Raw genomic sequence first — 263,203 nt, forward strand, 5'->3', positions numbered from 1 at the left:
TGTCCGGAGTATAATACAAAAATATATATATATATGTGGTATCAATATAAAACTTCATAGGTAGATAGATCTCAGCAAGGAGGAGTGCAGTGCACCATAACCATTACTTTCTTTTGTATAATTGAGGAGTTATTGCCCTTTCTAAATTTGCATACTTCAATTTTGTTTATAACCCATCTCTGACGGCCCTTGTCATATCAAATGTAATTCATGCTTCCCTGTGACATGTTGATAACTTTAACCTTCAGTGTTCTCTAGTTTTACCACACAATTTATACTTCCCTGTGATATGGTTATTATAATACTTCGGTATTCTCTATTTTTAACATATAACTAATTCTTCCCTGTGACGTGGTTTTACGTTAACACTTCGATTTTCACTATATGTGTTAACATATAATTCATATTTCCCTACGACATGGGGGAAACATTGAACGGTAACACTTCGGTATTCTCTAGTGTAAACATATAACTAATACATTCTTACGACATGGCGGATATATTGTACGGTAACATTTCGGTATTCTCTAGTGTTAACATATAACTCATACTTTCTTACGACATGGCGGATACATTGTACGGTAACATTTCGGTATTCTCTAGTGTTAACATATAACTAATACTTTCTTACGACATGGTGGATATATTGAACGGTAACACTTCGGTATTCTCTAATGTTAACATATAACTCATACTTTCTTACGACATGGCGGATACATTGTACGGTAACATTTCGGTATTCTCTAGTGTTAACATATAACTACTACTTTTTTACGACATGGCGGATATATTGAACGGTAACACTTCGGTATTCTCTAGTGTTAACGTATAACTTATTGTACGGTAACACTTCGATATTCTCTAGTTTCATCATGTGTTTTTATACTTGTCAATGTTCCGTTTAAACTTTGTTTAAGTTATAGGATTAATTCATCTTCATATTTAAAATGTAGATTTGCATTCTTTTTTTTTAATCATTTTGGGTTTTCTCGGGTTGCCTGCTGGGCTTCAAAGTTTAGGATCTTAGCATCACTGACGAGACCTAGAAACAGCTGTGTTAATTCATTGTTTAGCTCTGCTGATCTACCTTTAAATCTGTATTAAAAATGCTATTCACTTGCCAGCCTTTTGTAAAATCTTGGATATTCTCCTGTCTTATTATGTGTTTGGTACTTTGGTATTCTCTAGTTTTATCAAACAATTTAAACTTCCCTGTTGCTATGGCAGTTGTATATACAAGTGTATTAACCCTTCGGTATTTTGTAGATTTATCATATCATACATCTCTCTCCAGGATGATGGAAGTTACATCAGAAGTATTTTTATAGAGATTATGGGGATAAAAAACAACATTAACACAGGGAACATAACACATGGAGCTAATTGTGCAATTTGAACAAAAGGGATACATGAAAAAAAAGTATCTCAACCTCCCATATGTAGTCACAACCACCGCGAAATAATTTGAATCACATAGAAAGGAATTTATTGACGGTGTTGCTCCTTTCGTTTAGTTATTGATTCAGTGTATTGGAAGTACTGTGGTGGTATAAATCTCCTGTCTAACGGGCTAGAATGCACTGTGCTGTTACTCCGCATTGTGAATCAATGAACGCATTCTTCAATTCCTCCAAAAATAGCCGTAACAATTATCTATCGGCTTCAATGCAGCATACTAAATATAATGCCAAACAACAAATCCTGATACCATATAGTATGGCTATATCTGAGACTGTTTACAGGAGAAGGGCACTTCTAAGCTTCGGTTTTGTGTGATTCGCTATCTTTGACTACATTAAGGGTGAAAACGTTTATAATGGTTTACAATGCTGTAGTAATGCTATAGAAAACCTCCATTAGAAGGAGGTCTGTGTATCACAGGGCTACCAGCCTTTCCTCCTCTGGTAGTGTGGACTTATCATATGAATCAATGATAATGTTGGTCTGTAACGGACTTCTGTAGATATATACGTATACTGTAACACACCTATGCCATTGTAGTATGATAGCGGAAAATCTAAGTGAAGGCTATCCGCGGTCCATTTTGTCATTTTTCATCAACAATGTCTGCTGTAAATTAAAGACTACTTTTGAGCGCAACATTTTTTTTAATTGTTTGCACCAAAATACCTTCATCAGTAGGCAAATTTTCAACCAGTTGTCATTTCAACAATATCTCTGGAGAAGGCAAATTGGGACGGAGTTAATATTCACTGTGAAATGAAAGAAGATTTAAACCATGGGTATCAGTAGAACAATGTCTTTTGGTAAAATAAACGCCTTTCGCTCCTCTTGCTTAATTCAAGTTGTGTCGCAGTTAATAGTAAAATTACCCAATGGGATCATGGTGGCTGCCACCTAACAACCCCAAAGTTAACATGTATCCCTCGAGTTGTACGTTATTCTGACAGCTGTCGACATTTTTCATGGAAATGATGATATTGGGACCAAGCCCTAGAATGACCAATCTAACGCAACATGTAAAGGCTGTGAGTTAAACCAGCTTGTTACTGTTTAGGAATAACAGATTATCGTAAGGTTTATCAAAATTATACCATATATTAAACATTCGGTGGAAAACTGTTGGTGGCGTAGAATTATTCTGATGAACTAATATATAGAATTTCATTTAATATAACAATATATATTTCAAATTAAATTCTAATTGATTTTTTCGCTTAGTTCGTGGATCACTGTAAATTTCCAGTATTCCAGTATTTTATTGATATAAACAATCATTAGGATTAGACTGCAGGCTAGAGCCTATATCAGTCTTCTCCCAAAGACAACTTTTCCAATATCTATATAGATTCATGATTTATTTGTTTGCAAAATGTTGTGATTGTAGTTTGTTTTGGGAGAAAGCGTAAATAATGTTGTAATTACTGGCGCCCAATCCTGTTGATGATAAATATGGCAATAAAATATATTTGAACACAGAGAATAGTGGCGTTGGCGGTAAAGATCGAGGTAAGCAGCTATGAGGGATATGTCTTGTCTTTGATTCTGGTAGGTTTACATTAATATGTCTGAAAACGAAACTAAAAGACTGTGTAAGGACTTTTTCATCATGTAAACGCAATATATGCAAGAAGGTTACTATGCATAAATGGAAAATTCACAATAAGGAAACTGGAACCATCACGTTTATCAAATATATAGCATAATGGAAACCTGTTCAGATTAGTTACATTGTAGTTAAAGTCGAGGTAAGCGGATGGTGTAGAAGAGTTTGTCGTATCCTAAATTTCCAATTCTTGTGGTATATACGATGGACCAGGATAATAAATTTCTTGTTATTTAAAGACAAGATGTCATCAATATATCTGAGGGTGAAACTAAACGGGTTTGTAAGGTTTTTTTCCCTTGTTATATTAATTCTTCGATAAATTCAGCCTGGTATGTAAACAAAAACAAGTCAGCTAACAGAGGGGCGTAGTTAGTTCCCATATGTATGCCAATAATATGTTGTATGATCTTACCATCAAACTTGATGAAGATAATGTCAACTAGAAAATCTATCATTTTATGCTTTCGTCCTCCGTATGTTGGTTCTTTGATTTTGACGTACTGTTCCACGAAATAACCTCAGAATTGTTCTTAATCATATATTTGTACGGCTGTTTACCTTTCTTGGAAAAGAAAGCTCCCGTAAAAAGTGCAAAAGATACAAGTGAATAGCGCCTTTTAATACAAATCTAGATAAGATACAGTAGAGCCAAAGAAAGAATTTAACTACATCATACAGCTGTTTAGTCCCTCTGGGACTCGTCATTGAGGAGGAAGGCATTCTTTCTGATCAGAATGGGATTTGTTGGCGCACTGAATGGAAAACTCAAATGCTCTTACAGAATTTGTCTTAGAATAGGGCGTTTAAGACTGGTCAAAAATTCCTTAAGAGTTCTTTAAAATCCACCTAGTATTAATTCCACTTGAGTTAACAGTGTCACAACAAGACTGTGACCCAGACTTAATAGTACTTAGAATAGTAGTAAGTAGTTTTGACAAAGGTTGGGTTGAACAGATTGACGAAACAGCAATAAAACGTTGTTTACATGGATTTTTGTGGAGTTTAGAAGTGTCCGTATCCTTATCATTCATAGGCAAAAAGGCATTCTAAATAATTGTGATACTGAAACATAATTAGCCAGTTTTTCTTCTTTGGAGACATTGCGTAATGTATAGGTAGGGTTTCCATTGTTATCAAGCAAGCTCAGTTCTGTTTGTTTACAGGTAATGTAATAATGTCTCCAGACAAGGATCAAGTTATTGGACGCCTTATCTGCAGGCAAAATGACAACCTGTTATGTAAATTTGAAAGTGTGTGTTAAACATCAGGATCGAGGAACGCTAGCTTGTGTTTTGTTTTAGATTTTAAGCTGCTAAATCTTGTTAAGAATAATGAAATGAATGGATATAACCCACTCTGAAAGAGACTCAAAGGTAAGATGTTCTCGTTTCACTCTCTTGCATAGTTTTCAACGGAAATCATACATATTTTGAGACTTATATTCCAATCAACGAATGGGGTTTCACGATATGTAAGCTCTCGAATCTTAACATTTCGGATAATGCTTAAATCACCAGTTACTGTTTACCATTTAACCATCTGACAAGCTGACGGAAGATTAGTTCTAAGGTCATCTACATACTATTGATGTAGTATTTGAAAGTATGATTGAATATTAACTTGAAGATACTTCTGCCGTTCAATATTGCTGATATTAATAAGCATCCACTCCCTTATTTGCAAACTTAATTTTCATCAATTATCGAGTTGTTCGAGGACCGCGGCCATCAAAATGTCAATAGAGGAAGAACTCTTGTTTCTTCAATTCATCTGCACACGAAAAATGAATCAGCCGCTTATGTGGACGATTGTACATAAGAAATCAAAGTGAATTACACCATTTAATACAAGTTCATAGTTAGATACAGTAGAACAAATCGATAAAATTAAGCGTATATTTATGATTTGAAGCGGTTATTTTTTAAGAGGCTTGCAATATAAGCGTTAGTTTAAACAATATTTTATTTAATAATCAGCAATTTGACAGGTACAGATAATTTTAAGGGACGGGAAAACAAGCTTAGAGCTTATATTAATTTCTTTACCAAAAGTTTGAACGTTTTCTTTGCTATATATAGTTGACAAGTGTAAGGTGTAGATATAACAAGGTCATTCATGACCAGGATGCGTCGGACATTTCATATAATCAGGTGAAACAGAACGTCGACGTTTGCTCACACATATTGAGGTTGATATACTTGTTTTCGTTAACTTTGTCACTAATAGATACAATACATACACCTGAGGATCAGGAATATGGCAGATGGCATTCTGATACCAAAGATCAAGCATTTGTAAAGTATTAATCGTGTATAAAGGTGAAGAGATGTGAGTGACGTTGTAAAGGAATGGGTGAAGTCAACTCCAGAAAAAAATGCAGAAAAAAATGTATTTCATCAAGTGTACTATAAAAACTTTATACCAAGTACAAGGAGGTACTTTTCTTGTCGTATTTCACTCGCGCCTTTATTTTGGGGAGCAAATAACATTTGCTGGTCTTAAGACTGTTTGATATAATGTAGAAAGTGAACTACTTGACCCATAAGTAAACAGAAACATGGTTGTTGAAATTTAGGAGTTTGTTGGCTTTCATGTTTACCTGGTTTTACTTTGTCTAGAATGGAGTGTGAGTAACAGAATAACAGCACGTGACAACGAGTGATTGCCATTGGCTTTATAAGAGCTGTTACTGGAGATATAGTAAATGCCTGCTTCCTCTTTTGTGTAATGTGTTATCTAATCTGTACTACGCCATCGATTTTAAATCACAGAGTTACGTCATCTGTCAGCAAACAGGTAAAACCTCTATCAACCCTAAAATATATCGTTTTTTTAACTTTAAGGTTTTGTCCATTGAAGTTGCAAACCCGAGACACAATGGCGCATGTTGCGAGTATGAGTATCATTGTTACGTATACAGTCGTTAACTTCTGGCTATGGAGTTATGGATATTGTTCGGTTCCACTTGATGATTTTTATGATGCCGGAAACTTAAATTGTCTCAAAGATGATGGTTACTATTATTCAGAACTTGTAAACCTGGCTAGTGACTTTGACTTTTTTGGAGACAAATATAGAAGTATATGGGTAAGTTTACTATGAGAAATAATTAAATATATTCAACACTTCATGCATACATTCTGATGTATTAAAGATTAATTCAGGACTTGGACTAGTATGTGAATATCTAAAATGTTGATTTAATTCAAGGCAAGGACTAGTTCGTGAATCTTCAAAATATAAGTCAACTCAGGCGTAGGACTAGTTCGTGAATCTTCAAAATATAAGAGCTAGGTAGTGTTAGTGAGTCTGTAAAATGATATTTTAATTCAGGACTAGGACGAGCTCGTAAATCTGTGAAACGTACGTCAACTCAGGACTAGGATGAATTCGTGAACCTTCTAGTTTGAGAATCAGTAAAATGTTAAGTTAATTAGAGCTAGGACGAGTTTATGAATCTTTAAAATGATAAATTAATTTAGGGCGTGTTTGTGAATCTGTAAAATGATAAGTGATGATGGTGGCGCTGTATGATATTTGCTACCAGTTACGTATATAGGCAATGAACATCAATTAAGCTTATTCTGTAGATATTGTTATTACTTATTTATACAAATTATAATATTTTGTTATCTTTATTATAGATAACTGCTAATGGTGCCATGTTTTTTGTCGACAATGTTACCTTCCCAGTTGCACTCTTGACTCCATTTTACGTTCTTAATTATTGGAAAAGTACAAAAAGAGTTTGTTGGAAGGAAACTACCTCAGAAAAAGAACTCGAGCGGGCTGGAGAGGAGATAAGATCTTACTTCCCAGAACTTGTGAACTTCAATGTGTCCTGGGTACTCATAGTGTCGTGGATTGATGTAACCCCATGGTCTTGTGACTTCAGTGGCAAAAAATGTGTAGGTTACATTGTCTGTTGGGATATCAGTATTAAGTATTGAGCTTTCTCTATTGCAGGTACAGCTTCCCACTGCTACGTGTTAGGCCTCCCGCTCTAATCATGTCAGTAGATTTTATAAAATCCAAATTTTAAAAAAGAAACGTATCGAATTATTTGATTTAATGAGAACTTTATATTTAGATTGATAAATAGGCAGCAAAATATGACCTGCTTTTCACATATTAATGTTAATTGGAATGCAAAGGAATATTTTGTGTCTATGTCAAGACTTTGAGATTTGATTCTTGAAATAGTTTGATTTTAAAAAGTATTTTATCTTTTTCATGCCTTGTTGTTATTCTTACACAGATGTATTAACTGAAATATTCATTGAACATATGTTAGAAAGATAAAACTGCATATTTGGAAGCATTTCTTTTTCGGCTTATCTTGAACTTACATATTAACTTGTATTACTTACTTACCACAAATGTAGGTAAGTGGTAGGACAATCAACCCTAGCGGCAGAGGACGCTTTCTCTTCCGGAACACCCGGTCTTTTTGCTTCTTGTATTTTTTTTTTATATTTTGCTGTAGGTTTATTGAATTTGTGTTCAGATTGTGGTTATGCGCACATGTTGGTCAACATATTTTCTTGATTTTAATTTTTTCTTTTTAAGAGTTACAGATTAGTAGATACATATAGTATATTATCTTATATCTTAGTGTCAGAAGTAATTAACTGTTTATGCTCTCTTAATGCAGTTATTTACATAGCAACCTATATTCACTTGTTTGACTTCAGAAGTTCACTATTGTTCAATTTTATCACTTAAAAACGGGAAAACCTGTTTTTTTTGTTTTTGTTTTTGTTTTTGTTTTTTTTTTTTTTTTTGTTGTTGTTTTCCTGTTATGCATGCCTCCTGCAATAATGAAGAAAATACCCATATATTCAACTTTCCCTTAAAAATTGAAGAGAAAAATTAATCTACATATACAGATATAAAATTAATTGATGCGGAAAATACTGAAGATGATTTGATTTATTGGTTTCCATGCTTCCATTTGGTTAACACACATGTATGTAGTTATGTTGGCTCAAATCACGGCTAGCCATTGTGGGTTCCATTTTGATGTATGAAGTAGTTCAAGGCATGTCTGCTCACGGTACAGTTTTAGAAAAAGCTATCTCTGCTCCTTTCGTTGTAGGGAAAAGTCGAAGTAATCAGGTAATTTCAATGTCACTTCAAATTATTTTATTTCATTTCTAGGCTATCGGTATTCCGAGCAATACCTTTCAGGCAGTGCTGATGACTGACGACATTCTGTCTTTCGTCGTTTACAACTACAACAAGATAGGATACAGCAGGCATTGCTGTGGAATCTACCCATTCTACGCACAGGTAAATTATCTTTGATATGTTTATATATGTACATTGCGCGCGTTTCATTGTATCGCTTTGCATACTGAATAACTAGTTCTATACCGAGAAGACGACATTTAAACAGCTCAACAAGTATTTATATCAATCATCTTAGTTATTGTGAGGAAGCTACATCAATAAATAAAAAGTATATAATTCGACAGGTTGGTTTCAATAAGGGGGATGGTACCCACTACCACTTTTTGGAGGGATCAGGCACAGCCTACATTAATACGGTGGTATCACGTAGCAACGTGAACCGGTCAGGCACGTTCGTCTTCAGACTAAACGGGTACATGGCACGCCCCGTAAAGGTCGCCGACATAGTGTTTCTGATAGATTCTTCCTACAGCGAGAAGGATCATTTTGACAGTGTCCTTCAGTACATAGTCAACGTTACGGACAATCTCAACATAGCTGCTAATGAGACACAGGTAGCTGTTGTAAGTTTCTCCGCGACAGCCCAGGAGGAGCTCGATTTCCTATCCTGCACGAACAAGGACTGTGTTCACGACCGTGTTTTGAACATATCCCATCTCAATAGCACCTCACACATGGAAACCGGGCTAGATATGGCAAGGTTTGATCCTCTATCCATCTACGTATGATTCCTACTTCGTGGAAATAGTATTTGTATTCATGTGTTATTTTTGAAGTGCAAGCAGATATTTTTATACTGTTAACGATAAAATGTTTGAGGATTTTAGTTTCAAGCTATTATCGAAGATGAACCAAAATCACTAAATGAATCTGACAAAATATAATTTAGGAAGAAAACCATAGTCTTTACAATATTATCTGCTTAAATATGGTGTCCTACTATTCTTCCAGCGACATGTTCCAGTGGACGAAGGGAGGAAGACAAGCTGCGGTGAAGTACGTTGTTGTACTAAGTGATGGACTGGTCAGTGAGAGGATGAAGGTCAAACGTAAAGCGAGATTAATGTCCGATAGACACGGTGGTATCACAGTAGTAAGTGTTGGACTTGGGCGATCTGTGTATCACACCATACTGGAGAGTGTAGCCTTCAATAGTTCATACTTACTGGCACCAGATCCTGGCAAATTGCTGGACCTTCTGCAGTTAGAGCTGCAAGATCAAAACACTACAGGTAACTCACATGTCGATACCCCATGAAATATTGTTACTCATCGTAGTTACTCTGTATACGATATTTCCCTGGAACACTAACTCGTTATTGTCCATATTTACATTGTATTTGTTTGTATGTTTCTGAATAGATTGTGTGAAAGAATACAATGCTGACATACTGGTCATGGTGGAAACATCAACAACGAGCGGCAAAATCTATAAGACGGTGATGGAATTTCTACAGACATTCCTCAGTAAAATCAACCCGAACAACTACGATAACAATATCACCTTTAGTTTAGCCCAGTATGATAATAAGACTAACTATATCATACGGGAATGTCGACTGTCAAACTTACAATACATCCAGGACGCCATCAAGGAGCTGAGGCAGTCACCTGGAGAGGAACCGGATTGGAACAGTTTGCTGAGGTTTGTCGATGTCCATACGTCCTACACTAGTGTGAAAATTCGTAAATATGTCATGTTTGTAACAGCAGGTCACATCCAAAAAGAATCTGTGGCACATATAAAAAGACAGCTCGTGAATCTGCGTGACAACAACGATGTGATCGTAGTGATGTTTGGGGTTGCTGACCACACAGACTGGACGGTACTAGAAAAGGTATATGATCGTGGGTTTTACACGTTCTCTACAGAGGATGTCGATGTTGCGTCACGTGTTCTTTGGAATGACATTAAAATGACTAACTGTACAATAATTTAAGCAAATCAACAAAGATGTATTGTAAGTTGGTCACAATCGACATCGCTGTTTAAAGAGTCTAACAGGGACAAAATCATGTTTTTTTATCAACGTCAATAGTGATTGTACAGTGAAACTATTCTAGCAACTAATCACAGTATTTTATCGACTTTATTGCACTGAATTTATTTTAATGAATAGTACTCAAACACATTGACTAATATGGCACAATATCCAGATGGTACAATTATTTGGAGCACAAATAAAATGATAGAAAATTACCGTTATACTATCCAGACACTTTAAACGTAATGCAAGATTAGGCTAACGGATGACGTTTTAAAATATAGCTTTGAAGACTTAAAGAAACAGATCTACAGGTATTACCTGAGACGGTAAGCATATTGAATATGTTAATCAAGTCAAATATCCAGGACTCATTTTAAGTCTTTAACTCTCTCCTAGAACCCACATACTCAATGTGTTGATGAAAGATGCAGAACTTCACTTAATACTTTCACTTTTGTTTCCGGCTTCGATCTTGGATCGAACAACATTAGTATATTAATATAAAACGATAGAGTATCTAAATGTCAACATTCACGTTATATATTTGTCAACATTCACGTAACGTTTGTCAACGTTGACGTTATGTTTGTTAACATTAACGTTATGTTTGTCAAGATTCACGTAACGTTTGTCAACGTTGACGTTATGTTTGTTAACATTCACGTTATGTTTGCCAACGTTGACGTTATGTTTCTTTGTCAACATTCACGTTACGTTTGTTTGTCAACATTCACGTTACGTTTGTCAACAATGGCGTTATGTTTGTTTGTCAACATTCACGTTGTTTGTTTGTCAACATTCACGTTATGTTTGTCAATTTTCGCGTTACGTTTGTCAACATTCACGTTACGTTTGTCAACAATGACGTTATGTTTGTTTGTCAACATTGACGTTATGTTTGTCTGTCAACATTAATGTTACGTTTGTTTGTCAACATTGACGTTATGTTTGTCAACTTTCGCGTTACGTTTGTCAACATTTACGTTATCTTTGTCAACATTCACGTTACGTTTGTCAACATTTACGTTATGTTTGTTTGTCAACATTCACGTTATGTTTGTCGACATTTTCGTCATGTTATTTACATGCCAGTTTAATTCCGTATTTTTTAATGCCTTTCGGTATTTTACGAGGTGTCTTTTGTAATAATAATTTTAACGTGACCAGAAAAATGAACATGTGATTTTAGCATGACTAATCGATTACCCAGTAACATTTGCTGCAATACTTCAACTTTAACTGCTTGTGGAGCATCAGCATATCGACCAAAGTAATGTCAAAATATACAAGACATATATTGCATAGCGATGGTGGTTTTGTGATGTGTTTATCAGTCGTTTCCTGAGAGGGTGTGCATACCAGCAGTTTTGTGATATCAACACAAATAGTTATCTCACTATAAGCACACAAGCAGTGTTTCTACTGATGGGCTGTCATATGGAGATGCAGGTCATTTATCAATTTTCTGATTTTCTCTTCTATTTGTTGATGTCTTTCACATTATTTGGTTTTCTCCTGTATTATTTGTGAGCTGGAGACCATCATAGATTGAAAATAGGAGATAGTCGCGTCGAGAGAGTCGCCTCACCTGTGTTTGCTAGTCTGCAGTGTTCATAAACACTGTGCCCAACTCCTAGTGTTTTACATGTAGTTCCCGACAGTGTAAGATGAAGTGATTGCGAGTCTGCTTGTGTATTGCAGATTGCAAATTAAGGGGGAAATATAGCGCTGAATTATTTTTGTTCTGTTTGGTCGTCCTTGATTTTCGGCTACTTCTCTTGGGTGCCCCTATGCAGGATGTAGGTTCATCAGCGGGCGTGGAGCGATTTCTTCATGTACTTTTCCTGCTGGCAAGAGATTACCTGTGGTGTCACGCAGCTTTCTTTGGTGGCTCGTTGAAAAGATCCATATGAAGGAAAAAGAGAGTATTTGTCAAGGACGTGTCGAATAGTGGTAATTTCCGTGTCATTCAATGTCAGTCCTACATCATACTCCAATGTCAACGGTTTCCTGATTACAGACCTAAATGTAGTTAGTTAGGCCTCTCGTCTCTAGGACCATGTCGACATGAGAGACTCTATCCAGGGTGTAGTTAGCAACATCTTTCGGTCGGACTGTAATTGTATTCGACTGTTTTGATCGTAGATCGATCGATAGGAGCGATCTAGTAACTTCTAGTTTATGTTTCATTATGGAAACAATTTGACGGATACCTTTTTTCACAGGGCTTGCACGCCCCTTCTGAATTTCTGCTTCGAAATGATTTGTCTCACCGTACTAGGCAAGGATAAGTGGCAGTGGGTGTTTCTGTAAGAATATCGGTCCCAATCCTGCTAAGTCTGACCTCTCTCTTGGTTCTTTGTAAATGAGGATCTCACTTTTCTTTGTGGTGATATAGAATTTATCCATCCTGGAAGTCTGGTGTGTTTCGTTCAGACATGTTCGGGGTTCTTCTGGATTGTTGCCTGTGGGAGAGAGAGATTTAGAGATTTTATTTTCGCTCAAAGTCCCACTGAAATGTGAAACAAGAGGTCACAATTCGTTACATTGATATGTTACATGGCAGGAGTACAACGGTGCAGCTAATTATAAGCTTACAGACGGGATACTACAGTCTCAGCTGACAGGCCTATATCTTTAACTTCTCTATGAACGTGGTACGTTTTCCCGCCTGTTTCTCGCAGTTTTCATTAGTTCGTTATCGTATGGTTTCAGAGAGACTATCATATCTTTGGTCCTTCTTTCATGTCCTATTGATTAAGAAAATTGCCCGGAGGATTTTTATTTATACTTGTGGATCCATATGTCTGGAGATCCTTCAGTAACAACAATAGGCTGCCGGTTATTCTAATTTAGTGTCATTTCTTCATCGACTGTCGTGTCATACTACAGATCAGCCATTGGTCTTCTCGCTTGGACCGATTGGGTTCTCATCATCAACTGACCTTACTAGACAATGGTGGTCTGGGAATACCTGGCAGAATACATACTTCTCAAAGTTACAGATACAGTTTGACTACTATCCGTTATTTCTTATATTTTGGCTGTCCTTTTGGATATTACTTTTTCATTCTCTTGTTTGCTAATGTTCATACGGCATGTTGGAAGTTAATGTTTATATGGCTTGTTGGAAGTTAACGTTTATACGGCTTGTTGGAAGGGCTTGTTGGAAGTTAATGTTTATATGGCTTGTTGGAAGTTAATGTTTATATGGCTTGTTGGAACGGCTTGTTGGAAGGGCTTGTTGGAAGTTAATGTTTATATGGCTTGTTGGAACGGCTTGTTGGAAGGGCTTGTTGGAAGTTAATGTTTATACGGCTTGTTGGAACGGCTTGTTGGAAGTTAATGTTTATACGGCTTGTTGGAACGGCTTGTTGGAAGTTAATGTTTATATGGCTTGTTGGAGGGGCTTGTTGGAAGTTAATGTTTATACGGCTTGTTGGAAGTTAATGTTTATACGGCTTGTTGGAGGGCTTGTTGGAAGTTAATGTTTATATGGCTTGTTGGAAGTTAATGTTTATACGGCTTGTTGGAAGTTCGGGCCAAGAGGTGTTGTTCAACCTTGTTTTATGAGCATCGATAACTGTTAATAGTGATGTTTCACTGGTTGGTTTAACCGCTAGATGTGCTTCTCAAGTTAAATAGACAAAAACGTCCTTGATAAATATCTAGTAACTGCCGTTTTTGGGGTTTTTTTTCACAACAGCCTTAACCATGTAAGTATTTAAATCTCCGACACAAACACGCTTGAACAACATCTTTTCTAATATATATGTCAACCTATGAGATGATACTATTCCCAACCGACTTTGACCATGTTGGCTGGACATCTCACTCTATATATTTGTATGGGGAAAACATACTATAACAGTTCTTCCTGTAAAATATACCACTACATATTCTTTAATTCTCTGTTGTTACAAGAATACTTTCTGGTACTTAATAAAAATTTAACGCTGGAATTCAGATCCAAACCGATCGGTATTCTCTCGTTGCATTTGGAAGGCCAAGGTGGATTGGTGAATTTGAAAGGCTGTTTGCTAGTTACATCTCATGACCAATAGATATTAATTTATTATTCTACAGGTAGATACAACTTCTCCATTTTAAGATGTCTCTAGGATTGAAGTTCTAACACAACTAGCAGAAGATTTGAGTGTGATGTTTCTATAAAACACGGATCCCCTGACTAGTGTGAAACATATACCAGCACTGACGTGCATAGTGTATACTACCAGATGGTAAGAAATCGATCTACATTTCGGCTGTACTGTAATTAAAAGTACACTTCGGTCGAGCTTAATTTGACAAGATGGAAACAAGTACACACGTTGGGAACAATGTGCTGTAATCAGTTCGTTTTTGTTTACGCTCTAATCATCTACTGGTTGTGTTATAAGAAATTCTATTCCGATGTCATTACCAACCAAGGCAAATCTTCCGGAATTAGAATGTCTTCATTTTAGATATTTGTCCTACTCAATGTTGGTTACATCTGCAGGAGGTAATATGTATTTCTTTACCTCTAGTTTACTATGTCTCTTGTGAATAATGATCCAATTTAATAATCAAAGTCTAGCGTGGTTCAGAGACTTGTGTGTTGTAGTTACAAAGCATACATTTATGTCGATATCATCTTTGTTTTAATGAACAAATAAACAACAAAATAAATAAAAACACATTTGTACAAGTTTAATATGCGTAATACCAGTTTTAAAAACAGGTTTAAATACCTACGTGGATGTATAAGTATGTTTTTAAACATTTTTTTATTAAATCCACTCTACCTTCTAATCTATGAAACATATCCATTATACAGTAGTGTCCATAATAACAGCTGTAGTTAAAAGGCCTCGTTATTACAATTAATATCATTCAGTTTATACATGAGTATAACAAACAAAGCTGTCTGTAGTTCAAGACATCCTGCACTTAAACTAAAAGCTGCATGGTTATGATGAGCCACGTTAACATGGCCTGGATAAGATTTACCTCCCTTTACTCATCATTCCTGGGAGTAGAATTTTAGCAACTTTATCACATACACACATACTACAAGACAAATCCTTGTAATGTATGTTGTTCACTTGTGAGAAACATCACTCCATTACCCTTTTTTAACACAAATTTCGTTTTCAATCATACAATTAAATTTATGTTATATAATCTTTTCCATTGATTGACTGCTTAATTATATTTAGTTGTATTGATACAGTAGACAGATATTATAAACATCAGAATATTAATCTTTGTCATCCATGGCTGAAAACAGTCTGCATCATGTAATATAAAGCCTATGTAAAACTTATGTGTCTATATTCTATTATTATTACATATGATAATACACTTCAAGCAACAATTAATGTTTGGACAAACCAGGTTATACAAAGGGAGGTAACTCCTTGGGGGTTGGGGATGGGACACAGAGAAGTGCACAACAATGCATCAGTATTTCTTTGGAATGACAAACCAGTAATCTATTGTTTATAAAAAAAACTTGTCTTATCATTAACTACTAATTTTGTACTATACAGAGTAGCAACTATTAGTCAACTACCTTCTCCTCCACTAAACTTCTTCCACTAAACTCCTTACACTACCTTCTCCTCCACTAAACTCCTTCCACTAAACTTCTTCCACTACCATCTCCTCCACTAAACTTCTTCCACCAAACTCCTTCCACTACCCTCTCCTCCACTAACTCCTTCCACTACCCTCTCCTCCACTAAACTCCTTCCACTACCCTCTCCTCCACTAAACTCCTTCCACTACCCTCTCCTCCACTAAACTCCTTCCACTACCCTCTCCTCCACTAATCTCCTTCCATTACCCTGCCCTCCACTAAACTCCTTCCACTTTGGTCGTTTCTACTAAACTTTTCCCACCAGGTTTCCCTCTGCTAAATTTCTCCAGCTAGGCTCCTCCATTAAACCTCAAATAAACATGACTAAACAGACTTCACATAACATCTTGTTTCATCACAATATCATACAGTTGCTATTATCACCAGGACAGCCCATATCATCATAAAAATCTTTAAATATTTCATTGATTTGCTGTCATTTATTTCAAAACATCAATATCAAAGATGACACCAAGCAAAACAATTTTGTATTCGTAACAATATCAAGCTTCATGGGTTAAATTAAGGAACAGGTTACAAAAAAATCATACATTTCTGGGATGCTGAAATTTCATGTTTTTCCAAAAATATGCATTTCATTGGCAATTGATTTTGTGAGTAAATCTTCCTAACATTATCCCATGTTACTTCAATGTCAGCATTTATCTGCATATCTTTATCACGGATATATACATTCCTGGATTTAGAGTGCCCAGACAAACAAGAATAAATTCCCCATGAAAATTTACAGTTGATCTACAAAGAATAATTGAGAACAGAATTTGATCTTTCCCATGGACTTTAATAATCGTTGGTCTAGATTATACTTCAGTGAATTGTCTATTTATCATCACAGCATCTAAACCATTATATAGATTAAATATGAGATTAAAGATGAAGCAGCAAAGATCACCAACCAAAAGACATCCTACAGTATATAGACAGCAAAGCAGTCACATCATGTGTTAGCATCATGTTTCAATCCACAGTCAGTAACATAGAGAAGTGGAACCGATGAAATATGATATTTCTGTCTATCCACAAACGCTGGTCACAAAAGTGTATCTAGCACTGGTCTGGTGCTGAGTTAAGTCCAGTCATGTTTAGTATGTGGAGAACACATTTATTTATGTATGTATATCAACTTCACTGGTCAGAATAAAGCACACTTGAAGGACACAGAAAGAACATGGTCGTCTTCAACTGAGAGAAGTGGCTTCCAAAGTTCCAGCAAAGTATCGGCTGACAAAGTCTGTTGCAACTTCCTTTGTGATCACCGTCTCAGGACTAAGATAAACTTTTTGGTCAGGAAGATCAAAGATGACCAGAAGTGGACACCGGTCCTCTAGGTTGGCAAAATCACGCACATTATCACAACATTCATTCTGAAACAAACAAAAAATTAATAAATCTGAAATTAAAGGCCATGCAGAAAGGTAGGTATTCTAAATAATAATCTAATGTTGGGTCCACAATATTGGAAATCCTTGATAAAGAGTATTGCTAATGAAGGGAATTCCAAATGTAGGGAACGCCCAAAATAAAATCTCCCGAATATTGTTTATCCACAATTTACCACATCTGCAAATTAGGGTATTCCCAAATCAAGATATATCAAATATATGTTTCCTAATGTTGCAAGAAATTCAAATTGTAAGGAATCCCCAATGTTGAAAATGCAGGGTACCCCATATCTCCAACAAAGGGTATCCCCAAAGCAAGTTATAAATCAACCCATGCACGGCACCCTAAGTTCTCTAAGCAGAGTATCCACAATGAACAGTATCCTAAATTTCCAAGCAGGGCATCATTAATGCATAGTATGCTAAATGTAGGGTACTCCCAATGTAGAGAATTCCTGATGTAGGTTATTCACACTAACATAGTGTATCCAGATTGCAAAGTATTAAAATATATACCAGGTACAGAGCACTTTCCCCAAGGGTACCACAAATGCAAAATATCTACAACAAAGGTTGTTTCCGAAGTAGTGTATATAGGGTATCTCTGTATCCCCACTGTAGGAAAAGTGTATTCCCCATATAAGAAGTGCCCTATGAATCACACTGACCTCTGAACCTTTCATATTGACCTATTTTACTCTCAATTTGGCCTGCTTACCTCTGTTCCATAAAAGAAGTAGAGTTCTTGATCTTCGCCTTTCTGGTGTTCCTCACGAGCGAGACTCTCCAGAACTTCCTTGCTCATCTCTATATCTGCATCCTCCCCTTCTGTAAATATAAAATAAAATGTCATAAACAATATAATACAAACCTGGGGCTCAAAGGACAGCATCAATGGTTTGGTTTCTAAATCAGTATATAGAAACAAAAGATTGCAAGACCCAATTCATCACAGACATCAAATACGCCCACTAAGTCTAGATCTATGTACTACACCCACTAAGTCTAGATCTATGTACTATGTCAGTTATGTCTAGAGTCACGTACTATGCCCACTAAGTCTAGATCTATGTACTATGTCAGTTATGTCTAGATCTATGTACTATGCCTGTTAAGTCCAGATCTATGTACTATGCCAGTTATGTCTAGAGTCACGTACTATGCCCACTAAGTCTAGATCTATGTACTATGCCCACTAAGTCTAGATCTATGTACTATGCCAACTATGTCTAGAGTCACGTACTATGCCCACTAAGTCTAGATCTATGTACTATGCCCACTAAGTCTAGATCTATGTACTACACCCACTAAGTCTAGATCTATGTACTATGTCAGTTATGTCTAGAGTCACGTACTACGCCCACTAAGTCTAGATCTATGTACTATGTCAGTTATGTCTAGATCTATGTACTATGCCAGCTATGTCTAGAGTCACGTACTATGCCCACTAAGTCTAGATCTATGTACTATGCCCACTAAGTCTAGATCTATGTACTATGCCAGCTATGTCTAGATCTATGTACTATGCCAGCTATGTCTAGAGTCACGTACTATGCCCACTAAGTCTAGATCTATGTACTATGCCCACTAAGTCTAGATCTATGTACTATGTCAGTTATGTCTAGATCTATGTACTATGCCTGTTATCCAGATCTATGTACTATGCCAGTTATGTCTAGAGTCACGTACTATGCCCACTAAGTCTAGATCTATGTACTATGCCCACTAAGTCTAGATCTATGTACTATGCCAGCTATGTCTAGAGTCACGTACTATGCCCACTAAGTATAGATCTATGTACTATGCCCACTAATTCTTGATCTATGTACTACGCCCACTAAGTCTAGATCTATGTACTATGTCAGTTATGTCTAGAGTCACGTACTATGCCCACCCACTATGTCAGTTATGTCTAGATCTATGTACTATGCCAGCTATGTCTAGAGTCACGTACTATGCCCACTAAGTCTAGATCTATGTACTATGCCAGCTATGTCTAGATCTATGTACTATGCCAGCTATGTCTAGAGTCACGTACTATGCCAATTAAGTCTAGATCTATGTACTATGCCAGTTATGTCTAAAGTCACGTACTATGCCCATTAAGTCTAGATCTATGTACTATGCCAGCTATGTCTAGAGTCACGTACTATGCCTGTTATGTCTAGATCCATGTACTATGCCTGTTATGTCTAGATCTACGTACTATGCCTGATATGTCTAGATCTATGTACTATGCCTGTTATGTCTAGAGCCACGTACTATGCCTGTTATGTCTAGATCTATGTACTATGCATGCCTGTTATGTCTAGATCCATGTACTATGCCCATTTATTCTAGATCCATGTACTATGTCTGTTATGTCTAGATTAGGTCTAGATCCTTAGTCTGTCCATACATATATATTCTATATAGAATGAGTGTATATTGACAGATAAGGCTTAAGAACTTGTGGCATTGACATGACACATCTTACACTTTCTTGTCACAAGAGTTAAATTAATTGATGAAGGAAAATGTGAAGCTTCAAGAGCATCCTTAAATATGTTGTAAAAACAGAAAGATTTGATTTCAAAAAGTAAAAGTTGTATAAGGATTGTCTCCCTTTGTTCAAGTTTCATTTATTTGGCATAAGCACACTTCCAATCACTTAGGATTTTCTTCCGAGTTGCCTCAAAGGCTTCAAATTTATGCTATTAGCATCTCTGATGAGTCCTGGAAGGACAAAACATCTGTACGATGTAGTTTAATCCTTTGTTTGGCTCTACTGTAACTAACTCTAAATTTCTGATCTCGTTTTGTATATTAGCATCTTTTGGTTACCTCCCTTCGCCCATGCTGACTTTTTAAAGTATCATCATAAATGGGCAGACAAAAAATCCTGGTAACCAATGAAGTTTGTTTAAAAACAAAGGTATCTTTAAGGAAACAGAACTCAAAACTAACAACGTTTTGTTTCTTTAATTCATTACACTGAACATTTTTTTCAAATTTGCGATTTCACTTATAAAAAAATGTTTAAAAATAAAGTGAAAATACTTGACATTACCTTAGTAGCAAGGTCATAGTTATTGTCAATTTCATTACAAGGACTGGTATCGTCCTACCCATTAACAAAGTATGAACCATGAGTAGAATATTAAACAAACATTAAGAGTCCATGAAGGAATTACACAAAACATATTAAAAAGTTATACAAAGGTTAGTGGTAGTATGGTATGTTGTCACTTCATTAGGTTTTTACGGTCTAAATTGCTTGTGTTAGGTTTGTTAATGCCTCAATTCACAGAACAAGCAAAAGGTTCTTTAGTAAATAATGTTTAAGTAATAGTTTTCTATAAGGTAACTATTTAAACGTTATTCACTTTATTGTAATTGGGTTTGGAAACTGAAACAACAACCAATTTAAAGTAATTAACAGACCAAACAGGAATAGGCACTTCATTGCCACCATGTCTTTTATTAAGAGCCTGAAGTATGTCAAAAATTGTAAACTCTACAGAACAAATATAGCTACTAGACTAATGGAAAATTGTCTAGTACATGAATAACTGATTAAGACTAAACAGAGTTTGGTGTGATAAACAATATATAGTTAAGATTGCCCCTCGCACATAATATTTTACTAAATTCTATCTGTCTACATCTCTGTCCCTTGGCCCACATGTTAGACTATGTCTACACTTATTTCTATCTGTCTTTGATATGTAGAATGACTCATTCATTCCACATCTGTCTGTTTGTTTGTGTGCTTGTCCGTATGTACGTCCATCTGTCTGTCCATCCGTCCCTAAATCTTTTTGCCATCTTTCTGTTAATTTGAGAATTTTGATCCTTACCTGTGAAGAGAACCAGGGAAGGCCTCTCATTTAGAGCAACAGCTTCTAATTCTTTTAAAGGGTTCAGAGGCTTGGAATACCAGGGAAATTCCTGTGTTAAGAAAGGATCATATCTTAACTGTTACAGAACAGACAGAATAATTTACAATACATTGAAGGAACACGTAGGTGAACAAATGTGGTAACTGAGTAAGAGGCCATTAGGCATGCACCAATAAGAATGCATAATCTAAAAATTAATATAGCATAATATATTTATATGTCTGCCAAACGAAGTGACTGACTTGTTTTTAGTGTGTTTCATACTTGATAGTATTCATTATTCAAGTCCCATAGCGCTGGTACATATTGACGAATTTTTAGCAACATCAAACTCATCTGAGATCTCACTGATACAAATTTGACAATTTCATAAAACTTGGTTAAAGTGTAAAATTTTTGATGGAAGCAAAATTTGTTCTACCTGGAGGATGTTGAAGTCTTGTAAAACATAGCTTTATGAACTTAGAACTAATATACTTCAATGTACTTTAATATACCTTAACATATCACAACATACTTACAGTCTTAGCTTGCTGTAGCTTTACTTCAGAATAACAAACTTGAGAAAGAGTGATGCTTTATCTTTTGGACATGTTCAAATGATAACTACCGCAATCATGAAAATAACTGAACATACTTCAGCGTATTTTAATGTACTTTACTGCACATACTTTAGCATATTTCAACATACTTCCCGACTTACTTTCATGTAGTTTACTTTATAATTCATCATTCAATTTGCCATACTTACACATAATGTATTGTTCTTTACTGTACTTATCATACTTCAATGGACTTGAACAAATAGATACATTCATCATTTCCCCTAGTTTAACCTTATCATACTTTAGCTTAAAAATTCTGTAATTATTTCTCTGAAGGTTAAGCTACATAACACATGTGTGACAGAGACTTAATTTGTGGACCAGAATTTATTCCTATGAGATCTTATTGATATAAGAAGATATACCAAATTTATTTTACAGAAAAAATTAAAACTTAACCTTTTCAAGTCCTATAACACTGTCAAATTGTTGGTGGAGTTTGACTTACATCAAATAAGTTGTATTTCTTTTTCATATTAAGCAATACAAAAAACTTTATCATAAGTCTGACATTTATTTGACAGAAAACCAAAATAATATTTATTGTAATGATTTTTAAAGTCTAGTATCTCCTGGAAATATTGACAGATTTCAACCAATATTAACACATCCAAAATCTTATGAATAAATCTGACGGAAAAAACATAAGTTCTTTGACAGAAACCCTAAATACCAGATAAGCTTCCATCTTTGGGGCATAAAAAAGAATCACCATGTAGCTCCATTAAGTTCATACATAAACTGAACATCATGAAAGTTTTATCACAGACTTTCCTTTATAATATAATACACATAAATTTCCACTCGTGAGTAAACAACACACCCGTCCTTCTCGATCAAGGTTGACTGCTGTTCGGCCATTCAAAGTCACTACATCTCCAGCACCATCAAGAATTACAAATGTAGGAATACCTGCAATAAAAAGATTTTTTTACAAAAAAACTTAGAGTAAGCTGTCCCAGGAAAGTCACAATAAACTGTCATAGAGACTCACTGTAAACTGTTATAACAGCTCACTGTTAACTGTTATAAAAATTCACTGTAAACTGTTATAACAGCTCACTGTAAACTGTTTTTATAACTCACTGTAAACTGTCATAGAAGCTCACTGTAAACTGTTATAACAGCTCACTGTAAACTGTTTTTATAACTCACTGTAAACTGTCATAGAAGCTCACTGTAAACTGTTATAACAGCTCACTGTAAACTGTTATAACAGCTCACTGTAAACTGTAATAACAGCTCACTGTAAACAGTTATAAAACTCACTGTAAACAGTTATAAAACTCACTGTAAACTGTTATAAAACTCACTGTAAACAGTTATAAAACTCACTGTATACTGTTATAAAACTCACTGTAAACTGTTATAAAACTCACTTTATACTGTTATAAAAACTCACTGTATACTGTTATAAAACCTCACTGTATAATGTTATAAAAACTCACTGTAAACTGTCATAGAAAACTCACAGTAAACTGTTATAAAAACTTGAAGCAGACTTTTTAATGCAAATTTCCTCCCTTATCCCACCCCACCCCCAAAAAGAGTTATACAAGAATTATCAACTTGAATTCCCATTAACAACTTAGTTTGAAGGATGTCCTTGAGTTATTAGGTGAGACTGGTTAATTTTACAAAATTCAAGTTTAGACAGAACACATTTCATACACTGGAAGGTATACAACACACAAAGACCAATAGCTAGACTTCACATCATTATTGAACTTCTAGTTTCTTGATACTTAAAGACATAATCAATGTAGACTGAATCAGCATTTAACAGTAGATAAAGCACAGTTTGTTATTGATTAAGTCACATACAAGATGATCCATATTTCAATGCTTCATTCACTCCTCAGTCACTCTCAAAACACTTTATCCAAATAAATAATGCAGATGCCACTCAAAGGAATTTCAACAACATTGTCAATTCTTTTGATAATGGACAAATAAGAACAAAAGCACAATAAAAAAAAAGTTCTCAGGATTAACAATCACGTCCTCAGGATGAACAGCCATGTCGTCTGAATTAGTGGCCAAGTCCTCAGGATTAACAGCCATGTCATCTGAATTAGTGGCCAAGTCCTCAGGATGAACAGCCATTTCCTCAGGATTAACAATCACGTCCTCAGGATGAACAGCCATTTCCTCAGGATTAACAATCACGTCCTCAGGATTAACAACCGCATCCTCAGGGTTAACAACCACATTCTCAGGATTAACAGCCGAGTTCTCAGGATTAACAGCCATGTCCTCAGGATTGTCAGTAAAGTCCTCAGGATTAACAGCCATGTCCTCAGGATTAACAGCCATGTCATCAGGATTTACAGCCATGTCCTCAGGATTAACAGCCATGTCCTCAGGATTAACAGCCATGTCCTCAGGATTTACAGCCGTCTCCTCAGGAAGTACAAAGGAGAGTAGACTATCTAATAATTAATATTAATATGTTACAGGAGTCCTTCATTACAGGCTAGCAGCCTTTCAGTACCTGTCTGATATGTGCTGAACCCCTAATTACACACAGTGTTATAGGGACCCTTTTGTATATAGGCTAGCAGCCTTTCAGTACCTGTCTGATGTGTGCTGAACCCCTAATTACACACAGTGTTATAGGGACCCTTTTGTATATAGGCTAGCAGCCTTTCAGTACCTGTCTAATGAGTGCTGAACTCCTAATTACACACAGTGTTATAGGGACCCTTTTGTGTATAGGCTAGCAGCCTTTCAGTACCTGTCTGATGTGTTGAACCCCTAATTACACACAGTGTTATAGGGACCCTTTTGTATATAGGCTAGCAGCCTTTCAGTACCTGTCTGATGTGTTGAACCCCTAATTACACACAGTGTTATAGGGACCCTTTTGTATATAGGCTAGCAGCCTTTCAGTTTCAGTACCTGTCTGATGTGTGCTGAACCCCTAATTACACACAGTGTTATAGGGACCCTTTTGTATATAGGCTAGCAGCCTTTCAGTACCTGTCTGATGTGTGCTGAACCCCTAATTACACACAGTGTTATAGGGACCCTTTTGTATATAGGCTAGCAGCCTTTCAGTACCTGTCTGATGTGTGCTGAACCCCTAATTACACACAGTGTTATAGGGACCCTTTTGTATATAGGTTAGCAGCCTTTCAGTACCTGTCTGATGTGTTGAACCCCTAATTACACACAGTGTTATAGGGACCCTTTTGTATATAGGCTAGCAGCCTTTCAGTACCTGTCTGATGTGTGCTGAACCCCTAATTACACACAGTGTTATAGGGACCCTTTTGTATATAGGCTAGCAGCCTTTCAGTACCTGTCTGATGTGTTGAAACCCCTAATTACACACAGTGTTATAGGGACCCTTTTGTATATAGGCTAGCAGCCTTTCAGTACCTGTCTGATGTGTGCTGCCACAAACAAAAGCAAAGAAAAATAGCATCATGCTGAGGATGCAGAATCAATGATTCTCCTAATTGAATTAAAAAGGAGCTTTCTTTACCACCAGGAAACAGCTGATGTACAGTTGCCTAGAGGCTTGCTTCTTGTTTTATATCCCTCAAACTCAATAGCTAATTTGATTATATTTCTTTTGTTTTCCCAGCAGCTGTTGTACATATCAATTTGCCTTGAGGAATTACTTTTTTATGATTTGTGTTCCTATAACATCACAGTCTATGTACTGTTTGATTGTATTGGAGCCTTTCTACACTTGTGAACTCGTACTGTAAAGAGCTAGATCAAACTTAGCCGGCCACACTTATACAGTGTTTATCACCGATATCTATGACTTCCTTCTCATCAATACTACATGATAGTCTGAACACTAATTCTATCAAGGCCCAACAGCCACATCCAAGTTTCAGAACCAAAATTATTCATCCCATTGATTATTTTTTTCAGACTCTCCTGCTTCCTATTTTGTTTGTATTTAAATTACTCTGCTAGTGGAAGAGATGCATTCCCAGGGGTTTATCTGCTCTAAAGAAATCGTGTAGAATTTGGAACATCTTTTTATGTTTTATATCAATCTTTTATTACTAAAACACTTTTAGCACTGAACTAGATGACAACCAGGCCTGCACTACTGTTGTTTTATCTAAACTACACAAAAATCTTAACTTCAGATGATGGACGACTCAAAAACAAACACAAAGAATGGTAATAATACTGATAAGGGTTAAAACACTAACATTTGTGTCATATTTTGTTAAAATTGATGCAGTGTTTTATGAAGTGGCTGTGAATGATGCTGTAAATGAACACAAAGCATCAAAAATAAAAATCGTTTAAATCAAACAACAAGAACCAATCAGATAACCATTTACAATGTGCCATTCTTATACTTTCCTTTGTTTCTCCCGTGACATGGTGTCTGTCTATTCTGACCTAAAAGGTAAGCTTCAGCCTTTATCTATATGACCCTGAACCTTGACCTACAGATCAAGAGATGCTCTGTTGTCCTTGAAAGTGTTGTCTTTAGAAGATAACTACTGTTTTCTCATCAGCACTAAAGATCTCTTCCCCCAAAGGGGCAGGCCAGGCTCTCTCCATTTATTACCACTCTTAAGCTTATAGATGTTCCTTTATAAAATGAAGTTAAAATGTGTGATAGTTCTGAGAGAGTGGTCTTTGAAAGATTAACTCAAACGATCTCTATTGGGTGTTGATTCTTTGCCTTAAAAGGAGGGGTGCACTGTTCATTACATTAGATAGTCTTTACTTGGCATACTGTTCAGACAGTTCAAATGTACAAGTATCTCTTACTTTGTGAGAAAAAGTCCAGAACTCTCTTATGTTTGTTTTTTTTTTTTCCTTAATTGACTCATGATCATACAGCCCCAACATACACATGAAAAGGAAAGGCCCCGTCCCATCCACCTCCTCAAAAAAGAAGGCCCTGTCTCATCCACCACCTCAAGAGGGAAGGCCCTGTTTCATCCACCTCCTCAAAAAAGAAGGCCCTGTCTCATCCACCTCCTAAAAAAGGAGCCCTGTCTCATCCACCTCCTAAAAAGGAAAGGCCCTGTCTCATCCACCTCCTCAAAAAAGAAGGCCCTGTCTCATCCACCTCCTCAAAAAAGAAGGCCCTGTCTCATCCATCTCCTAAAAAAGGAAAGGCCCTGTCTCATCCATCTCCTAAAACAGGAAAGGCCCTGTCTCATCCATCTCCTAAAAAAGGAAAGGCCCTGTCTCATCCACCTCCTCAAAAAAGAAGGCCCTGTCTCATCCACCTCCTCAAGAGGGAAGGCCCTGTTTCATCCACCTCCTCAAAAAAGAAGGCCCTGTCTCATCCACCTCCTCAAAAAAGAAGGCCCTGTCTCATCCACCTCCTCAAAAAAGAAGGCCCTGTCTCATCCATCTCCTAAAAAAGGAAAGGCCCTGTCTCATCCACCTCCTCAAAAAAGAAGGCCCTGTCTCATCCACCTCCTCAAAAAAGAAGGCCCTGTCTCATCCACCTCCTAAAAAAGGAAAGGCCCTGTCTCATCCACCTCCTAAAAAATGAAAGGCCCTGTCTCATCCACCACCTCAAGAGGGAAGACCCTGTCTCATCCACCTCCTCTAAAAAAGAAGGCCCTGTCTCATCCACCTCCTCAAAAAAGAAGGCCCTGTCTCATCCACCTCCTCAAGAGGGAAGGCCCTGTCTCATCCACCTCCTCTAAAAAAAGAAGGCCCTGTCTCACCCACCTCCTAAAAAAGGAAAGGCCCTCTCTCATCCACCACCTCAAGAGGGAAGGCCCTGTCTCATCCACCTCCTCTAAAAAGAAGGCCCTGTCTCATCCACCTCCTCAAAAAAGAAGGCCCTGTCTCATCCACCACCTCTAAAAAAAGAAGGCCCTGTCTCATCCACCTCCTAAAAAAGGAAAGGCCCTGTCTCATCCACCTCCTCTAAAAAAGGAAAGGCCCTGTCTCATCCATCTCCTAAAAAAGGAAAGGCCCTGTCTCATCCACCTCCTCAAAAAAGAAGGCCCTGTCTCATCCATCTCCTCAAAAAAGAAGGCCCTATCTCATCCACCACCTCAAGAGGGAAGGCCCTGTCTCATCCACCTCCAAAAAAGGAAAGGCCCTGTCTCATCCACCTCCTATAAAAAAGAAGGCCCTGTCTCATCCACCTCCTAAAAAAGGAAAGGCCCTGTCTCATCCACCTCCTAAAAAAGGAAAGGCCCTGTCTCATCCACCTCCTAAAAAAGGAAAGGCCCTGTCTCATCCACCTCCTAAAAAAGGAAAGGCCCTGTCTCATCCACCTCCTCTAAAAAGAAGGCCCTGTCTCATCCACCTCCTCTAAAAAAGAAGGCCCTGTCTCATCCATCTCCTCAAAAAAGAAGGCCCTGTCTCATCCATCTCCTAAAAAAGGAAAGGCCCTGACTCATCCATCTCCTCAAAAAAGAAGGCCCTGTCTCATCCACCTCCTAAAAAAGGAAAGGCCCTGTCTCATCCATCTCCTCAAAAAAGAAGGCCCTGTCTCATCCACCTCCTAAAAAAGGAAAGGCCCTGTCTCATCCACCTCCTCAAAAAAGAAGGCCCTGTCTCATCCATCTCCTCAAAAAAGAAGGCCCTGTCTCATCCACCTCCTCAAAAAAGAAGACCCTGTCTCATCCACCTCCTAAAAAAGGAAAGGCCCTGTCTCATCCACCTCCTCTAAAAAGAAGGCCCTGTCTCATCTACCTCCTCTAAAAAGAAGGCCCTGTCTCATCCACCTCCTCAAAAAAGAAGGCCCCGTCTCATCCACCTCCTAAAAAAGGAAAGGCCCTGTCTCATCCATCTCCTAAAAAAGGAAAGGCCCTGACTCATCCACCTCCTCAAAAAAGAAGGCCCTGTCTCATCTACCTCCTCAAAAAAGAAGGTCATCCACCTCCTCAAAAAAGAAGGCCCTGTCTCATCTACCTCCTCAAAAAAGAAGGCCCTGTCTCATCCACCTCCTAAAAAAGAAGGCCCTGTCTCATCCACCTCCTAAAAAAGGAAAGGCCCTGTCTCATCCATCTCCTAAAAAAGGAAAGGCCCTGTCTCATCCACCTCCTCTAAAAAGAAGGCCCTGTCTCATCCACCTCCTCTAAGAAGAAGAAGAAGGCCCTGCTTCATCCATCACCTCAAGAGGGAAGGCCCTATCTCATCCACCTCCTCAAAAAGGAAGGCCCTGACTCATCCACCTCCTCAGAAAAGAAGGCCCTGTCTCATCCACCTCCTAAAAAGGAAAGGCCCTGTCTCATTCACCTCCTCAAAAAAGAAGGCTCTGTCTCATCCATCACCTCAAGAGGGAAGGCCCTGTTTCATCCACCTCCTCAAAAAAGAAGGCCCTGTCTCATCCACCTCCTCAAAAAGGAAGGCCCTGACTCATGATCATACATCCCCAACATACAATTCAAAAGGTGTATCATTAAATTACAAACATATTGCAGTCCTTACCGTCAACTCCAAATATGTCCTTGAGTTGCTCTGTGCGACTATCTCCAAAGGGAATGGCCCACCAAGGCATTGTTTCTAGGTAACTACTGAAGGACTCTTCACTGCGGTCTGATGACACAAACACCACTTCAATGTGCTTTCCATCAGACTCCAACTGATCGTAACGCTTGATCAACTCTGGGGTGAACGCTCTACAGGGAGGACACTAGTAAATGAGAAAACATTTCACACATATAAATGAGGAATGTGTAAGTGTTTTGTAAACATAATTTGATCACTATGTTAAAAAGTTACAAGGAATATTTGTAATATAAAATGTTAATAGTGAAAGACACACATTGAAACATTTTGTCCCCTCATGCTAATCAAATTCCTATAATTTTGTACATTCACAACAATTGATCACTATGTGACTAAAACAGAGCTGTAAGACATGAATGCCTCCAATCCTATGCATTGTGTGATGAATTTTCAAAACTTTTCAGAGGTAATAGTGAATGCTTTCACCTTCACCAAGGACCACCTTATTCAACAAGGCGTAGAACTTGATAATTTGTGGTAAATACAAACTAAATCTGTTGAAAGATTCTCAAGTTATGATACTGATTCTGAATGTGACATGACACAACAGGTGAGGGAAGTGGTGTGAGGGCCATACAAGGATAACACTATATGCCCCTCCCCCTAATGGTTAGGCCATAACAAAATATTCCAATATATAGTACATAGCATCATTCACTGTCACAAAACATATACAGACATGTGTCGGACATGAAAACCTCCACAGGAAACCAAATGTCTCTCCACAGTCAGTGAAGAAACTGTCCACCATTTAAAGTTCCTACAGGTTTTGGTTTGACTTGAGTCTTTGAGCATAACTGTCAAATGACTGATGATCTGAATCTGGTCCTTACCACTGTTACAGCAAACCTAGCAGCACATAATCACCATGTACGAAGTTGGGAGATTACTTAGACACCACATCTATTCTCCATTTTCACCAACAGCTAAACAAACAGTGATATATTCTGATATTGCTGGAAGTGTTTTTTTTTCAAAGTCTACATATTATTGGTTTTTTTACTGTACTCTTGTCAATAGAAAACTCTGAAAAAAAACTGTCAAACAATTGGCATCCCATTGAGAAAACGTGCTATATATGTCAGGAAAAAACATGTCTGTTAGACAAGTTTGTGTGACGCCAGGAAAGACATGACAAATATATGTATCTGTATGATATGTGGAAAACAGGTCTGATATCTGTTAGAAAAGCATGACATCTCCACAGAAAACATGTATGATATTGAGGGAACAATGTGTGATATCTACTGGTAAATTGTACAATGTTGGAGGGTGAGCACAGGACAGGAAAGGTCTGACATGTATAGCTGCACCTCTGATCTTGTCTCAGTTAAGCTGACAGAACAGGACAGAGCTGATATGTTTAACAGGAACTGTAGGGTTGTGTTAATTCTGTGGTTAGTAAAGGATGGGACAGGACTGACATGTATTGCTGCACCTCCGATATTGAATTGTCTGAAGTTGGTAAAGGAAAGGACAGGAATGACATGTGTGTAGTGGGAAATGTTGGGTTGTGTTAGTGCCCCTAGAGACATCAAAGGGAAACTGACACCTCCAACACTCAGACAAACACATTGTACATCAGTAGTATTCCCAGTTACATGTACAAACCAGAGAAAGGCCAGGTGTATCAGCAACAACTGTTAAAGCCAATAGCTGTGGCACCAACCATTTATCTCCAAGCAGAATTGTTGTAGACTTCCTCATCAAATGATTTCTTTAAGTAATTCAAGATCAAATGATTTTATTATGACGTTCAATATTTCATGTTCAATGTTTTCTCCCTGTGTTTGCATATCTGTGGGCGAGCAGTTGTCATGCTTATAATTATCACTGTTATACCGAAGCTGTTATTGCGTATATGAATATAATATAGAAAGATGAATGAGGAAGAAAAAAATATATCCAGACAACAAGTAGGTTGAACTTTGACCTATATCACCTTGACCTTAATAATAATCACATATCATACTATGCAGGAGCCTGACCTTGACCTTTCAATGCTGAAACTCCAACTCATCTATGATATTATGTTATTCTAAAGCAATAAAGCCACACATTATGACTATATATACATGTATACTAATTGAAAAAAAAACCTATTAATTTCAACTGTTTAATTCTTAATAACGGAGTGAATCAAACAATTTGTTGTGCACAGTTCTGGAACTAATCTAAGTCCTGAAATGCTTCAAACTGTCAACCAAAAGGACTGAATCGGTTACACAAATACATTTCTATATGTATCTTGCCTACACATATTTCTGAGATAGCCTAGCAAGTCATCAACATGTAAATGTTCATTTCCCACCCACCCCCCATACATGGCATGTTACTGGCAAAGTTCTCTGCGGTAAAGCAATATTTCATTTATAGAGTCCATCAAACACTACCCATAATTGAATTATGACTGTTCTCTTTGTACGAGTTGTCTCAGTTCAAAACTTGATGACCACTGAAGCATAACAAAAGGGAAGGTTAATTGTTTTACAAATTGAACAAGCTTTTGATATTTCAAAATACACATTTTACAATTATTGATGAGAAAAATGTTCTGATTTTTTTTTTCTGAAATGACACTTTTTTTTGTTGTTATGTCATCTGTTTTCGATCATTTTGTGCTACACCGGAAATACTTTGAATGCGCGCACAGATGGAGCGTATTTTGCATATCCATGTAAACACAAAATGCTGGCTGAAGGTTCTTGAATAACTAATGCTGAAAAAATGCATCAGAGGCAAAAGTGGAAAATTTAAAGATTTAATCAGAATTCTTAATGAACCATTTTTCTACTAATCCTGCCCTTTTAGGTCAATTTAAAGCACATAGGGAAAAAAATACACATGATTCCTTATTTGTACCGTCATCTGCTGGTGAATATGATCCCTGACGTAATATTATGATCGTGTGATAATCAAAAGTTCAAAGGTCAGCTAAAAAGAAACGAGGGTCTACATGAGCGGGTTGTTGTGCATTTTTTTGTTTAAGATTTTATCATTATTGTATGTATGCTGTGACAGAAAAATACATAATGTTACTTTACAGCAACATAAACAATGTATAAATAGTGTTATGGGAATGGTCAAAATAAAAAAGAAAAAATAACAATTAACCATATTTACAAATTAAAAAACATTTCATTTCAAAAATAACAGAAATCTGTATATGATGCATTTATCAAGTAGGTTTTAAAAAGCAGTATAGATTTGTCATAAACTCAGTAGGTGGTACTACCCATCCAGAGCCGCGATGACGTAGTCATTGGGGACCTCTTAGACTTTGTCACAGGTGATTAAAACACAAGACGGCCATGTTTGAAAACTGTGAGATATCTTTCTTATTACTTGATCAATATAACAAAATTGATAAAATTATACAATGTATGATTGAATTCACAAAAATCATGAAAAACGCTTAGGTGATAGAAAACCCATGACACTAGGATCTATATTTACAATATGCTCTTGAACTTGGACAATATACCATCATCAGACAGGTTGTGATCAATTTTTTTGTTGTTTTATTCTAACAACTGATGAACAAGTACCCTGTGATAGTTCAATAGTCTAAGCAGTGTCTACAATGATCACACAAACAGCATTATAATCCAGAAACCTAGAGTCTATCACAATCTAATCATATGATTCTTCATCAAATCAGATGGTTCACCTGATCTCTCAGTTTCCAAAATAAACACCAATGACGGCAGAGAATGGAAAGAAAACATATACCAGCATCTCATCATCAGCATCTCATCATCAGCATCCCAACTAAAGCTAAACATCATCAGAAGATAATTCTCTGTCACAATATTTAGGTTGGCTGTACGGACATCCCACAAATTCAATTGGCTGAACAAGCAAAGATATTTTACAACAAGAATATCCATAGTAACAGCTGTTAGGAAAGTGTACCAGCTCACAGAAAATGTACTAACTCCTAGGGTGAGATCTGTAACCATGGTAATACCTCTGAGGGACAAAAAGTGTAACCAACATCACAGAAAGTGTTAAATGTAGGGTGGGAACTCTGTAACCATAGTAACAGCTATTAGTGCAGTGTAACCAACAGCAAAGAAAGTGTATAAAATGTAGGGTGAGAACTCTGTAACCATAGTAACAGCTATAAGTGCAGTGTAACCAACAGCAAAGAAAGTATATTAAATGTAGGGTGAGAACTCTGTAACCATAGTAACAGCAGTGTGACCAACAGCAAAGATAGTATATTAAATGTAGGGTGATAACTGTAACCATAGTAACAGTTATAAGTGCAGTGTAACCAACATCACAGAAAGTGTGTTAACCTGTAGGGTGGGAACTCTGTAACTATAGTTACAGCTATAAGTGCAGTGTAACCAACAGCAAAGAAAGTACTTAAAATGTAGGGTGAGAACTCTGTAACCATAGTAACAGCAATGTAACCAACAGCATAAGAAATGTGTTAACCTGTAGGGTGGGAACTCTGTAACCATAGTAACAGCTATAAGTGCAGTGTAACCAACAGCAAAGGAACTGTGTTAACCTGTAGGATTAGAGCTCAGTAACCTTAGAAACCATTGATAGGGAAGTGTAACCAACAGCACAGAAAAAGTGTTAACCTGCAGTGTGAGATGTAACCATAGTAACAGTTATAATGCAGTATAACCAACAGCACTGAAAGAGTGTTAACCTGTAGGGTGTGAGCTCTGTCAGAACACATTTATCTGTAGCATGAGATAACACCGTGACACACTAGATACTATATGCATCCTCTCAAATCACAAGGATTGTATTTTATCACTTACAAATAAAATTAAGTGTGAGATTATTAACAGAAGTGTGAGGGTTTTTTCCTCGTCTCTGTAACACATCAATCCTCCTGATGATAACAGAAATGGTGTGACGCCTCTTTTACACAACAACTTAATCCTTCAAGGAAAAAGCAACAAACAGATCCTGTGGCAAAAATAATGTAAACTTTCAAAATGCAAAGTCGTAATATGTTTAAATTTTCTTTTACGTTTCTAGTTTTTCTTGCTTCATATGAGTAAGGAATAAGATATGAAATATTTCTAGAAATTTTTCAAATATTCTCAGTTTACACCTAGTCAGAAAGCATCCACCTAGGAATGATAAGACCTGTAGTGTATGTAGAGATTTCTAGTTTAGTCATGCACATTGAGAAAATCAGACATTTTTTAGGATAGATTTTATTATCATTCTCATCATTTGAGGAGATTACCACTGTTTGTGGCTACATTACTGCAGTATAAGAACACATGCATTACATTCCAGTCAAGCTTATTGTAGGCCTCAAACAGTACCTATCTACATCAAAGTCCATCTGTTCCTGTCAATTCTTCACTAACATTTGTGACCTGGATGTTCCGTTACAGACAACATAACCTTCATTAATCTAGAGGAGGTAAAACTTAACTAGATTAATTGTCAATAATGAAGTTCTGGAGTGTGAAGCATCACAAACAACCAGAGAACGAGGCACTAAAATCTTGTTGTATATCTATGAGTTACTATGACGATAACAAATTTCCAGTTCTTTACAAAACATTTACCAGTAAAGTAATAAAACTAGTAATTGTACACAATGTGACTGATTTAACTCATCATTGATTCATTTAAGCATAGATAATAATTTTCAAGTTAAAAGATAAAGAATTTGATCTAGACCTTGAACTCTGATCTTTGACCTTGCCTTTCACACCATGACCTTGACTATTAATCAGCTGTTTTGACTTTGTCTAGTAGTCAAGTGATATGTCAGCTGTTTGTTATCAATTTCGCTCATCAAAATATGAGTAAATATATATCAGTAACAAACTCAAAATTTGACCATGACCTTGACCTCTGACTTGACAATCTTTCAAGTTTTACTAATATATATCTCGAATGGTTCACTGACCTAACTTTAGTGCACTCTTCATTTCGAAGGAGAGAAAATGTCCTCGATACTCCAGGGGTTATGATTATTTTCACTCTCTGACTCCTGGAAAATGTCATGGCAAAGTTGAAGGCAAAGCGAAGTAATTTCATTGGCTCTGTGAGAAAAAAACTGACCAATCACAGGCTGATATGTTCCTTTTGAAGATTATACAGGAGAGACACCCAACTTCCAAGCCATTACAATTCACCGTTATGTGACCTCAAGATTCTTTTGAAAGGATCAATCTATGGTCTTTTCGACTTGTCCACAAGGTGTTGCACATAGAACCTTCAATTTTGTCAGGACATGTTCCAAGGGTGCAGAATAAAAGTGACTGTAATCTGTGGAGTGTCGAGGATTGGGAGAAATGTATAATTTCAATTCAATTCATCCAGCATTTAGAAAGGAGCAGTAAACTCACCAACACTGCAGTTCCTTTTAATTTTCAATGTCATAGCTCCTTTAATTACATTTATGATTGATGTAATAGGTGTTTTAAATTGTAAACTTTCTCATGCTTCTTCAGCAATCATAAAAGTACTTTCTACAGTTCAAAAGATTTCAAGGCATCTCATCTTTGTACAGATTAATTTTTGTTAACATTTACAAAATGTTTACTGGTAACATCCAATAAAAAATTGGTGTTAATTTTCAGGGAGTTACATCATAAAAAGTAACTGATATTACGAATCAGCAGCAGAATAGATTGTGAGGATGAGAAATGTTCAAGCTGTGGCAGACACCATAAGATAAAAGCAATACATCACTATATGATGCTGCTACTCACTAATATATAGGTATCAGTACAATCACACCAAACCCTGATGTATGGAGCTGATCACTAGCTCCAATACCTGGCTCCTATATAGATTTAACTAATCCATATAATTCAGATTAGCCCCCTCCCAACCAAAACACCAGGAGGAAAATTTCTTTTTAACTAGAATCATTTTTTGACTTACAACATTCTTGTCTACTTATCCCTTCCGCAACTGAAAACAGTTCATTTAACATGTACATGTTGTATACCCATGCCTCAACTGTGAACAGTTCTCCAGTTTTATATCTAATTCTATATAGATATATGTATGCTTGAACTGATGTACCACTCTCATTGTCTTGAAAAAATTAAAGTCTCTTTTATATTATGTTGAAATGCATGCATTCTCTAAAACAAAAAATATCCAATATTTTTTTTTGTTTGTTTTGCTCATGTACATAAATTTGTAACTAGTTCAAATTTTAATTCTGTCTAACACTCTGTCAAGTGATAGAAATAAGATAATACTGGTAATGAAAAGCTGAGAAGCTTGTTTCGAAATAGCTGTCTGTACAGGAAATTTAAATAATGCAACTTTTATCACCACTCCTGGGATGACTTACACATGCATTAAAAGAATGAATAGTTACTTTATCCAAACAATTATTTACAGGAAGGCAGTGAATGCCAATATGCTATATGACGATACCACAGATTTGGTTTAGATAGGGATCAGTAAGATACAGGAATCCCCCTCCATCTTGAGCCTAGTGAGAGTTACAAATCACACATTTCTGGGGGTGGTAACATTACCTCCTTATATCATCCTCCCCTTACTCTACCTCTGATTTATCTGACATTTTACTACCGACACCAAGCATGCTGATGTTGAGGCCCTGCCACAGACATCACACCAATTGCTGTTAAAGCATTTCTTTGTGTACAGTTTTAAAAAAAATTCAAATTTAGTTTTTGGAAAATTTTTGTAAGTGGTAATGGTAATGTAACTTTGAATTCTATACATTATACCCTAATTGGCCAGTTGTTAAACTACTCTTTCATTCATTGACCAATAAAAAAGGGGACATGGCTGTACATTCCATCTTGTTTTACAGAACATAGGAACTAGTCTAGAATTTTACATTGATAGTATACTTGTAATATTTACTTAAACTGAACTTGCATGTATGCCTCATTATATTTAATCAATGATAAAAACTTTCAGGAGCAAATTTGATTCTGAGTTTCTGATTAGGTCCAAATATATATCTTTTTCTTATCAGCCTCAGAGGCCAGATCTTACAAGGTTTTCTATTCATACAGACGCCTCTCAAAATCTTTTTTCAATTTATCTGCCTCTGGCAAAGGAAAATGGAAAACGGTTTTTATAAATCTCAGATGAAATGGAAAAAATACATAGATTCTGTTTATCGCACAACTTTGATACTTTAAAAAAAAAAAAATATTCCGCTCTCATTAGAAATAATATGGCATCAGAAAATGCATTATTAATCTTGTAAGTTTTTTATAATTGACTAGAAATAAGTCCATATATTTATATAACTCTACTAAACAACAACTTATCTAAATACATTGTGACTATTTTAGGCGATCTGACCACACAGGGATAATGTACAAGTTTTACATGCTGTAACATGTTATTGAATGCTCAATATTCAAGTGTCGACTGATTTCTATCGTTCCCATATAAGTATGGTTGCCTGTGACCTTATAACGCAAGGCTTCTCAATGATCATGATCAAAAGATGATTCACTAATCTAATATGTTGATTGTATACTACTCATTTTTGGTCTTATCACTTTATCTAATCAATACAAAAAACAAATTGATTATTTTAACAATCCAATAATGTTTTAATCCTGGAATCATATTCAAACGTTGTCTGCTTCCTGGCTTCAGTAAAAAGATGGCAGCATTGAGAGGCTCATGTTGATGTAGAATACTGAATCAGCAACAAAGGTGTATTGATCAGAGGTATTTTCAGCTATAGAATTAAATCATGTGTTATATAACTATAAGGAATGATTTGCATGGAACGTGCATCAATGACAAGGTTAACTAATCGCAAAATGAAGGCATAATTTAGATAGGAATTGCAAACTGTGACCAGTTGACAGGTTACGACTCAAGAGTTTGAAGCTCAGCTACGATATTGTTATATACACAGATATTATAAATACATATTTTTGTTCTTCTTTGCTCTTTCTTAATATTTTTTTCATGTAACACTGATGTTTTATAAAATTTAATAATAATGATATTTATAAATACTATTCCAAAAATCATTTCCTAACAGAGTTTTATATATGTTTATTTTCTAAAAAATGTTTCACCCCTACCACTGTATCATGTGTCACAACACCCCAATAATATACAGTTATACATCAATACCAATTTCGGAAAGTGCATTTGGAAGAAAAAATATTCAAAAATCTAAGATTATTGATTTCCAAATCTATTGCATGTGAATCCTGACCATCTCCGGTGGTTTTGACATAAGCACATTTACAGATTCTCGCTTGCTTCCAAGGACTGTATTTCAGATTGTCCAATTCTCTATTTTTTTCCACGGTACTTGGCATGCATCCACAAGAATTGATAATACATATTTGAAATATAGTTATCATACTACTAAATTAGCAGGAATCATACTTGTTATTTCAGTAGCGTAATATTATTTCACATGATAAATGCCCAATTCATGTGATGCACCAAACAGCCGATATTGCCAAGAAAATTTATCTCAAGCTAAGCTATCATCTACCTGCCATATTTTGCTTGATATTTCAGCGCTATCAATTATGGACTCAGGCTGGCACAGGTTTATCATTTCAGTTACATTAGGTCACTATGAGGCCAACACAGATCTTTCACCAAAACATTGTAACTCCCAACAACCTGAATCATTCACTATCATTATGTGCTCTCATTTAGCATTTGAGAGAAGAATTATCAAATCTGCAAAACAGCTTCCGGAAAGAAATATCTAGAACAGCTGATATTTTATATTTCAACTTTTATATTACTTATTACTAAAAATAATTTTCATTTCATATTGCAGTAAAAACTTCCGAGTCGGTATGAATTTTCTGGGTCGGGCGGTATGCCAAAGCAGCTTTTGCTTAGACCTGAAATAAAGACCTTTTCCAGTGAGCTTAAAAGCACCCAACAAGTTGAAAACTTATCCACTTCAAGAGAGCTTAAGGCACCAATAAGTAGAGAAATATACCTCCTAAATTTCCATTTCTAGCCGTTTTTTATCTTTACATTCTACCTGTACTGAGCTGAAATCTTACCCAGTGAGCAGAGAAGTAGATCCCCACAAATTTCCCTTTCAGTTGTTCTAAAGCATCACATTCCTCCTTTCGATTGTTTATAAGTTTGCCACTGATAACTTCTGTGAATTTCTTCTTTCGCCATGGAAACTCAAGACCTTTAGGATCATCAGTAAGGCGCGTGTATCCATCTGTAGTTATTGTTTTCCCTGTTTCTCCGTCTAATAAGACAAGCTTGGGAATTCCCGGTACCCGGACTTTCTTTAACAGTTTACTCTGTAAACAAAGAAAAAAAGAGGTTAAGTCATATCTCTTTGAGACTGGTATATAAATTTATTTGCCAAGACAATAATTCCTTCAGACTGGTATATTAATTGATTTGCCAAGACAATAATTCCTTCAGACTGGTATATTAATTGATTTGCCAAGACAATAATTCCTTCAGACTGGTATATTAATTGATTTGCCAAGACAATAATTCCTTCAGACTGGTATATAAGTATTTGCCAAGACAATAATTCCTTCAGACTGGTATATAAGTATTTGCCAAGACAATAATTCCTTCAGACTGGTATATAATTATTTGCCAAGGGACTGATATATAAGTATTTCCTTCAGACTGGTATATACAGACTGGTATATAAGACAATAATTTGCCAAGACTGGTAATAATTCCTTCAGACTGGTATATTAATTTATTTGCCAAGACAATAATTCCTTCAGACTGATATATAAGTATTTGCCAAGACAATAATTCCTTCAGACTGGTATATAATTATTTGCCAAGACAATAATTCCTTCAGACTGGTATATAAGTATTTGCCAAGGTAATATTTCCTTCAGACTGGTATATAAGTATTTGCCAAGACAATAATTCCTTCAGACTGGTATATTAATTTATTTGCCAAGACAATAATTCCTTCAGACTGGTATATAAGTATTTGCCAAGACAATAATTCCTTCAGACTGATATATAAGTATTTGCCAAGACAATATTTCCTTCAGACTGGTATATAAGTATTTGCCAAGACAATAATTCCTTCAGACTGGTATATAAGTATTTGCCAAGACAATAATTCCTTCAGGCTGGTATATTAGTTTATATGCCAAGACAATATTTCTTTAGGGATTGTATATTAGTTTATTTGCCAATGTGTATCTCTGTAGATAGATTTTGATTCAGCAAGACAAATGACAGGCATTAATCATATATTTCTCTCACTAAATCCAGTCACCTTCAATAAACAACAAATAAACTTAAGGGACTCAGCCCTATATTATTATATATATAAAAACCATTTTGTAAATGTTTTGTATTGACTTTTCCATGAATAACAGATTTGTACAGTAAATATTGATTTCTTTTTTCTGTTTATTGTTTGTTTATAATTTTCAAAAACCTTACAAGAAAAAAAATTACGATAAAGTTAAATTTTGAAAAATATAAGTTTTTTGGCATTTTGCACCAAAAATTTAACAATGCAATGGAATAGTTAGATTGTCAGTAATTATATTTACAAAGTTTAAAGACAATCTAGAAATAAATTGTGAAAGGGTAAAACCTTTTTGTTAAAGTGACAAGTGTACACAATAATTCAAACGTAAAAATGTTAGAATAGAATTTATTAACGTAACATGTAGAAGACTTCAGAGTGACGTTTTGATGAAAACACATCCACCTTCATAAAATGTGACCAGGGTGACCACATACATAACTATGCTACTGCATCTTGGAAAAATTCTCCAGGTAGGTTATGTCAATAGAATAGAGGTGCTTAAAAGACAACTGTAGGAAGATTTAAGTATGACATTTCGGTAACTTCACGGTCAGCTTCATCGGATGGACATCAGTGCTAGTACATTTCACACTGGTCGTTTGTCTAAAGAAGATGAAAATGTAGCCATCAAAATGTCACGTCTATTCCATAAATCTTCCACTGGTTGTTTACAAGCATTCCAATTTTAGCACATTATCATGTTATTGTCAATTAAAGCATTGATGAATTTATACATCCATAATAATTGCTACTCAAATAACATACAGAAACTACAATTAGTACAATCATGTTTTAGCGTAACATTTAAGAGTAAAAAAAAACTATAAAGTATGTTATTCCATAGTAAAACAGACAAGTGCCTTTATAATCACTTAACATTGGCTTCATGAGGCAAATCTAAGTCCATCATTTATTTTCCAATAAAACTACATGACTGTGCACAACACCACACATAATTCTGTATGTGAAGTAATCAGATGGAAAAATCATTATCCTAAATTTATGTAATATTAGCGGGATTTGGAATATGATCAGGTGACAGAGCTTGAATTACAGGCTTGGGACATAAAACTGTACAATGGATATGTTATAAGACTGGGCTCTTGTATTGTCGGAGAACTTTGTGACTAGCTTGCATATTGAATCCATGTACTGGTGATTTAATATCAATTTTTTAATGACATTAATAATTAATGATACTGAAATTATTAAAAATATCAATAATGTGATATAACAGTGCAATTTTCATTTCGTAATTAAGAATTTTATAGATTGGATCTTGGGGCAGGACAAAAGGCCTTCAAGTTCCCAGACAATCTCGGCTCTAATCGATACAGTACCCAAATCCAGTTGAATGTATAATGAAACAATATCAGGTTAATGTTTGTCACATGCCTGCAACACAACACCAGAATCCTAGATTTATTCCTGTACCATTTATGGGGATTCATAGCTGTGAAATTCAAGAGATTTATTCGTAATAAAAGTCTATATGGTTAAAACTACATGTACTAGTTTATCTAACACAGTAAAAAAAAAAATTAAAATGAAAAAAAAATATGAAACAGATTATCTTAAGAAAACAAACTGAAGCCAACTAACTGAAAATTCCCATACTTTATATACCTCACGACAACCAACAGCTAGCAAACTGCTCTCATGTTGTTCATTTATATAAACTACGACAACAACGCAGCCTTACTGTCCTACACTTTGCATGAACTATGACAGCAATGTCGCCTGACTGTCCCACACTTTGTATGAACTATGACAACAATGTCGTCTGACTGTCCCACACTTTGTATGAACTATGACAACAATGTCGCCTGACTGTCCCACACTTTGTATGAACTATGACAACAATGTCGCCTGACTGTCCCACACTTTGTATGAACTATGACAGCAATGTCACCAGACTGTCCCACACTTTGTATGAACTATGACAGCAATGTCGCCTGACTGTCCCACACTTTGTATGAACTATGACAGCAATGTCCCCTGACTGTCCCACACTTTGTATGAACTATGATAGCAATGTCGCCTGACTGTCCCACACTTTGTATGAACTATGACAGCAATGTCACCAGACTGTCCCACACTTTGTATGAACTATGATAGCAATGTCACCAGACTGTCCCACACTGTGTGTGAACTATGACAGCAATGTCGCCTGACTGTCCTACACTTTGTATGAACTATGACAGCAATGTCGCCTGACTGTCCCACACTGTGTGTGAACTATGACAGCAATGTCGCCTGACTGTCCTACACTTTGTATGAACTATGACAGCAATGTCACCAGACTGTCCCACACTTTGTATGAACTATGATAGCAATGTCGCCTGACTGTCCCACACTTTGTATGAACTATGACAGCAATGTCACCAGACTGTCCCACACTTTGTATGAACTATGATAGCAATGTCACCAGACTGTCCCACACTGTGTGTGAACTATGACAGCAATGTTGCCTGACTGTCCTACACTTTGTATGAACTATGATAGCAATATCACCAGACTGTCCCACACTGTGTATGAATTATGACAGCAATGTAGACTGACTGTACCACACTTTGTATGAACTATGATAGCAATGTCACCAGACTGTCCCACACTGTGTGTGAACTATGACAGCAATGTCGCCTGACTGTCCTACACTTTGTATGAACTACGACAGCAATGTCCCCTGACTGTCCCACACTTTGTATGAATTATGACAGCAATGTCACCAGACTGTCCCACACTTTGTATGAACTATGACAGCAATGTCCCCTGACTGTCCCACACTTTGTATGAATTATGACAGCAATGTCACCAGACTGTCCCACACTTTGTATGAACTATGACAGCAATGTCCCCTGACTGTCCCACACTTTGTATGAACTACGACAGCAATGTAGCCTGACTGTCCCACACTTTGTATGAATTATGACAGCAATGTAGCCTGACTGTCTTACACTTTGTATGAACTATGACAACAATGCAGTCTTACTGTCCTACACTTTGTATGAACTATGACAGCAATGTAGCCTGACTGTCCCACACTTTGTATGAATTATGACAGCAATGTAGCCTGACTGTCTTACACTTTGTATGAACTATGACAACAATGCAGTCTTACTGTCCTACACTTTGTATGAACTACGACAGCAATGCAGTCTTACTGTCCACACTTTGTATGAACTATGACAGCAATGTAGCCTGACTGTCCCACACTTTGTATGAACTACGACAGCAATGTCGCCTGACTGTCCCACACTTTGTATGAACTGCGACAGCAATGTAGCCTGACTGTCCCACACTTTGTATGAACTACGACAGCAATGTCACCAGACTGTCCCACACTTTGTATGAACTATGACAACAATGCAGTCTTACTGTCCACACTTTGTATGAACTATGACAGCAATGTAGCCTGACTGTCCTACACTTTGTATGAATTATGACAACAATGTAGCCTGACTGTCTTACACTTTGTATGAACTATGACAACAATGCAGTCTCACTGTCCTACACTTTGTATGAACTACGACAGCAATGCAGTCTTACTGTCCACACTTTGTATGAACTATGACAGCAATGTCGCCTGACTGTCCTACACTTTGTATGAACTACGACAACAATGTCACCAGACTGTCCCACACTTTGTATGAACTACGACAGCAAGGCAGTCTTACTGTCCCACATCTAAGAAATGTGAAAACAAAACATCAATATTTTGTATTAAGCTTTTAAATCAGTGTTCAATTCAAAGAAAATATTGTTGCATGATGAATAAAATCCTGACTAGCTTCATTGTCTCTCAAAAAACCATTTTTATATTAGTAACTATTGATGTCTTTTAAAACACCAAGAGGAAAACTTAAGTGTTACAGTACTCAATACCCAGCCATTTACACGAGGCCTCAGTAAAGATTACACCTACTTCAGTGTCACAATGGATATTTACCAAAGCTGTAAAGTTTATGTAATAACCTTGTAGAAGTTTCCGGTCTTGTAGACAGCAGTAACAGTGAGAGATATAGCAAACCATTCATCACATAACAACTGAGAGACATCAAACACACAACTCAAACTTCTATTAAATATCTTTTATCTGCCTTTCATTGCGTTCATCTTGATCTTTTTTTTCAACAATCAGTTCAAAAATTGAAATACCTTTTCAAAACTGATCCCATGATACAAATGTTTATGGTTTGTATTTAAAGCTGACACTGCATCTATGTTAAAAGGATTTAATTCTGGGGTAAAAAAAGGGAGGGAGCAAGGGGCCTGTTTCTCAAATGCTTTTTGAGATGCTCCCTATGACAATGATATTTTCCGGTCAGATTTTCTAAGGAAGTGACAAACATTTTAGTCCAAGCCTTGCTTTTTATACCGTGGAATTCCCATACATATTTTCAAGTTAGGCTTGGATTGAAATATCTGCCATTCTTAGATAACTTAGATATGATGATGGGAAGATATCATAAGCTTAAGATGGAGGTCTCAAAACCATTCTAAAAACATCTTTCTTTTTTATACATACCAACATGGAAGTGTTTTTAATTTGCATTGTCAGCTTAAAGACACAACGATAAACTACCATGCTGACTGCTCCTGTATAACATGTACCCTGCAGAAAGGTGTAAAATTTAGAACACCTGTATGACATGTACCCTGCTGACTGGTATAGAATTTAGAACACCTGTATGACATGTACCCTGCTGACTGGTATAGAATTTAGAACACCTGTATGACATGTACCCTGCAGAATGGTGTAGAATTTAGAACACCTGTACGACATGTACCCTGCTGATTGGTGTAGAATTTAGAACACCTGTACGACATGTACCCTGCTGACTGGTGTAGAATTTAGAACACCTGTACGACATGTACCCTGCTGATTGGTGTAGAATTTAGAACACCTGTACGACATGTACCCTGCAGACTGCTGTAGAATTAAGAAAACCTGTATGACATGTACCTTGCTTACTGGTGTAGAATTTAGAACGACATGCTGACAGTACAGTACATATAACATGCTGACAGTAACACTACATATGACATGCTGACAGTGACAGTACATATGACATACTGACAGTGACAGTACATATGACATACTGACAGTAACACTACATATGACATGCTGACAGTGACAGTACATATGACATGCTGATAGTACAGTACATATGACATACTGACAGTGACAGTACATATGACATACTGACAGTAACACTACATATGACATACTGACAGTAACACTACATATGACATGCTGACAGTACAGTACATATAACATGCTGACAGTAACACTACATATGACATGCTGACAGTGACAGTACATATGACATGCTGACAGTAACACTACATATGACATGCTGACAGTGACAGTACATATGACATGCTGACAGTACAGTTCATATTACATGCTGACAGTGACAGTACATATGACATACTGACAGTGACAGTACATATGACATACTGACAGTGACAGTACATATGACATGCTGACAGTAACACTACATATGACATGCTGACAGTACAGTACATATAACATGCTGACAGTAACACTACATATGACATGCTGACAGTGACAGTACATATGACATACTGACAGTGACGATATATATGACATACTGACAGTGACAGTATATATGACATACTGACAGTGACAGTACATATGACATGCTGACAGTGACAGTACATATGACATGCTGACAGTGACAGTACATATGACATGCTGACAGTGACAGTACATATGACATGCTGACAGTGACACTACATATGACATGCTGACAGTGACAGTACATATGACATGCTGACAGTGACAGTACATATGACATGCTGACAGTGACAATACATATGACATGCTGACAGTGACAGTACATATGACATGCTGACAGTGACAGTACATATGACATGCTGATAGTACAGTACATATGACATGCTGACAGTGACACTACATAATACATGCTGACAGTACAGTACATATGACATACTGACAGTGACAGTATATATGACATACTGACAGTGACAATACATATTACATGCTGACAGTGACAGTACATATGACATGCTGATAGTACAGTACATATGACATGCTGACAGTGACAGTACATATGACATGCTGACAGTGACAGTACATATGACATACTGACAGTGACGGTATATATGACATGCTGACAGTGACAGTACATATGACATGCTGACAGTGACAGTACATATGACATGCTGACAGTAACAGTACATATGACATGCTGACAGTGACAGTACATATGACATGCTGACAGTGACGGTATATATGACATGCTGATAGTGACAGTACATATGACATGCTGACAGTGACAGTACATATGACATGCTGACAGTGACAATACATATGACATACTGACAGTGACAGTACATATGACATGCTGACAGTGACAGTACATATGACATGCTGACAGTGACAATACATATTACATGCTGACAGTGACAGTACATATGACATACTGACAGTGACAGTACATATGACATGCTGACAGTGACAGTACATATGACATGCTGACAGTGACAATACATATTACATGCTGACAGTGACAGTACATATGACATACTGACAGTGACAGTACATATGACATACTGACAGTGACAGTACATATGACATGCTGACAGTGACAATACATATTACATGCTGACAGTGACAGTATATATGACATACTGACAGTGACAGTACATATGACAGTGACAGTACATATGACATGCTGACAGTGACAGTACATATGACATGCTGACAGTATATATGACATCCCATCAATGTTTATTTCAAACATGAAAATTATCATTATACTTGATGATTTTAAGAATAGGTTAAACATATCCGTGTTGTGAAAAATGGCTTTGTGTATCCTCCTCAGATGCTAAGCTGCTGACTGGAACAGTATATATACACAGCCTGAGATATTGGGTAAATCTCTCAACCGTCTGCCAACTTGTAAACGTTGGTTCATGTTGTCCTGTCAGCAATCACTGCATAGTGCTAAATTTTTTTCCTTTGCAGCTAAAAATGTAAGTACAGAAAGCAGCTGCCCATCACAACCTCATCTACTGAAATCCAGACAAGCCGACTTCTGGCAAGTTATAGATCAGCAAATTATGTTGTTCAAGTATCTCAAAAAGAAAATACCAAGAGCAAATCCCTGACAGAAGTGATCCTTATACCTCTCAACTAAAACTGGAATTGTTGTGTGTTTAAGTTTAAGTACCCAGATGCACACATTTATATATAGATGTCAAGATGTCCATGGGGCATGTATCACTCATCTGTGGCATCTAATTAACATATTTAAGCACATGTATTATAAACCTATAATAAAGAATGGTCACAGAGCAAGGAAATGACAAAAAAACAAAGCAAAACACCAAGTCCAGAACAAAAGCTCTGTTAGATACGTAAGTCACCAAAGAACATTAAATATCTTCCTTAGTAAATATAGACGGTATATAACGAGTCAAATTGTAATGCATTTCATAGTATCAACAGTGTGCTGGCTATTATGTACAACCTGCAGTGTCAAAGATGTACCTATCTCTAGATGAACAGAGAGACACATGGACAGAAAGATACATGGACAGACAGATATATGGACAGTGAGATACATGGACACAAAAATACATGGACAGACAGATATATGGACAGTGAGATACATGGACACAAAAATACATGGACAGACAGATATATGGACAGACAGATACATGGACAGATAGATGCATGGACAGAGACACATGGACAGAAAGATACATGGACAGACAGATACATGGACAGAAATACATGGACACAGAAATACATGGACAGACAAGATGCATGGACAGAGAAACCCATGGACAGACAGATACATGGACAGACAGATGTATGGACAGAGAAACCCATGGACAGACAGATACATGGACAGACAGATGTATGGACAGAGAAACCCATGGACAGACAGATATATGGACAGAGAAACCCATGGACAGACAGATACATGGACAGACAGATGTATGGACAGAGAAACCCATGGACAGACAGATATATGGACAGAGAAACCCATGGACAGACAGATACATGGACAGTCATGCTACCCAGGAACATCAGAAATGATAAACATTAAATGCACCCTCCACTAAAACCATACCTATACATCTAAGTTGATAACAAGGTGTCGGTAAATTGTGATTTTCATGTCAGAGAATTAAACTGAAATTTAGATTTACTTTTTATGATTGTAACATCTGAGACGACAGCAGTTTTCTAATGAAAGTCATTGAAAATCTTGCATTGACTCGAAAAAAATTAAATCTAACACATAATTAAGTACAAATAGGAAAATTCTACACTTTGAAATATAACTATTTAATTCATAAATCTAAGTTTATTTCAGGATATTAATTCAGACACTAAATTAATGCAATAAATTGTAGGCTATTTCAATTTCAGGAAGAACTTGTGGAAAAGAAAATTTAAATTCCAGAAGTATGTCACATTACTTCAATAAGATACCTTGTGGCTTCTCCCTACTCAGTAACCCCCTACAAATGTCTATTTCAGGTAGTATCAACATATTTACTTTATCATACCAATTGAGAGGACAGGACTTTAATAAACATTAGTGTTTACTTCATCCACTTGATCAAGTAATTTATTTCCCCAGTCAATTTTTTAATTAAATCTAATTTCTTTACATGTCTGGAATTTCACAGAAGATGAAACGTAAGTAGTCGATGATATCAGGCATTACAGCTGACTTATATTATGAGTCACTAGAAATAAACTTAGAGTGAAATAAATGTTCTCTACCAACGAAATTTTAAACCACAAAATAAATATTTTGACAGTTTATGTCTGAAGCCTATCAGAACATCAGTTTAATTCAGAAAATATTCCTGGCTTGCTGGAACTCCCTGAAGCAAATTAAATGTAAAACCAAATAGTGTTGTCTTATCATGACTGGACATGGTTTCTTAAACAAAATCAAAATTCTTTAGATAGGTAAACAACACTACTGCAGTTCTTAATTGTTCGGTGTCATGGAAATAAAGCTTAAAATAAATTAAAAATTACAATGACTACTAAACATGTTTACAATAACAGCTAACATGTTTACACTAACAGCTAAACATATTTCAGGGCTCTCACACCTCCTTTAGGGACTGGGGCCCGGAGCCCTTAGAATTGGAAAAAATAGCTGTGTTTTCCTTAGAATTGGGAAAACTTGGGGTCTAAATTGGGAAAAAAAGGTACTATTTTGTATTGGGAATTGGCCCCAAGTCTGGCAGATCGAGAGCCCTGTATTTACACTAACACCTAAACATGTTTACTAACATCTTAACATATTTACACTAATTCCTAAACATGTTTATAATAACTCCTAAACATGTTTGCATTAACTCCTGAACATGATTTCACTAACTCCTAAACATGTTTATAGTAACTCCTACACATGTTTACACTACCTCCTAAACATGTTTATAGTAACTCCTACACATGTTTACACTAACTCCTAAACATGTTTACACTAACTCCTAAACATGTTTACACTACCTCCTAAACACGTTTACACTAACTCCGAAACATGTTTACACTAACTCCTAAACATGTTTACACTACCTCCTAAACACGTTTACACTAACTCCTAAACATGTTTATAGTAACTCCTACACATGTTTATAGTAACTCCTACACATGTTTATAGTAACTCCTACACATGTTTACACTAACTCCTAAACATGTTTACACAAACTCCTACACATGTTTATAGTAACTCCTAAACATGTTTATAGTAACTCCTACACATGTTTACACTAACACCTAAACACGTTTACACTAACTACAAAACATGTTTACACTAACTCCTACACATGTTTACACTAACTCCTACACATGTTTACACTAACTCCTACACATGTTTACACTAACTCCTACACATGTTTATAGTAACTCCTACACATGTTTACACTAACTCCTACACATGTTTACACTAACTCCTACACATGTTTACACTAACTCCTACACATGTTTACACAAACTCCTACACATGTTTACACTAACTCCTAAACATGTTTATAGTAACTCCTACACATGTTTACACTAACTCCTACACATGTTTACACTAACTCCTACACATGTTTACACTAACTCCTACACATGTTTATAGTAACTCCTACACATGTTTACACTAACTCCTACACATGTTTGTAGTAACTCCTACACATGTTTACACTAACTCCTACACATGTTTGTAGTAACTCCTACACATGTTTACACTAACTCCTACACATGTTTACACTAACTCCTACACATGTTTATAGTAACTCCTACACATGTTTATAGTAACTCCTACACATGTTTATAGTAACTCCTACACATGTTTATAGTAACTCCTACACATGTTTACACTAACTCCTACACATGTTTACACTAACTCCTACACATGTTTACACTAACTCCTACACATGTTTACACTACCTCCTACACATGTTTGTAGTAACTCCTACACATGTTTATAGTAACTCCTACACATGTTTATAGTAACTCCTACACATGTTTGTAGTAACTCCTACACATGTTTACACTAACTCCTACACATGTTTATAGTAACTCCTACACATGTTTACACTAACTCCTACACATGTTTATAGTAACTCCTACACACGTTTACACTAACTACAAAACATGTTTACACTAACTCCGAAACACGTTTACACTAACTCCTAAACATGTTTACACTACCTCCTAAACACGTTTACACTACACATGTTTACACTAACTCCTACACATGTTTATAGTAACTCCTACACATGTTTATAGTAACTCCTACACATGTTTACACTAACTCCTACACATGTTTACACTAACTCCTACACATGTTTACACTAACTCCTACACATGTTTACACTAACTCCTACACATGTTTACACTAACTCCTACACATGTTTACACTAACTCCTAAACATGTTTGTAGTAACTCCTACACATGTTTATAGTAACTCCTACACATGTTTACACTAACTCCTACACATGTTTACACTAACTCCTACACATGTTTATAGTAACTCCTACACATGTTTACAGTAACTCCTACACATGTTTATAGTAACTCCTACACATGTTTATAGTAACTCCTACACATGTTTACACTAACTCCTACACATGTTTATAGTAACTCCTACACATGTTTATAGTAACTCCTAAACACGTTTACACTACCTCCTAAACATGTTTATAGTAACTCCTACACATGTTTACACTAACTCCTACACATGTTTATAGTAACTCCTACACATGTTTACACTACCTCCTAAACATGTTTACACTAATTCCTTTACATTTTTACACATACTCCTAAACTTGATGGAATTGCTTTCACTGGTGTACTTTACTCCTTAGCCTGTCCAGTACAGAGGTATTATTTTCTCCTTTAACTGTTGAGTGTAGAGAAATCACAGTAAGTTCTGACAGATCTATGTATAATGAATACGCCCTTATATTACAGCACCTATATAGATATGATGTATGGTCTTTCCATTTATTTCAGGAAATGTTGCTGATCTGTAGATCAAAAATTAAGAAATTATCTACATAATGTTCTTTTTGAAACCATCATTTGTACTTCTACACAATTTTACTTTCAAAAACAATGAAAAACTCATTTACAATTTCCTAATTCTTTGTTTTTAAGGGGAAAGGAGTTCATATCTTTTATTAAATTTCTTAAAACACTATTCATTATATTTTTGAAATGAATAATTTTAAAACATTCTGTTTAACAGTGAAAAAGTAAGCATTGTAACATTTTCCTGATGAAAACGTAGACAGGTTAGCCTAAGTGGTGATCAGTCAGTGTAAACAGACAGGGATTGTGTACCGAGTAGCAAGACTCCCATTATACACCAACAGAATACAGTTAATGCCTAACAGATATTTCTCTCATATGCCATCGTTGATATTATGTTCAGAGTTGTTAGCATGTCTGTCAGTATTTTTTTTTTCATCAGATTTTCATTGATTTCATAAAAATGGTACATTGTTCTGTAAAAATGCCATATTTAATAGCAACAATGATAAATCACTACTATAAAACGATCGATTCTGATGGAAACACCGTAGACATTTTTAAAAACGAGATTTTATACAATATTGACATAACTTGCTCTGGTGCCTGACAGTTATGGTTTAAATATTATCATGTGCAGTTTTCCTACCCATTAATAAAGTAGACAAATGGGTATCTAGTTTCTCAAATAAAATGAATTGTTATGTTTCACATAAAACTGGTGAAACATGTTGAAATATCCTTAAGTCAGCCTATAATGTGTTACCATTTAAAAGCAAACTTGTGTATCAACTTTTGGCATTACTGCTTCACACACAGAGGTTTACTCGGGTCTAATTGTCATTCCATTCGATTTTAAGACAGTGTTCTATCTGATCTGGCCCAGGAACATCCTGTCATGAATTTGAAGACAAAATATTCTGACAACATATCTCAACTAACCTAAACTCAAAACCCAAACTAGCCGGATATCTGGTGTGTTTTTTTTTTTTTCAAATAAAAAAAAAAAAATTAGTCAAAATTTTGTTTTCAAATAAAAAAAGAAAAAGAACTCATCAGATTTTATGAAACTTTTTCTTAAGGGGAAGCAATCTTGTCAGTAGCATGGTTCGTAATGTAAGTTGAATTAACTAGACTCAATACACCAAACACAACAAGACTACAATACTTATTTCATCAATAGTACTTAGAAGAGTCATTATAAACCAGCTAGATTAAGGTACAAGTAGAAAGTAGTTTGATAATGTCAACACATGTAAATCCTATTTATTTAGGAGGAAGAATACTTTATCTCACCATGATTAAAACACAAATGATAAAACCTTTATTTATCCTGTACTGGTGAAACCATGAAGACAGGAGGAAAAGGAGGAAGGCATGATAGTTTTCTGCATCCCTCTTCCTATCTGTCCGTCTATCATCTCTGACAAACTTTGTATGGACTCTTATCAGCTCTATTCCTTAAGGGATTATCATTAAACTTCATCTATTCATAAAGTATCAAAATATCTTATACAAGTTTGAGTTTCAGAGTTGCTGGGCTAAGGTCACTGTTACTATCTTTGTCAGAGATTTTTGCACTTCAAAGTAGTTCATATAGCCATTCAATTTTTTTTTAAAGAAAACTCCCTCATAACGAGAGAACAAAGGCATTCCTTCAGTTTAGAAAAGGGTATGGTGGTGTACAAAGTTGAAAAAAAGTGTTGAAGATTGGTCAAGGGTCTTTGGAGCTCTTTAAAATCCATATACCATTAATTTCACTTCTTGAGTAAACAGTGTCACAATACATTATTTATAACATAATTGTAGCCATCTGATCCCTCTGACAGCAACAGCAACCTCAGCTCACCACTTAACTCCTGTGGCAAAAGCAGGCTTCCTCAATCCTGTGACAGACACAGGCCTATCCCTGTGACAGGTTTGACCTCCTAACCTCAGTGACTGAAGTAGGCCTCCTTAATCCTGTGACAGAAGTGACCTCCTTTTAAGCCTGTGACAGAAGTAGGTCTCCTTACTCCTGTGACAGAAGTAGGCCTCCTTACCCCTGTGACAGACACAGGCCTCCTAACTCCTGTGACAGAAGTTGGCCTCCTCAATCCTGTGACAGAAGTAGGCCTCCTTACCCTTGTGACAGAAGTAGGCCTCCTCAATCCTGTGACAGAAGTAAACCTCCTCAATCCTGTGACAGAAGTAGGCCTAATTACCCTTGTGACAGATGTAGGCCTCCTTACGCCTGTGACAGAAGTAGGCCTCCGCAATCCTGTGACAGAAGTAAACCTCCTAACCCCTGTGACAGAAGTAGGCCCCCTTAATCCTATGACAGAAGCAGGCCTCATAACCCCTGTGACAGAAGTAGGCCTCCTTACTCCTGTGATAGAAGTAGGCCTCTGCAATCCTGTGACAGAAGTAGGCCTCCTAACCACTGTGACAGACACAGGCCACCTAACTCCTGTGACAGAAGTAGGTCTCCCAACCCCTGTGACAAACACAGAAGTAGGCCCCCTTACTCCTGTGATAGAAGTAGGCCACCTAACCCCTGTGACAGAAGTAGGCCTTCCCAATCCATGTGACAGAAGTAGGCCTCCTAACCCCTGTGACAGACACAGGCCTCCTAACTCCTGAGACAGAAGTAGGCCTCCTCAATCCTGTGACAGACATAGGCCTCCTAACTCCTGTGACAGAAGTAGGCCTCCTCAATCCTGTGACAGACACAGGCATCCTAACCCCTGTGACAGACACAGGCCTCCTTACCCCTGTGACAGAACCTGGCCTCCTTTCCTGCTTGACACACTATCACTACCAACTCTGGACAAGGTAGACTACGGCTCACTTGAGTTCTGGGGTCACTTATTCTCACACGTCTTATCTTAGCCGTGGTAATTGGTCATAGAGAGGGACAATTATCCATCTATCATCAACAGTAACCTGATCTACAGCGGGGATAGCAAGTCTAATAGGCCATAACCATCTAAAGGCTATCCTTCTCTATGTTACAGGTGCTATCGTAACAGAGATAGTGCATATTGGTACTGTAAAAAGAATAACACATTTGTTACAGTGTAGTTTTACACACAGAATTAACTGACATCAGAATTAACTGACATCAGAATGAGGTTTAGAAAGATTGAAAAGAAGAAATGTAAATTAGAGGAGTGTACATGTTCCAGACTCCTCAGCATGACTTGGCCTACTGTATACAAACTTATATCAGCTGTAATCTCTCTCATTGCACTGAAAGTACTGTGCTAAGATATGATTGCACTAACTGCTTTATCTGTAAGTTCTTTATATAACAATTTTTGTTGATGCATAAATCCATTGCTCAAAAAAGTACGTTTACAGTAACATTCAACGTTTAAGGAATCTCATCAATATTTCCACAGTTTGTTTCTCTCACTTATCAAAATTAACAATACAGAACTATCATCAAACATTTGAAAATCTAGAAATATCTCCTTTGTTTGAAATATTGTGTTCAACTTTTGGTTTAAACATGAAAGGATTTCTCCGTCCTTGAAATATGATCTTTCTGACAACTGTGTAAATGTGATGGTTTATCAGTAACTGAGCTAGACTTCCACAAAACACTATTACATTATGTTTTTTTCTCTATGAGTCCAACTGATGCAGTCTCTCTGTACACAGAAGAAAAAACATCTGTCGACTAGCCATACAGCCCAATAACGAGATAATTGTGGAGTGTTATTTACTCCTGTCTATAATTAAAATAGCCAAGTTATTTCAGCTCTGATATACTTAGCTTGTCATTATCAGAACATCAGTCATCTGGTATGGTAGCACTGCATACACTAAGCACCACTCCAAGACACCAACTACAGCACCACTCTGAGAAACAAATCTCAGTACCACTCCAAGACACCAACTACAGCACCACTCTGAGAAACAAATCTCAGCACCACTCCAAGACACCAACTACAGCACCACTCTGAGAAACAAATCTCAGCACCAGTCCAAGACACCAACTACAGCACCACTCTGAGAAACAAATCTCAGCACCAACTCAAAGACACCAACTACAGCACCACTCTGAGAAACAAATCTCAGCACCAGTCCAAGACACCAACTACAGCACCACTCTGAGAAACAAATCTCAGTACCACTCCAAGACACCAACTACAGCACCACTCTGAGAAACAAATCTCAGCGCCACTCCAAGACACCAACTACAGCACCACTCTGAGAAACAAATCTCAGTACCACTCTGAGAAACAAATCTCAGCACCACACCAACTACAGCACCACTCTGAGAAACAAATCTCAGCACCACTCCAAGACACCAACTACAGCACCACTCTGAGAAACAAATCTCTCCAAGACACCAACTACAGCACCAAGACACCAACTACAGCACCACTCTGAGAAACAAATCTCAGCACCACTCCAAGACACCAACTACAGCACCACTCTGAGAAACCAATCTCAGCACCACTCCAAGACACCAACTACAGCACCACTCTGAGAAACAAATCTCAGCACCACTCCAAGACACCAACTACAGCACCACTCTGAGAAACAAATCTCAGTACCAACTCAAAGCTTCACTCCAAACAACATGCTGAGCATCAACTCTGAAGAATTTTCCAAACAACAACTCAAAGTACCGACTCTCAGCACCAGTCAAACACTTATTTAGAGAACCATCTCTCAGCACCGATCCAACACCAATTTCGAGAACCAACTTAGATCATTAACTCTGAGCACCACTCTAACACCAACTCTGAGGACCAGCTCTGAGCACCAATTCTGAGCACTGCTCCAACTCCAAACACCAACCCTGCACACCAATGCAAGCATCATTCTAACCATGATTCCTGAGCATGGAATGCTTTGAGTTTAAACTGTTATATAATATTACAGTAGAATGCATACACAGTGACCATTCTGTTAGTTGCTATACATGTATGGTAGCACTGCTTTTACATGCACCACGTACCACCTACCTCAATATCAATACATTATGGTTAATTTTTTTTTACTCAAAGTTGTCTGTACTATAATATCTCATCAGAAAACAATTCTAGTCAATCTTCATAAAGAGAAGTCTATCATCATTGAACCTATTCAACCTCAGCTTTTCAAACCAAAATCTCAAAGCTGTAAAGAAATTCTTGTGGGAGTTTAAAAAAGGTTGTTAGAAGGGCGACTTATTTTTCACAAAAAATTTGAGATTTCATAAGTTTTGTTGAACTGGAGAATAACACATTGTTTTTCAGCAATTTAAATACAAAATGTATATTGTAGAAACTATAGGGTGAATTCAACACTAACCACTCTGAAAAATTTGAAAGTTTGAAAAATTTAATTCATTCCAAAATTCCAATCACATATTTATGGAATTTATAAAAAATTGTAATACAGAATGCACTTGCAAATGAAATTATAATATGATATAAAAAGAGTGGGAAACGTATGGCCAGACCAGGGTTAAATCCTCCGAACTATATAAGGCCACTCTACCAATTATGCTAATCCTTAATCTTAGCACAATAAAACACAACTATTTACAGCCCTTGTTCTCGTATCTTCTTGTCAAGTAAAAGAATTTGCCTACTTGAAACAAGGGTTGGCCATATAGACACCATATACAATAGGGTTGGCAAAATGCACAGGCAGACTAGGGTTCGAAATCCAGAAACCTTTGAACTCTTAGCAAACGTTCTACAAATTAGGCCTCCTGGTCACCGACAATCACCTAGTCCAGTTCCGCTACAATTGTATCGTTAACAACACTGTATAAACTCATGAATTCTTTATATACATACAAATATAAAACATCTACAAGAAAGATATTTTGGGTACCATTGAAGGTGACAAAAATGATCTGGCACAGATGTTCCATATGTGAAAACAGAGTCTCAAGAGCTCTTCACAATGAAGGAAGTAAAAATGACTAAATTGCATGTGATTTTTCACAGAGGGTAATAATTGCATGTGTTCAGAGAACTGAGACTTAAGTATACATGTCTTTAGACCTGATGTTCTAGGGTTAACCAACTACATAGCGATCCTATTCACCATGACTAAACTATTGATGGTTCTACCGTAATTAGTTTCTACACAATACAACAAATAAGATCTGTAATTCTGTTGGACATCTTTTCTCCTCTTAGTAAATATGTGACCCTTGCTCAAGTGTTGGAGCAGATGTGACACTGAGATGATTTTTACCAGAAACATGGAACATTATCATTGCTACTATACAGTAATAACTGTCAAAAGGCCAGGTACTCCATCTGCAGCTAAGGATCCATTCTAAATACACTGACTCCCTCATCTACTAATTGTCACTAGCCACATGGCTTACAGTACATTACACAATATATACAACTCCAGGAAGAAAGACCTGCATAATACTCCAAAACAGAGCCCAGGATTAACAATTTACATTTCCACACCATATGTCAATCTACTTTCTCTGCAGGAGATTGTATTTGTGTTTAACAAGCGTTTTTCCTGGTGCTTCTTCAACTTAAAGACCTGGCACTTCCAAATTTTTAGAACCAAGGACTGTAAAGTTTAAACACACCATATGGGCATTTTCACTGTATAACAAGGCAATCATGTAATAAATATATATCTTATATTAAAACATCAAATATTTATGTAATATTGAAAAGATCTAACTTCAGCCAAATTTCAGGATTCGTAAACGGAACATTTATTGTCTTGCTCACATAAACATTATATGTGAATCAGCTCAGTTTCAGCACAGTGTGATCACTTCCTCTCTCAACTACTGGTAATGCCACTTTCTTATAACATTCACATAACATATGGCATGTAATTCTCCTGAGAGAGAATTTGAGGAGCAAGGTATTGCGTGTGTATTACCCATCCCATACTCCTAGCATTGACTGACTGCTCCGGATCCAAACATTACGAAAACTGAGGCCACAATTAATTATTGTAAATTAGTGAATTAAAAAACCCCAGGTAGAACACTGCTGCTTATTACCTGTAAAAATAAGCCAGTGGGGACAATGGCCTTACACATAATGTTATATATAGTGTTTTTTAATCATCCCCCATTAATCACAACAGTGTTGTTTAGGAGCTGATGGATTTAAGTTATTATTATGCTGAGGAAACACACAGCTGTTCCACTAAATTTAACATTCACAATTTTTTTTTTAAGTACTTCTCACACTGAGTTTATTACTTCCTGAAAAACTGTTTTCATTTTTGTGTGCCGTAAAAGAAAATTTTTATAAAACACTCAAAAGTTTTCATTGAAGATCTAAAGAGCCGGCCTAACCTAATTAAACAATAGAAAATTTGTTATCTGATGTGAATACCTTAAACATATATGAATGAAGTAATCTTCTCAGGAAGCCTTCAAGTCTTTAAAATAGTAACATTAATATTTCCTAGTGAAAAAACTTATGAAAAAATTTGAATTAAACAGCCATAATTTTTATAATTCCAGCACCATTTCCATGTAAAAGAGAGTGACATCTATCAAAATATATGTCTGTATAATGAAGATAAACTGTCATGTTTTGTATGGAACACACGATGGTTAATAATTCTGGTTAATAATTCGGTGTCAAGCCATATTCTCCATCACTGGACAAGCCCGACATGTAGACAGAATCTAGCAGAAATCTTGTAAGCAGTCGGAAGTCCTTCACAGACAGAAAAAATGCAGACATGTATGAAAGTAATTAAATAATACTGTAGTAAACAAATTAAAAACACATTCACTTCAATTTTAGAAGAGATGCCCTGCTTTCTTCTGTGTTATGTATTAAGGTAACTGGAGAGTTTTAAGGAAGGGGCTAAGGGGGAAGCAAAAAACTAGACTCTTAACCAGGGGCAGTAAATTTTCTTCTAAGGCTGGTAATCACTGTTGGCTGTCTACACAGGGTATGGTTTTATACACATCAACTGTGGACACTCATAACCAAGTTCTGTAGATATTTACCACAGATTTATCATTACCACAGAGACATCAACTGTAGACACTACAGCCAGGTCCTGTAGATATATACCACAAATTTATCACTACCACAGTGACATCAACTGTAGACACTACAGCCAGGTCCTGTAGACATTTACCACAGATTTATCACTACCACAGTGACATCAACTGTAGACAATACAGCCAGGTCCTGTAGATATATACCACAAATTTATCACTACCACAGTGACATCAACTGTAGACACTACAGCCAGGTCCTGTAGATATTTACCACAGATTTATCACTACCACAAGGCCATCAACTGTAGACACTACAGCCAGGTCCTGTAGATATATACCACAAATTTATCACTACCACAGTGACATCAACTGTAGACACTACAGCCAGGTCCTGTAGATATTTACCACAGATTTATCACTACCACAGTGACATCAACTGTAGACACTACAGCCAGGCTCTGAAGATATAGTATCATTATCAGGGACATCAACTGTGGATGCCGTAGTCAGATTCTGTAGATATCACATCGTGACACTGACGGACAATAAACATAACACTATGATAGACAATAGACATGACATCATGACAGACAGACAATTAACATGGCACCATGATAGACAATATACATGACATCATGACAGACAGACAATTAATATGGCACCATGATAGACAATATACATGACGTCATGACAGACAGACGATTAATATAACACCATGATAGACAACAGACATGACAGACAGACAATGAACATGACACCATGAGACAATATACATCACATCATGACAGACAGACAATGAACATGACACCATTATAGACAATAGACATGACATCATGACAGACAGACAATTAATATGGCACCATGATAGACAACAGACATCACATCATGACAGACAGACAAAGAACATGACACCATTATAGACAATAGACATGACATCATGACAGACAGACAATTAATATGGCACCATGATAGACAATATACACGACGTCATGACAGACAGACGATTAATATAACACCATGATAGACAACAGACATGACAGACAGACAATGAACATGACACCATGAGACAATATACATCACATCATGACAGACAGACAATGAACATGACACCATTATAGACAATAGACATGACATCATGACAGACAGACAATTAATATGGCACCATGATAGACAACAGACATCACATCATGACAGACAGACAAAGAACATGACACCATTATAGACAATAGACATGACATCATGACAGACAGACAATTAATATGGCACCATGATAGACAACAGACATCACATCATGACAGACAGACAAAGAACATGACACCATTATAGACAATAGACATGACATCATGACAGACAGACAATTAATATGGCACCATGATAGACAATATACACGACGTCATGACAGACAGACGATTAATATAACACCATGATAGACAACAGACATGACAGACAGACAATGAACATGACACCATGAGACAATATACATCACATCATGACAGACAGACAACGAACATGACACCATGATAGACAATAGACATGACATCATGACAGACAGACAATTACAGTAACATGACATAGTGAAATACAATATACATGACATCATGGCATTGAAAGACAACTAACATGACACTCTAATTGACAAATGACATGACATCATGACAGGCAGAAAATAATGGTAACATGACATAGTGAAATACAATATACATGACATCATGGCATTGAAAGACAACTAACATGACACTCTAATTGACAAATGACATGATATCATGACATTGACAAACAATTAACAAGACATAGTGACAGACAATAGACATGACATCATGACCCTAATAATTTTCAAGAATTCATGACACTAAGGAAATAGCCAGGCATAACAATGTGACAGACATGTCAGCCTGATATTGTGATAAATATATAAATATAACAGATATGATATCATGATCAACAAAAGACATACACCGTATCATGACACTTTCTCAACTCGAAAATCTAAATAAACAGGACTGGGTTTCAGATGTTGTTTAATTGTGCAGAAAATGTCTCCTTATTGGACAAAAAATGAACAGACCCAAATTACTACAGGCCTGCATCTTTCCTTTATTAATTTATACTATATGTGATGACTACATTCCGAGACCGTATCAGGAATGTGTCGACATGTCAGCCGAGACTGATGCATGTATCGGAGCGAGCAACCGAAATACATGTTCACGCCACACATCATATATATACTAAACGTAACGTTATCTATATAACAGGTATGGCACATACACACCTGGCTACAGGTAAATTGTGTGTACACATGGCTAACTTATAGTTGCTTACCTTTTTATTTAGATTGTCTGGGTCAAAGGGAAGTGCCAGCCAAGGCATTGATGAAAAAAAATCCGTGTATCTGACCTCATCTTTGTCCCAACTCACGAACACAATTTCAAATTTAACATCCTCGTTTTTCAATTTCCAACTTTCATAAAAATCAAGAAGTATTGGTGTGAAGCTCTTACATGGGGAACACCACTGTGCAGAAAAATACAGGCCAACCACGGAATTCCTTTCAGAAAGCGAGCTCACACTCACTTTCTCCGCTTTGTCCCCATGTCCACGAATAACGTGAGTACCCAAAAGTCCTTCCAACACTTTCGCCATGTTGATGGAGTTTGAGACCACAGTCGATTTCTAAGGATTTAAATGAACACATAGGTACCGCACTGCTAACAGAGCGCGGGCCTAGAATACACAACACCGTCTAGCATCGCATACGGCTTCCCCCGATCGCTACCATGTGCGCTAGTCCAGTGAGATAATAGTGCGTTACTAAAAATAGACGTGTCTTCTTATTTTCTCCTTCTTGACGTCATTTCCTAAGGTATGCTGGGCATGCATTGATTTTGAACGCATTTATTTGCAAAGCTTAACCTGCCCCTTCCTGCTGCAAAATTTCAAGAGGGCTGTTTGCGATGAGGGTGGAAGTAAAATCGGTAGATCACAAAAAGCATTGTTTTATAAAGAAATGAAATTTGGATAGATCTTGAATGTATCTTTAACATTATTGAATATTTGATCACATGGAGTTCGTTGATTGTGACTAAAGATATATACATTCTATAACTTTACCCTTGCCTGATTGATTGATTTAAACATATTTTATTATCAGTAGCAGATAAATGGATCAGAGACAAGTTCTAGCAACTTATGAACTCTCCTCCATCTTTCCCTAAAAGCAGAGAATGTAGTGTGTAGGTATAGGTTGATACATAAACCCCAGTTTACTCTGAACCGTTTTATTTACGTTTTCAAAAGATAAAATACTACCTTATCATTTATCTTGAACGTTTTCCTTGTTTCTAATTTATTGCTAAACTTCAGAAGAGTCTATATAAACAACCATATAAGTCACGAGTGTCCTGTTATTCGGTAAATACATCCATGTCATATTTTTGCGTATTTAACGTGTAATATATAGCTCACTTTATATAACGGAATGACGTCAACATATATATACTACTTGATATTTAACAAAGAAATGTCTGTTTTTGCAACATTTGCTTGAAAATCAGTCATTATATGTAAAAGATCTTAAGTTCGTTTCCATTTGAAATGTGATTTATGAAACTTGAGGCGTTTTTTTCCATTTAAGCACAATAAAAAGCCGTTAAAATAAAACATTCTTCGACTCTTCATAGCTTTACACATCAAATGGAAACACTTCGTTATGTCTTAATCTGCGATAGTTGTTATGTTTCCCAATATTTTACGCTGGAGTTTCAGGTATTGTAAGGAGGGGGCTAAACAAAAATGCATTTAACCATGAAATAAAGAACCTTAGGAGGCCATTGCATAACATTTAACAAAAAAGGAAGCCTAACGCGACTGTATGACCTCCGTTAACAGGGAAACCTTACGCGACTGTATAACCTCCGTTAAAGAGGAAACCTAACGCGACTATATGAGCTCCGTTAACAAGGAAACCTAACGCGACTATATGACCTTAGTTAAAAAGGAAACATAACGTGACTGTATGACCTCCGTTAACAAGGAAACCTAACGCGAGTGTATGACCTCCGTTAAAGAGGAAACCTAACGCGACTATATGACCTCCGTTAACAAGGAAACCTAACGCGAGTGTATGACCTCCGTTAACAAGGAAACCTAACGCGAGTGTATGACCTCCGTTAACAAGGAAACCTAACGCGACTGTATGACCTCCGTTAAAAAGGAAACCTAACGCGACTGTATGACCTCCGTTAACAAGGAAACATAACGCGACTGTATGACCTCCGTTAACAAGGAAACCTAACGCGACTGTATGACCTCCGTTAAAAAGGAAACCTAACGCGACTATATGACCTCCGTTAAAGAAGAAACCTAACGCGAGTGTATGACCTCCGTTAACAAGGAAACCTAACGCGACTGTATGACATCCGTTAAAAAGGAAACCTAACGCGACTATATGACCTCCGTTAAAGAGGAAACCTAACGCGAGTGTATGACCTCCGTTAACAAGAAAACATTACGCGAGTGTATGACCTCCGTTAAAGAGGAAAACTAACGCGAATGTATGACCTCAGTTAAAAAGGAAACCTAACGCGACTCTATGACCTCCGTTAAAAAGGAAACCTAACGCGAGTGTATGACCTCCGTTAACAAGAAAGCATAACGCGACTGTATGACCTCCGTTAAAAAGGAAACCTAACGCGAGTGTATGACCTCCGTTAACAAGAAAGCATAACGCGACTGAATGACCTCCGTTAAAAAGGAAACCTAACGCGACTATATGACCTCCGTTAAAAATGAAACCTAACGCGACAGTATGACCTCCGTTAAAAAGGAGACCTAACGCGACTATATGACCTCCGTTAAAGAGGAAACCTAACGCGAGTGTTTGACCTCCGTTAACAAGAAAACATAACGCGAATGTATGACCTCCGTTAAAGAGGAAACCTAACGCGACAGTATGACCTCCGTTAAAAAGGAAACCTAACGCGACTATATGACCTCCGTTAAAAATGAAACCTAACGCGACAGTATGACCTCCGTTAAAAAGGAAACCTAACGCGACTATATGACCTCCGTTAAAAAGGAAACCTAACGCGACAGTATGACCTCCGTTAAAAAGGAAACCTAACGCGACTGTATGACCTCCGTTAAAAAGGAAACCTAACGCGACAGTATGACCTCCGTTAAAAAGGAAACCTAACGCGACTGTATGACCTCCGTTAACAAGGAAACCTAACGCGACTGTATGACCTCCGTTAACAAGGAAACCTAACGTGACTGTATGACCTCCGTTAAAAAGGAAGCCTAACTCTGCTGTATGTCCTCCGTTAAAAATGAAACCTAAGGCCATAATATAACAGCCTCATTTTATGACGTATGAAAAATAGAAATAGGGATCTAAATATGAGATCTTAAAGGGGATTTTTGATAGTTAATGGAATGTATATTTTTAAGAACTCTTAAGGTCATTTAATAATTTTTTAGGATCCGTTCATGAAAAATTTCAGTTATATTTGCCTTTCCACATGATTCCATATACCGATGGTCGCTTACATTCTCTTATATGACAGCTTCACACAAAGCCAATCGGCAACAGATTATATTTTATTCGATAAACTATATTCTAAAACTGATACATGGAAATAGGTGAATTCTGGTTGCAAATACCTGTATAGATAAATATTGAGCTGATGAGATCCATTATTCCTTTGTTACCATCACACACGGACAAACAATCACCATTTCATCATTGATCATAACTATTGTTAACGTCTAGTATCTAATACAGACGAATAGTTACAGAAGAAATTTGTTTCCTATCAGAATTTGTTGTATTTACTAAACTTCCTTTATTATGAGTGACATATACTACCGCATACTATATCCTTACATAACACAAGCTCATTCGACAGTAAAAACGTAAATAGTTCCTAAGAAGTAACCCTAATGACAACTAACCATAGTGTCAACAGATCGTAGCCCAAAGCCCCACGTCCAACGTCCCATGTCCTACTTATAAACAAGCCCAAAGCCCCACGTCCAACGTCCCATGTCCTACTTATCAACAAGCCCACAGCCCCACGTCCAACGTCCCATGTCCTACTTATAAACAAGCCCACAGCCCCACGTCCAACGTCCCATGTCCTACTTATAAACAAGCCCAAAGCCCCACGTCCAACGTCCCATGTCCTACTTATCAACAAGCCCAAAGCTCCACGTCCAACTTCCTATGTCCTACTTCCATGCTGGGATCCTCTCATGTGGAACAACTTAATGTGCATAAATCATTTTCCCTGGGATGGAGCATCCCTAATGTCTATTAACTATATTTCCGGCAGTGGTGCACCATATAGTCCAAAAACCATGAATCCTGCAGTGGAACAGCCTATAGTCCAAAATATATCCCCTACAGCGAAGTACCTTATATTCTACTAACCATATGCCCTGGGGTGATCATCTCTAATGTCCACAAACCATATCCCCTGGGGGTGATCATCTCTAACAGCCACAAACCATGCCCCCTGGGGGTGATCATCTCTAACAGCCACAAACATATCCCCTGGGGGTGGTCATCTCTATCATCCACAAACCATATCCCCTGGGGGTGATCATCTCTAACAGCCACAAACCATATCCCCTGGGGGTGATCATCTCTAACAGCCACAAACCATATCCCCTGGGGGTGATCATCTCTAACAAACCATATCCCCTGGGGGTGATCATCTCTAATATCCACAAACCATATCCCCTGGGGGTGATCATCTCTAATATCCACAAACCATATCCCCTGGGGGTGATCATCTCTAACAGCCACAAACCATATCCCCTGGGGGTGATCATCTCTAATATCCACAAACCATATCCCCTGGGGGTGGTCATCTCTATCATCCACAAACCATATCCCCTGGGGGTGATCATCTCTAACAGCCACAAACCATATCCCCTGGGGGTGATCATCTCTAACAGCCACAAACCATATCCCCTGGGGGTGATCATCTCTAATATCCACAAACCATATCCCCTGGGGGTGATCATCTCTAACAGCCACAAACATATCCCCTGGGGGTGATCATCTCTAACAGCCACAAACATATCCCCTGGGGGTGATCATCTCTAACAGCCACAAACCATATCCCCTGGGGGTGATCATCTCTAATATCCACAAACCATATCCCCTGGGGGTGATCATCTCTAACAGCCACAAACCATATCCCCTGGGGGTGATCATCTCTAATATCCACAAACCATATCCCCTGGGGGTGATCATCTCTAATATCCACAAACCATATCCCCTGGGGGTGATCATCTCTAACAGCCACAAACCATATCCCCTGGGGGTGATCATCTCTATCATCCACAAACCATATCCCCTGGGGGTGATCATCTCTAATATCCACAAACCATATCCCCTGGGGGTGATCATCTCTAACAGCCACAAACCATATCCCCGTGGGGTGATCATCTCTAATATCCACAAACCATATCCCCTGGGGGTGATCATCTCTAACAGCCACAAACCATATCCCCTGGGGGTGATCATCTCTAATATCCACAAACCATATCCCCTGGGGGTGATCATCTCTAACATCCACAAACCATATCCCCTGGGGGTGGTCATCTCTATCATCCACAAACCATATCCCCTGGGGGTGATCATCTCTAATATCCACAAACCATATCCCCTGGGGGTGATCATCCACAAATGTTCACAAACCACATCCTCTGCAGTGGCACATCCATAATATACACAAAGAAAAACCCCTCGGTGGAAACATTCTAAATGTTGACTTATTATACCCCCTCCCCTTTATGTCTTTCATTATAGAAGAAATATCCTGTCCTACACACTGAATTTGATTTTGGAAAAATGCCTGAACCATTGATTTTGACGTTACACCGACAAATCTGATTGTTCACCGCAATACAGACAAATCTTAATACTATACTATGATGTTTCCGGTTCTATATATGTTTCTGTACAGGAAAATCCTGCACTACATAAATACACCGAGCTAAGTGGATCACGCGCTCTGACGGACATACTGACAATCATGAGACTTTAAGTATGTGTACGGTGACATGTACTTGTCATATATTATATCGACAATATTTTTATCCAATAAATTAACAATAAAACACAAACATGAATGACATTTGCGGTAGGAAAAACAGCTAAAAGCATACATTTATTTATAAAACGGAGAGTTTGGTTTCAAATATCCTCATATTTTCAGTTTATTAACAGATATAGTTGTATTTTAATTATGCAATATAAGGGATGCCCCGCACGAGCGTTTGTGATTTGTAGTCGCATGGAATGTAACACAGAAATGTTTTTTCCCAGTAGAAATACTCTGTTGGATGAGCTGTTTGGATATTATCAATGCTCCACCTAGAGGGAAGGTGAGGACAGCACTGTAAACAAGGGATCGCATGCATTGTTAGGATACTCTCACAACAAGTTCTTTTTGATCCCCTGGTTTGATAACAATCCACTTTTACTGTAGCTCTAATATCATGTGCAATCTCTGGCTGTCTGGATGTCTCAGGATCCTTGTTTAGAACATATGCCAGTTTAGTTCGGACGTCCCGGATTATTTGTTGTTAGAACGCCTATAACCTAGTTCGGGCGTCTCGGGTTTCTTCGGATAGAACGCCTATAACCTAGTTCGGACGTCTCGGGTTTCTTTGGATAGAACGCCTATAACCTAGTTCGGGCGTCTCGGGTTTCTTCGGATAGAACGCCTATAACCTAGTTCGGACGTCTCGGGTTTCTTTGGATAGAACGCCTATAACCTAGTTCGGGCGTCTCGGGTTTCTTCGAATAGAACGCCTATAACCTAGTTCGGACGTCTCGGGTTTCTTTGGATAGAACGCCTATAACCTAGTTCGGGCGTCTCAGGTTTCTTCGGCTAGAACGCCTATAACCTAGTTCGGGCGTCTCGGGTTTCTTGGGACAGAACGCCTATAACCTAGTTCGGGCGTCTCCGGTTTCTTCGGCTAGAACGCCTATAACCTAGTTCGGGCGTCTCGGGTTTCTTGGGACAGAACGCCTATAACCTAGTTCGGGCGTCTCGGGTTTCTTTGGATAGAACGCCTATAACCTAGTTCGGGCGTCTCGGGTTTCTTGGGACAGAACGCCTATAACCTAGTTCGGGCGTCTCGGGTTTCTTTGGATAGAACGCCTATAACCTAGTTCGGGTGTCTCGGGTTTCTTGGGACAGAACGCCTATAACCTAGTTCGGGTGTCTCGGTTTTCTTGGGATAGAACGCCTATAACCTAGTTCGGGCGTCTCGGGTTTCTTTGGATAGAACACCTATAACCTAGTTCGGGCGTCTCGGGTTTCTTCGGATAGAACGCCTATAACCTAGTTCGGGCGTCTCGGGTTTCTTGGGACAGAACGCCTATAACCTAGTTCGGGTGTCTCGGGTTTCTTGGGACAGAACGCCTATAACCTAGTTCGGGTGTCTCGGTTTTCTTGGGATAGAACGCCTATAACCTAGTTCGGGCGTCTCGGGTTTCTTTGGATAGAACACCTATAACCTAGTTCGGGCGTCTCGGGTTTCTTCGGATAGAACGCCTATAACCTAGTTCGGGCGTCTCGGGTTTCTTTGGATAGAACACCTATAACCTAGTTCGGGTGTCTCGGGTTTCTTGGGATAGAACGCCTATAACCTAGTTCGGGCGTCTCGGGTTTCTTGGGATAGAACGCCTATAACTTAGTTCGGGCTTCCCGGGTTTCTTGGGTTAAAACGTCTTTCGTCTGGTTCGGACGTCCCGGGTACCTTAGGTTTCAGCTCATATAGTTTAGTTTGGACTCGGCTATCGATTTGTTCGGAAGGTTCAAATTACTGTCTAGAACCGACTCTTTTTCTCTCTGATGACTATGATAAACTATAAGGTCTCAATGACGATAACAATGTGGTCACTGGGTTAGTGTGAGCTCGCTGATGATACGTATGCGGTCAATGTCTCCATAAACAATTCGGGAAACCGGCACCTACAATTGTGTTATAACATATATAATTAACACACAGATAGCATGTTGTGTGGCTTAGTTTTGGCTTAGTTTTGATTCTGACTCATTTGAAAACAAGATATATGTTTACAAATAGATAAAATAACAGAAAATTTCATAGTATGAAGTAGATAACATGACAATGTTAATTACCCAGATAAGCGGTGATACAGGTAAGGTACATTTTATCTTCCGAGGACATACAAATATACAATATGATACTGTTTCTTTATCGTGACCGAGTTTTCTCTCCTCCTTGTCCTAGGTTTAACGATAGATGTTAGAAAGTCACAATTTATTCGTAGTAAGATAAATTTACGGACGCGGATATATATACGAATAAGGTTTATTACAAGGTTGATAAAAACATACAACAATTGTTATAGGTCAGGACAGAACACGTGTCCCGCGAGGGCCTCCATACATGATCATACGATACACGCGATGTCCGTGATGGAGAGTAAGATCCTTCTCATCGTTTCCTTATGTGGTGTTTTTTTGACGCTAGTTGGAGCTCCATGGCTCTATAATTGGTACAAACATGGTGTGGAGACTGGGCATGTTATCGAAGTTCCCACAGACAAGCCACACTCGGTTTCGGAGAACATGTATCTCCCCACAAAGGTGCCCAAATACAAACGGATGATGTCGAAGTGTGGTACGGTGGACTTCGGTGCCATAGGCTGCAGCATCTGTAAAGTAGTGGTTTCAGGGTTGCAGAACCTCGTCAGAAAGGAAAGCACACAGGAGGACGTGGTCGTCTTCGCCACAGAGATCTGTAAACTATTTGAGATAGAGGATAGCCGTGTCTGTAACAGCATCACGGTACAGTTTAAGGTGAGATATCAACTCGGGGTAAAAGGAGAGGACAACAAGGGAATGGGAGAGGGAAACTCGAAGGAGTTGGGAAACTCGAAGGAGTTGGGAAACTCGGGGGAATGGAAAGGGATAACTAGGGAAATGGGAGAGGGAAACTCTAAGGAGTTGAGCAACTCGGTGGAATGGTAGAGGATAACTAGAGAAATGGGAGAGGGAAACCCGAAGGATTTGGGCAACTCGGGGAATGGAAAAGGATGAGTAGGGAAATGGGAGAGGGAAACTCGAAGCATTTGGAAAACTCGGAGGAATGGAAGAGGATAACTAGGAAATGGGAGAGGGAAATTCAAAGGAGTTGGGCAACTCGGGGAATTGAAGAGGATAACAGGGAAATGGGAGAGGAAAAGTGAGTCGACAGTACGGGAAAAGTAAAGAGGACATTTCGTGGAAAGTGAGAGGTCATCTGGGGGAAGAGCTAAGAACAACCCGGATAAATGGAAGAAGGCAGCCAGATAAATGGAAGAGAGGACTAGACTTGAGGAATGGGAAAGGAAAACTCAAGGGAAGGGACTTGACAACTCGAATGAAATGGGAGAAAACAATTCGAAGGAAAGAAGGAGGGCATCTCGGGGAATGGGAGAGATCGGCGCTGGGGAAAGCCAGTGGGTATATCAGGAAATGCGGGAGGGCTGGGGAAGAGCTGAACACGACCCAAGGAAAATGAAGAGGACATCTCAGGAAATGCGGGAGGGCTGGGGAAGAGCTGAACACGACCCGGGGAAATGGAAGAGGACATCTCGGGAAATGCGGGACGGTGGGGGAAGAGCTGAAAACGACCCGAGGAAAATGGAAGAGGACATCTCGGGAATTGCGGGAGGGCAGGAGAAGAGCTGAACACGACCCGCGGAAATGGAAGAGGACATCTCGTCAAATGCGGGACGGCGGGGGAAGAGCTGAACAGGACCCGGGGAAATGGAAGAGGACATCTCGTCAAATGCGGGACGGCGGGGGAAGAGCTGAACAGGACCCGGGGAAATGGAAGAGGACATCTCGTCAAATGCGGGACGGCGGGGGAAGAGCTGAACAGGACCCGGGGAAATGGAAGAGGACATCTCGTCAAATGCGGGACGGCGGGGGAAGAGCTGAACACGACCCGAGGAAATGGAAGAGGACATCTCGTCAAATGCGGGACGGCGGGGGAAGAGCTGAACAGGACCCGGGGAAATGGAAGTGGACGCCTCGGGAAATGCGGGAGGGCAGGAGAAGAGCTGAACACGACCCGGGGAAATGGAAGAGGATATTTTGGGGAAATGCAGGACGGCGGGGGAAGAGCTGAACACGACCCGAGGAAAATAAAGAGGACATCTCCTAGGAATGAAAAAAGAAAGTTCGAGGAATGAAAGGGGACAGTTCTGGGTTGAGGAGGGTGCTGTCACAGGATACTGGGGGAATCTGACCGAGAGAGGGAAACGCAGGGTACGGAAGAGTCATTCGTGTAATTTTAGATAAAATCTCATGTAAATAATAATGGCAACTCGAGGGGTCGAAGATGGGATCTGATGAAGTGGGAGGGTAAAACGTGTAAAAGTAATATATATCGTAAGTGAGTGAGAGGCGAAAGTACCTTGTCTGAAATATCAAAGTGGTAAGGTCAAAGGTTAAAGTCAAATTTTAGATCTTTTATCCAACAGTGTGAAACGAGTGGATCAGAATCGTATGTGAAATTACAAAATCAGTATTGATGTCACCGAGTCATAAGTCGGGTTTATTGCTCCGACACACTTTTCATAACATAACGAAGTGTACTTATCAGAAACAAACAACAAATAGTATGATCACCAGTCACAATGACAAGAGTATTTATATCTTCTAACTGGTTAAAGTTCGGACTGTAGTACAAAGCAAAGTTGATCGGAGATAGCGTTATAACCAAGCATCAAGGTCAACAATCTTAAAATCTGTTAATGTTTTATTGTGATACTGAGAATCAAAGGTGATACGATTTAGATAAAATGAAGCAAATGTTTAAAGATTAGTTTAGAATACATGATATCCTGTTATGTTTTTTGTTTTGTTTTGATGACTTGTGATATTTGGCAATCATTTTTTTTATCATAAAATGAATATTTAAAGAACATGATTTAATAGAGTTGTTGACCCTAAAAATTCTGACTCGATCGATAACGGTAAGTTACAGAAAAGTAAACGACCGTTTATATTTTTTATTGAAAGTAGCGAATCCTTCTTTAGAATGTGACTGGGTCAGTAAGACCTGTCATAATTTAGGTTATTGAAGGTCGTACGATGATAGGGTTTCACGTGCCAGATGTTTTACATCCTGGACACAGTAGTATAAAACCCGGTCATATTACACTGGTTAAGGCAGACATCACCGTCATCGATACTGAAATAAAAAATAAACAAAAAGCGTTCTTTTTTCGCTACCCTAAAATCGTTACGGATTGGTGTCAAAATTAGGAAATCTGACACTCTTCAGGATAAATACTCATTTTACCTGTATATGACACAACAAGACGTGTAAGCGATATCAATATGCCGTAAAGCATAATGCTTGCCTTATCTATATCTTCGGTATGCAAATCTGCATCATTCATATGTCTATAAATGCCATTTGATTACATGAAGACATTTTTAATTTCAAGACTCTGTCGATAGCCCCATCGCTATTATAGTGTTGTGAACATGATCGTAAGATGAGCGCTATTTTACTGGCAGGTTTTTCTGAGTTGTATTGTAAATGTCTCATTAAAATAGATATAAAAACAAGAATACCAATTCTAATCCATTGTGGATTCTACACATACTATCGGATAACTGCAGTCACGATGCAGGTAACTTTTTTTATATATGTATTGGATCAAAACCATCTTAAACAATTGCCTTGAGTTGGCCGGAGAATCTAGACCGGAGATATTAATAATTCAGCTGCACTATAAATTCGCGCCATATTGCGGTAAAATCAATCAGAATCACAACTGACAGTAGAATACTGTACTACAAGACTGTTAATCATTCTTTTTGTGAGAAATACCGAGAGGTTGAACTGCGCGTGTAGTGTCACGTGATGGTTATATGGCGTCACCATCTTATCAGTGGTCCTCTGGTAGTTTTTACTTAAATAACATAGTTATACCTCGATCGGGGGTTAAGGATGTAGAACACTTAAATATTTTATCATTTTACTACAAGACTGTTAATCATTCTTTTTGTGAGAAATACCGAGAGGTTGAACTGCGCGTGTAGTGTCACGTGATGGTTATATGGCGTCACCATCTTATCAGTGGTCCTCTGGTAGTTTTTACTTAAATAACATAGTTATACCTCGATCGGGGGTTAAGGACGTAGAACACTTAAATATTTTATCATTTTACTACAAGACTGCTAATCATTCTTTTTGTGAGAAATACCGAGAGGTTGAACTGCGCGTGTAGTGTCACGTGATGGTTATATGGCGTCACCATCTTATCAGTGGTCCTCTGGTAGTTTTTACTTAAATAACATAGTTATACCTCGATCGGGGGTTAAGAATGTAGAACACTTAAATATTATATCATTTTAACGACGCGTAGTTATAAAAAAAACGGCAACAAAACGAATATGAAGGAAAATATGACTGAAACAATGACATCACTATTGTTGTATATAGTAAGGTTTGTGACCTCTGTGATAGGAAGGTGGGGAGAGGTCAAAGGTAGATCCCAAATGCTCACTGTATACTTAAAGTTTACAAGAGCTGTTTAAAAACAGCATAGATCGCCATAAATATGAAAACATATTGTTGCTTCAACGTTTTAATGATCTACCATATGTATGACTTGTTTCTTACTAGGATGAATTGTTTGGGGTGGCAGAGAGGCTGTCCCTCAGTCCACCACAAGCTTGTGGAATTCTCCTCGGTACTAATTGTGGAACACCTGAGGATCCAAACGTTATGTGGAATGTGACTTTACCTAACACTCCGAAACCGCCTGTGACCCCACCAAAACCACCGAAGGTAAAGTTAACCACATTTTAAACATGTCACCCTTAATCCTCTGTTGTATTGCCAAAAGGACAATGTTCCAGACTTACTGTCCCTCTCACCAATACCCATCTCCAGAGTACAATATGTGCTACCTTCTCCTGTATTGGATCCACAAGTTAATTAAAGACTTCTGTTAGGAAACTAAAAAGTGGTCATTTACTGGTCTTCATGGCTTGTGGACATTTTCTGATGACTTTGACTATTTGCGAGGACACACATCCGGACGTACCTATAAGCCTCCATTTGGCAAATATAGCATTTGTGTCTCTGCAATAGTTTGTGGATTGTTTTCAACTGAAAAGAATTTTGTCTCTGCCATCAATCAATCGATTTTTTTTCCTCGTAATATTTTCCAATGAAGTCGAATTATTCAGTGATTCATGGGTATTATTGTCACAAAAGTCATAATCGACATGCAATGAGCTGTTATACCTGGAGTAGCTGTGACGACTTTCTGTACACCGTGCAGTAGTCAGACAGCTTCTCCGTCACCCTGTTTCCTGTGGAGACTACCTGTCTGAAATATCCTATCTGATGGGCATATGCAAATATTTTGGGATAGACAAGCTCATTTGACCCTTATTGCACTTATAAATTGAATCGATAGTCAAAGATTGACACTTGAACTGGAGATTATTTTGACATAATGAAAGTTTATTTAAACTTTGCCTTCATTATTATATTTATCGGTACCACTTTCTCTAACTAGCCCGGATCCCAAACACTCCGCATGCTCCATCTAACGGATATTCATCTGGACCCAGCGTACATGACAGGGTCAAACACAAACTGCGGAGAACCGTTGTGCTGCCGAAAAGAGGACGGGAAAGCACGTAAGGAACAGTTTCTAAGTATATTTAATCATAGAACAAAAGTCAGTGCAAAAGTCAAACTAGAAAAATCTCATTCTCGATACTCCAGAAGTTACGATTACTTTTGCTCTTTTCACGCCTGGAACATGTCATAGAAAAAAACTGAATGCACAAGCGAAGTTATTTGATTGGTTCCATCAGAAAAAAGCTGACCAATCACAGGCTAATACGCTGATATCGGTATTGATTTCTTCGTTCATTTTTGTATAGGTATGTCTGTCTGTTTTACGTCCGACAAGGTTTTTTTCACAATCTTTACTAGAATATCTGTCTGTTGTAACGTCCAAAAACGTATCCCACTATTTGTTACCTAGATTCTCACTAGCATGTCTGTCTATTTAACGTCCGCCAAGGTTTCTCACTGGTATGTCTGTCTTTTGTAGCGTCTGCAAAGGATAAAGCTGGTCAGTGGGGATCGCATGCCATGTGTGATACTCCATTTATCACGCTGGACAGTTTGTTCTCTCACCTCAGCTCCATACAGGACCAGGTCAGTCTGTACACATAGCAATGGCACCTATCATGGTTCCGAGTAATTAATGTACATTTCCAAACATTACGTCTCCGTTCATAGTATTTATTTACAGCGTTTCAAAATGTACAACGGACAAAAAGTTAATATTTCATTTAAAAATAGATAGATATATTGTCAAATGATCAATTGAAATACACCATACTACTAGCTAGGATTGTCAGTGGCAGGTGACAGAGGAAAACCAAAATTGATGGGGAAAAGTTCGAGATCTACCCCCACATAACATCTGTATGTTTGGTTACAGTTTGACTATGTCATATTCACGGGAGATCTACCTCCACACAACATATGGAACCAGTCCCGGACGGATCAGCTTACCTCCCTACAGACCTACACAAAGTTGTTTAAAAAGTACCTTCCCGACAAAGTTGTCTTTAACGCTCTTGGCAACCACGAAAGCGCCCCGGTAAACAGGTATGTTATAACGGGACAAGTTTTTTTCAGATTACTTACATAAAGCAACTAGGAAAGAGGAAAAACCAACTTAACTTTTAATTGTGAATAAGAGTTTTGTCTTTGTACCAAGAGATGCTGAAATCTCATTTGTCAGCATTTATTGTCTTATCTATATGAAAATAAAATCAAGAAAATACCAACATGTCAACATACCATAATCCAAACTCAAGTTCAATAAAACTAGCGCAAAATATGAAAAAAAGATAAAATTACTCAGAGCCTCCTGAAAGAGTACAAGAAGAATAAGACCAGGTTTCCCGGAAGAGTAAGCGCTTTCTGACTCATCGATTGCAAAATTTGGTCAATCCGTGTAAGTAATGACACGTTCTCAAAATGAAACAAGGTATACAGCAGCAATGTTACCGAAAACTAACGAATATCAAACGCGTGTAATTTCATATTGCACAATAAAACGGAATGTTTTTCAATTAGATTATTATGACGACCGTGAAATTTCCCCATACTTAATCAATCTGAATCTATGAAACATTCTACCACGAGTTTTTTTTCGTTAGTTGGCGACTCCTGCACGAAAATTGTGATAATGGGAGCAGCCCGTTTATATCGAATCAACTGCAACATGAAAACACCATAGGTTCGGGACGTAGGGATGTTGCTATACAGAAATGGAAAATTCACAATAGGGATATTGAAATGATTACGATTACCATACGTAGGAAAAGATCGAGAATAGTTGTTAAGTCTGTTGTGTCCTTGATTTCCAATTCTGGTGGGTGTATACAATGGACGTGGTCAATAATATCCTTGATGTTTTAAAGACAAGACGTCACCAATATATGAAAGTAAAATTAAACGACTTTGGAAGGTCTTTGTATCCCGTGATTAAAAGCCATATGCCGATAGTCTGTTAGAATATCTTACCACCAAACTCGACGAAGCCAGAAGCTTGATCATTCTTATGGTTTTGCTTTCCGTATATAATGTTCGCGAAGTTTCGTAAGAACTTGACAGATTCTTACAGTTAACGCTTAATGCTACAAATGCTGAAATGCGAGTCATGGAATGAAATAGGTCATCATGTTGTTTAGCTGCTCATAAAATGGTCAATAAATCAAGTAGACTTAGAATTTTTTATTCAAAATTGTTATTTTAAATGTGAGACTATAAAGCATTAGTAACCAAAACGATGGAATATCTTGTTGCGTCGCATTGTATGGTATCAGAAAAATACTACCAGCATGCCATTTTTCTTCACTTGCACAGTGGCGTAGTTATAAGCATGTAGTTGACGTTCTTCAGAAATTTCAGAAAAATTGGAAATATATTGAAAATATATTGAGTCTTCTGCACCTCCCAATTTGGGTTTTTTAATTTCCTTTTTATCAATTTTGATTTTCCCAAGTCGCCTCCTATATTTTAAAAGTTATACCCTAGACAACACTGATGAGTCCTAGAAGACGTAACAGTCGGATGCTGCAGTTCAATTCATTATTTGGCTCCAGTGTTTATGTCTACATTTGCATGGAAAGGTGTTGTTCACGTGTGTGTCTTTTGTACAATTTTTGACAAATTCAGTGTGTTTGAAACCCAAATTGATGTAGACAGTACAAAAGTCACAGCAGAACGAAAACATTACTGGCGATGGCACCAATACATGTACATTTTCGACTGGCTCTAACTGATAGAACACAATTTCGGGCTTTCTAACACAAAATATGGAATCAGTAAATAGCGTGCTTTTGATGGTGAAGTTATTGAATTTGTGACGTTATAATTGTAGCGTTGGAGACACCGATCTGATTCACTAAGAAAGTCTGTCCTTTCCTATCATTTTGTTGACGATAGTGCAATTCAAAAAAAAGGTATTCGCTTAGAAAGCGTTTTATGAGGCTGAGAAAGCGTTTTATGGGGCATAACATGATTAATTCTAACGTGAATACATAAATGGAATATGTATTTGGTAACGGCTACGTACATTGCTGGGTATTATTTGTCTTTTTGAGTTTTTCATTCCGGCGACAGCCAACGTTACAAGATAATGGATGTTAGGGACATCATGAAGGAAAAGTATTCACAGGCAAATTGTACATGGATTACTTAATTTGTACGAGACTTCATTCCAAACATCATGGAAACAATCTTATTCGCCTGCAATCATAGCCTAGGTAATCTAGTTGTATTATTCCCCGTATCGCCCAAACGTCCCAAGTTGTAGCTTTGAGGAGTCACGGAAATGTCTAGGACCGCCCTATCCTATAGGTTTACTCTATAATTAGTGATTTCTCATTTGTTTTGATTATGCAATATCAGCAAAAATCGGAGAATGCGTTATATGCCGAGTACAATGTACAAATACCATCTATATTCGCACTGGTGATATTATTGCGTGCTACCAATTCTTAGGAGATGTGACTTCTTAGAAAATTCATTTCGAAGGTATTAAGCTCCGGCTTGCTGTTTAATAACTCGTCCCTGGATTTGCGTCATCCGGTATTATGTTATATATTATTGCAGTACAAGTAATCTTGTGTCGAAAATTCCAGCGTCAGTAACTGAATTGAATCGAAATGAACTCACAACTTGTCGTTATCTCCAGACTGAAGTTTGAAGATGGGCATCATTCAATTGTCTATCAACTTTTCTGGAAATCTAGTTTGCATGTCTGAATTGGAAAGAACTGTCTAGTTCTAGCACGTTTATTTGTGTTCATTGTCGTTGACATCCAAGACGTGGTATAGACTGTAGCATGCACACGATTTGCCGTGTTTGTTCCAAGGACAAATCTCTTAACTGTGATATCATATGTCTGTTTGTTATTAACAGAAACCAGATTTGGCATAAAATTGGTCCAAAATTGTGTTAGCAATACACAATTCGTCAATGTGAACACAGTTAATTGTCATCGTTTCCACTATATCATCATTTCCGCTGTGAAAATAAACTTAAATCGGACGATAATGATTAATTTCTCGTGAAATATGAACGTTTGGATTTGTCAATTTATGACTAATTTGTTACACAGCGGGTTATCCGATATTCTGTTTCAGATTTTTCATAAGATAAACTTTCTAAACTTTCCGATGCGTATAATAAATTATTGAATTACAAGGTGTATACAAGTGTTATTAAATAAAGATTCACTTTCAAATGTTTGTTTTGATGCTGATATCTGATATTATGTGTAAGAAAAAACATCGCTCGACCAGAAATAGTACCGGGCACGCATATACCGTTACTTAAAGTTGACGTCAAATAGATTTGACAATCCAGACAATACTGATCAGACGAGCGGAGCGGTAACTGATTAATGTAGGCGAATAGATATATAGATATGGATACATTCCTCTTTCCAACTATCTGTAGAAAAATGCTTTGTGCTTATCTTTTCGCGTTTGAAATCTTATTCCATGTACTCGTGTGTGTAATTGAAACATTTGTTTTTGGTCCTGAACTGAACGCGGTTATAACGTTTTTAGAACGGAATAACCTACACAACATCAAAATACCGGTAAGACATCAATACTTACACTTGGCTAGAAGTTAGGGATCATAATTTGCACTATGACAATTTCAATAAAAACAAATTTAGCCCTTTGTAAAAATAGACCTTGTCGTACTCCATGAAATGTCTGCTTTTGTGCTCGGTGCAGTATGCCACCAAGCGATACACCCAATTTACCAACTTAATGGCATTCCGGATTAAACTGGGATACCCCGTACTCTAACAAAACACAAGTTTGATTTATCACTTAAGTAGCGGATGCACGTGTATTGCTGGTTACTCCTTCACGTGCTCATATTGTACTTTAAAACGACAAGTCGAAAATTGACAAATGCTGAAAGATGTCAAGCTTCTGGAACAGTTCAAGATAGTATGATATACAGGCGGCAAGTAACTGCACGTTTTGATGTCAGACTGGGCATGTTGACGAGCGTCTGGTATATATCGAATGACTACAAACAGAGACGATAGACATCTTTTTAGATAGACGAAGATAGCCCGATTCACTTGCGCCAACAGGCTTAGAGGACACTGGAGCGTCAATATTTGCGTCAGCCGGCGTACCGTCAACACACCGCCAACAGACCTTTGAACAAAAGGTAACTACGATGTCGCCGACCAGAAAAATGTCCTTTTTGTTGACTGGAACGCAAAACTTCAACGAGCACGTGATTACTAAAACTGAAAATTTAGGTCTTGGCGAAGAGACCACTGTTGTCTTTACTTTTACTGTAAGGTTCGTGTTTGGAGACCAGGAATACACTTTTATATCCAAACTCCGACCATTAGTTGTTCCGTATTGTGATGCCCATGCATTGGCAGATCATTCTGTCCTAATGGATGACAATGGCAAGCCACACAGAGCCCTCTTAGTGCTAGTCTTTCTTCAACAAGAGGTGATAAAACGATCCCATGGCCTTCATTATCAAACGACATTAATCCAATCGAACATGTGTGGGAATATCTCGGATAAAAAGTCATTACATTTGTTCGACAGAACTCGTTGAATAGTTAATATACTTGATTCTTGATCAAGTAACATATTTGAGTGATTTCATGAGAACCAGAATTCCAAACAATTGGAAAAGCACGAACTGCTCATTGATCCAGGAGTGGCAGAGGTTTCCTTAGTACAGGCTTCGGCGATTGGTCTATAGTATGAGAGGACGGACACACAAAAAATGTACTACAAGCGTGATGACTATTCCGAATTTTTACATCAAATAGAACTCGTTGATTAGCTAATATTCTTGATTCTTGATCAAGGAACATGTTTTGGTGATTTGATGACGTTTTTGTTAATAAGACAGCTAATGTGAAATTTTTTGCGAGACTAAGGATGCATTTTTGAGCACGTCTTTTAGAATTGATACAGTACCTCCAGTTCTGTGAATTTCTTTTCCTATCTATTGTGTATAGTTTCGTTTGCTTTAAACCTTCTATATATCCTGTTGAATTACCAATGAATATTTTTCTTAAACAGGAACAATAAAAGTAAGCGCAATCTAAGATATGGAAGGTCTTCAACTTGAACGATACAATGACATTTAACAATGCAGTAAATTTCAACAATCAATGATATTAAACCATTAAATTAGATTGTACTTTAACAATACAATGAGATTTAACAATATAACAATATTGTGGAATTTAACAATACAATTGGATTAAACATTATTTAACAATACAATGATACTTATCATTACAATGAAATTTCACAATACAATGAGTTTTAACAATCAATGAGATTTAACAATATAATGATATTGAAAAATACAATGATATTAAACAATATCAAACGATACATTGAGATTAAACATTACAATGGAATTAACAAAACAATGAGATTAACAATCCAATTTAATTTAACAAAACAGTGAGATTAGACAATATGATGGGATTTGACATTACAATGAAATTAAGCAATATTAAACAATTCAGTAAGATTTAAGATTACAATGAAATTTTACAATACAATGAGATTAAACAAGAAAATGAGTTTTACCTCTGCAATGAGGTTTAACAATACAATGAGGTTTGATAATTCAATGAGGTTTGATAATTCAATGAGTTGTTTGTAATCCTGTACATTTTTGCGTACGTTTATGTAATGTTTGTTGACTATCTATACTACCAATAACAATCCCTGTGTTTACGGCAGTGTTATCCGAGAATGTCGACCTCGACTGCTGATGTAAGATTGACAATGATATTGATGTGTGGCCTACATCCCCGTGTGTCACCTCGGCCACAGACCAGGGACAAACACGGGCATTTCATTAATTTGGTGTAATTGGATGGTTTTGTGAGTTGTGAAATCGAACACTGAAATTGCCTTAAATCGATTTGTAGAATCACTTTGATGAATCACATGTGTTAATTTCGACCAACTGTTCTTTTGATTAGCAAATTAAACATGCCAGCCAACATGTAGTAGCATCTTAGGGCCTACATCTAATACAATTATACAAATATTTCCTTTGTTTCGAATTTCCGGACACGAATACAGCTGAAACACAAACATGCAATCTGATAGGGATGTCTTCCTGCATTAAACACTATTTGAACATAACTGAACCAGATAAATTGTTTTATAGCAAACACAAAAAGAATATTTCATTAGAATGGTTACACATCAGTATTAATGTTCTAGGCATCCATTGTTTTTGTCAGTGTTGTTAATAAATGTATTTTGATGTTGTTTGTTTTGTTCGGTACACAAACGAAGCACTGCTATATCATTTTCCGCACATCCTGCTTAGTATTGTGTGACACATCTATTCACACGATTGCTTTTAGCCATAATATAGAACATATATCTACTTAAAAGTGTATGGAGGCACATATACTGTCAGTGTTATTTTTTTTCATACTGGGTTACAGAAACTGTAATATTATCATGGGACTAGAAGATTGTGCTCAGCACAAAAAGGATTTTTTAAATTCCATCAGTTTTATAACACAAACATGTGGTAAGAAGGATATCGTCGATGAAACAAAAGATGCTGATTCCCTGTAACACCTGGTCTTATTTTCCTTGTGCTTTTGCAGGGGTATTTATTTGTTTATTTTTTTTATTTTTTTTATTTTTTTTTGCCCTAGTTTAATTGAATTTGAATTGTCTTTATTGTTATTAAAGTATTCAAGTATGAATGTATGAAGTGTCCCTGTTAATCAACGTGGTTTTTAGTTTTCCGGTTTTATGTCTTTCTCTTTCTAAAGTTACAAAATGGGCAACTACATGGTTCTGTTCATATGTACAAAACGAAGTTGAAATTAATAGAGAAAGCCATCGTCCGTTTGATGACCGTTTTGCTTTTAGTTTTTTTGTATAACCGCGAAAACATCAGCCATCAATATCAAACATGTTTTGCAGTATGTATTTGTTGTTGTATGTATTGACGTTTATAACAGATATCGAAGTGTTGTAACCAACGTCAGGGTGTGATTACGATATCTAATCGATAGTTAATCGATATCGTAACCATTACAAGAAAATATGATATACCTATATTAGTATCTTTTAAGTTAATGTCCAAAGGAAATATTTATTTTTTAGTATTTACTGGGCCAGTGTTTAAACAAATGAATTGATTCTAGTGATCAATGTATTAATGATTGGTTTTAATGATAACGGAGTTATAAGTTGTATGAAATGTTAATGATACAACCAGTGAGAGGACTTGTGCAATTAATTTGTTAATAGTTGTGTGACTAATGGTGGTATATGTTTATAGGTGTGATGTATTCTTTCACCAATATTGTATCTTGTAATTAGTTATTCTAAAGGACTGTTTACACAGATTGTTGATGTGGTTATTACATTACATCACAGTGCTGTTACCTTTCAGAACATTGGTTAGTTGTTTACACTGCACTTCCCACTAGCATATAACCATTAGCCTTATTTAAATATCTTCCACCATCCTCCGGAATTTATAAAACACGTTTACCCTCATCGAACTTTATGTAATCATTTTCTGCTTAGTCGCTATTTGTTATAACAACTTTACAAAAGTCCATGTTATTTGTGTATAATCCACGACTCTACAGATACTTTACCACAGTTATTTTTCACTTTATTTTTATCAGTTAACAGTTGTATGATGCAGTATTCTTCATTGCTTGGGTTTACTGTATCTTGCTTTAGATTTGTATTAAATGGCGTTATTCATTTGTGTGTCTTTTGTACAATCTTCGATTCACAAGGTCAAAGGTTAAGACTATTTATCAGAATCTTTTAATTTGTAGTTTCCCACCAGACTTTATTACGGGTAACCAGTCCATCAACTGGCTATATGAGGCACTGGCAGATAGCTGGGGAACTTGGTTACCAAAGACTGCGCGGCAGGATATATTAAGGTAACTAACAAAACATTAGTATCAAAGACTGCTCGGCAGGATATATTAAGGTAACTAAGGGTCAATCTCAACATAGGTACCGGAGACTGCTCGCCAAGATATATTAAGGTAACTAACAAAACATTAGTATCAAAGACTGCTCGGCAGGATATATTAAGGTAAATAAGGGGCAATCTCAACATGGGTACCGGAGACTGCTCGTCAAGATATATTACGGTAACTAAGGGTCAATTTCACCATGAGTACCGGATACTGCTCACCAAGATATATTACGGTAACTAAGGGTCAATTTCAACATGAGTACCGGATACTGCTCACCAAGATATATTATGGTAACTAAGGGTCAATCTCAACATGGTTACCAAAGACTGCTCGCCAAGATATATTTAGGTAACTAACAAAACATTAGTACCAAAGACGGCTCGGCAGGATATTTAAGGTAACTAAGGGTCAAACAAAACATAAGTACCGGAAACTGTTCGCCAAGATACATTACGGTAACTAAGGGTCAATTTCAACATGAGTACCGGATACTGCTCACCAAGATACATAATGGTAACTTAGGGTCAATTTCAACATGAGTACCGGTGACTGCTCGCCAAGGCATTAAGGTAACTAAAGTTTAAAATCATCACAGTTACCGAAGAAATCTCGCCAGATCATACATGCTTGAAACTAGCTCTAAACATCACCTCATTAACCTCAAAGATATCCAAGCTGTGAAACTGATGTTCAGACACTATTGTCATCAATAAACGAATTTTTGCCTTATTTCAGATTTCTCACTGAGAAGTAAAGATTGAAAAATGGGTTTGTCAATTTTGAGCAGGCGGAAAGGAAAATAATAAATTGGTTTTCCATGCAATAGTTTGGGCCATATTATCCGTTTCTGTAATGGAATTACTCTCCTATAACATGTACTGATGTTAATTTGCTGCAAGATATTTTTTGATGTAAAAATTAATACTTTTTAAGATGACTTCACTTTTCAGATATTGTTTGAATATTCTGACAATTGATTTGTTTCCGAGACGTAATTTTACAGTTTTATTATGTAAGATATACCTGTGTATGACCCTATATGTAGTTTATTATTCAATTTATTTTTACAGAGGTGCTTTTTATTCAGTTTCCCCTAGTCCTGGTTTCAGAATCATATCGCTGAATATGAACTTCTGTAACAATGGCAATTGGTAAGTAAAACATTCAATTTGATGGTATTAATCATTAGAAAGTTGCTTGAATCTTTGTATATTAAACAAAGAAAATATAGATGTGTTTACAGAATCTTACATCCTAGGTAACAAGGGCAAAATAAAGCAAAGATTTACAAGGAGAGTCCTGAAATAAGTTGGAGGAAGATAAGACCATGTGTCCGTTCCCTAAGGATGTGACTTCTTTCAATCAATTAACTTTTATTGAATTTTACACCGACTATGTATAAATGTGAAGCAATTTTCGTTGTGGCGACACAATTTCGAATATTCTAATCGATAGCAAACACGAGTTTTTTTGAAACCCAGATAAATTTGATTTTGAATTGAAAACGTCATCAAAGGAGCAAAATAATTCCTCAGCTCAGTTTGAATACTTAGTATACGGCCTTTAGTTTGATAAATTAGATTATGTTGTGTTTTTTATGTATTAAAAGGTTTTGTAAACCACGAAACGTGTTTAATGTATATCAATATCTTACACAAACTGATGTTCGTTGCGTTATCGGGTTAATAATGAATGTGTTGAAGAAGAACACGAAAGCCATTTTAGCCTTTTGAAAAATGTAACGAGTTACCATTTCAAGTCTATAGAAGATATACGTGTAGAATAAGAATGTTCCGCAGCTAAATTTATTGTTTGACATACTGATTATGGATGGAGCTGCATCCGAAACAGGAATCACGGTGACTAATTGGAAATGTATACGGTTGAGCAGTGGACAGCGATTATTGTAGAACGATAAACAGTACCTTCGAGATATAGATAATTGGTCAATGACAGCTATTTCGTGACAAATGCAGAGAAAGTGAAGCGTTGTATTTTGTGTGTAATTGATAATATGTCAGAGACGCTGACATTTGAAAACGACTTTCCTTCATTTGGGATCCATGAAAAACGTGGCCTAAACGAGTATAGTATTATCAAGGCAGAAACGTGCTGATAAAATCACTAACGACCCGGCGTAGTGAAGCTTCATCCTGTGTTCCAAGGCTGTCCTGACAGATAATGAACACAATGTATATCACAGACCTTGTATTTATGACATATCATCGTAATCACTTTACATGAGAGTGGAACCTTAAAATAAATTTAGCAATTTAAAAGTTCTCAATGAACCATGCGTTCATGTTAAATCAATCTTGTTGAACTATTCACTTTTTTATTTATAGAAAACCTAATTCATTAATATTTAATGTCGTTATCTTTTCTGTGTCGAGTCGTGATGTTGTCTGTGCCGTATGACAAATTTTATTTGTTTAGAATCATGATGTCGTCATAAAACCATTGCCGGACAAAAACAGCGTCATATCACAATTTGTTTCGGACAAAGACAGCGTCATATCACAATTTGTTTCGGACAAAGACAGCGTCATATCACAATTTGTTCCAGACAAAAACAGCGCCACATTGCACATTTTTTCTAGACAAAGACAATGGTTAACGACGGACGGGTAGTGTAGGGATGCAATTATGGTTAAACTATGTCAAAGTTATCATTTCAATCTGTTTCATTATTCGATCTTTACCTGACAAAGATAATTCCATATTGCCATAAAGACAATGTCATGTTGCAATTATTTCCGGACAAAGACAAATTCCTAATGCCAACTCGGCAAAAGACAGTGTCGTAATGTAATATGTGCTGTACAGTGAGGTAATTTTGTAAGTATCGAAAAGCAAAAAATCGTTGGAACAACTTTATAAAAGTCAATACACAGAAATATCTTACTACACCAATCCTGAAGAAATGGCAAATAACAACAAAAACACTGAAACATACTGGTATTGACACTTTTCATTGATACTATTAATTGATATGATGTAACCATACACACATACAACATACTGACTGTACATCATCGATATGCTGTTAAGTTATTTAATATGCTGTAATCCAATATTATCAAATTGATATGACGTAAAAGTATGAGTAGATATACTGTTAACACATCTTCTTTCCTGACGTTGCAGGTGGTTACTTATCAATACCACGGACCCAAATGGACAGCTTCAGTGGCTTATAAGTGAACTACAGAAAGCAGAAGACAACAACGAAAAGGTATGGTAGATAACATAAACAAAAAGGTATGATCGGATCGTAGATATATCATATTTACCAATAACCCACCTGCTCGGGTCAGAGATATAATCAAATTACAGATATCTCGTACATATTTGCAAATAACTCACCTGCTCGTGCCAAATGTTTGATCACATTACTGATGTCTAGTACATATTTACCAATATCCCACTTGCCGGGATCAGAGGTCTGATTAAATAACAGATAGCTTATACATATTTACAAAAAGCCCCACCTGCTCGTGCCAGAGATATGATGAAATTACAGGTAGCTCGTACTTATCTAAAAATAACCCACCTGTTTGCTCGGGACAGAGGTCTGATTGAATAACAGAAAGCTCGTACATATTTACAAATAACCCACCTGCTCGTGCCAGACGTATGATCAAATTACAGATTTCTCGTACATATTTGCAAATAACCCAGGTGCTTGGGTCAGAGGCATGATTGAGTTACCCGTACATATTTGCAAATAACCCACCTGCTCGGGTCAGAGGTCTGATTGAATTACAGATATCTCGTTCATATTTACAAATAACCCACCTGCCTGGGTCAGAGGTCTGATATCTCGTATATATACGTAGCCCCCCTTTTTCGGCCTGATGTAGAGATGAAGACTTGACTATGTCACCTTCCTTAATACAAACCATACAAGCCAGGGATACGAATACAAAGAGTATTACTTTGTAACATCATTTTCGATCATGATTTGCCTTAGTAACACACATTCAAATTTATCTACTAGGATGCAGCTAAAATTTGTCGATCCTAAGACATTGTTTTTCCAAGTTATCAAACAATCAAAGAATACAACAAGGATATTCCTCTCCAGTTTCATTCTTTGCTATGAAATTCTAAAATAAGAAATCCAGAATTTATTTAATTTTTATAGTTAATCTCAGTACCATTGCTGCTGATACAATATGTAGTCTTTATAGTACAATCAACCCACGAGCCTGTTGTTATAAGATGTTACCATGGTTTCTAAGTCACTATTTAAACCATTATGTGCTCTCGTATGTTGTGTACTAGTGTTAGTCATATTACTTTATACACTGTTGACTTTTCTGCTATCTCGTGATAATGCTTTTTTTTTAAACAATGTTGAGAGACTTGAGTCCCCGAAGTTTGTCGTATTTCTGCATGCTAAATCTTATTTCTCGGGAATGGTGGCACGGTTCACAATATCTTATACACTCGTACTTGCTAATGACCCTTTTCAATTGATGGATCACTTCCGAAAACAAAATTTATCTTTGGCTTCGAGCAACTCCCTTTCAATAGTTTACAATTTGTTTCTATTATCATTCATCAGCTCACAAAGTTTTAACAATTTCGTCCTATGGTATCACTGACGAGTCCTAGAACGATTAAACAGCTGTATAATGTAGTTAAATTTTATACAAGGTTGTAATGAAATGTGTTACCATTCCTATATATCTTTAGCACAATCTCAAATCCTTGTTGTATTTTCAAGTCCCCAATGTTTGTCATCTGTATGTACACGATGTAAGTTCCCTACATCTTGGCCTACCTTTGTGTCCTGTATTAAGATTGGTAGCTGAAATAATTGTGAGATATCGGATACTTTTGCCTGGTATACCAGCCAACAGCTGGGACTGGCAGGAAAGGGTGATCATTACTCTCATGCAATTAGGCAGTGTAATAGGGTTTGATAGCTTTATAAGTGGTCGGTATTGGAGCAGAATGTTCCCTCTGGTGTCGGCACGTATACCAGATACAAACACATGTTCGATAGCTAACCTTGGGTGTAATATCATTTTGGAAGCGTGCAATAAAAATCATCATGATTGATAGATACAAAGTGTTAAATTTTCACAATGTACTAACATACGGTAGAAAATTTACCAAAGACAAACGAATGGATAGCACATCACAACACAAGATCAGAATTAAACCGTGTCTTTCAACTGTTTTTTCCTTCTAGAATTCGTCAGCGATACAATAGGGCCTTGTGAAACCTAGAAGGCAAGTTAGGAAAATCATATTTGATCCAAAGGCATTCAAAGTAAACTCGGGCTTCATTTATCATATTTAGTTCGTTTTAATATAAGCAGGTAGAAAAGGAAATGAGGTCAAGTTGTTCAGATGAGGCGTTGGGCTTAATTAGGTCAGTAATGAGTATTGAGATCAGAAAGGTGAAATGTTGATAAGACCACGCTTCTTCCGTATCTGTTCAGGATCACAAGATAACAGACAAACCAAATATAATTGTTAACATTTGCAAATGATATTGGAATTTCAAATTAGGTCAAATAGCAGTTTGATGCTTGTGATTTTCAATGCTTGATTTTTACGATAATGACATGAGACATTTTGTATTAATCATAACTGGTCTATTTGTCCACGCAAAATTTGCCATTTATTTAAAGTCAAAACCATAATGTCAGGTTTTAGTCATATCATAATCAAAGCGCGTAAACTAAAAGTTAAAAGGCATCTCTCTCAAAATTAGATACTGATAAAAAAAAGTGGGCGTTTGGGAAGGGGAGGTTGGAGGAGCGCCGTTCGGCGTATATGTATGAAATATGTATTCGCATACGATAAATGCATTAACACTAGTGTTATAGAATAACCTACAAGAACGACTGTGATGGGATGACATACTAACCTGTTGTACACTTGATGCATCATGTTTAATGTTTCACAAAGGCGATGTTGTTATTGATTTCTCAATGCTTTACAATCGTTTTATTTTCACATGGTAGGCGTCGTTTCAAACTTTTACTTTTAGAATAAGTCTTCTTTCATATCTACCTGTTGATTTGGTATTTGTACTTTATGATTGTTAAGTAAAAATTTATTCGAAATTTGAACTGCATTTCTTTATTAAGTAAGTATTAAGCTTTTGATAACTTCTCATTGTTATATCATAAGAAGTGTAATGTTGATTCGTTAAATTCATTCTCACGTGTATCATGGTTTTGTGAGGAATATGTTCAGCGTTAGGCTGGAGAGAAAACAGTCTGTTAAGTGTGTGGGTTGAGAGGAAACAGTCTGTTAAGTTTGTGGCTTGAGAGGAAACAGTCTGTTAAGTGTGTGGGTTGAGAGGAAACAGTCTGTTAAGTTTGTGGGTTGAGAGGAAACAGTCTGTTAAGTTTGTGGGTTGAGAGGAAACAGTCTGTTCAGTGTGTGGGTTGAGAGGAAACAGTCTGTTAAGTGTGTGGGTTGAGAGGAAACAGCCTGTTAAGTTTGTGGCTTGAGAGAAAACAGTCTGTTAAGTTTGTGGTTGAGAGGAAACAGTCTGTTAAGTTTGTGGGTTGAGAGGAAACAGTCTGTTAAGTATGTGGGTTGAGAGGAAACAGCCTGTTCAGTGTGTGGGTTGAGAGGAAACAGCCTGTTCAGTGTGTGGGTTAAGAGTAAACAGCCTGTTCAGTATGTGGGTTTAGAGGAAACAGCCTTTTCAGTGTGTGGGTTGAGAGGAAACAGCCTGTTCAGTATGTGGGTTGAGAGGAAACAGCCTGTTCAGTATGTGGGTTGAGAGTAAACAGCCTTTTCAGTGTGTGGGTTAAGAGGAAACAGCCTGTTCAGTGTGTGGGTTGAGAGTAAACAGCCTGTTAAGTATGTGGGTTGAGAGTAAACAGCCTGTTCAGTATGTGGGTTGAGAGTAAACAGCCTGTTCAGTGTGTGGGTTGAGAGTAAACAGCCTGTTCAGTATGTGGGTTGAGAGGAAACAGCCTGTTCAGTATGTGGGTTGAGAGTAAACAGCCTGTTCAGTGTGTGGGTTAAGAGGAAACAGCCTGTTCAGTGCGTGGGTTGAGAGGAAACAGCCTGTTCAGTGTGTGGGTTGAGAGGAAACAGTCTGTTAAGTGTTTGGGTTGAGAGTAAACAGTCTGTTAAGTTTGTGGGTTGAGAGGAAACAGCCTGTTAAGTTTGTGGGTCGAGAGGAAACAGCCTGTTCAGTGTGTGGGTTGAGAGGAAACAGTCTGTTAAGTGTGTGGGTTGAGAGGAAACAGTCTGTTAAGTGTGTGGGTTGAGAGTAAACAGTCTGTTAAGTGTGTGGGTTGAGAGGAAACAGCCTGTTAAGTTTGTGGGTCGAGAGGAAACATCCTGTTCAGTGTGTGGGTTGAGAGGAAACAGTCTGTTAAGTTTGTGGGTTGAGAGGAAACAGTCTGTTAAGTTTGTTGGTTGAGAGGAAACAGTCTGTTCAGTGTGTGGGTTGAGAGGAAACAGCCTGTTAAGTTTGTGGGTCGAGAGGAAACAGCCTGTTCAGTGTGTGGGTTGAGAGGAAACAGCCTGTTAAGTTTGTGGGTTGAGAGGAAACAGTCTGTTGACTTTGTGGGTTGAGAGGAAACAGCCTGTTCAGTGTGTGGGTTGAGAGGAAACAGTCTGTTAAGTTTGTGGGTTGAGAGGAAACAGCCTGTTCAGTGTGTGGGTTGAGAGGAAACAGTCTGTTAAGTGTGTGGATTGAGAGTAAACAGTCTGCTAAGTGTGTGGGTTGAGAGGAAACAGCCTGTTAAGTTTGTGGGTCGAGAGGAAACAGCCTGTTCAGTGTGTGGGTTGAGAGGAAACAGTCTGTTAAGTTTGTGGGTTGAGAGGAAACAGTCTGTTAAGTGTGTGGGTTAAGTTCAGTGTGTGGCTTGAGAGGAAACAGTCTGTTAAGTGTGTGGGTTGAGAGGAAACAGTCTGTTAAGTTTGTGGGTTGAGAGGAAACATCCTGTTCAGTGTGTGGGTTGAGAGGAAACAGTCTGTTAAGTGTGTGGGTTGAGAGGAAACAGCCTGTTCAGTATGTGGGTTGAGAGTAAACAGCCTGTTCAGTATGTGGGTTGAGAGGAAACAGCCTTTTCAGTGTGTTGGTTAAGAGGAAACAGTCTGTTAAGTGTGTGGGTTGAGAGTAAACAGCCTGTTCAGTGTGTGGGTTGAGAGGAAACAGTCTGTTAAGTGTGTGGGTTGAGAGGAAACAGCCTGTTAAGTATGTGGGTTGAGAGTAAACAGCCTTTTCAGTATGTGGGTTGAGAGGAAACAGCCTTTTCAGTGTGTGGGTTAAGAGGAAACAGCCTGTTCAGTGTGTGGGTTGAGAGGAAACAGCCTGTTAAGTGTGTGGGTTGAGAGGAAACAGCCTGTTAAGTGTGTGGAGTGAGAGGAAACAGTCTGTAATATGTGTGGGATGGGGAGAATAAGACCAGGTGTCAAGCGTCTTCTGCTTCATCGACGACACCCTCCATGTAAACCTTAATCAATCGAAGTAAGTGATGTCACGTTTTTAAATGAAAGCAAGGTATATAAAGAGCGTATACAACCAAGATATGAAGTTATGGACACGATGTTTTTGCCTCAGCACGAAAGCAATTAAGAACCTGTAATGAGTGTTATGTTTTAAGTACGGTTTGTCCCATTATATTTGATGGCATAGCGATAGCAAGATTATCTTACCGCGTGATAATACGTTTATAGCCAGTTCACATGTCGATATTTTTGTTCTCTTTGTTGTTTTGTTTTGTTTTTTTGGGTATTTTTTTAAACTCAAGTTCATTGCATGATGATTGAAATATTGAATTGATAAGGATACTTTTTTCTGCAGTCCTCTCCTTTTTGATATGACATCTAAGCATTGAATGTCCTTCAAAACCCAATTGCTAACAAGATATCATGCGAATGGATGGAGGTAATCGAAACTCGTTTGAACATCAAGTGTAGTGGCTTGGCTATTTAATCGTTAACAGGCAATCTGTTGCAGCCATCGAGCGTGTAATATATATCTCGTGCAATTCTCGTGCACTCAATCTCGAGTGTATAAACCCTGGCATACTGCATGTGCATCTGTATGGTTTTATGACTCAGTGTTGGCCGTTCTAGTGTTGCAGAGAAACTGGGTTATGAAATGGCATATCCTGGCTGCAGTGATGCATTTTACAGCAAGATTCTGCTACTAGAGGTTTGAAAGGAGTCGCAATAAGATTTCGCCACACGTTTTGGAAGGAAGAGTCCACTGTGCACTTGGCCAATCTCCAATAAATAGTAAAAACAAATCTTTGAATTCTCCTTTGCCAACATCCAACATGGATGTCAGACAGTTGGGCTGCTACAGGAGAAGGTCGGGAATGCTGTGGAACAACCTTGTTGCTTGATTTCCTCTAATATATAGAAACGTTTTTGTGAAAGACTCAAACTTTATTATGTAAAAAACACTGTAGTTAAGTATGGGATGGGCAAATTGTACTTTGATGGGAAAGAATGTGGAGAATTTTACCAGAATGGATCTGAATTACGTAATCAATAGACACGTTAGTGTTGCTCGATGTTCAGATGGGCATTTTGTGTTTTAATAATGCTGAATACAGTTGTAGTTATTTTTATAACTGTTGTTGCCTTTTATATGTTAGATACTGTTGTTAGGTCTCCCATGTCAAAGGCTAGTGGCGATTTATCACTATCGCCGTTTGTCGGTTGTCGTCCGTTGTCACATTTTCAGCGTCTACTCAAGAACCGCTGGGCCGATTTAAACCAAATATAGTCATTACCACCAATACCTGAATGAGCATCAAAACCATGGTTCTCATCCGCTGAGGTCCAGTGGACGAGGATAAACAGTGTAAAAACGTGTGTTTTTTTTCGAAATTCATTGTCTCTGACCGTAGCATGTAGCCTCAAGGTGCGAATTTTTCAAAAATGCCAATTAGTTTGAAAACTGTCAACGTTTTGTAAAGGCATCTGCAAAGTTGACGAAATTATTTTGTTCGACAAGTTACTAGGTCAAAGGTCATCAACACTTAGAAGAAGGGAAACTACCAATTTTGTAAAAAAATGTTCAACTTTTTTTGTGTAGGCATTATTATGCATTTAAAAGTTGAATGAAATGATGCAGAAAATAGTTCAGGATCAGTGGGTTAAAGGTCATTAAGACTTACAAGTAGTAAAGTTTCCAATCCCTCGCTTTTACACCTTATGGTTTGTTTATACCTATGTACAATAGTTTACGTTTATTATCACCATTAACTCTCATATTTGTGTTTAATCATATAATATCGTTACCGTTAATTGTTACGAGAGTTTTCAACTTGTATCTAATTCCTTTTTTCGAAGATTATACCAAAGACACACTATTGAATGGCACCTTTTAAAGATATCTTTAGATTTAGAGTCAGATACAGTAGAGTAAATCAATGAATGAATATTTGCAAATAGATAAAATTTTATCTTGAGATTTCTTTCAATCGCTCCTAGGCTCCAAAATTTAGGTCCTTAACGTCACTGACGAGCTCTAGAAGGACGAAACGGCTGAATGATGTAGGACGAAACAGCTGTATGATGTAGTATCACTGACCAGTCCTAGAAGGACAAAACAGCTGTGTGATGTAGTATCACTGACCAGTCCTAGAAGGACAAAACAGCTGTGTGATGTAGTATCACTGACCAGTCCTAGAAGGACAAAACAGCTGTGTGATGTAGTATCACTGACCAGTCCTAGAACGACAAAACAGCTGTGTGATGTAGTATCACTGACCAGTCCTAGAAGGACAAAACAGCTGTGTGATGTAGTATCACTGACCAGTCCTAGAAGGACAAAACAGCTGTGTGATGTAGTATCACTGACCAGTCCTAGAAGGACAAAACAGCTGTGTGATGTAGTATCACTGACCAGTCCTAGAAGGACAAAACAGCTGTGTGATGTAGTATCACTGACCAGTCCTAGAAGGACAAAACAGCTGTGTGATGTAGTATCACTGACCAGTCCTAGAAGGACAAAACAGCTGTGTGATGATTTATTGTTGTGCTCTACTCTATCTTAATCTAAGTTTGTATCACAGTCTGATTTTCAGTTGTTTATCTTTGGTACAATTTTCGGAAGTAGAATTTTAGTCATTCTAATTTAAGTGTAGGAGGGATAGATACCAGTTCAACCCACCTTTCGTGTCACCTTCACTTTGTCAATATATACGTGAATAAGTTTCTCCGTGTCATATTGAGACATCTACTTACAACCATTAACGAGCTATATTACTGATAGTTAACATCTACTTATAACCATTAACGAGTTATATTACTGATAGTTAACATCTACTTACAACCATTAACGAGTTATATTACTGATAGTTAACATCTACTTATAACCATTAACGAGTTATATTACTGATAGTTAATATCTACTTACAACCATTAACGAGTTATATTACTGAAGGTTAACATCTACTTACAACCATTAACGAGTTATATTACTGATAGTTAACTTCTACTTACAACCATTAACGGTTTATATTACTGATAGTCAACTTCTACTTACAACCATTAACGAGTTATATTACTGATAGTTAACATCTACTTACAACCATTAACGAGTTATATTACTGATAGTTCACACCTACCTACAACCATTAACGAGTTATATTACTGATAGTTAACATCTACTTACAACCATTAACGAGTTATATTACTGATAGTTAACATCTACTTACAACCATTAACGAGTTATATTACTGATAGTTAACATCTACTTACAACCATTAACGAGTTATATTACAAGCATTAACGAGTTATATTACTGATAGTTAGCATCTACTTACAACCATTAACGAGTTATATTACAAGCATTAACGAGTTATATTACTGATAGTTAACAACTACTTACAACCATTAACGAGTTATATTACTGAAAGTTAACATCTACCTACAACCACTAACGAGTTATATTACTGATAGTTAACATCTACTTACAACCATTAACGGTTTATATTACTGATAGTCAACTTCTACTTACAACCATTAACGAGTTATATTACTGATAGTCAACTTCGAGTTATATTACTGATAGTCAACTTCTACTTATAACCATTAACGAGTTATATTACTGATAGTTAACATCTACCTACAACAATTAACGAGTTATATTACTGATAGTTAACATCTACCTACAACCATTAACGAGTTATATTACTGATAGTTAACAACTACTTACAACCATTAACGAGTTATATTACTGATAGTTCACACCTACCTACAACCATTAACGAGTTATATTACTGATAGTTCACACCTACCTACAACAATTAACGAGTTATATTACTGATAGTTCACACCTACCTACAACCATTAACGAGTTATATTACTGATAGTTAACACCTACTTACAACCAGTAAAGGAAACAACTTTGTCCTTTACATTACATATTGGGAAATTGTGATTGTATGTCTGTAGGTTGACTTTTGCATTGTAGGTTCATATGATTGGTCACATCTTCCCTGGGTCCAGTGACTGTTTAAAGGCTTGGAGCTGGAACTACTTTAAAATTGTCAACAGGTACGGAGGAATGTTCAACTCGTTGGTAACATATTTTGTTCTTTTTAACTCTTTATCAGTTTTTGATTTATAATTGATTGATTATATTTTTAGATACAAACGTATTTTACGAGGAGCGAAATAAGGGTATTTACGGTAATATCAATATTATTGACATGACATTGCTGTTTGTTTCGTTACCATAGATACGAGAGTACAATAGCTGGACAGTTCTTTGGACACAGTCATTCCGACTTTTACGAGGTGATGTATGACAACGTCAATTTCACTCGACCAATCAGCGTCGTGTATATTCCAGGCAGCGTGACGACATACTCCAATCTCAATCCAGGGTTCAGAATTTATGAACTGGACGGATTTTACCAAGGCAGTTCTTGGGTAAGACTACATGTTTTACAACGAATGGAAACCTTAAAACTGTTAAAATCGTTTGAACTGTGTACTGAGTTTAGTCCTGAATAACCTTTTCAGTTTTAAGATAGCATTCCTTGAATATCACATGCTACAAGTCCATGTACCCATTCCTACTACACATGGATAACAATCATATGACCTTAATTTTTTTGCTGTTCAAAGTTTACAATAATCTCATAAATTTCATTTTGCTGTCTCTCCATGTCCAGGACATCCATTGTAATCCATTTGTGATGACACGATAACATTGTTCTTTTTAACAGGCCACGCTGAACTTTCAGAACTATTTTCTAAACCTTACTGATGTAAACGTGAGCAACAAGCCCAACTGGAAACTGGAATATGACGCCAAGGTAGAGTAGACTAACAAGAGTAATGATATATGATGATATATTGATGTAAAATTAATCAAAGCTATAAATATACATAGTAACTTGTTTTATGCTCACCTGTAAACTTCATCATGATTTAAACCGAACATGTGATAAAGAGACCTACAGACTGATAAGTCATTACAGTGTGGATGTTCCTCTCTCTGTGATTGGCAGCCACTCGCGTTAGTTGCTGCTGTGCCCTATTATACTTCCAAATCATTTGCCTTTTTAATCGATGTTTAATAAATCTGAGAGCCTATATGACTGATCAAAACAGATGTGTGGACCATTCGATTGACGTAACACATGGTAGACATGGATTGTCGGAGTTAAATTTGTAAAAACGGATGCGGCCAATTTCACATACACCTTGCAAATAACATGAAATATTCCTAGGAGGTTTTGAAACTCAGATAGTTTACTTTGTTATTTTATTAACATTCTGCATTCTGAAAACGTTAATAAAACATATCTCCGTCCGGTCGTCCGAGGAAATGATTTTTTGCTAGCATGCCTCATAACGAAGCTTGCCAGGATTTCTGAATAAAGCATACCGGACAACTTACACAAAATACAGCATACCAGACAAATACCGCGTTTCATATAGAGATGAACAAATACCACGTTTCAGATAAAGATGAACGAATACCGCGTTTCAGATAAAGATGAACAAACAGTGTACCAGATAAAGATGAACAAATAAAGTGTATCAGATAAAGATGAACAAATACAGTGTATCAGATAAAGATGAACAAATAAAGTGTATCAGATAAAGATGAACAAATACAGTGTATCAGATAAAGATGAACAAATACAGTGATGAACAAATACAGTGTATCAGATAAAGATGAACAAATAAAGTGTATCAGATAAAGATGAACAAATAAAGTGTATCAGATAAAGATGAACAAATAAAGTGTATCAGATAAAGATGAACAAATACAGTGTATCAGATAAACATGAACAAATACAGTGTATCAGATAAACATGAACAAATACAGTGCACCAGACAAAGATGAACAAATACAGTGCACCAGATAAAGATGAACAAATACAGTGTATCAGATAAAGATGAACAAATAAAGTGTATCAGATAAAGATGAACAAATACAGTGTATCAGATAAACATGAACAAATACAGTGTATCAGATAAAGATGAACAAATACAATGTATCAGATAAAGATGAACAAATAAAGAGTATCAGATAACGATGAACAAATACAGTGTATCAGATAAAGATGAACAAATAAAGTGTATCAGATAAAGGAAACCAAATACAGCATTCCACCAAATACAGCATTCAACCAAATACAGCGTGCCGGAGAGAAATAGCAATTACAGCGTAATGGATAGAAAACAACAAATGCAGCGTACCAAAGAATATTTGCTATCTGTATTTGGCTCCCTGTATCTTTTTCTGCTTGTTGGGTGCCATATGTTTCTCTGTGCTTTCTGTGCTATATATCATTGCGGTGCATTTAGTATTTTTCGTCTAGCAATATTCAATATGCTTTATCATGTGATACACTCTGCATGTTATATCGTGCCTAGAACGTCATATCTGAAGCGTTTTATCTGACATTTCTACGTAGCACTAGACAAAACCCGTTCTTGTGTTATTCATCTTGGGCGAGATGCATTATCACACAGCCTGGAAAGAAGATTACCCCTTATTGAAATTTGAATATCCTCACAGCTGGAGACAAGTCCTGTTGTGTAACATAAACATGCTTCATATGATTGTTGCTAGATATCAGCTCTGTTTAGGAATACTTTTCATGTGTTGTTTTTTAATACATATTTTACAATCTTTTAGAGTTTGTTTTAAAACTGGTATTTATATCTCATCAAGCTGTACAAGTATTGTTTACTGGTGATTTTCCGTTACAGCAGTGTAACTTAGGCCTCTGTTATATAACAGAGGTATGTGTAATCCTAGCTTTGTTTTAAAGTTAATAAGACATGTTCTGTGTGTCGAGTTAAGATCGCCAGTCAGGTCTTGTTGTCCACTACAGGAGGATGTCGATCATCTTAACTATACAATATATAAAACTAATCTGTTATCATAATACAGAGATTAGTTAAACACCTTTGTGTGATCATCAATTTTGAAAAATCACTTGTTAAATGTGACATTTGACATGTAGATGTAAAACTTAAGACGATAGATAAATAGATATGATATGATCAAACCGCGCGAGGTTAAAGATATTCATCATTATTCCGTCAGTAAACAATGGGAAGCTGGAAACCAATATACAGGCATTTTTCTCTCGTTATCACTTGATAAATGACGTTATCAAACTGTTATCGGCCGGCTGTCGGGGCTAACCTTATGGCTTAATCGAATTTACGGTCTGGTTGTGAATTTCGGTGAGCAAATGAATTGAACATATGTGACTGAAATTTCATTTAAAGCTACACTACAAATTGAGAGATTAAAATGGGTCCTGTTAAGTCAAGATGATGAGTACTGAACGTTTTAATTTAACGTTACGTTACGATAAAGTGGTCACTCCACCCAGGATTGTTATCGTTAGAGGAATCATTGCAAACGAGAGGTTCAGTAGTCTTCATCCTACTTAACCATCCGCCACAGATCCGTGTTCTGTAGGCGATGGTTTCCGTCATGCCTTTAACGCACAGTTCGTCAGTATCTTTAAACAATTTGTTATCACTTAATACCCAAGTATGATATAAGAGTCCTTCCTGTGTTACTTCAATCTCAACCCAACCCTGTTTGCATAATTATGTTACAACATGGTATCGCTTACGTTTGGACTTTATCAGTGATTCGGATTTTTAATAGGGATGTGGTAGAAAACTTGAAACGATTGAAGTTATTTCTACACGCTTCCTTTACGTATTTGAAATATTTTCTAACTCTCCAACAAAGTGAACTTATCCAAAAGAAATCTTGGTTATTGTAAATCAATCAGCACCTGTACACATATTGATTATTTTAACGCGCATGCGCAATTTTTCATAGATTAGGAGAAGGAAACGACATTTACATACAGCATATCAAGCTTTAGTTCAATTATCTCCATAACTACGAAAATACGTTGAGCAGTTTGTTTAAATCGTCCCTTTTGTTTAAATCACCCCTTTTGTTTAAAACGTCCCCTTTTTTAAAAACATCCCTTTTGTTTAATATATCCCCCTTGTTTAAAACGTCCCCTTTTCAGTCATAGAATGTATGCTACTCAATAGACAAATAAGACTTCTTTTTCTCCCCTCGTGTAGTAGGACATGCAGATGTTTGTGATTTGATGTCCTCGCAACAACTTCCGTCACCTACATTTTCCCGCTGTTGTCGCAGTACATCAGCACTAAACTGTTACTGGCCACGTCACAATGTTCTTGGCGATCGTTCAATGCTTCGACGGTTCTATTTTACTGGATTTACTCCACCGTGTAAAATTAGTGTTCTCCTCAGTATCACCAGATACCTAATCAATATTTCCAAAAACCTTGGTAGGAATGCAAATACAATTAATATAGACATTTCTGAATATAAGAATAGGCATTATAACCTTAGGATGCCCCTTTGGCTTTTCCATGGAAACCTAGCTGGATCCGCTGAATTTGTCAAAATGTTACCTGCAATTACATCGGCTATTACATCCATAAAAACTTTGATATGTGGGCGGTGTCACTAAAGATATAATCATTCAATAATATTTTTCTTGTTATTTCCGTAACCTGGACATGTTTGCATAGCACCCCACCCGGTCACAGTACATCGTGTTAACCTTAGTCACTGAGAGTAAAACAGTCGAAATCAGTACATATAGATCCCTGGTACAGCGTAGATGTACTAGTTTTATATACGGGGAAAACCCCATATTCTTCCCTTGGGCGGACACTCAACGGAGGCTAAAAGTGAGGTGTTGCCAGGGCGAAAAATGTCGATTATGAGACCTCATATCAAGTCGCCTCTTACGGTCATGGACTGGGGTAGTCTCTGCCATTCCAAAGTCCTAACTGCAAAGCCATGTACCTTCCAGTGTATGATGGCATATCAGTCTACATCATTGAGAAATGCTTTGTATATTTTATTTTTTCTTGTTTTTAGGCTGACTTCAATCTAACCAACCTTTACCCTCAGGAGTGGGACAATTTGATATATCGCATGAAAAATGATGACAACTTATTTCAGAAATTTTATAGGTAAGTATTGAGTGATTGGGTCATTCTAATTTCTGTGCACGTGCTGTACGATCCTAAAAAGAGAATGTCACATTTAATTATTATATAAAAAAACAAAATATGCATAGATATGACACTGATAACACACCATAGTTGCTGGATATCTGATACAAACACCAGTCTGTACACTGACACAAACACCTTCCAGTCTGTACACTGATACAAACACCTTCCACTCTGTACACTGATACAAACACCTTCCACTCTGTACACTGATACAAACACCTTCCACTCTGTACACTGATACAAACACCTTCCAGTCTGTACACTGATACAAACACCTTCCAGTCTGTACACTGATACAAACACCTCCACTCTGTACATTGATACAAACAGCTTCCAGTCTGTACACAAACACCTTCCAGTCTGTAAATGATACAAACACCTTCCACTCTGTACACTGATACCAACACCTTCCACTCTGTACACTGATACAAACACCTTCCACTCTGTACACTGATACAAAACACCTTCCACTCTGTACACTGATACAAACACCTTCCACTCTGTACACTGATACAAACACCTTCCACTCTGTACACTGATACAAACACCTTCCAGTCTGTACACTGATACAAACACCTTCCACTCTGTACACTGATACAAACACCTTCCACTCTGTACACTGATACAAACACCTTCCAGTCTGTACACTGATACAAACACCTTCCACTCTGTACACTGATACAAACACCTTCCACTGATCTGTACACTGATACAAACACCTTCCACTCTGTACACTGATACAAACACTGATACAAACACCTTCCACTCTGTACACTGATACAAACACCTTCCTCTCTGTACACTGATACAAACACCTTCCACTCTGTACACTGATACAAACACCTTCCAGTCTGTACACTGATACAAACACCTTCCACTCTGTACACTGATACAAACACCTTCCAGTCTGTACACTGATACAAACACCTCCACTCTGTACACTGATACAAACACCTCCACTCTGTACACTGATACAAACACCTTCCACTCTGTACACTGATACAAACACCTTCCACTCTGTACACTGATACAAACACCTTCCACTCTGTACACTGATACAAACACCTTCCACTCTGTACACTGATACAAACACCTTCCACTCTGTACACTGATACAAACACCTTCCACTCTGTACACTGATACAAACACCTTCCAGTCTGTACACTGATACAAACACCTTCCAGTCTGTACACTGATACAAACACCTTCCACTCTGTACACTGATACAAACACCTTCCAGTCTGTACACTGATACAAACACCTTCCAGTCTGTACACTGATACAAACACCTTCCAGTCTGTACACTGATACAAACACCTTCCAGTCTGTACACTGATACAAACACCTTCCAGTCTGTACACTGATACAAACACCTTCCACTCTGTACACTGATACAAACACCTTCCACTCTGTACACTGATACAAACCAACCCGTCTTAAAAACACAACCACTCTGTACACTGATACAAACACCTTCCACTCTGTACACTGATACAAACACCTTCCACTCTGTACACTGATACAAACACCTTCCACTCTGTACACTGATACAAACACCTTCCAGTCTGTACACTGATACAAACACCTTCCACTCTGTACACTGATACAAACACCTTCCACTCTGTACACTGATACAAACACCTTCCAGTCTGTACACTGATACAAACACCTTCCACTCTGTACACTGATACAAACACCTTCCACTCTGTACACTGATACAAACACCTTCCACTCTGTACACTGATACAAACACCTTCCACTCTGTAATCTAAGAAGGATGAAACTACTTGATGACATGATTAAATTCCTAATTTGGCATTAATGTGTCTAAATGACAATGTATCTTGTATTCTGTGTCACGGACTTTATTGTCAGGTAATGCATGTTTGTGTCGGCTATCATCTGGTTTAGCATAGTCAGTACATGTACCCACTTTTTGTAGGGTAAACATGACCTGTTATAGAATTTAAGATAGGTATTAAGCAAATTTCACAAATAATTAATAATCACATCCAAAATTATTACAGATACTACGTGAAGTCTGCTCCAGTTGCCAAGTGTATCGGAGACTGTAAGACAAAGCTACTGTGTGATCTACGGACAGGGCGATCACATGACCCCAGTCTCTGCGTTAATATATGAGTATCAAAATTGAAGGATTTTATCAAAACGTTTGAGTTTTATGGGGAGTAAAGTAGTTTTACCAAATCATATCAGTGATTAATGAACAGTGTGGTAGTTTACTCAAGTACAATCCATGACATTTTATCAAATAAAATATATTGACAAATACAACATGAATTTTCAATGTGATAAATATTCGTGGAGATGAAATGGCAGTCTGATTGGCATCTGGTGTCATCCACTTAATCCTTAACACAATTGATATTTCTCTTTATTCATATCGAGTCATTTCATATGTGAGAAAATGTGTCTACATACCTGGTAACTCATTTCCCTTTACTGAAAATGTTTATAGAAATGTTGATAAGACACCATCTGTCTCTGTTAAGGTAAATAAAGTGGCAATTTATGATAATTGTGATATTTTAATCAGTTTTACAAATTACAAATTATATTTACAATATCGTTATTTCACACAGTCCTTTATTTTGTTTTATTATTGTGAAAGTAGTAATCAACATTCCGTGTTAAACCCAAAAGCCTTCTACACTGTATGGCATGTAATTTGAATTATGTGACCCATAGCTAGCATGGTCTTATTTAGTATGTGATTAGCACTCTAACCACAGTGCCGACCATAAATATGTTTTTCCATAAATCAATCGGTCATCAAATTATTAATGAATGTAGTTTTTTTCCATGCATTGCCAAAATGTATATTTAAATTATACAAATAATCCTCCATGTTTAAGTCGCCATACTTTTTATTGTGTATTTGTGCATGATCGCTTAAAAACATTGTAAAAATTATACAACCCCTACCATGGGCAAAACATACCTATTTCTAGAAATTTGATGCTTTATTTAACACCTCACCATCGAAGAATGGATAGTCACAAACTATAATATTGCGTGTATGTAACCACTTGACTTGTGAACAATGCAAGAAAAAATAAACTGTTTTGGCCAGCTGTGACTATAGACAAATGTTTTTGTTAAAGTACCTCCTGATGTGTAGATAGTTTGTACAACAGCAAAACAGACTTTATATTTTACTCATGTTTCTGAATTTTTGTACAGTTTGTATTACAATTTGTATTAATTCTTTTCATTTAAAATATATATAGCATGTACATACAGCAAAACAGTCATTTTATTTTACTTTAAGCTCAACTTATATTCATATTGTGAGGCTATCATTTGAATGCAAGATGCAGCTTTTCAAAGGAAAACAATACAAATCAAATGGACTCAATTATATATAATATTATACCTATCATCACTTCTAGCTCATGTCTTTGTATCATGTCACTCTATCGCATGGAGCCAGACACATTTGTGAGTTTATCTGGTAGTAAATTTAGCAGAGTAACTCTAAGGAATATAAAAATCCATTGGTGTCTAATTTCTGATGGGTTGTTTTAAATACAACACAAAGTTTAGTCATAAATGCCATCAAATTTATTGTTAACATTAACAAAATATACCAACTTTTCCCACTACTATACTTAGTACGCTACACAAAATATATCTACTTTGATATGAACAGTTTTAACAATACACAATTATAACTATGTCAACTGACATGTTTAACACACATTTTCCATCTCTGACCATAACACTTTACCCGACAACAAATAATTATATTCCCTAATCTTGAAATGGCAAGCATGAGGAAATTTTCTTTGTAAATATATAAGAGTATATACAGGGCCAACATGGCACTTTTCTCTGTGTTAAACACAGGAAATTGCTTTCCTGTGATACGAAAAGTACATCAGAAAGTTATGGTTCAGAGATGGAAATGTTGACAATATACAAATAGCACCCACAAATTCACGAAAGCAATCATTACGGTACAGACTACACATCAGGCCCCAGTTATTTAAAGGCTGGTTAGAGAAAACCAGTAGTTAGTGAAAACTTTCAAATGTGAATAAAACAAAATTGCAAACACTCTTTATAATTTCACCGTTAAAGATTTGTTGAGACAGGTCAGATTGATTTTTTTAGTGTCAGTTTTGATTTTTCAATCCTTGTTTTTGCAGTAGAAACAATTTTAATTTTTTCACTAACCGCTTTTTAACTCTAACTAACCTTTGACCAACCAGGATCAGGACGTCACCAGAGGGACTTTCATCAACAACACAGTTTGTCTGCAGGGACTACAATTATATTACAATGTATTACAATTATAATACAATAACTCTGATAATACAGTACATATCAAATATTAGGATAATCTCAATATGTTTATAAATATATCCTTATAATTATTGTTTCTAAAACATCAAAATGTTTGGTTGTTACAAGCACAATGATTATTATTCTTGGTCTTTTCTTGTTTGTGCCATCTACATAATACAGAGTCGTATGAATTGTCTCCCTTAGTTTCTCGTGACTTTACTATATTGCTCTAAAGATGCAAACAGAAACATTTTACCTCCGCTAATTCAACATTAATGTTCACTGATGAAACTTCAAATTATCAAAATGTCTGAAACATGCTCTCAGATCTTAATTATACATGATGTTGATGTATTTATCAGATACTACTTTAAATCTTCACCATCTCATTAAAAATTATAGAGAATATCCCATCTATGTGATAAGTGATATGAGACTTTATAGCGCCATATGGTTATGTATCTGTGATGTACAAATACTGGTATTTGGATGTTAAAATAACTGCGTTTAGTAAAAAGTATATTTTATTGTGAAATACTTAAAAGTACAATAAATGCTGCTATTGTCTGATACTGTGTATAACTATTGCTGACATACTGTGATAACTTTAGCAGCTTGTGTTATAATATACATTGCTGTGAACATCATTCTTTTTAAAAAAAAATAATAATGATTTCACACTACTGATTTCTTAATAGAGCTTTGTCTATCAAATTTCACCATAACAGGTTTCTGCTGATATCAAAATTAGTATTTAACTTCTGGCAGTTCCACAAAAAATATACTTAAAGACCACGTAAAGTACATGTACACTTACATAAAATACATATCTAATTCAAAAGGAAAAGCACACCTTTCCACATAAGACAAGTAGACTTGACTTTAAACTACACATGAATTACAAACAAAAAAATCCTCAATATATGTTTTAAATCATACATACTAAATGCATCTTATCAAACAAAGCCCCACATACAACTACCAAGAAAAACTGTGACAAAGGTTTACCATAACACACATTACCCGATTATTTGCGAGACAGTTATGTTGAGTAAATTTGTGTGATAGATTGCTAGAGTATCATATTAACAAGTCTACTTACACACACTGAGCAAAAAAAAACTTATAGTTGTGTTTTCCTCATAATTGAGTGAGAACATGACAGTTTGCAAAAACATTTACCTGTGATGAAGATGATGTTTAGGATAGTTAAATAGTCACATTGACACATGTTTGGGGTGTTTTAATGAAATATTTCTATACGAAAGCCTATAAGCACATTTTCATAGAATAAAAATTGGTTTTCAAGCTCACACAAAAGCAGTGAGTAAATTATGTAATATAGTCTATTCTATGTGTTATTACAAGAAATCAACGGGTAATACTATTACAAAATTTGGTGAAAATTTTCTGTTGTCACAATACTATAATAAAAGGCAGTGTAAGAAAACAATCACTAGAATCAAGGATGAATAGAAGATTATTGGTAGTTTGTGGGGAGAGTGTTTGATTGGAGGATGTGATAGAGGAGTAAGTGTAAGGAAAAGAGTAAGGGTTGCCTTTTCTGTTATTGTTTGGTCATGGTTAATGTTCTAATCATAGATTCAGTCCCTAACACAGGTTAAATCTATTAAGTGATTTCATATCCCTAACACAGGTAAGATTTATTAAGTGATTTCATATCCCTAACACAGTTAAGATTTATTAAGTGATCTCATATCCCTAACACAGATTTATTAAGTGATCTCATATCCCTAACAAAGGTTAGATCTATTAAGTGATTTCATATCCCTCAAACAGGTAAGATTTATCAAGTGATTTCGTATCCCTAACAAAGGTAAGATTTATTAAGTGATTTCATATCCCTAACACAGATTTATTAAGTGATCTCATATCCCTAACACAGGTTAGATTTATTAAGTGATTTCATATCCCTAACACAGATTTATTAAGTGATCTCATATCCCTAACACAGGTTAGATTTATTAAGTGATTTCATATCCCTAACACAGATTTATTAAGTGATCTCATATCCCTAACAAAGGTTAGATCTATTAAGTGATTTCATATCCCTCAAACAGGTAAGATTTATTAAGTGATTTCATATCCCTAACACAGGTTTATTAAGTGATTTCATATCCCTAACACAGATTTATTAAGTGATCTCAAATCCCTAACACAGGTTAGATTTATTAAGTGATCTCATATCCCTAACACAGATTTATTAAGTGATCTCATATCCCTAACAAAGGTTAGATCTATTAAGTGATTTCATATCCCTCAAACAGGTAAGATTTATTAAGTGATTTCATATCCCTAACACAGGTTTATTAAGTGATTTCATATCCCTAACACAGATTTATTAAGTGATCTCAAATCCCTAACACAGGTTAGATTTATTAAGTGATCTCATATCCCTCAAACAGGTAAGATTTATCAAGTGATTTCGTATCCCTAACAAAGGTAAGATTTATTAAGTGATTTCATATCCCTCAAACAGGTAAGATTTATTAAGTGATTTCATATCCCTAACACAGGTTTATTAAGTGATTTCATATCCCTAACACAGGTTAGGTTTATTAAGTGATCTCATATCCCTCAAACAGGTAAGATTTATCAAGTGATTTCGTATCCCTAACAAAGGTAAGATTTATTAAGTGATTTCATATCCCTAACACAGGTTAGATTTATTAAGTGATTTCATATCCCTAACACAGTGATCTCATATCCCTAACAAAGGTTAGATCTATTAAGTGATTTCATATTCAAACAGGTAAGATTTATTAAGTGATTTCATATCCCTAACACAGGTTTATTAAGTGATTTCATATCCCTAACACAGATTTATTAAGTGATCTCAAATCCCTAACACAGGATAGATTACTTAAGTGATTTTATATCCCTAACACAGGTTAGATTTATTAAGTGATTTCATATCCCTAACAAAGGTTAGATCTATTAAGTGATTTCATATCCCTCAAACAGGTAAGATTTATTAAGTGATTTCATATCCCTAACACAGGTTTATTAAGTGATTTCATATCTCTAACACAGATTTATTAAGTGATTTTATATCCCTAACACAGGTTTATTAAGTGATCTCGAATCCCTAACACAGGTTAGATTTATTAAGTGATTTCGAATCCCTAACACAGATTTATTAAGTGATCTCATATCCCTAAAACAGGTTAGATTTATTAAGTGATCTCATATCCCTCAAACAGGTAAGATTTATTAAGTGATTTCATATCCCTAACACAGGTTTATTAAGTGATTTCATATCCCTAACACAGGTTAGATCTATTAAGTGATTTCATATCCCTAACACAGATTTATTAAGTGATTTCATATCCCTAACACAGATTTATTAAGTGATTTCATATCACTAACACAGATTTATTAAGTGATTTCATATCCCTAACACAGGTTAGATTTATCAAGTGATTTCGTATCCCTAACACAGATTTATTAAGTGATTTCATATCACTAACACAGATTTATTAAGTGATTTCATATCCTTAACACAGGTTAGATTTATTAAGTGATTTCGTATCCCTAACACAGATTTATTAAGTGATCTCATATCCCTAACACAGGTTAGATTTATCAAGTGATTTCGTATCCCTAACACAGATTTATTAAGTGATTTCATATCCTTAACACAGGTTAGATTTATTAAGTGATTTCGTATCCCTGACACAGGTTATATTTATAAATGTGATTACATATCCGTAATACAGCTCAGATTTATTCAAGTGATTATATATCCCTTAAGTTAGATTTATTACAATGATTTCAAAATGTGATAAGTACGAGATTACAGAGATAACTATGCATTTTTACTTCTTCAGGTAAATCAGTTTAAAAGATATCTGTCATGGATTAAAAATAATCATAGCACTTTTTTCTGTAAGAAGGAATCAAGCGAAGTTATTATTTTGCGAAAGTCTTACACAGAGTAGCACATAACGTGAAGTCCAAAGTGTTATTACATAAATGCATTTAGCTGCGTTTTCTTGTTTTTCAGTGTATATTGTAATGTGCTGATTCAGTGATGTGCTCATCCAGTAATATCTTACAATGCACTAGAAACGTGTGAGGTGTAATCACAACCGCTACTGGCAATGTCCTGGAAAACTAATCAATTACAGCCTAAACACTTGCCCAATAAATGATTTTGCCATTCAATGGCTATGTTTCCAGATTGACTTTATCATTTATCAACTCCTTCCATTCTTATTTTTTCAATGTAAATTTGGAATCGTAAGATTTCAATAAAAGCCCTTATTCCTTATGACTTTCATAAGATAATGAAACATTGATGATTTCTTGTAAAATCTAACAACTTTACTCTCTGCTTCCATGACCAATAGGAGGACAATAGCTCATTGTCAAATTGATGCTTGATGCCGAATTAAGAACCAGAATGAGTATTGTTTTCACTGATACGGAAGTACCTGAAGTTTTCTCAATATCTTTATAGACTATTCTATGACTGAGATCTTCAGAAAATTCTAAAAAACTGTTAATTACTCTTCTAAGCCTAACCTCTAATCCCCCAACCTGTTCTAAAGGCATGAAATAAAAATATCATCAACATTTATCTAATCATGCATTACACCAAAGTTGTCTGAAATTCATTCTGTGGTTTTAGAAACGAAAACTTTGCTTAAACTGACAGACAACAGAAAACCACAGACACAAATTACTTCCTTCATCCTTAGGCTCAGATGAGTTAACAATTTTCAACAAAACAAAACGTTGCTTGCAAAAGAGGTTTCAGACTTAAGATAACCAAGCCTTAATGTAAGTCATTTGCGTAAGATCCTCCTAAAGCTGGTATATGACCTCCAGGTTTTTGTCCTGGAGCTGTGGTCAAGATAATTCAAAGGTTTTTTGTGCGTGCATTAAACCTGTATTTGTTGGGGAGGCGAGATTTATACAAGCCAGCTACCTGCTCCTTGATTTTCTGTTGAACAACAAAAAGTGTTGTTGCAATGTTTCCCATTCCAAGGAAGCCATGAAGAAAGCTCAGGGCAAAGACCTGAAAATAGCAAATAAATATAAAATAAAAATAACAAAGGTCATTAAAGAAAATAATTAGCAAACACATGCATCAGAGTGAATCAAGTTTTATGTTTAACTGGTGTTGTTATCACAATATTGTCTGAACATTTTAAAACAAATTTCCTACAAATATTTGTCAATTTATAGCGTTCTGGTTCTCAACATTATGAGTAGAACATAAATCTACATTGGTTACTTCAATATGGAAACTGGAAAACAGATGGACTTACATGCATACCAGTTGGGATTATAATTATATAAATGGACAGGAAGAATAAACAGCCGGGAAGAATATATAGATAGCCATGTATAATAAACAGGTGGAATATATAGACAGCCAGGCATAAAATATGGACAGCTAGGTAAAATATAAAGAGAGAGAGGAAGAATATAGAGATAGCAAGGTAGAAAATATTGACAAACAGGTAGAATATATAGATAGCCAGGTAGAATAAACAGGCAGAATATATAGAAAGCCATGTAGAATAAACAGGTAGAATATATAGACAGCCAGGTAGAATAAACAGGTAGAATATATAGACATGTTGACTAAATACTTAGACTGAGTTACCTGTCAGTGTGGAGACTAGATACTTAGACTGAGTTACCTGTCAGTGTGGAGACTAGAAACTTAGACTGAGTTACCTGTCAGTGTGGAGACTAGATACTTAGTCTGAGTTACCTGTCTGTGTGGAGACTAGATACTTAGACTGAGTTACCTGTCTGTGTGGAGACTAGATACTTAGACTGAGTTACCTGTCAGTGTGGAGACTAGATACTTAGTCTGAGTTACCTGTCAATGTGGAGACTAGATACTTAGACTGGGATACCTGTCAGTGTGGAGACTAGAAACAGACTGAGTTACCTGTCAGTGTGGAGACTAGAAACTTAGACTGAGTTACCTGTCAGTGTGGAGACTAGATACTTAGACTGAGTTACCTGTCAGTGTGGAGACTAGATACTTAGACTGAGTTACCTGTCAGTGGGGAGACTAGATACTTAGACTGAGTTACCTGTCTGTGTGGAGACTAGAAACTTAGACTGAGATACCGGTCAGTGAGGAGACATTACATTTGAAATGACTTACCTGCCAATGTAGAGATTGTTTAAAAAGGACTTACCTGCCAATGTGGAGACTGAAGAGCTAGATGATATAACACATAGGAGTTGTACAGCTGGAAACACTACAAGAAAAGTACAACACTTATAATATAATGGATAAAAGGAAGATTGATCTGTAATAGAACAATAGATCCCAGAGGGATCTCGGCACCACCATTCCTCATCTTCATTTATTTGTTTAAATGCTGGATCTTTTCCCATATTTCCCTCTTAATTATACAAAATTTGAGAATTCATCTCAAGAAATAGCAATTATAATCTTCAATTGTCAAATAAAAGACAAATTTCAGTCAGTATATTCTGTTTATCTCAGATGATTGTGGGCTAGCAATTATCACAACTGACACTTTAAATCTGCACAACACAAAAATAGCATTAGACCTGGACAAAGCTTCTATGATATTATGGAAGTTAAACTAGCTGCTGGGAGAGATGCTTTTGACTTTATCTAACACTGATCATGGCCGATACAAAAAAAGATACAAAACCTGTTTTCATTTCGTTTCCAATAAAATTTTTCTCCTTTTATGAATGAAACACAATCAACTACACCAATATCATGATAAAAAGTTTAAAGAAAAAGTTAACAACCAAAAGATACACCACTTAATCACTTACACCATTAAAGTGTAACTGAGAGGATACTTACATAGCCAGCAAACAGGAATGGCAAGATAAAGGAGATCCCTTTCCACATCCACGACATGAAGCCCTCTGTAGAAAAACACATTTATGTTACAAATAATAACATTTTTTTCAAAGAAATGATTTGCTTCTTTAACAAACAATATTTTTTCTGCCAGGGACGGTGAGGTAATATTTTTCTGGAGGCGCGGATGAGGTTGAGTTAATGCTTAGGTAAAACATGACCAAAAATAAATTACTATTATCATATGTTTATAGACTTCTGCCCTTTTGAATTGAATCTACATATTTTATATCTATTTGTACATCTTATTGTTCAGTAACTTACCAACAGTAATGTCCATTTCGTGGCCTTTACCCAGTGCTCTAAGTCTGTACAAGGAGCCTTTCTGGTAGAAGTACTGTAGAACATACAGCATGCCTGTAACAAAGACAAGAATTTACAACAGGAACAGCATGTATGTAACAAACATACATCTACAGCATGCCTGTAACAAAGACAAGAATCTACAGTAGGAACAGCATGTATGTAACAAACATACATCTACAGCATGCCTGTAACAAAGACAAGAATCTACAGTAAGAACAGTCTGTATGTAACAAACATACATCTACAGCATGCCTGTAACAAAGACAAGAATCTACAGTAAGAACAGTCTGTATGTAACAAACATACATCTACAGCATGCATGTAACAAAGACAAGAATTTACAATAGGAACAGCATGTATGTAACAAACATACATCTACAGCATGCCTGTAACAAAGACAAGAATCTACAGTAGGAACAGCATGAACAAACATACATCTACAGCATGCCTGTAACAAAGACAAGAATCTACAGTAGGAACAGCATGAACAAACATACATCTACAGCATGCCTGTAACAAAGACAAGAATCTACAGTAGGAACAGCATGTATGTAACAAACATACATCTACAGCATGCCTGTAACAAAGACAAGAATCTTCAGTAGGAACAGTATGTATGTAACAAACATACATCTACAGCATGCCTGTAACAAAGACAAGAATCTTCAGTAGGAACAGTATGTATGTAACAAACATACATCTACAGCATGCCTGTAACAAAGACAAGAATCTACAGTAGGAACAGCATGAACAAACATACATCTACAGCATGCCTGTAACAAAGACATGAATCTACAGTAGAAAACAGTATGTATGTAACAAACATACATCTACAGCATGCCTGTAACAAAGACAAGAATCTTCAGTAGGAACAGTATGTATGTAACAAACATACATTTACAGCATGCATGTAACAATGACACAAATGCCTGTAACAAAGACACAAATTTACAGCATGCCTGTAACAAAGACATGCATCTACAGCAGGACATACAGTGCCTGTAACAAAGACACACATTTACAGAAGAACAAACAGAATTCTGTAACAAAGACACACATTTACAATAGGACATGAAGCATGTCTAAAAATTTACTAAGGGACTTACAGTCTGTATCACACATTTACTGCAGAATTTCAGCATACAGCATGCCTGTAAAAGCACTTAATTACTGGAGGACTTACAGCCAGTTACAAAGACATATTAACTGGAGTATGTATCTCACAACAATAACAAATAAATTTGATAAATAGATAGAACTACTACATCCCTTTTTGTGAGGGCGGAGTATTACAACAATACACAAAATAATGTATGTGGCCCGCCTATAGTTGCTGTACTTACTTAAGTAAAGAGAGAAGATGACATGCTGGGTTCGGAAAGACTGGTAGGAGTAGCCGTCTGGCCTGTACAAAAACAAATCAAAGTACCGGTACATTATCACATTGAATTCTGAATCAGAATATCACAAATGATAAGTAATCCAGTGTCATAAGAAATAGTTTTAACTTTATATGTCTTGTACAGAAATGTCATAGAGTTACACAATATCAGGCAGCTTTGAAAACGTGAAACTTTTGATTTCTGACGGCATTGTTTGGTACACATATGTATCATCTTACTGGTAAAGTCTTGGTTTATTATCACTTACATGTGTATATATATATGTGTGTAAAAGACATTTCTACAACTCAAGTTCACTGATTAAATTGTCAAGCTCCTTACCAAAATATCTTAGAATAACATTCTATTATAGATTGAAATGCTGACTCACCAGATTAATGCTATTCCTGCACAAACTGTAGATATAAAATGGTGGGTTACCCACCAACCTTTGATTCTAAAAAAGCAAAAAATAAGACAGATTTTTTTTTGTAAATAACGCTATTAGTACAATTAATACAGACAGATATGATTACTTAGTACGGTACAAAGCAAGTGAATGTTCTACATATCTTTACATTTTTCAAACTTGTAATCAAATCTTATCAATCAGGAAATCATAAATAAAAAAAACATGATTTTTGTAAAAATGTTTTGGTGAGATTATTCTAGCGTGATCTCAATACAAATACAATATAGGGTCAAAGGTCACTTTATTGATCTAGTTATTTTTGTTTCAGTGATATTTTCGTAACTTTAGTTGTAATAAAGGAGTGATCTGGTAAACTTAAAAGTTTACTTAAGCAATCCTGTATTCTAGGATAATTCAATAAAAAAAAAACCATCAAATATTGTTCATGTTGATAATAATGCAATCTTAATCACTGAAAAGTCAAAATGCTGTTTAATATAATAATACAGTAAAATTGGCTCTCATTTCTGGTTATAATGATATAGATCAGTCTCCCTACCAGGAAAAGTATAATCCACTATTAAGATACATAAAAGATAGTCATTAATAGGTTATTTCTGCTATAATTTGAAAACATTACCCACTCAGTTTTCAGGCATTACCTACATGTAGTTGTACATCGTAACCAAAGAAAGATAACTCTTGTATTAGTTCTGGGAATACCAAACAAACCATCAAGGTTGTTCCTAATGATTAGTTTAACCAGCAGCTGGACCAGTGTAGGTGTCAATGTACTGGTTTGTCCGTATAAACAAAGAGCAATGACCACTTAAACACTACCTTTGTTTCTTTTTTGTCAATAAGAAAGGAAGTGTTTACAAATGGTGAATGAGTTACTAAAATAATCCTCGACATTATTCTCATGATTTCCTTATCAAATTCTTTAATTCAAAATATTTCTCATAGACGAATATTACCAAATATCATGTAACATAATTCAAATTTCATAAACAGCACAGAAAATTTTTTGAAAAATTCAAATAACAAACCACATCATTTTCATCCTGACAAACTTTTACCCTCCAGCATTCTAATACATCCCGAGGTCAAATTATTCACACATGCATATATGTACTTACTGGTTGTAAATGTTTCGGTGTGTTGTTTAGTGCCTGTAAAACTGATTGACCAGAGAAAATAATGTCCCATGCAGGTGGGCAGTAAATACTGAAGTGATATGTAGGTCACAATGGAGAGATTCCAGAAACATCAATAATTTTAATATATTAGACAGTGATAATCAGTCAATATCTGATTTAGGGAATCCATTCATTTCCTAAATTATGCATTAACTGGAAATTAAAGCTCCCTGTATGTGTATATGCAAAACTATAAATGTAACTTCCATGAGATATGACTCCAACAAAATAATGTATTTGTTCCATAATTGTTCAATAATAGAAAATCAAAGCTCTGCAAAACATCAGGGTTATGTCCCTTTAATCTACATACGTGAGGTTGATGAAACAACGGATTGTCTACAGAGTATGTATGAGAATGTGTAGTGTGGTGTAATTGTTTTATGATGTTGTTTTTTTATCAGTGGGAGGGAGCAGTGTTAAGCGCTACATTTCAACAAGTTGGTAATTAACAAACACACAGCTTGTATATCTTGCATATCGAAGGCTTTGAAAACATCAGGGTTGTACCCAGTTAATATACATATCTGATGTTGATGAAATAACGTATTAATGGTTTACCTGGAGCCGTTGACTACGAGGATGTTTTCACGGATAGTCAGAGTACAGTAGTACCAAACAAGCAGGAAATTATGGAGAGCATCCAGCCACCTACAACATATTAAAACTAGATACCAATATGCAATTTCCTGAATTTCAAAATCCAAAGTTTTATCTTTACTGATGTAAAGCTGGTTACATGTATAAAGTAAAAAGTTAAGCTTCAACGAGAAAAACAAAGAATGTAAGTACACAGAGAGCCATATGAGGCAGCAAGTCTAGTAATGGTAGATCCAGAGCATAACAACTGTCACAGTCCCAACCATACTTTTGTATATTTTACATTTTTGTATATATCAAACAATGTCTGAACTATTTGTACATGTATTCGATGAAAGAAATCAGGTATTATCTGGTCTAAATATTGTGCTTTTATTTTCTTAATTATTTGCTGTAAATTCTATAAATGCGGATTCTCCGGATCCGAGTTCGAATATTTGAAATTAGTCTCGCCGGAAGGAAAATATACACGTAAGCGAGAGCCGCGGTGTAAATTTTGGCAGTCAGTTATTGCTTATATGGGGTTAGCCAACGCAAAATACAGTTTGCGGTAAGTTTGTAATCATTTCTTGTGCCTTTATATTGCAATTATATGCCCGAAATCTGTTGTGTTTGATATTTGAGGCGAATATTTATCGATAAATGTATATGCTTATAACGCTATATGAGTACAGTTCAATATATCTCTATTATAGCTATAAGATATCAACTGTTATATGAATTTAGTTTGTATTTAATAAATATAAGCGAAACTTGTTAATATGTCAATGAATTACATGGAATTCAGACTAGAATTAGTGAATAGATTCATATCAATTACTGTATGTAGGCAGATGAATGTATATACACAAATAATAGTTGAAATAGAAGAAATACTGTGTATAAATATTTATGAATCATTATAGACTATATAGTCAGCATAGTCAGACATAGTCTTGTGTTATTGCAGTTCTACCCATGTTGATGGCGGGAACGAATGTGACACAGTCAGAGTACATACATATATAGAATACAGAGTCATATGTGGGCCAGGACAGCCGCCAGTTACAGTCCTGTGTGGACAGATGCTATGATGTCCTGTGTGGACAGATGCTATGATGTCCTGTGTGAGCAGATGCTATGATGTCCTATATGGTCGTGCAGATGTTCTAATATCCTGTGTGGACAGATGCTATGATGTCCTGTGTTGACAGATGCTATGATGTCCTGTGTGAGCAGATGCTATGATGTCCTGTGTGGTCGTGCAGATGTTCTAATATCCTGTGTGGTCAGATGCTATGATGTCCTGTGTGGACAGATGTTCTGATATCCTGTGTGGGCAGGTGCTATGTTGTGTTGACAGTTGTGCTCTATTTATGAATTCCTTTTGACATTTGTCATCAGACGGTCCTATGGGCAACTGTTCAATGCTGTGAACATTGCTGGTTGTTAGTCGGTCCAGAGACGTTTCCAGACCTCTTTCCAGATTCGTTGAGGACAGACTATACTGTTTATATGTAATTATTGAAGTGATGGTGTTTTGAATGAGTGAGTGAGTTGTACATACATATGTATTTACATTTGTGTGTAAAATTTATAATGTGTATATAGTGTATTAAACTTGTATATATTGTATATTATGTGTTTGTGCCATTCTATGCGAGTCACGCTCGTCCAGGTTACAACAACATTTACCAGTAATAGATGTCATTTATGTATTTGTTTTAATCTTAAAAATCATAAATACACTAAGTCAACATTCCCAACTTTTTATCAATACTCATCTATGACCTGACTACAATAAAACCTGAACTTAAGTGAAATTTTAATCATTAATCCAATACCTTCCTCCATAAATCAAATACACCTGCTGTGGCATGGTGATATAAAGCTGTATTTATGTGGCATGGTGATATAAAGCTGTATTTATGTGGCATGGTGATATAAAGCTGTATTTATGTGGCATGGTGATATAAAGCTGTATTTATGTGGCATGGTGATATAAAGCTGTATTTATGTGGCATGGTGATATAAAGCTGTATTTATGTGGCATGGTGATATAAAGCTGTATTTATGTGGCATGGTGATATAAAGCTGTATTTATGTGGCATGGTGATATAAAGCTGTATTTATGTGGCATGGTGATATAAAGCTGTATTTATGTGGCATGGTGATATAAAGCTGTATTTATGTGGCATGGTGATATAAAGCTGTATTTATGTGGCATGGTGATATAAAGCTGTATTTATGTGGCATGGTGATATAAAGCTGTATTTATGTGGCATGGTGATATAAAGCTGTATTTATGTGGCATGGTGATATAAAGCTGTATTTATGTGGCATGGTGATATAAAGCTGTATTTATGTGGCATGGTGATATAAAGCTGTATTTATGTGGCATGGTGATATAAAGCTGTATTTATGTGGCATGGTGATATAAAGCTGTATTTATGTGGCATGGTGATATAAAGCTGTATTTATGTGGCATGGTGATATAAAGCTGTATTTATGTCATGGTGATATAAAGCTGTATTTATGTGGCATGGTGATATAAAGCTGTATTTATGTGGCATGGTGATATAAAGCTGTATTTATGTGGCATGGTGATATAAAGCTGTATTTATGTGGCATGGTGATATAAAGCTGTGGCATTTATGTGGCATGGTGATACTAAAGCTGTATTTATGTGGCATGGTGATATAAAGCTGTATTTATGTGGCATGGTGATATAAAGCTGTATTTATGTGGCATGGTGATAATCTTCCTTGTAAGCAAATCTGTAACCAAAATAATTACCATTACCTAGTTACCATGTTATCAGTGTAATAACAACTATTACATAACTACCCTGTTACCAGTGTAATAACACCCATTACATAACTACCCTGTTATCAGTATAATAACATCTACTACATAACTACCCTGTTATCAGTATAATAACATCTACTACATAACTACCCTGTTATCAGTGTAATAACAACTATTACATAACACCCTGTTATCATAATAACAACCATTACATAACTACCCTGTTATCAGTGTAATAACAACCATTACATAACTACCCTGTTATCAGTGTAATAACAACCATTACATAACTACCCTGTTATCAGTGTAATAACAACCATTACATAACTACCCTGTTATCAGTGTATTAACATCTATTACATAACTACCCTGTTATCAGTGTAATAACAACTATTACATAACTACCCTGTTATCAGTGTAATAACATCTATTACATAACTACCCTGTTATCAGTGTAATAACAACTATTACATAACACCCTGTTATCAGTGTATTAACATCTATTACATAACTACCCTGTTATCAGTGTAATAACAACTATTACATAACTACCCTGTTATCAGTGTAATAACATCTATTACATAACTACCCTGTTATCAGTGTAATAACAACTATTACATAACACCCTGTTATCAGTGTATTAACATCTATTACATAACTACCCTGTTATCAGTGTAATAACAACTATTACATAACACCCTGTTATCAGTGTATTAACATCTATTACATAACTACCCTGTTATCAGTGTATTAACAACTATTACATAACACCCTGTTATCAGTGTAATAACAACTATTACATAACTACCCTGTTATCAGTGTAATAACATCTATTACATAACTACCCTGTTATCAGTGTAATAACAACTATTACATAACTACCCTGTTATCAGTGTAATAACATCTATTACATAACTACCCTGTTATCGGTGTAATAACATCTATTACATAACTACCTTGTTATCAGTGTAATAACACCTTTTACAAAACTGCCCTGTTATCAGTGTAATAACACCCATTACATAAGTACCCTGTTATCAGTATAATAACATCTATTACATAACTACCCTGTTATCAGTGTAATAACACCCATTACATAACTACCCTGTTATCAGTGTAATAACAACTATTACATAACTACCCTGTTATCACTGTAATAACACCCATTACATAACTACCATGTTATCAGTGTAATAACACCCATTACATAACTACCATGTTATCAGTGTAATAACATCTAATATGTAACTACCTTGTTATCAGTGTAATAACATCTAATATGTAACTACCCTGTTATCAGTGTAATAACAACTATTACATAACTACCCTGTTATCACTGTAATAACACCCATTACATAACTACCCTGTAATCAGTGTAATAACACCCATTACATAACTACCTTGTTATCACTGTAATAACATCTAATATGTAACTACCTTGTTATCAGTGTAATAACATCTAATATGTAACTACCCTGTTATCAGTGTAATAACATCTAATATGTAACTACCCTGTTATCAGTGTAATAACATCTATTACATAACTCCCCTGTTATCAGTGTATTAACATCTATTACATAACTACCCTGTTATCACTGTAATAACATCTATTACATAACTACCCTGTTATCAGTGTAAAAACATCTATTACATAACTCCCCTGTTATCAGTGTATTAACATCTATTACATAACTCCCCTGTTATCACTGTAATAACAACTATTACATAACTCCCCTGTTATCAGTGTAATAACATCTATTACATAACTCCCCTGTTATCAGTGTATTAACATCTATTACGTAACTACCCTGTTATCAGTCTATTAACATCTATTACGTAACTACCCTGTTATCAGTGTATTAACATCTATTACATAACTACCCTGTTATCACTGTAATAACACCCATTACATAACTCCCCTGTTATCAGTGTAATAACAACTATTACGTAACTACCCTGTTATCAGTGTATTAACATCTATTACATAACTACCTTGTTATCACTGTAATAACATCTAATATGTAACTACCCTGTTATCAGTGTAATAACAACTATTACATAACTACCCTGTTATCAGTGTAATAACACCCATTACATAAGTACCCTGTTATCAGTATAATAACACCCATTACATAACTACCCTGTTATCAGTGTAATAACAACTATTACATAACTACCCTGTTATCAGTGTAAAAACATCTATTACATAACAACCCTGTTATCAGTGTAAAAACATATATTACATAACTACCCTGTTATCAGTGTAAAAACATCTATTACATAACTACCATGTTATCACTGTAATAACACCCATTACATAACTACCCTGTTATCAGTGTAATAAACTTAAGGACGGTCCTTGTTTATAACACTGATATCAGCATAATAACATCTGGAGGCCTAACATCCACAACCTAAATTTACATAAACAGTAATTGGCTGAAGGTTCCAATTATATCCATTATGATGTCATAAGTTAATGATGTTACATACATAATGTAGTACATTGTATCACCACAGAAAGAGATAATATAGAATATATCAAATACTTTAGTTTGTTCCTGTCTTGTATAATGCTGTTTCCACAAACTTTGTTACTATTTCATGATTTTCATGAAATTTATCAGAAATTTCACATTTTCTGATGAGGTAGTTATATAACAAAAATTCTCAAGACACATTTCATAACTCTCCTCAAATAGAAAACTCCTGGAACATCCTTTATATTACTGAATAGCAGACATCATATGATAAAAGGTTAAAAGAACTGGCCCAAGATTCATAAATTTTCTTTAACTTAAGGCATTTTCCTTCACTTAAAATATCTATATATAATATTCAATGTACTTACTTATCTGCCTTGTTCAGCAATGACACATTCACTTGTCCAAGGATAATGCTAAGGTATATTCTGAAATAAAGATTCTGTTTATAGGTATCTCAAGTTCACAGCTATATTCTTCTGATCAATGTGTTTAATTAATATATAACTATTGTGTTTTGAGTATCATAAATTTTGAGTTTTTATGCCAATTAAGGGGATCAAACTAGTTTCGCTACTGAGGCTTTGTTGCATCCATGTATATATATGTCAAGAATATCCTTATTTTGATAGTGGCCCAGGAGTAAAATTTTGGCTATTAAAAACTTTGAATCATTTTCAATGACAGATATACAAAATATGACCTAAAGTGTTATTTCCAATAAATATATACAAGATTAATTAAAATTTCCCCAAGAAATTGAAGATTTTGACATATAAGGCCGTTGAGATAATAGGAGCTTTTTACTTATAAACTTACTGACCATGACATTAAAGCTGCAAAATTTGATGAAAACCACTGAAAGGATTTTTCAGAAGCTGACAGTGCAAAATTTTTAAAACAACAGACATAAAAAATGAGTGATGACAATTACAAAGTGAATTAAAAATTGTCATGAGCTTCTGCTTTTCAATTTCAGTACTCTTTAAATACATCTTTCGTTAAAGTATCTTTAAAATTCCCTAACCGGCTAATTTTTTTCTTTAATCTTTCCATTTCTCATATTTTGTATAACTGTCTTCCAAGAATCACATTTCTTTAAAAGTACATGCATGTACATAAAAATTAATACGGTCAGACTATCACAAACAAACATGCATAACTTCTATATAAAACATATGAAGTTCAAGGTCAGTAGATCATCTGTACTAGAAACAAGACAGATAACACCCTCGAAGTATTTATCGAATTATCTTCAAAAGTGTAAATACACCTTTCAACATGTCATTAAAGTACTGATAGGTGTATATCCTGTTCAGTTTTTACAAGTACAACACATTATTATCATATTTTACCTCAAATAAGCCCAAGGAGACCAGCGAATATTACTAAACCAGTGGGTGAGCTTATTTCAAAACAATAGCAATAGTTGACAAACTACAATATATATAGGTGGGCTTATTACCAGGCATTGGCTTTCTGCAGGTTTATTATATTATTGCTGTACGTCCTATCAACGGCCAAGTTTGGGTGGTAGAGGAAGACCACAACTTACTGAGAAAAAGCACCAACCTACTGCCAGTACTTGGCGATTGCCCCACATAGGCCTCGAACCCATGACCCAGAGGTGGATGGCTCCTGATAAAGACAGACAGACACCTAACCACTTACATGATCAGCCACTAAAGCCCCTGGCTTACTGCAGAATAAGTACAATATACTATATGTAAGCAAGTAGCTACTCAGTTGAATCAGTGCAAATTTAAGAAGTAAATTGACAACAGACTAACATATAGCTACCCTTTAGACCACACTGATATTACTGTGATCTGTATATTGGAACTTGTCAGAAAGTAATATTCTATAGATATCTGAAAAACTGTCCAGAGTTGAAAACATACCCGTTCTTGTGCGGAAGGCACTCCTCCATTTCACGAAAGTGAGTTTTGTGGTTTTTTGCCTTGATATCCAGTTCCTTCAGGATAGCTTTCTGTTCCCCATCCAAGTTCTGTATTCTAGCTCTAAACAGAAACAAAATATGTATTAGCTGCATGTTTCTGTAAACAAAATTGATCCAGTGTACATAGTTTTGTATATGATAACATATTGATGTTTATTATATATCTTCTAAATTCATGATCTAATGACACAATAAATGAAATCATGCTCCACCATCGTAACTCTGATAAACACTGTAATACATGTTCTTACAAACATGACAAATAAACACGTTTAGATATGATTGCAAGTGTAGTAGAGATACCATTATTATTTGCCTTACAATTCAATTTTTAATACATCTTTGCTATTTCAATACACTATTCAGTAAGGTTACTCTAAGCTGATGATAAATTTATCACCTTATGATTGTCATGATGTAAATTATCATTTTTTATTTTTATTTTTTTCTAAAGCAAGCAAGTAACTAATTAAAGGCTTTCTCTTTTTCCTTTATTTGTTAGCTCATTCATTATTAGTACAATGTAAGTACATATAAACACACTTCACACCACTTGTTCTGATATGTTACTGTATTGGAGTTGAATCTCATGTTCCTTTTTAATATTAATATTACTAGCCAAAGAAAAATATAATAGGACCAAAATTTATAAGGATATGTATCATCTCAGATATAAGATGTATTATTACAGCCCTATAAAAGTTGAAAATTATACAAAAGATATTTCACAAGTTATTTCTCTTTGAAACTTCTCATATAAAATGAAATTAGTGTTATACTTGACACATGTAGTATATTTTATAACACATTGTAAAGAAAATATGCAAATTCAAAGTAGATTTCATACAATTTACGTATACAGGAGGATTATATATTCTTGACAACATCTGCCATACTTGACCGAATTATCAGGTCACCAGGTCCCCTAACACACACTCTCTCTGCTGGGACAACAGAGGAAGAATGTGCTTAATAAAACCCAATATATAAAGATGGTTTAAATTACTTACCACAGATCAAACAATTCAAATTCAACCTTTCGAATTTTTGTCTACCATACACCAAGCCACTTTTATAAATAGATTTGAAATTTACTACCAGGTATTTTAATTTGATTTCAGATTAAGTTTTCAGTTACCCACCTAAAAGTCTGTTTCATGTCATAAAACATCTGACATGGAAACCCTTTCACCTCAGACTATAACTTGTTATGATAAAAAATGACTTACTCTTTACAATGCCCCAGAATTTTTTTGAGTCGTTTCCTTTGGTTGGCAATGCCTGTCAGACACTTCTTCTGCAATGCCAGCATCTCATCCAATTTCCTTTTGTACTGTTCATGGTCAGTCTACAAACATGAATCTTCATTTAAAAGAAAAACAAAACCTCAGAACCAGGACTATCAATATTACTGATAATTGTGGTAAACAATCCAGCCAATGAAAGGCTGCAGAAAAAAAAATTGGCTCAAAATGGAGATCAACACATTAGGCTTGATGATAATGGTCAGTTTTAAAACTGGTTATCCCAGTATGGTTTGTCCAAACAATATTTTAAACACGACACAAACACAACTGATGCAATTTTCATTTTCTGAAGTGTCTGTTAATGTGGAAGAAGAACAAGAGGCCCAGAGGATCTTTATGACCAACATTACTATATCTGCGCATATGTTCCACTTTTAACACATTTGACCTCAGAGACCTAGAATATAGGTCAAGATCATTTCTTTCAGCAAAATTTGTAGGACACCATAAGAGGAACATAGTAGCCAAATATAATGATTCTAGGCTTTCCTGTATTTTGAACGAAGTCACTTAAAGTTTTTAATACATTTGACCTCTGTGAACTTGAATATGGGTCAAGGTTATTTCTTTTCGTAAACTTTGTTGGGCTTCATCAAAGGAACCATCCAGCCAAATATGATAACTCTATGCCTTTTGGTATTTCAGAAGAAGTTGTTTAAATAAAACATTGACGGACACCAGACGGATGGACCAACAGATGGATGACGGATGCCGTGCAATGGCAAATGATACATTTTTTTTCCCCTGTTTAAGATAGTTGGGAGAGAACATGGCAGCTCAGACACCTTCTGTTTTCTGTCTTTTTACCATTCAGTAAAAAGCCCTTACTGGTCAGGATCTACTCGGCCAATTCCAGATCTAGACAGATCTAGGGGAAATATCATATGAGGGATGGTCAATGGATTTGATGCAATATATGAAAAAATTCTGACTTGGACCAGACAATAAGTTAAAAATCATTGTAGATATATAATAACATGATACAACAAGAGCATTATCACGTCGTGAATGAATGCCAAACTTGATTTTTTTTAAAATCTAATGCAAATGGCATATTAGTATCACATATGTATATACATGTATAAATATATACACATACAAGTACATTCTTGTATAGTAGGTGCTAAAGTCTAAATAAAAATCTCATAAAACTTTGACAGGCAGTGCTAGCATGATGCCCTTTAACTTATGTTACCTGTGTTATCTAAACAATGCACAGTTATGTAAAAATATAAACCTTATACACCTCGATTGTTCGTAATAAAAATTCATAGGTAATACAAGCACTCTACAAACAGCTACATATATACTGAGAAATCAAAGTGTATATCTATTCAGCTGAAATGACATTTTCAAAAGCATAAATTTTCTGACAAATAAAGGCAAACAGCACCTTTAATTAACCAACTCATATAACAGAGTGTACATTTTGATCAACTCTACAAGCCCAAGCTAAACATGTGCAAATATTCATCTTGAAAATTTTCATCTTAGCATGTAAAATCAAAAAGATTTAGATAGTAGTAGCCTAGGGTTGGTATCATCAAATCAAAACCCTTAGTTTAGGTGAGTGAGTGTGCAGTGGTATCGCACTTGCCTTTCACCTGTAAGTCCAGAGTTTGATTCCCATAACAGATGTGAAAAGGTGTGGGGTCACCTGCCCGACCATCTGGATTTTTCCAGGGTATTCTAGATTTCCTGCCACGGTAAGACCCCACATGCTTCCATCTGGGCCCACAAGAGTGATTAATATAAGTTGGAAAATTTGTTTCGCAAATGTTGTAAAATAAATTATGTCAAACTTTAATTAAAAAAAAAAAAAAAAACTCTCCAGGCATATATATATGATATAGATAAACTTACCACTAATCCATATATATGAAATTATGACCACTACCAGTAATTTGTTTGCAACATGTTGACTTATTGGTAATTACACGATTTCCTTTTATCATTTCATTTTGGAATTTGGAGGTGGAGATTTATTTGACCAGGTCTAGTATCTTCTCTTCTAGCTGATAATATTGATTGTTTTTAAAGCAAGATTAAAAGGAACCTTCATATTTTATATGCTTACAGAAGGGATTCCTTAAGAAAGAAAAAAATTCCAAAACATGGACTTCAATTGAGTGCACCTGTCTTTCAGCAATCAGGTACAGTGGTACTCATATATTCTGACAGAATTAACAAATCCTTACATATACATTAATCAAGAAGGCTATAAACCTCCACTCTACATATGAGTATGGCCTAGAGTAGTGTATACATAAACAAGCATGTGAGATTTGATTTATAGGTATGAACCCTGACATTGAAAAAGACATCCATTACAATCTAATGTCCAGATACAGGCAGATACAGGGGGATCAGACACTCATCACCTTCAATTTCTGTCACCTTCAGAATTATACATGTACTATTAAAACTGAAGGAAAATGGCGATCTATGAAAAATGAGAAATCAATTAAGCATTTTCTGAGAAGTGAAGTACCCAGTAAACAACCTTTTAAGTACATGTAGTAAAAAGCAAAATGGCTACCTGGCAACCATCTTGCTTTGATTGGTCTCAAAACTAAACATGAAAATTAAAAAAAAAATAAATTTAAGGGAACCTCTACTTTTAGAGAAATTTCTAAATAATGATAACCTCTTTTTAAGTCTCCAAAATACAGACATATCCCTGACAATTACTGACAGCAATTTTCCTTTTTTGATCAATACCCCGGTATATCAAAACAGCCACAGAAAGGAAGAACAGAAACCTACTGAGATAAAGTCTGACAAATGAAACAGGGTTTTAATGGATTTGCAATTATATACTTTTAGCATGGTCATCCTACATTTTTCCAATTAGTTTTGAAAACTCGACATGCTCATATAATGATTAAGTTGTGGATACTGAAAAAAATAATCCACATATAGCTGTATAACTGAATTTGAACTTAAATTTTGCCCTAGGAGAATTTAAATGAAGTTTTGTAAAAAAAATTCTTGTCTTCATTTAGTTCAATAATTAACACTTAAGATACTAAGTCAAGCATCATAAATGTTGTCAGGATAAAGGACTGGCTGCCATATATATGTTTTCTATTTACACTGTTTTTCGTGATGTTCTAGATCTACATCTGTGTCTGGTGCAGAGAATCACTTGGTGAATAAGTACAACACTTATATAATTGATCAGCTGCAGACAGGTGATGAATTCATCAGATCACCCACAGTATCAACAAAAACGACATAAAAACGTCTAACAATTCAATTATTTAGTTCCAACAATCTGTAGTGTTCTTCAAGCTAAACTCATCAAATCTACAAAATAGCATTTTTAATCTGATTTACTTGCAATTTGATAATAAAACATTATGCTGCCTGTTCATGACAGTGTCTCATCAATGTTGGTATACAAGATCAGCTTTTGCCTGCAGGTCCTTTTAAAATGGCAAACAAACAAGTAAGGAAAAAGTGTCACAATGTAAAACACATTGAAAATGAAGAAATTTGCTGAGACACACAAAATATCCAAATAAACCAACAAGTGTTTCAGGGAACTATTTCAGATAATTTCCAAGCTGATTTAATCATATCTTGATCTAGCTTTGTCGTAAACTTCACTCTGCTACAAGTTTTCTGAAGGAAACTGAAATGCTAGAACCTGAACTTTATATTGTACCTAACTAACTAGTAATCAGACATGGTGAGCATCTTGTTATAAATATCAAATGTTATTTCCAATGTTGTTACTTAAACAATACTATTTTTTACTCAAAATTAAATGACGCGAGTTGAATTTTTTTTAACGTAGTAAATGATTTTTGACAGATGGTCTTTGTTGCTGGAGACCTGGGAAGATTTACTGACTCTCACACATCATATTTCTCTCAGGAAATGACACTTTTAAATTATAGTATATAAACCCTTATATTTCCTTGTAACCAGGATCATACATATAGATGGAAATTAAGTGTAAATTCAGCCATCTTATCAGCTGTGCCATTCTTTAGTAACAGGAAGAAGGGTCATTTGCAATATCTACCATGGGGATGGTAACATGCATTCATTTTTTATATGAAATGTTTTATGATTTGACCTATATCTAGGAATTAGTCCTTTAATCATCATCAACGTAATTTGTGCAAATTTCTATTATGCCGACTATTTCTGTTTAAGAGAGTTATAACACCTTAACTAAGACCATGATTGCTATGTATACCATACCATGAGGGCTATGGCTATTGGTTATCTAACAATCAAACACTCCTGTAAGAAATTAATACTTTTCCTTCAACACAAAATTCATTTGAGCATTGAAGAATATATCCTTTGAAAGCCAATTTTTTGTTCCTGTGAAGATCTGTTCCTTAGGGGTCAAATCATCATAATGAATTTAAGATGGATTGTTTTTCTTCCAGAATAATTCGAAATTATTTAGTCCCAATTCTTTAAGACGTGAGGGAGGATCAGTTCAGTTTATAACTGCTTTACATCCTATTAACAGCCAGGGTCATTTGTGGATGTGCCAGGTTTGGGTGGTGGAGGAAAGTTGGAGTTTCTGGAGGAAAACCACCGACCTGTGGCAAGTTTGTGGCGACTGCCCCATGTAGGTCTTAAACCCATGACCCAGAGGTGGAGGGATAGTGATAAAGACAGTCAGATGCTTTAACCACTCAACCACAGCAGCCCCTTGTGGAAGGAGTAGATTTAATATTACTGTGGTAGCTTAATTTGCCCTTTTTGAGGCCATGATCCTGTCCCTGATGGTGTCATAATATCTGTGAGTTAAAGAAGTGACTGCTCTGACCCACTGATGCATCAAACCAAATCCTCAGAGACATGAAGGAGGACTAGCATTTAAAGCCAATTTTAGCTAAAAATTGATGGCAAACTCTTTCCTGTATCTGATGAATCAGGCCTAAGCTGGTTGAAATCCACTAAGGCATGAAAGAGAAGTAGCATTTTAAAGCAAAACATTGTGTAATTTCCCCTTTAGGGGCCTCTTCCCCTGATCCTTAGGTATCGAATCAACTCTCTGAATAAATCAAATGATTGCTCTCTCCAAATGATGCATCAGACCAAATTTGGTTAAAATTAATCAAGGCATGAAGGAGGGTTAGCATTCAAAAGCAGACATTATCTAACTTCACATTTGGAACCCCATCACCTGCTCCCTGCAGGTCAAACTAACTTTCTTAACATAAGAAATAGTTGACCTCACCCAATGATGCATCAGACATAATTTGGTTGAAATCTGTCGAGGTATGAAGGAGGAATAGAATTTTAAAGGAAAAGTTTAAGCCAGTGGAGGGTGCATGATGGCAATTAAGGTCATCTTGACCTAAAAAATCCTAAACATATCACTTCATCATATCATACATTGATAAATTGTTTACTTACTTTTAATGAAAACATAAAAGCTATACATTACATTTGATAAAATGTTGATATCTTCACCCACAACAGACTTATGAAACACCAAAATGGTAATTAAATTTTTCTTGAGATGATACGACACATTCATCTACCATGAAGATTCAAGAAGCTATAAATTCAATCCTTTTATCTTGTCTTTCACCCAAGGAGCATGTTGTGTCAATCACATTACTGTTGATTCAAATGTTATTCTGTACTATTTATTATTCTGAGGATAAATCAAATTAGACATACATGACCTTGACCTAACTATCATCTTATGACTTTTACCGTGACATGTACAAGGCTTTTTAACTTTCTCAAACAAATGTACTGTCATGCAATGTTTACTTTATGACATGACCTTTCATTTGCTTCCTTGATGGTACACTATGAATATTGGTCAATATATAGGCTAACAAAGTGATGACAAAAATAAACCATTATAGCTCCATAAGATAACCTAACAAAAAAAATCAAATATGACAAATAATTGCTGACATTTCTTTTTCAATGCCAGCCTTGTGGACAAACAGAAATCAGATTCACCATTCACATAATATGCTTCAGACCAAACTTCAACAACAGCCTTTCATGAAAAAAGGATTTTTAAAAACTTAATTTCCCTAATGTGCCCCATATCTCTTAATATCCTCCTGGGTGTACAAAATTAGGTTATTTTCCACAATATATATCCCCCCCCCCCCCCCCCCCCAATATCAGGGATCTGAGATCAACTATTTATATTAAATTGACTTCCGTTCATCGAAGAATACTTCAGACAAAACTGGGCAAATACCAATCATTCTTACAGGACAAGTAAGGTCGTAAAGAATTTGCTCTATTTCTCTGAGAAGGGCCCCATTCTATCTGGCCCAGGGGGCCAAGACCCATCATTTACACAACACTGATTCTCATTCATGATCACCCAACATTGCTTCAAACCAAATCAAGGTAAAATCTGATCATTCTTACAGGAAGAGTAGGATTTTAAAGAAATTGTTCTATTTCCCTCATTGGCCCTGTCCCTCCAGTCCCAGGTAAGCATGAAAATACATCCCTATTTGCCAAATATCAACTTGAGAACATTTTTACCTAAAAAAACAATGACTCTGCAAAAAAGATCAGGGTCATCTGCATGAAGAATTTAGCACTTCCATCTCCCCAGATACTCTCTGAAAAAATATCTGGTCTTCTGGAACTTACTTGTACAGTAAGAAGATTTGACCCCTGGCCTATGACCAAAGGTCTAGGTCACTCTGTGGTTCAAAATGCCAACCTGTCAAATATGTTCAGAGTGAAACAATGTTTTGCTGTAAAAACTCTCCTTTTTTTGTTGTTTTTCTATTCGACAATCTGTACAGTCTTCTACTATCCATACCACCAAGAATCAAATCTTTCGGGCAATAAAATTTGATAGATCTTTTTCATTTCTTAACTGTACTTCAGTGATCGTATTTGTATTTTTTGTAAGTTCTGAAATGTAGGAGCATTTGATTCTCCTTTTTCTTCATCTACTTACTAAAAATGTAGGTATTGGTTCGAGTACAATGCACCATAGTTCAAGGGATTCACTAGACCATGGTAAACTGACTGAAATTGACAATAGTCTTGTTACCAGTTATACACCGTGACGGTGGTTGCAATTGCTGTCGTCAATGACATTTAAAAAAGTCTCAGCGCATGCATTTAAATCGTGTAACAATCTTGTTTGTTAAATAGGGTAGTTTATAAATACCTCTAGTTGCATGTATTCCTTTTCACAGTCATTCCATTCATCAAGGCATGTCTGTGCTGTTACATCAGATGGGTCCATCTTTATGAATGATTCTCATCCGATACGTCGACTGCAACAAATAACCTTACCTATCGTGCACGGACCATTAGTCGTCGTAACAGTGCCTTAAAGAGAGAAAATCAAGGCAGCGGTAACCTTTGCTATTCACAACAGCGGTCAAAGTGCAGATCAACATCATTTAAACGCTTCCATAAACCGGTCTTAAGGATTCGTGAGCTCTCATTTTATAGATCGTATGGGCTTCAATCGGAGCATGGGCATATATCACAAAATACATTAACTACGCTTGGGTGGGATATCAATAACTGTTATTTGTCATTTAAATTCAACAGTAACCAAAAACTAACCAGAATTACAACCGATAATCTGTTTTATTTATTTATCTATTTATTTACTTTCAAATAGCCATGTTCATTACATTGTTACACATATAAATTAGATATATTTAAAATGTGGTTAAATACATAATTAAAAGTTTTCTAATTTTCCCTTACAAACAGATAGGACTAGACTGTGTTACTGAAGGCAATTCACTTGGATTATACAAAATACACCACTGCCAATTTTAGAGAGTAGTATCTTTGTATGTCATAACCAGTATGAAATTCATGTGTGTTGTTTTATTATGGACAACAGTCACCTTCATCAGACGAATAACCATATGCGCAAGCGACTATTAACGATGACGTACATATGTGTATATGCAGTGTACAAGACGGTAACGAATTCACAAGACATTTCGGCCGTATTTTAATCCTACTTAGGTTAAGGCAAATAGTATTGACGAAATAGTTAGGTAACGTTGTAGCCAAATCGGTTAATTAGATGATAAAAATGTTCTAAATCTCAACCAGGGACGTAATTATACCTCTCTTCCCTGCATGCTTTACACGTCTCACAATGGGAAAGTGTGGGTAATAAATCACTTGCTACCTCATTCAACTACTCACTAATCCCCATTCATTACAGTGGTAAACAAGATTATATGACCATGAAATGGGTTATGTGCTGAAGTAAAAATCTTGTAAGAAAATGGGATATAATCAATAAATTAAAACTAGTAACGATAAAAAGGATGTTACAGATGAAAGGATCAATCTTGATGTTGAAACAAAACAAAAAAGTCAAATAGATTTATCACAAAATTATGTGAGCCAGATGGAGAATTATTCAACCATTCTTTATGTCATTTTTATATTTCAGCCAGAAAGTGTTATACATTATAGGGTGGTATTTCAGTTGCAAATAACTTATATATTTTTGTTTTGTTTTACAAATATCAAAAGTTAACACAGATTTGAAATTTAAAAATCAAGCTTTCTACAACTGTTTATTTTGAAAAAAGATTAGTTATGTACCTTTGGAGAAAAATTGTTTATAAAAACAGCAAGTCTAGTTAACTCAAATATCTTCGCTACAGCGGTTATGCAGAAATATAGGGAAATCATAACATAGTTGCTTGCAGAGAAAAGTTGTCATAAGACAGGTATTTCAGTTTAGTAATATATTACCAAACACCTCTGGAAAAGAAAATGATTCATTGAAACACACATTTAGAATAGATTACTTTTTTAATTCCATGATTGAAAAATTAGTTTTCGATCTGCGCACAACCGAAAGTTGGTAAGTTATACAGGGTCACACAGTACACTGTTTGTGTGTCATACACTGTTGGTGTGTCATACATGGTCACACAGCACTCTGTTGGTGTGTCATACAGGGTCACACAGTACACTACTGGTGTGTCATACATGGTCACACAGCACTCTGTTGGTGTGTCATACATGGTCACACAGCACTCTGTTGGTGTGTCATACAGGATCACACAGTACACTGCTGGTGTGTCATACATGGTCACACAGCGCTCTGTTGGTGTGTCATACATGATCACACAGCACTCTGTTGGTGTGTCATACAGGATCAGATAGCACTCTGTTGGCGTGTCATACATGGTCACACAGCACTCTGTTGGTGTATCATACAGGGTCACACAGTACACTGCTAGTGTGTCATACATCGTCACATAGCACTCTGTTGGTGTGTCATACATGGTCACACAGTACATTGTTGGTGTGTCATACATGGTCACACAGTAGACTTGGTGTGTCATGCATGGTCACACAGTAGACTGTTGGTGTGTCATAACATGGTCACACAGTAGACTTGGTGTGTCATGCATGGTCACACAGCACTCTGTTGGTTTGTCAGAGTAACATACATCACAATATACAAAACTTTACCGATATATCTGAAAAATTGTATCTGTAAAGTCGTCAAAATGATATAAAAATAGAAATTCTCATCATTTTAATGGCAATTTTAATCTTTTCACCAAATTAACAAAACCTATACGTTCTCCAAATATGGACAGACGAGCACCGAACTTAAATATTTGCTAGAACCAAGTAAGATTTCTTGGGAAATCAACCATTTTTTTTTTTAAATTAGGACACTTCTGTAAAATCAATTTTATCAAATATATATCTATATATGTGAGTTTGTTACACTATCATGTATCAAGGAATATTCATGTTGCTCATCTTATTTTGAAGATAAATATACAGTAAATATGATTTTTGTTTGGAAAAACAGTCAGGCTTTGGAGAATTTGAAGTATACCTTGTTCCTGATTGTGATATTTCTATATTGGATCGCATTTCATCTCCACAATAAAAATGACAACCGACAACTTCGCCATGATAATTTGTTTTGTCAAAAAATTAGAAATTTTTTTTTAAAAAATATGCGTTAAAATAAATTGCCATTATTAAAAACCTTAAGAAACAAATATTTATACACATTTGTGTACAGGGAAAAGGTTCAGCATTCGTTACAAATTGTTTATTGTCACCTCTAATCAGAAGTTTTCATTGTTTTTACGTGAGACTGATATCAAGAATTTTGCCAACATGATAGTACTGCATTCCACAGAGATCGTCATCACTTTGCCTTGTCGACAAGTTTATTATCCAGTGTTTCTAAAAACTTCCGGTTAATATCACAAAATCAAACACCTTCATGTGACCAAGATCCAAGTTATGAAAATAATAATAATTATATCATTCTGATAAATAACACCTTTATTGTCCATCAGATGTTTTAAGCACAATCAATCCTGTGCTTCAGATCTAGTGATTGTGGTTTCGAGAAATTACTAAGCAAAAGGTAAATAACATTTCAGTTTCTCATCTGTGTTACCCGGGAAATGAGAATATAACCGTGCGCACACCTGTAGGAACAGGAAAATAAAATCTAATCTGGATGTAGTATTTGTTGATGTCCAGTGCTGGAGTTGGTATTGTTTTCATCACAGAGACTAGATAACCAGACATGGTATTGACACCATAAGTCACCTGTCACACACGCAACTGACTACATAGATATTTACGGGGGCTATTGTCAATAATTTCTGTGTGTGATAAAAGATATCACTGTACAAAATACACGGGTAAGAAAATATCATCATCATCATCATCATCATCATCATCATCATCATCATCATCATCATCATCATCATCATCATCTTCTTCTTCTTCATCAGCATCATCATCTTTGTTGTCGTCCAACTGGAGTTATGTTTGAGAGTTGCATGTGATTTTACTTTGAAAGTCCTTATTTTGTCATTGGCCACAATTTAAATAGTTTTTAACTAATGACACAATAGTGTCACCACTGATGGTTACTACACAATAGTGTCACCACTGATGGTTACAACACAATAGTGTCACCACTGATGGTTACAACACAATAGTGTCACCACTGATGGTTACAACAAAATAGTGTCACCACTGATGGTTACTACACAATAGTGTCACTACTGATGGTTACTACACAATGGTGTCACCACTAATGGCTACTACACAATAGTGTAACCACTGATGGTTACTACACAATAGTGTCACCACTGATGGTTACTACACAATAGTGTCACCACTGATGGTTACTACACAATAGTGTCACCACTGATGGGTACAACACAATAGTGTCACCACTGATGGTTACAACACAATAGTGTCACCACTGATGGTTACTACACAATGGTGTCACCACTGATGGTTACTACACAATAGTTTCACCACTGATGGGTACAACACAATAGTGTCACCACTGATGGTTACTACACAATAGTGTCACCACTGACGGTCACTACACAATAGTTTTACCACTGATCGTCAAAACACAATCATGTCACCACTGATGGTTACTACGCAATAGTGTCACCACTGTTGGTAACTACACAATAGTGTCATCACTGACTGTCACTACACAACGGTGTCACCACTGATGGTTACTACACAATAGTGTCACCACTGATAGTTACTAAACAATAGTTACTAAACAATAGTGTCACCACTGATGGTTACTACACAATAGTGTCACCACTGATGGGTACAACACAATAGTGTCACCACTGATGGTTACTACACAATAGTGTCACCACTGATGGGTACAACACAATAGTGTCACCACTGATGTTACTACACAATAGTGTCACCACTGATGGTTACAACACGATAGTGTCACCACTGATGGTTACTAAACGATATTGTCATCACTGTTGGTAACTACACAGTAGTGTCACCACTGATGGTTACAACACAATAGTGTCACCACTGATGGTTACTACACAATAGTGTCACCACTGATGGTTACTACACAATAGTGTCACCACTGATGGTTACTTCACAACAGTGTCACGAATTACGGTCAATACACAAAAGTGTCGACCACCGATGGCAACTACACAATAGTGTCACCACCGATGGTTACTACATAAAAGTGTCACCACTGATGGTTACTACACAATAGTGTCACCACTGATGGTTACAACACAATAGTGTCACCACTGATGGTTACTACACAATAGTGTCACCACATTTAACGATCAATTGACAACAGTGAATCACAGGAACTAGAGTTGACATCCAGCGGTCTCCTGATAACACGTGACACCTGGTAATAACAGGGACTTGTGTAATCATCTTGTGGCATTCTGATAATATGTAACACCGAGAAATCACTGAGACTTGTGAATACATTTAAGGATCTCCTAATAATATGTGACACTGGGGAATCACAGGGGCTAGTGAACTCATCTATCAGTATTATGAAAGTATATGACAATTGTGTTATCAGCTATTGGTATCCTGACAATATGTCACATCTGGGAATCACAGTGACTTGTCATGTCATCTAAAGTGTCCTGATATTATGTCACACTGGGGAATCAATGGGACTTGTCAACAATGTTCTGATAACATATGACAACGGGCGATCACAGAGACTTGTGGAGTCATCTAGCAGTGTTCTGATATGTCACATGAAGGAATCAGTGGGACAATGTTCTGATAAGTGACAAAGGGGAATCACAGGGTATTTTGTAGTCATCTAGCAGTATTATAATAGTATGTGACACCAGGGAATCACAGGGACTTGTGGAGTCATCTAGCCATGTCCTGATAATATGTCACACCAAGGAATCAGTGGGACTTGTCGTGTGAACTATTGGTATCATGAAATCTTTTGTCACATGAGGACTTATGGGGACTTGTCAGACTATGTTCTGATAATATGTCACACTAGGGAATGACAGGGACTTGTGGAGATATCTAATGGTATCCTGATAATATGTGACACCTAACAATCACAGGGACTTGTTTGATAATGTTCTGATAATATGTGACATTGTGGAACCACAGGGACTTATGGAGTAATCTAATGGACTCCTGATAATGTTACAACGGAGAATAACATTTATTCAATATTGAGAAGATCTTTAGTTCGCCTGATGATTATTACACACTTGCCATTACGATATCTTTGATATTGTTAAACGGTTTTCCCCGTAATGTCTTCGAGAAACACAGTGTGTGGGGGTGTACGCTCGCATGTTCAGATGCCAACACTTTCAAAAATGAGATATCTTTATAACACAGAATGTTTACTTGAAAGAGATAAGATTTGAACGTCACCACAAGATAAAGATCTCCATGTTGTCCTTACTCTGAACAGGTGCACAAATAGGTTATCATTGTATTGTTAACTACATTTTTCAATATTTTATGGAATGATCTCCGAGTAATATATTTCTCTGCTGATTAAATGGTGTACATTCAAACTTTGTAGCTTGGATACAGTTTCTACATTTTTGTTTAATTACAATAAAAAAAATTCTCAATATAATACAGGTAATGAAAAAGTAATAATATTCGCAAACAACCTGGTATCTTACATCTAACACATATCTTTTTATAATGTATGAATTTTAATGGTTTTGTGTGGGATCCCAAAATGCATTTGACACAACATACCTGCCATACAATCTTGTTTCCTTGCTTTTAAAAAGAATCCACCAAATGGTATTTGCGACACGCATTGAAAATATGGGGCATGTACACCAGCCGACAGATGATCTCAGCCTTTCTATTGTAATATTTGTGTTAATACTTGAGTATTCAAGCATCCTGTATCATCAGATCCCTAAGTATTCTGATACTGTCGAATAGGAGCCTGGAGTACTCCGACATCCTGTTAAATCACACTCCGGAATTTTTTGACACATATATAACAGAAAAATGTCAATAGAAAAAATAAAACACCAATGTAATTTCAAGGTATTTTATTGCAGATAAAGTGACAAATATACAATATACAGTGTACAGAGATAGGGATACAGTATACATGTAGAGTATAAGACTATAGATCATGTCTAAATATACAGCTAAACTGTTTATTGATTTAAATTGGAATAAAGAAAAAGGACATGCAATGTTTGAACATACTAAAGTGAATTTCACTGTAGTAGTACTGTAACAATGCTGTACTGTAGTAGTACTGTAACACACTGCTGTACTGTAGTAGTGCTGTTACACACTGCTGTACTGTAGTAGTTTTACATTGTCTAAATATACAGCTAAACTGTTTATTGATTTAAATTGGAATAAAGAAAAAGGACATGCAATGTTTGAACATACTAAAGTGAATTTCACTGTAGTAGTACTGTAACAATGCTGTACTGTAGTAGTACTGTAACACACTGCTGTACTGTAGTAGTGCTGTAACACACTACTGTACTGTAGTAGTACTGTTACAAACTGCTGTACTGTAGCAGTACTGTAACACTGCTGTACTGTAGTAGTACTGTTACACACTACTGTATTGCAGTAGTACTGTTACACACTGCTGTACTGTAGTAGTACTGTTACACACTGCTGTACTGTAGTAGTACTTTTACAAACTGCTGTACTGTAGCAGTACTGTAACACTGCTGTACTGTAGTAGTACTGTTACACACTACTGTATTGCAGTAGTACTGTTACACACTGCTGTACTGTAGTAGTACTGTAACACACTGCTGTACTGTAGTAGTACTGTTACACACTGCTGTACTGTAGTAGTACTGTTACACACTGCTGTACTGTAGTAGTACTGTTACACACTGCTGTACTGTAGTAGTACTGTTACACACTGCTGTACTGTAGTAGTACTGTTACACACTGCTGTACTGTAGTAGTACTGTAGTAGTACTGTAGTAGTACTGTTACACACTGCTGTACTGTAGTAGTACTGTTACACACTGCTGTACTGTAGTAGTACTGTTACACACTGCTGTACTGTAGTAGTACTGTTACACACTGCTGTACTGTAGTAGTACTGTTACACACTGCTGTACTGTAGTAGTACTGTTACACACTGCTGTACTGTAGTAGTACTGTTACACACTGTACTGTAGTAGTACTGTTACACACTGCTGTACTGTAGTAGTACTGTTACACACTGCTGTACTGTAGTAGTACTGTTACACACTGCTGTACTGTAGTAGTACTGTTACACACTGCTGTACTGTAGTACTACTGTTACACTCTGCTGTACTGTAGTAATACTGTTACACACTGTACTGTAGTAGTACTGTTACACACTGCTGTACTGTAGTAGTACTGTTACACACTGTACTGTAGTAGTACTGTTACACACTGCTGTACTGTAGTAGCACTATTATACACTGTACTGTAGTAGTAATATTACACACTGTATTGTAGTAGTACTGTTACACACTGCTGTACTGTAGTAGTACTGTTACACACTGCTGTACTGTAGTAGTACTGTTACACACTGCTGTACTGTAGTAGTACTGTTACACACTGCTGTACTGTAGTAGTACTGTTACACACTGCTGTACTGTAGTAGTACTGTTACACACTGCTGTACTGTAGTAGTACTGTTACACACTGCTGTACTGTAGTAGTACTGTAGTAGTACTGTTACACACTGCTGTACTGTAGTAGTACTGTTACACACTGCTGTACTGTAGTAGTACTGTTACACACTGCTGTACTGTAGTAGTACAGTAACACTGCTGTACTGGTTACACACTGCTGTACTGTAGTAGTACTGTTACACACTGCTGTACTGTAGTAGTACTGTTACACACTGCTGTACTGTAGTAGTACTGTTACACACTGCTGTACTGTAGTAGTACTATTACACACTTCTGTAATGTAGTAGTACTGTAACACTGCTGTACTTTAGTATAACTGTAACACTGCCGTACTGTAGTAGTACTTTTTCACACTGTACTGTAGTAGTACTGTTACACGCTGTACTGTAGTAGTACTGTAACACTGCTGTACTGTAGTAGTACTGTAACACTGCTGTACTGTAGTAGTACTGTCACACACTGCTGTACTGTAGTAGTACTGTTACACACTGCTGTACTGTAGTAGTACAGTAACACTGCTGTACTGTAGTAGTACTGTTACACACTGCTGTACTGTAGTAGTACAGTAACACTGCTGTACTGTAGTAGTACTGTTACACACTGCTGTACTGTAGTAGTACTGTTACACACTGCTGTACTGTGGTAGTTTTACATTGTCTAAATATACAGCTAAACTGTTTATTGATTTAAATTGGAATAAAGAAAAAGGACATGCAATGTTTGAACATACTAAAGTGAATTTCACATTGTTTTTTACATACAGATATATGTAGTTTACAAAGTGAAGGATGTGGATGGTGAAAAACAAAAATACATTTCTTCAATAAACATCATCATTTATTTAAACATTATTGTCTTCATGACATGTAGATATTAATTACAATGTTAGTTACCATGGTAACTCACCAGAGTAACATATATCCGTCACACTGCTGTACTGTAGTAGTACTGTAACACTGCTGTAATGTAGTAGTACTGTAACACTGCTGTACTGTAGTAGTACTGTTACACACTGCTGTACTGTAGTAGTACTGTAACAATGCTGTACTGTAGTAGTACTGTAACACACTGCTGTACTGTAGTAGTACAGTAACACTGCTGTACTGTAGTAGTACTGTAACACACTGCTGTACTGTAGTAGTACAGTAACACTGCTGTACTGTAGTAGTACTGTAACACTGCTGTACTGTAGTAGTACTGTTACACACTGCTGTACTGTAGTAGTACTGTAACAATGCTGTACTGTAGTAGTACTGTAACACACTGCTGTACTGTAGTAGTACTGTAACAATGCTGTACTGTAGTAGTACTGTAACACACTGCTGTACTGTAGTAGTACTGTAACACACTGCTGTACTGTAGCAGTACTGTAACACTGCTGTACTGTAGTAGTACTGTAACACTGCTGTACTGTAGTAGTACTGTAACAATGCTGTACTGTAGTAGTACTGTTACACACTGCTGTACTGTAGTAGTGCTGTAACACTGCTGTACTGTAGTAGTACTGTAACAATGCTGTACTGTAGTAGTACTGTTACACACTGCTGTACTGTAGTAGTGCTGTAACACACTGCTGTACTGTAGTAGTACTGTTACAAACTGCTGTACTGTAGCAGTACTGTAACACTGCTGTACTGTAGTAGTACTGTTACACACTACTGTATTGCAGTAGTACTGTTACACACTGCTGTACTGTAGTAGTACTGTTACACACTGCTGTACTGTAGTAGTACTGTTACACACTGCTGTACTGTAGTAGTTTTACATTGTCATCCTCAAACACTACCCACAGAACATCCTCCCTGTCTACACCTACTTCCCATGCCCCCAGTGGTTCTGTGTATATGATTCTGAGGAACTCACCACCTCCACTGAGGAGTAGGACCCTACAGTTGCTTAAATCCCCTATGATGAGGTTCCCCACACTGTCATACACCACACACCAGGGGTTAAATAGTTCATCTTCTGTTTCTGGTGTTTGTTTATATGCACTGGGGATGTCACCTCTATATACAAACAGTTCCTGGAAATCAGCATCCATGACAACAACATGTCTGTCTCCATCACCACTGTCACTTTCATCGTTGAAATCAATCACTGTGACATTGTGAGTTACTGGACACTCTGCCATCTTGTACAGTGTATGTAGTAATGGTTTCCGTGTCCTTCTGGTCATTGTAGTGAGCACCATTTGACCTTGTGTGGTAAATTTCGAGATGTGCTTGTTCATTCCAACAATGATATGGTTACTGGCTGTAACACATATACACCTGGGGAACTCCTTGGTTCTGAATTTGTTTGTAAGTTGTCCTGATGCCAGTTCCATAATGTTTTTTTTCTCGTCACAGACCCACAGTGTGTGTGTTGTGGGTGATAGACTGATGTAATTGATGACAGCCGTATGTTTGACCTCCTGTACTACTTTACCCTCCCTGTTTAAGAGAGTTAATGTATCACTTAAATAGTTACAGGTCCACACCTGACCATCAGTGGTGGGACATACAGACGAAATGCAACATGGAGATTCCCATTCCTTCATCACTATGGTCTCTAACCATAGTTTTTTACTTGTCACTGCTTTCTTCCCTTTTACTCCTGTTTGTTGTTGTTTAGAGGATTGCCCCTGTTCATCTGGTGCTGAGACTGACCGATCCTGGTCAATCGATGTTTGACCTGAGGTGGTAACTGTCCCTAAGGCCTGTTGTAGATAATGGTGAGGATTTGTGTTAGGTGTGAAGCTGGTTGTACCTAGGACAGGTTTTACAGGGAAATTTAATGAGGGATATATTTCTGTGTCATAGATGTCCAGGTGAGAACCACGTTGAAGGGTCACCTGACAATCCTGTAATTGTTGTTTCAGCTGTTTGTCGTACATCTCCAGTTCATTTTTGTATTTCTGTATCAGCCTAGTGTTGTCCTCTTCCATCTGTTTATAAATAGAGAGTGTCTGTGTTGTATGTAGATCGAGTTCATGTTTTAATTTATCTGTTTGAGTTTTTAGTTGGAGTGAAAGTTTCTCAAAATTACTGGTGTTGTCTTTAAGTAGTATATCAGCAGAGGTGATATATTCCCCGACTTTTACCAGGTCATTTTGTTCTGTTTTTTCAATGAAGTTTTCAATATCTTGTTTCTTTTGAGGAGTAATTGCACTGAGCTGACAAACAGGGTGACTTCCGTGAGTTGTCAACATACATGTTAGGCAGATAAGTTGATCACATTTCTCACAATAAAGATCCAGTTGCCTCCCTTTATGTTCACTACAGGTGGACTGACCTTTTGGATGGAAAAAGGTTTGATTGATAGGTGTTGCCATGATGAAGATCAGAGAAATCTGAAAGGACAAAAATTACTAGTTATATATATTTATAGATGCTGAAATAACAAGAAACTAACACTGTCACAAGATGATAAAACACCCCAGAGAGATACTGGTGCTCACCATTGTTTGATATTAATCTGTTATTCAAAAATTTGATTTTTCTCTTCTTGCCTCCATTTCAAATTTTCTCAAGGTTTAAAAGTTATTTTATCAAGAGGCCAAGTGACCTTGACAGTCACCTGAGATAAGCAATGTTGAATATAAACATTAAACGGTAGTTATCAAGTGTCATGAAATAGAAAGTGTGACAATGAATATAGTAGTCAGTATCTATACATGCATACCTTCAAACCTGTCATCCTATACTAATGATTCTTACAAAGTTTTTTCCAGCATTATGCTCAAACAGGCAATTTTTTTATGAAAATTACAGTAAAGTTTAAAAAAAACTTCCTTCCCAGGAAGAAATATGAGACCCATTTTGGTATTTAAAGCACCTTCCATGCTTCCATTCATACAGAGCGTTTGATTCTACCATACCTGAGTGTTGAGAAGGAATTTTTTAAAATTTAAGTCAATTTGACCCCTTTTGGCCCCACCCATCAGCCCCCGGGGGTCAGTCAGGATCAATAAGGGCATACCATCAAGTTGTTATCCTTCACTCACAATTCTAATCACGTTTGAAATATTTCAATGGAAATTAAACAAATTACACTCAGAAATCTATTTTTCCTATATAAATTATAGTAAACTTTATCCCCTCCCCACAGGGAAATGCGAGACCCTGGGGCCATAAAATTCACAATTTTGGTAAAGCACCTTAAGATTCATGAAGAGTATTTGATTCTTTCATCTCTGAGTATTGAGAAGAAAATTTTGAAATCCAAGTCAATTTGACCCCTTTTCGCCCCACCCCTCAGGCCCCTTTGGGGTAGAGACTGTAAAATTCACAATTTTGTTTGGTTCATCTTAGGCCAGGAAAGATTTCTGCAAATTTTATTGAAAATGGATTAGGAGTTTTTGAGAAGAAGTCAAAAAATGTTCAAAAGTTTACAGATGCACAACACGTCACAAGAAGGTGATTGCAATAGGTCAACATGAGAATTTGTCTCAGGTGACCTAAAAAGTTGTTTCTCTGATAAATTCCAAAATTAAACGGGCAGATTTAGGGACAAAAAGGGAACCTACATATGAAATCTGAGAAAGATCTGTTATTTACATCTCAAGAAATTGCAATAACTAACTTTCATTGTCAAAATGCAAGATGGCTACATCTGTTAAAGCCATTTTGTTTTTTGTTTTTTTCTGATCAAATCCAAAATCAAAAGACAAAAGGGCACAACTAGACACTTAGAGAAACCTACATGGATAAAATAAATCTAGTACTTTTCAAGAAATAGTGATAGCTGGAGCTGTTCACAGACGGTTGAGAGGCAAACAATTGATGGACGACAGACCACGGACGTAGGGCATTCTAAATAACCCACTACCTGATGATGGTGTGCTTATGAAATGTGTACAAGCATTGTATGTGTAAGATTGAGAGACATAATGTTATTGACATGTATATTCTGGTACATTTCACAATTTCATATTATAGTCCTTTCTTTAAATAAACGGATAAATACCTGGTTGTGACTAGTGATCCACATGTGCGAACTACCAGATAATATTAGTTCCTTGTTGTGGGTCGTTGCTATCAGTGACGATCAGGTGGGTAAATTGCACAGGTGACCTGTCGAAATTATTTTTAAAAGTTCTGCAGTTAAACTGTGGCGTAGTGTCAGATAACTACTGTGTTGACACGAGGTAATTTTACCTCTTTCTCATTAGATATCGAGCTAACTCCTGCCCTACATCAATATCAAAATTAACTTTCCACTTTCCTTCACCGTACTGATGAAATATTCATATTTTTGTTTAAAAACATACATATATAGAAACTATATGCGCATATCAATTACAAAACCAATTAAGTAAAAAAAACTAAGGGAATAAAAAATACACATTTGTGGTATACTCCAAGACCACGATACGGTGAATCATTTATGTGTAATTTACGGGATTCGTATCCTTAATGTTCGATAGTGGTAGAATAATTTTTAACCAATCAAATCAAAGAAAGAGCATTGCTGCAGAAAACAATATGGCATCATGATGAACGAACCTATTCGCCGACCTGATCAAATATCTCCCAAATCGAGTCCCCGGGGGTCTCGCTCACCGGCCTACCCCCGCGCGGACTCGTCTGGGACCCTCAGAACCACCATCAGTCTGGGAAGGGTGCCGTCGGTGATACATTCTGGACCTTTCTATCTCGTGAAAGATATGGGGTCTGGGACAGCCAGTGAGTTCACTTCAGCACATGTACATGTTGTTATATTTGGCCACTTGACAGCTGTATCCGGCCGAGCGAATATACTTTCAAGTTGCTCCATGTTGATGTATTATTGATCCATTGTCCATTTTAGAAACACTTCCTTGAAATTGACATCCTTCATATTAGCAACCCGCTGAACAAAACAAATGAATAATTCCTAAAAAGAGTATAGACGAAATTAGAAACCATTCAGACTGTGTTATAGGGAATTTCGTTTATTCTTATTTGTAGAACGTAAGATTGCTTTTTTATACCTTTTTACAATGTAAGTCTATGAACACTTAAATTGCGAACGACAATTCAACAGTCTAACACTACCTGCATCGGTCTGTTTCAAGTAGTTCTGTGTAGTGCCAGGCTGTTATTAGTGTAACTGGTAATGGCAATGCAATTTAATTTCTAAGCAGAGTAACTGGACACACTGGAATGACTTAAGCTAGCAAACTAAAGGTCTGAAATGGCTAGTGAGGCAAATCAACTTGTTTTACTTTGAAATGAATCCAAGACTTCTGGGTACATTGCGCATGCAGGAATTATTTTTTAGTTCACTGCACCCAAGGTGGATTTTTTTCTACCTTTTATGAACACCTCTGTTCTGTCTCTAAAATGAGTGTAGTCAATGAAAATGTATGTACCTATAACAGCATAATAAATATGAATATGAATCAGAGACTTTCTTTCACTCTGCACCAAATCAGTTTTATTTGTAGGGAAGCAATCAGACACAACACCAGTAACATTCAGAGTCACTCAAGGCATCTTTGGGCCCTACTGTTTTCCTCATTTACATTATATAATGACTTTCATGATGACAACATCATGTACAAGACAATATACAACATATGACACACTGAAACTACAATAAGACCTTGAGGCAGAATGACAATGAGAGACAGACTGACTTTTGACCTTTCATCGCAACAAATGCAACATCATTAGCATCGTATCAAAATGCAACAAATACATCACAATAACAACTCCATAACCATGCACTAGAACACACAGAATCAAGCAAATATTTAGTTATTTCATTACAAAAAAACCTACTCTGAGACAAATACAGCAACAACATCATAGCAAACACACAAAAAAAATCATTAGATTTTCAATATATGTAACTTGAAAATTAGCTCTATACAAATAAAAGGACATGCATACAAAGTACCAACTTTACCCAAACTAGATAGAATTCTGTACCCCTAAGAAGACCGCAGTATGTAGTGTACAGTAGGTCAGGACCAGGAACATATCATGTGGGAACTGGAAGAAAGGTGTAATAGAGGCTAATCTATTGTTAACAGCAAGCTTTTGTGTTCACTGAGCCGTGAAATCTGTGAAGCCCCTTCTCCTCACTTATAGCTGTTTTCTAATCTTGTTTACATGTGCTCAATTAAGTTCTATGTCAAAGCTAGCTTCAACTAAATGCTGGCTAGCCTAACTAGAACTTATAAAATGTAGGGTGATATTTCAGTTGTAAATAACATAAACATGTATTTTGTTTAAAAAATATCAAATGTTTGTTGAAATTATTTGTCATAAAAGTTAACATGTTCAGTTTAAAGGTTTTTCAGCCTTTTGCTACTGTTTATTTTGAAAATATTTCTGTATCTACTTAAAGTGTGTGCATATATATGCATATCAAGTCAACAGTAGTTACCAGGTGACTCAAATTCTCCTATCCATCTATTTTATGTCTCTGGCCTATTTGTATTTACATTATGCCCATAACATGATAAATTTGTTTATATACTCCATCAGTATGCAAATTAATCATTTTCAGGAAACATTCCATCTTTTCAAACTGTTCTTATTATCAGTACCATGACTTATGGAGCTACTTTTTGGGAATCACATGAAAGCTTCATTATAAGAGCATGTTATAGATTAGTATGGAGAGAGTCGGATTGATTGTAGCAGAATGTGTTCCAGGGTGATGAATTTTTCGCAGTACTGGATGTATTTTATAGAATTATAGTAATGAGAAATAGAGCATAATAAAAGCAACATGGAATAGTTTTGAATTTTGAAGGAATTATGGTTTCACTTTCACCATGACCCCATATAATGGTACATCAAGGTCTGTTACCCAGTATGAAGGTCTGTTGGAAATACAACCCTACTCTGTATTTACATAATTTAGCTTCAAAGCAGTTACAGGAATGATCAGTGAATGCATGATTTCGATAAACTGACATGATCCTATTCAACAAACCATCCCCGAGTATAGAGTTGATACAGTATATAGGTTATAACTTAAGTGACTCGCAACATCACACAGAATACATATGATAGACACTTCAGGGATGCAGTAATGAAGCTTATATTGATGGAGGTTCATTTTTCAAATGAGTGCCACTGTTGAATAACATAGTTAATTTTCTTACAACAATATGAAGGGAAGTTGATTTAGTTGATATTGTTGAATGTTAAATAGATCACAAATCTCAATATAATGATCCTTGTCATGTATAGTTTACTGCTGGATAAAGGGAGATAATTATTAATTACCCACCATAACTACCTTATCTACACCTAGTAATATGTTATTGTTATTGCAATAATATATTATGCATGTAGCCATCAATAATATCTGTAAGCCCTGCCCTATATGGGCTCTGTTTTGGACTTACAAAACCTTGTTTTTTCATTCCACATACTTTGATTACAATTTTTAATGTGGCATCATTAAAATTTCTGCAGATGTGAAGTGTACACCATTTGTACTGTACCAGATACCCTGAAGGTTTTGTCCACCTATGAAAATGCATACTTATGTTATTACTTCACTGTATGATTTTCTTATGTTAATAGATCCATCAGAGATGACTGGGAGTAACAACCTGATCATCCATTATGATCTAGAACATTCCTACAGCAAGTTCTGTAAGAAAGAGGGTAAAGAAGAACTCAGTGCATTCCTACCCAATCTGCCTGGCTACATAGATGCCCCCGGTATCAATGATAACAGGTATGAGTCCGTAGCAAAAGAATATTACTATTATTAAAACTATCCATAAGCTATAATAGGTTTTTGTGTAAGGGAAAAAAATCTTGATGGCTTTTATAAATCTTTGTAATTGTTTTGATATGTCTTTCTTTCTTTCTTTTTTTTCTTTCTTTTTTTTCTTTCTTTCTTTCTTTCTTTCTTTCTTTCTTTCTTTCACTTGAAGGATAAAATATCCAATGTTTTGTTATGGATTATGGAAGAATTAGATTTAAAACTTTATGTTATGTTAGGTGTTTATCTTTTAATATGACAAGGGAACCACATATTGCTATTGATACATATACCAGGTAGTCCAGGCCTGGACTTACTACAGGATAATAAAATAGGATTGGCCTGCAATCCAACATTACTGGATGAATATTGTAATGATGTTACTTATATCCTGGCACCAGTTGTCTTACATGAACAAAGAATAGAACCATATTTGTTTATGCTTTACATAATCTAAATTATTCTGACATTAAATAACTTTTATATAGTGGTCTGGATGGACTAGTACTCCAAGCTGATATATAAGTCATTAGAATGTCAGAATAATTTGGTCTGTACTTAACATTGTAAATTATATCTGTTCATAATAACAAACATTTAAATTCTTTTTTCCAGCTCTCTCCGGTCTCTAATAGATAAACCCCCCATCACTGGAAAGGAATTAAATCCTCTGTCTAACAGTTCTTTGACAGGCTTCCGTCTCCACCCTGGACCAGTACGTATTACACGACCTCAGGCCAATATGTGGCATTTAGTTGAAGCCTTTTTATAAATATGAAGTATTTTACAATGATTGATGACGTTTGAAAACTATCAATATTATTGATTTTTTATACTATTAGATTTGCATTTCTATGACAAATGATGAAATTGATACAAGTAATATTCTGATCTCAAAAATTCAAATGTTGATGAATATCGAAAGCATTCGGTTGTGTAATTGAATTAATTGCAGAAATTACTTCTAAAAAGCAATTACAATGTCAAAATAAAACTCTTCTTCTTTTTCAAATGATGAAATTTTAAACTTCTACAGAGTTCTTACTTAAAATGCAGAGATACTGAAAGATAACACACTCTCGTTGTCTTTCTGATGTAAACTGAAAATGCATGAATATTAATAGTAAAATGTAAGAATTTGGATTTTTAAAAAAAATTGATAAAGATTTTGTGCATTTTGACACAATAATGTACCTGAAAAAAGAAGAATCTATCACTTGTGTATGTTAGAGATTGATCAATCTCATTGTCAGGCTGACATTCTGTAACATCTCATCAGTGTCAGGCTGACATTCTGTCAAATCTCAGTGTCAGGCTGACATTCTGTAACATCACATCAGTGTCAGACAGACATTCTGTAATATCTCAATGTCAGGCTGACATTCTGTAACATCTCAGTCTCATTCTGTCATTCTGTAATATCTCCTTGCTGGATGAGATTTGTCACAGAATGTTAGCCCTTAACTTAAATGAATCCATCTCAAACACAAATAATGATCAGATCCTCTGTTAGACTGTGTTATCTTCTCTGTTCTGAGATATCAGGCAACAGAGAATTTTCAGTTTTATTTTCAATTTTAATTTGTAAATTTTAATTACATAGTTATCAAAATGCTGAAGTAACATGCTACTGTATATCAAGAATGTTTTAAGGAAATTTTTGTAATAAAAGAAAATTTTGACTTGTTCGTTTTTCAAATAGTGCTTTGATATATGCAGTAATGTCAGCTCTTTACATTATTCTTTTAGCTGCCAGAACAGTATAGGTTTATGAACCAGATGCCAAAGAAAAAGCCAAAACCCAAGCGGAAAAAAGATGAAAAAACAAGTGCTTTGCAGGACTATCCAGGTGCGGAAGGGTTATTGATAATATTTAGTTGTATAGGATTGTTAAAGCGACAGAAAATAATAAACTGATGTTCCCCGTCTTGTTTTCTGATTTCTCCTTATTGAAATTTTGACCCTAAAAGACATCAGCTCTATAATAGATAATATACTGTAATTGAAAACATTACTTTGAAATGAAGTTAGATACAAGAAAAATTGGGATTTGTACTGTGTAGGCGTTTTTGTTGAAATTTTGCTGTTGACACTGCTTGATTGAATGAATTGATATCATTTTTCTTACTTTTTAAAATCTTTCGCTCATCTTGTCGTCTAATATTGTCATGATACATGCATTGATATTAGACATCAAAGACTCTTGCTTTCCAATGGACAGTGGTGATATTAGCATAAAACAATCAAGGATAGATACAATGTGATGTGAAGAAGATAATTGTGAAACATTTGTAGATTACGTAAATAATTTTGCAATGCAGTAATGCTATTTTGTCTGAATAACATATCAATCCTAAGTATGTTATATATGTATAGATATATATATCTGAGACATTATATTCTTGTTTACAGATAATCCCGTAGAAAGTGGCCATGATAAAAAGACAAAGAAACCAAAACATGATACAGAGAAACAGAAACGCAAAAAGAAGAAAAAGAAAAAAGTGAAGGAAAAAGATGAAGGTAAAATTTCACTACAGATAGTGCTGGTTTGTTTCTTGAGAAATCTCAATTACTCAAATGTTTTGGGAACACACATGATTCTGTTTATATCCCTACCCTGCTGAAAGATCTCAATGACTCAGTGTTGTGGAGAAGAAAGATAATAACCACTGTTTAAGATTTCACACTGCTTTGAGGACTTCACAAATGAACATTTAAGGGAAGAAACAGTGTTTAAAACTCCAATCTGTGATATCAGTGACTCAACATTACAGGGAAAAAATAATTAAAACATTGCTCATAGAAACAACATTGTTCATAATTACATTTCATAACTAAATTTTCCTTCAAGATCTTGTGAATTGAATATTACAAGCAAGAATATTATAAACACCTTCCCCTCATCCATGATCTTTTTATTTTATTTTTTTTTTTGTCAATTGGGGGGTGTGGCCCGCTGATCTGAAATCAAAGTATGCATATGATTATCCTTTTCTCCTGATGGGATTTCCATGTGGAATGTTTCTTACATACATGATTAGTACTATGAGATTGTTAGGATTTAGTAAGTGATTATTTCATTAGTTAACATCTCTTTGTTTTTTTCCATTTCAGAGTCACAGTCCTGAATCTGGTTTAGTATCTGTAGATCTGTGTTTTAAAGTGCAATACATGTAGAAGTGGAGTCTACAACCCTGTCAGAGCTGGCCTGGTTTTAATATACTAATTAAGGATGTTGTCTGGATTATGTGAGATTTGTGACATGCTTTGGATAAGAACAGGGTTTATCTGCTCATGTGACTGATTTTGGACTACACTGCCGTGTGACTGTTGTCATGTGACTGATTGGTTGTGTGACTGATTTTACATTACACTGAAATATACTTGGTAATCTTGATCATGTAATGATTTCAACATACACTGAAATGTTTTCTTGGATGTATGACTGTGTGAAAACAAGAGGGTACTTTGACACTGGAGTCAACTGGAGTCACATGTTAACCTGGATATGTCTTAGCTGAATATACTGGATTGTCAGTTCTGGATTTGTCCTTCCAGATATTCATTGTACTCATCAAACTGGAGTAATGTTAGTACTGGTGCTTGGACAATTATTGGAATGTCATTGTTCATTTGTTATCTGTAATGTTGATTGGAGAAAGTGGATTTTTTGTAGTCGCTATCTCTCAAACAATATCAGAAACCATTCTTTGGTAGCTTTTACTGTCTCAGGTTAGAAGTTCTAAGTGACAGGTTAAAAACAGTTATGAATTTTGATGGCATAGCATAAGATATTCATTTCAAAATGCAAAAACTTTGAACTACTTACATGTATGAATGTTTATTTTTCCTATAGAGAACTAGATTAAGGTTTGTAATACATATGAACCAGTTTTAAGGTGAGTCTGACATGTCTATCCAATGACATGGACTTGGTGTGTATATGGGAAAGAGACTTGATGTTAAAGATTTTCTATGCCCAAGTCATAACATGTTAATGAGAAGTTTTTCTATGTAATAAAATTGAAATGTGTATTTATCACCCTTGTTCTTTTTTACTTATTTGCCTTAGTAATTGGTAACTGTAGATACCTAAAAATGAAAAAGCTCCAACACAGAACTAACCACAGGGTACTTAGGATGTTTTGTTGGCAAGACAGAACAATGTGTATTACCCAAAATCTTCTGATACATCATCAAAATGATTCAGAAATACGAAATTGACCTGTGTCTATTCGAACAACAGGAAACGGAAAAAAAAAACAAAATAGATTCATCATAATGCTAGCGTGTATGGCTGATGATTAAAACATTCATTTTTTTGTTTTTTTTTTGTTTTTATCTCCAAACTATCATATATGACCGACGACTCTTACATATAACTATTTGAAGGGAGGTAATCCAATATGGCGGATGTAGAACTCAGGAATGATAACCCCAAGAATGGCATGTTCCTGCATATAATGTGCACCCCCTTTTTGACACGACAGTTTTAGCTTGAAAAAGTGTGCACTATACCGGAAATTTACTGTAGTCACTAATGGTTTCGTGATATCACTATTGTACACAAGAATGTGTATTAGTCACTAATGGCTTCGTGATGTCACTATTGTACACAACAATGTGTATTAGTCACTAATGGTTTCGTGATGTCACTATTGTACACAACAATGTGTAATAGTCACTAATGGCTTCGTGATGTCACTATTGTACACAACAATGTGTATTAGTCACTAATGGTTTCGTGATGTCACTATTGTACACAACAATGTGTATTAGTCACTAATGGTTTCGTGATGTCACTATTGTACACAACAATGTGTATTAGTCACTAATGGTTTCGTGATGTCACTATTGTACACAACAATGTGTAATAGTCACTAATGGTTTCGTGATGTCACTATTGTACAGAACAACTGGTATTAGTCACTAATGGTAACTGATTCATCAACAACCATAGTGACATTGTCAATAAGCAATCAGGAATGAGAACAAAATTTTACAATTTCACTTCTTCATTTTTAAAATGCAATTTATTCAGTTAAAAATTATTATTCCATTGACCAAAAATTTGAATGTCAGATGATGTTATACACACCCTACTGCTTCACTGTTGTCTGCAAACATAAACAAGAAAGATGACAACCTTCATTGGCAGCACCAAAGACAGCAATGGACAATCTTCCACATGTAGAGTGATTTGAATAGGGATTAGTATGTGTCTGAAGAAGCAATAGAAATGGCCAATAACATAAATAAGGCATGACTATAACATTGAAGCCTACCCCATTTCTTGTGCCAGTGATGAATGCCAATCCACTTTTGGTTTATCAGTCAATAAACCTTAATATTATTAGTAATATCTTTCACTGTATTGTGATAATTTTCATTTGATTGATTTGTTAAAACCTTAAAATGACTTCTTCTCGTTAACCGAATGGTGCAGAAGCGTGGTATGTGGTTGATAGGTGTCTTAGACGAAGCTCAACAAAGTTGGCTAAAAGAAATGACCTTGACCATTATTCAAGGTGACTGGGGTCGAATTTGTTAAAACATCAAAACAACTCCTGATTAACCAAGAGGCCTTCAAACATGTTTCAAAGATGAAACTCCACAAAGTTTGTTAAAATCATTCCTGATAAAACAAAATACCCAGAAGCTTGATATTTGGTTCCTAGGATGACACACATCACACTTTTTGAAATGACATTGACATACACAGTAGTCAAATTTGTGAAAACATTCAAAGAAAAATACCCAGAAACATGATATTTGACTGAGAGGTTCCTAGGATGAAGCATGATGAAGTTTGCAAAAATAAATTACCTCCATTCATATTCAAGTTACAGTGGTCAGATTTGTTAAAAACAAGATCTTTTGATTGACCAAAAGGCCTTCTGGTGTTTGGCAGAGAATCCTGATTAATTGTTTGAACAGAAATGACCTTGACCCTTATTCAAGATCACAGGGGTGTTCAAACCTTTAGTCAACTTCTGGTTAACCAAAATACCTAGAAGTTCATGATATTTGACTGATAGATTTAAAAAAGAAATGATGTTCAAGGCAACGTGAGTCAAATTTGTTAAAATCTTAGATGGTATGGCTTCTGATTAACCAAGAGGCCCTGAAACATATTTGGTTGCTAGGTTCCGAAGATGAAGCTCAACAAAGTCTGAAAAGAAATTGCCTTCAGCCTTTCAAGCAACTTTTGATTAACCAAAATACACAGAAACATGATATTTGACTGATAGGTTTCTAGGATGAAGCACAACGTTGTTTGCAAAAAGAAATGGCCTTGACCAATAATCAAGGTCACATAGTTCAAATTTGTTTAAATCTGTACATGACTTATTCTGGCTAGCCAAGTTGTCTATTAGTGGGATATTTGGCTGATGTTCATGGAATAAAGGCACACAATTTCGAAAAGGAAAGGTCATAGGGAACAATGTTGTTGAAACCTTCAAATACTCTACGATGAATTGCCAAAAGTTCCAGAAGTATGATATTTGGCAGACATGTTCATGAGATGAAGCTTATATAGAGAATACATTGTCAGTGTATTATAATATAAGTTGTATTTTGGTGAGGGTGAAGAAAATCAAAAGACTGCCACTGCAATTTTTCCATTTAAATGACTTCTTCTTAATAACCAAAATGCTCAGGTTACTGATGTTGTGCATTGAATGAAGGTCTACCAAGTTCGTTCCAAGTGAATCACCTTGACTCACTTTCAAGGTCACATGGGTCAAATGTGGTAACATATTCAAAGGACTTTTTTTTTTATAATCATATGGCCGAGGGGGTCGACATTGGTTGGGCATGTAACATGATGAAGGACTGGCAAGTTTGTTCAAGTGAATAACATTGACCCCCTTACAAGGGTATGGGTCAAAAGTGTTAACTAACAACTTCTCGGTAACCAAAAGGCCAGAGGTTATCATATTGGGTCTGGAGCATGCTGGATAAAGGGCTATCAAGCTTGTTTAACCGGATGACCTTGACCAACTCTCCAGGTCACATAGGGTAAACTATTCATTTTTTTATTTTTTTTTTTTTTATTTTTTTCTCAATAACCGAAACTCTGAATGTTCTGATATTGGCATTGTTACATGCTGGGAGGAAATGATGAAACGAATGACCTTGATCAACTTTTAAGATCACAGGAGTAAAATGTGTTAAGAACTTTAAATTTCTGCTTTTCAATATATGTGAACGGAAGTGCATAAAGGTTACTATTTTATTAGTGATATCTTGTTTACTTTTCTCTTTGATTTTTGCAAGGTACATCGCTGGAAGTACCATAACTATTCATATGTAAGTCACTGTGATCTATATTTCGACAGTTGGGATATTGGGTAAAACTACTGTTTCTAACGCATTTCTCTTTTCTCACATAGGATCTGCAAATATAGTGCGCTTATGTATTTGATAAAAGGTTATTCACAATCCATATTATGACTGCTTCATTTATGTGTGGGTGATTCTCAAGAAAGAAGATTATGACACCCATTTCTAACTTAACAAAAGAAATTCTGTAGTGACTTGGTCAGTAGAACATCGCATTGTAACCTCGGTCCTATGTTATGGTTGTCTTCTTGGGCAATATACCTTTATATTACGGACCTCCCGCATGTTGTTCAGTGGTGTAGCCACCAAACACTACAAGAAGGCCTTCTTCAAAATTACTATCACTGTTCTCTTGGGGCGATACCCTTCCCCCTCTCAAAAAATCAACGGCATGACAATGTGTCATGTGTTATTTTTGGTATGATGTAGAAGTAGGGGTGCTTCAATTGAGTCAATTTCTTTGCAAGTAGAACTAGGTTGTTAAATATTATCAGTGTATAACATATCTCTCTAGAAGTGCGAAATTGTATCTAAGAATTGCCAACCTCCGGACAGCTTTAAATACGCTGTAAATTGGTGGACCAAATATTTCAGAGCCTAGCGATGGTCATTTGATAAAACGCGCCGTGGCTATTTCACAACCAGCGACACTAGCAAGCATTATCATACATTTGAATATGCTTATGCGAGTCACGTGAGGGACATTTTAAAATTACGTATGTTAGAACACGTCGCACCTGCTGTATGTGGATGGACGTTCAGGTTGTATGTATTTATTTTTCTTTTATTTTGATTTACAAATATGTACGCCGGTTGAGAAACTGAAGACTTACTACATCTATCTCTGGTAATGATACAACAAGTTTCGCTTTGATTACGTGATGATTTAATCCTAGATAACCCTATACCTGCACTTAAGATGTTGAAACTATTATCATGTTATAATATTGTCGTTGTCTGAGACGAAACAGTCACTGAAATGTCTAACCGGACTGAAGTATGAGACTATATGTAACCACAGGGGCTAACTCAATGAAAATGTCTATTTATCAAATAATTTCGTTTCCAGAAGTTGAGCTGGCCACCATACTAACATAACGCACGCCGAGTTACATATCAATTCATATAGATTATATATCAATTCCTCGATTTTTCATTACTTTTTTCGAATTAATATTTTCCTGAAAAAAAATATCGTGTGCGAATATAGTGGCCAGTTAAATTTCTGAAAACGAAATTATTTGAATACTAGACATTTTAATGAGTTAGCCCCCTGTTTAAGTAATCCAAACATACTCAATTTGGAAAAAACGAAAATACCTTATGCTTTAGGGAAACGAAACTCAATCATTTAGCATGAATTCATGTATTACATGCCTGAATTGAGGAACCTTAGAGCTTATCTCGAAACTCTCCAAAGATTGAAGGTCACAGAGTACATCATACTCATTAACCTTGGACAGTAGCACGTGAGCGCGTGAGCGCGTGATCGTGAAAGCAGTGTAGGAAAAGAGGACACGAAGTCTCTGATTAGAACATGTGGACCCAGCAACAAGTTACATGTATTTGGATCCCGATTGATAACATTTTAGAGACACCCTATCTCAACTACAAAAAACTGACAGAAGCCGAAATTTCCATCGATGAAGACAATCTATCTATCGATCGATCGATCCGGCACTCTCCAGTACATACCGCTTTACCAAGAAAAGTAAAAAATCTTCGTCGGAAAATAAGAAAAAGTTCTATATGAATTCGTATAATTTCGACAGGAATGAAACAAGAAAGAGAGAGTTCTTTAACGATTGAATCTTGCTTGAATTATGTCAATGCTTGTCGAAACAGAATATAAGAAATTACATAATTAATAGTAATTATATATCGTTTTTCGGCAGTTAAAACCAGACTGAAAATTCTTTGTCAAACAGATCTCAAACCGTAAGTAAGTTTGTAGCGGGAGGTAATGAGAACAGCTTCTGATTCCTTCTATTGACTTCATTACAAGTCGAACAACATATGATGTACATATCGTCGTATTATTTAACCACACGGCATTCTATACGGTTTTCCGTGATAAATTATCATGTGTGCACAATTCTTCCAGATGGAAACAGTATGCTTCGCAAACTGTTTTGCTGTAATTCATTGAAAGGATTGACCCAACAAACCTGAATTCAGACTCGCCATAGATCATTTATGTGTGTGAAGTTTGATGAGAATCCCTCAAAGAATGACGGTGTTAGAACGCTGACAAAAAGTTTGGAAAATAGTAACAATAACTTTGACCTAAAAAACATGAGACTCGAACTTTTGATGAAAATTCCTTAAGGAATGAAGCTCACCCTTGTGTTGACAAGTGACTTTTATAGACGCCGGTTTATCAACTTACCAGAGTTCAAGTTCAGCTGTAGTTATATACCCCCAATAATCTCAACTCATCCTTAAATATATATATACTTATCTATACAATACAAATGTACTTTGTATGTATCGATAATAAAGACTTGTTACCTACATCTCTCTCCCTCCCCTCCTCCCTCCCTCTCTTTCTCTCTCACGTGTTGTATATATTCAAGTTCTACTGGGAAAAGGTTTGATATAAGTTGTAAATCTTGTTTCAAATATCAACGTACATATCTATTAGGCTACATATTTTTATGTTCATAAAGCTACCAAGGTTTCATGAAGCTATCAAATTTCTCGCGTTTTGTTGCTCCGCGGTCTCTCTACACTCGTTACATCTCGGCAGATTGCGTACGTAGTTACATGGAGTATCGGAATCAGCCGAGATTTGCCGAATAGTCTTTACTTTCACTTTGCATTTGATCACGAGATGTTTTGACCACGTAGAGGTAGGTCCCACATGTGTAATAGTAACGACACATTAAGGTTCGTAACAAAGTTTATTGTTGGAAAATACCTCCTTGGTTTCAATTGCGGATACGAGGCCAAACTGTTGTAACTTGTAGTGTTTTATATATCTATGATGATTTGGAGGTCAGCCATTTTTTTACAGGAACTGCAAATACATATTGGCATATATGGTTTTGTTTCCCTGATATAAATCGATAAAATGACACGGGGTTATGAAGTAAAATGATACGACAATTAACATTGATTTTACTAACACTTCGCTTTGTAAGTTTTACTTGTAAGAGTAAATTTGTTGACAATTTTACTATGTGAAGATTTTCTTTAGAGTTATCCCCCTTTAAGTAACGTGAAGTAAACGTTTTCTATTTCTGTTAAATCATTTGACTACTAATAAAAAAATGATTTTAAGTGATAGCCATTCATTCCTAGTTATTATTTTATCTATGAGAAAGGCAGTTACTCTGTAAATATAATTACATTCAAGTGTAATTGTTGATTTTGAATAAATGGTTTAATTATGCAAATGTCCTGACTCTTGTGATTCACAAGACTGTCAGGTACATAAAATCGGGCTAACATCTGTACTCTGAACGTTGCCAGAGAATCGACACACATCGATTAGAAAATGTCCGGTGACGGGCAGAGTCACGGAGATGAGACAAATTCATCATCATCTATACTCTGTGATCTTAAATTAATTTTAGATAATCTCAGCCTATCATAACACTTTCTATTTCAACGTAACTTATCGTACCTTTCATAATCCTTCTGATTCAGCATATTATCACAAATCATAACAAGCAGAAAAAGTTGGTATAGCAAATAGGTGTATTTGGAAGAATAGAGTTGGAATCACAGAAAGCAAACGACATTTGTTATGTGATGAATTAAACTTAGTGTGATTCGAAAGGCTTTCAAAACGGGACAACAAAAAACAAATTCACCTGCACAAAACTAACCATTTGTTATGTGATGAATTAAACTTAGTGTGATTCGAAAGGCTTTCAAAATGGTGGCCCATGTGAGGATTGTCCACTCTTAAGATCCCCCTGTATTGACTTGTCTTAAAAAGAGTAGGCGTGATAACGTCGGTGCCGGGTCTAGAGATAGTGTCAGACTATATAGTTTTTTCTTCAAAATTACCCTAGCACCAATCAAAAACTAGATAGAATTTATAAATCTATAATTCCCATTATTTTCTGTAGTGACAAAAGATAAATGATTTCAAAATTTTACCATTTTGAAATTTTGTTTCTTTTGATTTGGAGTCCGGGAGATGTAATCATTTACACAATAATAACATAATCTATTGTCAGTTTTAACCGTTGAAAACAATTGTTTTTTATCTGAAATGTGACATTTGATTATAATAGTTTTGTACACAGGCAGTTCAACTATTGTTATCAATTGAATTACAAATACTTTAATGGAATCATATATATGAATTTGACAGTTTTGTGGACTTTGTGATGAAAACTGTTACCAGCATTTTGTCTTACTGACAAGTGTACTATTATTACAGAAGATGTCACTGCTGATGATGATCCACAGACAATACCTTTGACCTCTGACCTTTTTGACCCTTGCTTTCACATTAAACTGTCAACCATGTGCCTCCTCTTTGTGTATGTGTGTGACACAGCTGCTGATGATGACTATCGTCTAATTATTGCTGATAATCGAGATGAGTTTTGGGACAGACCAACAAATCTGGCAGAATTCTGGGGGCCCCAAGGCGAAATAATCAGTGGTAAGTGACAAATATTTATAATATTTAAGTGATGTTAATATTTTTGTCTGGAGTTTAGCCATCCGAGATTCAAGTTCTTGTTTCCTGGTTTGGTGATTTCTTCCTTCTCTCTATTGGTCATTACACCTGTACTAGTGATCTGAATTTAACTTCATGTGGTTAAAATTTTCCTCAGATATTATTCAAATAATCAAAATTAGATACTAAGCTACAGATTCCAAATCAGTATCATTTTTACCAGAAAGAAACACAAACATAACATACTTAAGATTTATCTGAGTGTAAATTTTTTGTTCATAAAATGATAGAAAAATGAGAGTAATTAAAATAAGAGTTCCTTTCTGACAATATGAGATTTTAGATGAGTCTTTGCTGTGACAAAAAGGTAGTCCATTCTTTACGACGAGTGTATCAAAATGTTCAGTCTGTATCTGATAGTTCTACAAATGTTCAACTCGTGTCTTAATTAGGAAATATACTTAGTTGTGCTCTTATATATTTAGAAATAATAAATCCTTTCCCACACTTATCTGTAAGTAATTCCTAAATTTATATATATGGCAATAAAATCGCACAGTTGTGCAATAGAACTGCACAAATCTGCAGTAACTTATTTCATCCGATTTTTTTTTCGTGCATACATTACACATTGTGTGATTCCACCACTGTATATATGTATATGTATCAAGTTAATGCACTTTCATATTCTAGAGCCTATTTTTAGAACATATCTTACCAATTAATTCTAATTATTTGCAGGTGTTGATATGGAACCAGGAAGGGAAGGGGGCACTTGGATGGCCGTATCAAAAGTTGGGAAAGTAGGAGTACTTCTCAACATCTTGGGTAACCTGGATAAAACCAAATCTGGTAGAGGTAAATACTTATTTTAAGCTACACTAATTGTAGAATTCAATGACATCAGATGATGTCATGTGGACAAACCTGTGTTATTGTTATATTTACTCGTGTTATTGTAATATTTGCCAGTGTTATTGTTATATTTACATGTGTTATTGTTATAATTACATGTGTTATTGTTATATTTACATGTGTTATTGTTATATTTACATGTGTTATTGTTATATTTACATGTGTTATTGTAATATTTGCCTGTGTTATTGTTATATTTACATGTGTTATTGTAATATTTGCATGTGTTATTGTTATATTTACATGTGTAATTGTTATATTTACATGTGTTATTGTTATATTTACATGTGTTATTGTTATATTTACTCATGTTATTGTTATATTTGCATGTGTTATTGTTATATTTGCCTGTGTTATTGTAATATTTACCTGTGTTATTGTTATATTTACCTGTGTTATTGTTATATTTATCTGTGTTATTGTTATATTTACCTGTGTTATTGTTATATTTGCCTGTGTTATTGTTATATTTACATGTGTTATTGTTAAATTTACTCATGTTATTGTAATATTTGCCTGTGTTATTGTTATATTTACCTGTGATATTTACCTGTGTAATTGTTATATTTTCCTGTGTTATTGTTATATTTACATGTGTTATTGTTATATTTACCTGTGTTATTGTTATATTTGCCTGTGTTATTGTTATATTTACATGTGTTATTGTAATATTTGCTTGTGTTATTATTATATTTACATGTGTTATTGTAATATTTGCCTGTGTTATTGTTATATTTACCTGTGTTATTGTTATATTTACTTGTGTTATTGTAATGTTTACATGTGTTATTGTTATATTTACCTGTGTTATTGTTATATTTACATGTGTTATTGTTATATTTACATGTCTTATTGCTATATTTATCTGTGTTATTGTAATATTTACCTGTGTTATTGTGATATTTACCTGTGTTATTGCTAAATTTGCCTGTGTTATTGCTAAATTTGCCTGTGCTATATTTACCTGTGTTATTGTTATATTTACCTGTGTTATTGTTATATTTACCTGTGTTATTGTTATATTTACCGGTGTTATTGTTATATTTACCTGTTATTGTTATATTTACCTGTGTTATTGTTAAATTTACTTGTGTTATTGCTAAATTTGCCTGTGCTATATTTACCTGTGTTATTGCTATATTTACCTCTGTTATTGTTATACTTACCTGTGTTATTACTTTATCTGCCTGTGTTATTGTTATATTTACCTGTGTTATTGCTAAATTTGCCTGTGTTATATTTACCTGTGTTATTGTTATATTTACCTGTGTTATTGTTATATTTACCTGTGTTATTGTTATATTTACCTGTGTTATTGTTAAATTTACCTGTGTTATTGCTTAATTTGCTTGTGCAATATTTACCTGTGTTATTGCTATATTTACCTCTGTTATTGTTATACTTACCTGTGTTATTGCTATATCTGCCTATGATATTGGTATATTTATCTGTTTTATTGTTATATTTATTTGTGTTATGGTGACATTCACTTCCAGGTTCACTGATCATTGATTACTTGAAAGGAGACCTAACTGATGACCAGTATATAACACAGAAGATCATGCCAATCCACCAGGAGTTCAACCAATTCAACTTAATTCTTGCAGACATCAGGTAAGTACACAAGTAATGTGTTATGATCTACCTGAATTGTAAAAGAATGAATATCATGCTCTCTATTTGTGATATAACCCTTCCTTAACTGTTCTGGACAAAAAATCAGGTTCTAAATAGTCTCTTAAATTTAAAAAAAGATAAGCTTGAAAGATTTATGTCATTAACAGTATTTTTAATACTTCTGATTCTGATTTCAGACCAAATACAACACGTCTTAGCTACTACAACAACAAAACAAACACATTAAGGAATCTTCCCAATGGTAAGCAGACCTAGATGTCACATTTCTATTGTTGACACCAGACATAAAATGGTTTCTTTCCTAATGGTAAGCAAATGCTTCACAATACTATTGTAAAACAACCGATATAACAGATTCGGTTACCAATGGTGAGCTAACCATTTACAATTCCATTGTAAACACCTGACATAACAGATTCTCTTCCCAATGGTAAGCCAACCATTTACAATTCCATTGTAAACACCCGACATAACAGATTCTTTTCCCAATGGTAAGCCAACCATTCACAATTTCATTGTAAACACCTGACATAACAGATTATTTTCCCAATGGTAAGCCAACCATTCACAATTCCACTGTATACATCTCAGATGCCACTGGTTCCCTTTGTAATGGTTATTTCAATTGCTTATGTCTGACACATCATATTGTCTTTCCATTTGAAATCAATTTCCATCATTAACCTTGAAAGACATAAAACTTGCTGTCTTATTAAAAAAGTTGTCCCCCATGGAATATTTTCTGCAGGTTGGTAACATATGTATTAGAGGTTCTTATATCACAACCAGTTAGAAAGGAATGTGTGACATGTCTACACTATCACTTTCTTTAGACAAATGAAAGTGTGAAGCACTCCTGTTTATTTAGTACAGGCCCAGTACTTAACAGTCTTTCATGCTGTATTTGGTGTGAAAATGCTTCACACTGGTGATAATGTCTGATGACAGTGACAGTGTAGTCATGAAATTGTCACACATAATTTTACTTATTGGTTGTGATGAAAGAACTACAATATTTTCATTCTCTGTAAAAAAATTTCCGGACTTTTTTTCTTTGACGGCTATACAACTGCATTTACACACAATGTTGGTAATTATACATGTACATCTCTAATATGGAGTAATTCAATAAGTTAATGATTTAATTGGAATGTCACAATCTGAGCTCTACATGTAATACATTTGAAATATATAAAATATATGTAAATATCTTGAAAACTGCTATTCAGGTAAGACAGATTTTCGAGCCCCAACAGATTGATGAAATGCTTCTTTTGACAAAATTGATCATTGCCAGGAGTGTATAGCTGTGATAATTCAACCATGGATGAGCCATGGCAAAAGTCTGTCCATGGCCAGGCCGCCTTCACCAAGGTCGTCAAAAACCACGGCAGGAAAACAGACAAGGACACGTTGGTCAAGTCTCTCCTGGACATCCTGTGTGACTCAACTAGGTCAGTTGCTTTGTGTCACTCGGTTGTATGCAATGAGTTGAATGAAATGGTGCCATTGATGGCTTGGCTTTCTTGAAGTGATTATGAAGCATACAAAATGAGATATGACAAAGCTGATCATGTGGTATTTCTGTTGTTGACAGGTTTCCAGATGATAAACAATTACTGAAACAAGCTATTATAAGTTATACTCCAGATGATATCCGCCTGGAGAGGAGTGCAGCATTTGTTTGGTCCCCATCCATCAGATATGGCACAAGGTGTGTGACCTTACAATAACACCATGGACAACCTGTAATTGAGAAAGTCATGGTACATGTAGGATTCTGGGATATGTACATACAAAGGATGATAAATGTAGGATTCTGGGATATGTACATATAAAGGATGATAAATGTAGGATTCTGGGATATGTACATATACAGGATGATAAATGTAGGATTCTGGGATATGTACATATAAAGGATGATAAATATAGGATTCTGGGATATGTACATATACAGGATGATAAATGTAGGATTCTGGGATATGTACATATAAAGGATGATAAATGTAGGATTCTGGGATATGTACATATAAAGGATGATAAATGTAGGATTCTGGGATATGCACATATAAAGGATGATAAATGTAGGATTCTGGGATATGTACATATAAAAGATGATAAATGTAGGATTCTGGGATATGTACATATAAAGGATGATAAATATAGGATTCTGGGATATGTACATATAAAAGATGATAAATGTTGGATTCTGGTTATTAAACCTTAAACATCACATTCACATAAAGGACCATATTATCACAAACAAGTTTGAGTTTCAAGGTTTTAGGGTCAAGGTTAAAGTCACTACTATTACTACTTTTAGTTCTACTGTCAACATTCTAGAACATGTAGCTTAATTTCTTGAGGGATTTTGGTCATACACCTGGCCATTTTCTTCACTGCTGCACTTGATGGAACCATAACAGGATTTATATCATTTTGTGATGCTTTCTCTAAGCTACTAAATGCCTAAATCTGAGCTATAAGTAGACAAGTATCCTTTCATATACTTATATTTTCTGATGTAGTTTTCAGACCTGCTGCACACAATTGAACCAAATTATTTCTTATAAAGGAATCAGCATTGTGATTTTACCGTTTCTGTTTCAGAACCAACACAATATTACTTGTAGACAAATTTGGAGAATGTGAGTACATCGAGCGGACATTTAAAATCCCTGTGGACCCAGAAAACCCTGACTGCCAAACAAAGTCCTACAAGTTTCAAGTGATGCCTCAGAACAAACTGTGATATTGTCCTGTTTATTTATTTTTTTACTTCATTAAGTCACCAAAATCGTATGAAATGTGATATTAAATTCATTCAGGAGACTCCAATTGTTAATATTTATCCAAGGTTTTTTCCGAATAACATATCATAGCTCTTTTGCTTAGTGTATTTAGCAACTTAAAATAAATATACTTATGTTTTAAACATTCTTATGAACAATTTAGGAGTTATTGCCCTTTGTTATTTTTCATACTTAAATTGTCCGGAGGATTACAGTGAAACTATCAGAGGAATCAACATTAAACTTCATAGGTAGATAGATATAAACAAGAAGTGCAGAGCACCAGAATCCTTACTTTCTTTTGAATAAGTTAAGAGTTATTGCCCTTTGTTATTTTTTAATATTTAAATTTTGTCCAAAGCATTACACTGAAACTTTAAGAGGTAGAAACATGAAACTTCATCAACAATCTCAACAGATCTCAACAAGGTGAAAGGCAATGCACAATAACCATCACTCTTTCTTGCACAATTTTGAAGTTATGGCCCTTTGTTGTTTTTCATTACTTAAAATTTGTCTGGAGCATTACCACTAAAACTATGAGAGATATCAATACAAAACAAAAGGTTGAAAATCTCAATGAGAAGGAGGGCAGTGCACTAGAATTATGATTATTTCATTACCCTTTAATTTTCACACTTCAATTTTGTCCCAATTCAGGAAAAATGTTATTTTTAAGTAAAAAATGTCATATTGAAGAGAATTTTCAGAAATGAATAATTTACAAATTTTCATTTTCTGTTTTAAAAATGATTTTAAGCAAACATGTTGTTATTGATATAATTGCCTTTGTTGTTTGATGTTAATTAACACAGACATACTCAACTTAGGACTCTAGTTTTATAATCATTGATTTTCTCTTGATCTTGTATAAAATAAGGATTTAACAATATTTTATGAAGAGAATATATGAGGTGCATTATATTTTGGATCTAACAGAGGTACACACAATCTTACGATCAAGTTAATTCAAAATACTTCTCATTTACCCTAGCCTGTATTTTCAAAACCATTTCTGTATAACAGGAAGGACATTTCTGTCACAGGATGGACATTTCTGTCACAGGATGAACATTTCTGTAACAGAAAGGACATTTCTGTAATAGGAAGGACATTTCTGTAATAGGAAGGACATTTCTGTCACAGGATGAACATTTCTGTAACAGGAAGGACATTTCTGTCACAGAATGAACATTTCTGTCACAGGAAGGACATTTCTGTCACAGGATGAACATTTCTGTCACAGGATGAACATTTCTGTCACAGGAAGGACATTTCTGTCACAGGATTAACATTTCTGTAACAGGAAGGACATTTCTGTCACAGGATTAACATTTCTGTAACAGGAAGGACATTTCTGTCACAGTATTAACATTTCTGTAACAGGAAGGACATTTCTGTCACAGGATTAACATTTCTGTAACAGGAAGGACATTTCTGTCACAGGATGGACATTTCTGTCACAGGATGAACATTTCTATAACAGGAAGGACATTTCTGTCACATGATTAACATTTCATTATGATAAAACACTAATAACAAGAAGTACACATCTTTCCTTGCTTTATTTGAAGTCATGAACGCAAGAGAAAGTAGTAGCCGAAAAAACCAAGATAAACAAAAACTATCTTGCAGTTATTGTAGTGTTGATGAATACTAACAAGTCAGGCCGAGGAAATGATTTACTCCTACAGCTTGATAGTGTATAGACCAGGAAGTCCTGCAATTTCAATTGGAGCTGGTAATATTACCTGAATATTTTCTAGTGTGTACCAACATTTGTCCTTTTTCTTCGGCCACAAGATTTCTGTGTGATTTACTTTGTACATACACTCTACATGAGCCTCATTCTTTCCATTCACTTTCAATATCTTTCCAGGATAAAGAATTCCATCATAATGACGATAACCTATTTTCCTCTAGAACTATTTCTGGTTATAACATGCAGATTAAATAGAACATCATCTGTACAACCAACCTCAGTTTTATAACCTTCTGTCTTACTTAACTCGTTTCCACTTCCTGTTACTCCATCCTGATGAAACCACTCTGTGCTAACACTCTCAATGACACTGACTGCATCACCACTTTCTCTAACTCTGGATGTGCTAACACTTTGTGCTAACACTCTCAATGATACTGACTGCATCACCACTTTCTCTAACTCTGGATGTGCTATTGCTGTCATTGACACCAACTTTCTGTGTTAATGCACAATTAGACTATTCTTCCTTTAGTGCATTAACTAATGTTTCGACACTCAGTATTTCCTGTCTATGCCTGACCAATCTGTCAGCTGTTTGTTTTATGGATCCTCCTACAGCGTCTGTAATCCCTTATCCATGGCCTGCCTCATGGACGTTCCAGGAAGATCTCATTAAGCTGTAAGATTTGAAGGTTTTTGTTCAAACTAGGTAGAAATTGCTTTTTTGTCGATATTGAGTAACAGGACTATTTTTGAAAAATTAAAGGTATTTCACAGTTAGATTTTCTCATAGTATATCATGGAGAACAGGATAACTCCATACTGCAGATGGTCTGTGGTGTAAAGAATCAGATACTGAACAAAATGTTCTTGGTTTTGCCTTTTCAGTATAATACTATCCAATGTGTTAAGAGTTTTGCGGTTTGGTTGCACCAAAATGCATGCTTTGGATTTCTTTAATCATTTTCTACACTGCGAAGTCTACATGTACTAAGCATTCATTATCAGAAAGGTTGTAGAATGCCTATAACACTGGAACTGGTTGTTGATGTTGTATTGGTGAACCTTGTTTTTGTTCCATTAGTGGATGTGAAATTCTTCAATAGTATCTTTTACTTTACTGCTTTCAATTTCTTTCATTGTTACTGTTGTTTTCTCTCTCTAGTTTTCATGACTCATTCCTCAGTAACAGATGCCCATTGTCCCCATGTCTTTTGTCAATATTTATTTTGCTGACACATTTCTTGGTACAAGATTTACGTTTGTTGTAGATACATTTTGTGCTCTTGATGTCACACACAGACAGTATATAGATATCTGTCATCTTAATTGCTGCATTTTAAAATAAACTTTCAGCCATCATCTTCATGTTTTCACAAGTTTTACATAAGTACATTTCTCTATCTCTGTCTGCAGGACATATTACCCAGAATGGGCGCAGTCTACAGAGAAACAAATAGCTCACTACTGCCTTTCCCTCTGTTTGGTACTTATTGTGTGACAAGTGTGTCACACGGAAGCTTTCTTTGTTTTTTTCACTTTCTGTTTGGTAATAGTATTCTTGGTCCCTGTTGTCAATCTAGAAACTTCCTCATGAACAATGAAAGGCTGTACTGCATCCCGTAATTTTCCAAAAACATTCCAAATGCCATATTTTCAGAAGAAATATTGCTTTTGATCAATTTCTGCATTTAGACAGTATTTTTACTTATTATATATCTTTAAATCTTCCATAAATTGCTTTTACTTGAAAAACTGAAAAAAATATAGAATGTTGAAAATTAAGAGAATGACCTGTGACATCTCAATTTTTGCAACTTGTGATATTACATGTTCATAAAATATAACAAAATTTGACAGATAAATATTTTTATTGTGTACAGGCCATTTTCCTTTACTTTGAATTACAACTTGAAAATAAAATACTTTAGATGGATCATTTAGTAATTAACATACAGTCCCTCAACATTCTGTGACACAAAGTGAGACATTTCTGTAAAATATCTCATATTTTTGTAATGTTTAATCTCGGGAATGTTAAATGAAATCAATTTAGAAGTTTGTGTTTAAATGTGTGAACATTAAAATATTATTAATTACTATATAATCTCTACCTCAAACGACAATACCTTGTTTCTCAGTAAGATATATCTTTATACTTGTAGCACAGTTGTGACCATATTTGGTAATTCTGGTCCTATATAATTTTCCATTTTAATGACATAGAAATAATTTTCATAGTGATTTTTGATAATTTGAAAAACTTTATGTTCGATTCAATAATAAAGATTAATTTTGACTAGTTTTTATTTTGTTTTTTTATTTTCTTTTTCAAAGACCTATATACACTTTAAATGATTTTGAGCTTGTCATATCAGTTATTGTATATACACTTTCCTCATAAAATTGAACTGCTAGTACCTACAGATTGGATTGCGACTGTGTTTTTATTGGAAACTTTAATGAGTGTGCCTCTTTTGGTGGCAAAAACAAGTGTCCCAACAGGATAAGGGCAGTTAAATGAATTTTTGAAAACGGAATGTTGATACCAGCTAACGAATTTTAACCGTTTGATAAAAACTTTCCCTGTGCTTTCTACAGTTGTAGATTGTTGTATATACATAGGATCAGGACTTGTTTCTCCAATCAGTGAGTCATTATATAGAGTCCGTTTAAATCATTTACATTTGAATAGTACACAATATCAAATTGCTAGTTATGAACAATATAGTATATGTAATAATGTTATATGTTGCTTTTATAAAGAAAATAAATCATTTTGATACGAGAATGTTATACTAAATTTTCAACAAGAGGCTAATGGCGTTCACCTGGATATTTCATTTTTCACATCAAGACATGTATATGGCACAGATTGTTTATTTTTCCCAAAAGTTTTGGAGATGTTAAGAACCCATTTCCCTACCCCCTCCCCATTTTCATAATATTGAGTCTCCTACACCCAATGATATTTGCCTTCACGGCAACAGAAGGTAGATTACAGCAACAGAATATAAAATTAATGCAACAGAAGGTAGATTACTGCAACAGAATGTAGATTACAGCAACAGAAGGTAGATTACAGCAACAGAAGGTAGATTACTGCAACAGAAAGTGAATTACAGCAACAGAAGGTAGATTACTGCAACAGAAGGTAGATTACTGCAACAGAAAGTGAATTACAGCAACAGAAGGTAGATTACAGCCACAGAAGGCAGATTACAGCAACAGACGGTAGATTACTGCAACAAAAGGCAGATAATTGCAACAGAAAGAAAATTACAGCAACAGAAGGTAGATTATTGCAACAGAAAGTGAATTACAGCAACAGAAGGTAGATTACTGCAACAGAAGGTAGATTACTGCAACAGAAGGTAGATTACTGCAGCAGAAGGTGAATTACAGCAACAGAAGGTAGATTACTGCAACAGAAGGTAGATTACTGCAACAGAAGGTAGATTACAGCAACAGACGGTAGATTTCTGCAACAGAAGGCAGATTACTGCAACAGGAAGTAAATTACAGCAACAGAAGGTAGATTACAGCAGCAGAAGGTAGATTACTGCAACAGAAGTTAGATTACTGCAACAGACGGTAGATTACTGCAACAGAAAGTAAATTACAGCAACAGAAGGTAGATTACAGCAGCAGAAGGCAGATTACTGCAACAGAAAGTAAATTACAGCAACAGAAGGTAGATTACAGCAACGGACGGTAGATTACTGCAACAGAATGTAGATTAAAGCAGCAGAAGGCAGATTATTGCAACAGAAGGTAGATTACAGCAACAGACGGTAGTTTACTGCAACAGACGGTAGATAACTGCAACAGAATGTAGATTACAGCAACAGAATGTAGATTACAGCAACAGAAGTTAGATTACTGCAGCAGAATGTAGATTACAGCAACAGAAGGTAGATTACAGCAACAGAAGGTAGATTACTGCAACAGAAAGTAAATCACAGCAACAGACGGTAGATTACTGCAACAGAATGTAGATTACAGCAACAGAAGTTAGATTACTGCAGCAGAAGGTAGATTACTGCAACAGAAAGTAAATTACTGCAACAGAAGGTAGATTACAGCCACAGACGGTAGATTACTGCAACAGAAGGCAGATAACTGCAACAGAAAGTAAAATACAGCAATAGACGGTAGATTACTGCAACAGAAGGCAGATAACTGCAACAGAAAGTAAATTACAGCAACAGAAGGTAGATTTAAAGGCTCACGTTTATCAGTCCAAATTTGTCTATACAAAACAAATAACAAAAATGTAACGACTTTTCTCATGTTAATCACACAATCCATCAAATTATCTAGTAAATTAGTATTTGTAACAAAACAGCTTCGATTGATTTGGTCCGCCATCCTTTTTTCACTTAAACCTGTCAAAATAAAACTTTCCTGAGTTATGAAATAAAAAAGAACATTAAATAAGTTTTACTTCATGTGGATTTTGTGAAGCTCGTCCGGAAGTATCGATTTTTGCTTGCCAAGGCTCGCAAAAGTTAAATAAACGGAAAACCTTAAAAACTCATGAAAAATATTTAAGATCCTCTATAATGTTGCTCCTTGTTGTACGTGTGTCCAATATTCAGGTTGTGAACATTATGCACTTGTACAAGCCATAAAACTGTATTAACATGACAGTAAATCGTGTTAGCCGTGTGACAGGAGGTTTAATCCACGTCCACCAACAGTCGGGGAAATCTTTCAATGGTTTATATACCCAGACGATCAGCAGTCGTCTTTAAATGGGATCATTTCTGAATCAGACGTATATATTGTGAAATTTAAAAACGAGTAGTAAATTTCACTGCCTTGTCACGGAGACAATGCGGGGGTCAGTATACGCTAAGTCATCGGTTTCATGTTTTCTTTCTGTAAATTTTGAGATCCCTCCACCTTTTACAATTATATAATTCAGCTGTCTGTGTTCGTTTTCGTGGTCCATATATTTAACACTGTATCTAGCATGCACTTATGTTACCCAGTTTTGAAATTTGTACACTGATAATGCTGTTGTTTTCGATAACGATATAGACGTTAACATGGCTTATCTACCTACGGTCTTGTGACTGAAACGTACCCGGAAACAGATATATCGAGATCAACATATCCTGTTCGAGAAGCCATTCTAATTTATTTTCTAATCCGTTGATTATTGGAGACAGATATACAGTCCGTACATTGAACCATGAATGAATTAAACGATATCTGGTTCTACAATCAGCTGGTCGCTGCCACTTACCATCACTGCTGTTTGCACCCTATCAAATACATGTATATATCTAGATGCATTCTTTATCAACCATTTGTTTGAACACTCCTGTCTGGTATGACAGATCGTTATACATAATGCTATGTATGTAGTCTCCATTATGATCAAAGATAATAGCTATTATCAAAGACAACATAATTTTTAGGTCCAATCTTCTAGGGGTGTCATAAATAAATCTCCATTTCGACTAAATAGAAAAAATAGACCAATCAAATCATTGATACTTTATTTCAATCTAGATAGAGTAATTAAACAGTTTGAACTACTTGTTCGTCTCCTCATTCATTCAAACACATTTTATTGATAAACAAAGAAAAGGATTAGGCACAAGTTCTTACAACTTACCAGGCCTTCTCCCGAAAATACAACACAAATTATTTAATATATATATAGCACGTGATGGCAGGAACATACGATATATACACAAAGACAATTTACTATTTCAATTAAGAACAATAAAGAAAAATAGAGTTGGTGAGGAAAGAAGAAGAAAGAAGGGTGGGACCTGAAGAAAAGAAAAGAGTTCTGGTTGTACTGATTGTCCACTAATTGGTTTCAAATCTCTTTGTTGTCTCTTTGACTCGCCAGCTGAGACCTCACCACCTGTAGGTGTAATGAATTTAAGATAAGTGAACTTCGCGTTTTTGAGACATTTTCAACAGCGTGTACAAACGCTGGAGAGTTGGATGGTTTGATGTGTCTGTGTTCAGCCACTCAATAACTTCCTCTAATTGGTCTTTATTCAGCTGGTGCCATATTCTTCTCTTCTGCATACGTCGTATGTTTGGATACTGGAAGTAAATCTCTCTGAAATGACGAATAAAACCAGAAATAAATCGTCTGAGACTTAACACTAGAACAAAATACAACGTAATATCAAACTTAGGCAGTTAGCATCACTGACGAGCACCAGAAGAACGAAGTAACTGTATGATGCGGTTTAGTTCATTTTTTGGATGTGTTGTATCCAACTTAAATTTGTATTAACATGCTATTGTCTTGTATGTCCTTTTAACAATTTACAACAAAAACATTTATACTCAATAACAGGAATTGTAAATTCAGAAACTCGCTCTACGTTATGCTTTACTGGACTCCTCTGCACAGAAACTCGCTCTATCTAATACTACTGCAGTATCATGGTAGTTACCAATAACTAGACTTGTCTACACAGAAACTCGCTCTATCTAATAGTACTGCAGTATCATGGTAGTTACCAATAACTAGACTTGTCTACACAGAAACTCGCTCTATCTAATATCATGGTAGTTACCAATAACTACTGTCTACACAGAAACTCGCTCTTTCTAATACTACTGCAGTGGTAGTTACCAATAACTAGACTTGTCTACACAGAAACTCGCTCTATCTAATAGTACTGCAGTATCATGGTAGTTACCAATAACTAGACTTGTCTACACAGAAACTCGCTCTATCTAATACTACTGCAGTATCATGGTAGTTACCAATAACTAGACTTGTCTACACAGAAACTCGCGCTATCTAATACTACTGCAGTACCATGGCAGTTACCAATAACTAGACTTGTCTACACAGAAACTCGCTCTATCTAATAGTACTGCAGTATCATGGTAGTTACCAATAACTAGACTTGTCTACACAGAAACTCGCTCTTTCTAATACTACTGCAGTACCGAGGTAGTTACCAATAACTAGACTTGTCTACACAGAAACTCGCTCTATCTAATAGTACTGCAGTATCATGGTAGTTACCAATAACTAGACTTGTCTACACAGAAACTCGCTCTATCTAATAGTACTGCAGTATCATGGTAGTTACCAATAACTAGACTTGTCTACACAGAAACTCGCTCTATCTAATACTACTGCAGTATCGTGGTAGTTACCAATAACTAGACTTGTCTACACAGAAACTCGCTCTATCTAATACTACTGCAGTACCGTGGTAGTTACCAATAACTAGACTTGTCTACACAGAAACTCGCTCTATCTAATAGTACTGCAGTATCATGGTAGTTACCAATAACTAGACTTGTCTACACAGAAACTCGCTCTATCTAATAGTACTGCAGTATCATGGTAGTTACCAATAACTAGACTTGTCTACACAGAAACTCGCTCTATCTAATAGTACTGCAGTATCATGGTAGTTACCAATAACTAGACTTGTCTACACAGAAACTCGCTCTATCTAATAGTACTGCAGTACCGTGGTAGTTACCAATAACTGGACTTGTCTATACAGAAACTCGCTCTTTCTAATAGTACTGCAGTATCATGGTAGTCACCAATAACTAGACTTGTCCACACAGAATCTCGCTCTATCTAATAGTACTGCAGTACCGAAGTAGTTACCAATAACTAGACTTGTCTACACAGAAACTCGCTCTATCTAATAGTACTGCAGTATCATGGTAGTTACCAATAACTAAACTTGTCTACACAGAAACTCGCTCTTTCTAATAGTACTGCAGTATCATGGTAGTTACCAATAACTGGACTTGTCTACACAGAAACTCGCTCTATCTAATAGTACTGCAGTACCGAGGTAGTTACCAATAACTAGACTTGTCTACACAGAAACTCGCTCTATCTAATAGTACTGCAGTGCCATGGCAGTTACCAATAACTAGACTTGTCTACACAGAAACTCGCTCTATCTAATAGTACTGCAGTATCATTGTAGTTACCAATAACTAGACTTGTCTACACAGAAACTCGCTCTATCTAATAGTACTGCAGTACCATGGTAGTTACCATTAACTAGATACACTAGACTGGTAGTTACCAATAACTACACAGAAACTCGCTCTTTCTAATAGTACTGCAGTATCATGGTAGTCACCAATAACTAGACTTGTCCACACAGAAACTCGCTCTAGTTCTAATAGTACTGCAGTATCCTGGTAGTTACCAATAACTAGACTTGTCTACACAGAAACTCGCTCTATCTAATAGTACTGCAGTATCATGGTAGTTACCAATAAATAGACTTGTCTACACAGAAACTCGCTCTATCTAATAGTACTGCAGTATCATGGTAGTTACCAATAACTAGACTTGTCTACACAGAAACTCGCTCTATCTAATAGTACTGCAGGCAGTATCATGGCAGTTACCAATAACTAGGGTTATTTTCCAGGAGGAGTTCTTTTTTTCATGCATTCGTGGGCGGATTGAAATCGCACGAAAATAGTCCCATGTAAGATAACATCATTTGCTAATTTAATAGTCCATTTCACAATATTCGTGAAAATCACACCCTGATCTTTTGCATCATGGACAAACCAATGAAGTATACATAACAGTTGTAGTACTGGACTTACTGACAAATAGCATGATCATGTTCAAGGTTCGCTGTCATGACGACATATGTTCCATTCTCTTTGGTCGTCATAGTTACGATTTCAAAATGGCACAGTGACGCCACGGTTCTGTAAATATAAAATATATCACAACTGGAACTAGTTGAGATAAATATATATTGACTTGCACGTGATATCTTAGTTTAAGTTTGGTAAGACACGAAAAACTGATGAAACTGAAGATGATTTACGTGCCTGCGACGAATTGTTTCTTTTAAATAAGTATAGATTTACCGATGTTCATCATTTGTGATTGTTCGACGAAATCGAAGACTTGACAACAATATAAAATATCTATCTGCATGACCGTAGAAAACAAGTTATGGTAGGTATTAGAAAACAGAAATCGTAGAAACAGGATAAGAGAGCATTATCGGTGATCAATATAAATGATGCACTCAAACACCAAACGTCTGAAGGACCAGGGAGTTTATGCAGTGAACAATGAATGGAATTATTGTATAGACTTGTTGGTTGTCTGGGCGGAGAGTCACGGAAAACCAGTGCCAATGAAAATCTGTATTCACCGGTAATTCGGCCATTTATTAACAATTTCTACTAGCTGTTGCAATGAAATATCTTACTGCAGTCACGATAAGATAGATTCTTACAATTAACATTGTCATGTTAAACGAAACGCTATCATATTTTGTAAAGTTTGAAATGTTGTTTCCGGGAGGCAATCTTTAGGTATGATGCTGACGAACAGGATATATGGCAAATGCCCACATTTAGCAAAGGTTGTTTAATTTTTAGGAAATAAGAAGGCAAACTCACAGAAACAAGAGAAAGTGTGGGACAGAAAAAGTAGTCCTGACCATGCAACTTAGTCGATGTCGCAACTGTAAATACTAAAACGTTATGGATCGCCGCCACGAACATCACAGTATCTGTTATGAGTACAGAAAGGTCATTACCATGGTTACTCACCGTTGTTGATGACTTAGTTCACGGTTTGTGATGACGTTTACACGTATACTCCCGTCTTGATAACACCTAAATCTTACACGTTTTTTCTCTTGCCCAGTATTATCTATGAAGCCTTGGGTATTGGATGTATAATGTTGGCAGAGCGAGACCACACGTGCTTCTAGTTCTTCACGTGAGTTAAACTCTTCACCAACATACATGATTCACCTCCCAAAAGCTGACACGGTGTACATTCAAGACTTCGTGAGAATATTTCAAACCTCGATTTTACATCATGAAGTCCCTGTTCTGATGTTACGGTTGTGTCACTTTTATACTACTATGTATGTACTAGACATTAGTGCTATAACCCGTCTCCGTTGGTCTCTGGACAATTTACATTATATACATTCATGTAGTCCTGTCAACCATTCATAAATCGGATGTCTATATGTACTTGGTATCCGTTGTGTATTTTCCCATTTTTTATTGTTTGAATATAATATTTAATTGAACATATGTTTCTTTTTTTTATTCTTATTTATTTTATTTTATTTATTTATTTTTTTTTTTTTTATTTTGTTTTTTTTTTTTGGGGTTTTTTTTTTGTAAATATTCGTCCTTTTGGTCTTCATTATGTAGGCAATAATATATACAATGGTAAAACATACTAGAAAACACAGTTTTATTTGCAGAGGGAACATTACACCTATACATATGCTATATGCAGAAGTTAACATTATCAATGATGAGATATGCTTTCAGAACATTCGAAATTTCACTGAAAAAACCTTCACTTCTAAAGAAATTAATACATACATATTACATGTCGTGTTAAATTCTTAGAAAGCCATAGAGGATGTTTACTTTCCGACATCACAAACCAACGCGCTCTACATGGGATGCGACGTCCCTTCCTGTTTGTATAGCGTAACACACCCGCTAGCATTTCCGGAGAGTCTGTGGAATATTACCGGAATATAGTACGTTTCAACGGTATAGCCTTTTATTTCAGTGCACAACGTAAGAAAGGTCGGCAATTTGTTTTCTAACATAACTGCGACAGACCAGGATGATCCGTGACCTCAGTTTTCCCGGGGAACAACATAACCGCGACAGACCAGGATGACCCTAGACCTCAGTTTTCCCGGGGAACAACATAACCGCGACAGACCAGGATGACCCTTGACCTCAGTTTTCCCGGGGAACATCATAAACGTGTGTGTATGTGTGAGGGTGTGAGGTGGTGTGTGTGTGAGGGATGGTGTGTGAGGTGGTGTGTGTGAGCGTAAGCTACATGCATGTATTATGTATTATTATATATTTATATGTAAATGTATTACTTTTGTGCCTATGAGCCGTAAGGCTCCTGGCTAATAAAGAATCTGAATCTGAATCTGAATATGACAGACCAGGATGACCCTTGACCTCAGTTTTCCCGGGGAACATCATAACCGCGACATACCAGGATGACCCTTGACCTCAGAGGAACAGATCGCCTTGATTATATAAATGCTTATCATGTGTTCATTTTCCCTTTATCTGCCCCTGTTCAATATTGTACATAGTAAACATGTCAGCAATGATAGATCTTGGAACAAAACCGAGCCATGACATCGTTGTTTATGGCGTAAATAATGCTACAATATTAAACTTTTTTTTTGAAAATTATTATCAAAATAAATCATGTATATTCGAAATATCCTGCTTTATATTGTAAAAGTGCTATTTTTTTTACATTTCCTTGCACTTTTTCAGGAGTCTCCGTGTAATTGTTAAATTTGAGTTTGGATTATGATAATGTTGTCATGTTGATATTTTCTTGAGTTTTTTTCACCATACAGGAGTTTCGTCCTTCTAGGACTCGTTACTGATGCTAAGGGCCCATATAGTTAGAACCATGTATGCGACTGAGGGAAATTCAGACCGGTCTCTATGAAGACGTAAATAAATCCTTATTTTCAGATAAAAGAACTTTGGCTATATCCAAACCAAGGACAGAATTCCTCTAAATTTTCCAGTCCCTCAGTAATATTTCACTACTTTTTTTACCAACAGGGATACTTATCACTTAAAACAACTTTTTATTTCTATTTTCAATTATTAATATTAACGAACAAACATACAAAAGTGTTTCAGGAACTGTACATTGATAAACCATATGAATGCGTTAGATAATCGCCATCGTTGTCTTATTGTGAAAGGATCAGGTGCGATTTGAAGATGCCCGTGCTTTTGGTACCCTCTTTGTTTACCGTAGAAGTTCTTAATATGAGAACTTAGCATTACTTTTGGGTTTGATCTAGATTCTATGGTGGGTGTCGTCGATGAAACAGGATTTCATCATTCTGGAACACCTGGTCTTAATCTTATGGACTGATATTTTGCCATTGTTTAATCGATTGAAGTTATGAAGGAAATCTCTGAGGCCTGTATCAATATATTATATAGCTTTACCCCTAAAATCAAAATTCTCTGACGAAACATTTGTCTTTAACGTTTTGCAAAATGTATACAGAATATAAAACAATAAATATCAACAGCTCTAGGAGATACATCATATAAAGGTAAACGTGGCGCATGTCGCGGGCATAGGACATCCATAGTACAGAAATCAAATTAACGTGAAGCAATGCTATGAAACAATAAATAATAAATAAAAACAAAAAACAAAATTGTCACAGGACCAAAATGTGCATTGTTGGAAAGGAACGCAAGTCATATCGCTGTACTCTTTGATAAGGTACTTTACACGTGCTCGGATCCACTGTACATGGAATGCGTATCTCTCGTCAAAGTTTTATGGAGAATTGAGTGTACAAGCATAATAGCCCTGCTGTTACCAGTACAGGTGAGGTGACTCACAATACACATCACACAATACCGAGACAACTTACCTGTGTCACTTACACCTGATTATTGACAGCAAGCACATGGCTTTAAATTTGTCGACAATTGGATGGTCTTTACGGGTCTAACATAACAGAAAGATCAGTACACACAAAGTTCTGTTCGAGTGAGGACATTATGTATTAGGAAGATCGTGCGGGACACCAAAACCTTCCAAACTTTGCATTTGGATATGTAACAACAGGTAATGATTTTATCATTATCACATCTGTACATTTGAAATGATCAGCATGCAGACTTATTTAAGGTGTAAGGCCAGAAGGCAATATTGATTACCAATAGTAAACATTGATTGATGGTATTTTATTTATCCATTTCAAAACAAACATTTATTTTCTTAAGTTCTTGTGTTTATATTGTATTTTGCCAGATATTGAAGTTGAACTTTACAAATCATTTACACTCACTTGCAAAGTTAATACAACATGTAAAATTTGTCAGCAGTTGGAGGTTTGATAATGCTAATTACTTTTAGGATAATAGTGAAAGATATGGATTTCATTGCACGATAATACGTATTGTGGCGCCAATAGGAAACGATAACCGAATCGTTCTACAATGGATTCAATTCCTAATTTATCAATTACCTGAAATCATGTATACAAGCACATTAACCAGGTAAGTTAAAATAGGCAAAACACATCAGTGTCCTTTAATCAATCATAGCGTAACATTGTTCTAAAATTGTTGATTCTGATTAATGTATTATGTAATTTATTAATGTAACATTAAAGTTCTGTTGAATTTTTGACAGAACCATGAAAACTGTCATAGGTTATGACTGAACCGTTTTAAGTCCTACATACTCAAATTTGTTTTCTGTATATTTCTAAAACTCCTGCGATTACCGTTTTACGATAAGGACTTTTTTGGTGTAGTACAGAAATGGGAAATTCCTTTGATGAATTAAAGGTTTCGCTTAGTCAAAGAAAAAGGGAAGAAATAATTAAATTTATTTTTCAATTTGAAAGAGAAAAGCAATAATAAAAGAGAAACATAGCGCATGATTTTTATCATTCTGTCTAGGCGGGACACGAACACGGAAATAGGAGATTTATAAGGCTATCTGAGTACGTGACCGGGTGTATTCGTACAACGGGTACTCAAGGCGATCCCTGGTATACATTCTGTTGTTAATGACTTTCTGAAAGACACTTAAAGTTTCCCCTGGTGAAATGGAGTAGTAACGAGGGCTTGGATAAAACATTAATGACCCATTCAGTGTTAACGAGTGTGTGTATGTACCTCCCAAAGTGATGAAATCATTGCATTAGATATATCGGTGTATAGAACGTGACATTGTCATAATTTACTGGAAAAGGTAAACAAATATGTTCATTTCCGCATCTAATATAGAAAGGAGCTGTAATATATGTATATATATATAACGCTCATTTTGCTTTTAAATGACAGAAAAATGTTATTAGACAACTTTGCTATTTTTTATATGAACGTTTTTTTTTAAATAAATTTTAGGTTTTTAGAAGTACTTGTCATTGAAAAATCTTTCGTTTGAACAAGAATGATACAGAGACTAGCAATAAAAATACCAAATACAAACAAGCCAGAGTAAGACTTGTATCTCGTATTGATTAAGCTGAAAATCAAAACACATCCAAACGCTAAGGGAAGGCATTGAATGTCCTTCAATACAGAATGTCTAAATTATATGGTTACAAGTATACAATTGTCACGACTTGTATTCATTAAGGCAAAATATTTCAAACCAGAAACAAGAAGTGAAATAACATGTATCGACGTATGATTAGTTTTTTCGCAATAAGACTGAAATGCCAATTAGTTATTTAAACGCCCCCTAATGGTACAAGTACCACGTGATAACAATTAAAATTCAATAGCCGGGCAGATCTAGTGCGTGATAATTACAACTATTAGTTGTAATAGACAAATAAAACAATTCTTTTATTAACGCAGAGAAAGTATGCCAAAAAGAGACAAATATTTACTGTTTACACTGACTACAATAATAAACAAAATTTTGTTCCACACAGTTAGCTTGATAAGTAGAATAATAATGATTTTAACAAAAGACCTTTTACTGTATTTTAAATATCTTGTCATTAACAATATTTTACAATGATCACTCTTAGATAAACTTTCGTTTATTTCTTAATGTCAAAAGCTGTTTCAGCTACAAAGTAAACTATTTCACATGCAACGATCTCAAATATTTTCATTATCGTACATATTATTCTTTAACATATCAACTTTGTTCCGTTAGGCGACGACTATTCTGATAGACCCTCCCTTCACAATGGTATTAGCTTTATACTTAATTGAACTTTATCCAAATATTTAGAGATTATATCATACGGGCCTCTGTCTAATACCGTTATGCATGCCTCAAGCGTAAAGTCAATGTACTTCGGACTATAATCATATAAGTAGGAAGTATTTCAATTGGTTATGTGGATGTATTTACATTTTTATAAGGGATCACTCATTTTAGTCATTCCTAGCCGAATAGCTATAGAAAAAGGAAAAAATGGTATATAAGCTGCAAGTAGGGTTTTAATATAACTCGCTAAAATAACATTTCTATCACCATGGAAGTATTTATGAGAGTTGATGGCACATTAACTCAGGCTGTGTTAGATAAATCATTTTTACTTATCTCATATTTAACAACATCGGTACATACACACAAGCGTTAATCGTCATAGCTACTTACTGACAATGCTTATGACCTCTTGAACTGATTACAATATGCGTATCTGACTTCAAACGCGCAAACATGTATTTTAAAGATCGTTATTTCCCTCCGTTATTAATTTTATATCAATTGAATTTAGAATAATTAATTATAATAAGCATTAAATAAATAGGATATTGAACTATTTGTGTAATATTATTCCCCTATCGTGTATTAATTAGTTAACGTTACAACAAAAACGTTACAATAATAAACACGTAAAGTAGTATCCTCACAATAAGTTTATCATTTGTCTTTGTTCGGTCGAAGTTCAACATTGCTGCATAGTTTATTTAAGCTAGCAAATCAAATAGAGAAGTCCTTTAAGTCATTTTCTGACATCATTGAGATCTTACACCATCCCTTTTTCTTTGGGGTGTTTATGGTCGTCGCAATGACTTCTTTAGACCCGACACCATATTATCTTTTGAGGAAGTTATATGGTCATCATAATGACTTTATAAAGAAAGTTTCTATCTTGTGCGGTATGCAGGTGGACATGTTTATGCTATCAAGTATACCGGATTGTTCTTTTGTTGTTTACTTGGTTCTCATTTGGAATCTTTCGTACTTAGATTTACCAAGATATACAATGTACAAAGCATTTGCGTCGACGCCGTCGACGAAGCAGAAGGCGCTTACTACTCTGAAACACCTTAATATCCTCGTGTCTTTTCAATGATGTCCATGTGAATAGCTTTTATTCATATTTTGCAACTATATCATCGAATTTTCATTTGATTTGATATTCATTCTGTTAATTTGTCGACATTTTCTTTGTTTTGTTTTTAACATTATGTGAATTCATTTCCATCGCGTGCCTTGGAAATCGTGGTTTTAAATGTGTCCTACATCTTGCCCGCCTGAATGGGTTTTTTTTCTTCATTAATAACCAAAGCATGTTAAACATGGGTATAATTAAGCCAGTAACATATAGATGTTCTATTTTCAGAAATACTAAGCCCGTTTTCCACACCTAGCGAAGAATGGGGGAGCTTGTCCGGAGACTTGATTACGAGCGACGAGCAAGTCACTTATTCAAGAAAGACCCAAAGGCACGATTTTTGACCAAAGAATTCAGTCAACCTGTAAAGTCTGCCAATGCTCTCGTTCAGAAATCAAAAGTGAAAGCGCTCGCAAATTTGAGAGAGGAAATGAAATATTTTGGGATAAAACATGACCAGGAAAAAGAGAATTTGGAAACTTTCCGTAAAGGACTTGGTCTGAAATCTGTCAATTTTCAAGAGTCAAGGTTTCAACAAACAAGGTGTAGGTCCTCCATGGTGGTGAAGAGTTCACATGAGTTAAGCGCTGACCGGATATTGCGTACTGTGCCAAGCAATTACGTCCTCGACTTCGGGCCTGGAAACAGGCCGATTTACACAACAAATGATCCTAAAAAGGTACGCCGTACTCTATCCGCCTCGCACAGTCAAGCTTCGAAACCAGAACCACAACAATCTTACAGATCAAAATCGGCATTCTCACGACAATTACCACGGAATACAAGTAGAACGCCTTCGTCTGTAAATGACAGATTATCGCAACCAGGTCATAGACAGGGATATCCATTCGCAAAGGAAGACTTACCGGGCTCTCACCATCGACAGACAGCCGTCAGGCCCCAAAAGGTGGACACACTCAAGAGGCATTCTTCCTCGTTCTCAGATTCAGACGACGACAGTGTTTTCGAGGAAGAAAGGTTCGAAGGAGTCATCGAAAATGAAAACGACCCATTTAACAGTAACCAAAAATCATATCGTCATCTCCGTGAAGAATATTCGGTCAAATCAAAAATAATTCCAGACACACATAAAGAGAATTTAAAACGGTTGAAAAACATCGAATTATCACATTTGCATGCTTTAGGGGAACGTGTCCACAAATTCACAGCTGGTATCCATGCCCTTGCTTCAAGAAGGAAATATGCGACGTCAGTAATCTCGCCTCTGAGCCTTTGATACAATGACTACCCATGTTTAGATCGAAGACAGTGGGCCATTGTAAATATCATTGACATAGTTTTTATTTATTTGATTAATTATTGGTATCTAGGTAACAGCAACAAGCAGGAGTACATTCGAAGTACCTGATATATTTATTGGTTATCAAGTATCCTTTACTGGCAATGTTTCAAATAACTTTACAGAACACGGTTAGGGACATTTGCACTTATGTAATTTACAACGGCGACGTAAATCAGTTGGAGCTTCCTTACATATAGCCTGTAATAAAGACGTTTTGTTTTATTGATCCAAGGTATCATACCATCAGTAACAAGATGATATCACATTTTATTCCTGCTTTTCGACGAAGGTTTGTGTCAGTTTATATTAGTCTTGTCTTGATTTTGTAATGAAATCAGATAACATTTGAAATGAAGCTATCTTTACTTGATAAACTACAACACACAGACTAGTATGCAGAGAGGTTTCGTTGTTATTGACCCAGCTCTGTTTAATTAATTTTATCTAACAATAAACTCACTGCATCACATAAATTACAGGCGTGAAGTTCCATCATGAATATGTATCAAAGTAATAAAGTCATTTTTTCTCCTTTTTTCATCGTATATTGTTTGTTGAAGGAGTAAGGTCTGTTTTCATTTCAACATTACCCAATTAGTTTTTTTTTATGGAACCTCCGGCATGGAAGATTGTCTATAGTTGTGACTTGTTTCAGTAATTCTGGCATGATATCTCTGAAACCTGTCAGCCTCTGGTATATATCGTCTACAATGTGTGAGACAGTAAAGGCCTGTGGATATACGTCACTAACACACCTAACAGAACCCGTCGCTTGGGGCTGACGTTGCAGTGCGATTAACAGAGTCAAGACGTGTGTCCTTTTCCTCATTCATAGTAAGATATGTTGTGGCTTTGAGGCAACGCAGAATGTGTTCCATATCGCGATTCCCACTAGATTGCAGTTTGTCAATCAGATACTGTTTTTTATCTGAAAGGATACATGAAAACCGTGGAATTCTCTACGAAACATCTGATATAAAATGATCTGAGTACATCAAGCATAGCAAAAGTCAACAATATAACATGTAAAAACAATATTGTGAAACCATCTCGTACACTGTATACGTCAACTGTTGACAGTGTAGTTATCTAAACCTCACACTCAAATTTCTTCTGGTTCGATTTAAAAACGATGTTTGCTTTGAATGATAGACATTTAACATGCACCTCATTAAGAAATCTGTTTATCACGTTATTCTTTCATACCATTCCTATTAAATGAGATAAATTCCCTGCATTGGCTTCTCATATTAACCTATGCTAATATATGTAACTTAACTAGCACCTATACACAGATGTAACCGCTAACACTCGCTAACCAAATAAGTGAATAATAAGCATGTTATTTTTTTCATATTTATATCTAATCATTTCTTGAGAGTAGCAACCATGCTTCCAACATCTTTGTTTCTGAACAATGAACTGTATTATCAGTATGAGGGGAAATCAAACATCAATCAAAGTACTGAAAGTACTGAAAGGCTAAACGTATTGAAAAATGTTCACAAATAACCGCAAAGCTATATTACTTTCCCCATACTCCTACACTTTGGAATGCAAAAATTACTAAAATAAGAGAACCAGAGGCTATTTTTTCTTAATTTTAAGCGATTTTATATCTTCTTTAATTCTTATTTCAAATTTGACGACAATAATGTGAACAAATCAAAATAGGTAAAAAAAATATAACAAAATACACACAACCATATATTTATCGCCAACAAGCCAAAAGATAAATAGCTTTATGATGAAGTTGACAAAATAAAACCCTTGAAATACCCAAGATGTTGCAATTACTATCCTATCAATATGAGGATTTAGACAAATCGAAAGGACTTGATACTTACTTCTTTATTTTGAATGTATTGCAAAGTAATAGTCCTTTATATAATCATATTTGTAGTTAAGGAGTACACAGCATTTCAGATAGATTAAAGTGTAAGTAATTACATTAAATGTATCTACATGCCTATCTTCCTTGAAGTATCATGGTTAGACTTTTCTTCCAGTAATTATGTCTATAAAGACATAGTTCTTTGAGATTAAACCAGACTTCCATATATATACAAAATTTACAATATTTTCACTATAGCTACCACTATTTCTGATCTCCAATGCATCAGATAATGTCACCATGACACGCTAAATGAGTGAATATGTTATGGAAATATTTCGTTCTAGTTAATTGATACTTATAAACATGTATATTTTGGGTTTTTTATACGCGCTTTGTTTGAAGGGATATTTTCATTTTAAGGAACTTTGATACACATTAACAAACCTTGAGAAATCAGCACAACAACCTTCATCAAATAAAACTAAAAGACTAAAAATATAAGTTATAACAGAGTCAACATCATGATCAGTACAGTATTCAAAATATATTATTCATAAATCATGAGCACCAAATGTACCTTGCCTACGACGCGCAAACTTTTTATCTTGAAAAACTTGAAAAAGTGTCATGGCGGTGGGTGTGAAAAACCTGAAAAAGTGTCATATCGGCGGGTGTGCGCGTGGGACGAACAGTCCAATTTTGTGACGTCTAATGAGGTACAATGATGTTATACATTAAGACGATCTCGCCACAACGACAAGGATTAAAACAAAACTGATGTTCTGTTTGTAAGTTTTGTTTGTTTATAAGTGCTGTTAGTTGATAATTCAAACCAAGCCCCAAGACTAGCAACTCGCACGTACAGTGTTCTGTACGCTTACGTCATGTCGAAAATACCGTAAAATATATTGTTCAAAATTTATCAATAGTTCGACCACACTGTGCTTCTTTTTTGAAATATATAGTAATTTTTATTAGAAAAATAAACTAAGTTTGGATGCTTTTAAAATAGCGATTTGAAAGATAGCGGCATTATTAACGCAGAAAATCGCTGAGTGTGAGCGATATATATTCATGTTTCTATTTCGGATTTAGCTAGTATCCTACGTCATAACTGTAAATATGTTGTGAAAGATAGGATTATATTGAATAGTTTGATGGATGGATTTATACTGTTTAAAGCATAAGTAAAATATATAATGTTAGTCATTGTGGATACAAAGATATAGTTACATTACAACGGTTAAGGATAACGCAAAATATTGATTTTCATTAATATTGGCCACGTAAGGTATGGCATTGTTTTAATATATTACTTGCTTGCTATGACGTGTCGTTTTTAATTCGTCCGAATCAGATTAATGCAGCTGTGTCATCCTTTATATCTAAAATGGAATAATGAAAACGATAATAATATTATATTCAATACCGTGTTATAAATGATGATGATGATGATGATGATGATGATGATGATGATGATGATGATGATGAATTTGGAAAGACGAAGTACCGGTCCATGTCATTTTTATGCTCTGAACTAAATCACGCCATCGCGTCAATACACGAATAAACATGTATGATGTGACAACAGTAGAAATGTCAAATCTAAGACAACCTTAGGGTTAGAAAGCATCTACCAAGACTGAATAAGTGTGCCATACACAAATTCGACAGCTGTCACATGACGTCATTTTACTGTTATTCCATTTAAGCCATATAACAGAAACGATAAGGCGAAATCACTATAATGAATTATAAACGTAAAACGGCACGCACAAAAACCGCATGTGTGACCACGTGGAATAGTCCATCAAAACAACACCACATGTGTGATCACGTGGAATAGTCCATCAAAACAACACCACATGTATGATCACGTGGAATAGTCCATCACCATAACAACACATGAGTGATTACGTAGAATAGTCCATCAAAACAACACCACGTGTGTGACCACGTGGAACAGTCTATCAAAACAACACCACATGTGTGATTACGTAGAATAGTCCATCAAAACAACACCACGTGTGTGACCACGTGGAACAGTCCATCAAGACAACACCACATGTGTGATCACGTGGAATAGTCCATCACCATAACAACACATGTGTGATTACGTAGATTAGTCCATCAAAACAACACCACGTGTGTGACCACGTGGAACAGTCTATCAAAACAACACCACATGTGTGACCACATAGAACAGTCCATCAAAACAACACCACAGGTGTGACCACGTTGAACAGTTCATCACAACACACGAAGAACAAGTCTACCCCAACATGTGGGACCAATATACCACAGCAAATGTGGGACCAGCATACCACAGCAAATGTGGGACCAGTCTACCACAGCAAATGTGGGACCAGTATACCACAGCAAATGTGGGACCAGTATACCACAGCACATGTGGGACCAGTCTACCACAGCAAATGTGGGACCAGTATACCACAGCAAATGTGGGACCAGTATACCACAGCAAATGTCGGAACAGTCTACCGCAACAAATGTGATATCAGTCTACCGCAACACGTGGGACCAGTATACCACAACAAATTTGGGACCAGTATACCACAACAAATGTGGGACCAGTATACCACAACACATGTGGGACTAGTATACCACAACAAATGTGGGACCAGTATACCACAGCAAATGTGGGACCAGTCTACCACAGCAAATGTGGGACCAGTCTACCACAGCAAATGTCGGAACAGTCTACCGCAACAAATGTGATATCAGTCTCACAGCAGACGACGGAGCAGTATACCACAACAGACGACGGAGCAGTATACCACAACAGACGACGGAGCAGTATACCACAACAGACGACGGAGCAGTCTATCACAGCAGACGACGGAGCAGTCTATCACAGCAGACGACGGAGCAGTATACCACAACAGACGACGGAGCAGTCTATCACAACAGACGACGGAGCAGTACCACAGCAAATGTGAGCAGTCTACCAGTATACCACAGCAAAGCAGACACGGAGCATTGTATCAGCAGCAGGCAGACGCAGCAGTCTATCACAGCAGACGACGGAGCAGTATATCACAGCAGACGACGGAGCAGTCTATCACAGCAGACGACGGAGCAGTATACCACAACATATATCAAAAGTTTTTTCAGCAACACCCGCCGAATTAGTGATACTCCGCTTACTCAGTTTTCTAAAACATTACATGTACATTTCTTTATTATATTATATTACACTAATACACGTGACAAAAGTATGTAACCTAAAGCTGAATTATAGTTTTGATGTACTTGAAGTGGTTTTAAATTATCTGATGTAAGAAAATAACGAGATTGATTTAATCATGCTGTTGCTGCACCTCACCGTCTAGATTTTTTTACTTTTCTTTCGGTCATTTTGGATTTTTCTCATTCGCCTCTTAAGCTTCAAAATTTAGGCCTATAACAACACTGCCCATTCATAGAAAGACGTAACAGTTGAATGATGCAGTTTCATTAATTGTTTGGCTCTACTATATCTAACCCTGAAGTTTTATCAAAAGGTGTTATTAACTTGTGTGTCTTTTGTACAATCGTTGGTTAATAACCCTGTTTTATTTTTAATTTAGCATGGCTTGATTTAAATGTACCAGTAATGTATATTTCGAGCCCTTTGGCTGTAATATCTAATACACTGCCAAGAAAACAATCTTTGTTCAGAAATACAAATCCTGGTTTGATGTAAACATATTTTACTGCACCTAGTAGAATTGGGCACAAGTTTTACAACTTATATAAAGCCCTTTCTATTTAGAGAGAGAGACAGACAGAGAAAGAGAGAGAGAGAGAGAGAGAGAGAGAGAGAGAGAGAGAGAGAGAGAGAGAGAGAGAGAGAGAGAGAGAGAGAGAGAGAGAGAGAGAGAGAGAGAGAGAGAGAGAGAGAGAGAGAGAGAGAGAGAGAGAGAGAGGTATAACACGAGCTTTGTATGTTTAAAATACTTTGTATATATGTAGATCATGCATCTGCTCCTTCTCCACGCAAGTGAAACAGGCGATACACTTTCCACATGCCTTAACTCACAACTTGCAATGTCTATCACTTCCCGTGTTTCCTTCTGGTTTGCTCATATCATATATATGTAGGTCATCATATATAATTTTATTCACCACAAGAACAAACATTTATTAACATATAGACAAAACTTGACCATAACTGTTCGATGATATTCAAGAAATCAATACTAATCTCACTGTGTTGATATGTTCCCAGTATATTTCAAAATTTGAAATAAAAAATCCTATCGTTTCACAACGCATTTGCATATTATTGTGTTTAGTATTGTATAAAACCGTTGATATTCCTTAAAAATGAAGGATATGTCTTGTTATTATCTGTTGAATAGCCAAATAAAGTAAGTTCTACAGTAACAACACTAAACGAAACACTTACCAGTGTAAGTAGCCTATCACGGTCAAAATATTCCTGACTAACAAAGATCACGTGTTATATGTATTAACTCTTTTTACCTTATATGGGTTACATTTAGATTCGTGTGTATGTATCGTTGTGTGGTAAAATTTATATACATGTATAGAGGTTGAAAGAGCGTTAATGCTGAATTCGGCGTGTTTTATAAAAATCATTTTAATATATACTAGTATATGGTTTCCATGATATGGTTTAAGCATCTTTATTTGTCTGATTATGCTAAATGACTCGGAATTTATTGCATACATTCAATAAATTACATCTTACATTTATTTAATAAAAATACATAATATTACAGTGTTGTCTTTCAGTCAAGAAATCGAAAGATCTTCCTACATCTGGATATATTCAGTACGTCAGCGTGCTTTACAATGTTTACAAGACCTCCGTTACTGTGGAAATTGTTATATTAGTTACAGAAGATAATGGCTGCTAGCGACATAGGACACAAGTTAGTATAAAACCCAAACTTGAATTGTACAAAGGAATGTCATGTGTTGTATACAGATTACCAACTTTAGCTTGAACATCTCAGAACAAACGCGGTTAGTGGAAGAGTATAAGATTTCGATATGATTGAGTAGACGTTGGAGAAGTACGAAGCTTTCATCTAATATTTTGTCTGTGACACAAAGGAAACAACAGTATATGCACTGCTTATGCATTATTTGCAGTATCTGTTGAACAGACAAGACAGCAGATACTCATCGAGGTATGACCAGGTTTCTATGGTGACAGGGTAATGAATCTATGACCACACTGTCCAGATATTGTATTGTGGTCCTTTAGCTTCGTAAAGGCTACATGATCCTGTCATTAAGTGGTCACTACAGTATGTCGTGAAACTCCTTCCGTTAACTAGTTACTGAAATTCAAGATTCTTGAGTTTAGGTTCATGGAAAAATATGCCAGATACATTTGTAGCAGGTTAATGTGAACATCCGGCGTTGGTTTCACATTCAGAGTGGATTAATTCTATTTGGTCCAACTTGAAATTTAAAAAGTTCGGGCGAGGATCCAAGATTTTAGGGTAGAGGGGGCACACATTTTGCTAACCTTTTTTTCAAGTACTTCGTCCAAATCCGGTTTTATCATTCTCCTGAATTTTGTTTGTTTTGTATATCAATGTCCCAGTGAGTGAAGTCCCATTTTTTAGAATTCGTCTGAGGCCATTCATGTAGCCAATACATTTAGCACAGTCAGTTTGCGTAGAAGCAGTTACACAGATATATCCTTCAAAATCTTGTTGCTATTTTTTTTGCAAAGGGGTAATTCTCTTTCATGTGTAGATTCTGTCCTGTCCATAGCTATGTAAGTACAATTTTAGGACTGCGCCATCGATAAGATAAAAACCGCCTCTTGGATTTTACTGAAAAATCTTCTCGCTGCTTTTTTCTAAGAAGTTGAGGATCTTTTTTCGCAAACTTTGTAGGTGTATGTGTCGGGTTTCTTTCGTCCCTGGTAATTAATGTTTAGTTTTGGGTAGAATCGTCAAAAAGGTCTACAAAACAAGCAAGAAAATGCCAACATGTCATTCCTAATCCAAACTGAAAATCAACAAAACTAGGGCAGCATATAAAAAAAGTACAAGAAGCATAAGACAGGGTGTTCTGGAAGAATAAGTATCTTTTGCTTCAGCGACGACGCTCGCCATGTAGATCTTAATAAATCCGAGTAAATAATATCACGTTCTCAAAATGAGAACAGGGTATACGACAACGAAACCAACGTGTTTCATATCTCAAAAAGAATCTTTCTCACGACGAGCGTTAAACTTCTACTTAATTTTCATCAGCCTGCATCTATTGCAACCCCGTGTTATAATTATGTCCGTAAGTTGCCGACTTCTTGGAAATCTGTCTGGCTACGCTTAGCTTCAAGGTGCAAGGTGGTATCATCACTATCTCTATATTAATTTATGATTTCATTCAAGTAGGGACGTATATAACAGTATTCAGCGCTGCACCGAACAAAGGATGTGCTCTGTGTGTAACCTGGGTTATACTTATTCTAAATACACAAAACCAGACTCTGATTAAAATTGAAATATGCCATTTATTAAAAATAACAATTGACGACAGAAAATATGGCAATTACAATTTCCTGTTCATTAACAATACAGTTATCAACGGTACTTAATGTTATCCAATCAGAGATATCCTAAAATATACCCAGGACTATAAAGTTGGGTATCAAATTACGCCATCATATAGCCAATTGATGTTGGAATAAATTGCTAGCTATATCAAAAGTATTATACATCCCTGATTCAAGATGCATTTTACAAGGACAAAATAATATAAGCAGAAGTAGGTCATTAGAACACCGATTCATATATGCTATATGAGGGGACGCAACTCCATTCTGATCATTCAAAACGAAAGTAACTTTTACAGCGATTCCTGGATCTGGTGAGGGAATTTCCGATTAAGTTGCGCGCTTACCATTAGGCCTAGTTACGTAATATCATCACTACCACGTTAAAAATAGATAAGTCTACCAACAAATACTGATGAAGTGTGTATATTACACGAACTTTAATCAGTTATCAGTTATTCAGATTTAACGAACAATGTCAGGCGACAGAACCAGCTATCGGATTTTCGGTTAAAAATCTAAGCCTTAGAATGGAACGGTTGAACCTGATAAACAAACGCGGCCCACGTCATCCCGAAGGAGGCTTGAAAATGGCCGTCCCAGCAGACGTTCTGTCACCCTTTAAGACTGGAATGAAGTCCTACCATCACACGCTTAAGAGAGTTATTAAGTCTCTAAGAGAAGATGATACATCCGCTCTGGAAAGAGTTTTCTATAACTTTATCATGTCACTGATTGTTACCATAGTATTTTCTAGCATCACGATGACTGCACTTTGTGGCAATTATTTTTTCTTCGCAAATAGAGGTTAGTTAAAATTAGTGACTTGTTAAATTATACACCTAAATCTTTACTTAATATATATGTAACCCTGGTAAATACTACCAGAAATATACCGCTCAGCTAGAGAGAACTTCTCTTTGGCTTGATCGGTTGATCATCAGACATGTAGTAGCTGATCAGTATTGCCTACGTATACCAAAATGTATTTTGTAAAGCTGTCCTTCCTGTACTTTTTTTCCAAAAGTCATGATAAAGTAAAGCATTTCACTATTTTCTTACTAATTAACTTTTTGCATCAGTTTTTCCTGATTACCTGATTCATTCATCACACACACACGCACACACGCACGCACGCACGCACACACACGCACACACGCACGCACACACGCACGCACGCACACACACACACATAACAAAAAATATGTAAAGGATGGGAAAATTTAGGATAAGGGAGAGTTCCACTTTACCTTGGACATAGTAAATATATATGATAGAATAAAGGTTAAACTAGTAGAAGACTTGAGTGTGAAATTTCCATGACTACACAGTCATCTTTATGGAGAGTACTAGCACTGGTGTACATAGAGTATGAGCTGCTAAGGAATTGACCATCTTTTTTGGCTGTACTTTAATTTTATGTACACCAAGGTAAAAAATCGTGTGACAAGATGGTAAACAGATTATAGACCGAAAAATTCACAAGATAATAACAATGTCATAGACCTTGCAAAAAGTGTTCATGATACTAAACAGATCAGGAGTTCATTATACATGGCAGTGTTTGTTTTCACCAACACACCAACTGACAAAGCACATGGTATCAGTCGGTGCCGCCTAGAGCAAGACTGGTCATGGTGAAAGAATACCAGTCTCCATATCCAAGACCTCATGGATTTATTAGAATTTGTGCTTACAATAACATACTCTGCCTTCCAAAATACTATATATCAGCAATGGTTTGGCACAGCCATGGGCAGCCCAGTGCCTCCAGTTGTGTCCAACTCATTCCTGGAGTACTTGAAAGAAGAGGCTATAGTTACAGCTGCTGTAGAATTTGCAAGCCCAGTCTGTTGAAGCAGTATGTTGATGACATATTGGAATTAGTCAAAAAAGGATCACAAAAGGATTTAACTAAGCATATCCATACTGTAGATACTACCAACAGCATCAAATTCACATGTAGGGAGGAAATTGATGGCACTACCCCATTCCTGGAAACCCTTCTAGTAAAGAAAGGTGATAGTACAATCAAAGCATTGATCTATAGGCAAAAGACATGCACTGACCAAAACCTCAATTTCCGATTGCACCACCCCTTACACCAGAAGTCAGGCATTGTACGAATGTTGCTGAACAGTTAGAGACCGTTGTCGCAGAGGAAAAAGACAAGAAACAAGAACAAAAATCACATCCATGGCACCATGAAAACATGTGGATACCCTGATTGGGCAATCTAGAAATTTAACTTTTTGATGAAAGCAAGAAGACTTAGAGATGAATCAACAAAGAAAAGAACAAATTGAAAGGACAAGAAGTCATACCTTACATCAAAGGATTGTAAGAAACCGTTTAGAGAATTTACCACAAGATATTTCCACAGCCATTTCTAACACACCCAATGAAAATGTTGCAAGAATGCGTATACAAAATTGGATGCAATAATTGCAATGCATCATATATCAGAGAAACAGGCAGGAGATTAAGGGTACAACTTGATGAACATCAGATAAATACAGTATCTCAAGATGGCAAAAAATTCACTAGATTAGAATGGAAATGTTCTCAGTCCGAGATCAATAAATCAGCACTCACAGATAATTCAGCAAAAGAATATCATTGACTGGGAAAATCCCAAAACAGTCAACAGAGAAAACAGCTTGGCTACTGGTTTAAGAAGCCATCTTGATACTCCACAGCAGGTCAGTACTAAACAGAGATGATGGAAGCTACAGACTCTTGCACATCTATCACCAATTGCAAGTGTTAAACAAAGCCTAGCCGAATTAACTGTAGTACATTGTTACCATCTGATGTATTTTTTTTGGTCTTTAATCTGTTAACCATCTTGTCATGCTTTTTTTGACCTTAGTGTACATAGGATTATAGTACAGCCGAAAATGTTGGTTGATTAATACCATCTCGTACACTACATACATCAGTGCTAGACCTAAATGGTGGTTTTGTGATAATTATTGAATTAGTATACTGCCTAACACATTCAACAAATACATATCAAAGATATCATTGTGATATGATTTCCTAATTACCAGTAATTTGAGAATGCAAAAACGTAATTTTTAATAAGGTAAAGATCAAACAGTTATCAACAAAATAATTTTTCTTTAATATTGATGATTGAAATTTGTATTTTAGAACTGCATGTCTGTAGAATTGATTAATGTGAATATCAATCATTTTAATTTGCACATGAGAACAACAGTACATTGCACAGCTGATAGTTGGCATTGTCCATTTGCAATTGAATCAATAATCAAGAAGTGGAATTTGAAAGACGTCGGTAAGGCATTCATCTTACTGATAGCAGTACCACAACCGCATGAATAGAAATCTTCTTGGCTTTCTGATCGGAAACTCACCACAGGAAGATAAAGTAGGAATAAAACAATAGAGTTCTCTACTATGTTTGATTTAAACAAATGCATCACCAGTGCGTTTTATATTCTTTGCGTGTATACTTGTTTATTTTTTATCTACTAGGTTTCTTCTTTACTGTAGCATTTGTTTCACCGTTTGTAAATTGCTCATATCCCCAACTAATTTTCTCAAAAAATAACGAATCTTTGAATCTTTGGGTTTCATAATTATCTTCACACCATTTGGCAACTCCTTGGTTTGTAGCTGACATAGTCACTTTTATTGGCTGTGAAAAGCTAGTTCATAGAGACAGGCATGTAAATTGTGCAGCACAGGCCAATATTGATGGTTGATTAATATCAATTTGTAAAAGCAAAAGAGATCTCTCACTTCAGGCACATGATAAACACTATTATATCACAATGCATTCAATCTCAGCAAGTGTTGATATCAGTTAAGTTTAAATTGTTCCTTAAAATGCTTGAAAAATCTAAAATGCTTAAAATATTGACAAAACAATTTTTACAGTGTATTATTTTTTCTCAGTACAATTGTTCCTATTTATTCTGTTTGTCAAATCTGTATTATACAATTATGCAATAAGAAGGTATTATATGTACATTTGAAAGTTGGTCCAGTTGGCAATTACAATAACCTTACTTTTAGGGTCACCTGAGACAAAATCTCATGGTGACTTATTCTAATACCCTAAATCTGGCGTCGTGTGTTGTGCGTCATGCAGTGTGCATCCGTAAACTTTAACACTTTCGACTTCTTTTCAAAAAACCCTTGATCCAAATTCAATATCATTTTGCAGAAACCTTCCCTGGCCTAAAATGAACCAAAATTGCGAATGATACAGTCCCCACCTCCCAAGGGCCTGAGAGGCAGGGCCAAAAGTGTCAAAATAACTCACATTTCAAAAATCATCTTCTCAACACTCAGATATGGTAGAATCAAATACTCTTCATAAATGGAAGCATCTGAAGGTGCTTTCCCAAAATTGTGAATTTAATGGCCCCAGGGTCTCACGTTTTCCAGTGGGGAGGGTAGTAGTACTTTTCTGTTACAATGAATAAATAAAAGGAAAAAGAAATAAAATCTGTCACAACTGATGTTAAACCTAAAATGAATTGATTGTTACCTAAGCAAATACAATTCAAAAACTAAATTTACATAAACAATGACATTGCTTTAAAGAAGGATCTTGATGTATGCAGTATTTTTGCAGAATAAAGTTGTCTTGTTCATATTGATCTTGGAGTTATATTAAGAAAATTTGAGCTAGAATATTTTTTAAGATTCAAGTTCACCACTAAAAGATAATTAATTGATAGTTCTGCGACTTCGGTTTCATATCATATAGAGGAAAAACTTATTACAACTCATAATTTTGCTTATATTACAGAGAACAGTTTTCTAGTAAAAAAGCTGAATGTTTTGAGTGAAACAGAAACATCTGTCAGATTACAATGGACACAGCCAGAATTAAGAGCTGAAAGGTATGAAGTCAACATCATCAGTACTGAACTTTACATTGATGAAGCCTTTGAAGTAGATGCATGGACAAAGACCTCTGAAATCCTAGGCCGACTGACCACTGGTGGCCAGTACTTGTTTAGTGTGACATCATTTGTTACTTATGAAGATGGACAGGAAAGCCCACTAAAATCTGAGGAGATCAAAATCACGATGAGTATGTATCACTGAGCCTTTTTGTAACTGCTTTTTGTTGGAGAGGGCGTGTTGTGGCAAGCAAATTTAAATTCATCCTGCTTTATCTTTTTCTGTTCCACATGCTTCACTACACACTTCTGTAGATATTGGGCATTTTGCTGTACAGATGGCTGTTGTGTACTCAACATCTTTCAGTCAAAATATCTCTAGTGTATAAGCCACAAAAAATTTGAGCTATCACTTCTATTGAGTTCTTAAAAGATTTTGAAATAAAGTCTTATAAAAGGTGAATTACTTGTGTAGGAATTTGGTTTGTGATTCCTGGTATAACTGTCTAAAATAAGAATTCACCATGATCAAGTTTCTATTCTGTGATGCCCTTGGTTCATATATCAACTATGATATACCTCCCAACTTAGCAGTAAAGAGGGTAGACACAGTGTATAGATTACGTAACCTGTTTTAAGCCCTGCATGTCTCAAGGGAGTCAACAAAAGTTTGTGTTCAGTGCAAGATATATCATGATTCCCTCAACAGATTTATTTCATTTTCTCTCCAAATCAGAAGTTACACTTCACTGTCTTCAATTCACAGGGATCATGTATGTGATCTGTAGATAAATTCTAACTGATAGCTAAGCAATAGCAAATATTCTGTAGCAAGCATGTATGTTACTTGTATAGATTTAAACTATACATGAACATACTATATGTATGTCTAAGTCTGATTGTAAACATTCCTTTTTTTTCCCCATTTCCAGGACCTTCAGCACCAGGTCCAATAGATAAACACAAGAGTCTTGTTTCCGGAGCACATGTAGAGCTGATTTGGGAGGCATCACCAGGATATGTAGAGAGTTATAGTGTTGTTTTGAAGGACTGTTACGGAGATGTGGTAACCTCAGTAATGACAGAATCAACACATCTGACCATATCACTTGACAAGCATAGACTTTCTACAGCTTATGCAGTAGAGATTTGTTCACTCTCACATGGAGAAAAAAGTGAACCTCAAACACATACCCTACGAATGAAAGGTCAGTGTTGCATTAAGGGGCATGGGGACATATACCAGTATATCCATTTCCTGTCTTTAAGAAATAGATACTTAGTTTATAATTGATCTTATTATATCCTGAACTGTTTGCAAGGTTTTCATTTCTGTTGAAAAGCATGACCTTGATGATAGAAGTTATTGATGAAAGAAGAGTTCAGGTCATTTCTTCATCTTTTTAAGTTTCAAAATGCACAGTTTCGTGATAAATTTGCAGATTCTGATCTGAGCATTCAAGACCTTCTTGTAACAACACAGGACAGTACGTCTGCTACACTTGAGTGGAAACATCCAGTATATATACCTGTACAGAGGTATGAAGTTCACAGGTCTCTAGCTCATTCAAGCGAAGTAAATATCATCAAAATTGCAGCAAACAGAATGCAACATTTCGTGACAGATCTTATGCCTGGACAAGCCTACAGATTCAAGGTGATATCAGTCCTACCAATGCAGTGTGGAAAAGAGAGAATTGTACAGTCGCAAGATGTCTCTGTCACAACACGTAAGCTGATGTTTACTATGTATGAACTAAGATATTCCTGAAATGATATTTTTTCGTCCCTTAAATTTGCTGTAACCTGTATATTTCTCCAAATAATTGACTTCCACACATCTTAAGTAATTACGGTAAATGTGTTGATTTTTAGGTCACCTGAGACAAAGTATCATGGTGACCTATTGGGATCACCTTCATCATTGGTTGTACGTTGTACGTCTGTAAACAATTAAACATTTACAACTTCTCAAAAACCCCAGTACCGATTTCAATAAAATTTTGCAAAAATCTTCCCTGGCCAAAGATTAAACAAAATAGTAAATTATATGGTCCCCACCCAACGGGTAATTTGTTTTTATTAATTTCAATTTTTAAGCATAATTTGTTTAATTATTTCCCATTTAAACTTGGTTAGAATAAATCACACAGGATATGATAGTTATGTAATTCACATTTTGAATTTGCTTAGCATTCTGACTTCTTGTTCATCTTGCATTAGAATTGTGTGCTAACTTTTTTCACTTTTGCAGGTTTTGTACAATACTATGTACATGGGTTCATAACACCAAATTCTTGAATAATATTTTCTGCAATAATTCATTTGATATAAAGAACAAAAGCAGAAGAGATGATTTGGCATGTAAAACATGAAAAAAAAATTCAAATAAATGTACTTACTAGACAGGATCAGTTTGGTTGAGGTAGTCATTGTACAGTGTGTATGTATCGAGACATAAACTTTAAATTTAGAAATTGTATATGTATTAGTTTACGGTTTCTCCTTGTTGATATAAGTTTTTGAATTTTCTGCATCCATTTGAACATACCTTATGAAATGACAAATTTATCATAATTACCTTGACGAAGCCCTCTCACAGGCAAAACTTGACAACATGTACAAATATTGTAAAACGAACTAAAGCACCGCTAACGGAGGATGTCAGGTTGAGATTGTAGCTCTATGTTTATATGTCTAAGTCATAAGACAATCACTTTACATACTTCGAGGTATCCACACAAAGATGATCTAGTACAAAACCGCTAAAAAAAGCATTTGGTCCTAAATTCCCCCCTAGCTAGAAGTTTACTTGTTGGGGTTTGAGAGATATTGTGTTTGTGTATAATCACCATTGACCAGAGATTGTTAAGGATTACAGGCCAAGTATTGGTCCTAAATTCCCCCCTAGCTAGAAGTTTACTTGTTGGGGTTTGAGAGATATTGTGTTTGTGTATAATCGCCATTGACCAGAGATTGTTAAGGATTACAGGCCAACTATTGACACTGCACCATCTGCATGTGATTTTCATTTTGGGTAAAGTTTCACTAGAGGTGTTGGATTGCTTAAGCATATCATAATTTGTTATAGATCTATTTCAGTTTTTAGGGGAAAGTGTTTAGTCATACTTTGAACTAGGTTTTCATAATTCTAGATTGAATAAATTTCAATGTACTTAGGTCTGTAAGTGTGCACTAGTTCATGTATATTTACCATAATTTCCACACATTGAGCTGGCTAAATAAAAATAAGAGTGGAATTATTTTAGCTCTTTATTGCTTGGTGTAAAGTCTGTTAATTATCTATCTATCCATCTGTTAATCCACATTTCAGGTCATATGACTCGCCATCTTTGCCATCTTAAAAAAAAAATCAATTAAGATTTATCATAATATCCGAAAGGTGAGTTGAAGAGGAGATGGCCTGGTCGCGAGTTCAAAATGCCAGCTATTGCAACCATTTCGGAACATGGTTGTGCAGCTGTGTGGTTGGACTCATGAAATTTTGCTCACTGTTGCATGGAATGACATATAAATGGTCCTGCACCATATTACAGGCTTATGAAGCAGTCAGTTTTGGTATCTGTGAAAACTTTCTTGCATCTCGCTGTAACACATTTATGACTGACATTAATATATGATAAAATTGTTGTTTTTACAGGCCCTGCAATGCCAGGTATGGTTGATAGAGAGAAAAGCACCATCAAATCTACATCAATGGAGTTGATATGGCAAGCTTCAGAGGGTGTTGTGGATAGGTATATTGTTAAAATAGCAAGTGACTCTCCATTTAGAGAAGAATATGAGACAAATACTCCTTCTGTGGTTATAAAGAATCTAGAAGTAAATACCCGATACCAGTTAGATATCTATGCTGTCAGTGGTGAGGTGATGAGTGAGCACAAAACTGAAGTGTTGAAAACAAAAGACATAGAAGGTGAGTTCATTTCATATTTTGTTTTCTTCATATAAACGTTAATTCTATAAACACATAGTTCTGTTTGAGAAAACTTCACATCCAATTTGTCTATATTCCATGATGTATGATTGTATGTCACTATTTGTTTTGTTTATCTTAATAAATGTTACGTTACCAATACTTTTGCACCAGACATCAGCTTAGAATGGGTCGAGATGGGATGTAAACATTTTACCTAAAGTAGACAATGTCTGATAAATAACAGTGTTGGACTTTCCTGGAATGTGCAGCTGTCGGGTATATGTATCACAAGAATCCTGTGTATGAAAATTCAGCTACACACTTGTAGTAGAAATAAAGTCTTGTACTGCTTGGTCGGAGTTATCATAGTCTTTTAGACTCGTAGTTGGACAACAAAAAAATGTGCTCACTCTTGTATATCTAGACACTTTGTAAAATGATTAAATTCAATGCCAAAACATTCATGCACCAGTCTTCAGATCAATCAGGATCAATTTGGACAACAAATTGTTATTCCGTTATTCTGTTATACTTTTTAAGTTTGTGACTTTGACTGTGCAATGTCCTCAGATGGAATAGGTCCCAAGTCTGTAGTGTGGTCTTGGAACTAGTTGTAAGACTAAGATTAATCAGATCATCCAATATTGAAATTTATTAATTTTGTTGAATTGTGTGGCTACTACACCTCGTCATCTAGTTTTGGACAATTTCTTTTGACCAGTTTCTGTTTTCCTTGGCGATCTCTTAGGTTTGTAAAAAATAGAAGCAGTATGAAGCAGTCTAGCTCTGAATTATTGAAAAGTGCTGTTCACTTACGTGTTTTTTTTTGAAAAGTGCTGTTCACTTATGTGTCTTTTTAGCCCACCATCATCAGATGGTGGGCTATTCAAATCGCCCTGCATCCGTCGTCCGTCCGTCCGTTCGTCCGTAAACAATTCTTGTTACTGCTATTTATGGAAAAGCACTAGATGGATCTTTCTTAAATTTCATATGCATGTTACCCTCGGTCCCTAGTTATGCAGTATACCTTTTTTGGACTAATTCGAATTCAAGATGGCTGACAGGTGGCCATCTTGGAGTTTGAAAGTAAAAGTTTGTTACTGCTATTTCTTGGAAAGTACTGGATGGATCTTTCTCAAATTTCATATGCAGTTTCCCCTTGATCCCTAGTTGTGCATTGTACCTGTGTTGGACTGATTCGAATTCAAGATGGCTGACAGTCGGCCATCTTGGATTTTGGAAGTAAAAGTTTGTTACCGCCATTTCTTGGAAAGTACTGGATGGATCTTTCTCAAATTTCATATGCAGTTTCCCCTTGATCCCTAGTTGTGCATTGTACCTGTGTTGGACTGATTCGAATTCAAGATGGCTGACAGTCGGCCATCTTGGATTTTGGAAGTAAAAGTTTGTTACCGCCATTTCTTGGGAAGTACTGGATGGATCTTTCTCAAATTCCATATGCAGGTTCCCCTTGTGCCTTGTCCCTAGTTGTGCATTGTACCTTTTTTGGACAGATGCAAATTCAAGATGGCCGCCAGGCAGCCATCTTGGAGTTTGAAAGTAAAAGGTTGTTACCGCCATTTCTTGGAAAGTACTGGATGGATCTTTCTCAAATTTCATATGCAGTTTCCCCTTGATCCCTAGTTGTGCATTGTACCTTTTTTGGACTGATTCGAATTCAAGATGGCAGACAGGCAGCCATCTTGGATTTTGGAAGTAAAAGTTTGTTACCGCCATTTCTTGGGAAGTACTGGATGGATCTTTCTCAAATTCCATATGCAGGTTCCCCTTGTGCCTTGTCCCTAGTTGTGCATTGTACATTTTTTGGACAGATGCAAATTCAAGATGGCCGCCAGGCAGCCATCTTGGAGTTTGAAAGTAAAAGGTTGTTACCGCTATTTCTGGGAAAGTACTGGATGGATCTTTCTCAAATTTCATATGCAGTTTCCCCTTGGTCCCTAGTTGTGCATTGTACCTTTTTTGGACTGATCCGAATTCAAGATGGCCGCTTGTTGGCCTTCTTTTATTTTAAAAAGAAAAATTTGGTACCGCTATTTCTGAGAAAGTACTGGATGGATCTTTGTCAGATTTCATAGGTATTGGTTTCCCTTGGTCCCTAGTTGTGCATTGTACCTTTTTTGGACTGATTTGAAATCAAGGTGGCCCACAGGCAGTCTTCTTGGATGTCGACAGTAATACAGCACTAGCATATTTTCTTCGATATTCTATCATATTGATTCAAGACCATGTCCATTATCCACCTGTAACTGTATCTAATAATACTTTGGGATCTTTTTCAAATGATATTTGCTAATAGGTGCTTAATAAAAACATCTTGTGCCATCATTGAGTACATTCAATGAAGACCAGTTCATGAACATTTACAACACCTGTAACAAAAAAAATAAACAAATCTTCAAGAACTGAAAACAGATCCTCAAATGGTGGGCGCCCAGATCCCTCTGGGATCTCTAGTTTTTGAAAAGTGCTGTTCACTTATGTGTCTTTTTTTTGAAAAGTGCTGTTCACTTATGTGTCTTCCAGAGAGCCCTGATAAAGGCATAAACATAAGTAAATTAACACTATCTTGATATTCCAGTCTCTTGGGGATGCTTAACCATGGCCATGGCTACAGGATCATTAGCTGGGATTGGTGTTGTTTCATTAGCACCTATTCTTGGAGCTGTAGGATTTGGTGCTGCTGGAATAGGTAAAGGCACTTTGGCAGCAGCATGGATGTCTTCCTATGGTGGAACAGTAGCATCTGGAAGTCTGTTTTCTTTCCTACAGTCACTTGGAGTTGTTGGCCTTGGAGCAGCTGCTAAGGCAACTATAATAACATCTGGAATTGCATTGGGGTGCATTGCAGAAGTGGTATGATGTGAACATAATGAATATGACAGTTCATGGGCATGGATAACTTTTTGCTAGTGACTGACTGTCAAAGTGAAGTGAAATGAAGGCATGTAAATCATCAATTGGTAATCTGTCAAACATAGCTGGAAGCTTGTGTCTGGTTTTACAAGCAACTTCCATGGATTACTTACATGTAGTTAAAGCCTCACTTGACAAATTTACACATGGTTATTATGTAAAGATAAGATTCAAACATGCTTAAGCAGGGTGGTATCTATTACTAAACAGAATATATCAAAATAAATAAAAATCAATATGAAGCTCAGAAACCATCATGAGTGTAGTCAGCACGTTTACAGGTAAAGTGCAATGATGCAGTTGTCGTGTGTTTTCTGTGACATCATATCACAGGTAGAATGCTGGTATTTGGTCATGTGAGACCTGGCTGTGTAATTTTAATAGGGAATATGCATGTTTCTAGTAAATACCAACCTCTCACAGAAATATCTTCCAACTTTGGTTCAGCAAAGATAATAAATGGAGGCATGTTTACAGAAAGTGAAGCTCAACAGTTTAGATACAAATACTAATGCATGATATCATCATGAGTATTTCTCAGATGAGTTCATGTTTATCTATATAAATAGATCATATTTCTCTTCTCTTTTTTGGTGAAAGTTGCTTATAATGGGGTTTTAATATTTAAATCGAGTCAGTCTTTTTTTTTCACTTTCAAACAATTTGTTGATGACAGACAATCAATTAAACCTACTTTTTAAGTACATTATTGTAGTGCGTTGAAAACCAATCAATGTTTTCACTGTCACTTCTGCAACTATGTTACTGATATTCCTGCTAATAATTGAAGTTTTTTTTTTTATTTTCTGTATATCTTTAGTCGTAGTTTTCTTTTTCAGATATTATTCATTATTTTCCCCTTCAAATTACAATAAATATGGATCATTTGACCCCAATTTTCAGGATGACTTGTAGTCATTGTGTTTCTTTCATTATCGTCCACTAAGGGTTACACATGAAAAAAGCACTTTGAGGTTTTTGTTACCTTTACCACTTGAATTCAGAGTTTATAAATGTACATCTATATCACATACTGTAAAGTCTGATGAAACAGATACATAACAATGTGGAGTCACCTGTGCAAGCATTTTTTCTCCCGGGTAATGTGCCTCAGGTTGATTACAGTTAGCATATCATCATATTTCAGGGGATTCAGCATTCTCAATTTTTTTATAAGTTCAAAATAAATTCTATTTTAACTTGTAACTTCTTTTCTCCAAAAGTCAAGTGAATGATGGTCACATTTCTTTTGTCAAAATGGGGGAGAGAAAAAGTATTTTAATCGGTATATTCATAGACAACTCAGCTTGTGATAGGTGAAAGAGTCTACATATTAGACAGATAATATATAACTTTTCTACAATATTCACAAACATTCTTTGTGCAGTGTTCTTAAAACTTATTACATAAACTTATATAATGACATACATATACATTATCGTTAAGAGTTTGGTGAATATTCCAGTCCCATTTGTCAGTATTTATGTCATATTGGCTTCTGTAAATTATTTGATTTTGTCATGTGAATGTCTTTTTTTGCAATTCTATAATGGTCTTTGACATAACAAGTACATAATATGTGTTAAATGTGACATTTAGACCTTTTCTGTGTTTAAGTGAAACAAAACATTGGCGACTGTGTTGATATATCAGTTATAAGCATTTTTTGAAGGAAAGATGTGAACATATCTCATAATGTCATTATATTATGACATGATGATATTTGTAGTGATCTCTATAAACTGTTAATAACTTTATTTTCTTTTGAAATATTAGATGTTCCATTTGAATGCTGGCTTTTCTCATTGTTATCATTGTAGAACTAATATGTATTACTCCTTGAGCTGACAATAACCCCTGTTCCCCTCTTAGGGGGGAAATTGGAAGAGTATAATTTTCTAAAAGCTTATGGAAAATGCTCCATGAAAATCGATTTTTACCACCTGGCTGTTGGGGCTTTTGGACATTATTCCGCCCCCCTATTAGTTTTGATGTTATACAATAGAACACAGTCAAGGTTATAACGTGCGTAATTTTAATGCTAGCACCATAAAATGGTCTCAAATGAAAGCTTATGAGTTTTTCTTTAATTTGATGCCAAAATATGTCCACCAGCTAATCTGCATATTTATAAATATTAATGACTTGTTCAAAATGGCTGACATTTTTAGTAACTTAATGCATATTATTACATCTGAAGTGTAAATTTCATTGTGGATATTTAAGCTGTGTTTGAACTTTGAGTGTTGGGCCGTTTAGGTATGATGTCATTTTAAATCGACCCACCCCTAAAATTTTGCAAACCAATTGACAAGTCACTCACCTGATAATATTCGGAATCACTGTTATTCATCTGTTTATGTTATTCTGAATAGTTAATCAGACTGTAATGAAAAGTTAAATAATTACTTCAGATTACAAATAATATTTTAAGACTACATATCTCATTATTGATTATTCTTTTGTAAGGAACAGGAAATCTCTTCTTGAAAAATATGAGGAAACATGTGCTTTTGTTTTCAGACAATTTCCCTTCCTTTTAATCTTTCTGTGTTGTGCCATAAATATTTATTATGCAATATTTATGATATTATGGGAGATATTTTAATGTATTATGTAAATTAATGTGATGTATGAACAGTTGTTTGAACATATGAGCTAGCGCTGACTATCATAACAAATGTCATATTAAAAAATTGAAAATTGTCATATTTAAGAAGCAATTCAAAGCAAAGTTATCATTGTTTGAAAAATAGTTACTTTATCTTGAAAGTGTCCTGTATCCTACATTTCTGAACTTTCACATTTTAGATCAGATGTGATTGAAAGTACTGGAAGAATGAAACAGCTGTCTGATGAAGTTTTACTTGATCAGATGTCACTAAAGTCCCTAATGAACGAAACAGCTGCATGATGCAGTTTTACTAGATACGATGTCACTGAAAGTCCTGGAAGAATGAAACAGCTGTATGATGAAGTTTTACCAAAGTATAATGTACCTATGTATTGCTTATCATCTTAATTTTGTATATTAGTGGTGTGTACTTGAAGTAGAAAAAAAGTCTGTATTTATTGTTGCAGTTCCCTGTTTGGGTACACGATAGGACAAAAAGAGACAGGTGGGAATGAGGGATTGGAAAATTCTACTGTTATCGTAGATATAAGGGTCAGTTAGGTTACACACTTTATAACTAGTAAGAATCAATATCCACAAAATGGTTGTGTAGAAATATTCCAACTTGTTGACATCTCAGAGTATTGTGAATTACAGCTTCTATTGATTGCTCTTATTTGTGCTAAGAAAACTTTGGAATGAAGGGTAATATTTTGTTGTGTATTTGTTGCAGAAATAATCAAATCTGAATTCATTGTATTTGTGTAGTTTATAATATATTAATGGTGTATACAAACAGAGGTATGTGTGAGAAGTGACTTCTCTACCCATGGTAGGGCTTTCTTTTATACTCACTGTTGAGTAATAAACAAATAAGTGTTACATAAGTTAAAATATTGTGTAAGGTTTACACTGGTCCCCTTGGAATGTACCTATTAATGTACAGGTGGATGGAATGATGTAGGAACATATCTAAAATAATTTTCTGGTAAATTTCACACTTAAGTCTCTAGATACACTGTCTCTTATTTTCCTTCTTTTCAAGAGTCTGTGTGTAAATCTTTTATTGAATTTGAGGTTGAATTATGGCTGTGTTTACATGTTGTTATTTTCTTTGGGTTTTTCCACATACAGATATTGAAGCTCCAATATGAAATAGTGCAGCAGGTATGCCCAAGAATCCTTTAAATAATGAAGCTTGACTTTCATAATAATAGGCTTTATTTATTCTTATTGATACTGAGCACAAAGAACATCATCTATATGGTCAAGATATAAGATAAAATATACAATATTTACACCTTTGATATAACTTAACTAGAATTCAACAGGGACAAGTATAAATCTCTCAAAAAAAATGTTTTGCAGATTTCGTAAGTGCTGAAAGTGTAGGAAAATTCATGACAAAACAGGCAAAAGGATTGCAGGTAAAAAATCCCCACACCTACAAGATTTAGAAAAAAATGTCTTCTGTGGAGGCAAATGGAATACCTAGTAGTAAATCAGGTTGTCCAGGATCTTACACATAAACCTGATTGCTTATTTCTTATTGAAGATTAATACTTGAACCATGCAAACATTGAATATCAACAAATATGATAGGGAACTGAAAAATATGTTGTTATCTTGATTAAGTTTAAACATTGATTTATTTCTTGATATGGCAGTGATACAAAAACAGTAAACATAAACAAGTATTAAAAAACAACTGCTAAACACCAAGGTTTTCACAGATGACGGGGATCAATGACGAATATAATGGCATAACCCTGACACCATAGCATGGTACACCATCTACTAAATAGCATGGCACTTCACCAGTCATCACACTAAAATGTCATAAACAGACACTAAGCATGACACCTCACCCTGTAACATTATACTGACTATGGACTAAAATGTCATAACCAGACACGTAGCATGACACCTCACCCTGTAACATTATACTGACTATGGACTAAAATGTCATAACCAGACACGTAGCATGACACATCACCCTGTAACATTATACTGACTACGGACTAAAATGTCATAACCCGGACACGTAGCATGACACCTCAACCCTGTTACATTATACTGACTACGGACTAAAATGTCATAACCCGGACACGTAGCATGACACATCACCCTGTAACATTATACTGACTACGGACTAAAACGACATAACCCGGACACTTACCATTACACCTCACCCTGTTACATTATACTGACTACGGACTAAAATGTCATAACCAGACACGTAGCATGACACCTCACCCTGTTACATTATACTGACTACGGACTAAAATGTCATAACCCGGACACGTACCATGACACCTCACCCTGTAACATTATACTGATATTTGGATGAGATAACGAAATATCTTGTACTCACAGGTAACAATATATCACAACAAAGAAAACCACAGACAAATAACCGATATTGACTTCAAGTTTGATGAAGAAAGCACCCTTTGAACAACACTTGTCTTAATTATCGATCAAGTGATAAGATGATAAGATGGATTTGCAAATTAAATTAATTTCCATTTCACATGTGATTTATGAAACTTGCAAAAATTTCGCTGAAATTAAAAATGTTTTGGTTTGTTATAACTGGAAACTAACAAGCTACTTGATAGATCATTTTAAATTTTTTCCAAGAATACCATGATACAGATTGACATTCCTGGATGTTCCAATCATTCGGAAATTAAAACCAAGCGTAGACCGGAAATCTGGGGTAAAATGTAGGTTGCCTATCTTAACAACTCATTGAAGTATGCTGCCATATTTGGAAACAGTGACTCCTTAAATTCCTTTTTTACGTCAAAGACACGCCCACCATCCTCCATTTGCTGTATTTCCCATATTAGTATCATGAAGTCGGCTGTAGAGCCATTTGCATAAATATTGGTGTTTCCCATTTAATTCAATGCAACGAATAAAATCAACCTATCGAGGGGTATTCATCTTTAAACTTCTTTGGTCAGGACTTAACTTTGATAAAGGTAAATTGCCCTCCTCTTAGTGCAATGTTGTCAGTAAATATAGCTTCAGTAGTACAGTAGTATTTTCTCAAGATCCAAATGAAAACAGCTTCATCTATGGTTTTCTTAACTTTCCTAGAATTGTTGTCTTTTTGTCGAAGTAGATTCAGAATATGTGTACGATTTCCATTGTAGGTGTTATGCTGTTTGTCTAGGGAGTTATTCCCCTTGTTGTGCATTACGTCATCAGTTATGATAGTAAAGATGAGGGAACGAAGCCAGGGTGTTTTGTGATGGTTTCCAGGGTAGATGCAATCTGGGGCATCTTTAGTTTATTCACGGCTACCGACACTACATCCATGAGCGTGTTTACTTGCTCATTATTACATTGATAATTATTAGACTTACCACTACGCCAATTTACTATCTTCTCCCATGAAGGTTAACGGAAATACCTGATAACATCATTGTTTTAAGACCGAGGAATGACACTTTTTGTCAAAACAATAAATATTAGACAGACTCAGCCACTAGGGGTCATATCATTTAATTGTATTGAAGCCAACACTCATTACAAGATGTGTGCAACAACAAGTCATGGCACCTTGTTGCATGAAGTGATACTGATATAACACACCCGGTTACTCTAATTTCTGAAGATAATACATTTTCTCAATTAGCAATTACCTTCTTTATATTGTATTACATATTAAAATGCAGGTATGTTAACTCTATTACGAAAAAACAAACTCATGTCTGAAAAAAATCGAGAGAGCACCTTGTTACTCCAATAGGACGTTATGTAAATGCTACCAGACATTAATTAGGTATATATAATGATACCAGACATTAATAAGGTATATATAATGATATCAGACATTAATTAGGTATATATAATGATACCAGACATTAATTAGGTATATATAATGATACCAGACATTAATAAGGTATATATAATGATATCAGACATTAATTAGGTATATATAATGATACCAGACATTAATTAGGTATATATATAATGATATCAGACATTAATTAGGTATATATAATGATACCAGACATTAATTAGGTATATATATAATGATATCAGACATTAATTAGGTAATGATACCAGACATTAATTAGGTAATGATACCAGACATTAATTAGGTATATATATATATATATAATGATACCAGACATTAATTGGGTATATGTAATGATACCAGACATTAATTAGGTATATGTAATGATACCAGACATTAAATAGGTATATGTAATGATACCAGACATTAATTAGGTATATGTAATGATACCAGACATTAATTAGGTATATATAATGATACCAGACATTAATTAGGTATATATATAATGATACCAGACATTAATTAGGTATATATATAATGATATCAGACATTAATTAGGTATATATAATGATATCAGACATTAATTAGGTATATATAATGATATCAGACATTAATTAGGTATATATAATGATACCAGACATTAATTAGGTAATGATACCAGACATTAATTAGGTATATATATAATGATACCAGACATTAATTAGGTATATATATAATGATATCAGACATTAATTAGGTATATATAATGATATCAGACATTAATTAGGTATATATAATGATATCAGACATTAATTAGGTATATATAATGATATCAGACATTAATTAGGTATATATAATGATATCAGACATTAATTAGGTATATATAATGATATCAGACATTAATTAGGTATATATATAATGATATCAGACATTAATTAGGTATATATAGGATACCAGACATTTATTAAGAATATCTAATGGTACCAGACATTAATTAAGTATATATATGATACCAGACATTAATTAGGTATATAATATATATATATATATATATGATACCAGACATTAGTTAGGTATATATATATAATGATACCAGACATTAATTAGGTATATATAATGATACCAGACATTAATTAGGTAATGATACCAGACATTAATTAGGTATATATATAATGATATCAGACATTAATTAGGTATATATAATGATATCAAACATTAATTAGGTATATATAATGATATCAGACATTAATTAGGTATATATATAATGATATCAGACATTAATTAGGTATATATAATGATATCAGACATTAATTAGGTATATATAATGATACCAAACATTAATTAGGTAATGATACCAGACATTAATTAGGTATATATATAATGATACCAGACATTAATTAGGTATATATATAATGATATCAGACATTAATTAGGTATATATAATGATATCAGACATTAATTAGGTATATATATAATGATATCAGACATTAATTAGGTATATATAATGATATCAGACATTAATTAGGTATATATATAATGATATCAGACATTAATTAGGTATATATAATGATACCAAACATTAATTAGGTAATGATACCAGACATTAATTAGGTATATATATAATGATACCAGACATTAATTAGGTATATATATAATGATATCAGACATTAATTAGGTATATATAATGATACCAAACATTAATTAGGTAATGATACCAGACATTAATTAGGTAATGATACCAGACATTAATTAGGTATATATATATATATATAATGATACCAGACATTAGTTAGGTATATATATATAATGATACCAGACATTAATTAGGTATATATAATGATACCAGACATTAATTAGGTAATGATACCAGACATTAATTAGGTGTATATATATATATAATGATACCAGACATTAATTAGGTATATATATATATATATAATGATACCAGACATTAGTTAGGTATATATATATAATGATACCAGACATTAATTAGGTATATATAATGATACCAGACATTAATTAGGTAATGATACCAGACATTAATTAGGTGTATATATATATATAATGATACCAGACATTAGTTAGGTATAAATAATGATACCAGACATTAGTTAGGTATAAATAATGATACCAGACATTAATTGGGTATATACGTGTATAATGATATCAGACATTAAATAGGTATATATAATGATACCAGACATTAATTAGGTAATGATACCAGGCATTAGTTAGGTATATATATATAATGATACCAGACATTAATTAGGTATATATATAATGATACCAGACATTAATTAGGTATATATAATGATACCAGACATTAATTAGGTATATATAATGATACCAGACATTAATTAGGTATATCTAGTGATACCAGACATTAATTAGGTATATCTAATGATATTAAACATTAATTGAGTATATAATGATACCAGACATTAATTAGGTAATGATACCAGACATTAATTAGGTATATATAATGATACCAGACATAAATTAGGTATATATAATGATACCAGACATTAATTAGGTATATATATAATGATACCAGACATTAATTAGGTATATATAATGATACCAGACATTAATTAGGTATATATAATGATACCAGACATTAATTAGGTAATGATACCAGACATTAATTAGGTATATATAATGATACCAGACATAAATTAGGTATATATAATGATACCAGACATTAATTAGGTATATATATGATACCAGACATTAATTAGGTATATATAATGATACCAGACATTAATTAGGTATATATAATGATACCAGACATTAATTAGGTATATATAATGATACCAGACATAAATTAGGTATATATAATGATACCAGACATTAATTAGGTATATATATAATGATACCAGACATTAATTAGGTATATATAATGATACCAGACATTAATTAGGTATATATATAATGATACCAGACATAAATTAGGTATATATAATGATACCAGACATTAATTAGGTATATATATAATGATACCAGACATTAATTAGGTATATATATAATGATACCAGACATTAATTAGGTATATATAATGATATAGACATTAATTATATATAATGATATCAGACATTAATTAGGTATATATAATGATACCAGACATTAATTAGGTATATATAATGATATCAGACATTAATTAGGTATATATATAATGATATCAGACATTAATTAGGTATATATAATGATACCAGACATTAATTAGGTATATATAATGATACCAAACATTAATTAGGTAATGATACCAGACATTAATTAGGTAATGATACCAGACATTAATTAGGTATATATATATATATATATATATAATGATACCAGACATTAGTTAGGTATATATATATAATGATACCAGACATTAATTAGGTATATATAATGATACCAGACATTAATTAGGTAATGATACCAGACATTAATTAGGTATATATATAATGATATCAGACATTAATTAGGTATATATAATGATATCAAACATTAATTAGGTATATATAATGATATCAGACATTAATTAGGTATATATATAATGATATCAGACATTAATTAGGTATATATAATGATATCAGACATTAATTAGGTATATATAATGATACCAAACATTAATTAGGTAATGATACCAGACATTAATTAGGTATATATATAATGATACCAGACATTAATTAGGTATATATATAATGATATCAGACATTAATTAGGTATATATAATGATATCAAACATTAATTAGGTATATATAATGATATCAGACATTAATTAGGTATATATATAATGATATCAGACATTAATTAGGTATATATAATGATATCAGACATTAATTAGGTATATATAATGATACCAAACATTAATTAGGTAATGATACCAGACATTAATTAGGTATATATATAATGATACCAGACATTAATTAGGTATATATATAATGATATCAGACATTAATTAGGTATATATAATGATATCAGACATTAATTAGGTATATATATAATGATATCAGACATTAATTAGGTATATATAATGATATCAGACATTAATTAGGTATATATATAATGATATCAGACATTAATTAGGTATATATAATGATATCAGACATTAATTAGGTATATATATAATGATATCAGACATTAATTAGGTATATATAATGATACCAAACATTAATTAGGTAATGATACCAGACATTAATTAGGTATATATATAATGATACCAGACATTAATTAGGTATATATATAATGATATCAGACATTAATTAGGTATATATAATGATATCAGACATTAATTAGGTATATATAATGATACCAAACATTAATTAGGTAATGATACCAGACATTAATTAGGTAATGATACCAGACATTAATTAGGTATATATATATATATATATAATGATACCAGACATTAGTTAGGTATATATATATAATGATACCAGACATTAATTAGGTATATATAATGATACCAGACATTAATTAGGTAATGATACCAGACATTAATTAGGTATATATAATGATACCAGACATTATGTAGGTATATATATATAATGATACCAGACAGTAATTAGGTATATATATATAATGATACCAGACATTAATTAGGTATATATATAATGATACCAGACATTAATTAGGTATATATAATGATACCAGACAGTAATTAGGTATATGAAAATATCAGACATTAATTAGGTATATATAGGATACCAGACATTAATTAGGTATATATATAATGATACCAGACATAAATTAGGTATATATAATGATACCAGACATTAATTAGGTATATATATAATGATACCAGACATTAATTAGGTATATATAATGATACCAGACATTAATTAGGTATATATAATGATACCAGACATTAATTAGGTAATGATACCAGACATTAATTAGGTATATATAATGATACCAGACATAAATTAGGTATATATAATGATACCAGACATTAATTAGGTATATATATGATACCAGACATTAATTAGGTATATATAATGATACCAGACATTAATTAGGTATATATAATGATACCAGACATTAATTAGGTATATATAATGATACCAGACATAAATTAGGTATATATAATGATACCAGACATTAATTAGGTATATATATAATGATACCAGACATTAATTAGGTATATATAATGATACCAGACATTAATTAGGTATATATATAATGATACCAGACATAAATTAGGTATATATAATGATACCAGACATTAATTAGGTATATATATAATGATACCAGACATTAATTAGGTATATATATAATGATACCAGACATTAATTAGGTATATATAATGATATCAGACATTAATTAGGTATATATAATGATACCAGACATTAATTAGGTATATATATAATGATACCAGACATTAATTAGGTATATATATAATGATACCAGACATTGATTAGGTATATATATAATGATACCAGACATTAATTAGGTATATATAATGATATCAGACATTAAATAGGTATATGTATATGTAAAATTTTGCGTATGGATTAACGGCTTGTATACAGAGTGTTTTGTTGTAGGGAATAATGTAAAACAAGGATACGTTTTCTTCTTATCTCACTTGCTTTTCAACTTGAATATCAATAGTTTGATGTTGTTTTACATAGCGCTGGGACAACTACAGATATAGGTAAGAGAAAAGAATGAATGTTCTGTAGATTTATAAGTAAACTTACAACGAAGTCGAAATCAATACGTTTAAATTTCTACTGTGCGAACCTAGCATGGGTTTAGGTGTGGTGGAGAAACCACCTCTGTGTGTGACAGATATGTCTTTCTTTTAATTTCAATGTCTGAACAGTTGGATAATCCTGTGACGACTAAACACATTGCTAATTCAGCCTCACGAGCGCTTAGTCTACATATAGCAAAGGTGCGGTCTGACTTATGAAACTTCAACAAAACTACATAATAACTCCGTATTACCAGTCGTCATACCATCATGTGCTTCGTTCTGTATAGTGTCGATCTGCAGTTCAAAATCAAACATCGTTTCCAGGTGTATTTCTTTATACGCCTAATGCGGCTCCTAATTTTATTAAACAATTCAATAGCGTTTTAAGACAATTCCACAGATTAAATATCATGGATATCAAAAGGTGAAATAGAAACAAAATTTGTTGGGTTAATCGGCCTAGAATTGTTAAAAGTGAAATTTTCGATTTAAAAGTATCTCTGTGATTTAGGGTCAGATAACTATGTAAATAGATCTGTTAGTATTTTACGGAGATTTGCTGTAGTAAGTGCGAGTAACAATCTCTGTTGTATCTGGACGGAAAAAATGTGTAACTATTGTCAATTAAAGATTTATTAAATCAATATGTTTGCCAAATCATGCCCAAAGCGCACCGTAGGGTTTGGTTTTTTCTTCTTCCAAATGTAAATGTGAAGTAGCTCCTTCCAGATTGGACACTGGTCATAACGAAGGACTTTCTGTAGATAAGCGTTCATTTGTAAGATGATGATAGAAGATGAAAGGCACTGTCAAATAAAATGCGTTTTTTACATAATAATTTAAGGCAATGCTTATTTGCATAGGCATCTGAAATATTGCCAATTTCACGGATTTGAGTGAATCCGTTCTAGTGCAAAACCCTGTTTCTATCTTTTAGGAGGAAGTGACTAGTTCATCTGCTAATACTTTCAATAGGTGGACATATAATTTACCCTGCTGTTTTATGTAGTTTGCATGTATGTACCGTTGAGATGTAAATAAAATGTCTGACTTTGAAGAAATAACTGACTATAACATTGGCACACGTGTTACTGGTGTCATATTTTGTTATGATTCCTTGTTATCTTAATCTTATAACAAATAAAAGTAAAAATTCACCACTGATGCATTTAGCATGTAATTAAGCAACGCGAATCTAGCAGATATTTACTGGTGTGTTATTATAGTCACACTCTTATTTATCAGTGCAATTCTGTAATTCTCACAACGGAAGCGTAAACAGTCATTATACCAGTCCTGATGTTTGGTTCTATATTTGTCCAAAGGCATACGCCATTTGCAAAACCGTATGGTCATCGAAGCTGCGACCAACGCACATGATTATGACCGGCAGTCCCTTAACAAAATCCGGTCAAGGTCGGATGTCCAGTTGCGTTAAAAGGGCAGACGATGAGTTTCTGAAAAAGAGGTATTCTATCATCGGTTGTTATCAAAGAAAGGTAATTCTAATTGTAACTATTTTAGGTGAATATTAGATATAGTGCATGGCGTGAAATATAACATAACCGAGACTCTGAGAGTTAGCGATGTGTCTCAATCATCTGAAGACATTATTACCTGATATATGGCGTGCCGGTATATACAACAAAGTTTCACCTCATCAGGATTATTTTGGACAATAATATTACGCTTTCAACATCCAATTTACAATAAGACGTAAAACGATATTTTCCTAGGTCTATGAATTAATTACTTTGCTCCAATCATCATACCATTCGGAGAAAAATATTGACCTTTGACCTTTTGAGATGACCATTCAATATTGGCCGTGGCTCTAAGGTTCATGTTGTGGCTCCAATCATCTGAGGGCACGTTTGTGTGGCTCCTGGCCTACCACAATATTTTTCAATAGCGTTATTTCGGAACATAATATTGCTACTTTGGCCATTTGAGATTAACATATGATGTACAACATGGCATAAAATTATATTTGGCATCGGCACTTAGTATAGAGTTGTGGTTCTAATTAAGTGAGGGCGTTTTTGCTTGGATCTTGGCCTGCCGAGAGAGACTGTTTAATTCCAATAGGATTATATTTGAAATAAGTATTGTACTTTAACCATTTGAGGTAAATATCGAGTATAGTAGATAGCGTGAAAGGACATTGGCATTGACTCGAATTGTTAATATTGTGACTACAATCATCTAAGGCTATTTTACGGTAGATCTTGAATTGCCAGTATATATGCCAAAGTTTCATTTGAAATGGGTTGCTTTGGAGGAAAAGTATTGCACTTTGACCTGTCCCGGTGAACTTCAAATATAGAAAAAAACACCACCGCAACAACAAAAAATCAAGCAAATACCAACATATCAACATAATCCAAACTTAAATTCAATAAAACTAGGTCAAACTAAGAACAAAATTCATATTAACATAGAGGTCCTAAATGAGAAAAAGTAGAATAAGACGGGTTGTTCCGGAGGAGTAAGCGTCTTCTGCTTTCTCGACGACACCCTTGGTCAATCCGAGGTAGTAATGTCACGTTCTCAAATGAGAACAAGGTATTCAACAACGAAACCAACAGGCAAACAAACGAGCATCAAATACGTCCAGCTTCATGTCGCATAAAGAAATAGAATATTTCTTAATAAGATCACTATGGCGACCATAAAACTCCCCCATAATTTTCATCAGTCCCCATCTTTGGAGCCCTTGTGTAACAACGAGTTTGTTAGTCAGTTGACGACGTCTTGCACGAAAATTGTGATTATGGAAACAGTCCCTTGAATATCGAATCAACTCGGTGTTATATGTAAACCATAGTTTGGAGATGCAGGAATATTGCTATCCAGAACTGGAAAAAATCACAACATGGAAATTAGAATAATTACGTTTATCATATAACTTGATGGAAAGCTGCCCATGTTGGTTTCGTCGTAGGAAAAGATCGAGATAAGTAGCTGATGTAGAAGAGTCTGTCGTATCTTTGATTCCCAGTTCTGGTGGATTTCTTATCATTTTAAGGCAATACGTCAAGAATATACCCGAAGATGAAATTAAACGACTTTGCAAGGTCTTTGTTACCTGTTTTGATAAGCTCTTCAATAAATTCATCCTCATATGAAAACCAAAAGAAGTCAGCTAATAGAGGGACGCATTGATTACCCATTACAACAAACTCGACGAAGATGTTCTCAACCAAAAGCTGGATCATTTTTATGATTTCGTCCCTAGTATATCTCTTTTTTGATTTTGACGTAAATCTAATTTTACGAAAAACGCTTCAGTTAAGCTCATGACCATAGATTTATACCGCTGTTCCTTTCTTGGAGAAGAAAGTCTTCTCTCATAACAAGAGAACGAAGGCGTTCCTTCAGTTTAGAATGGGGTATGGTGGTGTACAGGATGGAAAAATAAAATGTTCTATGGAAGAATTATTTTGTTTTTTTAGAAGAGGGAGCTGAAGATTCGTCAAAAGCGCTTTGTAGATCTTCAAAAATAAACACTTCGCCCTGTCTTGGCATTGTGCGTCCTTAAATTATATCCAGAGTATTGTCCCTTCGGCGTGATAGAGCATGCGCGAATAGAGCCTTGCATGCTTTCCGGTGAAAGGACGTAACCGTAACCTCGTGTGCTTTTCAATCACAACACAGTTTTGGAGATGGCAGGTGTTATAGCACGATCACTTTCAAGGACGGCAAGCTCACTGATGCAAAAATCACATCTGACAAAGCAGCTGTCACGGACGACAGCAAAAACATTCAGTCAACTTCACCGACCGACCCCATCAATGCTTGTGTCCTCTCGTCAACCTAGTATTCACGGAAAAACATGCCGATGTTGCATGCACACACAGGGTAACGTTTATATATATATATATATATATACACACACACTCGAGAATAACATGAGCAGATACGTATGCGATATCAGTGAAACGTAACTGAAGTGTAAACTGATTTTCTGGCGACATGATGTAATAATCTCGAGGGTTTACTAGCAGTTCGAGGAAAACCACAAATTTGCGTATAATACGCAAACTGGGATAATCTTAATTTTAATCATTTATTTATTCATGAAACATCATACAGTTACAAAATTCAAGTTTCTTAAAAGCCAGCATTTCCAGTAAATATATTTTTGTAAAAAAAATACAAACAAACATTCACCTTGTCATAATTGATGCAACTTTGAATAAATGTTGCATAAGTTACTGTTTAAATAATTTTGGCTATTTTTAGCAGCTAATCCATACCCCAATTAGCGTAAAATTGGCTGGTTTGTGTATTTTTGTGGTTTACACCGACCTGTGTAGTGTGTACACATCCAAGGTGTATGGAGTCAATTGTAGATACCTATGAGATATTGAGACAGAAATACACAACTTCTGCAACTAATTTTTGGCTGTCACAAATTATTTTGAATAAAAAGATGTCAAATAAACACTTATCTGATCAATCAGACTTAAAGATTACATTGAGTTCAGGAATGCAAGTGTCATCTTCCTCAAAAAATGCGTAACATAATTTAATAACTTCTATTATACAATTTTTTTACCTTTTCTTTTAAATTTTGATAACAAAAATTTTGATTTATGTACCTGGTACGAAGGAGGGAACAGGGGCCCTAGGCATAAGCAGAAGCACAATGGGGGAAATAGAGCAAATGAAATTGATTGGAATACTGTGTTAATCTATAATGAACTATTCCAATTTGCTTATCAGAAACTCTTTTACAGATGATGCAGATCTTTCCAGTTATCTTGCAGAGGAAATATCTTCAGAGAAGAGTACCATGAGAAAAATCACAGACATTGTAGGCTGGAATATAACCAAGGAAAATGCTGAGGTGAAATTGGAGAGAAAAATTGATAATGAAAGGTACTTCATTTTGATAATGTTGAATGCATATTTTTGTGTGATGTTTTTGATAATAACTTGATATATATTTAAGAATTCAAATGTTAAAAGGCTCTACTTTTGAAACTGATAGTGTTTACACTGTTGTATTACAACATTTGTTAGAATATTTTATTGGTACATGTCTGGATTGGTTTTAAGTGCCTTATGTACCACACAATTATTCATTGTAAATTATCTATACTCAGTGTGTGTTTGTACAGTACATTTACATAGTATATCAGTGTTTGTTCAGTACATTTACATAGTGTATCAAGAGTTTTTTGTATTTGATATTTAGCAAAAAATATCATGCACCTTAATAAAGATATAATTGTGTCCTGAGTACTTGAAACAGATGTATTTCTTTTCTGATATTTTGGACCTTTCCTGATATTTTGTTGATTTTTTAAGATGATTTAGGGGGCGAGGTTAACATTTGGTAAAAATATATATCCATCTGTATCATATATTAAATAAATGGAGGAAAGCTATTAATGTCAAAAATTGACCCACATGTTCCTTAAGTTCAAGTGAGAAATATTAGAACTAATTTCATGATTGGCTTCAAATTGTCTTTGAATACAACAGAATATAAATTTATATTGCATACCAAAATAGATAATCAGTTACATTTTCTCATAGAATGATTTTAATCTGTTCAGATATGCTTTTAATTTATGCATGTTGCTAAGGGTGCCTTGTTACATGGTATATCATAAATTGGTTTGAACACACAATCAGTATGTGTAGCTGTGATTTGCTGTAAGCTTCCATTGCTCATTGCTCAGTATAACAATGTCATGATGTCATTGGTGAATAAGAGTTTTGCTTTTTTTTTGTCTTTCAGTGTTACAATTACATTTAATCTGAATAATGCCACGGGAAGCGAGCAAGATTTAGACGGTGAAGGAGAAGAAGGAGAGGTAATCATGAAGCTTTTATCAGTTGTTTATGACTTATACATGGATATGTTGCTGTATGATCAACATTTCTTAATGGTATTTTTATTATTTTTACACACCTTTTGAAAAACCCAATGCTGTTAATACTCTCCTTGTTAATATCATATTTACCATTTTCCTTTTCAGAGCAATAAAGGTCCTTTTTTTTCCCAAATACAGTATGGTTATTACTGTTCACTAGTTCAGATTGATAATAAAAGCTCAACTGTTTTTTTGTACAATTTCCAGCATCTTCATTTCAGTGTAAAACTCAAATCATTAAATAAATCTCAACATAACATACTGAGTACATGTGAAGTTATTGTGATATGTTATCACATGGTATTGGTTGTACGTTTGTGTGGAACAGTCAACAAAAGTTATCTACATGATACGAATCTGACTGGCATATACTTATCTGCTATATCATTGTCATAAGTGTCAATGTGAAAGACATTAGCAAGTTGTGCTTACTCAGAAATAGTAAGGCACCTAACCAGATTGACAGGAAACATCCTCATTAAATTGGTACAGGTGTACAAATTTTAAAAAAAATTGAAAAGTTAACTCATAGATAGAAAATTGATTCTTTTCAGATTGAAACAGATCCACCTTTTAATGTGGAAATAAAAAAGTCCACAGGTAAAATAATGTTCTTGGAATGTACAATTATCCCTTCAAATGAGCGACTTGATGCAAAGGAAGATGAAGTAGGTAAGTTGTACAGGTCATTTTGTAGAATTTTCATGGAGTTTTCTTACTTATGAGTTCTTATTAAAAATATGAGGGAAAAATACAAGAGCAGAAAGCATCATGAAATGATTAGCCAAGTGTATGTAGTAACAAGACCTTTATATTGCAGCCTCTGATATGCTAAATGGCTAGTCTTATCATTGAAAAAGTTTTTAGACTCACAGTGTTTCATGGAATTCAGTATTGGACATTGGTATCAGTACTCATATCTGTAATATTGGACTTGTTACATAACATAGGTGTTCAAGATGCTGCTGTCATTTACCTTACGCTGACTAATGGGTTTCATTTATGCTAATTTAGTTCAAAGGAAAAGGTCATGACCACTCTCTGCCATATTCATATATAACATCCCCAATACGCCAGATTGATAGAGTATACAAATCCAATTCTGACAGGGGTGTGCGAGTTGATGGGTTTGGGGATGGTATTATTTCAGGACTTGATTGATATTCATAACAGAACCAAACATCGATTGTAGGGGGAAGGGATTATCATTACATGTACAATCAGGTCAATGCAACGTTTACTGTGTGAAATTTTTTTTTTAAATTAGACCAATAAATATAGCGTATTCTAGGTCAAGGTCGTTTGCTGTTATTTCCAATAAAATTAAAGACTATGATTTAATCTTACATGATGATAAATGGATTCATTACATTTTCTTTTTTAAATGAAAAACCTTACTCAGTAATGAAATATTTTATTACAGCAGATGCTTTTGAAATTACATCTGTGACTATGGATGAAGGCAAGCTGAAGGAGGGTACCTATACAATGTTTGCAGAGACAATGGATGGGGTAGGTCAAATGAATGTACATTGTGCACATATAGGAACACATTGTAAATGTTTAACAGCATTTACAGAAAACTGACAGACAGGAGCTGTAGAATTTTAAAAATAAAGACGAGGCTGAAATCAAGTACTATCATACTTTAACAGTTCTTTTGCTTAACAGTTGCTTACAGTCACTTAACTAAGAGGTGGTACACTGTTACTCACATGAAGGTTCATATGTCTAATTGGTTTGTTATTTAGAAAGTAAGACAGCTCTGATGCTGGAATTTTGTTCTAAACAATCATAAGAACTCCACAAAGTCTCGCTGTGTCAATGTCACATTGCTCTTTAAAAGAGAAGCCAAGTTTGATGTAATAAAAAGTTGTGACGGAACTTGATCTTGTGTAATTACACTGGTAAATACTATAGACTGATCTGTCTGTGATCTCTGCATTATATTTATAGTGTAGTGATCTGGTTGAGAAATGTTAACTACTGTGTATACTTGTATGTTGTGGACCTTGCTTGGAAGGTGGTTAGTTGGTAACATGTTTAACATCAACTTTTTCTGACATAGTCCTTGCTCATCAGGCACTAAGGGATGGCCTTATCCCCACTTCAATATGTCATAGATCCTTTCCCTTTTATGCTGAAACGTCATGTCAGATTTCTGGTCTCTGAAACAGCTTGGAGTACAGGAAAACTCGAGTCCCTTAAGATCTGCCAAGGCACTCATTGGTCAAATAATGTTAATTTGATGCATACAAAAATATTGAAAAATGTGTAGAGTGTTAAAAGTATCAGTTTGTTTTTGGTATCAAAACATGTACCAAGTATAGCCGGATGACATCTAACATCTAGAAGTAAATAAGACAAACAGCTTACACACAAATACTTCGACACCTGAAATTAGTTTAAACCTTGATTTGGATGCATACTTGCTGTCATTCTGTCATATTTCTTATTGATGAAATTTTAATTTTTCAGCAAATCTATGACAAACTGATGGACTTACTTGATAGTCGAGGAGTTGGAGATGAAATGATTGCAGCCATGAGAGAATTCTGTAAAACATATGACCATCATCTCTATGTAAACTTGTTGTCTAAAATGAAGGACTTTGTGGATGAAAAATGATGAGTTTCACTACTTCACTGTACATTGATGGAAAGAGTGATATATCTTTTTTAGAACTGTATGAGTTGTTTGTAACATGTTATCTACGCGCAAATTTTGTTGCATTTTTGGAAAGGATTCTTTTCTCAGAGATATGATTTTCTGTATTGATCAATATTTTCAATTCACGCGATCAATTTCCTGCCCAGTTGTAATTTAAGTATGTTATTTGTGATGTCTTAATACATAACTTTTCATGATTTTGCTTATTTCATCAACAAGTAACTCCCATTTACCCTGTCAATTACTAGTAAATAAAATGGTCTAGGTATTCCTGATTGTATCAATATTTTTCACTCATGTGATGAAATCTACATTGAGTATTCAACTGGAGACCATTATTGCATTTTGATTTTTTTTTGGCACTCGTACATTACATGTATAGAACAAGGATGTGTTCTTGCCTGAATTTTTTTCAGTGATAAGTGTTGCATTGATAGTCGAATGTATTGTATTGTGTAATATTATAATACTAAGTTTAGATGTACAATAGTATTGCATATTTAAAAGAATAATACATTCATTAGTCAGTTTTTAAGTTCCAGATCACATATGAAAGTATAGGAATTCATTTGGAACAACATGCTGGAAGTGTTATTAAATTCTTGTGAATATCAATGTCTTAAAGAAATAAAGATCAAATTAGTTGCATCATTTTTCATGTTTTTAGGTCATCTGACCTGAAGGGTCGAGATGACCTATAGCCATCGTGCTTCGTCCATCGCGCCGTGCGTCGTCCGTAAACTATTCATTCAAAAAACTTCTTCTCAAATACTAGAAGGCCTAGGGGGCTAATACTTGGCCCATAGCATGCTGGCATGGAGCCCTACAAAGTTTGTTCAAATTAATGACCTTGACCCACTTTCAAGGTCACAGGAGTCAAATATGTTAAAATATACAAACGACTTCTTCTCAATAAGCAAAAGGCCCAGAATGCCTTTATTGGGTCTGTAGAATGCTGGGATGAAGGGCTACCAAGTTTGTTCAAATGAATGACCTTGACCTACTTTCAAGGTCACAGGGGTCAAATATGTTTAAATATACAAATGACTTCTCAATAAGCAAAAGTCCAAGAGTGCTGATATTGGGCCTGTAGGATGCTTGGAGGAAAGGCTACAAAGTTTGATCAAATGAATGACCTTGACCCACTTTCAAGGTCACAGGGGTCAAATATGTTAAAATATACAAACAACTTCTCTTCAATAAGCAAAAGTCCAAGAGTGCTGATAATGGACCTGTAGGATGCATGGATGACATGCTACCAAGTTTGTTCAAATGAATGACCTCAACCACTTTCTAGGTCACAGGGGTCAAATATGTTAAAATAAACAAACTACTTCTCTTCAATAAGCGAAAGTCCAAGAGTGCTGATAATGGACCTGTAGGATGCTGGGATGACATGCTACTAAATTTGTTCAAATGAATGACCTTGACCCTCTTTCAAGGTCACAGGGGTCAAAATGTTAAAATATACAAACAACTTCTCTCCAATAAGCAAAATCCAAGAGTTAAAATATGCTGGGACAAACATGCTACCAAGTTTGTTCAAATGAATCTGACCCACTTTCAAGGTCACAGGGGTCAAATATGTTAAAATAAACAAACTAGCGAAAGTCCAAGAGTGCTGATAATGGACCTGTAGGATGCTGGGATGACATGCTACTAAATTTGTTCAAATGAATGACCTTGACCCTCTTTCAAGGTCACAGGGGTCAAAATGTTAAAATATACAAACAACTTCTCTCCAATAAGCAAAAGTCCAAGAGTGCTGATAATGGACCTGTAGGATGCTGGGATGACATACTACTAAATATGTTTAAATGAATGACCTTGACCCACTTTCAAGGTCACAGGGGTTAAATATGTTAAAATATGGAAATGACTTCTCTATAACCAAAATGATTAGAGTGCTGATATTGGGCCTGTAGGATGCTTTGAGGAAGTGTTACCAAATGTGTTCAAGTGAATGACCTTGACCCACTTTCAAGATCACAGGGTTCAAATATGTTAAAATCTGTAAACGACTTCTTCTCAGTAACCAAAAGGCTCAGAGTGCTGATATTGGGCCTGTAGGATGCTGGGAGGAAGGGCTACCAAGTTTATTCAAATGAATAAAGCCCACTGTTTTAACGGCAGACTCACTGTTGTTAGAGTTTGGCTTGCTTTTTGTCAGATGACCGTTAAGGCCCATGGGCCTCTTGTTATCTATACACAACATAATGTCATACCTGGTGTATTGTGATCTTATTCCAACACTTAATAATAAACATGCCTGTCATCTTTCCCCATTACATTGGGGCTTTGATGGCCAAGTCTGTAAATTGTGACCTATGTGTAACCTAAGTGTATGAATTGACGCTTGGTATCTGTCATGGTTTGTGTTTCTCATCGAGAGGAGAAACTCACCAGTCTGTGTTATATGGTTAGACAGGCACCAGCTACTACAAGGAGACCCTTCTTCTATAGGATCCAGCCTCGTCACAGGAAAGATATGCAGCAGATACATCTAGAGGTTTTGCATAGGCTAAGTGAGCAGTCTCAATATTACTTCTTCACATAAATTTCAATGAAATCTTCCAGACCATGACACGTCATATAAGGAAGGGTCTTTGGGAACAAGCTGATGGCCTGGGGAGGGACAATTTGACTAACATTGTCTAATAACCCAGATATGGTAGAATAAAAATGCTCATCTTGAATAAGGCAGGTCTTTATTACTTTCCAAATTGTGAATATCATTCTGAGAGGGTCACAATTCTTCCTAAGAAAGTGTGAAGTCAATCTGACTTATGTAGTGTTATGAGGTTATGTGTATTTTAGTCAGATTGAGGTGGAATTGTAGTAAAATGACATTTTTGAGACTTTTATATTACTGCCTTTTCCCTCTGTTTTCAATCAATTATTTAAATTATGTGGTAGGTGTCCTTATAATAATATGTTATTATAACACTGCAACAAAGTTAGAGGGGGTATAATGAAATCAGCTTGTCTCTGTAGAAACAATTTGTTCAGCAATGCATTGGCTCTGTTTTCAATGGATTTTCAGAAAATTTTAGGTTGCAATACCATATGTGCACTTTGAAGGAATTTTTGCATTTTGACCCGATTTTAGAGAGTTAAGTCCCTTGTCTGTGAGCTAAAGGGCCATGGCCCTTAACGATCATCTGACAATCGACGAATGGATGGACAAACCAAAGAATTGGCTAATGGTGGTCTGACAAATCAGAGGAATTCAAATTTTGAACATTTATCATAAGTATCAAAAACTTTGTAAATGGTAGGTTATGTTCATGAAAAAGTTTCATGTTACAAAATGGCTACTGTGATTACCATATTGAAGTTTTGATCAAGCTGAAAGATAACAAAATCATCTCTCTTTTCCTTGGCAAATCAAACTCAAAATGTTCTCACTGGTCTGAATAAAACTTGAGAAGTGGTTCAGATTATTTGTTCTAGATGAATTATGTTGGATTTTCGACCACAGTGATGAAGTCTCAGTATCACTTCATGTATGTATGATATTGCCAATTCCTAATATTGTTTCAGGCCCAAATGGGTTGAAATTTACCCAGGCATTAAGGAGTAGCGTTTTGGAGTAAAATATTGTTTAACTTCCTTTTTTGGGGCCCCAAGTCCCTAGGGGTCGAATCAACTTTCTGAATTTAAGAAATGATTCTCCATCCACAATGATGTTTCATACCACATTTAGTTTAAATGTATTTAAGTCTTTAGGAAGGGTAGTGTATTTGAAGTTTTGATCAATTTAATCCTTTTTGGCCCTGTTCCTCATGCCCCTGGGGCTTGGGAACCATTTAATTTACAATTTTGGTGCGCCTTAAGCCAGTGAAGATTTTTTTGTAAAAATTTCATTGAAATTTGTTAAGGAGTTTTCCAAAAGTCGAAAATGTTAAAAGTTTGCAAGACATGATGCCGCACGAAAGGGGATCGCAATAAGTCACAGAGACTTTCGTGGCATGCAATATTTGACCTGTGCAGTTGAATATTGTATCTACATCACAGCTGTGCTCCTAAATGATAATGATAAAACAAAACTATGTTATCTCATAATATATTCTATTACATATACCATACCACAGGTTTTTCTTGCATCTCAACTTTCATTATTTTTACCATTTTAATAGACTGCATGGCAAATATCCAACCAGCACATGTTACATGAGAAAGAGTTGTGTTACACATATACAAAGTTAGTGCCTTCTGTAGAATGGAGTTACATGTATATAGTTCAGCACCTTCTCTAAAATGGAGTTACATGTATATAGTTTTAGTGCCTTATCTGTAATGCGGAAAAATGATGATGTGGCTGAAATTAGTTATTGCAGTTTTAACACAGAACGGAGAAATTATAGCATGCTTTCCATGGGATAGGCTGTTATGATAATGATAAGATGTATGAAATAATAACAAAGAAAAATTAAAGAGCTATTTTTGTATTAAAACTATTATGTTCTTTCACATATTAAATGGGTACACAAAATCATGATTTGCATTTGAAAAAAAAGTAAAACAAACAATATAAAGCAATACTGCATCACAAAAAAAAGTTATTTTTATTTCCATGACATTTATGAATCAATTTTTAAGGCAATTTTGTCACCATAAAACAAAAGGTGATGACTGCCACTGAACACAAGCGGTAGTTAGAATTTGTTTCCTCTTTAAGTCATTAAAATCAGTATTTTTTGTATGGACATTTCATGTTAAAACCTTTACAAATTCCAGTTCGTTGGCACTGAAATCTATCAAACCAAGAGGTCAAGAAATAAAGGACTGAAAGTTCTGATCATATAAAGCTGATGCATCATAGACATTCTGACATTAGTCATGGAACTTCTTTACGCTGCAGAATCAGTTACTTATTTAAAAAAAAAAACAGACTTTTCTTTAACACTTGAGTCAAAACTGATGTCATTACTTAGCAAAGTCTTGTGTTTTATTGTTTCGAGCTACCATGAACATCTCAAGTTATTGAAGGTTTTTCTCAAAATAACACTTTACTACATCGCCTATCAACTGTAAAATTTCATTTGGGGTAAGATACTTTATGATGTGACTAAACAACTCATTTCAAAAGCACCTCAAAAATTCATTGCACATTATTATATATACAACAACAGTATGTTACAAGACACACAAGGCCTGTTGAATTCACATTTAGTGAGTTAAACTTTTTCATAATCAATTGTAATTTAAAGGAAGTAATTATAAAGCAACACCCCTAAGATCAAGCAGCAATTAGGAAAACAATGTACCCATTTACGTTAGTGATAATTCATTGAGTAAAATGTTTAAATGTTTTCAGGAAAATTCATGCATGCCTTTCTATATATAAATTGTACAGTTCATGTTGATCAACTAGCCTTTACATATTCTCATCTTATTCAAACATTTTCACAAACCTATCATGTATAAATACTAAAATCTTATTCGTAAATTGTTTCTAAAACCTATTACCAAACTCATATTAAACCTTATTACAGCATCATTCAATTTGACTAAAAGAAAAAAAAAATCTCTTTTTTTTTTTCGTCATAGGAGTAGCCCACATAACATTTGTAAATGATAGGTACACGATATAATTAATAATTAAACCTTATATTTGATTTCTGATAGAACGCTCATCTGTAAACCATAAAAAAGGGACAAATATGCCGACCGATGTTACCCTTACAACTTCTGCTGGATTTTCATTCTCAAAACTCCAAATGACTGAACAAAAGCACTTTCTGATCACTACATAATCCCAATAACAATATGAAATGATAATTACAAACTCTCATGCATAAGAAATCATGATAAAGAGAATTTTTAAGGAGGGAATAGAAATATACTTTTGAATAGACACATGTACCATCGAAAGAAAATAACCCTGGAGAAAATGTGTCTGTCATCTCTCTTTTTTGTTTGTTTTGCAAACTTGACATTATGGCAAAAATATGAGATCTGAGTCCTAAAAAAACTCTTTAATACAGAACTCAAAGTTTCAACATTTTTTCTATGCAAATCATCGACAAATAAAAGAAATACTGTGACTTTATCCATATTTCATCAATTTCTAATTTCAACTTTTTAATGATCATCTTAAAGATACACATGTATTTATACATTTTAATAGCTGCAAACTGAAGATATCACAACTCAAAAATAATTGAAGTATTACAACTGGCCTTTTATCCTTCAACTTAATACACAGACAAGGAAATTACTGAAGATACCACATATATATTGATAGACCAGTAACACTTAAATATGATTCATACAAGATCTGTCTGCAGTAAAATATCAAATTTCCACCATTAACCACCATTTTATGTTTTTATAATAACATGAATGTGCTTAATATAGAATTGCTCTGGTGTGTAACAAATCATATAATAAGGAGTTCTTAAATCCATCAATGCAACCAGATCATATAATTAAATGCAAAATACTACACAAGATCTTTTACAATATTGAATTCCTTAAATTTTTAAAGTTATATTTCTTTTAAGAAGAAGGGTACCAAGTGTTCCTATTTGTTGAAATTTTCCTGGAAAAATGGTTTTCTCATTTCAGATCCTATATGAAAGGATCATGAATGAATTGCAGGTTCTTTTTACTATTTATACAGCAATGACCGTAAGGATAGATGAAATTATCACTCAATTTGCCAAAAAAGTGATAATGAGTTGAAACTTAATACATCAAATTATGTATATTTGGAGTACACTGTATTGTAAAACTTTAAAATTCTAAAATATGTTATAAAATGGTGTTGGTGCTCTTCCTTATTAGCATTATAAAACTTTCTGTTTTTTATATAAACTATCACTATCTTGTTATCGTCCAGACTTCTTGGATTTTTTTTCACTATTTTCATTTTTTCTGTTGCTTATATTTGATGAGGTTAAAACCATTTCAAGATTCAGACGAGACAAATAAAAAATACATAGCCCTGTCATTTAATCAAATATTGTAGATGAGACAGCATTGAGCAAACAATTTCATCATTGTTGCCATGTAAACATCTCCAACACTCATCCATTACATTTACATCATACATTCATATAAATACATTTGTACTATGCATTAAAAACTCATTTGGAAGCAATAATTCATAGTATCTTTCTTTAAAGCCAAAATTTTATACACAATTACAGTATTTAAGACTTTCATCCAAAACCCAACTCTTAAACCTTTCTAACAAACTATTGACTGACTAATGTTCAGCAAATCACAATCTGGAACACCGAAAAAGGGAATCTGTGTGCTCTATCAAATGTAAAAAAAAAAATTTATTCCCTTTTTTCTATGACAACAAGCAACTGTCAAAAGAATAATGTTAATGTGTTTAACTTGTATGGAGGTTAATTAATAGATACTTCTGCATTAAATTTCTATTAAAAAAAAAATTTGAAAATTAATCAATAGCTGGAAAAAATCCATTGTCCACTGTTGATTTCATTCATATAATCTCACACAACCAAGTTTCATTCTTACTTAAAAACACAGTCTCACTTTTACAAATTATTTCCATCTAACAATAAATGCAAATATCACTCTTCTTTGTGTAATGCTGATACACTTATCAATGTTTTAACCAGGGATGAGATTCTACAGAAGATTTACTGCGGTCTCCATAATCATACAGAAGTTCCTCTCCCAGGTGGATGTCCCTGGCGGCAACCAGGGTGAGGTAGGGCTTGTTGTTTACCTCCACAAGCTTTGTGCGACAATTTGCTGCAGTTCTACTGTGATTGATAAGTCGTCCCAGCCGTCCACTCTCCGCTGTAGCATCAATACTGCAGACATATACAAAAAATTTTCATGTCTCATTTCTATCTATACAAGTTTCAATTACTGAAAACATAATTTTGTGCCAGTAAATTTTAACTCATCACCATTTTCCAAATTAGTGCAACCATATTTTAGCACAAAAGTTTCAGCACTTAACCCTACAATATGTAAGATTACAGCAATAATATCAACACCAAACTTAACACGAAAGTTCAATTATATCAAAGTAATCTTTAAAATGAGATGAGGCTCAATGGCCTGATAGTCTGTTTCCTTTTGACCCATGACCCAATATCAGGGACTTCAATGGAATCCAAAATTGAAAATTTGATATGGCTTACCAATAGCTGTTATTTTTGTGATGAAAATAATACATGTAGCACCCAGTCTCTGGGTTTTCAGAATAGATTCTTTCCTTTTCCTTGGCATCAGAAAGTGCTATCAAATCACCAGCATATTCCACCACAAAGTCTCCACGCTTAAAAGCTTTTGTGGACACAATGCCACGCCCTTTGTTTTCCATTTCCACTATCTATAATCAAATAAAAACAAAGGGATGAAAAAATAATAACAATGAAGAAGAATTATTTCATGTTTGCATGCATGCATTGAACAGCAGTATAATACTGACAGTGAAGAGCATTACTGTAGTATTAAATGTGAGAAGTATATTTCAACCAAAAATGAAAATAAATTAGACATGTATGATGATTCTTATCCTGATCACCTAGTTGCATTATACAACGCTCATGCTTTTCAGCAGGTGAGCTTATTCCATGGTGAGGCACCTGTAGTCCTGTTTCCTAAAATCGCTACTCTTCATCATAAACGGCAGAACAGATTTTGACCAAACTTGGTCAGAAGCATCCTTGGGGGATGAGGAACCGAGTTAGTATAAATATTGGCCCTGAAAAGTGAAAATGTAGCCATTTCTCTAAATTCATTCTTCTGTAGATAAGATTCAATTTTGCCCAATTTTTGTCCAAGGCATTCTTGGGTGAAAAGAAACCAAGTTTGATTCAAAATATTGGTTTTTGGCCCCTGGGGTTCAATAGGGCAAATTGTGCTAATTCTTTAAATAAAATTCTCCTTTTCTGCAGGAAAAATTGGATTTTGCTCCAGTTTTGTATGAAGCATTTTTGGATGAAGGGGAATCAATTCTGTGTAAACTATGGGTGGTGAACCCTGGGGACAGTATGGGCAGGGCCCATTTAGGGAAATAGAACAAATTCTTTCAAATTTGTCTCTCTAAGAAAGCCTGAATTCTGTCCCAATTTGGTCTGAAGCATTCTTGGGTGGAAAAGAACCAATTTTGGCTCCCTGGGTTGAGAGGAACATGGACCAATAAGGAACACTGAGCAAATTCTATAATTTTTTCTTCTGTTGGATGATTTGATCTTGCCAAAATTTCATCTGAAGCATCTTTTGGGGAAGAAACATTGCTTTGTATAAACAGTGCATCTGACTGCTATAAGAGTAGTTTTCAAGGAGAAATAAAAATGAAGCAATTTCAGCAAACACTACACTTGAACATCATAAAGTGAAATGAAATACCCATAACTTGTAACATAAGTGATGGCTAGATTTTTAATATCAATGCTGTTACAGTCTTCCCCTTCATTAGATTGTCAAGAATGAAAGAAAAGGACCTACCTTTAATCCTTCTTCTTTCTTGTTCAAGATTTTGTCTTCAATATCGGTCATTACTTCTTTCTGAAATACATTTCATTTTTCTACCTACAATATATTCTTTAGTTCATGTGACGTGAACTATTTTAGTTCTAGGACTAATGTAGATTAAATTTCTATGCCATACAAATGCAATTTTCTACACTATATGGAAGTAATGAATGTTTGAATTGAATTGGCAATGGTTTACTTTCACAATGTTATTAAAATAGCAACACATGGCACTTTGTGAATTGAAGTTAGTTTCAAATTAAAGAAGATTAAATACATCTCCATTATAAAAAGGCACTTACTCACAGCCAACAAAATTGCTATTTTCTAAAATCTAGAGGTGATGATTAGTGAAATTTGTGAAGGATTAGGTGCATGGAACCTACCTCTATATCAGATTTACATCGTCGGCTGCTTCTACGTACAGGGAAGTAGTCAGTGACTAGTGAGTTGTTAAGTTGGTCTTGTTCAACATTTCTGTAATCCAGAATCATAGATTCAAGTTCCAAAAGACATATCCTTAGATACATGAACTCCAATTATAATGATATACAACTAATTCCTGGACATCATCTTTCCCTTTACATTATCTGACATCAATATAACTGTGGTACAATCTACTATGTCCAAAAGATTTATGCATACATAATTATGTGTCTTATCTTCACAATCAGGTCCCCATTTCCTTTCACCTGACAAGTCAATATACAAATGATACTTACTTTTTAGAGGACTTTTTTCTGCCTTTCCTAGAGGTAGATTGTGTTGTGCCATTGGTTGTGGTCGAATCAGATACTTTTTTATTTTTCTTTCCTTTTTCTGATTTCACTGCTGCGCCATTTTCTAGTAAAACCTAGATATTTATCATAATGTTAGGAAGCTGGAATGATTATCCATACAAAATGGCATAAATGAAAATGTCTTCGAAAGATATTAAAAAGTGTTTTGATCTTGTAGAATTTATAAAAATATTGTCATGTAGATTAACTTTGGTCAAAAAGCCTCTTTTAAACAGTCATTGAAATTTACCAAAGACATCTAATCTCAGATATGTTTTCATTTCCTAATTAGATTATGGGTTGTGTGTTGAAATAAAATAAAAGTATGTGGGAACACAGTGCAAGGACATTATAGTTGAAGTATCAATAAACCTGTTTTGCAGGAAGGTCAGTACTGGATTGGCTGTCCGAATCACTTTTTTCCTCTTTCACAACGACTGTCAATATGTCATTTTTCGAGGGAGAAGCTTCAGGTGTTAGCAGACCATTAATAACCTTGTTAACTTGTTTGTCTTCTGTCTTTATTTTAATATCTGTTGAAAAGTACATATTCATTGGTTGAAAAATCTACAAGTGTAAATTAATCTTTAATATGCTACCATAAACAAAATATAAACATGTTATTAGCACTATTATCAGTTGTAACTATGAAAATATATTTAATCACAAAAGGGTAAAACAAGATAGTCTGCATAAAATGATAATCAACAAAAATGATAGGATTCATGTCGTAAAATGTGTTACATCAAAGGGTTGGCTAGGGTATGTATTACCTTTCAGTTTTTCTGTTTGAGGCTTCGGACTTGCTGGAAAATAATCTGTGATTCGAGATGTCTGGGGAGAAGAATTAGGCGTTTCCTCTTTATCTGCCATTTTTCCTACAAAAATAATATTGCATTAAACATCATGTAACGTTCACATATAAAAATATACATATATATAAAAAAAACATGAAATATACATTTCATTCCAAGAGTATTCTAAAGACATATTTTCATATGACGTACAGAAAGCAGCTCGAAAACTAAAGGATATAATATGAATTACGGTCATGTCTGTGTATACGGATTGGAAATGCTTAAATACAAATCGTGTGGAAGACCTCCGAACCGTAAGCAAAATAGCACATCACATTTCTACGTATAGCGTCAAAAGGTTTACATCTGCTTGTAACAAAACAAGTATGATAAAACCTATAACTTGCATGTACACTATTTTATGGGGGCTGTTTCATGTTTCATGTAAGGGAGGTCACTCTCGCTGCAAGTACATCCTGCATTTCTTCAATGTATATTAACACTCCCAATTCTTACAGCAAAATGAACTTAATGAAGACAACATATCATTGAGGTACATGGCATCACTGCTATAGCAAGCTGAAGATATTTTTGCCCCGAATCGCTTGGCCATCAACAAAAGTTTTCAGCTTGTTTATAAATCAGGCCTGAACACCGAGTCAATGCAGTGTATCCTCGTTTTCATATTTTCATACTTATGAATATTTACAAATTTATAAAATAATAACATGCTTATCTTTATCATATATTTTCCTATTCATGTCATTGTGAAAATGTTTAATACCTGAAAAGTAAACCTTGATGTCCCGCGAGTCCGTGTTGAAATTTTTGGTTCCAAAATTTCGTCTGATTGTTTACGTCCTCTGATTGGTCAATTGGAGGTCTCGCAAAATTTCGAACTAGCGATGCTTTTTAGGATAAAGTACCAGTTTTTTCTTAACACAATTAAATGATATCTGATTTACTTACTAGGAAACTTTTGCGATATCTTTAAAAAATTAAATATTGGTTCAAAAAATGAAACTTTTACTTCGACGTCACACAGCACGGAACTCTGGGTAATGAAGAGTATGGTGGAGTCGAATCAGCAATGAAAAGCTGTGCGGCCGTGTGTCTCAAGTGATGGCCAATGAAGCGAATGTAAGGCGTTTTGGTCTTTGAAATGTCGTTTCATTAACAATAAAATACACCACGCATTCAATGATGATCAAAAATGGATTATTTTCCAACTTCTTAAGGGTTAAACATTATTTAGTACTGGTACCCATGTGCTCCTTCCTTGTTTCTTTTTCGTTAGCGAAGAACGCATATTCGTCAGTGTCTCATCATGATTTCGCAATCATGTCATGATGACATGTCTTTATAAAAACCATTGCGAAGTGAAAATCACTTGTTTAGATCATTATTCATTTGTGTATGTTCAGATCTTCAGATTAGTTTACACGTTGAGTAGGAAAGTCTACTGTGGCTCCGTAGAACTTTTAATATTGAAGGACATCGGCCATGCCTTATGCTGAGGTATGAAATGATGAAACAGTGTCTATTCGTTTGGAACTAAATTTCCGAACATTTCTCGAACGACAGGAACTTTTCATTTGAACATGTACCGAAAGTTTTTTCATCAGCTGCTGCAATGTTTCTTCGGATGTAGTTTTTGTTATGAATGATGTCAACTGAGTTGTTCGCCAATATTATGAGTCGTTTCGATGAAGGACTATTGTTTAGTAATAGTGATAAAACGTGTTTGGTTATGGAACGTGTAAAATATCACAAGTCAATTTACACAACCTTTTTAAGGAGGGATGGAAAACAATTTTGAAGACTTTATGTTAATAATTCAACCTATCCCTCCATTTGCAAATGACCTCGCTTAATTAATTATCCAGGAATTGAAAATCACTTGTACACAATATTAATGATGATATCCTGTACACAACAAATTGTTTGAACATATGCTGAATTGCAAGGAAATTCAAGAAAATTATGAAATAATTGTCTTTACATTCCTTCTTTCAGTACATAACGTAATCGAGGTAGAAACCACAGGTTTAATAGATTACAGTATGTAGTTAAAATATGATCATCAATATTGTGAAAAGGGTTTTACTTCACTGATGGATCATCTATCTCCATAGCGACTTATTTCAGTGTATCTTTTTTTAAAATTTTACATCAAGTATTGTGATTGAAACTTGTGAATGATTCAAAATTTAACTTCAATAGAATAATGATGTGTGAAAAAATTATTTTGATGGCTATATTTTTTTCTGATTTTCAGAATTCCTTCACTGACATCTTATCAGCTGCATTAGATGAATCTGGAATCTTAGGAGACTTTGATGACTTTGACGAACCAGTTGCTGACGAACCTATCAACCATGTAGCATATCAAGAAGTACCAAAGGCAAGCTAAGATTTTGTGTAAAAAATTAAGATATTTTTGGTTATGTAATCTTGCATACAATTGATATCACATATATCACTTAATACTAAGCTATACAAAGCCACATATTGCTTTACATGACAGGGTTTTCCATAAGAGCTGGTCGCCGTACACGACTACACGTACATGACAGGTCAGCCTCCTACTTTCACTACACAGCCTACTACTAACAAAATTATGGAAAACCCTGCATGAACTAAATATATACACACAAATACTTGTTATAACATTTCTGAGATAATAAGATTGTAAATTACAATGTTAACAGCTTTGTCAGATAAGTGGGAAAACTCGAGAAATAATAAAAATCTATTTGGAATGTTACTTGTAATCCTTGCTAGATCTCAGTAAGAGTTTCATTCAGCTGTTGTATATACAGGAACCTATCAAAATACAAAACTATCCCTTGAACAGATGTAGTTATCTGGCATTTACTTTTACATGCAAAAGGTGAATTACCACAGTAAAACTGATAGTGATACAAGACTCAATATATTAAACATTTTACAAAGTACATCATTCAATGACCTACCAGAGACCAGGAGAGGATTCAATTTGCCTCCATCATGTTTGGCAGCATTATGAATAGTGACAGAGGACTGATGAGTGTGCAGTTATACGACACAAACACAGGGTGGCATGAGTATGTAATTACTTGTGTAACTTCCTTTTCCTTACATTCCACACACTTGCTATGACACTGGTACAGGACAGACATGTAAACATGTTACATATTTTAATATTTTGATAAAGTTTTTGTTTATTGTATCATTTAGAATCAACCAGTCACAGTACCTGTGACATCATGGAATGGGAGTGCCATTCCTCAAACCCAGGTGGGCCAGTCAGCTGTGTTCTCTCATGCCTTGAAACAACTGGCATCTACTTCCCAAGTCATCCCTACTGTTGGGACCCAACCTAGTCAGGTAAACAGATTGTCTCAGTGATGTTTATAAAACAATTGGAATGGTTTGTTTAGTGTATTGCCACCATATCTGACGTTACTTTTACATTGAATGGCAACAGGGAGACGTGACAATCTTTCAGATGTATCCTTTTTATGTGAGCATTGTATACATTGTATGTTGACTCCATGAGTGAAAGACCAAAAAGGTTCTCCACACTGTCATAAATATTAGTCACAAAATACTAGCAGAACAAATTGTGCATTTTCTGTAATATTTTTCATACTTTTTGTCAGAAGTATGGTAGTTTTGATTGCCTTTACTCAGTTTCAAGTTTAAAATTTATATGAAAAAAAATTATTGGCAGTATTAGGGTTTGTATACTAGTATACTGTCATTTGTTTCATTATTTGTATATTATTATAACAGCACTTGGTATGTTGTAGTAAGTTCTCCAAATAAGTTTTCACTTCTCATTCATTTTGAGATATTTGAAAAAAATTCAAAATGGCAGAAAAGAATATAAAATGCAATAACATTGAAATATTTTTAGAACAGGAAGTACAAAAATTTGAATAAACCTTTTGCCTTGGGTTACGATATATTTGGTATAAAGGATTATAGCTTTAATGTAATTTGTTTTTTCTTTGTTGAGTCCTAATGATGTTTGTCTTGTATCGGTGTTAAATCATTGATGCTAAAAATTTACTTTTCATTGTTCCTAGGTTGGAAATGGTCCACAGAAAGTTGCCCTTCATTCTACATTGGGTAGGCCAGCTTCATCCCCTGCAATGATTCGTATACCCAAGTCCAGTATTCAGAATTCTGTGGCCAGTCCAAGCAGCATTCCAATATCCATACAGCAAGCAGCTAGTGCCGCATCTGGGAACACAACTCCTCGTATCATCAAAATAACACGGGTCGGGGGAGCACAAGGCGCAATCAAGATACCCCAGAACAGTGGAGCAATTACTCTAGGAAGCCTTGCAGGAGGATCTTTTGCAGGCAAAAAAATTATTATCAAAAGGGCAGTGTCAGGTGCTGGTGTACCAAACATTGGTGGCCCCAGTGTGGTTGGACAGGGTATGGTTGGACAGGGTGTGGTTGGAACAGCAAGTGGGGTTTCAAATATTGGGGAACTTGTCCAAGGCAATCATATTGGGCTGCCAACCCACATACAGCAACGTTCATTTTCACCACAGCTACAATCTGCCAATTCTCCAATACAGATTGTAAGTCAATCTGGCACAACTGGAAGGTCACTTCAGAATGCAGTATCATTACTGCAGCGAAGTGGAGATTCTCTACTTATTCCAAGGACGTCCAGTGCCATACAGGTGCCATCTACTGTGCCCACAAGAAACAATATCATCGTCAACTCTAGTGGAACAAGTAGTGCCTCAACTGGGACCAATGTTGCTAATATAAAAACTAATTTGTCGCATAAAGATGTATCAAGAATGTGGTCCAATGAGGATCTTAAAATGAAAAACTTTTCTGCGCCAGTCATGAAAAATATGAGTGGTGGTCTTCAGGTAATTTTCAATATACGTTTTGGATATTGCAAATTTAAAGTAATTGTTATATACCATATTTTCTGGATTATAAGTAGCAACAGTTTTCCTTGTGTGTCGGGCATGCGGCTAATATACTTGTGTGAAGTACCTGCCCACCACATGTTTGTTACGGAAACAGATAGTGTAGAACAGTCATATGTAATTGTATTCAGTATGGTTTGAAAATTGCAATAAAAACATTCTCGTAGAATTTTTCAGTCATACCTTTTAATATGAATCACATTGATTACCGACTTTCGTGGTTACTTCAAAGCTATTGCAAGAAGCCATCAGAAGTTTACAGTAGTTTATTGAACCCTGGGATTGATTGGTCATTCTGTGATAGGTCAAATTGTAGAAAAGTTGACATTGTTTTGTTAGCTTAGATGCAACTTACAAGAAATATTATGGGATTAATAGAAATTTTGTCAACATCCACAGGCCTTTGTTAATATTTAACAGTACAGACATAGGGGAGATTTGTTAATATTGAACAGTACAGACATAGGGGAGATTTGTTTATATTTAACAGTACAGACTTAGGGGAGATTTGTTTATATTTAACAGTACAGACTTAGGGGAGATTTGTTTATATTTAACAGTACAGACTTAGGGGAGATTTGTTTATATTTAACAGTACAGACTTAGGAGAGATTTGTTTATATTTAACAGTACAGACTTAGGGGAGATTTGTTTATATTTAACAGTACAGACTTAGGGGAGATTTGTTTATATTTAACAGTACAGACTTAGGGGAGATTTGTTTATATTTAACAGTACAGACTTAGGGGAGATTTGTTTATATTTAACAGTACAGACTTAGGGGAGATTTGTTTATATTTAACAGTACAGACTTAGGGGAGATTTGTTTATATTTAACAGTACAGACTTAGGGGAGAGATTGTTTTATTTACTGTATATCTGGGCGTAGACAATACTAATGAGTTTAATATTTGATAAATTCTAAATGACCAGAATAATTTACAAAATACATCTATAAAATTAAGGATTATTTGTCGCATATTTCCTTTGCAAACTTTATCAAACATTTCAAAAATGATAGTGATAAACATAGCAGTTATTATATCATAAAAAAGGGTGCAGCTTATATTCTGATGGGACTTATTTGTGGATCAAATAGAAAAAAAGGACAAAACTTGACTGTTTGGACTTTTGTACTGATGCCACGTAAAACCCAGAAAGTAGGGTACTCATTTTCTTTTATAAAAATACCAAAAAGGATGATTCTGTTCTTTTTTAAATGGAATAAGCATAGTTTTCATATGTTTTTGCTTTTAGCATAGCCTAGCTGGAATGACTGCACCTTCCTTCTTGGAAGATGAAGAAGTTGAGGATGAAGTGGAAGAGCTTGGACATGCAGAAACGTATGCCGACTATATGCCTAGTAAACGTAGGTTTGCCTCTTTCCTTGCTACCATTTTTTAAGTATTAGTATGTACATCAGTCTCCTCATTTTACATATACTACACTCATACCTCCTAGCACAAATTTGCGTTTGCTGATTCTCACAAAGAATTTAAAATCAGTTTCCTAATCTTGGCTATTGTCTCCACTAATGTTCACTGATAAAACATTTATGTTCCATAATCCCGCCTTTACCAGACGTACATGAGTAGCAGTATCATGAAGCTTGTATTTTCTTTCCTCACAGTGTCTGTTGGTGTTAAACATCCTGATCCAGTGGTAGAAACAAGTTCCCTGTCCAGCGTCGAATCCTCTGACATCTGGTACAAGCTGTCCATTCCCGACTCCACCATTGACTATGGAGACCTTTCTGCCTTACAGTTGGAATCTATTGTGTATGCCTCACAGCGACACGACATGATCCTACCTTGTGGAGAGCGAGGTGGATTCCTTATAGGTAAATATTTAACTGGCTTCATAATCATGTTTCTAGGAAATCAAAGCAGGTAACTGGAGCAATAGAATTTTTGTTCGAAATAAAAAAAAGTGTGGCTCATTCTGAATGGCAGACAGCCTTGTATCAAATCTTAAAACAGAATGATATCAGAATTCAGTAGTGTAATTTACAGTGTATATGTATGTATTACTATATGTCTTAAACATGCTTGGCTTTTTCTCTTACAGGTGATGGTGCTGGTGTCGGAAAAGGTAGAACTATTGCAGGAATAATTTATGAAAACTACATCCAGGGCAGGAAAAGAGCATTATGGTGTGTTTCATGTTCCAAGAATGTTGATAAGTGTATAAATGAAAATATTTGTTGTTTAATGACTAGTATAATGAAGTTTCTCAGATGGGTTCAATTAGCAGCTATATATTCACCACCAACAATATAGAAATTTCTGTCTGCACCATACAGCTAGTGTGAATTTTTGAAAACAGATAAACTTTTTCCATAGTATAAATTTTACTCATTTTACTATTTTGGAAACAGAGTAGCCATAAAGAATAAGCTAGAGTTTGTTATGAAAAGCTGAAATATCTGTTTTTGAGTGTTTTGGTGTGACTTCAAAACTCTGTTGACATAAGATTTTATACGAGAGCAAATTAAACTCGTGTTATTGTGAGTACCAGGAATGAGGTAACTTTTAACTATGCACAGATAGTATGTTTAGACTCCCTATCTGTCTTGTAGGCTCAGTGTTTCTAATGACCTTAGAGTTGATGCCGAGCGAGACCTGAGGGATATTGGAGCTGGAAGAATAGAAGTACATGCCTTAAACAAGGTAAACTTTTTTTTTATCTACAAACAACCATATTTATTATCAGGTCCAGATGTTACCTGTAGATTACGGACTTTTCATTAAAGGCTTTAAAGTTGTAAAAAATATTATCTTCTCCAGTTTTAAGAAATTTAAGTAGAAACTATAATTCAGAATTTGAATACTTGTTCTGTGCATATTCTGAAAAAGGTATCTATTATTACTTAATGATGAGATATCAATAATGAAGGTAAAGAATACTTGCTGAAATAAAGATAAAAATGAATATGTGTTACAGAGTAATTTTACTGTTCAGTGTTTCAACATAATTTAACTCGATTATAGTAGTTTAAAGTTATAACAGGGTCATTTTATCATCAATTGTGTATAAGTGTGGTCTGTGTTACAGTTTAAGTATGCAAAGATCTCTTCGAAAGAAAACGGTAGTGTCAAGAAGGGCGTTATCTTTGCTACATATTCCTCCCTGATTGGAGAAAGTCAATCTGGTGGCAAGTACAAGACAAGGCTAAAACAGCTTCTCAAGTGGTGTGGCAGGGACTTTGATGGCTGTGTATCCTTATCAAATATTTCTATACATATACTACATTCGTTTGATGTGGAAAAGCTTGAAGTGTATCAGATTCTACATTTATATTGCTGTTAACTGTGTGTTTGCATTGTAAGGTTACTGAAATTTTAATGAATAATAAATTATAGGTGTTTCTTTAAGCCACCCTACTGTAGAACCTCCAGTTTCTCCAATTACTGCCATCAGTATCAACATCAGTTTAATCTTTTTACTGCAACTTGATGGACATTCTTACATTTCCGATGTTTTTCCCTGGTTGTGCATTGTATATTGTGAGGCTGATTAAAACATCGTTTTGATATGATCCCAAGTTGTGTGCATATATTACAAATTGGCTAACAGACAGCCTTCTTGGACTTTGACGGCTCTTGTTTTCCTTGCATTGAGAATTACTGAATATATTATTCTCAATATTTCAGTACATTTTATTCGGGTATGTAATGTCAGTAGAATTAAAGTTCTTAATAACACAACCACTAGAAGATGTGAGTGTGATGTTTCCATGACTACACAGTCACCCTTATCAGACCAATGGTTTTACATTTTGCACAAATTTCACTGATTTGATGGAAAATGTATTCAAAATTTCAAATTTGGCGGTTGATAGTCATCCTTGAAAAAGTGTTTATTGTTTTGCATGTGATTGGTTATATCTCACATTTAAAGTTACAAATGTATGTATTACAATATGTTTAGCCTTTCAATAATTTGTGGAAGAATTGATGATATTCCTTGACAGTCTACAGATTATATTTGATGAATGTCACAAAGCTAAGAATCTATGTCCTGTTGGGAGTAGTAAGCCTACAAAGACAGGACAGACAGTGCTGGAATTACAGAATCGTCTGCCAATGGCTCGCATCGTATATGCAAGTGCCACAGGTAAAGTCCTGTATTTCTACCTAGTTGGACAGTAATATCAATGTTTCTGGTCAGATAAAGTCTCAGTCTTTACTGTAGAGGAACATTAACATTTTGTAAACCAAAAGTCACAGATGTGTGTGCCAGATATAAACAACAACATTTTCAATTGAGTAAGTTAATTGCATACTAACGAGCAATTCATATTACAAATCCAACATCAGTTTTTACATTAATATGCAAATAGGATATCCAGATATCCAATATAGCAGATGCAAATCTGTTACGCTGGGGCCTTTTCTGTTTTTGTTGAGTTTTCCTCAGATATGCAAATCATCATGTTCACATTTCACCTGTAGGTGCTTCTGAACCTAAGAACATGGCATACATGACAAGACTTGGCCTGTGGGGAAAAGGCACGCCCTTCACTGAATTTAATGACTTCATTCAAGCTGTGGAGCGGAGGTTGGTGTTCTTTGTTGATTATACCAAGTTTAAAAGTAACTGCTGTATGATAAAAAATGATCAACTGACAAAGTCCGGTATATGATGGAGATCAGAAGGATGTTTCATGTTTTCATGAAATTTTAGGCACAGAATCTTTCAGCAATTCAATCAGATAAAATATAGTATTGCAACCTCAGACCTGTTATCTTCTCTGACTTATTTAATGAACCAACTGTTTAATTCAAAATTGAATCTCTGATGTTTTCAGTGTTTTATCAGATATATATGTGTTTGTACTGGAGAGCTGATAGAATCAGTTTTCATGGAAAAAGAACAGTGTAGACAGAAACATCACTTCTCATCTGTCATCTCTTAGAATAATTCTCTAGTTAAAAACTATGCTTTTTATTATTACTTTTTAGTATTATTATTCAATTTTTTGCAGGGGTGTTGGTGCAATGGAACTGGTTGCTATGGACATGAAACTGCGTGGCATGTACATTGCCAGGCAACTTAGCTTCAAAGGCGTCTCTTTCAGAATTGAAGAAATTCCTCTAGAGAAGGACTTTGTGGAAGTGTACAATGATGCTGTGAAGATGGTGAGTAGAATATTGCAATAAGCAGTAGAATTGACAGAATTGATTTTACCTTTGCTATGTCAAAACTCCTTTCAAACCAAATAACTGCTTGTAATAAATAGAACTCCAGAGAAAATTGATCTACTTATAACTTAACAATTGATTTTTTTAGACTCATGATGCTTTTGATCATTTTCATGTTTATCTGTTTGAGAAAATTGATTTACATGGGAGTCGACACAGATGCCCACTTGTACAGCCATTAGATTTGTTTTGTTACGATGACTCACTTACTGGTCATTTTCTTCAGTGGGTTGTGGCTAGAGACAGATTCCAGAAAGCTGCAGAGCTGATAGATGCCGAACAGAGGATGAAGAAGACAATGTGGGGTCAATTCTGGTCAGCACATCAGCGCTTCTTCAAGTACCTGTGTATATCGGCAAAAGTCAATCATTGTGTCCGTCTGGCGAGGGAAGCTGTCAGGAATGGCAAGGCAAGCACTAGATCTAGAATATCCTGATACCTACATAGTAAAAGTATAACCCAAGCAACTGATCAAATCAACACTGAACAAACCGTTCTATAAACTTAAATGTAGCCATATTTAGTGCTTTTTATGCTGATGGTTTTTTTTAATTAAATAATTCATTTGACTTTTAAAATTGAAAAGAACTGATGGAAGATTCAGTGTCTTAGTAAGTTAAAAGATTATGCTAATTTTTATGGTATTCTATGGTAATTTTGTTGGAGTGTTCATTATTGTTATGTGATGTTGCAGTGTGTTGTGATTGGTCTCCAGTCAACAGGAGAAGCTAGAACCCTAGAACAGTTGGAGGAGAGTGGAGGAGAACTGAATGACTTTGTATCCACAACCAAGTAAGTTCTGTTTCTCCTGGAACAGTAATTGATTTTAACCTCCGGTCAGCCTAGTTTGTACCTTGTTACTATGAATCTTGATTTAGGGCAGTGTCTCTGTAAAGAATGCAAATTTTACTAGTTATAGTTCTAAAGTTGAAAAGAGTCCAGTTAATGTTAGAATTGTGGTCATTTCCTTATAAATTAGATTCTCATGTATGTTTCTATTAATAATGTGTTGTATCTGCAGGGGTGTTTTTCAAACATTAGTTGAGAAACATTTTCCAGCACCTGATCGAAGGAAAACCTTTGATATTTTCGGAATTGGTGGATACCCCAGTTTCCTTGATAACAGTAACCCTCCTACACCAGAAAATCACAACAACAAAAAGAGAAAAAAAGGTGAATTCATTTATAAGACTTGTAAGAATATGAATATCAATTTGTCAGTTTGGAATTCCATTTAAAAAATTTGAAAAGATTATCAAAAAAAGAGTTTTGTCTGTAAAAGATTTTTCAAGATTGAAAGTGTTTATATCAAAATCTATAATGAAGACTTTTAACATTTCTGATGAAGTTACATTGTGTTGTGACTTTGAAAACTGAAACATATTACTCCAAGTGCACAAACATTTACTCTTCTCTGTAATGTCTCCCAATGAGATAACAAACCACAGGAATGTTTTGTGTTTGTAAAAGTTGCCAACTTTGCTCTAAACCTGTAAGTAAATATTTGTCCATTTAAATTTCAGCAATTTGTTTAAATTTCAAGTTTTTTAATTTGGCAACTAAAATGATAAAAACCTGGTGAATAGATACTCAATGCACAGAGCTTATCAATGTCATTCAGAAGTTAATTAATACTTCACCAGAATATTGTATATATTAAGGATTAGAACTGATAGCCATCACTTTTTATTCAAGATGACATCAATCATGCTAAATACTTCTTCCTTGATAGACCAAAAAACTTCTAAAAAGGCAAAGAAGCAGAGAGGGAATGGTAGCTCAAGTGATTCTGATGAAAGTGACTCAGATTGGCTCAAGTCCGACTCGGATGCTAGTAGTGTAGACTTTGGAGCTGACAGCGATTCAGAGTCTGAGGGCGATGTAGATGACTTCAACCCATTTGGCAGTGGATCTGATAGTGATGATGGTAAATGTTGCACATGAAAATATTCTTGTGTTCTTGTTCTTAAGTTTTCTTTCTAAACCAATGAACCATCATAGGAAGTGTGAACCAGAATCTTGTCACTATTTTATAGTTTGCGTTAGATTCATCTGACCACTACTTGCACACTTAACATACTTTTTCGCTATTTTAATCTGAAATGTTATCAATGAATAATGTGTAATTGCTATGTAAACTAAGGAAAGACATGTCAGAATTATTTTCATTCATGTTAAAGGTACATACATATGTGGTTACATTTTTGGCAGCAGATCACAAAACATGGGTGTAATGACAAATACTGATGCGAGTTGGAACCAGTACTTGAACACCCAAAGACAATATTTATTATTGATATTTCAGTTGTGTTGAAGATCTACTCAAACAACACCAAAAATATCATATAGATTGATGCGATGATAACACACAATGTGATCGATAAAGGTCATTTTTGGCATTGTTAGTTGGTTAGGATGTTTGTCTATTGGGCAAAATGTATTTTTTTATTTTGTAAAATGGATGCTCTTTGGATGTGTTATTTTTCTTCTACTTCAGATATTTTACCATAATTAATTTAAAATAAGAAATTTGGAGTCCGCTGACCTTTCAAGAACACAAGTTTGTCAATTGATGATTGTTGCAGTGTCATGATCTCTGTGCATACATTATTGTCTTAGTTATAAATATGGTTTAGACAGGGGATAAAAAGTGTTGGCGTTTTGGGTCAATGCTGGAGAAGTAATGAAATTTAGGGTCAGTGCTGGAAAAGAGCTGGAATCTTCTCAGGAATACTTGATTTCATACTTTCTTGATGTAAATATGCATTTCTTCTTCAGCAGAGAAGATAATGAATTAAGGAACTTGTTTCCAAAATGGAACACTTATAAAACTGCTGAAGTTTTATTCAAGTATCAACTATTTTTCAAGTTTAACTGTTTTGTTATCTTAATTATGTTAAAGTAAAAACATAGAATCTCTATTTCTTGCAAGTTTGGACAAAAAATACACATGGAAAACTGAGAAAAAGTGTGAGAAAACTGCTCGAATCTTGGTATGAAAAATCAGGACAAACCATGTATAAAAGATTTTTTTTCTGAGTGGTTGAAAGATACCAGAACATACCATATTGTAGAATGAGAATCAAAAATGAAGAAAGTATTCCAGCATTATTTCCTTTTGAGCACTGATCATAATAGTCTAGACCTTTTTGATTGTTCATGCCTTTCAAGAAGATGTAATAAGTCAAATTTACATGGTTACATAATGATGAAAATGCCCTAGAGCTTATCTATATGGCCAATTTTATGGAATACAGATCCATGGTTGAAAAAGAAAAATAAAGCAAACAGGAAGAAAACGAAGAAAACAAAGAAGAAGAAAAAGAAGAAAGGAAAGGAAATGGATGAAGATGAGGAGTTTGACAAACAGTTGGCAGCTGCCGGTCTGATGAAGAAAAATCTTAGTACCAAAGAGAATATCAACAACTTTGGCAATAATAACACCACCAATAACAGCTCTAACCAACCAGGTAAGGAAGTGATAGCATCTTTTTAACTTTTCATCACCACAAATTTTGTTATTGATGAATATATTAAATGGTTTGGACAACAGACTTGAAGCTTATATAATAACAAATCATTGACCAGGTGAGTGATCATCTATGTTACGAGAAATAGCAGCACTATAACAAATCTTACTGGCAAAGTAGGTTATTAGGTAAACTGATCGTAAAAAAAAAGGAAAAAAGCAAATTGATCATGAATAACAATCGAATGTTCTGCTGATAACTGTATTTTCTCAAAGATAGAGGTACATGTCTCTGAAAGGAAAGGTATAAAAATCCTCAGCATTGTACCATAAAATGTTGCTGTTTCAGTACTTGGTATGGATAGTGTGGAAAGAGCTGTGTCTATGAAAAGAGAACTATTGGATATGTTGGAAGAAGTAGGAGACAAACTGCCTCCAAACTTACTAGATCACCTAATAGATGAACTTGGTGGCACAGAAAATGTTGCAGAGGTAAGATATGAAGTCAGTGGCACAGAAAATGTTGCAAGGGTAAGATAGGAACTTGGTTGCACAGAAAATGTGACAGTGGAGAGGTAGACTAGATTCCTCTTTAGATAGCCATCATGATGCTTGATTGTTATCATATACATGATTACCAGGTTGTAGTATATATTATACTCCTGCCCTCTGCACAATTAAGTAATTGTAGGGAGAGTGGTTGCAGTCATTTATATATATGTTTTGATATTGAACTTATGTGAATTAGTTATTGTAACTTCTTCATAAAGCCATTTCTAGCTCACCTCAATAAAGTTAGGGGGCCATATGCTGTACCTACAGCATTTGGTTGTGGTTGAGAAGAAAAGTTTAGAACAGTATTGAAGTAATAGCAAGTGCTTCCTTAACAAACTTGCATGACCTATGTAAACAGGAATGCTTTACACATTATTTGTCACAGTGTCTAGATCTGGCCCAAATTTTACACTTAATTGAACCTCTTGTTGGACTTAGTAATTCTCTAATAATTTATGTATCTTTTTAATCAAATATTTGATTGTATATAGAGTGGAATATTTTGGTGTCTTAAAGCCAATTAAATGCTAAGTGACAGTCTTGGATTTGGTCATGACATAATTCAGACATGCATATTTAATATGTATCAAGATAGATCTAAGAATACTTTGTACAGAACCTGTCTTGTAACAACATTGTTATAAGAGTTGAGACTCATAATCTTTGATTACTTCAGGTTTATAGGAGGTATTCTTTTGCTTATTTTCAACAGGGATGTATATGCTGAGTCCAGAACAAATATCTTTCAAGTCCCACCGTAGTGATACTAGTTTAACAGTGTTGCTTTGTTACTGAAGCTTTGAATGAGGAGACTCTTTGTTTTATTATAGATGACTGGTAGGAAGGGACGTGTTGTCAGTACCGATGATGGCATCAGTTACGAGTCACGCAGTGCCTCGGATGTACCACTGGAATACTTAAACCTTACAGAGAAACAAAGGTTTATGGATGGTGAAAAGGTAAATAATATTAATTACCATGTTTGTACTTACACTGCAATGGCAAGGGGAACATTATTACTGATTGAAATTCAGTGGATGGGCTTATTACAGGACAATTTCAATCACCTTTAGTTCATGGTTCTATGAACAGCAAAAACTATGTGGACTTATTATCAGACATTTTATGAAAAAATCCTTTTCACAAATTGACGGATTGAAGTGATTTTTTTTACTCCAACAGAATATAGCCATAATCTCTGAGGCAGCTAGTTCAGGTATCTCTCTCCAGGCTGATAGGCGAGCAATCAATCAAAGGCGGCGTGTTCATATCACTTTGGAGTTGCCATGGAGTGCTGACCGAGCTATACAACAGTTTGGTAAGATAGCATTATACCAGGAATTGAATTTGTGGGAGAAATATATCATAACTACTTTATGAATACATGCATACACTTGATTCACTGTTTCTCCCAAGACCTACAGTCAGTGCTTTATATTTCCAGATCATTTTAACACTGAAATTCCAAATATTAAAGAAAATTATTTGATTATTTAAGTAGACCTCAAATGTAACGTATTTATTTTCAGGTCGCACCCACAGATCTAACCAAGTACATGCCCCAGAGTATCTGTTTTTGATCTCGGAACTAGCAGGAGAGCAGAGATTTGCTTCTACTGTAGCAAAACGTCTGGAAAGCTTGGTGAGCGTTTATTTAACCTAGAATAAGGTCAGAGAGCAACACATAACCTCTTGACTCACAGTAAGGAGTTGTGGAATGACTTCAGAATAACTTTCTCTTTGAGATGCCAGAACAATGTGTTTAATTTTAGACTGATATTGGAGAATATTGAAGTGAAAGAAATTTCTGTAGACAATGGTAATCTGTATCTTTTCATTTGAAGAAGTTATCTTATTACTTCAGAGAATTACAGTTTGGTTACACTTTTATTAAGAATTTTTTATTTTGGAAGGTGTTTATGACTGATAAACGTATGTTTCTAGACTTTATGACAGATAAATACTTTGAATTTGCTCTAAGTAGTGACCAGATTGATTTATTGAAACTATATACTGTTGATGTTTGATTTTAAATTATTATTAAATTATAGGAAGATTTGTGAGGATTTTCATGTATTGATATTGTTTTAACAGGGAGCACTCACCCATGGTGACAGAAGAGCAACAGAATCACGGGATCTCAGCCGCTTTAACATTGATAACAAGGTAAGATAACTGGCCATCAATGGATTTCTTATACAGCTGTCATTTGTTGTTAACCTCCTACCTAGTACATTACTTTATCAAGATGTTATATCCTACTTTGATCAGGTTTTGGTCTACAGCACTTTTTCAGAATCTAGAAAGTCAACATTTATTATCTTGTAAATGGCAATACACAATGATATCTATTGGTACATATCCTCAAACTTCAAGTCAAATTCATATTTTTGTCTCTGAACGTGGTATACACTATGATATTTTGAAACTGATCTCATTTCGATATATTTTTAAGTTGCCAACAATTAAACAATAAGTCAGAGAGCAAAGATCGTCCAATCAAAGGCCAAGGTCCAATTTTGTATCGTAATCTGAAAACAGTTTGTTTTGACTTTATGAAGCATTGATTGGAATAAATTGACCAAAGGTCTCCAATTAGTCAGACTTTCTGAAATGTACATCATCCGTGTTAAAACATATAGTGTTTTAAGTTTGCAGAGGCATTTGACACTTAAATTGTCACAAAATATCACAAAACATATATCGTTTAATAATCTGTAAATAAGATAAGGGCACATGAAGTCTGCTAATGAAACTAGATTGTCCTTTGCCCGTGGTCCATCGTCTGTCCATCCAGCTGTAAACAATTTCTGTTATTGCTATTTCTTGAGAAGTACTGGACAGATCTTTCTCAAACATCTGAAGGTTTCCCATCGTCCCTAGTTGTGCCTGTTTGATTTTGAAGCTGGTCAAAAAAATAAAATGGCAGCCATTTTGGATTTGATAAGGAAAGTTTGTTATCGCTATCACAGAAAGATAAAATAACTAGTGTGGCTGCCATCTTGTATATGGCAGTCAAAAATTATAATTACAATTTTTTGAAGCAATTCACAAATTTCATACAATTAAGAGCAAATAAGGAAAGAATAGAAAAGAAGAGAAAAGATCCTTCTTTTGAAAGGACCGTTTAAGACCAAACAATAATGAGTGCCAAGATGCCCTGGGATCTCGTGTTTAAGAAATTGTCTAGAAAGTTTTATAGTTTCAAGTTTTATATTTAGTATTTTAACTGTTTCAGTATGGCCGTGTTTCCCTGGAGAATGTTATGAAATCATCATTAGGGTTTGAGAGTCCTCTGGTTGCCCCTCCCTCAGATTACCAGGGAGATTTTAATGCAGGTAAGTTTATACTGTTCATTGTTACCTGCCTTCTATGTATGAATGGTGGTGATAGTTCCATTCATTGGTTATGATGGTATTAATTTACATACAAGAATGTCTGTTTTGTTTTCCAGATGTCAGGAAGGGTCTTGTGGGAGTTGGCGTGGTTACTGTGGATGACAGAATTAATGTTCCAATCTTAGATAAAGGTATGCAGCACGTCTTTGATAACACAAATTAAAATATTCTACGAAAATATTACATTGTGGTCACTGATCAGTTATCAGTGTGAAATTTTGACTTGTATGCGTTTGGATAATTTGAAATCTTGATATGGGGTTCCGTTGTACAAGAATATTTAAATTAAAATTCAGTTTTGTACAATATCATAGTGAGTAGATGTTAAGTCATGACAAGTTGTGATTAAATGAAGAATGTTAATACAAGAACCCTGACCCTTGTAATACTCCTTACTATGATTGGGGATAGTGAACAAAAAAGCAACATCTTTGGGACTTTGACTATGCATGACTACAACCACACTGATGAAAATTTCCCACAGTGTGTCAGTTATTGATCATATTAATTAATTGATTGATGAAAAGGAGTGGAGTATGAGTATGGCTATAAAAGTTTTGATATGGTGGTGTTACTTCTGGTATTCTCATGACATTATGTGGTAAACACATTAAGAATGAAAGGTGTATTGTCTTGTATAAAAGAAAATCATAATTATGATGTTGCCTGTGAATCCGGTCCAACATCTACTTTGCCATTTTAATCAGATTTATAATGAAGCAATAATCAGAAGCCTTGTATTCGCTGAGTTTTTTTTATATGAATGGTCGACTTATGCCATCATCAGCACAACTAGTCCTATGTTTTGGTGTCAGGTTTAATAACAATGACAGATTTTTTTTCACCATACTTCTGTTTGTATGTTTCATTACTAAACGAGATCTGAATTTGATTGGCATAGCATTTTTTTATAATGAGTAACTTCTACAAATATCTCTTGCATTTCAGATTACAACAACATCAGTAAATTCCTCAACAGAATCCTTGGTATGGAGGTCGCTCTACAGAATGCTCTGTTCAAGCATTTCTCACAGACCCTGATGGCCATCATTCTGGAGGCCAAGAGGAATGGAAGATGGGACATGGGCATTCTTGGTAAATATAAAACTGTAGCGCACTGTTATTGTGAAATTAAGATCACAGCCTGTCATGTTGACATTGCATAGGTTCCTCACAATAGTCAGGTGTATTGCCCAGTGTCTACCTATCAATCCCTGTAGGAATACATTGGCTTTTCTGCTGTCTCGATTGTCAGATATACTTAGAATAGAGTTGAACCTTCAAAAGATGACCTTGAAATAGGGAGTTTTCAGTTTATCTGCCTTGTCTTGGTTCCCATACAGGATATACGATTGTGAAGGTTATAGTCTGTTTTTATCACACAAAAATCTGATGTCTGATAATAAGCCCATCCACACGTATTGTAGTTTTGGTAAAAATATAAACCAACAGTTCATCATTTCCCTGTAATAAGTAATGCTCATTGAGCCGAAGACTATGTTAGATTTTATTTCAAAAGTAAATTGTGGCCTGTTCCAAGTCAATATTGATCACTATTTCTTTTAATTTACCAGTTTCAATCATTTTTCAACTCTTAATGACTGACTAGCTAATAAATGGTTATTTAAATATCTTATGAACTGTTACAGATCTTGGTTCTGGAGGAGAAAGTGTAAAGAAACTAGAGTCGAGGGTGTTTGTAGGAAACACAGCCACAAACACAGCCAGGACAGAACTCACCACAGTAAGTTTTACAGGATCCGGATAGTAAACAATAATTAGGGTGAATGTAGAACATATATGGTACTTCAAATTAAATTGGGAAACAAAACTTTTCATTGTGTAAAGTTCAACATTATCTTGTTTGTACATACAATGATACTGGTGGTACATATATGCAATGCAGAGTTACGATCTGCAGAACAAATTTGATTTGAATTGGAAAAATACACACTGTATATATATTATCTTTGTTATGAGGCAATTTTATGAATCCTATACAGTAAAAATATGGCAAAACATCGGCTGATCACATTGTAATGTTGTGTACGAATCTGACCACGTGTAAACTGAATAAGACATGAATTTTTATAATCGTTCACAATAATTTATGATAGTGGTTTAGATATTTCAAAGAATAAACAAACAAAAGTTAAGGAAAATCACTGTTCTTACTGGAAAAACAAATCAAATTACAAATTCATTGTCTTCAAAAAAATTCTATTAGATACAAGTCAGTTTGGTGCACCTGTAAATTAACTTCCGGGTTTACACTTTTGGAAAAAATGTGTCAGCTGTTAATGTCATGTTCCACTTATTATCACATTTCCCCCTGACAAATGGAACATGATATTAAGTGGGTATCATTGGACTTCAAATAATTGGAAGCTTAGATTTCTCACTGTCTTGTCTGGTTGTGCTTGTGTTGTTAATGTGAAAAGTTCTGGATAGCATGTGACATATCTCTTCATGTTGTTCAACATGGTAGTTACCAGCTACCACAAACAGACCACTTTGTAAAATGTCATAAAAGTATGTGTTGAAAAAGAACAGGAGTCCAGCACAAGCACTGAAGCTTGTTCATTGTAAAGAGTTCACTTGTTTAGTCCAGGGAAATGGCAAATCATTTGGATTGAGATTTGTCATTAACCCATGAGGATAGTTAGTTATAAAATTTATATATTAAATCTAAACTATGCTGAATAATGTTAATGTGTGGTTTAACATCTTTGGACTAGTTGACATGAATCTTTGAACTGAAAGATGTTGGCTTACAACTTGTAATCGCAAGAAGAGAAATTTGAGATATGATTCAATTAACTAATTTTTATATTTTTATGATTTTCAGTTTTCCGTGGAGAGGGGTATGTCCTGGACTGGAGCCACAGAGATCTGGAGGAAGTATACAGGTTCTGAGGATGGATTTTATGTCTCAACACAGGTATAACACACATTTTTCAATAATTTTTAATGTGTAAGCTTAGATTTTGATATATCTTGTGATTAAGTTTTCTATCCATTTTTGTTTAAGTTCTATTGTTTGCCTGTAGAAAAAAGCATTATGTTTTTGATGAACATATTATGTGGTATTGTTGGCTTGATAAATAAATACATTGTTACCAAAATAAAATATACTGTAAATGGAGATAGCAAATAACAGTAATTTTATTTTCGTTGTTTTCCATGCTGAAGATTGTGTGCTATAATGAAATAAAACTAATTGGAGTTTCTTAATGCTAATTATATAGTTATTAGTGTAGATGCATGAATTTATCATTATGTCTATTTACTCAAAAGTGAAAATGTGCTAAAATTTGACTGCCTCATATTAAAAACATTTACATTAGATGAATTTTTGACAAAATAGACGTTAGATGAATTTTTGACACAGAAGTTGGTAAGTGATCTCGTTGTGATAAGTGACTGTATCTCAATTTGTAGGAGAGAAGCATGAAGAAGACAGCAGTACTGGCAGTGTACTACGGGCTGAGTAAGAAGAAGGAGAAGATGTACAATGTATACCGTCCAAACACTGGCAGACAGGTCCATACAGAGGCTCTGTCTAATCTCAAGAAAAAGTACAAAAAGGTACAGTAGTTTAGGCAGTTTCTAAATTCCGCTAGTAACTATTATTGGAACTGATGGTTTTATCAGGAGATGAAAATATTACTTTTGTATGGGTTGGTTTACGTTTTATCAAATGTGACATATTATCAAGTGGCACCATGGTAACACACTAGCCATTTAAATAGAGTTTTGATTCCTTGATCAGACAAAGAAAGGTAAAGGGTCATTTGCCCAACCTTGTACGTTTTCTGTCTGTACTATGGTACTTGTCCATCTCTATTGATTCTTACTCACTGTTCTCCATTGATATCCCAAAAATTTTATACATTCAAGTAGTCAGTACTTTTTAAACTGCACTAGTAAGTGTCCCCAATCTTGTCATGTTTTACAGTATATTTGTCAGGTAATTTTGTATGAAATGAAACAAACAGAATGCGGTGTTCATGTAGTGTACATTGTATCATTTACAGGTACTTCCAGATGTTGCCATGCCCATATGGGATGACCAATACAACTTATCTGCAAAAATTTGCAGTCATGCTTATTGGTAGGTACTGTGTAGTTATACATCATTTATAGTTCTGTGTGAAATGTCTCCCATGTGATGGAACTTAAATATAATAGTGACAGGACCCCATTACCTAATCAGAACTTAGGAGTGGACAAAATTCTCTCAGTATAACAGGATATACAGGAAACTGACCTTTTGACTTTTCATTGTTTGTTTTAATGGCCTGTTGTTAGGCATTTTTTAATTCATAGGAATACAATTTTCTGTTGTAAAGTGTTCCTTATTTGTATTTATTATGTATTGGGAAAATACAACAACTTTAGATAGTTAACAGATAACATTGTTGTCACAAAATTGAAAGAATCGTTGTCAAGATCTGAACCATATAAACAGGAAACAGTTTCATAGTTTATACCATACCATACAGTTAGGACATCGACAGAATATACTCTAGCAGTGTCAATTATAGGTGACCAGAAAGTGACACATCCTAATTTTGTGTATACATGTAGTTTGAGATGAGCCAAGAAAATACATTCAGTATTTGAAGTGTAGACTAATTAAAGTGCAAACTAATTACAGGAAGGGCAACTGTAAGAAGGTGAGTCTGGGTCTGCCATGTGAGGTAGGACTCAGGAGTCGAACATTCCATGTACTTAGCGGATCCGTTCTCAGCGTCTGGAGCAAAGTAGAGGGAGTCCTTGCTTCAATGCCAGGGGGAGCCAACTCCAAGATGCAAATCATACGTCTACGGACAGACAGTGGCCAAAGAATTGTTGGTAAGTAAAAATTTTTGAAAAAGTAATTCCAGGTACAGATGAGGCTGTTGGATTGACCTTGCTTGAGAATTAGTTTTGTTTGCAACCCAAAATTTGTTCTACATTTTTTTCAACAATTTTATATGAATAAATAGAACATGCACCATCCCCTTTGTTAAGATGCAGATGATGAAACTTGTTCAAATAAATATTTCCCATTTTACTTGATAGGCCGAATTTGTAAGTGTAATTGTTCAAACTAAATTGCTAAACTGGTGAAAATTCACTTGCTTACATGTGAAATATCGGTTTACGAACAGGCCCTTTGATATATGATGTGTTTTGCCATATGAAGCTGTGATTTTATGATTTTGTATGACATGTTCTGTTTGTTTTTGTATTACAGGTAGCCTTATTCCCAATAACTGTGTCCTTCCTTTATGCAACATTCTGTCTCAGGACTGTAAACAGACATTCACAGAAAAGCATCCCGTACACGAAGAGAATTCATCACACCTCAGTATGCCTCTTCTCTTCTGAGACTGTTCCTGGAAACTTCACTCCATTTGTACCTTCATCAGATTCCAAAGCATTTCATTCTTTTGTTACATCAGATCAATTTTAAAAAAGGATTTTTAAAAACATAAAAGTATAAAGGATGCAGCTTCCTAATGCACAAATCCATTGTCTAAGTATTACTTTGCTAGTTGCTTCAATATCATTCATCGAAAGGTTTTCTGGAAAAGACAGATCTTATCACTTTTACCATAGTCAAGATTTTGTAAATTGTTGAATGTTTATCTGTATGCATTACTGTTATCTTGGAACAATGATTAATGCTAGGTAGTGGTGAAAAATCATTTACTGAAAAGATAAAGTAAAAAAAATGTCACAAGGAATACCAGATATTTGCAATAACCAGATACTATTAAAATGACTAATGTAATTTATTGTACTTCATCGCTTGGTATGTAGCTTTCACAGTGTGCTTGCCATAGCAGTCAAACTGCATTACATAAAGTGTTCATTTTGATTTTTTATAGTGTCTGCACCATGTGTTCAATAAACTGTCTACAAATTTTCTTTCTAACAGAACATGTGATGTTAAAACATCCTTGGTTGTGATGTTTACAGTTTGTTTTAGTGTCTTAGATAGCGTACAATAGTCTATTCAATCAGCCCTTCAAGCACTAAATGCAGTCATAGTTGTGCTGTTCTTAATATCCACAACTGGACAAAACTATTGTTGTATAGTGTTTAGTTTACTTTGTACTCTGTTGGGTTGAGCATGATTTAACTCATTTTTAAACATTTTTTGTATGTTGTGTTTCTTTGTCTTTTTTTAATCAGTTAACTACCTAATTAATTAGTGCCAGCAGTTTTTTTTCCTATACTGATTGTAACATTCATTTGTGCAGACCTGACTTAAACACAAGAATCTTTATAAATTCATTTCTAACATGATCTGGTACAAAGTACATTTGGGTTCATTCTTTAGTTGGCTTGATGATACTATATGTGGTGTTTGTACTAAGTCTAATTAATCCAGACACCATATGATATTATCAGATTGTATTGATATTTTATTTGAACTGTGTTCGGTTATATTTTGAACAAATGTGTGATGATTATCAACATGTTATAAGTATTATCACAGTGTAGATTTGATCACTGTTACTTCTCTGGCTCTTATACAGAAAAGCTTCCGGATGATGAGGAAGTTACTTGGATGTATTTGTCAAAGTGTTGTTGTGCCTGTAATCATGTTCACAGGTCTGCTTCAGCTAAGAAGACAATCTCATCCTGGTTAATCCATAGAGGTAAATATATGTTTTTTATGTTGCATGGATCTATATCCATGTTTGTGGAAAATCCATTTTGTTTAGTGGACCATAAATGTTAGTACTGTGATGAACTGGAAGAATCTAGTTTATATGTTTGTGCTGCATTTTTGTTTCATAGTCATTGGTTTAGGAAACAAACTTCATATTACTTTGAAAATTGCTCATATTTGATTTTTTTTTTATATTTTTATCATTTGTACAAAGATATAACTTGATAAAACTTGACAACTAATCAATGTTTCGGTTTCATTGTACATTTATCTGGCAAAAACACCAAGTAGTTTAACTTAATATTTGTGATACACAAAAACTTATTCCAGTCTCTTGCTAAGGTATTTCCATATCCAGAGTATATGTATTTATTAGGTTGTCTGTTCCGAAGGGTCAGGAGGACCTATAGCTATTGTGTTTTGTCTGTCACTGTGTACTGTGCAAAATTTTTCACACTTTAAACTTATGGAGTTTCACCTGTTGGATTTAGCTCAAACTGGCCTGAAATGATCCAAAGATTGTCCAGACCAAATGTTGTTTTACATGTTGGTCAGAAATTCCATATGGTTGCCATCTTTATCTCCAGCTCCACTAGTGCCATTAAGCTAAACATTGGTGGGCCAGATGATAAAGAAAGGAAATCAAGAAAAAGAATTAATTTTCGATCTTGTCAAAACTTAAGCATGGCATCTTATTGAAATATTCTGTAACATGATTGCTCAGTCATGGTTTTGCTGAACAGCACCTTTTATAAACTTTCAACCAATGGGTTTTTTTGCTCAAACTTGTCTGAAAGGATGTGGGCAAAGTGTTATTTTCAGGTCGGTCTGAAGTACAATATGGCTGCAGTAATAATCATCATCTTGAAATCTACATATAAAACATCTTCTGTTGTTCCATTAGAACTATTTAACTGAAAATTCATGGAAGCTTAAGAAAGGGGTCAATGATGTATTATTTTTAGGTTTTGTCAAATGTTTGACAAGACAGCCAATTGTTGCCATATTGTAACATGATTGT

General features: G+C 35.3%; 13 protein-coding genes and 1 long non-coding RNA gene across 16 annotated transcripts; 9 read left to right on the forward strand and 5 right to left on the reverse strand.

Moving 5' to 3' along the window:
• Positions 1 to 9,218: 9,218 nt before the first annotated feature.
• Positions 9,219 to 10,203, forward strand: LOC132547499 (uncharacterized). The gene is made up of 2 exons (XM_060211293.1): positions 9,219 to 9,495; positions 9,626 to 10,203. Exons 1-2 carry the CDS (start codon positions 9,219 to 9,221, stop codon positions 10,201 to 10,203), a joined length of 855 nt encoding a protein of 284 aa, XP_060067276.1.
• Positions 10,204 to 14,928: 4,725 nt separating this feature from the next.
• LOC132546115 (nucleoredoxin-like) lies at positions 14,929 to 62,727 on the reverse strand. The gene is made up of 7 exons (XM_060209850.1): positions 62,307 to 62,727; positions 39,235 to 39,489; positions 29,156 to 29,360; positions 22,587 to 22,675; positions 21,117 to 21,207; positions 17,996 to 18,105; positions 14,929 to 17,259 (listed from the first exon to the last, which is right to left on the reverse strand). Exons 1-7 carry the CDS (start codon positions 62,625 to 62,627, stop codon positions 17,074 to 17,076), a joined length of 1,257 nt encoding a protein of 418 aa, XP_060065833.1. The 5' UTR covers positions 62,628 to 62,727; the 3' UTR covers positions 14,929 to 17,073.
• Positions 62,728 to 70,450: 7,723 nt separating this feature from the next.
• LOC132547093 (sphingomyelin phosphodiesterase-like) lies at positions 70,451 to 105,937 on the forward strand. Its single transcript, XM_060210882.1, has 13 exons — positions 70,451 to 70,834; positions 74,664 to 74,828; positions 75,568 to 75,691; positions 76,114 to 76,220; positions 76,510 to 76,679; positions 84,436 to 84,546; positions 85,659 to 85,739; positions 87,736 to 87,823; positions 97,016 to 97,098; positions 97,284 to 97,476; positions 97,776 to 97,865; positions 101,966 to 102,060; positions 104,133 to 105,937. Exons 1-13 carry the CDS (start codon positions 70,451 to 70,453, stop codon positions 104,245 to 104,247), a joined length of 1,806 nt encoding a protein of 601 aa, XP_060066865.1. The 3' UTR covers positions 104,248 to 105,937.
• A 4,150-nt stretch (positions 105,938 to 110,087) lies between these two features.
• On the reverse strand, positions 110,088 to 132,972 carry LOC132547593 (ion channel TACAN-like). The gene is made up of 13 exons (XM_060211408.1): positions 132,895 to 132,972; positions 125,673 to 125,791; positions 124,385 to 124,504; positions 122,852 to 122,911; positions 119,942 to 119,969; positions 119,037 to 119,083; positions 117,175 to 117,264; positions 115,394 to 115,459; positions 114,964 to 115,025; positions 113,579 to 113,671; positions 113,255 to 113,319; positions 112,605 to 112,667; positions 110,088 to 111,460 (listed from the first exon to the last, which is right to left on the reverse strand). Exons 1-13 carry the CDS (start codon positions 132,970 to 132,972, stop codon positions 111,302 to 111,304), a joined length of 1,050 nt encoding a protein of 349 aa, XP_060067391.1. The 3' UTR covers positions 110,088 to 111,301.
• Positions 132,973 to 142,907: 9,935 nt separating this feature from the next.
• On the reverse strand, positions 142,908 to 144,485 carry LOC132547688 (E3 ubiquitin-protein ligase TRIM45-like). Its single transcript, XM_060211525.1, has one exon. The coding sequence runs from the start codon at positions 144,483 to 144,485 to the stop codon at positions 142,908 to 142,910; it is 1,578 nt and encodes a 525-aa protein (XP_060067508.1).
• A 2,160-nt stretch (positions 144,486 to 146,645) lies between these two features.
• Positions 146,646 to 153,914, forward strand: LOC132546700 (mediator of RNA polymerase II transcription subunit 19-like). Its single transcript, XM_060210450.1, has 6 exons — positions 146,646 to 146,838; positions 149,683 to 149,839; positions 150,485 to 150,584; positions 151,619 to 151,718; positions 152,282 to 152,392; positions 152,987 to 153,914. Exons 1-6 carry the CDS (start codon positions 146,646 to 146,648, stop codon positions 152,998 to 153,000), a joined length of 675 nt encoding a protein of 224 aa, XP_060066433.1. The 3' UTR covers positions 153,001 to 153,914.
• A 6,118-nt stretch (positions 153,915 to 160,032) lies between these two features.
• Positions 160,033 to 167,166, forward strand: LOC132549165 (transport and Golgi organization 2 homolog). Its single transcript, XM_060213116.1, has 8 exons — positions 160,033 to 160,071; positions 161,616 to 161,843; positions 162,603 to 162,719; positions 164,273 to 164,390; positions 164,591 to 164,655; positions 165,712 to 165,868; positions 166,012 to 166,128; positions 167,025 to 167,166. The coding sequence occupies exons 2-8, from the start codon at positions 161,702 to 161,704 to the stop codon at positions 167,164 to 167,166; spliced, it is 858 nt and encodes a 285-aa protein (XP_060069099.1). The 5' UTR covers positions 160,033 to 160,071; positions 161,616 to 161,701.
• Positions 167,167 to 174,815: 7,649 nt separating this feature from the next.
• Positions 174,816 to 178,672, reverse strand: LOC132547790 (uncharacterized). The gene is made up of 3 exons (XM_060211629.1): positions 178,473 to 178,672; positions 177,504 to 177,611; positions 174,816 to 175,002 (listed from the first exon to the last, which is right to left on the reverse strand). Exons 1-3 carry the CDS (start codon positions 178,670 to 178,672, stop codon positions 174,816 to 174,818), a joined length of 495 nt encoding a protein of 164 aa, XP_060067612.1.
• Positions 178,673 to 185,060: 6,388 nt separating this feature from the next.
• LOC132545639 (uncharacterized) lies at positions 185,061 to 186,035 on the forward strand. Its single transcript, XM_060209361.1, has one exon. It carries the CDS (start codon positions 185,061 to 185,063, stop codon positions 186,033 to 186,035), a length of 975 nt encoding a protein of 324 aa, XP_060065344.1.
• Positions 186,036 to 195,012: 8,977 nt separating this feature from the next.
• On the forward strand, positions 195,013 to 212,099 carry LOC132547891 (receptor-type tyrosine-protein phosphatase eta-like). The gene is made up of 6 exons (XM_060211733.1): positions 195,013 to 195,289; positions 199,269 to 199,556; positions 200,298 to 200,573; positions 200,808 to 201,095; positions 203,027 to 203,302; positions 205,905 to 212,099. Exons 1-6 carry the CDS (start codon positions 195,013 to 195,015, stop codon positions 206,183 to 206,185), a joined length of 1,686 nt encoding a protein of 561 aa, XP_060067716.1. The 3' UTR covers positions 206,186 to 212,099.
• Positions 212,100 to 214,561: 2,462 nt separating this feature from the next.
• Positions 214,562 to 215,349, forward strand: LOC132546012 (uncharacterized). Of its 2 annotated transcripts, none has more exons than XR_009554057.1 (3): positions 214,562 to 214,791; positions 214,916 to 215,007; positions 215,096 to 215,349. It is a non-coding gene; the product is annotated as an uncharacterized LOC132546012 (long non-coding RNA). The 2 variants fall into 2 exon arrangements; XR_009554061.1 differs by having other exon boundaries at positions 214,562 to 214,669; positions 214,828 to 215,007.
• Positions 215,350 to 221,920: 6,571 nt separating this feature from the next.
• LOC132546424 (conserved regulator of innate immunity protein 3-like) lies at positions 221,921 to 227,538 on the forward strand. Of its 2 annotated transcripts, none has more exons than XM_060210246.1 (6): positions 221,921 to 222,193; positions 223,075 to 223,216; positions 224,085 to 224,160; positions 224,775 to 224,892; positions 225,647 to 225,732; positions 226,699 to 227,538. In XM_060210246.1, exons 1-6 carry the CDS (start codon positions 221,998 to 222,000, stop codon positions 226,846 to 226,848), a joined length of 768 nt encoding a protein of 255 aa, XP_060066229.1. In that variant the 5' UTR covers positions 221,921 to 221,997; the 3' UTR covers positions 226,849 to 227,538. The 2 variants fall into 2 exon arrangements, with proteins under 2 accessions (XP_060066229.1, XP_060066156.1); XM_060210173.1 differs by having other exon boundaries at positions 221,922 to 222,193; positions 225,644 to 225,732.
• A 5,431-nt stretch (positions 227,539 to 232,969) lies between these two features.
• LOC132544903 (N-lysine methyltransferase KMT5A-like) lies at positions 232,970 to 238,730 on the reverse strand. Its single transcript, XM_060208595.1, has 8 exons — positions 238,725 to 238,730; positions 237,917 to 238,021; positions 237,516 to 237,676; positions 237,087 to 237,217; positions 236,751 to 236,841; positions 236,338 to 236,397; positions 235,026 to 235,216; positions 232,970 to 234,689 (listed from the first exon to the last, which is right to left on the reverse strand). The coding sequence occupies exons 2-8, from the start codon at positions 238,014 to 238,016 to the stop codon at positions 234,476 to 234,478; spliced, it is 948 nt and encodes a 315-aa protein (XP_060064578.1). The 5' UTR covers positions 238,017 to 238,021; positions 238,725 to 238,730; the 3' UTR covers positions 232,970 to 234,475.
• A 332-nt stretch (positions 238,731 to 239,062) lies between these two features.
• Positions 239,063 to 261,068, forward strand: LOC132544803 (protein strawberry notch homolog 1-like). Its single transcript, XM_060208485.1, has 31 exons — positions 239,063 to 239,080; positions 240,219 to 240,344; positions 241,160 to 241,309; positions 242,014 to 242,823; positions 244,144 to 244,255; positions 244,517 to 244,726; positions 244,954 to 245,038; positions 245,465 to 245,555; positions 245,941 to 246,102; positions 246,867 to 247,002; positions 247,341 to 247,446; positions 247,874 to 248,027; positions 248,317 to 248,499; positions 248,785 to 248,882; positions 249,112 to 249,263; positions 249,823 to 250,017; positions 251,348 to 251,560; positions 251,909 to 252,051; positions 252,945 to 253,073; positions 253,297 to 253,432; positions 253,644 to 253,756; positions 254,209 to 254,280; positions 255,353 to 255,452; positions 255,569 to 255,643; positions 256,461 to 256,607; positions 257,162 to 257,256; positions 258,361 to 258,453; positions 258,954 to 259,100; positions 259,550 to 259,626; positions 260,173 to 260,369; positions 260,755 to 261,068. The coding sequence occupies exons 1-31, from the start codon at positions 239,063 to 239,065 to the stop codon at positions 260,886 to 260,888; spliced, it is 4,659 nt and encodes a 1,552-aa protein (XP_060064468.1). The 3' UTR covers positions 260,889 to 261,068.
• Positions 261,069 to 263,203: the final 2,135 nt, after the last annotated feature.

Source organism: Ylistrum balloti, unplaced genomic scaffold (genome assembly GCF_031769215.1).
Source record: "Ylistrum balloti isolate Yb309-2 unplaced genomic scaffold, AGI_CSIRO_Ybal_v1 Utg369562, whole genome shotgun sequence".
In the NCBI taxonomy this organism is placed as follows: Eukaryota; Metazoa; Mollusca; class Bivalvia; order Pectinida; family Pectinidae; genus Ylistrum; species Ylistrum balloti.

Coding starts and splice junctions, on each gene's coding strand:
- LOC132547499 (XM_060211293.1), top strand. CDS start 9,219: ATGTTCCAGTGGACGAAGGGAGGAAGACAAGCTGCGGTGAAGTACGTT. Junction 9,496..9,625: donor GCAAGATCAAAACACTACAG/GTAACTCACATG, acceptor GTTTCTGAATAG/ATTGTGTGAAAGAATACAAT.
- LOC132546115 (XM_060209850.1), bottom strand. CDS start 62,627: ATGGCGAAAGTGTTGGAAGGACTTTTGGGTACTCACGTTATTCGTGGA. Junction 39,490..62,306: donor CAGACAATCTAAATAAAAAG/GTAAGCAACTAT, acceptor CTTTGTTTACAG/AGTAAACTGTTAAAGAAAGT. Junction 21,208..22,586: donor ACCTTGATCGAGAAGGACGG/GTGTGTTGTTTA, acceptor TTCTTAACACAG/GAATTTCCCTGGTATTCCAA.
- LOC132547093 (XM_060210882.1), top strand. CDS start 70,451: ATGGAGAGTAAGATCCTTCTCATCGTTTCCTTATGTGGTGTTTTTTTG. Junction 85,740..87,735: donor TTCTGTAACAATGGCAATTG/GTAAGTAAAACA, acceptor CTGACGTTGCAG/GTGGTTACTTATCAATACCA. Junction 97,866..101,965: donor AACTGGAATATGACGCCAAG/GTAGAGTAGACT, acceptor TCTTGTTTTTAG/GCTGACTTCAATCTAACCAA.
- LOC132547593 (XM_060211408.1), bottom strand. CDS start 132,972: ATGGACCCATCTGATGTAACAGCACAGACATGCCTTGATGAATGGAAT. Junction 122,912..124,384: donor TGCCTTCCGCACAAGAACGG/GTATGTTTTCAA, acceptor TCTTTATTTCAG/AATATACCTTAGCATTATCC. Junction 119,084..119,941: donor ACAAGGAAGATTATCACCAT/GCCACATAAATA, acceptor ACATAAATACAG/CTTTATATCACCATGCCACA.
- LOC132547688 (XM_060211525.1), bottom strand. CDS start 144,485: ATGGCAACACCTATCAATCAAACCTTTTTCCATCCAAAAGGTCAGTCC.
- LOC132546700 (XM_060210450.1), top strand. CDS start 146,646: ATGATGAACGAACCTATTCGCCGACCTGATCAAATATCTCCCAAATCG. Junction 149,840..150,484: donor CCCGGTATCAATGATAACAG/GTATGAGTCCGT, acceptor TCTTTTTTCCAG/CTCTCTCCGGTCTCTAATAG. Junction 150,585..151,618: donor TCCGTCTCCACCCTGGACCA/GTACGTATTACA, acceptor TTATTCTTTTAG/CTGCCAGAACAGTATAGGTT.
- LOC132549165 (XM_060213116.1), top strand. CDS start 161,702: ATGTGCCTCCTCTTTGTGTATGTGTGTGACACAGCTGCTGATGATGAC. Junction 162,720..164,272: donor TAAAACCAAATCTGGTAGAG/GTAAATACTTAT, acceptor ATTCACTTCCAG/GTTCACTGATCATTGATTAC. Junction 164,656..165,711: donor ATTAAGGAATCTTCCCAATG/GTAAGCAGACCT, acceptor GATCATTGCCAG/GAGTGTATAGCTGTGATAAT.
- LOC132547790 (XM_060211629.1), bottom strand. CDS start 178,672: ATGTATGTTGGTGAAGAGTTTAACTCACGTGAAGAACTAGAAGCACGT. Junction 177,612..178,472: donor GAACTAAGTCATCAACAACG/GTGAGTAACCAT, acceptor TTATATTTACAG/AACCGTGGCGTCACTGTGCC. Junction 175,003..177,503: donor CATGATCATGCTATTTGTCA/GTAAGTCCAGTA, acceptor TCGTCATTTCAG/AGAGATTTACTTCCAGTATC.
- LOC132545639 (XM_060209361.1), top strand. CDS start 185,061: ATGGGGGAGCTTGTCCGGAGACTTGATTACGAGCGACGAGCAAGTCAC.
- LOC132547891 (XM_060211733.1), top strand. CDS start 195,013: ATGGAACGGTTGAACCTGATAAACAAACGCGGCCCACGTCATCCCGAA. Junction 195,290..199,268: donor TTTTTTCTTCGCAAATAGAG/GTTAGTTAAAAT, acceptor CTTATATTACAG/AGAACAGTTTTCTAGTAAAA. Junction 200,574..200,807: donor ACATACCCTACGAATGAAAG/GTCAGTGTTGCA, acceptor ATAAATTTGCAG/ATTCTGATCTGAGCATTCAA.
- LOC132546424 (XM_060210173.1), top strand. CDS start 221,998: ATGGCAGGTGTTATAGCACGATCACTTTCAAGGACGGCAAGCTCACTG. Junction 223,217..224,084: donor AGAAAAATTGATAATGAAAG/GTACTTCATTTT, acceptor TTTGTCTTTCAG/TGTTACAATTACATTTAATC. Junction 224,161..224,774: donor GTGAAGGAGAAGAAGGAGAG/GTAATCATGAAG, acceptor GATTCTTTTCAG/ATTGAAACAGATCCACCTTT.
- LOC132544903 (XM_060208595.1), bottom strand. CDS start 238,016: ATGGCAGATAAAGAGGAAACGCCTAATTCTTCTCCCCAGACATCTCGA. Junction 237,218..237,515: donor CTGACCTTCCTGCAAAACAG/GTTTATTGATAC, acceptor ATAAATATCTAG/GTTTTACTAGAAAATGGCGC. Junction 234,690..235,025: donor CACAAAAATAACAGCTATTG/GTAAGCCATATC, acceptor ATATGTCTGCAG/TATTGATGCTACAGCGGAGA.
- LOC132544803 (XM_060208485.1), top strand. Junction 247,447..247,873: donor ATTCAAGCTGTGGAGCGGAG/GTTGGTGTTCTT, acceptor AATTTTTTGCAG/GGGTGTTGGTGCAATGGAAC. Junction 248,500..248,784: donor AAGCTGTCAGGAATGGCAAG/GCAAGCACTAGA, acceptor GTGATGTTGCAG/TGTGTTGTGATTGGTCTCCA.